Below are 276,427 nucleotides of genomic sequence, written 5' to 3' on the forward strand. Positions count from 1 at the left end.
AGCAACGATGGGAAATGCCCACCTGGGGGAACAGGCCCCTGGGGACCACCTGGGCTGGGCCTGCAGGACACACCAGGCCTGAGCCTGAGCCCTGCCGGGCACGGGCAGGAGGGGCCCAGTGGAGGGCCCGCAGCTGGCACCAGGAGAGAGAGCCACCAGGACCCCATGCTGCTGGGGGCAAAGGGGCCGGGACCCGGCTGAGCCCCTGAGCGAACCCCAGACGACATCCTGGCTGCTGGGAGGACACGGGGAGGGGCAAGGCCCCGGCCCTGAGCCAGGGTCACACACTGGGTGTGGAGGCCTAGCCCCCCGCCCAGAGCCAACAGGGTGGTCACCCAGCCTCACGCCCGAGCCCTGCTCACCAGTAGGGGCCAGGAGCAGAGGGGAGGACCCGGCCACATGCCTTCCCAGGCTCCCCCACCTCACCTACTAAATGGGGAGGAGATGGCTGGTCACCCGATTGGGGGCACCGGGCCCCGCCCCGCAGGTCCTGTCTGCCCTGAGTGCAGGCAGGGCAGGGCAGGGGGAGGGCTGAGCTGACCCCCACCCCACAGTCAGCCTCCGCCCCTACCCCAGCCACACCTCTGCACCTGCCCCTCCCTGCTGCCCATCCCCGCAGGAGGCTGGGGGGCCCAGGTGGAGAAAGGGGAGCACTGGGCCCTCAGGGTAGGGCTGCCACCCCCCTGCCCGACAGTGAAGGAGTCCAGCATGTCAACAAGGGGAACATTGGTCTGGGGACCCTTGGGGTTCCCGCTGGGCCTCCAGCTCGGGCAGCCTCACCCCATGCAGGGCCTGGGGCCACGGTGCTCCAGGGCAGCCCCCTGGGAACCTGGAGGGAGCCAGGGGCCGAGCGGGGGACAGACACCAAGCCAGGGCGGCGAGCATGCGCGGTGCTGGTGCTGACCTGGGGCCCTCGGTGCGCTCAGTGGCTCAGGACATCTCATCCCAGTCAGGGCCCGGGCCATCCCGCCGCAGACGGGGCCCCAGAGGCAGGGCCGGTGGTGCGCACAGACTCCTCCTCAGGCCCGGCGTCCCCAGGGAGGCCGTTCCCTGCAGGACACTGAGCTGCTTGGAGCTCAGGCTGCTGCCGCCACCTCCGTGACCAGCACGGGGGTCAGGGCAGGTCTCCAGGGCCCAGCGAGGCCGCAGCCAGGGGCAGGGTGAGGCCATCGCTGAGCAGCGGGCGGGGCAGAGGCTGCCCTGCGGTCAGCACAGCTGCTGGAGATGAGCGGGCAGACATCCGTGCCCCTGGGTCAGGACCCGGGTCCTCGGGCAGAGGGTGAGGCCACGGCCGTCACTGGGGGCAGATGGGGACAGGCTCCGGTTGGGGCTGTGACTGTCCATCCTCAGGGCAGGCCACCAGGAGGAGCTCCCCAGGAAAGGGGCCCTGCAGCGGGGAGGGGGGGCAGTGCCCGCCCAGCACCGCCCAGCCCTCCACAGCTTCCTGGCCCGGAGGCCCCGGGCAGACCGCAGGGCAGCGCCCTCCTCACCGTGGCTCCTGCCCAGCGCCCAGCGATGGGAAGGGGGCTCGGCGCGGGCACAGGCGGGATAGTGAGTCAGAGGTCTGGTGGCCCGGGAGCCAGGGCTGCACCAGGCCGGGCATCTCCAGGGGCCCCGACCCTGTGTCCCTACACCCTGGCTGATGCCCCCAGAGTCAGGGCCAGGATCCCTGAGGCGAGGCGCGCCGGCGTCCCCTGCTGCTGGGAAACGGAGCCCGGCTCCCCAGACACCCGCTGTCCTGGGTTCAAGAAACGCACAGCACCCGGGGCGGTGCCCGGAGCTGGCACCGAGGGCTCGGTGTTGCCCAGCAGCGAGGGCCAACAGGAAAGCACTCACCGCCCACAGAACCTGTGTGACAAATTCAGAGCCAGCAGATGCGTCATCGGGAAGTCACCTCTGGGCCCCAGCCAGGAGCCATGGGGCTGGGGCGGGCACGTCTCCAAGGAAACGAGATGCAAAGGGCCTCCTTCAGCCACAGTGGGAGCTCCTTCCTGAACAACTGGACACTCGGCTGCCCCCGTCCCCCCCCCCCCCCCAGACTGGCACCTGCCACCCTCACCCCCCCCCAACCCGCCAGAACCCAGCCGGGGCTACCTGACACCCTCCTTGAAGAGAAGGGGCTCCTGGGCCTGCCCCTCCCCAATGCTGCCTGCACCCCCCCCCCCCCCGCCCCCACCTTTCAGGCTGCATGGAGGAAGGCTGGAGGGGACAGCAGGGGGGAGGGGAGTGACCTAGCCTGTGTGCAGCCAGAGGTCACCCCTGCCTTAGGCAGGGCAGCTGCCCCTGCCCCTGCCCCTGCCCCTGCCCCTGGGGACGGAGAAGGAATGGAGGCAAGCCTGGGCCAGGGTGTGGGGACACGGGAGGTCAGGGACATCCTGTGGCCCAGCCCGGGTGGGGACTGACAGGGCGCTGAGCAGCGCTGCTGTGATGAGGAGGAGCTTCCTGCCCTGAGCCCAGAGCGGCTCCAGGGGCTGGGACCCCATCAGGGCTGCCACGTCCCCAGCGCAGGGCAGAGAGCACACACGGCGGCGGGCACACGGGGCTCGGAGGCACTCTCTTCTCTTTCTCTGTGTGTTTCGTCCACAGCCCTTTAGAGACAGAGAGCCGCCTGCCCGCCAGCTCGGGCCCTGCCTGGCTTGGTCCCGGGTAGAACTGGCCACCCTCCCTGGGACAAGGGACACGTTCTGGAGGGCTGTTCTGTGCGGGGCCCGGAGTCCTCACGCCTGGACCCCCAGGTTCGGGAGCAAGGCCCTTCTCGCTGCCTTCTCCTTCGCTGTGAACAGAACACCCTCCAGCCCGTCCCCCCTCCAGCCCTGTTCCGGGGTTGACCCGTGTGACCCATAAAAACACGGCAGAGGTGAGGGAAGGTCAGTTACAGGTCGAGTGATAAAAAGACTGTGTCTTCCATCTTGGGCCGCTCCCCCCTCTGCCCTGGTCCCCGGGAAGCCCTGCCTGAGCAGCCCGGTGGCCAGGCCCTGCGGGGAGGCACTGAGACCCCTGTCACCTCGCCTGAGTGATCTTGGAGGCAGAGCCCCTCCCCCACCAGGGAGGCCCGAGGCTGCAGCCAGCTGGGGCCTTGCCTGCGGCCTGGGACAGGCCCGGAGCCAGACTCCCCAGCCAGGCCCTTTGGCCTCCTGTCCCTCAGACACTGGGAGGTCACTGTCAGTCCCATCAGGGCGCTGCGATTGGGGCCATTGTTATCAGCAGCAGGGAGCTGATGCACAGTTTTAACTGGAGACGGGGCTCAGAGTAAGTCAGAAGCAGACAAGAAAGCCCAGAGCCATCAGGAAAAGCCTGGAGAGTCTGATGGCAGGGAGACTGCAGCTGTCTGCCTGACCAAACACAACCCCAAACCACAAAGTCAGGAGACAAGTGACAAAGTGAGGGGGAAACAGTGACGAGATGTGAGTCAGGGCTCCTGTCATTAACGCAGAGAGAGCTGACCCAGGGCCCATGGCAATGGCACAGGGCACAGCCCGACACCCCAAAAGGAAGAGGGGTTCCAGGAGGGGAAACGTGGACAACGGAAGCCAAAGGTTCCTCCACCCTCTGTTCCCACAGCCAGCGTACGCTCAGGCGCTGGGCTCTGAGGGGCCACGGGGGCCGTGACTGGCCATGCCCGTCACCTGCCGCTCCAGGGAGAGGACAGGCCGCCGTGGCGCCGAACAGGACGGGCCTCTGACCCCTGCAAAGACGGGCCGAGGAAGGAGGGTGCTGCCGGGCACTGGCCCCGGGCGCTGGGACACCCTCCGGGTGAGGGGCCTTCTGCAGGAAAGGTGGAGGCTCCCAGCAGCTAGAGGGCCGGCCGCACCCCCAGCCCCGCCACCCGTCAGGGTAGTTCCCAGGCAGAAAACCACCTTCTGGGCGCTCTGTGCCCCCACATCCCCGTTCCGGCTCTCTGGGCCCAGGTTCCTCTCCCATCTCCGAGCTGGGGTTTGGGCCTTCCCTCGGCCTCCTCAGAGTTCTGTGCAGCCCACCCCAGGCCCCAGTCTGCTCTGTCTCTCTCCTCCACGCCCAGATGTTGTCATCAAACCCGGGGATCGCTGAGCACCTGCACCCCGACCCCTTCCCCGCCGGGGCTGTGCACGGTGCCCTGCAGGCCGCCCAGGCAGGCAGGAAGGGTGATGCTGCTCACAGGAGGCCCCTGGTCTCGGAGGGCTAGCGGCCTCCGACCATCTCCCAGACCCGCGGGGTCCGGACCATCAGAGGAGCCAGCCCCACGTAGGGCAGGTAGGGCAGGGGGCACACACCTCGGGGCTTCAGGCCTTCAAGGAAGTGCTTCTCTCAGGGGGGGTCCCTGCACAGCAGCAGCAGCAGCATCACAGGGAGAGTGTGAGATCGCCGATTCGCAGGCCCCAGGTCAGAGCTGCAGCATCAGAGACCCCAGGGTAGGCCAGGGACCTGGGTGTGAACACGCCCTGCAGGGGCTGCCATGCACCTGCACCCCCCCCCGCCCCCCCTCAGCATGAGCACCACCAGGATGGATGTTCCTGATCACACCTCCTCCCAGAGAAGCCGCCAGCTCTGTCTGCAGGGCTCACCTTGGCCTGTCCAGGTGAGAGGCAGGCGGGCACAGCTGATGGCGGCGGCGCGGGGGCTCCTGGAGAAGAACGGGCCTGTCTGAGCAGGGCTCCCTCCCTCAGGCCCACCCCTGCCAGGGCCCACGGGGAAGACGGTCCCTTCCCGCCTTCTCACCTCCAGGGCCGTGGACAGCCAGTCCCTCTGGCGGACGGCACAGGCCCCGTGACCGGCCTCCACGCTGTGCCCCTCTCCCCGGGACCCGGCTCCTGGGTGGTTTTGTTTGTAGTCCATGCTTTACAGAAACTGTCTGGATACACTCGGGAGGCGCTGGAACACAGTGGGCCCGGAAATGAGTGTGTATGTGACTGTGTGGGGGGAGTGGGGGTGGGGGTGAGGGGTCCATTTGGGGCCCTGGGAGGATGGGAGCTCCCAAGAGCTCGGAGCAAGGCCACCCTCATTGGCCAGGACTGGGCGGGGCCGGAGGCGGAGTGACCCTGCCCTTTGCCATCTGGGTGGGGTCTCCGGCCTCCTTTTCTCAGGCTCCTGGGGGCCCCAATACACTGTCTCTGGACATCAGGAGGGCCAGGCACCCTCAGGAAAGTGGGGGAAGTCCTGCGGGGAGCCGGGGATGGGCCCCCAACTGAGACCCCAGAATCTCCCGGGGCCTCGACTCAGTTGTTTCTTCTTTCTGGGGGAAGGGCAGACATCCTCAGGCCTCTAGCCAAGCCCAGCACCTGGAGGGGAGGAAGACGGAGACTGGGGGGCAGGGCGTGGTCCGCGCGCGTGGGGCCCCGCCCTGAGCGCATCTATAGTGCTCTTCTCAAATCGTCTCAGCACGCCCACCGGAAACTCCGCCCCTTAGGTAGCTGAGCTCTGCTTTCCTGCCACTTCTTCCGGACAGATTAGCCAATGACAAAGCTCTTCTCCTGAGGAGACCCGCCCTGACAGACACTTCTTTGACCAATCAAAGCTAGGCTTTCTCTAGCCACTCCCCTCTAGACTCCGCCTTCGGGAGCGCTTGTCTTGGGCGGCGGCTGGGCCAGCTGTGGACAGTGGGGCCCTAGAGATCCCCGCGGGGACTGCAGCGACCCTCCACGCAGAGCTGCGGGAGTCGTCCTGTCTGTTCGCTAGTCTGCTTGTGTACTTTTCCTGTGATCTTGTGTTTTGAAGTAATTAAGTTCACAGGAAGTTACAGAGAAACGTTCAAGACGCCGGGCCCCTCCCGCAGTTCCCTAGTGTCCGCATCTTGCACACTTAGTACAGTCGCACGCCAGGAAATGGCATTGATGCCAGCCGAGAGCTGCTCCGGTTACACCCGTGTGTATGTGTACGCGCACGCACAGCGCTGTGCACTTTGATCACACGTGTAGATTCCAGGGGCCGCCACTGCCATCAGTGTCCAGCCTGTTCCCTCACAAGGATCCCTCCGGTTGACCTTTTACAGCCACGGCCTCTCCCCTCCTCCCGCCAACCCATGCAACCAGTATTCTATTCTTTTTTCTTTCTTCTTCTTCTTTTTTTTTTTTAAAAAAAATTTGCTTAATTAATTTTTTTACAGATAGGAAGGGAGAGGGATAGAGAGTTAGAAACAGCCATGAGAGAGAAACATCGGTCAGCTGCCTCCTGCACACCCCCTACTGGGGATCGAGCCTGCAACCAAGGTACATGCCCTCCACCGGAATCGAACCCGGGACCTTACAGTCCACTGAGCCAAACCGGTCAGGGCCAGTATTCTGTTCTCATCCCTGCAGCTTTGTCATCCGAAGGCCATTAGCTACTGAGTGGAAGTGTGCGTGTGTAACTGGCTGAGCCTTGTCCACTCCGCGGTGCCCTTGAGCGCCATCCCCGCTGCTGCCCGTGTCGCTGGTGTGCCCTCTGCAGGGCGGGCTGTGGTCCTCGGTGTGGCTCAGGCAGTTCCTTCCAGCGTTCACCCGCCGAGGGCGGCTTGCTTGTTCCCAGGCTTCGGCTTCTACGAATTACCCGCTCTGAACTCTGGAGCACAGTTTTCCTGTGATTACAAGCTTCCGCTTCTTTGGCCTAAGTGCCCAAGCGGGGGCGATGGCTGGGTCCTGTGGAGATGGACGTGTAGCTTTAAAAGAAACAGCTGAGCCCTGGCTGGTTTGGCTCAGTGGCTAGAGCGTCGGCCTGCGGACTCAAGGGTCCTGGGTTCGATTCCAGTCAAGGGCACATGCCCTGGTTGCAGGCTTCATCCCAGTTAGGGGCAGGCAGGAGGCAGCCGATCAATGATTCTCTCTCATCATTGATGTTTCTCTTTCTCGTTCCCTCTCCCTTTCTCTCTGAAATCAATACAAATATGTTTTAAAAGAAAGAAAGAAAGAAACAGCTGAGTTGCCTTCCACAGTGGCTATACCATTTTACATTACCACCCTGCACACTTTCAATTTTTTATTTTTATAAATATATTTTTATTGATTTCAGAGAGGAAGGGAGAGGGATAGGGAGATGGAAACATTGATGATGAGAGAGAACCACTGATCGGCTGCCTCCTGCATACCCGCACCCCCTCTGGGGGGATTGAGCCCCCAACCCCAGCATGTGCCCCTGGCCGGAATCGAACCCAGAACCCTTCAGTTCACAGGCTGATGCTCTATCCACTGAGCCAAAACAGTTAGGGCTGCACACTTTTAAAGTACATAATCAAATTTTGTTTTACAAAACAACATTTTAAGCAAGATTTTTAAAGCAAGATTCTTTTTTGTTTGTTTGTTTTAAATATATTTTGATTTTTTACAGAGAGGAAGGGAGAGGCATAGAAAGCCAGAAACATCGATGGGAGAGAAACATCAATCAGCTGCCTCCTGCACACCTCCCACTGGGGATTTGCCCGCAACCAAAGTACATGCCCTTGACCGGAATCGAACCCGGGACCCCTTAGTCTGCAGCCCAACGCTCTATCCACTGAGCCAAACCAGTCAGGGCTAAAGCAAGATTCTTAACAATTTTCTTTTCTAACTCATTTTTCTATGTAATCACCAACATAGTTATTCAGTTTTAAAAACATACACTTTAGCCCAGCCAGCTTGGTTCAGTGGTTGAGTGACAACCTATGAACCAAGAGGTCACAGTTTGATTCCTGGTCAGGGCATATGCATGGGTTGTGGGCTCAATCCCCAGTAGGGGGCATGCAGGAGGCAGCCAATCAATGATTCTCCCTCATCATTGATGTTTCCATATCTCTCTCCCTCTCCCTTTCTCTCTGAAATCAATAAAAAAAAATTTTTTAAAAAAACAAACATACACTTTAGCCCTAACCGGTTTGGCTCAGTGGATAGAGCGTCGGCCTTCGGACTGAAGGGTTCCAGGTTCGATTCCTGTCAAGGGCATGTACCTTGGTTGCGGGCACATCCCCAGTAGGGGGTGTCTAGGAGGTGACTGGTCGATGTTTCCTCTCATCGATGTTTCTACCTCTCTATCCCTCTCACTTCCTCTCTGTAAAAAATCAATAAAATACATTTTTTAAAAAACCATACACTTTATACATTTGATTGCGATTTTCTTTTTTATATATATTTTTATTGATTTCAGAGAGAAAGGGAGAGGGATAGAGAGAATCATCAATGATGAGAGAGAATCGTTGATCGGCTGCCTCCTGCACGCCTCCTACTGGGGATGGAGCCCACAACCCAGGCATGTGCCCTTGACCAGAATCAAACCTGGGACCCTTCAGTCCCCAGGCCCACGCTCTATCCACTGAGCCAAACCAGCCAGGGTTTATTGTGATTTTCTTTTACTTGGTAATATACCTTTGAGATCTTTCCATGTCAGTACACAGATGTCTAGCTTACTTCTTCTCTGGCTGCTTGGTATTGGATGAAATACATGTACTGTAATTTACATAATGAATCCCAGTTGATGTACTGTCACATTTTCTCTCTTGTTTTGCTATTCACATTAATGCTGCAACCACCAGCTTTGAACATGTGTCAATCTCCTAAGATAATTTCCAATAAGTAGAATTGATCTATGGGCATTTAACATGTTCGTTTGTTTTTTAACATGTTTTTGTTGTTAAATTCTCATTGGAGAATATTTTTCCATTGATTTTTAGAGTGGAAGGGTGGGGGAGAGACAGAAACATCAATGTGAGAGAGAAATATCAATTATCAATTGGTTGCCTCCCACACCCACCGTGACCCCGGGCTGGGGATGGAGCCTGCACCTGAGGTACGTGCTCTTGACCAGAATCAAACCTGGAACCCTTCAGTCCATGGGCCCATGCTCTATCCACTGAGCCAAACCGGCTAGAGCTAACATGTTAATAGACACTACCTAAGTGTCTCCCCAAAAGACCCTACTTGTCATACACTAGGGCTGTTAGTACTTTGTTCTCTATGTTGCAAATATTTATCCCCAGATTATTTAGCTTAGCTCTTTCCCCACATTTCATTGCTGTTCTTTCCAGACTACTTTGTGGCAACTTTTGCACATCACCTTCAGCTTGAACTCTGCAGACGGGTTCCAGGAGGAACTTCAGGCTGTGACTAGACTTGCAATGGATTCACCAACGAAGCGTAATGCCCCCTCCCCTGGGTCATTTTCTCAGATGTCCGATGAAGGAGATTCAGCTGACACTCAAGCTGTCTCAGAAGCACTAGTAAAGAACCTTAGTAACTTGACTCTCAGCCCTAGTATCAAATTCCCTTCCCTTCCACGAAAACATTCACCCCAACAGCAGGACAGAGAAAAAGAATTCACGGGGTATCTAGTGGGAAGGAGTTATGGCCTGGTCTACAGGAGGAGATGTGGAGTGAGGACAATGGCAAGTCTTAAAAGAGACCTCAAAGGACTCTTTCCAATATGGCTGAGGAGAAGGAATGAGGCTCTTCAAAACCGCAGGAAGAATAGCAATGAACCTGTATTTCCATGTGGCTGTAGCCATTGCCTCTCACATCCAGGTTCTTCTTCTGGTATTGCTGAGAATTATGACATGGGGTCATTTTAGGAATACACCACGTTCTTATACTCATTTAAATTGTAACACATTTTTTATGTACTATTTCAATTTTTAGTAGCAAATGTGTGTATAGGGCATCTTTAATAAACTTGAGGCATATCTGAGAAAAACCATTTTTCCTCAGACTGTCTTTTTTAAAACATATTTTTTATTGATTTCAGAGAGGAAGAGAGAGATAGAAACATCATGATAAGAATTATTGATTGGATGCCTCCTGCACACCCCACACTGGGGATTGAACCTCGATCTCCCTGTTCGTAGGTCAACACTCAACCACTGAGCCACGCGTGCCGAGCCTGTCTTTTGTCTTAAAAGACTAGACTTGCTGGTTTTGCCTGTGAAGAAGTTAAACATTTTGAGCAGAGGCAGCGTCTGCTCCAGAGCTCAACATATGGTCTGAGGATCCTACAGAAAAAAAGTTGGCTCATGTGAGGTGAGCAGGTGGCTGCTGTGTGGATGCTGTGCGTTAACAAAGTATCCATGGAGAGCACTTACAACTCAGTGGATTCAAAATCCATTAAAAATTCAGAAATAAAGCTGTTACATGAAAGCAAATCAATAGCCCTAGCCAGTTTGGCTTAGTGGATAGAGTGTTGGCCTGCAGACGTAAGGGTCCTGAGTTTGATTCCAGGTCAAGGTCACATACCTCGGTTGCAGGCAGGTTTCTCCTTAGCCTGGGCCCTGGTCAGGACAGGTGCAGGAAGAAGGCAACCAATTGATGTGTTTCTCTCACATCGATAATTCTCTCTGTCTTGCCCTCTCTCTGCTACTGTCTCTGAAGAATCAATGGAAAAATATCCTCCCAGGAGGATTTTTTAAAAAAGCAAATCAATGGACTCTGGGATATCCTTGCTCAATAGTTACAGAATGGGTCATTCTAAAATGGGTTTATGTATAATCATCCTATATAATAAAAGCCTAATATGCTAATTGTTCTGTCATCCAGTTGGCTGTCAACCAATCAAAGCGTAATATGCTAATGATATGCTAAAGCCACTCAACTGCTCGCTATGATGTGCACTGACCACCAGGGGGCAGACGCTCTGACCAGTAGGTTAACTTGCTGCTGGCATCCAGCTGATCAGGACTGAGCCCTCCTGCAGTCCCTCCCCAGCTGGCCAACTTCCCACGTCCCTCCCCAGCCCCAATCTTGCACCAGTGGGGTCCCTCGGCCTGGCCTGCACCCTCTTGCAATCTGGGACCCCTCAGGGGATGTCAGAGAGCAGGTTTCAGCCCAACGGCGGAATGACAGGTTGCTATGACTCACACTGACCACCAGGGGGCAGATGCTCAATGCAGGAGCTGCCCCCTGATGGTCAGTGCACTCCCACAGGGGGAGTGCCACTCAGCCAGAAGCCGGGCTCACAGCTGGTGAGCACAGTGTCAGTGGCGGGAGCCTCTCCTGCCCCTGCAGCAGCACTAAGGTTGTCCAACAGCCAGCTTAGTTGGACATCTCCCAAGGGCTCCCAGACTGTGAGAGGGTGCAGGCCAGGCTGAGGGACTCCCCCCCCCCCCCCCGTGCTAGTGCATGAATTTTGTGCACCAGGGCCTCTAGTCAATAATAAGAACTTTCATAAAAGTACTGGCTGGAATGGCATCTCATTATGGTACAGAAGTACATGCAGCAAATCTCAGGGAAACATTCCCAAATTTGCAATATGAAGTCAGGAATAAAAATGATCTTACATGGGAAGAAATTGTGGTGGAACTGGTATGCAGTGTTTCTAAAGAAGATCATAGTAAATTTTATTTGCATGCTTCTAAGCCATGATGATGAAGGAATAATTTTTGGAACAAATGTTGACCTGAGAAAATTAACACATTTTTTCAGAGGGGATTATTGCAGAAGTCTAACTGAAAACCCAACCTTTTCATTATTCAGGCCTGCCAAGGTACAGAACTGGACTGTGGTATTGAGACTGACAATGGTTATAATGGTGTCATGACATGTTAGAAAATACCTGCCGAAACCGGTTTGGCTCAGTGGATAGACCGTCGGTCTGCGGACTGAGGGGTCCCAGGTTCGATTCCGGTCAAGGGCATGTACATTGGTTGCGGGCACATCCCCGGTGGGGGGTGTGCAGGAGGCAGCTGGTCGATGTGTCTCTCTCATCGATGTTTCTGGCTCTCTGTCCCTCTCCCTTCCTCTCTGTAAAAAATCAATAAAATATATTTTAAAAAAAAAACTTGTTAAGTTAAAAAAAAAAATCAGTTGAGCCCAGTGTGGCTCAGTTGGTTGGGCATCCTACTATGCACCAAAAGGTTGCTAGTTCAACTCCCAGTCAGGGTTGCTGCTTGACCCCCAGTAGGGGGCGTGCAGGAGGCAGCCAACCAATATCTCTCTCATTGATGTTTCTCTCTCTCTCTCTCCCTTCCTCTCTGAAACCAAAACATTTATATATATATATATATATATATATATATATATATATAAATTTTAAAAGCCCAGGCAAACTTAAAAAAAAAAAAACACAACACTTTAGAAGTACAAACACATAGTCATTGCAATAAAAATCTCAGCCGATGGAGTAAGCCACAAAGAGATGCCACCAAAGAATCAGTGACCTGAAGACGGTGCCTTGGAAATTACCTCCTGCCTTGCTCCCTCTTAGCTGCTGCTGCTGCTGCTGCTTTCCCTGAAAAACTGCAGCAGCTCCTCCTCAGAGACCCAGGCTCTGGCTCTTCAACGCCCCCCATCCTGGCTCCCAGACTTCTGATGACACCAACTTCTCTTCTTCCCCTTGCTCTGGGGGCGGCAGCTCCTTCCTGTACTATCTCTGCTACTGCGGCATCCCGTTTTGCACATTCAGTCTTCCAGCCCCTTATAATCAAGTTCCAGGTCCTTATCTCTTAGCTCCTTATAGTATGACAGCAGAGAACTTCTCCTACTTCCTGTATCTGCAGGGCTGACAGAGCTGAAAATCAAACACAGGGTTTAATTGTGTGGGTTACAGAATCCCAATGTCACTTGAATTTCCAGTATCTCCATGTTTCTTTTTTTTAAAAAATATATTTTTATTGATTTCAGAGAGGAAGGGAGAGGGAGAGAGAGATAGAAACATCCATGATGAGAGAGAATCATTGATTGGTTGCCTCCTTCACGCCCCCTACTGGGGATCAAGCCCGAAACATGACTAAGTGTCCAGACTAGGAATCAAACCGTGACTTCCTGGTTCATAGGTTGACGCTCAACCACTGAGCCACACCAGCCGGGCTCTCCATGTTTGGCATGTGAAAGGTAGGGCAGTGGTTGGAGGAGCAGGGCCCTGAAACCTGGAACTGGGACATCTGGTCACCCTCAATTGAAGCTGACTATCGGGAAGCCCCCAGTCCCTCTGAGCCTCCCTTGCTGATGTGAGTAGCCTGCCTTCTCATGTCCGGGAGACTGGTGCTCCATTGCTGGAGGACTGTGTCATTAGCTCACTTGGGCAGGTGCCTTTCAAGGGGACACCTGTTCTTAATAAAAGGGAGATAAATGATCCAATAAAAAAATGGGCAACGGACCTAAATAGAATCTTTTCAAAAGAAGACAGAAGGAAGGCCAAGAGACACATGAAAACATGCTCAAAGTCACTAATTATCCGAGAGATGCAAATCAAAATGACAATGCGGTACCATCTCACACCTGTCAGAATGGCTATCATCAATAAATCAACAAACGACAAGTATTGGCGAGGATGCGGAGAAAAAGGAACCCTCGTGCACTGCTGGTGAGAATGCAGATTGGTGCATCCACAGTGGAGAACAGTATGGAGTTTCCTCAAAAAACTGAAAATGGAACTCCCATTTGACCCAGTAATCCCACTCCTGGGAATATATCCGAAGAAACTAGAAACACCAATCAGAAAGGATATATGCACCCCTATGTTCATAGCAGCACAATTCACCATAGCTAAGATTTGGAAACAGCCTAGGTTCCCGTCAGCAGATGACTGGATCAGAAAACTGTGGTACATCTACACAATGGAATACTATGCTGTCATAAAAAAGAAGGAATTCTCACCATTTGCAGCAACCTGGCTGGAATTGGAGAACATTATGCTAAGTGAAATAAGCCAGTCAATGAAAGAAAAATACCACATGATCTCACTCATTTATGGATAATAAAGAACATTATAAACTGATGAACAAAAGGATAGGTACAGAGACAGTAAAGCACCAAGCAGAATGTCACATTACAGCGGGAAGGTTAGGGAGAGGTGGGGGAGATAAGAGATCAACCGAAGGACTTGTATGCATGCATATAAGCATAACCAATGGACGCAAGGGGACAGCTGTTGTCCTTGAGACCCATTGCAACCATCCCCTTGACATTAGACCCATAACTAGTGTCAAACACCTATATGCTCCAGGGAACAGACACGAAGTCTAACCCAAGAGGAAATAGCTCACACATCAATAAAAATTTCCAGCCCACCCTGGCTGGTTTGGCTCAGTGGATATAGTGTCGGCCTGTGGACTCAAGGGTCCTGGGTTCGATTCCGGTAAAGGACACATGCCCAGGTTGTGAGCTCAATCCCCAGTGGGGGGTGTGCAGGAGGCAGCCAATCAATGATTCTCTCATCATTGATGTTTCTAACTCTCTCTCCCTCTCCCTTCCTCTCTGAAATCAATAAAAAAAATTGTTTTTGAATATGTTTTATTGAGTTTTTACAGAGAGGAAGGGAGAGGGATAGAGAGTTAGAAACATCAATGATGAGAGAATCATTGATTGGCTGCCTCCTGCACCCCCCTACTGGGGAATGTGCCCGCAACCAAAGTACATGCCCTTGACCGGAATCGAACCTGAGACCCTTCAATCCGCAGGCTGACGCTCTATCCACTGAGCCAAACCGGTTAGGGCAAAAACATTTTTTTTAAAATTTCCAGCCCACATGGTGTGGCTCGGTGGTTGAGCATCGATCCAGGAACCAAGAGGTCTCTGGTTCTATTCCTGGTCAGGGCACATGCCTGGGGTTGTGGGCCTGATCCCCAAAGGAGAGCATGCAGGAAGCAGCTGATCAATGACATCCCTCTCTCTCATTGATGTTTCTCTCTATCCATCTCCCTTCCTCTCTCTCTAAAAAAAAAAAAAAAATCAATAAAAACATATTAAAAATAAATACATAATAAATATTTCCATGACTTGATTGATATCTAACAGCTAAACCCAATTGAACACTTGTGGGAGTGTATTTTCAGGGTGTTAAGACTAAGGAGGTGAGCTATAACATTCAACTGGGGCCGGATTCACTGATAGGGGTGCCCTTACTAGAATTCCAGTTTGAACGTTAGTGCATACAGCTGGTGAGAAGTCCAGCATCTCACTTTGTTGGCTGACTGAACTTGGACACACTGGTGGCCTGAAGTTCATGGGTTTTGATACCAGAGCTGTCCTGGCAAGTGGTGGAGGAGGGGAATCCCAAGGCTCGGGGGGGAGAGGAATTTTGGAGTAGATTTATCACATTCCACCTGAACACTCCACTCCGAAACCGGGTTCCACAAAGGCCTGGAAGCACCTGCTTTCAGTGAGGCATTGAGAGCCATTAGAGGCGAGAAACAGGTGTCTTTGAAAAGCTCTGGAAAGACCACAGTGTCTCTGGGAAATAGGCAACATTCTACAGCCCGAAATGCTCTAAGCCAGTGGTCGGCAAACTCATTAGTCCACAGAGCCAATTATCAACAGGACAACGATTGAAATTTCTTTGGAGAGCCAAATTTTTTATTTTATTTATTTATTTTTTAAATATATTTTATTGATTTTTTTACAGAGAGGAAGAGAGAGGGATAGAGAGTTAGAAACATGGATCAGCCGCCTCCTGCACACTCCCCACTGGGGATGTGCCCGCAACCAAGGTACATGCCCTTGACCGGAATCGAACCTGGGACCCTTCAGTCCACAGGCCGACGCTCTATCCACTGAGCCAAACCGGTTTCGGCTGGAGAGCCAAATTTTTTAAACTTAAACTTCTTCTAATGCCACTTCTTCAAAATAGACTCGCCCAGGCCGTAGTATTTTGTGGAAGAGCCACACTCAAGGGGCCAAAGAGCCGCATGTGGCTCGAGAGCCGCAGTCTGCCGACCACAGCTCTAGGCCTGGGAGCCAAACACCTGACTGGAGTGGTCACAGAACAGGGTCACAGACTCTAACCCAGTTTCCAGACCCAGAGCCCCTGGATGGAAGGGCTGGGTCCCCTGGCAAGGTCTCTGCACTGTCGGACGTGCACACGGTTAGGGTCGCCAAAGGAGGAACACATGAGGCCAAAAGGGGTAAAGAATTATGAATTTATTAGGTCATCTGGAAAACCAGATGGCACCAGCACCCAGGGATGGGGAGTCAGAGGTTTTTAAGGATTCTAGGTGGGCTTTTTTGGCTGGGAATTCTCTGGGCGGGTCCGGATCCTGGGAAGGTCCGGAGAAGGATACTGGTCTTAGCAAGTGGAACGTGGTCTAAGGAGCAAAAGGGAATGTTGGTTGTCAGTTCCCAGGGGAAGGGGTTTCGATTCAATTATTTTATCATAACTCACATTCCAGCCTTTTTGCCCTAAAACAAAACAAAAAAAAAAAAACAAAAAAAACACACCACCATCTTTCCAAGCCATCTACTACAGTGCCAGGTTATCCCTGAGAAGAGCAGGTATGCTTCAGCAGGATTCCCTCCCTCGGTCAAGTTACACTAAGAATACTTTGTTACTTCTCGCCTTCCCCATCTCCAGAAGCTTGGACAGACACGTCTGGTGGATAGCACATTCCTGGGTGACTGTCTCCAGCTCTGCCCACCTCTCCCTGGCTTACTGGACTCCTGGGATGGGGGGCAAATCCATGCTTTATTATTTTTTTTTTTTATTGATTTTAGAGAGGAAGGGAGAAAGAGAGATAGAAACATCAGTGATGAGAGAGTATCATTGACCAGCTGCCGCTTGCACGCACCACACTGGGTATTGAGCCCACAACCTAGACATGTGCCCAGGACGGGAATCCATCCTGTGACTCCTGGTTCATAGGTCTATGCTCAACCACTGACCCACGCTAGCCAAACTGAAACAATGCTTATGGAGAGCCGCCCAGACACACTCAGGCGGCATTGGAACATGGTGGGACTTGGTAAGGAGTGTGTGTGTGTTGTTGTTGTTGTTTTTTTTGGGGGGGGGGGGGCACATTCTGGGCCCTGGGAGGGTGGCCGCTGCTCTCAGAGGCCTGGACTGGATGGGGCCGGAGACAGAGTGACCGCGCCCTTTGCCATAAGGCATCGCAGCCCTCTTTCTCCTCTTCTCCATCAGGAGCACAGCGTCTCTTTTCTCTGCCCCAAGAGGGTGGGCAGGGAGGACCCAACGGTGCTTACGGGGCCTCCTGGAACCTGGATTTCGGTGGATCGTCATCGGCCTTCACAGGCTGCGGACTTTTAGGTTATCGCGGGGAGTGGGGGCGTGCCTCGGCCTCCGGCCTCCGGCCTCCGTATCGACAAAGGAATATAAGCCGAGGCTCCAGCATGGCGCGTCCCCTGCGGGCCCTGAAGCCCAGAGGGAGGCACAGAGAGCGTGTCACGGGCAAAGTGAATCCTAGGAACAAGCGCGCAGGCGCTGTGAGCCCCACTCGGGGGTATTTCCCCCTTTTCAACAAAAACAAAAGTTTTTTTTAAAAAAAAGGACAAAAGTTTTTCATAGTTACAGCAAAGCCTCGGGCGAGTTCTACGCCCAAGATGGCCAGTTGGAAAAGGCTTTCCCGTGCTGATGTGGCTAGCCCCCATTCGCTAGCAGTCCACTGCGGTCAGGCGCCCCGCCTCTTTCCCGTTCTGCGCATGAACCCGGCTGCCTGCACGCAGGCGCAGAAGGCCATCGCGTCTATGGTCTTGCAAGTCTGATAGAAAGTCCACCCGCCCTCGCGAGGACTCTATGGTTCCTGCGCGCGAAGAGAGGCGGCCTATATAAGGCATGCGCAGGCGTGGGAGCGTCTCTTTCCCTTCGGCGTGGTGAGTAGTGACTGGTGCAGATTCCCGCCGTGCCCTTGCCGTTTCCCTCCCGCGGTTGGAACCGTGTCATCGTCTTCTGTTCTGACTTTTTCTGTTTCATTGTAGCCACTGAAGATCCTGGTGTCGCCATGGGTCGCCGCCCCGCCCGGTGGTGAGTATTAAACCATGTAATTTCGCTGCTGGGAAGAGGAATAGGTGCATTTGGCTGCTTAAGGCTATCGTGGGGTGGAACCTCTCTAGTACACCCAGCTTTTCCTATTTTGGGAATGGACTCCATCGTTCTCCCCTATACCTTCCGGATCGCTTTAGGTCTTCGTTTAGATCATGTGGTTCTTCCACAGTTTTGTTGGGGTTTTGTATTGACCCTTTCCTGCGTTTCCAAGCCAGTTTCAGGCTGGAAGCGGCGTCCGCCTTGCATCCCGCCTTTTGTTCTGGAAATTCGCCGCCTTTTGAGGCTCAATGCCTTCTGGGCCTTTGTGTGCCTTGCCCTTCTTATTTCCGGGCTGCGTGTCCAGAGAGCTCAAGTCTTGTGTGGCCTGCAGAGGGCGTTGGGAGTCCTTCACATGGCTTGGAGGCCAAATGCCACGTGCCCAGAAGTCTAGGGTGGACAGCATGAACTGTGCTGCTTTTATGCAGCAAATATGTAGTACACACTGCCTGGAAGTGAGGGGTGTTTTTTTAACTGGGAAAGTCTGTTTCAAAGGATTGGCCCTGTAAGAAGTTGGAAACCCAGTAAGGGGTCAAGAAAGATTTTTGCCTACATGGTTGTCCTCTTAACTTTTGGCCGCCTAGATGTGACTGTGTCTTGCTTTAGCGCCGCGCCAGACACGGAGGTAGCTTACAGATTGGCTTGTGCCATCCCCTCCTTTGGTCGTGGAGGGAGCGCTGAAGTGCCTATTGACCAGTTAACTTGTGAATCCCTGCAAACCTGGGTTTCTCCCCCCCCCTCCCCGCAGTTACCGGTATTGTAAGAACAAGCCGTACCCAAAGTCTCGCTTCTGCCGAGGTGTCCCTGGTAAGTTGCAGAAGAGCTCCCCAACTGGTTTGGCTGCACTGACTCCGTTGCCGAGGGCACCCCACACACAACTGACCCCAGGCCTTTTTCAGATGCCAAGATCCGCATCTTTGACCTGGGGCGGAAGAAGGCGAAAGTGGATGAGTTCCCACTCTGTGGCCACATGGTGTCGGACGAATATGAGCAGCTCTCCTCCGAAGGTGAGATGCGGGATTCCTGGTTAGTCGCACCTATTCCTATGTGCTCCCCCCGCCAAATCCGCAGCTCACTGGACTGGAATTACCAGTTCCAGTTCCTTAGTCATGAACACCCAGTTGTGAGCTATGATGATGCTTCTGTGCCATCCTTACTCTGCTGCCTTCCTCCCCCCCCCTCTCATCTAGCCCTGGAGGCTGCCCGTATTTGTGCCAACAAGTACATGGTGAAAAGTTGTGGCAAAGATGGCTTTCACATCCGAGTGCGGCTCCACCCCTTCCATGTCATCCGCATCAACAAGATGTTGTCCTGTGCTGGGGCTGACAGGTGAGTTTGAGGGTCTCTGTTGAGCTTGATTATAGTAGTAGAGCAAAGAGATGGCCCCACTCAACCGTCCATGGCAAAGCCAGCCTAATTGCTGGCCAGATATCATGGGCACGCATTTTTCTGCTACTCTGCAACTGAGCAGAGGCAAAAAGGGCAGCATGACTAGGGCTTAGCCTCTGGGCAGCAGGTGGAGGAAGTAGCTTTGAGCTTGATGACAGCCATCTGCCAGCAATCACGTTGCTAGGGCAGTTGCACGTTGAAGGACTTTCAGATGAGCCCGGGGGTGGGGGGGGGGCACCTTGGCAATGAGTCTGTTTTGGGGTTCACTGCAGCCAATTAAGCCGACCATGCTCTTTTCCCCATGGGGGCCTGGTGTGCAATGGCTGCAAACAGCAGCATCCTTGGTAGTGTACGCAACCTGTTGCTAGTATGGGTTGCCATAAGGGACCTTGGATACAGCCCTTTCTGGTGGACACTCGTGTCTGAATTCATGCTGCCCCCAATCTTAGGCTCCAAACGGGGATGCGGGGTGCCTTTGGAAAGCCCCAAGGCACAGTGGCCAGAGTCCACATTGGCCAAGTCATCATGTCCATCCGCACCAAGCTGCAGAACAAGGAGCATGTGATTGAGGCCCTCCGCAGAGCCAAGTTCAAGTTCCCTGGCCGCCAGAAGGTAAGAAGTGCGGCAACCTTTGGTCCCTCCTTTCCTTGCCCAGATCCCCCAATATGTAGACTCAATTCTTTGTTTTTTCCCCCCAGATCCACATCTCCAAGAAGTGGGGCTTTACTAAGTTTAATGCGGATGAGTTTGAAGACATGGTGGCCGAGAAGCGCCTCATCCCAGATGGCTGTGGGGTCAAATACATCCCTAATCGTGGTCCCCTGGACAAATGGCGAGCCCTGCACTCGTGAGAGTCTCGGAGCTGCCCCCACCTTACACCCAACCAATAAATCAACTTTCCATCCATGTCTTTGCATCTGGATTCATGGGGGATGGGGGAGCCTCTGGGAACCCTAGGATCACTGTCCTTTGTCCTCCAGGAAAAGGCTGACAACAGATCAGGGCCAGGGAACAAATAAGCCCAGCACAGCAGCAGGTCCCCCAGTTTCTCCCCCTTTGGAATGTGCCACAGGGGCTGGCAAGAGCTGACCTTTGGGCAAATAGTGTGCAGCCCCAGACCATAAACATGACCTCAGCTTGAACTTGCCCCTAATGTCTTGCTAGCTGTTCTAATTTCCTATTGACTTTTTAAGAGGCATATAAGCTAGTTGCTCTACTCATGTAAGCGCTCACTGGTTGATTCTTGCAGGTGCCCTGGCCACCTTTCAAACCCACAATCTTGGCATATTGGGATGATACTCTAACCAATTGGGCTCCCTGGTCAGGGCACAAATGTAGCAGTCCAGGCGATCGGCCCTTCTCTGATTCGTGTCCTGTTCATACCCTCACGCTGTCACAAAGGAAACATGCTTAAGTTCAGGAGTTATTACAGTTGCGACTATTTGTTACATGAGAGTTGGTTCATGTATTTTCTGCATGAAAATAGCCTTGGGAACTACTCTCCCTGGGGCTGCACACAGGATCTGCAAGACACCAGGAAGGCCAACCCCAAGGAGTGCTAGCTGCCCGGGGGGAGGAGGGGGGTGTGTGGAGTCCCTGAGAAACACTGGCCACTGAGGGGCAATAGTGGCATGGTATGCTGACGGCCCGCAGAGCAGTGGGAGTAGAAAAGACCTGGGAACCCTAGCCGGTGTGGCTCAGTGGATAGAGCGTTGGCCTGCAGACTGAAGGCTCCTGTGTTTGATTCTGGTCAAGGGCACATGCCCAGGTTACGGGCTCAATCCCCAGTGGGGGGTGTGCAGGAGGCAGCCTATCCATGATTCTCGATGTTTCTATCATTCTCTCGGAAATCAATAAAAATATATTTTTAAAAAAGACCTGGGCCCTAACAGGTTTGGCTCAGTGGATAGAGTGTCGGCCTCCGGACTCAAGGGTCCCGGGTTCGATTCCAGTCAAGGGCATGTACCTTGGTTGTGGGCACATCCCCTGTGGGGAGTGCAGAAGGCAGCTGATCGATGTTTCTCTCTCATCGATGTTTCTAACTCTATCCCTCTCCCTTCCTCTGTAAAAAATCAATAAAATATATTCCAAAAATAATAATAAAAACCTGGCCCTGGCTGGTTTGGCTCGGTGGATAGAGCTTTGGCCTGTGGACTGAAAGGTCCAGGTTCGATTCTGGTCAAGGGTGCATACCCGGGTTAGGAGGCAGCCAATCAATGATTCTCATCATTGATGTTTCTCTCCCTTCCTCTCTGAAATCAATAAAAAATATATTAGAAAACAAAAACATCTGGGAGAAAGCGGTGCTGTCCCCATCCAAACTGCACCCATTGCACAGAGGAAGAGTCTCAGGCCAATGATGGGAGGAACTTGCTCCATGTCTCTGCACCCGTGTCCCTTGATGTCCCCTTCTCAGGGACATGCCCCGGGTCAGGTAGGGCTGGGTGGGGACTTTGGCTCCTGGTCCTCAGGAGTGCAGCTTCCCTGCAGTGACGAACCTACCCGAACTAAGGGGTCCATCACGTCCTCCCTGGCCACCTTGCCAAGCGTCAGCCTCTGGGCGTTGAAGGCACAGATGCGAAAGGCCTGGGCCACCCCCACCAGGAGCAGGAGCGCAGCTGGGCAGCGCATGGCTGTGTTTGGGCTGGTGGCGCCCCCTGCAGGAACCCAAGGCGGCGGCGGCCCAGCTGGGCCTGCTTGTGGCTTCAGAAGGACCTGGTTATGGACAGAGAAAGGGATGCTCACCCTGCTGCCCAGCACCAGCCCCCAGGGCTGCCAGCCTCGAAGATGGCTGCCTCTTCTCTCTGTGGACACCTTCTCATGTGGGCACATGGCTCGGCCTCACTCTCTTCATGGTGATAAAATACACATGGCATGGAACTGAGCTTCTTAACCAGGTGAGTGGCGTCAAATACATCCATATTGTGCAACCATCACCACCATCCAAACCCAGGACTTTTTCATCTTCTAAACCGTGGTTCTCAACCTTTCTAATGCCGCGGCCCTTTAATACAGTTCCTCATGTGGTGGTGACCCCCAACCATAAAATTATTTTCGTTGCTACTTCATAACTGTAATTTTGCTACTGTTATGAATCGTAATGTAGATATCTGTGTTTTCTGATGGTCTTAGGCGACCCTGCTAGCGGTTCTCAACCTAGAATCTAAACGGAAACTCTGTCCACATTAAACACTAACCCCCCATTTCCCCTCCAGAGCCCTGGCACCAGCCACCCTCCTTTCTGTCTCTCTGAGCTTCACTACTCCAGGGACCTCACAGAATGGAATCAGTGTCTGGCTGATTTCATGTAGTATAATGTCCTCAAGGTTCATCCATTTTGTAATGTGTGTCAAAATGTCCCTCCTTTTTAAAAAATATTTTTTATTGATTTTTTTTTTTTACAGAGAGGAAGGGAGAGGGATAGAGAGTTAGAAACATCGATGAGAGAGAAACATCGATCACCTGCCTCCTGCACACCCCCTACTGGGAATGTGCCTGCAACCAAGGTACATGCCCTTGACTGGAATTGAACCTGGGACCCTTGAGTCCGCAGGCCGACGCTCTAGCCACTGAGCCAAACCGGTCAGGGCTCCTTTTTTTTTTTTTTTTAACACGTTAAGCGCCCAGTCAGTCACCGGTGACTGACACTATACTTTCTGTCCAGAAGACAAAACAGGCTGGGCGCTTAACGTGTTAAGCCCACAGCACCCAGTATTCCCAGGTGGCCTCCCATCCAACTACTAACCAGGCCTGACCCTGCTTAGCTTAGAAGGTCAGAGGAGACCAGGAGAGCTCAGGGTGGTACGGCCATAGACAAAATCTCCCTCCTTGTTAAGGCGGACCCACATCCCACTGCATGGCTAGCCCGCGTGCTGCTCATCCCTTCCTCTACGAGCGGACACTCGCGTGGCGACCACCTTCTGGCTACTGTGAGCGATGCTGCTGTGGACATGGGAGAACAGATATCTTTCAGGTTCCTCCTTTCCACCCTTGTGGGTATGTACCCAGAAGGGGAATTGCTGAGCCTCATGGGAACTCTGCTTAGTTGGTTGAGGAAGCGCCCTGCTGTCTTCCATAGCAGCTGCACCTGCGTCCATTCCCAGCAGCAGTGCACAGGGGTTCAACCTCAGGGTTGACCCCAGCTTTTCACCACCATGACGAGCACCATCACGAATATCTTGCTCCACTCCTTTTTAAAATATCTACACTAATAAAAGAGAAAAATGCTAATTGACCGTACCTTCGCTACGCCCACAGCCAATCAGAGCGAGTATGCAAATTAACCCAACAAAGATGGTGGTTAATTTGAATATGCTGAGGCAGGGAGGAGTGAAGACTGAAGACAGCATAGAAGGAAGAGGGAAGGGAAGTGGAAAGCAAGGTGGCTGCTGGAGGAAAAGCACAGGCGGCGGTGGGTGGGGCGGGACAGGCGGGCGGGGCGAGCAGCAGCCACCCTTCCCGCCCCGCCCTACCCCACCCCCCGCAGTGGGAGAGGTGGTGGGGCGGGAGAGGTAGCAGTGGTGGGAGGGAAACTTGACGGAAGCCCTGTTCTTGCAGGAATATTCCTGCAATGGGCCCCTTGTATGTGTATATATATATATATATATATATATATATATTTTTTTTTTTTATTGATTTCAGAGAGGAAAGGAGAAATAGAAACATCAATGATGAGAGAGAACCATTGATTGGCTGCCTCCTGCACGCCCCACATTGGAGATTGAGCCCACAACCCGGGCATGTGCCCTGACTGGGAATCGAACTGTGACCTCCTGGTTCATGGGTTGAAGCTCACCCACTGCGCCACACCAACCGGGCTGTTTTGTAAATTTTTTATTGATTTTAGAGAGAGAGAAACCTTGATTTACTGTTCCACTTAATTACGCATTCATTGGTTGATTCCTGTATGTGCCCTGACTGGGGATCAAACCTGCAAGCTTGGCCTATCAGGATGATGCTCTGACCAACTGAGCTACCCAGCCAGGGCACTAGCAGCTTTTACTGAGCTCTGTTCCCTCTCTGACTTCAGGTCCTTTGCAGGCCACCTGTGTCCGCCCTCCCACACTGACTGAGGGACTGCCCTAACACACCCCAAGGAAACCTGCGTGTTGTGGGCGTGTAACATAGGGACACAGAGACTATCATTTAATACAACTGCCCCACAAAGCAAACATCATGCTTAGGAAACAGAATTTCTTACAGTTAATTTCCGTCATTACATGACAGCCGGTTCATATATGTTCTGTGCATCCGTAGCCTTGGTAACCACTCTGCCTGGGGCCACACCCTATGAATGTGCCAACGTGGACTGACGGCACCTCATGGGCTTCGCCACAGGCATTGGGTGTGTTTGCAGCTATTTTCTTTTCTTTTTTTAAAATATATTTTATTGATTTTTTACAGAGAGGAAGAGAGAGGGATAGAGAGTTAGAAACATCGATGAGAGAGAAACATCGATCAGCTGCCTCCTGCACACCCCCTACTGGGATGTGCCCGCAACCAAGGTACATGCCCTTGACCTGGATTCGAACCCGGGACCCTTCAGTCCGCAGGCCGACGCTCTATCCACTGAGCCAAACCGGTTTCGGCTGCAGCTATTTTCATTAGATCACACGAGTTCCAATGCATCTGCCATTTTGTGTGTGTGTGTGTGTGTGTGTGTGTGTGTGTGTGTGTGTGTCTGTGTGAACGGCTTATCTCCATTTTTGTATCTACTGGGATCTTCACGCGAATTCACGTGAATCCCATGTACAATACAGGTGGCCCAGTGACATATCTGTTCCACGCATGTAGTGTCCCTCCTATCTAGCTTTTCGTTCTCAGTTTGTATGTGTTTCCTTTTTGTCATCATTGTTCATATGTTGTGATTCCCTTTTCTAAGCCCCTTTCCCCGCCCCCAGCCTCGGGGCCCCTGCCTTCCTCTTACACATTCTCATGCCAGGCACAGGCCCAGCAAAAGAACATAAACCAAAGAAAAGGCAGAGGGTTGCAGTCCAATAGGGCAGGGCTGGGTAGGACCAGGTTGGGCAAGACAGAGCAGGGCTGGGTTGGGCAGGATTGGGCAGGGCCTGGCTGGGCAGGACAGGGCAGGGCAGGATGGGACAGGGCAGGGCAGGGCAGGATGGGACAGGGCAGGGCAGGGCTGGGCAGGGCAGGGCAGGGCTGGGCAGGGCCAGGCTGGGCTGCAGTTGAAGCCCTTCAGCAGTCACTTTGGCCCCAGGGCAGAGAGCCTGGAGAGGCTGGGGTTTGATTCCTAAGGGCAGTGTAGTCAGTCATCACATCCGCGGGCAGCAGCCACCAGGGTGGGTGAGGCTCAGGCCCCCAGGCCCAGCTGTGGGGGCAGGAGCAGCAGGAGCAGCAGCGGGGACAGCAACAGAGCCGCCAGGCTGAGGGGCCGGGTCCCGGGCCCCGCCCGGCTCAGGCTCAGCCTCAGCTCCACCTCCACGGGGTAGTGGTCACTGACGTTGAGGGCCTGGGGCGGACAGAAAGACAGTGTCAGGCCCAAGGGACTTCCCCGTGGCCATCCCCGCTGCCTCGGTTTACCTCCTCCTCGGTGAGCCGGAAGCTCCGGGGGAAGTTGAAGGCCGAGGCCGCATGCAACAGCCTCCGGCAGCGCTCCCCGTGCAGCACGATGCGGTCATAGGCACAGTGGGTGCTGGCGCGCACCGTGGTGTCCTCGCCGTCGGCGATCGCCCAGTAGAAGTCAGCCTGCGTGCGCAGCATCAGCTCCCCCAGGCGCTTTTTGGCCAGTGAACCACAGTCAGCATTGAAGTCCCCCAGCAGGATGATGTCCTGGAGAGGGCGCAGCTGTTGTGTCAGGCCACCACAGCCATCCATCCGGTCCCCCTCTCTCCCATGCCACCTGCCCGGCCCTACCTCGCCCTTCCAGCGCCGGGAGGCATCCAGAAACACGTCATACAGGGCATTCAGCTCCTGCTCCACGGCCTTCGGAGTGGTGTGTAGGGGGACCAACACCAAGCTGGGAAGGTCTGCAAGGCCCCAGGGATAGAGGGCTCCCACCCACTCCTGGCTCTTCTCCACGCAGCCCCCTCTGGGTGACCGAGCCCCCAGCAGAGCCAGCCAGCCGCCCCCCCCCCCTTCCCGCTGCCCCACAGCAGGCCAGCCTTCTTCCCCTCTTACCCTTGCTGGGCAAAGTGAACTTGGCCAGAAAGGGCTCCCGGGTAAAGAGGTCATCCTTGTCATCGTACACGTAGGAATCCTGGATCTGCATCTTGTGTGACCTGGGGGACCGAGGGACGGGAAGCAGTGTCCCCACATCACTGATTCTGGTTTGCAAGTGCCACATCAGAGCTGGCACCCAGGGAGGGGGCTCTGCCAGCAGCTCTGTTCCATATGGGCACAGCCTCCCAGCCTTTTTTTTTTTCTCTCTCTCTCTTCCTAGCCTTTTCCCTAGAATTTTATTGAGAGAGAATTCACAAACCATAAGCCCGGCCGGTGTGGCTCAGTGGTTGAGCATCGACCTATAGAACCATTAAGTCATGGTTCGATTCCCGGTCAGGGCACATGCCTGGGTTGTGGGCTCGATCCCCAGTGTGGGGCGTGCAGGAGGCAGCCGATGAATGATTCTCTCTCATCACTGATGTTTCTCTCTCTCTCTCTCCTCTCCTTTCCTCTCTGAAATCAATAAAAACATATAACAATATTAAGAAAAAAAAATAGGTCTCCTTCCCTGGCAGTCCCCTTGCCCTCTCGATCCTGACCACAAAGGGCTCCCCGAGGCTGTCCTCCCAGGATCATAGGGCTGTTTCTGGAACCCGTGCCCACCGGAAGCCCACGACAGGCCCTGTCTGAGCCTCTTCCCAGAAGCTGCAGTCAGCCACTCCCAAATGGGGCAAGACACGCCCTGAGCCCCAGTGGCTTCCAGGGGAGAGGCAGAGGTGCCTGACATCTGTGCATGGATTAGGCCTGCTGCAGGGGCAGGTGAACACTGAAGCTGGCAAGGCTAGAGGAGAGGCAGAGCCCGGAATGAAAGGGCCGAGGAGAAAAAGAGTGAGAGAAGGTGAGGGCTGCCCTAGGAGGAAGGGGTCTGGGACTACTCAGCCATCTCACAGCGGGCCAAGTGCCAAGTCCGCCCTGGCCGCCGTGTGTACTTACCTGTAGATGTACACATACTTCTCCACGTATGTGCTGCGCCCCAGGAAGGGGCTGCTCAGGGAGCTGTAGGGCCCGGAGTTATCAAATCTGCCAGGAAAGGGGAGCCCAGGGTCAGGGACCCTGAGGCTCCAGGGGGGCCCCGGATTAGACCCCCAGAGCCCAGCTCACCGGTTGAGTTCTCGGAGCAGGAGGTAGAGGGCGCTGCCAGAAGAGTCCACCAGCTCCTGCAGCACCGTGATGTCACAGCGAGCCAGGATCTGCAGGACACCAGCAAGGCCGGCCCCACTCAGTGCCAGCTGCCCCAGGAGGGGTGGAGCCCCGGAGAAACTGGCACTGGCCACTGATGTGGGCAAGAGTGGCATGGTGTGCTGGCTGTGGCCCACAGAAGTGGGCCCAGAAAAGACCTGGGTGGGCCCTAACCGGTTTGGCTCAGCGGATAGAGCGTCAGCCTACGGACTGAGGGGTCCCAGGTTTGATTCCGGTCAAGGGCATGTACCTTGGTTGCGGGCACATCCCCAGTAGGGAGTGTGCAGGAGGCAGCTGATCGATGTTTCTCGCTCATACATCAATGTTTCTAACTCTATCCCTCTCCCTTCCTCTCTGTAAATAATCAATAAAATATATATATTTTAAAAAAGACCTGGGTGGGCCCGGCCCGCGTGCCTCAATGGCTCAATGGTTGAGCGTCGACCTATGAAACAGGAGGTCACTGTTCCATTCCTGATCAGGGCACATGCCCAGGTTGCAGGCTTGATCCTCAGTGTGGGGCGTGCAGGAGGCAGCTGATCAGTGTTTCTCTCTCATCATTGATGTTTCTCTCTCTCTTCCTCTCCTTTCCTCTCTGAAATCAATAAAAATACACTGAGTGGCCAGATTATTATGTGTTCGCCAGATTATTATGTTCTCTGAACACATAATAATCTGGCCACTCAGTGTGTGTGTGTGTATATATATATATTAGAAGCCTGGTGCATGAATTTGTGCATGGGTGGGGTCCGGCCAGCCTGGCCAGGGGGAGGAGACATGGGCAGTTGGCCGGCCTGCCTGCTGGTCAAACTCCTGGTTGAGGGGACAATTTGCATATTAGCCTTTTATTATATAGGATTTACACTGAGTGGCCAGATTATTATGCGTTCAGAGATCATGATAATCTGGCCACTCAGTGTATATTAAACAAACAAACAAAAAAACCTGGGAGAAAGCTGAGTGCCGTCGCCACCATCACTGCACCCATTTTACAGAGGAAGAGACTCAGGCCAGTGACGGGAGGAATGTACTCCATGTCTCTGCACCAGTGTTTCTTTTTTTTTTTTAATATATTTTATTGATTTTTTTACAGAGAGGAAGAGAGATAGAGAGCTAGAAACGTCGATGAGAGAGAAACATCGACCAGCTGCCTCTTGCACACCCCCTACTGGGGATGTGCCCGCAACCAAGGTACATGCCCTTGACCAGAATCGAACCTGGGACCCTTGAGTCCACAGGCCGACGCTCTATCCACTGAGCCAAACCGGTTTCGGCTGCACCAGTGTTTCTTGATGTCCCTTTTAAAAATGTCTGTTTTTATTGACTTCAGAGTGGAAGGGAGAGGGAGAGAGAGAGAAACATCAATGATAAGAGAATCATTGATCGGCATGACCTCCACCAGGGATCGAGCCGGCAACCCAGGCATGTGACTTGACTGGGAATCGAACCATGACCTCCTGGTTCATGGGTCAACACTCAACCACAGAGCCACGCTGGCTGGGCTTTCTCGATGTCCCCTTCTCAGGGACATGCCCCGGGGTCAGGTAGGGCTGGGTGGGGGCTTTGGCTCCTGGTCCTCAGGAGTGCAGCTTCCCTGCAGTGACGAACCTACCCGAACTAAGGGGTCCATCACGTCCTCCCTGGCCACCTTGCCAAGCGTCAGCCTCTGGGCGTTGAAGGCACAGATGCGAAAGGCCTGGGCCACCCCCACCAGGAGCAGGAGCGCAGCTGGGCAGCGCATGGCTGTGTTTGGGCTGGTGGCGCCCCCTGCAGGAACCCAAGGTGGCGGCGGCCCAGCTGGGCCTGCTTGTGGCTTCAGAAGGACCTGGTTATGGACAGAGAAAGGGATGCTCACCCTGCTGCCCAGCACCAGCCCCCAGAGCTGCCAGCCTCGAAGATGGCTGCCTCCTCTCTCTGTGGACACCTTCTCATGTGGGCACATGGCTCGGCCTCACTCTCTTCATGGTGATAAAATACACATGGCATGGAACTGAGCTTCATCTTCTAAACGGAAACTCTGTCCACATTAAACACCAACCCTCCATTTCCCCTCCAGAGCCCTGGCACCAGCCACCCTCCTTTCTGTCTCTCTGAGCTTCACTACTCCAGGGACCTCACAGAATGGAATCAGTGTCCTTTTGTGTCTGGCTTATTTCACGTAGTATAATGTCTTCAAGGTTCATCTTAGAGAGAGGAAGGGAGAAGGAGAGAGAGAGACAGAAATATTGATGTGAGAGAGAAACATCGATTGGTTGCCTCCCCAACCTGCAACATAGGCATGTGCCCTGACCAGGAATCGAACCAGCAACCTTTTGGTGCACAGGACGATGTTCAACCAACTGAGCCACACTGGCCAGGGCCTTTTTTTTTTTTAAGCCCACAGCACCCAGTATTCCCAGGTGGTCTCCCATCCAACTACTAACCAGGCCTGACCCTGCTTAGCTTAGAAGGTCAGAGGAGACCAGGAGAGCTCAGGGTGGTACGGCCATAGACAAAATCTCCCTCCTTGTTAAGGCGGACCCACATCCCACATCCCTTCCTCTACGAGCGGACACTCGCGTGGCGACCACCTTCTGGCTACTGTGAGCGATGCTGCTGTGGACATGGGAGAACAGATATCTTTCAGGTTCCTCCTTTCCACCCTTGTGGGTATGTACCCAGAAGGGGAATTGCTGAGCCTCATGGGAACTCTGCTTAGTTGGTTGAGGAAGCGCCCTGCTGTCTTCCATAGCAGCTGCACCTGCGTCCATTCCCAGCAGCAGTGCACAGGGGTTCAACCTCAGGGTTGACCCCAGCTTTTCACCACCATGACGAGCTCCATCTCTCTCTCTCTCTCTCTCTCTCTCCACTTCTGAGCTTTTTTTAAGTGTACAGTTACCTTTATTATAATTCATAAATGCGTTAGAAATGGATTTTTAAAATGACAGTTAGGGTCTCTTGAGCTTCTGCTTTCTGTTCATTCAGCTAGGCCCTAGCGGCTAGGGCCTAGCCGGTTTGGCTCAGTGGATAAAGCATTGTCCTAAGGACGGTGATAAAATACACATGGCATGGAACTGAGCTTCTTAACCAGGTGAGTGGCGTCAAATACATCCATATTGTTGCAGGTTCCATTCTGGTCAAGGGCACATGCCCGGGTTGCGGGCTCAATCCCCAGTGGGAGGGGGCATGCAGGAGGCAGCCGATCAATGATTCTCTCTCATCATTGATGTTTCTCTCTCTCCCTCTCCCCTTCCTCTCTGAAATCAATAAGAACATATTAAACATCAAATAAAATGATCTCGGATACACCAATCACCCCACTGCAGTGTGTGATGGCCCCTTTCCCATTCCCCACATCACTGGTGAGCCCCTCTTGTTTGTCTTATCAGCTGCACCCCTCTTCTTCCTGAGGGTCTCAGTGTATTTTTGTCCTAGACTCACCCAGACTTTGCTCTTTCGGGTTCAGCTCCTTGATCCACCCTGTCCATGTGGCTCTCACTCAGTGACCTCATAAGTCCCTCTACTTCTGTCTGCCTGCTCTCCTCTGTCACCTCCCCCCTGAGGCACATTTTCTGCCTCTCTCAGGCTCTTCCTGCTTCTGTTTTTCTTGGCCTCTCTCTCTTTTAAAAAAATATATTTTATTGTTTTTTTACAGAGAGGAAGGGAGAGGGAGAGAGAGTTAGAAACATTGATGAGAGAGAAACATCGATCAGCTGCCCCCTGCACACCCCCTACTGGGGATGTGCCCGCAACCAAGGTGCATGCCCTTGACCGGAATCGAACCTGGGACCCTTCAGTCCGCAGGCCGACGCTCTATCCACTGAGCCACACCGGTTAGGGCTTCTTGGCCTCCCTTGTCTGTTCATCTCTCACAGCTTCTCTGCATATCTCCACTCTCCTGGCTGGGCATGGTGCCTGTTCCTCCCTTGTCACCTGCTCTGTCACTCATGCTAGTTTGGGTCTCCCGCCCTGGTGCCTATTCTGGGATGGATGTGTGTGTTAGGCAGCCCTGGGCTGGCAAGGGCAGGCTTGGAGGCTCTAGGGCCAGGGGCACCCTGGAGGGTTCAGGACGAGAAGAACCAGAGTGACTGTACCTGGCCTCAGCCCAAAGCCCAGCCTGGGCTCCCAACACTTGGCCTTGGTCCTAGCCTTGGGGTTCCCTTCCCCTCTCACTACCCCCACCTCCGGGGTGGGGGGCAACTTTGTCCCTCCCTCTGCCCAGAGGGCTTCCATACCTTCGCAGACCAGCTTGTCTACACACCTGCCTCGGCTGTAAGCGGATCGAGACACCCCACGGAATCGCAGCAGCTGCCTGACAGGGACGGGAGAGAAGAGGAACAGGATATCGTTCCACCCCACTCACCCACGCCCCGGCCGGCCTGGTCCCTGCCCCGCCCAGGCGGCGGCAAGTAGGGCGGGCGCCTGGCCTGCGGACAGCGGGCCGGCCCGCCCACTTTCCCACCAGGCCCCGCCTTCCCGCTGCGGGCGTGGGACGGAGCCGGGGCGGAGGCCCCCGGCTGCGGGCAGATGTCAGACCTGTGAGTCACAGTGATCGAACCACAGCAGCTCGTTAATGAATGGTTGCCTGTGCCGAGGGCGGCGAAATGCTGAGTGCAAACCCCTAGGTGCATTCTCCCAGGCCGGGCCCTCAGCCCCTGGACTTTCCCAGGCAGCATCTGGGGAGGGAAAATGCAAAGGCTGGAGCTCGTGCCCGACGTAGGGGCGCGAGAGCTTTTTCTCCACGTCCTCTGCCCGGGTCCACTGTGGCTGCACAGAGCGGACTGAGAACTGCCCCCGAGAGAAGGGGATTTGAGAGCTGGTAGCTCAGCACCGCGTGGGGGCCGGCCCTGTCTCTGTTGGAACAACTTGGGGACTCCGGCGGCGGCGTCTAGGGTAGGAGGTGGGTCTGCATTGGCTGGTTGTGGAGCGGTCATCAGGACAGTGTCGCCGTTGCCAGGATTGGGGGTGGTGATGAGCAGGTTGGAAAAAAAAATTTAAATCAATAAAATGATTTAAAATAAAAGACCTCTTGAGGGGTACAGGGCTTTCCTTTGGGGGTGATCATGTTTTGGAACTAGTTAGACGTGGTGGTTGACAACACAACAAGTCATATAGTATATGTTACATCACATATTACTATACGTTATATCACATATTACATATATGTTATATCACATATTACATTATATATTAGATACATGTATACAGGTATCTGTAATATTGTAATTATGTAGGAGCACATATGTAATAACGTGTATGTTGTATATATAAAATATACAACTTAAAATATTATAGCCCTAACCGGTTTTGCTCAGTGGATAGAGCGTTGGCCTGTGGACTGAAAGGTCCCAGGTTCGATTCCGGTCAAGGGCATGTACCTTGGTTGCGGGCACATTCCCAGTAAGGGGTGTGCAGGAGGCAGCTGATCGATGTTTCTAACTCTCTATCCCTCTCCCTTCCTCTCTGTAAAGAGCCAATAAAAATATTTTTTTAAAAATAAAATATTATAAAATACCATAGCCCTAGCTGGTTTGGCTCAGTGGATAGAGTGTCTGCCTGCGGACTGAAGGGTCCCAGGTTTGATTCAGGTCAAGGGCACATGCCCGGGTTGCGGGCTCCACACCCCCCCCAGTAGGGGGCGTGCGGGAGGCATCCAATCAATGATTCTCATTGATGTTTCTATCTATCCCTCTCCCTTCCTCTCTGAAATAAAAAATAAATAAAAAATAATAAGACTTTAAAAATAATAAAAAAATAAAATACCATAAAATGGTTTCATTTTATGTTGTATGAATTCTACCTCAATAAAAATAAAGGGGGGGAAACACTAAAGTAGAAATGCTCCGCTAGCCCTGACTTTGAGTGGTGTCAGGTAATCCCACTGTATAACCCACGATTTTTCGGGGGGCGGGGGGTGGAGAGGGAAGCGCGCACAGTTCGATCACTGTGACAAAAGCGCGCAGCAGGCGGGCGCCGGGCACTGAGGCTGCGCCGGGCTGGGCGGGGCCGGGGGCGGTGTCCCGCTGCCGTCAAGCGGCCCGAGCGCGTTTGCGACAGGCGGCGGCGGAACGTGGGGCCTTGACCGCTTCGCTTTGCCCCGGGTGGGCGTGGGGCGCGCGGTTTCCAGCTCCAACTCCTGTCGTTCCTCACCGCGACCCCCGACTCCTGATCACGGTGGGCTGGTCGGTGGCGAGGGGGGCCGGCCGGCCTCTGGCCCGCCCCGCGAGGTGACCTTGTTCGAGTCCCCTGTCGCGCTGAGACGCGGCGCGCGTTGCTGGCGTAGGCCGGTTAGGGACCCGGCTGTGGGGCAGTTGAGGACACTCCACCGGCTGCCCCGGGGCAGGGAAACGGCCGGGCCGCCGGGAGCGGTGGAGTGTGTGTGTGTGGGGGGGGATGCCCCTTCATGTGAAATGGCCGTTCCCCGCCGTGCCGCCGGTCACCTGGACCCTGGCCAGCAGTGTCGTCATGGGCCTGGTGGGCACCTACAGCTGCTTCTGGACCAGTGAGTGGGCTTGGCTGGGGGGGAGCCCTGGGCCTCAGGGGAGAAGGCCAAGACCCCCACGCTCTTTCTCTCCCCGCCAGAGTGCATGAACCGCCTCACCGTCCACAACAAGGAAGTGCTGTATGAGCTCATCGAGAACCGCGGCCCAGCCACGCCCCTCATCACGGTCTCCAATCACCAGTCCTGCATGGATGACCCTCATCTCTGGGGTACACGGGCCAGTGTGCTGGGCACCGGGAGGCAGGGAGAGAACCCCAGAAAGGGCCAAAGAGAAGCAGAACAAACTCACTTCCCACTGGGCTCTTCAGAGCTCTGGGACTACTGTTTCCGGGACATCCAGACCCAGTGTGACCCCTCCAGCATCCTCTCAGGGAAGGTGATTTGGAGAGGGCCTCAGAAGTTTGGAGGGAACGAGGAAGCGAGGAAATGGCCACAGGGCAAGGTCTGACCATTTACTCTGTTGCAGCAGGCCTGTGGAACCTGATTTCTAAATCGTGGAAGGTCCCACAGAGTCTTGGAGTCTTGGGAACAAATCCGAGGACCCGTCTGGGTTAGGGGCTGAGAGACCCGAGAGACCTGTATCCTGGTTCCAGGTTTGCCCCAGGCTGGGTTTGTACCCTTCAGCCAACCTTATTTGGGAGCCCGGTTCCGCACCTACAAGTTCCTGCCCTACTGACTTCACAGGGACTTGCTTGGCTGCAATAACCTGGATGGCTGGGTGGAGGGGTTTTCAGAGCTTTCACTGCTGAATGCAGGAGGTTAGACTCCTACAGCTCAGGGGCAACCACCTGGTAAAATCAGCCTTTCAGAACTCATCCTGGCTGCTGGGCGGAGAATGGTCTGTGAGTGCCACTGCCAGATCCCAGGAGGCTTTAAAAAAAAAAAAAAAATATATATATATATATATATATATATATATACACACACACACATATATATATACTAATTAATATATGCATATATATATATACATATATATAAGTGTATATATATATATATATATATATATACACACACACACACACACACACACACATACACATACATACACTGAGTGGCTAGATAATTATGATCTCTGAATGCATAATAATCTGGCCACTCAGTGTATATCCTATATAATAAAAGGCTAATATGCAAATTGTCTCCTCCACCAGGAGTTCGACCAGCAGGCAGGCCAGCCAACCGCCCATGACCCCTCCCCCTGGCCAGGCTGGCCGGGCCCCACCCATGCACGAATTCATGCACCAGGCCTCTAATATTATGATGTTCAGAGATCATAATAATCTGGCTACTCAGTGTATATTTGTATTTATTTCAGAGAGGACGAGAGAGATAGAACATCAATGATGTGAGAGAATCATCAATTGGCTGCCTCCTGCATGCCCTACACAGGGGACTGAGCCTGTAACCTGGGCATGTGCCCTTGACTGGGAATCGAACCGTGACCTCCTGGTTCACAATTGACGCTCAACTCCTGAGACACTCCAGCTGGGCAGGAAGGAGGCGCAGTGGTCGCCAACTGGTGCTCGACGGACCACTGGTGGTCTGTGAGGTCCGAAAGGTTGGCGACCGCTGGAGAGCATTCCAGTAGCCTGGACTAATGTGGTGGTGGTGAAACTGGAGAGAGAAGGTATAGAATAGGCAGCATCAAAATATATTGGGGAGGTAGGCAGACCAGACATGGTGACTAATAAAACATGGGGAGTGGGACGGAGCAAGGAGCCAGTGAGAACTTGGGAGTCCGGCCCAAGGTTCCAGAAGATGCTACTTCGGGCCATTGGGACATGGTAGTGCTGCTTACCCTTGTCCCTCATTCCCTGAAGTGGGGTGACAGAAAAAGGTGCTTCCCGGAACAAGGTAAGTTGAGGCATGAAAGCTTTCCTCTTCTCCTCCAGGGATCCTGAAACTCCGCCATATCTGGAACCTGAAGTTGATGCGTTGGTGAGGAGGAATGAGCCCCTCCCAATGGGCCCGGCAGGACTCACCCGTCTCTGCCCAGATTTGCCTTCCTCCTGCTCTGACCAGGAGGCGGCATCCAGCAGCCCAGGCAGGGCATGGGGTGGGGCGCCGTAGGTCCTCTGTGCCTCCATTTCACATCGCTGACGGTGCCAGGCATCACGCCGGGCGGGGGGGGGGGGGGGTTCGGGAAGCAGGGCGCAGGGGAGGCGGAGATGACTGTGTCTGTCCCCACTCCAGGACCCCCGCAGCTGCAGACATCTGTTTCACCAAGGAGCTGCATTCTCACTTTTTCAGCCTGGGCAAGTGCGTGCCTGTTTGCCGAGGTGAGTTAACTCCTCCGGGAGGGGCCGGTGGGCCGGTGGGTGCAGGGAGATGCTTCTGCAGGTTTTTCTGGCTTGGGCTTAGAGCAGGGAGCCTGGTGGCCAGTGCCTCTGGCTGGGCAACACTGGGAGTGGAGGGACGCAGGTGGGACAGGCAGCCTGGGAGAAGGGGGCCAGGGAGCCAGCCTGGAGGAGTGCTGGTTCCTCAGAGAGAGCTCGATTCTCTGCACAGGCCTGAGGATTGTGCGAACCTGGGGCTCTGGCATTAGAAGTCAAGGAGGCATGCCCTGGTCGGTTTGGCTCAGTGGCTAGAGCATCGGCCCAGGGACTGAAGGGTCCTGGGTACGATTCCCGTCAAGGGCATGTACCTCTGTTGCAGGCTCGATCCTCGCCCCTGGTTGGGGAGCGTGTGGGAGGCAGCCAATCGATGTGTCTCTCTCACACCGATGTTTCTCTCTCTGTGTCTCTCCCCCTCCTTTCCACTCTCTCTAAAAAATCAATGGAAAAACATCCTCAGGTGAGGATTAACAAACAAACAAAAAAAGAAGTCACTAGTGGCAGTGTGTTATCTGTGGTGCCAGTGGCTTGTGCTGCAGGCTGCAGGGAAAACAAACTTGCTTGTGGAGGGAGGTGTGTAACATTGAATGACTGCTTGGCACCTCTGAAGAGCCTCGGGTGGTAGGGGCCATTCTGGTACCCATTCTCCACATAAGGAAGGATTAAGCTGCTGGCCCAAGGTCATTGGGCGAGATGTGGCAAAGCCAGGATTCAAATCCAGGGTGCTCTTTTCTCTGGGGAAATAGAATATTTCCCGACAGAATGTGAAAGGAAAAGCATTCTAGATGCATGTGCCAGGCACTGGAGAGGTCATCGATAAGGGTAGAAAATGCAGGTTGTAGCCCAGTTGGCCTGGCTCAGTGGTTGAGCGTTGACCTGTGAACTAGAAGGTCATGGTTCTATTCCCGGTCAGGGCACATGCCCTGGTTGTGGGCTTGATCCCCAGTAGGGGGTGTGCTGGAGGCAGCTGATCAATGATTCTCTCTCATCATTGATGTTTCTCTCTCTCCCTCTCCCTTCCTCTCTGAAATCAATAAGAATATATACTTTTTTTTTTTTTAAAAAGAACAGTTGGGAATAAAGATACTGGAGACTCAACCACAAACTCACAAATAGAGGCGAGATTGCAGAGGGGAAGAGCAGGGAGAGAGCAGGGGCCCAGGACAGCACCTCAGAGCACAGAAGGACAGACAGTCTCCGAGGTAGCAGGAAGCAATGGCCACAGAGGAAGTAAGCAAAGCCACAGGAGCTTCTGGGGGCTGGAGAGGGGGAAGGGAAGGGAAACAGCAGTGGTGGCCACTCCTTCCAGAGGTTGGTGGTGAGGCAGAAAGAGGAAGAAGTCACCAATGGCCCTGGCCAGGTGGCTCAGTTAGTTGGAGCGTCATCCCATACACCAAAAGGTTGCAGGTTCGATTCCCAGTCAGGGCACATACCTAGGTTGTGGGTTTGATCCCTGATCATTGCAGAAAGCAATCGATCAATGTTTCTCTCTCACATTGATGTTTCTCTCTCTCTCTCTCAAATCAATAAAAATGGCCCTAGCCGGTTTGGCTCAGTGGATAGAGCGTTGGACTGTGGACTGAAGGGTCCCTGGGTTCAATGCCAGTCAAGGGCACATGCCCGGGTTGTGGCATTGATTCCCAGTGGGGGACGTGCAGGAGGCAGCTGATCAATGATTCTCATCATTGATGCTTCTCTCTCTCCCTCTTCCTTCCTCTCTGCAATCAATAAAAATTGACTAAAAAAATAAAATCAATAAAAATGTATCTTTGGGTGAGTATTTAAATAAAAAAAAGGCCTAGCTGGTGTGGCCAAGTGGCTGAGCATCAACCTGTGAACCAAGAGGTCACTGGTTTGATTCCCGGTTGGGGCACATGCCCAGGTTGCAGGCTTGATCCCCAGTAGGTGGGCATGCAGGAGGCAGCCAATGGATGTTTTTTTTCTCATCAATATTTCTATTGCTCTATCCCTCTCCTTTCCTCTCTCTCTAAAAATCAATAAAAATAGTCTGGCTGGAGTGGCTCAGTGGTTGAGTGATAACCTACAGTCCAAGAGGTCATGGTTCGATTCCCGGTCAAGGGCACATTTCCGGGTTGTGGGCTCAACCCCAGTGTGGGGTGTACAGGAGGCAGATCAGTGGTTCTCTCTCATCATTGATGTTTCTATCTCCCTCTCCCTTCTCTGAAATCAATAAAAAATATTTTTTTAAAAAATAAAAAATACAAATTTTAGAAAATTAACAAAAACATATTTTTTTTTTTGCAAAAAGAAGTAACCAAAAGGTGTTAGTGGTGTCAAGGGGGAGGTTTTATTTGTTTTTTTGTTTTTAATATATTTTTATTGATTTCAGAGAGGAAGAGAGGGAGAAAGAGAAACAATCAATGATGAGAATTATTGATCGGCTGCTTCCTGCACGCCCCACACTGGGGATCGAGACTGCAACCCAGACATGTGCCCTTGCCAGGAATTGAACCCAGGACCCTTCAGTCCGTAGGCTGATGCTCTATCCACTGAGCCACACCAGCCAGGGCAAGGGGTAGTATTTTTTTAAAATTATTATTTCTAGTTGGTCAAAGTAAAGCATGGTAAAGTCCAATAAAATACCTCAAATAGCCCTAGCTGGTTTGGCTCCGTGGATAGAGCGTCGGCCTGCGGACTGAAGGGTCCCGGGTTCGATTCCAGTCAAGGGCACATGCCTGGGTTGCGGACTCGATCCCCAGTGGGGGTCGTGCAGGAGGCAGCCAATCAATGATTCTCTCTCATCACTGATGTTTCTATCTCTCCCTCTTCCTTCCTCTCTGAAATCAATAAAAATATATTTTAAAAAAATACCTCAAATAAATGAAAAGCTGCAGCACCCACGCCTCCAAATCCGCAGATGACTTACTCCCCAGAGACAGTGCCTATAATGCTTTCTCATTGGCTGCTTTGGGAGGCTGCCTCTTTAAGGCACAAGCAGACGCTACAGTGTCATGGCTGGTGACCATGGAGCTGTCTGTCATGCCCTGTTCTGAGATGGGGACTCCGCTCTTATACCCCGTCCCTGAGTCTCAGTTCCCTCCCTTCTGCAACCTCAGACAGAAGCAGCCGTGTCCACTTCCTGTCTCTTTGGCCTGCATCTAAGATTTATTGCACAGTTAAAATCAGAAAGCAAAAAACCCCCTAAAAGCCAGAAAGCAAAATCTTAATCCTCGCTGAAACCGGTTTGGCTCAGTGGCTAGAGCGTCGGCCTGCGGACTGAAAGGTCCCAGGTTCGATTCCGGTCAAGGGCATGTACCTTGGTTGCGGGCACATCCCCAGTGGGGAGGTGTGCAGGAGGCAGCTGATGGATGTTTCTCTCTCATCGATGTTTCTAGCTCTCTCTCCCTCTCCCTTCCTCTCTGTAAAAAATCAATAATATATATTTTAAAAAATCTTAATCCTAAGCACCTTCAGTGAGAGAAAGTGGGCAGGGACAAGCCTTTTATCAAATGCATTTGATGGACAGCAAAGACGTAACGTGTTGAAGCAAAGGAACTATCTGGCATACTTTGCTTCTGTGTTCAAAAAAATTCCCCTTTCCCCCAAGCGTAGGCCTTTGATATGCATGAAGTATCGGAGTGATCTTGCACAAGCTCTACAAATGAGTAGAAAGACCATTTGCAAAAGCTAAACATTATGAAGAGTTGCACCCAAAGCATAGCATTGTTTTTTTTTTATTATTATTATTATTATTTTTACAAATATATTTTATTGATTTTTTACAGAGAGGAAGGGAGAGGGATAGAGAGTCAGAAACATCGATGAGAGAGAAACATCGATCAGCTGCCTCTTGCACATCCCCCTACTGGGGATGTGCCCGAAACCAAGGTACATGCCCTTGACCCGAATCGAACCCGGGACCCTTGAGTCCACAGGCCAACGCTCTATCCACTGAGCCAAACCGGTTTCGGCAGTTTTTTATTATTTTTAAATGTATTTTTATTGATTTCAGAGAGGAAGGGAGAGGGCGAGAGAGATAGAAACATCAATGATGAGAGAGAATCATTGATTGGCTGCTTCCTGCACATCCCACACTGGGGATCAAGCCCACAACCATGACCACAGAATCGAACTACGACTTCCTGGTTCCTAGGTTACCACTGAGCCACGGCAGCCAGGCTAGAGGAGATTTTTTATATATATAATTTGTAGAATTACAGTCTTTATTTATTTTTAAAATATATTTTATTGATTTTTTACAGAGAGGAAGGGAGAGGGATAGAGAGTTAGAAACATCGATCAGCTGCCTCCTGCACACCCCCCACTGGGGATGTGCCCACAACCAAGGTACATGCCCCTGACCAGAATCGAACCTGGGACCTTTCAGTCCACAGGCCGACGCTCTATCCACTGAGCCAAACCGGTTTTGGCTAGAGGAGATTGTTTAACAAAGGATGTCAAGGGCCGCGAAGTGGTGCAGCCGGGACTGAGCGGGCTTGGGAGAGACAGTCATTGGAGGGTGTCTGTGTGGACTGTGCAGGGAGGAAGAGGACCGTCCTGAGCTGCCGCTTCGTTCTGTTCTGCGGGAGAGGGAAGGAGAGGCCCAGGAGAGTGGGGACTGATGGGGAGAGGCCTTTTCTCGGCAGGAGACGGTGTTTACCAGAAGGGAATGGACTTTATTTTGGAGAAGCTCAACCATGGGGATTGGGTGCACATCTTCCCAGAAGGTCAGTGGGGCTGGCAGGGTGGCAGTGCTCCCAGGAATATGGACGAGGCCCCGCCCCCTCCAAAGCCTCCCCTCTGTCTCGCCCCTCCCAGGAAAAGTGAACATGAGCTCCGAGTTCCTGCGCTTCAAGTGGGGTAAGGGCTACTGGCCCTCTGGGGCCCTGGTGGACCACGGTACATGGGGCAGCTGAACGTTGTTGGTAACAGCAGCCAGAGGCCAGGTGCTGAGACAAGGGCTGGCCCAGGGGAGCCGGTGTGAAGTGGGGGCAGGCAGGGTAGCCCCCGCTGCAGGCCAGCCCTGAAGCGCTGCTTCGCCCCAACATTCCTGCCTCCCTGCGGGCAGGAATCGGACGCCTGATCGCCGAGTGTCATCTCGACCCCATCATCCTGCCGCTGTGGCATGTGGGTAAGCCCCGCTCTGGAGCAGGCCTGCGGCCTGGGGCTGGGGGCAGGGAGAGGGTGGCCAGGCTGAGGGCCGGGGCCTCCCCGCTACACCCACGCCTGCTGCCAGCCTTCTGTTCCCTGTGCTGCAGGAATGAACGATGTCCTTCCTAATAAACCGCCATACGTTCCCCGAATCGGACAGGTAGGTAGGGGCTGCTGGCCTTTGTCTGTCTGTCTGTCTGTCTGTCTGCCTGCCTGCCATCTGGCCCTTGGCTGCCACTCAGCATTCCGGGAGCCAGGTTCAGGAGGAGCTGAGCTCGAGGCTGAGGCAGGGGTCCAAGTGGGACATCGACACGGCCTTCCTATAGGGCACCAAGCCCCAGAGAAGGAGAGCGAATGAAATCAGGCCGTGGCAGGGGTGGTCCCTGGGGTTAGCACAGGACAGGACTCTAGAGCAACGGACCCTGGGACTGAGATGGCTCTTGCAAGCCATTGAGCCCCCTTCTAAAGAGGGAGAGTGGCCAGGCTGGCGTGGCTCAGTGGTTGAGCTTTGACCTATGAACCAAGAGGTCACGGTTCCATTCCCGGTCAGGGCACATGCCCGGGTTGTGGGCTCGATCCCCAGTAGGGGGTGTGCAGGAGGCAGCCGATCATTGATGCACTCTCATCATTGATGTTTCTAGCTCTCTCTCCTCTCCCTTCCGCTCTGAAATCAATTAAAATATAATTAAAAAGAAATAAAAATTAAGAGGGGGAGTGGCCAGAGGGAGCACCAAGCAAGTTAGGGGCAGGCCTCTACTTCTGGTCCCCCAAGGCAGTTGGGCTGGGGCTGTGGGCACTCCCCCTGTTCTAATCACCCTGTGGCCGGTGTCCCTGCAGAAAATCACTGTGCTGATAGGCAAGCCCTTCAGCGTCCTGCCTGTGCTCGAGCAGCTCCGGGCAGAGAATAAGTCCACGGTGAGTTTCCCGCCTGCCCCTGGCTGTCCTTCGCCCCTCCCGGCGCCCCTTGGCTTCCCACGGCCTCTGGGCGCAGCTCCCGGAGCGCTCCCGCTCAGCCTGGTCCTTCCCCTCAGGTGGAGATGCGCAAAACCCTGACCGACTTCATCCAGCAGGAATTCCAGGGCCTGAAGACCCAGGCCGAGCAACTCCACAACCACCTGCAGCCCGACAGATAGGCCCTGCCCTGCGCAGACCCCGCCCGGCTGCCTCACGGTCCTGTGAGGCCCCCGAGGTCTGGGGAAGAGGCAGCCCCGGGACCTGGTCCCCAGCTGCCAGGTTCTCAGTGCTGCCTTGGGTTCTCACCCCTGCACATGGCTGGGCTGGGCTGGGCTGGACTGATGCTTTGAGCTCAGATGCGGTTTTTAGACAGAGTTCTTCATCACCCTTAATGGGTACCCTCCCCTAGTTGATGAGCATTCCAGCTCATCTGTGGTTTTTGCAGTTGAAAAGGGTCTCTTGGCCACAAAGGGAGGGAAAAATGTAGGCAGTGGCCTCCTTCTTGCCTCCATGTGTGGTCTCCCAGGGCTGGTGTCTGGAGGGAGAGCAGTTAAGGGGGGATGGGCGACTAGACGGCTTAGGGAGGGCCCCACAAGGCCATTGGCCTTGAGCTGCTCACCACCTCATGAGGGACAGTCTTTGGCCAGTGCTTCCTTCTGCCCAGGCTTCCGACAGGCCTGGGAGCTTCGGGCAGCCACCCCCCACCCCCACCCCCCACTGTAGGCAGGAGAGCAGCCCTTTGCCACAAGCGGGGCCTGTAGCAAGGGCCCCAGACCTGGCCAGTCGTCCCATGCTGGGGCCCACCAACTTACTCCTCTCTGTGTCCCCGACATCACTCAAGCCCCCTGAGGCTGGATTTCTATGTTTTATAAAAAATAAAGTATCTGTGTTGTGCTGTTTTACCTCTGGCCTCTCTGTACGGGTGGGGATGGGACGTCACCTGCTGGGCAGGAAGGATTCTCTCTCATCATTGATGGACCCTCAGAGCCCTGGGCGCAGCCAGAGCACGGGAACAGACGGTGTCGAGCTCTCCGTGTGCACCAGCCATTGACTTCAGTCATCCCCATGACAACCCTGTGGAAGTAGGAATTAATCTCTCTTCGCAAAGGAGGCGGAGCCAGGCTGAGGGAGTTGCTTCAAAGCCCGTAGCAAAGTAGGGAAAAGCAAGGAGCAGCTCAATCCTCCCCCTCTGCTGCCCAGGAGGGAGGAGGCTGCTGAAGGGCCCAGTGGGCCTTCCTGAGCAGCATGTGCTGTGTTGAGACGTGGGAAGGGGCCTGGCCGGCATGGCTCAGTGGTTGAGTGTCAACCTATGAACCAGGAGGTCACGCTTCGATTCCCGGTCAGGGTCCATGCACAGATTGTGGGCTCGATCCCTAGTGTGGGGTGTGCAGGAGGCAGCCGATCCACGATTCTCTCTCATCATGGATATTTCTATCCCTCTCACTCTCCCTTCCTCTCTGAAATTAATAAGAATATATTTTTAAAAGAGAGAGGTGGGGCCGAAACCGGTTTGGCTCAGTGGATAGAGCGTTGGCCTGCGGACTGGAAGGTCCCAGGTTCGATTCCGGTCAAGGGCATGTACCTTGGTTGCGGGCACATCCCCAGTAGGGGATGTGTAGGAGGCAGCTGATTGATGTTTCTCTCTCATCGATGTTTCTAACTCTCTATCCCTCTCCCTTCCTCTCTGTAAAAAATCAGTAAAATATATTTTTTTAAAAAGAAAGAAAAGCAAGCTCAGTTTAGGCCTCCAGTTCACCCAAGATGAAGACTAGCCAAAAAGACCTCACAAAGATCACCAAACATGTAAGGAAAGGAAGCCCCATACTTACGTCAGTAGAAACAAAAACAGGTTGAAATCCTTGGGGACTTCTGAAATTGACAGTGTCAGGCAGAATATGAAAAATACTATAATAGAAATCTGGAAAGAGCCTAGCCAGTGTGGCTCAGTGGTTGAGTGTCGACTTACAAACCAGGAGGTCACGGTTCTATTACCAGTCAAGGCACATGCCCGGTTTGCAGGCTCAATCCCTGGTGGGGGGCATGTAGGAGGCAGCTGATCAATGATTCTCATCATTGATGTTTCTATCTCTCTCTCTCCCTTCCTCTAAAATCAATAAAAAGATATTTTTAAAAATCAGGAAAGAAAGAAAAGATAGAACCACTAAAAAAGATGGAGCCAACAAGAAGAGAAGATTTAAAGATGGTCAGAACTGCAACTGTGTAGTTTTATTTATTTATTTTTTTATTGATTTTTTACAGCGAGGAAGGGAGAGAGATAGAGAGTGAGAAACATCGATGGGTGAGAAACATTGATTAGCCACCTCAGAGGATGTGCCCACAACCAAGGTACATGCCCTTGACCGGAATTGAACCCAGGACCTTTCAGTCCGCAGGCTGACGCTCTATCCACTGAGCCAAACCGGTTTTGGCCAACTGTGTAGTTTTAAACAAAAAGCTTTTTAAATGACCAGAAGGGGAAAAAAGCTCTTCAGCGTAAAAAAGAAACATTTGTAGGTAAAAACAGACAGTTGGTCAGTATGCACGTATAAGTGCAAGTGTAACATACGCTGTGATAGCATGTTGCATATTTTCATCTTATGTTTCAACTACATATTCATTTCCATAATATATCAACATTGTTTTACATGTTTTTATTTTTAATTTGTATTTTTTTTATTTACTTTCTTTTTAAAAATATATATTTTTATTGATTTCAGAGAGGAAGAGAGAGGGAGAGAGAGAGAGATAGGAACATCAATGATGAGAGAATCATCAATTGGCTTCCTCCAGTATGGCCCCTACCGGGGACCCAGGCATGTGCCCTGACCCGGAATCGAACCGTGACCTCCTGGTTCATAGGTCGATGCTCCACCACTGAGCCATGCTGGCCAGGCCCAAGAAAGTTTTCTGTCCTTATCTTACCTGCTTTCTGGCAGCAGTTGACACTGACTTTGTTCATCATAGAGTCCTTGAAACCAAGCTTCTCCCTGGGTTTTCCCCTCCTCTTTGATGCTTCTCCCATTTCTCTTCTGGACCTTCCTCCCTGCTCATTGGACGTTGAGCATGTCAGACTCAAAGGCTAACACGGGCCAAATAAACAAGGTGGAAGTGTATGTGGCCACAAAAAAACAAAAGCTTCCATTTTCATAGAAACGTAGGTTTATTTTGAGAGAGACACACTGAATTCAAAGGGCTGAAATAAATGAGTCATCATTAACATAAAATAATGGAACATTTTAATCAAAATTAATATTCTTTTCTTGAACATTAACTTACCAGACACTGAATAACTGCACAAATTAATAAGCGTCACACAAATAAACCTATTTTTCTTGTTCTCCGAAAGCGAAATATCTCCTGTTGCGCACACCAAACAAGTCAGTCCAAGACTAATGACGTGGCCATCGGCTGCTAAAATATTCGCTGCTGGTATGAGTGGAGAGAAATGGTGCGCCTGCGCATAAGGCACGTAAGGGAAATGAATGCAACATGATTATAGTCATTAGCGAACGTTGTAGTTCATTATTAATAATCCTACCTAATAAAATGGTAATATGTAAATTACCATCACTCCGCTATGCCCACGATTGGGCCAGCGGGAGGCGCAGGGGGTGGGACTCGGGGTGGCCGAGGTAGCCGATTGGGCCAGCATCTGCGCCATGGCTGTGCTGCAGAACAGAAGGGGCCTCTGGGGCAGCGAGCTCACATCCTGCCGTGGACCATCAAACGCGGGGGAGCTGGGTGCCTGTCTGCTCTGGCACCAGGCCTTTCAGAAGCCTCTGCCGCGCCGGAGGCTTCCGAAAGGCCTGGTGCACCAGCGGACAGGCACCCAGCTCCCCCGTGATCGAAAGCGAAAGCGTGTAGGGGACCCTATACGTGCATGATTCAATCATGCACTGGGCCTCTAGTTATGTATAACACGATATTGTAAAAATTAAGTTATAAAAATTTTAAAAATATATATATTTTATTGATTTTTTACAGAGAGGAAGAGAGAGGGATAGAGAGCCAGAAACATCGATGAGAGAGAAACATCGATCAGCTGCCTCCTGCACACCCCCTACTGGGGATGTGCCCGCAACCAAGGTACATGCCCTTTTCCGGAATCGAACCTGGGACCCTTCAGTCCGCAGGCCAACGCTCTATCCACTGAGCCACACCGGTTTCAGCAAGTTATAAATTTTTTATTAAAATGTTTATTACATACCGTTATATTGGCTGGGCTGCAAAAATATTTGTTGTGGGCTGCATGCGGCCTGCGGGCCGCGAGTTTGACATGCTTGTTGTACATGCTGCTGTTCCTCCAGACATTAGCCTATCCTGGGCCCTCTTCTCTTCCTACAGAGGGCCCATCTGCAGGAAAAGAAAACCACTCTTGCAAATTTTTTCATAGAACAGAGTTTATTACTCACAGAACATTTTAGTGCTGGTAACCTTGCCCATGTAGCAGGGATGCCCCCCAGGAGAGGAACCCTGAAATTATGACACTGAGAGCTCATGTAGCATTCCTGGCACATCTGCCATCCAAGATATATATACACACACACCTCATCTTTACTCTGGAATTAAGCAAATCCTCCCCAGGGAGGGGGCAGGCATCTCTAGGTTTATTACCATAAATGTAAGCTAAAAGCAAATCTCTAGAAAGATGAAGGGAATTTTTAATGATTTTGGAAAGTCTCCAGGAAGGGAGGCTTATATTTATCATAGCTTATCAATTTTCTTTGCTAAGAAGGCCCTAGCCCTAGGCGGTTTGGCTCAGTGGATAGAACATCAGCCTGCGGACTTGAAGGGTCCCAGATTCGATTCCAGTCAAGGGCACGTAATTTGGGTGCAGGCTTGACCCCCATCCCAGGCCTGGCTGTGCGGGAGGCAACCAATTGAGATGTATCTCTCACATCGATGTTTCTCTTTCTCTGCTCTCCTCCTCCCTTTAAAAATCAATGGAAAAATAGCCTCAGATGAGGATTAAAAAAAAAAAAAAAAAAAAGCCCTAGCTGGTTTGGTGTGGTGGATAGAGTGCTGGCCTGCGGACTGAAGGGTCCTGGGTTTGATTCCTGTCGAGGACACGTGCCTCGGTTGCAGGCTCCTCCCCAGCCCGGGCCCTGGTCTGGGCTCATGCAGGAGGCAACTGATCGATGTGTCTCTCTCACATCAATATTTCTCTCTGTCTTCCCCTCTCCCTAAGAAAAAACAATGAAAAAATGTCCTCAGTTGAGGAAAAAAAAAAAAAAGGCCCCAACTATGCAGGGAACCCCAAGAAATCCAGGGAGAATTGTCTCTTAACACATGGTAATAGAAATAGGGGATATTTAATGTGAAAATTACTAAGTAATAATAAAAGAGTAACTTTATTTATTTTTATTTTTAAATTTTTTCTAAAATACTTTAAAAAAATATATATTTTATTGATTTTTTACAGAGAGAAAGGGAGAGGGATAGAGAGCTAGAAACATCGATGAGAGAGAAACATCAACCAGCTGCCTCCTGCACACCCCCTACTGGGGATGTGCCCGCAACCAAGGTACATGCCCTTGACCGGAATCGAACCTGGGACCCTTCAGTCCACAGACCGATGCTCTACCCACTGAGCCAAACCGGTTTCGGCTCTAAAATACTTTTTTTCATTTTTTATTGATTAAGGTATTACATGTGTACATATCTTCGTAGACAGCAGCCCTAGGTTTGGCTCAGTGGATAGAGTGTCAGCCTGCGGACTGACGGATCCTGGGTTCGATTCCGGTCAAGGGCACATGTCTTGGTTGCATGCAGGAGGCAGCCAATCAATGAGATTCTCTCTCATCATTGATGTTTCTCTCTCTCTCTCCCTCTCTGAAATCAATAAAAATATATATTTAAAAATGTACTTCCAGACCTTTGGTTGGTATAGAAGTTCAATGACTGGTTCAGAGTCACCAGACCTGCAGGAACAACTCTTTGGAGAGCAAGCAAGCTGTGGTTGATGGGTGGGCACCCAGGCTGTTGGGCAGGCACCGCTAGAACTGGGAGCTGGAGAGGCCCTCTTCTGCTGGAACTCAGCACACCTCTGTGTACAGTTGGAGCCAGAGTGTCTTTGAGTGGCCAGGGTGGCCAGCCCCAGAGGACTTTCGGCATGTGCACTTCCAGGGCTGAGGGCTGAGGAGATGGTGTGGGAAGCAGTGACCTGCGCTGGGGTGCAGACTTGAGTTGTACACACGGCTGCTGTGTGAGTTGAGAGCTGGAGACTGTGTGGTGAAAACTCTGACTAGCAGGCTTGGCACTGGAGAAAATCATGCAGGTGAGCAGCAAAGAGAGCTTTTCCTTTTCTTTTTTAAAAATATTTTTATTGATATCAGAGAGGAAGGGAGAGGGAGAGAGAGATAGAAACATCACTGATGAGAGAGAATCATTGATCGGCTGCCTCCTGCATGCCCCACACTGGGGATCGAGCCCGAAATCCAGGCATGTGCCCTTGACTAGAATCAAACCCGGGACCTTTCAGTCCGCAGGCCGATGCCCAGTCCACTGAGCCAAACCAGCTAGGGCAGAGTTTTTCCTTTTCAATGTTATCTCCTGTCCTCCGCAGACAAAGCTTGTATCGCACCTGCGGTGCAGAAGTGAGGTTTGAATGTGTACTAGTACTAGAACAGTTGCCACTTTTTTCGCAACTTTTGGAAACTCCCGTGCGCAGAGATCATTCCAACAGTTCTGCTACATAGTAGCGTCTCACTTAAAGAAAGTATTTCACGGCTTCTCTCGGGCACATCTGAATGGCCAGCATCGCCCCTCTTGCACAACTCAGGAACAGCCTGATGGAAGCGATGCACAGGGCAAAGTATGGGGAAGGGGCGCGGCGCCACCGTACCCCCCTCCCCAGCCCCCAGGCACTCCACTCTCCCTGGTCTCCATTACCGCTTGCAATTTTAAGCAGAAGATGAAACCTGGGCGAAGCCTTGGGTGTGGGGACCTGTGGAGCGGGGCCCGCCCCGCCCCGCCTGTCCTATCCTGTCAGTGCCAGCTGTACCTACTGGGTGGTAGTGGAAACTGACAGAGCTCCACCAGTCTGCCCCAGTCCTACAAGGAGCGTGCGCGCCGTGAGAAGCGTTTGGCCAATCAGGGCAAAGGAGCGGCCGTGAGTGGCATGCGCTTCCTTCAATCTTTTGAAGTCCTGGCCCCAGGCCTGCATTCTGGCCAATGGTGGCGCGGGGCGGAGCTCTGGCGGGGGCGACGGTCACCTGATCTGCGGCGGCAGCGGTGGCCGAGGCTGTGGAGACTGAAGCTGTGATGGCGGCGACGGTGGCGGCTCCGGTGCGGGCGGGGACGAGCAGGGCCCCAGCGTTTGGTCAAATGAAGTGGCTGCCACTGTTGCTGCTGGTGGCGGCGGCGGCGGCGGCGGCGGAGCAGCAGGTGCCACTGGTGCTGTGGTCGAGCGATCGGTGAGCGGGGTGGTGGGCTGGGGCGGGCTGTGCGGCGCCCCGTGGCGGTTGGGTTGGTGCCCTCGCTCGGCTCCTGGGCTGTTCTCGGCGAGAAGCTGCGAGGCCTAGAGGGGACTGTCCCTTGCTTGGCGGCCTACAGCGAATCGGCCGGATCGGATCTCCGGGACCCACACGTCAAACTGGGAGCCCGTGGGTTTCGGATCTGAAGCCATGCGCCCCCACCTGACAGCACCTTTTCTGTCCACTGACAGGGACTTGTGGGTTCCTGCGGCCGACACCCATGAGGGCCACATCACCAGCGACATGCAGCTCTCTACTTACTTAGACCCCGCCCTGGAGCTGGGCCCCCGCAACGTGCTGCTGTTCCTGCAGGACAAGGTGCGCCTGTCCCAGCCCTCTGTCCCTCAGTCATCAGGAGGCAGGCAGGCCCCTCCCCCCCAGGATAAGGAGACCCATTCCCCAAGGGAAGCTTCAGTGACCTTGTCCCAACTGCAGGGAGGTGTGGCTCCTGTCTTGGGAAGGCCCGTAGGAGAAGGTTCAGTGGGATTATAGTGAGGCCCCAGAAATGGCACCAACTTGACTGGGGGGAGAAAGTGGTCAGAGGCCGGAAGTCTACAGAGTACCATGAACTTGTCTGACCTACTCTATATGCTGGGGATGATTGTTGGCCGATGAGAAGACAGATGCCCAAGGAGGGGAAGTGACTGGCTCAAGGTCACACAGCTAATGGGTGGCCGAGTTGTGATTCTAATGGTAATGATCATAATAGAGAGGGGGGAAATGACCACTTACTGAGTGTTTCATGGGCACTGTGCTAAGCGGATGGCATTGTCTTGGTTTTACTACCAAGGAAACTAAAGCTTGTAGAGGTGCAGTGATTGGCTGGGTTGTGCACACCACAACTGGTTCCAGCCTGAGTCTGTCAGAACCCTCCCTGCGCTCCCCCCCCGCCCCCAGGCCAGTTTGTGCTCATAACTGGGTTTGTGCTCCCTCCCTCCCAGATCTCTCTGCCCTCCAACCAGGCATTCAGCCCATGAGAAGATTCTAGGGCAGTGTAGGTTTAGCTTTTGGGAAGTTATCGAGCCTCTGCTTGTCCCTTCCTTGTTCGTGGCCTGTATGGTTCATTCCCCTCATGGTCTTGCTCCATCACTCTGTGGGTAGCCTGTGGCGGGCATGCTCTCCTGAAGTCCTTCCAGGAGGCGGTAAATAATGTAGTCAGACTGGAACTCAATTCTAGTTCTACTACTTACCAGCCTCTGGTCTGCGAATGCCGGGTTCTGCATCTGTAAAATTCAGATACCACCTCATCAGAGGGCTGTGAGGAGCAATTCTTAAAATCCACGGAACACACCTCCCTGGATCCCTGTCTGATGGCGTTCACGCATTTAGCACATATGAACTGTCTACTATGTGCCAGTTATTAAGTGTTGGGGACATAGCAATGAGCAGAATAACCCGAGCCCCTACCCTGAGGAAGCTGATAGTCACGTGAGCATGACAAGTCAATGCTGAGTTCTTACATGCCATAATGTCAGTGCTATTGTGTTTAGAGAAGAAAGAAACAGGCTAGCCCTATTGTGGTGTGCACAAATGCAGCCAATCATTGCCAGAGGGACTGGCAACCCTATTTAAGGGAAAGCTGATCAGGCAAGGCTCACTGAGCAGAGACCTGAATGGAGGTCCCTACAGAGCCGTGTAGCTATCGGGGGAGGGTGTTCCTGGAAGAAGGTACAGCATGTGCAAAGGCCCTGGGCAAGACGGAAGAGCTGCTGTCACTGGAGTATACAGTAGTGAGTGAGAGTAAGGGGGAGGGGATGGTTAGCCAGGTAGCCAGGAGATGAGGAAAAAGGTTGGTTCCAGTTCTAAACGTGACAGGAAGCCTCGGGTGACTTCAAGCAGGAGGTGCCGCGAGGAGGAGGAGAGAGTGGCGGTTTCTGGGCTTCCGAAGGAGAGCCCAGGTGTCCAAACAAGGTCAGGATTCCTGCCCAGGAGGGAGAGGAAGCTGGCCAAGTGTGTATACTAAACAGAAGCTGATTAAGATCGCCTCCGGGCCTGATGGGGAAAAGCCGGAGAAAGCTGGGCGTTGGGGTGGCGGGGCAGGAGTTGAAGGGCATCTCTAGGTTGGAGAGGAAAAGGGATGTGCGTCCGGTTACTGTGGTCTGGAGGCCTCAGAAGACTTCAGTGCTTTCTCCAGCATGTTCGAGATCTTCACCTGTTTCTCCCCTTCCACCAAAACCAGGTGAGGAGGGGGACTTCTCACGCTCCTTTACAAAAGGTGCCATCCATGCCCGGCCAGTGTGGCTCAGTGGTTGAGCATCAACCTATGAATCAGGAGGTCATGGTTCAATTGCTGGTCAGGGCACTTGCCCAGGTTGCGGGCTCGAACCCCAATGGGGGTGGTGTGCAGGAGGCAGCCGATCGATAATTCTCTCTTTTTTTAAATTTCTTTATTGATTAAGGTATCACATAATTGTCCTCATCCCCCCATTCCCATCCCAAACCCCTCCCCACGCATGCCCCCACCCCCCTGTTGTCCGTGACCACTGGTTAGGCTCATAGGCATGCATACAAGTCCTTTGGTTGATCTCTCCCCCTTATCCCCACCTCCCCTACCTTCCCTCTGAGGTTTGACAGTCTGATCGATGCTTCCCTGTCTCCGGGTTTGTTCTTGTTCATCAGTTTATGTTGTTCATTATTTCCTCTAGATGCGTGAGATCATGTGATATAAGAAATACACTTATAAGAACTGAAAATGAGACAAGCAATAATGAGATGATTCTCATCATTCATGTTTCTCTCTCTCTCTCTCCCTCTCCCTTCCTCTGTGAAATGAAAAATATATTTTTAAAAAATCCCTTTGGTTCTAGCTGTTGCAACTGGTATGTTCTCCTTTTTTTTTTGTTAACTTCCCTTGAGGGGGGTGGGCATGTAGTAAATGCTTCTAACTGCCCAACCCCTCCCCTAGCTTCCCTCTTCCCTACCCAGTTCCTGTTGCCGAAGGCAGGCAGCTGACTCTTACTCCTGAAGTTACCACAAGTCAGCTGCCCGCACATTTCCTCCCAACCCCATGACTGCCTTCCATGTTTTCTCACCCTCACCCTCACCCTGCCAGGAGGGTGCTAGAGAAAAGAAAGAGCCCTAGCCGGTTGGGCTCAGTGGATAGAGTGTCGGCCTGTGAACCAAAGGGTCCCGTGTTCGATTTTGGTCAAGGGCACGTAGTGTGGTTCGCAGGCTACTCCCCGGGCCAGGCCCAGGTCTGGGAGAGCGTAGGAGGTAACCAATCGATATGTTTCTCACACATCGATGTTTCTCTCTGTCTTTCCCTCTCTCTTCCACTCTCTTTAAAAAACACACACAAAAAACTCGCCTTAGTTGGTCTGGCTCAGTGGATAGAGCATTGGCCTGCCCACTGAAGGGTCCCAGGTTCGATTCCGGGCAAGGGCACATGCCCCGGTTGCAGGCTCGAACCCCAGTAGGGGGCGTACAGGAGGCAGCCGATCAGTGATTCTCTCTCATCATTGATGTTTCTATCTCTCTCTCCCTCTCCCTTCCTCTCTGAAATCAATAAAATATATTTTTTTAAAAATCTCAATGGAAAAATATCCTCAGTTGAGAATTTAAAAAAAAAAATATATATATATCTATATATATCCTATATAATAAAAGCCTAATATGCAAATTGCCCCCTTGGATGGTCATTTGACCTGGAGTTGGACCAGGATAATGGGGGTTGGACTGCTCACTGTGACGTGTGCTGACCACCAGGGGGCAGCACAGAACATGGCCGGTGTTGGTGCGGGGGTCGGAGTGGGGTGGGGGGTGTGACGGGGATGGAGGTATGGTGAGAATGCAGGGTGTCTACTGAGCAAATGCAGGGTGTCTGCTGAGCTGGCTTTCACTCCCCCTGCTACCCTCCCCCTGGACGCCAGGTCTCAAGAGCCCGCCCCGGGAAGCTCCTGCACTCAGGTGCGGGGACGGGGGGGGGGGGGGGGGGGGGCGGGCGCCCATGAGGAGCCTGACCCACACCTGTGCGGCCTCTTCCGGGTGAGCTGGGCTGCAGCCACTGGGACCACAGGGGCCAGTTGGGTTCCCCGTGGGTTCACACAGGAGCTGGTCTGCAAGGCCAGCCGGGAGAGAGCACACTGTCTGCCTGGCTTCCGTGAGAGGCCTACACTGTGCCCCCGGCCCGTGGCGTCCAGCCACACTCACTGCATCTTTGTGTGGGGACTTGGGCACCGTAACTCAGGTGGAGGAGGGCGCACGGGGACCTGGGGGCCCAGGTGCTGCCCAGGGCCCAGACGTCAGCTGGGACCTGCCCTTCCACATGAGACGCTCGCACTTTGATCGCTGTGGGGAGTGGGCCTAAGCCGGCAGTCAGACATCCCCCAAGGGCTCCCAGACTGTGAGAGGGCACAGGCTGGACTGAGGGACTCCCGCCGAGTGTGCGAATTTCGTGCACTGGGCCTCTAATATATGAAAGAACCTTCTATCCCCACCCCCCACCCCAAACTTGCCCTTGCTTGCTTTTCTGACCAGACCAAATCTGACCCGAAGTGAGATTTTGCTGGCCCTGCAAATGCACAGGGAAGGGGTCTGCCCCCTGCCCTGGCCCTGGCCACTTCTGAGGCTCTCTTCCATGCTTCCCTACTAGTTGAGCATTGAGGACTTCACGGCATATGGTGGTGTGTTTGGAAACAAGCAGGACAGCACCTTTTCTAACCTGGAGGTAAGAGTCCTCTCCCAGATGTGGGCATGGGGGCTGTCCCACCCCCCACCCCATAGCACAATAAAGAACTGTTTCCCGAACCTTAGTGTGGGGCGTGCACGAGGCAGCTGATCAGTGATCCTCTCTAATTGATGTTTCTATCTCTCTATCCCTCTCCCTTCCCCTCTCTCTAAAAATAAAACAAACAAACAAAACACAGCCCTGGCTGGCATGGCTCAGTGGCTAGAGTGTCATCCTGCACACCAGAGGGTTGCAGGTTCGATTCCCAGTCAAGGGCATGTACCTTGTTGCAGGTTCAATCCCCACCCCATCAGGGTGTGTGCGGGAAGCAACCAATTGATGTGTCTCTTTCTACATCTCTCTCTCTCTCTCTCTCTCTCTCTCTCTCTCTCTCTCTCTCCCCCCCTACTCTCTCCCTTCCACTCTCTCTAAAATTCAATGGAAAAAAATATCCTCACTCCTCAGGTGAGGACTTAAAAAAAAAAAGGGTAAAAGAAATATTTAAAACCCTACCTGGTTTGGCTCAATGGATAAAGCATCGGACCATGGACTGAAGGGTCCTGGGTTAGATTCTGGTCAAGGGCACGTACCTTGGTTGCAGGTTCGATCCCTGGCCCACGAGGGAGGCAACCAATCTATGTGTATCTCTCACATCGATGTTTCTCTCTGTGTCTCCCCCTCCTTTCCACTCTCTCTAAAAGTCAATGGAAAAATATTCTCGGGTGAAGAGTAACCAAAAAAAAAAAACAAAACCAAAAAAACACACAACCTGTTTCCTTAGGAACCAGAGGTACTGGCTTTGGGGGTAGAAAGGCATGAGTGTCAGGGTCCAGGGTTGCGGGGCATTTTCTTTTTGACCCTGAATGAGAGTCAATCCTGTGGGTGTGGCTTGCAGGGGAGGGCTGCCAGAGCGGTGTGAGGGGCTGGCTCAGGCCAGGTCCCTTTTGCTAACTCATCCTCCACGTCTCCTTTGTCCCCAGAATGCCCTGGACTTGGCCCCCTCCTCTCTTGTGCTTCCTGCTGTTGACTGGTATGCAGTCAGCACTCTGACCACGTACCTGCAGGAGAAGCTGGGGGCCAGCCCCTTGCACGTGGACCTGGCCACCCTTCGGGAGCTAAAGCTCAATGCCAGCCTCCCGGCCCTGCTGCTCATCCGCTTGCCCTACACAGCCAGGTATGGCCCGGCCTCCAGCCACAAGGCTCTGGGCTCTGGTAGCACAACCCAGTCAACGATGACAGTCCTTCCGTTCAGAACCCTGAAGCCCTTCCAGAAGGTGCCCTGTATCGCCAGAAGAGACTGGAAGGGCCTCTGGCCGGGCTGTGATTCACAAGTCAGTGCCCTGCACTGAACTGGGCCTCGCGGGCCTCCAGAGACAAGGTGGACGTAGGCTCTGGTGGTAGGGAGCCAACTCGCCTTGCCAGGACCCGTTCACACAGCAGGTAGCAGGGACATGAGTGGGACCATGAAGTGGAGGGTGGGGGGAGGGGCAAGGGATTCCAGGCAGGGCCTTGAGGTGAGCGAAGATGTGGAGGGATCCCAGCTGGTGTGGCTCAGTGGTGGAGCGTCAACCTATGAACCAGGAGGTCACAGTTCTATTCCTGGTCAGGGCACATGCCCGGGTTGCTGGCTCAATCCCCAGTGTGGGGATGTCCAGTAGGCAGCTGTTCAATGATTCTCTCTCATCATTGATGTTTCTCTCTCTCCCTCTTCCTTCCTCTCTGAAATCAATAAAAGTATATATTAAAAAAAAAAGATATGGAGGGTGGGTGGCTCCCAGAGCCCCAGCTAGAGTGCTAGGTGAAGGGCTCGTTGGGGAAGGATGCTGGCATTGAGTGGAGGACACACTAGGGGTGCGGCTGGGGATGGTGGAGAGCCATTTGGATTGTGGGGCTCTAACGCTCAATCTTTTCCATAGCTCGGGTCTGATGGCACCACGGGAAGTCCTCACAGGCAATGGTGAGTGGGTCAGGGAGGGGGCACGTTCTCCATCCCTCCTCAGCCCTCCCCGCAGAGTGGTTCTCAGCTCCTCGGCTCCTCCTCACCCCCAGCGTGGCTTCCTGCTTCTTGGAGCAACTGGCAGCTGATCAGGGAAATGCTGGCCCTCGGGCCTCATCCGTTGGGCCTGCCTCGTAGAGATTTGGGGATGTCTAGGGGTCCTCTCTGCGGGAGCCTGGGAGCCAGTTTCCACTGAGGCAGCCTGAATCCTTTAGTGTGGGTTTAAGAGACCAGCAGCATTTCAAAAAACGGTTCTGAACACTTGTCTTCTCCTTCTTTTTTAATACCGTATTTTCCGGCGCATAAGACGACTGGGCATATAAGATTTTCCTGGGTTAAAAAGTCGTCTTATACGCCGGAAAATACGGTATTTTTTGTATTGATTTCAGAGAGTAAGGGAGAGAGAGATAGAAATGTAAGTGATGAGAGCAAATCATTGATCAGCTGCCTCCTGTACGCCCCACACTGGGGATTGAGCCTGCAACCCAGGCACATGCCCTGACGGGGAATCGAACCCTGACCTCCTGGTTCATAGGTCGATGCTCAACCACTGAGCCACACTGGCCAGGCATCACTTGTCTTCTTTTTTGCTATAACGGACAGTCAGTCATTCCCATTGGAAAGGTCACTGGTAAACCTTCCACTGGGTGGGTTCGAAGTTGCATATATCTTTGTCTTTTCCCATTCCCTTTCGTTAGGCCTGGGCATTAGGGAGCTGACAACGGAGGCCACAGGTGGCCCAGGGGGGGCTCGGGGTGGGCAGGACGAACAGCAGCTGCTGTCAGGGATCCTGAATGGAAACTGAAAACACTATTGAAGGCTAACGGGAGCCGAATGACTCATCAGGGGTCTCAGTGTCCCACCGCAGAGGACATGTTAGTTTCCGGGGGTGGGAAGACCTCACAGTGCAGACCCCTGGTGGTCGCCACCTGGGTGAGAGGGTTTCCCTGAGCTCCATCAAGAGGGCACTGATGGGTGTGCAAGGGCACAACCTTGCCTCTGGTGGCTTCTGCTGTGTGAAGGTCAGGCAGTGGGAAGCGTTGCTCTAGGCGTCCACCTGTGACCTGGTTCTCTGCTCTCCCCGTTGCCCCTCAGATGAGGTCATTGGGCAGGTGCTGAGCATGCTCAAGTCGGAAGATGTCCCGTACACAGCGGCCCTCACAGCGGTCCGCCCTTCCAGGGTATGTGCCCTGCCGCAGGGGCTCTGGGGGGTGTGGGCAGAGGCCACGTGGTGCGTGGGCCTGGAGGGGGGTGTGTGGCTCCGATGGCCTCAGTGGGGGCCAGCTTCTCCCCTGAGCCCATGACAGGGGGACGAATACGAACCTGCTTACTCCTGCCAGGTGCAGCTTTCTGAACGCCCTGTCAGTCTTACGGGCTGGCAAATGCTCGGACAATTAAGTCCAGATGTTCCCTAATTGGTGGGACTAGGACTACCCCAGAGGTTTAGGGGCCAGCCGGAGGAAAGGCCTCTGAGTATGACCGGTGGGACCACAGATGGTGGAGAGGGACAGTGAGGACAGGCCACTTGGTCTGGGCCTGCTCCCAGGGCCGTTGAGAGAAGGCTTGTGGGCTGTCTCTGCAGGTGGCCCGCGATGCAGCCCTGGTGGCCGGGGGGCTAGGTCGGCAGCTGCTGCAAACAACGCCCAAACAGCCCGTGTCCGTTGTGGTTCACCCCCCTGTGAGTTATAACGATACTGCTCCCCGGATCCTGTTCTGGGCCCAGAACTTCTCAGTGGCTTATAGGGACAGCTGGGAAGACCTGACCGCCAGGACCTTTGAGGCCCCATCTCTCAACCTGACCGGCTCCTTCTGGAATGACTCCATTGCCAGGTGAGGGCAAAGGACCTGTCACTTTGGGTGGGCATATGTGCTGGTGGTGTGTGTTCACCATGGGAATGCTGCGGGGGCGGGGGGGGGGGGCTGCTACTGGAGGGCCCTTGGAGTGGGGGTTGCTCAGAGTTCTGCTCCCCCATGCCTTCTAGTCCTTGACTGGGACCTTGGCTGTTACTACTCCCCAGTCACCTGGGAACCAGACGCCTCCCCCTTGAGCGGCCTCAAGGCGACTGCACTATGGTGTATACCATGCCCGAGCAAGTTCTGGGGCCCCCATACCTTCCCTGTGCCGTGAGAGAGATTGCCCTCACTCCCAAAACCCAACCTGGGCACCTCAACAGCCCCAAGGGGGGCGGGTCTTAAAGGAGGAGGGGCAGTGGGTTCAGGGGAGCCAGAGGAAGGAGCCCTCAGCTGGAGGTGGGGGACCCGCATGCTGGTTCCTGACCTAGAATGTGACAGGGTCTCAGTTTTCCCATCTGTCAAATGGGGGCACTGCCTCTTCAGGTGGCTGCAAGGACCCAGGCAGCTTACGTGGGAGCAGACTTGAGCAATGTGGTCTAAGGTGCTCAAGGCCCTTTCCGAGCCTCACTTGCCTCTCACTCTGGTCCTACAGGCTTTCGCTGACCTATGAACAACTCTTTGGTGCCACAGTGACATTTAAGTGAGTCCGAGGGGCGGTGGAGGTGTGGGCGGACTGCTGTGGCCCTGGCTTCCTCAGCTACCTGACACCCCTGTGGTCTCCCCCAGGTTCACTCTGGTGAACCGCTTCTATCCAGTGTCGGCCCGGCACTGGTTTACCATGGAGCGCCTCGAAATCCACAGCAATGGCTCTGTGGCCTACTTCAACGTCTCCCAGATCACAGGGCCCAGCATCTACTCCTTCCACTGCCAGTACGTCAGCAGTCTTAGCAACAAAGGCAGTATCCTTGTGCCCGACACACAGCCCTTTCTCTGGCAGATGACTCTTGAGGACTTCCAGGTAGGAAGCAGGGAGGAGCCCAGCCTGGGAGTAGCAGGGTCTGGGTAGAGGGGAGGAAGCAGAGTCCTGAAGTCTTTAAAAAATATATTTAAAATAAGAACATATTAATATATATATACTAGCGTTCCCGTTGCAGGAAAAATCCTGCAATAGGGTTTCCTGCTGCACTCTACCCCGCCCTGCCTGCTCTCCTCCCTTGTCCCCCCCCGCCCGCCTTCTCCGCCAGCCCCCCTGCTTTTCCCTTCTCCCCCGGCCCCGCCTCCGCTCCTCCCTTCTCCCCGGCCCCGCCTGCTCAACTTCCTTCTCCCCCAGCCCCGCCTCCGCTCCTCCCTTCTCCCCTGGCCCCACCTCCGCTCTTCCCTTCTCCTCCCCCCCCTGGCTTGCTTGCTTCTGCGCAGCTTTGCTCCCTTCTGCGGCTCTTGGCTTCTTTCTACGCTGTCTTGAGATGCAAATTAGCCTCCATCTTTGTTGGGGTAATTTGCATATTTGTCCTGATTGGCTGGTGGGCGTGGCTTGGCTGGTGGGCGTGGCTTGGGCATAGCAAAGGTGCGGTCAATTTGCATATTTGTCTATTATTAGATAGGATATATATTAAAATATATTCTTATTTATTTCATAGAGGAAGGGAGAGAGAGAGAGAAACATCAATGATGAGAGAGAATCATTGATCGGCTGCCTCCTGCACGCCCCACAATGGGGATTGAGCCCGCAACCTGGGCATGTGCCTTGACCAGGAATCGAACCATGACCTCCTGGTTCATAGGTCAATGCTCAACCACTGAGCCACGCCGGGTTGATACCCTTTGGGCTTGGGCTCAGGAACGTAGTTGAGAGCCCTGTCCCCCCACGATGCTCCCTTCCCACTAACTTGGGAACCGCAACCCTTACTGGGCCTCCCTCTCCGTGGGGCCACTCGGTCCTTTCTGTCCCCCAGATCCAGGCCTTCAACGTGACAGGCGAGCAGTTCTCCTATGCCACCGACTGTGCGGGCTTCTTCTCCCCGGCCATCTGGATGGGGCTGCTCACCTCCTTGTTCATGCTTTTCATCTTCACCTATGGCCTGCACATGATCCTCAGCCTCAAGACCATGGACCGCTTTGACGACCACAAGGGCCCCACCATCACTTTGACCCAGATTGTGTGACCCTGGGCCCACTGGGGGTTAAGGGTGTGATGGTGTCCACGTTGTCACTTTCTCACCTCAAGGCATGCTGGACCGAAGGACTTCCTTCTCTTCCTACCATAGCATGAACCCCCAACTCCCCTCAGTCTGTTTTGCTCCTATTCAACCCTGTGAGGGGCTTCCCTGGGGCTGCCCACCCCCCCCCCCACCCCATCTCTATCAACAGGTGTACATATTCTGAGTAGATAGTAGACAAATCTCCCAGGGTTGGTGATTATAAAGGGAGGGGACATGAATTCTAGAGCCTCTCTCTCTTCCCCCCCTCTCTCCTTATTTATTTTCATATCTCCACCTTCACCCCTTGCTGTTTATAGTGCTTTTTGTGTAGCCAGTGCTTTATGGGGTTCCCTGCAGCAGCCAGGAGCTGGAGATTCCCTGAGTTGGGGGTGGGTGGGGTGAAAGTACCCTTTAACTGTCCTGCTTGGCTAGTGTTGTTTTTGGTGATGTGCTAACAATAAGCAGTACACGGGTTTATTTTTGTGGCCTGGGAAGGAAGGGACCGCCACGGCAGGTGGCCTGGGTGTGCTCACTGGGTTCCTGGCAGGCTCGGTGGGTTTCCTTCCTAATAAAATAAAGATGGGTCACCATGCTTCGGCCTCTTGTCGCTCATTTCTGCACTGGATATGCGGGGTGTGCTTGGCTGGGGGCTTCCGGGGAGGCGCCCAGGTGTAGCTATAGCCAAGTGCGGCCCAGGGGGAGGCGGGAAGGGCTGCAGGGGTCCTGGGAGCCCGGGAGATCCAGAGGGTCTTTAGCAAGCTGGACCCCCTAAGTAGCTAGTGTGTGTGTGTGTGTGGGGGGGGGGGGGGGGGCTGCAGTGCACCGGCAGGAAGGGCCAGGGCTGTCAGAGTCTGGGAATGACAGCTATGACAATGGCAGCCCTCAAGTCCCCCTGGGGCCGCAGGGGCTGCTGCAGGGGTGTGTGCCGGCCGCGCTGAGCATCCCAAAGGGCGGGGCAGGCGCACCGGCTCCCGCGCACTGATCCCCATCCTCGGTTGCTGCACCGCCACCGGCGGCCCCGCCCGCCCCGCCCCGCTCCCCTCCCCTCCCCTCCCCTCCCCTCGGGGCTCTCGGCGAGCGGAGCCGCCCGCGGGGCCTGCGCTGGTGCTGAGGCCAGGGCCCTGGCAGCCCTCCCGGGAGGTGAACCGGGGAGGCGGTGGCCCCGGCCGTGCGCGGCGGAGCGCGGGGAGGGACGGACTCTTTGACGCGGCGGAGGGATCGGAGGGGAGGGGGGGGGGGCGGCTGACGCTCCGCCATCTTTGGTCCAGTGCGGCGGCAGCGGCGGCGGCTGTGGTGAAGCAGGAGGAGGAGCCCACGGCGCTGGCACCGAGGCCTGACCATGGATGAAGAATACGATGTGATCGTGCTGGGCACCGGCCTCACCGTAAGTGCGGCCCCGGGCGCCCGGAGCCCCACATCGCCCCATCCTCCCCGCAGTGCTGCCGCCCCCGACCCCATCCTGTCACTGCCATCAGCAGCGCTGCCGACCCCGGCTGGCTCTCTGGTCCCCTAAAAAAAAAAACAGCCCCGTGCCCACCCCCACGATGTCGCCTCTACCCACTGCCGTGGCTCCTTCTCTAAGAAATGGCCCCCGTTTTTTCTGCCCCTTCTACTCCCCGGGCCCCGACAGCCGGCCCCTTCTGCCCTCCCCATCCCAGCCTGCACCCCCACTCGACCCTATGCTCCCCAGAGCCCCCCGCCCTGTACCCCCCCACTCAGCCCTATACCCCCCAGAGCCCCTCGCCCCGACACCGGCCCGTTCAGCATCCCCTCTCATCTTGCGCTAATCCTGATGCGGATGAAATAGAAGGACCTTGGGTCAGGGGCCCTCGGCCAGGGTGGACCCTCATCTTGCCTTCTCGGCTTTTTATGGGGCCCGGGGACCCAGGGAATGTTCCAGAAGGAGCAGTAGTGGGGGCAGTGGCCACATTCCCGCTACTCCTCCTATCCTTCCCCCCCCCCTCCAGTTTCCCATGGATACCTCAGGCTGACTAGTGTCTGCAGCCTTTGTCTTTGGGTTAGTGACAGTGAATGGTGGGGTGTTTATCTTCCCCCTTTCCCTCAGACCCCGTTGGACTGCTCCTCTGAGAGACATTTCCCTCGGTCGTGGCGCAGGAGCCCCTCCCCTGGTGGGAAGACTCCGGGTCAGGGGCCACTTGGAGGACCCAGCAGCCCAGGGTGGGTGGGGTCTGCGATTCCTGGACCATGCTAAGCCTTTCTTCTCTTCCCTTCCGGGGGTCCCTCACCATCCAGCGGGGTCTCCTCTGTGGCTCATTGTATCTTATCTGTCTTTTCTTGCAGCTCTATGTAGAGAGCTGGTGTAGATAGATGACTTTCTTGGTGTGCGAGTTGCTGGATAGACCATCCTTGTGTCTGCTGGATACTCTCCTGCTAGGCTCCCATCATTTCTTTATCTCTTTGCCCCGCAAGGTTATTATAAAGGAGACTGTGGTCAGATGAAACCATTGCCCCCTAATTTTAGGCCACTCGGCCAGCAGGGGGTGATGGTGATGGTGATGGTGATGGTGAAAGGAGCTGTCCATTGGTGCGGAGTCTTTCTAGCTTTGCTGTCCTCTCCCGTTTGAGGTGGGGAACCAGTAAGGGCTGCTGGCAGGGAATATGGGCAGGTGGGAGTGCAGCAAATGCCATCCCTTCTGCAGGAATGCATCCTGTCGGGCATCATGTCTGTGAATGGGAAGAAGGTGCTGCACATGGACCGGAACCCCTACTATGGGGGTGAGAGCTCCTCCATCACACCCCTGGAGGAGGTGAGGCCGCCTGAGCCCAGGCCCATCCCTTGTTCACCTCTTGCATCTCGTGCTGAAGTAGCTCCTTAGGTTTCCGGGGCAGGAGGGGCGGGGGAGGGAGGGGTGGTCTTAGAGGTGCCTCTCTTTCTCTCCTTCCTGCTTACAGCTGTATAAGCGTTTTCAATTGCTGGAGGGGCCACCTGAGTCGATGGGCCGGGGCCGAGACTGGAATGTTGATCTGATCCCCAAATTCCTCATGGCCAATGGTGAGGGAGACGCAGGACGTATTGCAGTGTGGGGGGGGGCGGGTGATTGGGACAACCAGAGAGGGGTCAGGCTCCAAAGAAGGGGCAGCCAGAGCAGCTAGAGCTTCTGAGGGAGCCACGCTGATACTGTTGCCTTTCCCTCACCACCCTGCAGGGCAGCTGGTCAAGATGCTACTGTATACAGAAGTGACTCGCTACTTGGACTTCAAGGTGGTGGAAGGCAGCTTTGTCTACAAGGGAGGCAAGATCTACAAAGTGCCATCCACTGAGACTGAAGCCTTGGCTTCTAGTGAGTACGGGTCCCCTGAGCCAGAGAATCTTGGGGATGGGGGCAGCCATCCAGAACAGGGCGTCCCTTGCCCAAGGTCACATTCCCCATGCAGTACCAGAAGTCCCTTGCTCTATCTCTTCTCTACCCCCCTGGGCTGTCCCTCACCCTGGTTGCCAAGAGGGAAGTCCATGTACACGGGGGATGTGGAGGGGGGGACTCCATGAAAGACTTCAGCCTTTTAAAAAATTTTCAGAGAGAGATAGAAATATCCATGATGAGAGAGAATCATGGATCGGCTGCCTCCTGCACCCCCCCCCCCCCACACACACAGGAGATCAAGCCTACAACCCGGCATGTGCCCTGACTGGGATCGAACCATGACCTCCTGGTTCATAGGTCGAGATGCTCAGCCACACTGGCCGGGCAAGACTTCAGCTTTTGATAGGGGCTGCACCTGAGCAGTGAAACATCCTCCAGTGTCAGAGCCAGGAGGGCCCTCACAGCCTTTCCAGAGGGGAAACTGAGGCTGAGAAGGGCAGAGGGGTTAATCTGAGGTCACATGGTAGTGAGCAAGATAACTCAGCCGCCGGGAGCTAGGGAACCTGCTTCCTTGGCCTGCCGAGTGGGAAGGAGAGGTTCACGTTCTGTGGTGTGAAGGCTTTCCTTGCATCGTCTCTGCAGATCTGATGGGGATGTTTGAGAAACGGCGCTTCCGCAAGTTCCTAGTGTTCGTGGCAAACTTTGATGAGAATGATCCCAAGACCTTTGAGGGCGTCGACCCCCAGAGCACCAGCATGCGCGAAGTCTACCGGAAGTTTGACTTGGGCCAGGACGTCATTGACTTCACTGGCCACGCCCTGGCGCTCTACCGCACTGATGAGTGAGGGGAAGCTGTCATGGCACACTGCACCTCACCTGGCCTGAGCCCTGCCCTCCCCACCCCTGCCTACTGCTCCCTCGGTCCACTGTGCACATCTCTTGTCCTCAGCCACACCCTCACCTGTTGCTTTTCCATTCCTTCCCTGTGTTGAACCCATAAGTTTCCCCAGGCCATTGAGGGCGGGGGGAATGCTAGCCTGGTGCCTGGGTGGGGGTGAGCTGGGGTTCTGCTGTTGGAGCCTCTTCTTCTGACCCTGCCACCCCCCTCCCGCCCCCAGCTACTTGGACCAGCCTTGTCTCGAGACCATCAACCGCATCAAGTTGTACAGCGAGTCCCTGGCCCGGTATGGCAAGAGCCCATATTTATACCCACTCTATGGCCTTGGAGAGCTGCCTCAGGGCTTTGCAAGGTGAGAGCATAGCTTCTTTCAGTTGGCAGTACTGAACAGGACGAAGGCTAAGAATGGGAATGGCCCCGTGAGCATTTTCATAGCATCCTGTACTTTGCCCTCTTGGTCTCCATTTACTTTGCATCTTCCTTGGGTGCCAGGGGGCCGCAGCAATGTGTTCAAGTGCAGAGTTGAAGGGGCAGGCCACTGCAGACGGGGCTTGCTTGGCTCCTGGCCTGTCAGGTAGTGGGAAGACTGGGCCAGGGTCCTTGGAACCTTGAGTCAGGGCTTGTCCAGAGCCCTTAGTTTTGTTCCTCAGACCACTTCCGTGAGGAGCTATGCCCTCATGCCACCCTTACACTAGCCCTTTACAGGATATTCTGGATGACAGATCTGGGTAGAACCATTGGGTCTCCTGAGCTCTGCCTGCTTGGGGCAGCCTTCTCTGTACCCCAGGGCTGGTGGGGGGAGGGTGCAGTGGCACTGGTCCCTGTTTCTTCTGGGTGGGTACTTCACCATCACTCTCCCCACCATAGATTGAGTGCCATCTATGGGGGGACATATATGCTGAACAAACCTGTGGATGACATCATCATGGAGAATGGCAAGGTGGTGGGTGTGAAGTCTGAGGGAGAGGTAAGCCTTCCCTGTGGTGCAGTCATGACGGTGTGGGTGGAATTTGTTCTTCTCCTTAGAGGTTCTCTTCCCAGTGACCCCGGCTCTGCTGGGTTTGCTGCTGCTCACCTCTGAGGGCCTCGGGTTGGGCAGTGGAGCTCCAGGAGTCTACATAGCCATTCCTGTTGGCAAGAGGTATCTCTCCAGGCCCATGTGCTGTGTCGGTGGTCTAGGGAGTGTTCCTGATCAGTGTCAGCAAAGGGGTTCGCCCAGCTCGGCGTACTTCCCAGAGATGCAGGATGAAGCTGTTTGCTACATACAGGAGGGGCAGTGGCTACAGCTCCGAGGAGTGCCCTGCCTGCCGGGGCTGCCAGCCCTAGCTGTGGGCCCATCTCTATGACCACCTAGGGGAGTGTTGGATAGGGACAAGGCCTTTGGGTGCGTTCACAGGTGGCCCGATGCAAGCAGCTGATCTGTGATCCCAGCTACATTCCAGACCGTGTGCGGAAGGCTGGCCAGGTTATCCGAATCATCTGTATCCTCAGCCACCCCATCAAGAACACCAACGATGCCAACTCCTGCCAAATCATCATCCCCCAGAACCAGGTCAACAGGAAGTCAGGTGGGCTGAGCTCCATGTGACTTCCTCCAGGGGGTTGTCTTTGGGGTGACTCTGCCTGTCCTCATAAGCCTAGGGGCTCTGCCTGATCCCTCCCTGGAAGAATAGGGACCCGCATCACAGTCCCCATGACTTGGGGCCTTAGGGATTGGGTGGCTTGGACTCTTCCCCCTTCATGAAGGCGGCAGCTTGGATGCTGCCTGCTGTGTGGAGCTGGGGAGGGTCAGGCAGGCCCAAATGGAGCCAATCCCCGGGAGCCCTTTGTGTGCCCGCGTTAATGGAGCGCTTCCTGCGGACAGACATCTACGTGTGCATGATCTCCTACGCACACAACGTGGCTGCTCAGGGCAAGTACATCGCCATTGCCAGCACCACGGTGGAGACCTCGGAGCCCGAAAAGGAGGTTGAGCCAGCCCTGGAGCTACTGGAGCCCATTGACCAGAAGTGAGGGGCTTGGTGGGGGCACGGGGGCGGGGGGGAAGGACATGGAGCCAAGGAGCTGGGGGACTAGGGGACGGGTACCATGGAGGGCAAAGCTGGTTGTGAGACCTGTCCCCTCCCCTCCATCTGCCCTTCAGGTTTGTGGCCATCAGTGACTTGTATGAGCCCATCGACGATGGTTCTGAGAGCCAGGTGAGCAGCCTGTCCTGGCCCCAGCCCCTGGCTGCTTGCCCAGGGCCCCTACCCAACTCACCCTGGGCCCTGGCTCTGGCTGTTTTCAGGTGTTCTGTTCCTGCTCCTATGATGCCACCACACACTTTGAGACAACCTGCAATGACATCAAAGACATCTACAAGCGTATGGCAGGCTCCGCCTTTGACTTTGAGAACATGAAGCGCAAACAGAACGATGTCTTTGGAGAAGCTGACCAGTGATTGCTGACCCTCCCCCAGCCCCAGATGCCCCTCCCCTGTTCTCCTCCAGGGCTCGGGAGATGGGCATGGCTGGGCACCCCTGTTTCCAGCATCCTCTGCTTCCCCCACCACATTCCTGTCACCCACCTCATTGATTCACTGACCAAATCCTTAATCTTAGTGATGGTTTGGGAGATGGGCGGGGGGTTGGCTAGTATCCTCTTTCTTGGCCCTTCCTTATCCTGGGAAAAGAGGGTTCCTCTCCTTGTCTGTGTTTCTTCCCCCGACCCCGAATTCTTCTGCTCTGTATGGGAAGAACACGGAGGAAAAGCTGACTTCTGCCCCCACTGCTCCTACTCCCACTGTAGTGGCCTTTGGAGATGCCCCCTGCCTCCCCCCACCACCTCTTGTGTGTTGGAGAGAAGGGGCCCTCCCAGCACAAAGTTTCATCCTTCGTCCCTCCCCACCCTGTTAATTTATTCTAATTTATTAACTTCTGCCGACCCTGTCTGAGAAGAGAGTTCTGGACCCCTCCCTTGCAGTCTTGGTGCGGCCTAGGGCTGTGGAGCAGCTCCCCCGGCTACCTGGGCGGCCTGGGACGGGGAAGGGCTTGGGTGTGGCCCCGTTGGAGGTTGATCTTGCTGTTTTTGTTCCTTTGTGTCTTTGTATTTGTGTCCTTTGGTTCTGAGAGAAATGTGAGCAAAGCAGAAGGAGGTGGGAAAACGGATCTAGACCCCTCCCCCAGTGTGCCCTGCCCCCACCCTTTCCCTTAGTGGTGGGAAACCCTTATCTTTCAAAGTGGATGTGTGCCCTTCCCCAACCTCTAGTGTATTTCACAGAAAACAAAACCTCCCAATAAAACTGTGTGGAAACCTGAGCCCAGATCTTTAGCATTATTGCCCCCAAACTGGGCACTGCTTAGGGCCTCAGCTTTCCTGGGATGTCATGCTGTCCCTGTGAGTTTGGGACTCTGGCTTAGGTTGGCCCCAGATGGCTACAAACAGGTCGCTTTCTTCATCAGGGAATTAAAAGAGCTCCTGAACTGAAAGGGCCTGTGCAGAGGAAACGGGTCCCATAAACCTTCCCTGGGGGTCAGTGTGAAAGGAACCGGGAGAGGGGTCTGGCCTGAGGTGGGGTTGAAGCAGAGGAGCAGGGTCCTTGCCTCCAAGTCAAGGGAAAGAAGGCAGACGGGACCCAGGTCTGGGGAAATGGGGGATTGGGGCCCAGTCTTGGATGCCGGTCAAACTGGTGGAAGCAGGGGAAATGGGCTGCCTCAGGAAAGAGGGCAGCAAGGGGGAGTCTGGCCTTGGGCCGGATCATCAGAGAAGTGGGGTTCTCAGAGGGCTGGGGGTGGTGCTCAGCCTTGGGATAAACGGGAGGAAGTAGGACCGGGAAACCCAGCCTTGGGCCTGCGGTTAACGTCGAGGAATGGACAGGGAACCGAGGGAGTGTGCGCGCGGGGGTGGGGGTGGGCCTTCGGGGGTCACGTGGTGGGGTGGCTGGCGCTGCTCTGGGCGTGGCGGGGCGCCCGTGTGTTCCCTGTTGGGCGACGTCACAGCGCGCGCAGGCGTCTGCAGACTGCAAGGCAGCCGGCGACTTTGCCAGGCTACTGTCGCTGTCTTCGCTGCTGCTGCCGCCGCTGCCACCATGGCTCAGTACAAGGGCGCTGCGAGCGAGGCGGGCCGCGCCATGCACCTGATGAAAAAGCGGGAGAAGCAGCGGGAGCAGATGGAGCAGATGAAGCAGCGGATCACCGAGGTGCGGGCTGGGCGGGGCCGCCACAGAGCATGCGCGCTGCGCACTGCCCCCGGCTCCCTGGGGCCCCTCGCGACCCCGGGAGGGAGACCCTTGCTTGCTGACCTCCAGCAAGGGTCAGAAGCGAGCCGGCGACTGTCTGCTCATCTGTAAAGTGGGCCCAGCAGGCTGAGCCGGCCTAGCTTGTGACAAGCCTCCAACAGGCAGTGGTTCTATTGATCACATTGGGGAGCCCCTCGCAGACAAAGAGCATCCTGGCTCTGGCCCCTCAGCCCTGAGAGTTAGGTCTGTGCCCTGAGCCAATGGATCCCAGGAAGGGCAGGCCCCGCAGGTCCAGGCCAATCCACCAGTTGGTGAGGCTCTTCCCAGAGCCCTTTGCCCTGCCACAAAGGTAGGCTCAAGCATCAGGGGTGCTAGCAGGTCACAAAGGCCTCAGTGAGTGGGAGGTCAGGAAGGAAGGAGTTGCCCCCCTCCTCCCTTTGGGCCTTTGCAGTAGACTCTTCCTTTGGAATTCAGGATGTGAGGGGCAATCAGGCTCCTACCTTATGGACCATGGAAGCCGGGTCCAGGCAAAAACCCTTCTCTGTTCATGCCCCACTCAGTGCTGACTCTCTGGCCAGCCAGAGGTACATTTCTCTGCTGGCCACCTCCTCCGGAGGCCACTGGCTAGAGAGGGACCTATGTGGGATGGGCCTGAGCTGGATCGAGAAGGCCTCATGGGAAGCTGTTGGCAGCATCTGGAGCTGTGAGGGAGCCATATTGCTCAGTGAAGGACGAGGTCTCTTGGCCACTCTTCACTCCGCTGTCACCCCTTGACTTGGGTCTCCAGAGCTTCATCTTAAAAGCTGGGTATCGCCCGGGCAGTGTGGCTCAGTGGTTGAGCATCGACCTATGAACCAGGAGGTCACGGTTCCATTCCCGGTCAGGGCACATGTCCAGGTTGCTTGATCCCCAGTGTGGGGAGTGTAGGAGGCAGCCAATCAATGATTCTCTCTCATCGTTGATGTTTCTCTCCCTCTCCTTCCACCCTGGAATCATTAAAAAAATATATATATTTTTAAAAGCTGGGTATGGCCCTGGCTGGTGTGGCTCAGTTGGTTGGAGCATTGCCCTGTACACCAAAAGGTGGGGGGTTCGATTCCTGGACAGGGTACACACCCAGATTGAGGGTTTGATTCCTGGTCGGGGCACATGCAGCAGGAAACTAATCGATGTTTCTCTCTCTCTTTCCCTCCCTCTCTCTAAAATCAATTTTAAAAAAATTAAAAAGGCCAAAACCGGTTTGGCTCAGTGGATAGAGCGTCGGCCTGTGGTCTCGGGGGTCCCGGGTTCGATTCCGGTCAGGGGCATGTGCCTTGGTTGCGGGCACATCCCCGGTGGGGGGTGTGCGGGAGGCAGCTGATCGATGTTTCTAACTCTCATCGATGTTTCTAACTCTCTATCCCTCTCTCTTCTCTCTGTAAAAAATCAATAAAATATATTTTTAAAAAATTAAAAAGGCAGGTAGAACCCATGGATCTAGGGTACTGAGGGAGCTCTGGTCCCCAAGGGGAGGTCTGGAGGGGCCAGAGCAGCTCAGAGGTCACAGGAAAACAACCCCATTTAGCTCCCTCAGCACTGAAAGAGCCCCTCGCAGCCCTGTGGAAAGTTCCATCCACTGAGGAAATGGGGACGTGTTTTTGCCAAGGTCACACTATAGGCCAGGAGCAGATCTGGGACTGGAACCCAGGACCAGGTCCCCACTTCCACCGTGGCGTGGTGGGTGGCCTTCACCGCCGCTCTCCCTCCCCTACAGGAGAACATAATGAAATCCAACATTGACAAGAAGTTCTCTGCGCACTACGATGCGGTAGAGGCAGAGCTCAAGTCTAGCACCGTGGGTAAGCAAGACATGCGTGTCACCCTCTCCTGGACCCAGGGGACTGTTATTTTGCTGGCTCTGGGTGGGCCGATCCTTACCCCCGTGTCTCCTGGCCTCACAGGACTTGTGACCCTGAATGACATGAAGGCCAAGCAGGAGGCACTGGTGAAGGAACGGGAGAAGCAGCTGGCCAAGAAGGAGCAGTCGAAGGAGCTGCAGCTGTGAGTCCTCTGTGCCGGCAGCCCCCTGCCGAGGTGTAGCTAGTGCATGGACTTGGGTCATGCTGGCTCCTGCATCTTCAACAGGGACCCTTGTGTCCTAATCAGAGCACTGCCCATGAACTTGAAGTGGCCCAGGGCAGTAGGACTCCTCAGGGTCTGTACCCCATGGGCCTACACTGAGCCCATAGGTGGCTCTGGCTCATGGAAGGGGCCTCAGGTGAGGATGTGGTGATGATGGCTATCCATGCCTCGCAGGAAGCTGGAGAAGCTGCGAGAGAAGGAGCGCAAGAAGGAGGCCAAGCGGAAGATCTCCAGCCTGTCTTTCACGCTGGAAGAAGAGGAGGAATTGGATGAAGAGGAGGAGGAGGAGACCATGGATGAGGAGGAGTTGGAAAGAGAAGGTGAGGGCAGGCTAGGGGCACCACGTCTGCACTGTGTATAGAGCCCTAGCCTGCTTGGTTCAGTGGATAGAGCATCAGCCTGCGGACTGAAGGGTCCCAGGTTCAATTCCAGTCAAGGGCACATGCCCGGGTTGTGGGCCTGCAAGAGGCAGCTGATCAGTGATTCTCTCTCATCATTGATGTTTCTCTCTCTCTCCCTCTCCCTTCCTCTCTGAAATTAATTTTAAAAATATATTTGAAAATATTTTTTAAAAAGCTGAGTTGGGGTGGGAGCTCGCCTTCAATGGCAGTGAGTCAGAGCCAGTCGTGTGAGCCCCATACAGGGTCTTCAGTGTGAGACGCTGCCAGAGCAAGTTGCTGTAGGTACCATGAAGGATGGACCAAGGACGGGAGAGAATGGTCTAGATCAGGCTGGCTGGTAGAACTTTCTGTGATGATTAGAGGCCTGGTGCACGAAATTTGTGCACGGGTTTGTCCCTCAGCCTGGCCTGCACCCTCTCCAATCTGGGACCCCTCAGGCATCCCTGTGGGATTGGGCCTAAACCGGCAGTCGGACATCCCTCTCACAATCTGGGACCACTGCCTCCTAACCACTTGCCTGCCTGCCTACTTGCCTGCCTGATTGCCCCTAACTGCTTCTACCTGCCAGCCTGATCGCCCCCTAACTGCTCCCCTGCTGGCCTGATTGATGCCTAACTGCTCCCCTGCTGGCCAGATTGCCCCTAACTTCCCTCCCCTGCCAGCCCAATAGCCCCCAACTGCCCTCCCCTGCCTTCCCAATTGCCCCCAACTGCCCTCCCCTGCCGGCCCAATAGCCCCCAACTGCCCTCCCCTGCCGGCCCAATTGCCCCCAACTGCCCTCTCCTGCCACGACCTGCCTCTGCTGGGGCCGGACTCCGCACCACATGGAGCTGCGGGACCCCCAGGCCTCCCTGCGCTAAGTGGCCGCCGGGCCCCGCCTCTGCTGTGCATGCGGCCATCTTGTGGTGGCCATCTTTGTGGCAGCATCGCACGCGAGGGCGCGAGGACCACCTATGCTTTTATTAGTATAGATGGAAATGTCTATGCTGCCAGGTGGCCACTGAGCATGAGGCTTGTGTGACTGGGGCACTAAGTTGTTAAATTGTGTTTGATTAATTTCAGTGTAAATTGACAGCCACAGAAATTCAGTGGCTACTTATGGGGCAGGCAGATCTCAGCTGAGGAAATGAGGGGCTGTAGGGACAACTTGGAAAAGATGGGGAACAAGGACAAAGCCAGCATGGGGGCCCCATGTGCCCTACACCTGCTCCATGCTGGGCCAGGGTCAAGACAGAGGGACAAAAGCAGGGCACTGTTGCCCTGGGCAGTGTGGCTCAGTTGTTTGAGCATCGACCTATGAACCAGGAGGTCACTCTTGTAAGAGTGTCAGGGGTGCTAAGACCAGCAGGTTGAAGAACCACCGTTTTAGTTCATGTCCCAGTTGGGGAAGCTGAGTCCCAGAGTCCAGGATGTTGGCAAGGCTGGCCTTTCCTTCCCTTCTCCCAGTTGGCTGTAAATGGGAAAAAGGAATATCATGCACTTTGGGGGCTGTTGTGAGGATTAGGTGAGACAACAGATATGTGGCCGTGGGACCTGGCCAGGTAGCTCAGTTGGTTAGAGTGACATCTCAGGACACGTAGCTTGTGGGTTCGATGCCCTATCAGGGCACATACAAGAATCAACTAATGGCCCAGCTGGTGCGGCTCAGTGGTTGAGCGTTGACCTATGAACCAGGAGGTCACACTTTGATTGCTGGTCAGGGCACATGCCCGGGGTTTCGGGCTCGATCATCAATGTGGGGCGTGCAGGAGGCAGTCAATCAATGATTCTCTCTTATCATTGATGTTTCTGAAATCAAAAATATTTTTTAACAAGAATCAACTAATGAATGCATAAATAAGTGGAACATCAAATCAATGTTTCTCTTTCTTTTTCCCTCTCCCTTCCTCTCTCTCATTCTCTCAAAAAATCAATTTTAAAAAAGATATGAGACTGTGATGAGCGCAGCTCCTGGAATAGAGGGGGCCCTCGCCGAAGCACCCACTCCTCTGTGGATGCCCTACCCATCCAATGCAATGGAACCTTTGCTCCCCCAGACACTGGCCCTAATGCCATCAGGTCATAGCTGATGGAACAAGAATGCACTACATGTATATGTGCATGTGCATGTGTGTGCATATGCATGTGGAACCTGTAGTCCCAGCCGGCAGTGCAGGCTGCTGTGACTGGGAGCAGAGGGCAATGTGTCCCAGCCAGGGGCGTCTAGGAAGCCTCCAAGGAGGTGGCGTTTGAGCTGGGGCCCGAGCGACAAAGGTCCAGGACCCATCGTGCAGCTGACCTCTGTGTTTCCTTTGGCTCCAGAGATCCCCACGAAGAAGAGGAAATTGGGGAAGAACCCAGATGTGGACACAAGCTTTTTGCCTGACCGTGACCGCGAGGTACAAGCAGCCTGACCCCAGCCCTGGCCCTGACCTTGGCAGAGGCTTTTGCTCAGGGAGTGGGGCCCTGCATGCCCTCTGAGCAGCATTCATTAGTTGATCCTCCCTGTATCCCTTTCCTCTCCCAGGAGGAGGAGAATCGGCTCCGGGAAGAGCTGCGGCAAGAGTGGGAAGCCAAGCAGGAAAAGATCAAGAGTGAGTGCTCATGCCCTAGCTGGTTTGATTCAGTGGATAGAGCATCGGCCCAGGAACTGAAGGATTGTGGGGTCATTTCCGGTCAAAGGCATGTACTTCGGTTCAGGCTCGATCCCCAAACCCCAGCCCCGGTGAGGGCGCATGTGGGAGGCAACCAATCGATGGGTCTCTCTCACATTGATGTTTCTCTCTCCGTGCCTCTCCCCCTCCCTTCCACTCTCTCTAAAAATCAATGGAAAATATCCTCAGTTGAGGATTAACAAACAAACAAAAAGAGTGAGTGCTCACCAAGTGGGACCAGCATGGTCCAGCCTGGGGTGCTGGGCCAGTGAGAGCCCTGGGCTGGAGGCTAAGCCCCAGGGAGCTTGCAGGGGCTGGAAACTCACGGTTCTGGAGACTAAGCGGCAATTCTGCTTTGTAGGTGAGGAAATTGAAATCACCTTCAGTTACTGGGATGGCTCTGGGCACCGGCGGACAGTCAAGGTGGGCAGTGTGGGGCCTGCAGCCCACGCCCTGTGCTCCTCAGATTCAGGGAGGAGGAGCTACAATCCTGGGTTTGGAACCTGCGGGTCCCTTCCTGTGGGTGGCCCCTGGGGGGAGCAGGGAAGAGGGCCTGGCCACCTGTGATGGTGACAGCTCCGGGGTCCCATCTTTCCCTTCCAACTCTGGTATCCTGGGTGCCGGCTCGGACCTCACGCAGATGAAAAAAGGCAACACTATGCAGCAGTTCCTGCAGAAGGCGCTTGAGATCCTGCGCAAAGACTTCAGTGAGCTCAGGTAGGGTGTGTGTGCAGGTGTGAGCATGTGTGAACATGTATATGTGTGTGTGTGCATGTGTGAACATGTATGTGCATGTGGAACCTGCTGTCCCAGCCCTGGTACCAGAAGCCCCAAGTGGTGTCTGCTGCTTGTGGCTCACCAGGATGACTGCTCCCTGTGTACAAAAGTGGCATGCGGCACTGTGCTACTGAAAAGAGGGTCAGGATTCTTTTCATATATATACTAGAGGTCCGGTGCACGGATTTGTGCACCAGTGGGGTCCCTCAGTGTGGCCTACAGGGATCGGGCCGAAACCAGCAGTCCAGGGCTGCCTGCCGTTCCTGCCTGTGGCTCCTGTTCATGCCAGCCCCGCTGTGCCTGCCACGGGCTTGCGCCCAGTCAGTCCCAATCAGGAGAGGCTCGCGCAGCCGCAGTGGCGCTCGCCTGGCGCTCACCATCCGTGAGCCCTGCGTTTGTTGCCCCTCTGTCAGCTGAGCAGTGCTCTCGCTGTGGGAGCACACTGATCACCAGGGGGCAGCTCCTACATGGAGCATCTGCCCCCTGGTGGTCAGTATACGTCATAACAACCTGTCGTTTGGTGGTTCAGTCTTAATGTTGGTCAGTCACTTAGGCTTTTATATATATAGATATTTTTAAATTTTAATTTATTTTGAATATATTTTTATTGATTTTAGAGAGGAAGGGAGAGGGAGAGAGAAACATCAATGATAAGAGAGAATCATTGATCCGCTGTCTCCTGCACACCCCACACTGGGGATGGAGCCCACAACCCAGGCATGTGTCCTGACTAGGAATTGAACCGTGACTTCCTGGTTCATAGGCCAATGCTCAACCACTGAGCCACACTGGCCGGGCGGGATTCTTTTTCCATCCCTTTCACCACACATAGCTTAGGTGGGAGCATGGGCCTTAGCTCTTTAGCCCAGATGTGGGGGATAGTGGGTGCTACTCCTGGGCTCACCAAACCTAGTAGCCGGCCTCCAAGGAGTCGGGGTTGCCTCCCAGCTCCAGCACTGGTCTCCTTGGCTGGCTGCTGCTTCATCCATCCGTGCCCTCCTGCCTTTCTCCCTCAGGTCAGCAGGGGTGGAGCAGCTCATGTACATCAAGGAGGACCTCATAATACCCCACGTGAGTCCCCTCTCTTCCCACAGCCCTGGCAGGGGGAGGGGTGGCGGGCATTGGCCTGCCTGGGGGCTTCGTAGGACAGTCTGCTCTGCTCTGGGGTTTGGCTCGGGCTGGGGAGCGCAGTGTTGATAGCTGTGCCTGCATCCAGCCTGCACGTGGGAGAGGCCGGGATGGGTCATCAGCCATGTCTTTCCTGTCCTTGGCTCCTAGCACCACAGCTTCTACGATTTCATCGTCACCAAGGCCCGAGGGAAGAGTGGTGAGTGCACCCGGCCCAGCCCCTCACCTTCCCCAGCAACTCGCCCGAACATCTCCGGGCAGCAGCCTGAAGGTGGGCTGGCTGCTTCTCCCCGTAGGCCCACTCTTCAATTTCGATGTCCACGATGATGTGCGGCTGCTCAGCGATGCCACTGTGGAGAAGGACGAGGTACAGGGGTGCCGGGGCGCTGGGCCAGGGGAGGGAGGAGCAGTGGACGGAAGGGAAGTGCAGAAGTCAGGCCCTGGAGAGTATCACGCTAAGTGAAATAAGCCAGTGAGAGAAAGACAAGTATCACATGCTCTCACTCCTATGTGGAATCGAATGTACAAAATAAACTGATGAATGGAGTGGATCCAGAGACATGGAAGCATAGAACATACTTCAGAATATCAGAGGGCAGGTGGGGGAGGGTGGGTGGGTGGGAAGAGATCAGCCAAAGACCTTGTATGCATATATGCGTAACCCATGGACACACACAATAGGGTGGTGAAGGCCTGGGGCGGGGGGGTGGGGTGGGCTAGAAGGGGTCAATGGGGAAAATAGGGGCCATATGTAATACTTTCAATAATGAAGATTAAAAAGAGAGAGAGAGAGAGAAGTGAGGTCCCCGGGTGACTCTGAGCACAAGGCCTGGCTGGCCCTTCTCCCTTCCTCAGTCACATGCGGGCAAGGTGGTGCTAAGGAGCTGGTACGAGAAGAACAAACACATCTTCCCCGCCAGCCGCTGGGAACCCTACGACCCCGAGAAGAAGTGGGACAAATACACAGTAAGAAGGCCCCGCCGAGGTGGCCTGGTGCTGGGCTGGTCAGTGGGAGCTGGGGGCTGGGCGCTGGCTGGCTGGGGTGGGCTGCACTGTTCTGCTAGGGGGCCACCGCGATAGGCCAGCCCACCCCACTCAGCTCGGCTTCCCTTCTCTGTCCCTTTGTCCTCACACCAGATCCGGTGAATGCAGAGGTGGAGCAGGCTTGCTCCCCAATCCCCTCCAGTCTCCCCACTGCCCGGGTCTCCAGGACTCCAGAAGCCCAGCTCCCCCATCCTGTGACGTCACCGATCATCCCCCTGCCCCTGATGCTGTCAGTTACTGCTTTTTTCTTTGCAATAAAGAAGTTGTGCCCAGCCGGTGTGGCTCAGTGGTTGAACATCGACCTATGAACCAGGAGGTCACAATTCCATCCCTGGTCAGGGCACATGCCCGGGTTGTGGACTCGATCCCTAGTGTGGGGCGTGCAGGAGGCAGAGGATCAGTGATTCTCTCTCATCATTGATGTTTCTATCTCTCCCTCTCCCTTCCTCTCTGAAATCAATAAAAAATATATTAAAAAAAGAAAAAGAAAAAAAGAAATGCACATGTCAGAGTCAGAGTACCTATACTGTGTTTTATTTAAAAAACACATTTTTTTGCCCAGGCCGGTTTGGCTCAGTGGATAGAGCATCGGCCTCTAGACTGAAGGGTCCTGAGTTTGATTCCGGTCAAGGGCAGATGCCTCGCTTGCAGGCCCTGGTTGCTCGATCCCTGGCCCTGGTTGGGGCATGTGCAGAAGGCAACCAATCAATGCGTCTCTCTCACATTGATGTTTTTCTCTCTCTCTGTCTGTCCCCCTCCCTCCCACTCTGTCTAAAAATCAATGGAGGGATGTCCTCCGGTGAGGATTTCAAAAACAAAAACAAAAGAAAAACAATACATTTTTGAGATAAAATTCACAATAACATAAAGTTCACCATTTTAGCCATTTGCAAGTGTGCAATGCAGGGGTATTTCATACACTGACAATGTTGTGCAACCATCACCTCTATCTAGTTCCAGAATATTTCCAGCACCCCAAAAGGAGACCCCATATCCATTAGCAGTCTCTTCCCCCAACCCCTGGCAACCCTACTCTACTTTCTGTCTGTGTGGATTTTCTATTCTGGAAATTTCACATAAATGGAATCATACAGTATTTGTGGTCTTTGTGTCTGGCAAGAAAGTGTGTGCTTGGTGGGGGTGGGAGGGTGGAAGAGGATTGGGCAGGAATGTGAGTCTGTGGAGGGAGAAGGGGGGCATTTACAAGCCACAGGTCCCTGCGGCCAGCCCGCCCTCCCCAAGGCACCAACGTGGCATTGTGGTTCTTTACTGTGAGTGGGAGGGGTGTTCCACTCCAGGCCTCCCTCCCAGGCCCTGGGGCTTCTTTTGTGTCTCTAAGCTGCTTGTTCTATAGGGGACAGGGCTGTTCTGTGGCTCCCAGCTACCCTACATCACTACCACAGCTATGCAAACCCACCCTGGCCTTCCTTGCTCTGGGCCCTTCCCAGCATCTCTCCTGAGTCCGGACATGAGAAGGCTGCTATGAGCCCGGCTGGGTGGCTCAGAGGTTGAGCATCAGCCTATGAAACAGAAGGTCACAGTTCCTGGGTTGTGGTCTCGATCCCCAGTGTGGGGGGTGCAGGAGGCAGTTGATCAATGATTCTCTCTCATTTGATGTTTCTCTCTCTCCCTCTCCCATCCTCTCTGAAATCAATTTAAATATACACTGAGTGGCCAGATTATTATGATCTCTGAACGCATAATAATCTGGCCACTCAGTGTATATTAGAGGCCCGGTGCATGAATTCGTGCATGGGTGGGGTCCGGCCAGCCTAGCCAGGGGGAGGGGACATGGGCAGTTGGCCGGCCTGCCTGCTGGTTGAACTCCTGGTTGAGGGGACAATTTGCATATTAGCCTTTTATTATATAGGATATACACTGAGTGGCCAGATTATTATGCATTCAGAGATCATAATAATCTGGCCACTCAGTGTACATATTAAAGAGAAGGCTGCTATGAGTGTCCTGCTCAGACTGCTCTGCCCTGGGGCGGGTGGCTTTCACAGCCCCAAGGGGGGAATCTGGCTTAGAGATGGCTGCTCCCCCATTCCCCTTGGGTAAACTGAGGCAGACATACCTGGCTCCAGGACGCTGAGGAAAGCAAACTGACCACTCCTTGCTCCTGCCCTTCTTCCCCTTGCCTGACACCAAGAGAGGGGACAGGAGCCCTACCAGCGTGGCTCAGTGGTTGAGCTTTGACCTATGAACCAGGAGGTCATGGTTTGATTCCTGATCAGAGCACATGCCTGGGTTGCAGACTTGATCCCCAGCAGGGGGCATGCAGGAGGCAGCCGATCCATGATTCTCTCTCATCATTGATGTTTCTATCTCTCTCTCCCTCTCTCTTCCTCTCTGAAATCAATAAAAATATATTTTTAAAAAAGAGAGAGGGCAGGAGACAGCGGCTGGCTGGTAGGAAGCTTCCCGGCTCTGGGTCTGGCCCCACTTCCCTGTGGGCTTTGCTGGGTGCAGAGACTTCTATGCGCTTCTCCTGCAGGCAGGACCCTGTGTTCTGTTCAGCCACGGCCTGGGGAGGCCTGGCTGGTAGCTAGCGGCTCTCACTCCGGCTTCCAGGCCCTGGGTCTGGGATGTGGCCATCTGGGGTCACTTGGAGGAGGGAGGAGGGTGAAATAGACCAGAGCACCTCGGGCACAACCGGGAGGGGGTGGCCAGGCCTGACCTCAGGTCATGAACAAGTCTGAGCAACCTCAATGGGACCTTTTGTTTGGTTCCAGGAACCCTAGAGAGGGGATTGTTTGGCCTTCTGCACCAACCCCCTCCTGCATTCTTTGAGAAGCCACCAGAAGAGCAGGCTTCCCAGGGAAATGAGCCCCTCTCAGCCACCTCATCCAATGGCGGATGTTTCCGCCTTCAGCCTCGTTCCTTCAGGAAAACAAGCTCCTTGAGACCCAATTTGGGGTCCTGGCAGAGAAGGAGCTGGTTTCTGGAAGCCCCTCTAAGTTCCTGGGAGGTTGGGCTGAGGCGGAAGGGAGCCCTTTGGAGTCAGGATCAAGGGGCAGGAGGACTGTCAGGGAAGGAGACCTACTTCCTTGTGGCCAGTGAAGAGATGGGAAAGTCTACACCACAGTGGAGGGGGGGGGCACTGAGGGAGGACCCCTTGTCCTGTGAGGACTATGGCAGCAGCCAGGAAGGCCAAACTGGAAGAGCATTGGCAAAGCAAGCTTCTTTCAGAAAATACATATTTTTATTAATTTCAGAAAGGAAGGAGGAAGCAAAGAGAGAGAGAGAGAGGAAGAGAGAAACATCAACGATGAGAGAGAATCATTGATCAGCTGCCTCCTGCACATTCCACACTGGGGATCAAGCCTGCAACTGAGGCATGTGCCCTGACCGGGAACCGAACCGTGACCTCTTGGTTCATAGGTTGATGCTCAACCACCGAGCCACGCCTGCCCGGCAGCAGCAAGCTTCTTGCAGCTGTCCCCTGAGTTTCTGCCAGGAGAGGGGACTGTCTAGCCCAGGGCTCTCTCCTTGGGACCTTCAGTTCTTATGAATGTGAGGCTCAGAGGCAAGGTTGGGCGGCTGCAGAGAGCAGTTGTGGAGCTGCTGTCTGATGCTCTAACTTCACGAGGTCACTGGAGTCAGTAAGCGATGAAAACAATATTTATTGGGACCAGTGTGCCAAAGCCAGTGGTAGGCTAGATCCCAAAGACACAAGGGAGAGATGAAGGCCAGCTGTACCTTGCTTGCCCAGGCTTCATTCATTGTGTGTGTGTGTGTGTGTGTGTGTGTGTGTGTAAACAACCAATAGGGCCCTAACTGATTTGGCTCAGTGGATAGAGCGTCGGCCTGCGGTCTCAAGGGTCCCAGGTTTGATTCCAGTCAAGGGCATGTACCTTGGTTTCGGGCACATCCCCAGTAGGAGGTGTGCAGGAGGCAGTTGATTGATGTTTCTCTCTCATCGATGTTTCTTTCTTTCTTTTTTTTTTTTTTTTTTCTGTCATCGATGTTTCTAACTCTCTCTCCCTCTCCCTTCCTCTCTGTAAAAAATCAATAAAAAATATATATAAATCAACAACCAATAGGGAAACAGAAAATGAACCAGCAAGATGACATCGAAGCTGACAAGAATGACAAGTCAGCCACTCTAAAACTGGGTAGAGAGTGATCCACTTGCAAAGACATGAGGCGAGCAGAGGCTGGAATGGAGGGAAGGAAGGAGGGGAAGAAGAGGCAGGGAGGAAACATCACAGAGGTAGCTGAGCAAAAGGGGGAATGCTGATCTTTTCTTGTTTACCTTGATCTGTTCTGCAGAGGCCAGAAATTCACCTGGTCCACACATCAGCATGAAAGGGTGGACCTGCTGATGCCTCACCTCTGCCCAGCTCTCTGGCCCAGTTCTCACAATGCCCCCAACAAAGAAGCGTTTGTACTTGTCACTTAATATATTTGAATCTCCTACATGTCTCTCTCTATATGTGCATGCAGAGCCTCTTCATTCTTTTTTTAAAGCAGCATAATTAATTTTTCAGATACTGGCAAATTCTTTTCCCTGGGGCCTGACCCATTTTGCAGCCCCACCAGCAGGGGAGAGAATCGTGGCTCCCCTGAGCTTCACCTATAGGGTACTGTTACTTCCCACCAGGGAATAGATGCAACCTGAGATGGGACATGTGGTCTCTTAGTGTGGGTGCTATTTTTCCAGCCGAGGAAAAATTCACATAACAAAAATAACCATTAACCATTTAAAAATGCACATTTGGTGGCATTTTGTACATTCACAATGTAATGCAACCATCACCTTCGTCTAATTCCAGGACATTTTCATCACTTCTAAAGGAACCTCCATACGCATTAAACAGTCCCTGGCAATCATCTACTTTCTACCTGTATAAATTTTCTTGTTCTGGAAGTTTCACATAAATGAAATTATACAATTAAAGATCTATATTGACGGAAAGACATCCCATGTTCATGGATTGGAAGACTCAATACTGTCAGGATGACTGCTTTAAGTTTCTATTGCAGTGTAATAAATTAACAAAAATTCAGTAGCTTACAACAGTACTCATTTATTACCTGACAGTTTCTACAGGTTAAAAGTTTGGGCATATGATGGACCTGGATCCTCTGCTCAGGGTCTCCCTAGGCTGCAATTAAGGTTGGCTAGGCTGTCCTCTCATCTGAGGCTCAGTGTCCTCTTCCAAGCTCATATGGTTCTGGGTAGAATTCAGTTCCCGTGACTTATAGGACTGAGGTCTCTGTTCTGTCATTAGCTATTGTCTAGATAATGCTTTCAGCTCCTAGAGGCCACCTAAAGTTCCTTACCACCTGGTCCCCTCCATAGGCCCTCTCATGCTTCAAATCTATCCCTGCAGGAAGGTCCCAGTCTTGCTTAAGGGCTCACCTTTCTAGGCCAGGCCCACCCAGATAATCTTCCCTTTGAGGAACTCAAAGTCAGCTGGTTAGTAACCTAACCATGGGAGCTTGTGTCGTGGTTCTGCTCTGCCTCACGGGAAGGGGATTGTATAGGTCTGTACACTAGGAGGCAGGAACCTTGGGGTCCTCTTAGAATTCTGTCCCCAAATGACAACTCCCCCCACCACCAAATGATCTTTGAATTCGATGTCATCCCTACCCCAATCCCAGCATGCTTTTCTGTAGAAATTGACAAGCTGACCCTCAAATGATAAAGAAATGCAAAAGGACCTAGAATATCCAAAAACAGTTTTGAAAAAGAACAGGGTTGGAGGGATCACATTACCTGACTTGAAAACTTACTATGAAGCTACAGGAACCAAAGCAGTGTGGTAAAGGCGCAAGGATGGGCATAGAGGTGAATGGCATGGAATTAGGATTCCAGATATAAATCCTTACATTTAGGATGCTTAATAAATGGTGCTGGAGCAGTCAGATATCTGAATGGAAAAAGTGGACTTTAACCCTGATGTTATGGGTTGAATTGTGTCCCCTGGGAAGATATGTCCATGTCCTGTTTCCCTGTGAATGGGACCTGATGTAGAGGCAGAGTCTTTGCAGATGTGATCCAGTTAAAATGAGGCCAGACTGGAGAATGGTATGCCCTAATCCAATATGATCAGTGTCCTTCTAAGAAGAGAGGAGCCCTAGCCAGTGTGGCTCAGTGGATAGAGAGTTGGCCCACGGACTGAAGAGTCCTGGGTTTGATTCTGGTCAAGGTCACATACCTCTGTTGTAGGCTTGATCTCTGGCCCTGGTCAGGGTGCATGGGGGAGGCAACCAATTGATGTGTCTCTCCCTTCCCTTCCACTCTCTCTAAAAAAATCAATGGGAAAATATCCTCGGGTGAGGCGGACTCAAGGGTCCCGGGTTCGATTCCAGTCAAGGACATGTACCTTGGTTGCGGGCACATCCCCGGTGGGGTGTGTTGCAGGAGGCAGCTAATGGATGTTTCTCTCTCATCGATGTCTCTAACTCTCTCTCCTTCTCCCTTCCTCCCTTTTAATTTTTTTTTTTTTTAATTTCTTTATTGATTAAGGTGTCACATATTTGTCCTCATCCCCCAATTCCCATCCCACCCCTCTCCCCACGCATGCCCCAATCCCCTGTTGAACTTAACCGTTGGATAGGCTTATATGCATGCATACAGGTCCTTTGGTTGAACTCTCCCCCTCCCCCCACCCTCCCCCTCCCCTCCCCTATCCTCCCTCTGAGGCCCGATAGTCCGATCGATGCCTCCTTGCTTCTGGTTCTGTTCTTGTTCCTCAGTCTATGTTGTTCATCATTTCCTCTAGATGAACGAGATCATATGTCACTAGATATATACTAATAAGAACTGAATGTGAGACGAGCAATAATATTTATGCTGACAGGCAAATGAATCAATCTGTAGCGAGCTTCCCCCTGGACCAACAGTTCTTTTGAGACCCAATTTCGATGTCCAGTAGTTCCTTATGTGTACATGTCAGCACTGACCCCTCAGCTCTGGATGGTGGACAAATGGTGGTAACGGAGGTCCGACTCCCTCTGGTTTGGTCTCGGCCGAACCCAGGGGCACGGTGTCACCCGGACTAAGGGGCACGTGGCCTCACCCATACCCAAGGGGCGCGTGGTCTCACCCGGGCCTGGGACCCAGCCTCACCCGGATGGATCCAGGGGCGCACGGCCTCACCCGGACCCAGGATCTGGCTTCACCCGTACCCAGGAACGTTTGGCCACTCCCAGACCCAGGGCCACTTGGGCTCACCCGGGCCTAGGTGCACGAGGCCTCACCCAGATCCAGGGACACATGGTCTCACCCGGACCCAGGGACGCTTAGCCTCTCCCAGACCCAGGGCCACTTGGGCTCACCCGGGCCTAGGTGCACGAGGCCTCATCCGGATCCAGGGACGCATGGTCTCACCCGGACCCAGGGACGCTTGGCCTCTCCCAGACCCAGGGCCACTTGGGCTCACCCGGGCCTAGGTGCACGAGGCCTCACCCGGATCCTGGGACACATGGTCTCACCCGGACCCAGGGACGCTTGGCCTCTCCCAGACCCAGGGCCACTTGGGCTCACCCGGGCCTAGGTGCACGAGGCCTCACCCGGATCCAGGGACACATGGTCTCACCCGGACCCAGGGACGCTTGGCCTCTCCCAGACCCAGGGCCACTTGGGCTCACCCGGGCCTAGGTGCACGAGGCCTCACCCGGATCCAGGGACACATGGTCTCACCCGGACCCAGGGACGCTTGGCCTCTCCCCGACCCAGGGCCACTTGGGCTCACCCGGGCCTAGGTGCACGAGGCCTCATCCGGATCCAGGGACGCATGGTCTCACCCGGACCCAGGGACGCTTGGCCTCTCCCAGACCCAGGGCCACTTGGGCTCACCCGGGCCTAGGTGCACGAGGCCTCACCCGGATCCTGGGACACATGGTCTCACCCGGACCCAGGGATGCTTGGCCTCTCCCAGACCCAGGGCCACTTGGGCTCACCCGGGCCTAGGTGCACGAGGCCTCACCCGGATCCAGGGACACATGGTCTCACCCGGACCCAGGGACGCTTGGCCTCTCCCAGACCCAGGGCCACTTGGGCTCACCCGGACCTAGGTGCACGAGGCCTCACCCGGATCCAGGGACACATGGTCTCACCCGGACCCAGGGACGCTTGGCCTCTCCCAGACCCAGGGCCACTTGGGCTCACCCGGGCCTAGGTGCACGAGGCCTCACCCGGATCCAGGGACACATGGTCTCACCCGGACCCAGGGATGCTTGGCCTCTCCCAGACCCAGGGCCACTTGGGCTCACCGGGGCCTAGGTGCACGAGGCCTCACCCGGATCCTGGGACACATGGTCTCACCCGAACCCAGGGATGCTTGGCCTCTCCCAGACCCAGGGCCACTTGGGCTCACCCGGGCCTAGGTGCACGAGGCCTCACCCGGATCCAGGGACACATGGTCTCACCCGGACCCAGGGACGCTTGGCCTCTCCCCGACCCAGGGCCACTTGGGCTCACCCGGGCCTAGGTGCACGAGGCCTCACCCAGATCCTGGGACACATGGTCTCACCCGGACCCAGGGACGCTTGGCCTCTCCCAGACCCAGGGCCACTTGGGCTCACCCGGGCCTAGGTGCACGAGGCCTCACCCGGATCCAGGGACACATGGTCTCACCCGGACCCAGGGACGCTTGGCCTCTCCCAGACCCAGGGCCACTTGGGCTCACCCGGGCCTAGGTGCACGAGGCCTCATCCGGATCCAGGGACGCATGGTCTCGCCCGGACCCAGGGACGCTTGGCCTCTCCCAGAACCAGGGGCATGTGGCCTCACCCGGGCCTAGGTGCACGAGGCCTCACCCGGATCCAGGGACACATGGTCTCACCCGGACCCAGGGACGCTTAGCCTCTCCCAGACCCAGGGCCACTTGGGCTCACCCGGGCCTAGGTGCACGAGGCCTCACCCGGATCCAGGGACACATGGTCTCACCCGGACCCAGGGACGCTTGGCCTCTCCCCGACCCAGGGCCACTTGGGCTCACCCGGGCCTAGGTGCACGCGGCCTCACCCGGATCCAGGGACACATGGTCTCGCCTGGACCCAGGGGTGTGTGGGCTCTCCCAGACCCAGGGGCGCTTGGCCTCGCCCGGGCACGGGATCCAGCGTCATCCGGGTCCAGGGGCACTTGGCCTCACCCGGACCCGGAGTCCGGCCTCACCTGGACCCAGGGGCATGTGGCCTCACCTAGACCCAGGGACGTGAGGCCTCACTTATACCCAGAGGCGTGTGACCACACCCGAGCCCAGAGGCGCGCAACCCCGCCCGCACCTGGGTCTCAGCGGGGCCCCGTCTTCCCGATCCCAATTCCTGCCGGTCAATCCCCCCTCAGCAATTCTCCTGGCCATCCTTCCAGAGCTCCAGTATGGCTGCTGCAGAACTCGTCGGGCGGCGGCTCGGCGAAGCTCCGGTGCACCCGGTGCATGGCGGTGGGCCAGTCTGGCGTCGCTGCGTCGGCCCTTGGGTCTGCATCGGTGGCCGGTCGCCGAGCATGCGCACCTGGCCGCTTCCGGGGCGTTGAGATTCTTGACGGACTCAGAGGTCAGCACGCGCGGAGTCTCCCACCCCATGTCTCATAGGGGCTCGTCTGTCCGTGCTTGGCTGCCAGTGGAGCCGTCCCCTCAGCCAGAGACCGCCGGGGGAACTGTGCCGAGCACGTTCCAGGCCACTGTTGTATCGCCTGAGCCATAGTTCTTTTGTGTCGCCTGAGCCGTAGTTCTTAAAGTGTGGTCTTTGGGTCACCGGCATCAGCATCATCCCACATACCCCTCTTTTATTCTAGTTGTATAGCATCTACTCAGCCAGCCCTATGGTGGTCTTGGATGGTGTCTGCTCTGCTCTCTTGTTGTAGTCTCAAAGTTGTTGTGGTAGGCAACAATCAGGCTTCCGCCCTATGCCTCCATCTTGGTCCTCCTTTGTATAGTTAAGTCTTGATTGTTGTTGGTGTCACTGGGGGGGCTCTCTTTGTCTATAAAGGAAGAGTTGCTGTGCAGGAGACACGTTTATGGGCCGAGTCTTGGTGCAGCAAAGCTTTGGCGCTCACTGAATATTCCCGTTGAATGTGTCCCTTATGCACATGGTTGAAATCTGGTGTCATCTCCCACAGACCACTAGATGCCCCCCCTTTTAATTTTTATTAAAAAATCAATAAAATATATTTTAAAAAAAGAAGGAGGAGGAGGAGGAGGAGGCGGAGGAGGAGAGAGGAGACAGACAGGGAGAATGCCACTTGACTAGAGAGACTGGCGTGAGGCATCTACAAGCCAAGGAATGCTAAGGATTGCCAGCCGCTCAGACGCTGGAAGAGACAATAAGGGCCCTCCCCTAGAGTCTATGGAGGGAGCGTGGGCTGACCCACTCCTCGATTTCATTTATTTTTTTTAATTGATTTCAGAGAGGAAGGGAGGGAGAGGGAGGGAGACACAGAAACATCAATGATGAGAATCATTGATCAGCTGCTTTCTGCATGCCCCCTACTGGGGATCGAGCCCGCAATCCGGGCATGTGCCCTTGGTCAGAATTGAACCCAGGACCCTTCAGTCTACTGGCTGATGCTCTATCCACTGAGCCAAACCGGCTAGGGCCCACTCCTCGATTTCAGACTTCTGGCCTTCAGAACTAGGAGAGAAGAAATGTCTGTTGTTTTTGCTACTCAGCTTGTGGGATTTTGTTATGGCAGCCACAGGAAACACACACCATCCAGAAAAACGAACTTCACATGGGTTATAGACCTAAAAGTAAAAGCTAAAACTAAATAACATCTAAATAAAACATTGAGCCGAAACCGGTTTGGCTCAGTGGATAGAGCGTCGGCCTGCGGACTGAAAGGTCCCAGGTTCGATTCCGGTCTAAGGGCATGTACCTTGGTTGCGGGCACATCCCCAGTGGGGGGTGTGCAGGAGGCAGCTGATCGATGTTTCTCTCTCATCGATGTTTCTAACTCTCTATCCCTCTCCCTTCCTCTCTGTAAAAAATCAATAAAATATATTGAAATAAATAAATAAATAAATAAAACATTGAGCCCAGCTGGCATGGCTTAGTGGTTGAGCGTCGACCTATGAACCGGGAGGTCACGGTTCAATTTCGGGTCAGGGCACATGCCTGGGTTGCGGGCTCAGTCCCCAGTGTGGAGCATGCAGGGGGCAGTCAATCAATGATTCTCTCTCATCATTGATGTTTCTATCTCTCTCTCCCTCTCCCTTCTGCTCTGAAATCAATAAAAAATGTATATTTACAAAAAAAAAAGGGTACATGGGAGTTATTTCTACTATTCTTACAGCTTTTCTGTAAGTTTGAAATAACTTCAAATCATAAAATTAAAAAGAAAGTAACCAATTCTATCAAACATTTGACTGGAGGTTCTAGACAGGGCAATTGGGCAATAAAATGAAATAAAAATCATCCAGATTGGAAAGGAAGTGTAAAACTATCTCTTTTCTCAAATGACATAATCTTGTGTATGCAAAATCCTGAGAAATCCACTAAAAAACTATTAGAACTAATAAATGAGTTCATCGAGGTTGCAGGATAAAAGATCATTCATTACCCAAAAGCAACTGCATTTCTGTACCCTAGCAATGAGAAATCCAAAATGAAATCAAGAAAGCAATTCCATTGACAAACAGCATCAAAAAGAATAAAATACTTAGGAATAAATGTAACAAAAGAAGTATACTGACAACTACAAAATATCACTGAAAGAAATGAAAGAAACCCTAAATAAATAGGAAGGCTTCTGCTTAAGTCAGTTCTCCAGAGAAATAGAACAGTGTACACACACACACACACACACACACACACACACACACACACACACAATGTATTTTGAGGAATTAGCTCATGTGATTGTGGGGGCTGGCGAGTTGGGAAGTCTCAAATTTGTAGGGCAGGCCAGCAGGCTGGAGACTCAGGCAAGCTTTCTATGTCACAGTCTTGAGGCAGAATTTCTACTTCTTCAATTTTTTGTTGTTAAGGGCTTCAACTGAGTGGACGAGACCCACCCATGTCATGGAGGGTAATCTTTACTTAAAGGCATTTTGTAGATATGTTGATCATATCTACAAAATGCCTTCACAGCAACACCAAGGTAATTGTTTGATTAAATCACCAGGGACTACAGATGAGCCCAATTGAAATTAATAAACACAACATTAATCATCAGAACATCTCATGTTCATGGATGGAAAGACTTAATCTTGTTAAGATAGCAGCCTTCCCCACATTGATCTAGAGATTCAATTCAATCTGTATTAAACTCCCACTGGCTTTTTTTTTTTTTTTTTTTGCAGAAACTGACAAGCTTATCCTAAAATTCACATGAAACTGCTAGGGACCCTGAGTAACCAAAACACTCTTGAAATTGAACAAATTTGGAGGACTCACACTTCGTGATTTCAAAACTTACTACAAAGCTACAGTGATGAAGACACTGTAGGATGGTCCTAGCTGGTTTGGCTCAGTAAATAGAGCCTCGGGCCCCAGACTGAAGGGTCACAGGTTCAATTCTGGTCAAGCACACATACCTGGATTGTAGACTCAGTGGCCTCGTCAGGGCATGTGCTGGAGGCAATCAATCGAAATGTCTCTCTCTCTCTCTCTCTCTCTCTCTCCTCTCTCTCTCTCTCTCTCTCTGTTTCCCCCTGTTCCTTCCACTCTCTCTAAAAATCAATGGAAAAATATCCTCGGGTGAGGATTAAAAAAAAAAAAAAAGCAGTGTAGGATGGGTATAAAGATGAACATATACATCAATGGAACAAAATTGAGAATCCAGCCAGTTTGGTGTGTCTCAGTGGTTGAGTGTCAACCTATGAACCAGGAGGTCAGGGTTCGATTCCTGGGTTGTGGGCTCGATCCCCCAGTGTGGGGCGTGCAGGAGCAGCCGATCAATGATTCTCTCTCAACATTGATGTTTCTATCTCTCCCTCTCCCTCTCCCTTCCTCTCTGAAATTAATAAAAATATCTATAATAATAAAAATGTAATATGCCAATTAGACCGGACATCCTTCTGGACGTCCTTCTGGACGACCTTCTGGACAAAGCCAGGGCTTCGAGGGAAGCCCAGATCCCGGGTGCCAAAGGGAAGCTGATGCGGGCAGCTGGGGGAAGGAAGGCCTACTCTTGCACGAATTTTGTGCATCGGGCCTCTAGTATTTTTTAAAAGAAGAATTGAGAGTCCAGCAATAAACCCATAAATTTATTGTCAATTGATTTTTTGAAATATATATTTTTTTATTGATTTCAGAGAGGAAGGGAGTGGGAAAGCTAGAAACATCAATGATGAGAGACTCATTGATCGACTGCCTCCTGCACACTGGGGATCGAGCCCACAATCCAGGCATGTGCTCTGATTAGGAATCGAACCCTGACCTCCTGGTTCATAGGTTGATGCTCAACCACTGAACCACACTGACCAGGCTACACTTTTATTTTAAAAACTAGTAGCCCTGCCCTAGCCGGCTTGGCTCAGTGGATAGAGTATCGGCCTGTGGACTGAAGGGTCCCAGGTTCGATTCCGGCCAAGGGCACATGCCTGGGTTTCGGGCTCGATCCCCAGTAGGGGGCGTGCAGGAGGCAGCCGATCAATGATTCGCTCTCATCATTGATGTTTCTATCTCTCTCTCCCTCTCCCTTCCTCTCTGAAATCAATAAAGAAATATATTTAAAAACAACAATAACAACAACAAAAAACTAGTAGCCCTGCCCATGAATCCGTGCGCCAATACCTCTCTGCTGCCCTCCTGTAGCTCTCTACCTGCTGCCCCACCCTCCTGTAGCTCCCCCCTCATAGCTTGCTGACCTGCCCCCTCCTTCACCGCCCACTTGTAGTTTGCTGCCCCACCCGCCTGCAGATGTTGATCTGGTCATTATGAGGTTGGTCGTTATGCCTCAAGGCATAAGGGATAATTAGCACATTCCTCTCTTATTATATAGGATGATATGAATAAGTTTGTCTTCGTGATCCCTGACATCTGCTGAACTGTGGAGCCAGGCTTCATCGGTAGGGCTGTGTGGTGCCTTGTATCTGCCTCCTGACGTCCTGTTTACCATCTCCAGAAGGCTCAGCTTCTGGAGAAGCTGGACGTATCTTTAGAAGGGTATGTCCCCAGGAAGAGTGAGAGAGATTCGGAGCCCAGGCCGATGGCATCAAATGCACTGATTTGTCTCTTGGTCCATTCTATTCTGGCTTCAGAGAAATAAGACAGTTGCTAATGAGATCGGTGCCATGGTGTGTAGTTTCTGCACCTTGAATTCTCTCATTTCAGAGATCTTGTTCCTGGTTTTGTTTCTGTTCTAAAGGCTCATCAGGTTCTCCCCCCCACCCCCCCCCCACCGACATGGAATCTAGCTCTTCAATTTTTTTTTTCATTGTCATCCCAGAAATGCTCACATTTTCATGTCACAGATACTCCTTCCTATTAGCTTCCTGTGGAAGCAATATAGGAAACACTAGATAATTAGGAGTCAAAACACTTTATTAATAGTTGCACAGACCTGATGCAGAGCTGGTAAAAAGCCTGAGTTCATCTGGTGAACAATTATGCAGCAAAAGCTAATGTATGCTGAGGGTCTCCTGGTGTGCCAGACAGTTTGCCTGATACAATGGAACCAAATCAGACATAGGGAGCTGGGTCAGTGAAGGAGACAGTCTGAAACAAACCCTAGCCGCTTTGGCTCAGTGGATAGAGTGTTGACCTGCAGACTGAAGGGTCCCGGGTTCAATTCCAGTCAAGGGCATGTGCCTGGGTTTCGGGCTTGATCCCCAGTGGGGGGCGTGGAGGAAGCAGCCGATCAATGATTCTCTCTCATCATTGATGTTTTTCTCTCTCTCTCCCTCTCTGAAATCAATAAAAATATGTGTATATTTAAAAAAAAAAATCACATAACCCTGACTCGGTGGCTCAGTGGTGGAATGTTGACCTATGAACCTGGAGGTCACAGTTCAATTCCTGGTCAGGGCACATGCCCGGGTTGTGAGCTCGATCCCCAGTGTGGGGCGTGCAGGAGGCAGCCAATCAATGAGGCTCTCTCATCATTGATGTTTCTATCTCTCTCTCCTCCCTTCCTCTCTGAAATAAAGATAGATTTTTAAAAAACACCATCATCTAGTAGCACATGATCTCACTCATCTAGGGGAAATGATGAACAACATAGACTGATGAACAAGAACAGACCCAGAAACAAGGAGGCATGGATCAGACTGTCGGGCCTCAGAGGGAGGGTAGGGATGAGTGGGGGTAAAGGGGAGAGATCAACCAAAGGACTTGTGTGCATGCATATGAGCCTAACCAGCGGTTAAGGACAACAGGGGGGTGGGGGTATGCGTGGGGAGGGGTGTGGGATGGGAATGGGGGGATGACAAATATGTGATACCTTAATCAATAAAGAAATTTAAACAAAAATAAATAAATAAAAATAATTGGGCAAGGAAGCTTGTGGGATGTGCTTGAAATTTGGAGTTGGGGATCCTGGGTTCCACGAGCTGTAGAGCAAATGACCTACACAATTAAAAGGAATACAATAACATGTAAAAAAACAAAAATAGAATTAATAAAAAACACCATCATATAAATAAGTGGTTGCTTTATGTGAAACTACAAAGGAGATGTATTTGGGAATATGTAGGTAAGAAGGGATTCTTTTTTCTTGTTTAGAGATGCCAGGGAAGCCTTCTAGAGGAAATTATGCTTAAATTGAAATTTTAAAAATGAATAGGCATTACCTACGTACAAAAGTATGGTAGAGAAACTGCCTGAGCAAAGGCCCTATGATAAGAAGGAATAGGGCAAATGTACAGAACTAGAAATGTGGCTGGAGTATAGATAATAAGGGACGGTATAGCATGAGATGAAGATAGAGAGCTAGGGGTTAGATCATATGGGTCTTTATGAGTCATCCTCAGGATTTTTTTCTTCCTAATCTAGATATTCGATTTTGAAACCAAATTTGGACTCTTAACTCTGGAACCCCAACTTCCTTAGCAAGTTGTTGGAATCAATCCCGGGACATAGGTTGCTGGCAGTGCCGTGCTGAGGGTGTGTAATTGGGAGGAAGTGTAGCTGGTCGACACTGTCTACCTTCTCTACTTTGAGTCTTGCTTCTAAGTCCTCCTCAGGTTGTGATCTTCTCTGGATTCGGTGCCTAGCTCGATTCTAAAACCAAATCTGATTCTAGACTCTTCAGTGTTGATTTCTAAAGCAAGCTGGGTAAGGTTTTTGGTTGAATGCTTTGATGAGGATTTAAATATATATATATTGATTTCAGAGAGGAAGGGAGAGGGAGAGAGGGAGGGAGAGAGAGAAAGAGAGAGAGAGAGAAGAGAAACATCAGTGATGAGAGAGAATCACTGATGGGCTGCCTCCTGCACGCCCCACACTGGGGATCCAGCCCACAACCCCCACACTGGGGATCCAGCCCACAACCCCCACACTGGGGATCCAGCCCACAACCCCCACACTGGGGATCCAGCCCACAACCCGGGCATGTGTCTTGACTGGGAATAGAACAGTGACCTCCTGGTTCATAGGTCAACGCTCAACCACTGAGCCACGCCCTTGGGGCTTTGATGAGAATTTTCAATTGATCTCCTGTGGATTCCGTGTGGCTTCGTCTACCATTCATTGTCTTTGGAGAGTTGTCTTGAGCCATGTTGGAATGGAGAAATCTCAACCTTCCACCAGGAGACCGTCACATTTTTAATGTGTGACTTATATGATAGGTGAATTATATCTCAAATCTGTTTAAAAAGAAAAAAAGGGGGGGGGGGCAAGGGAATGAAATCCCCAGATTTCCCCCCCCCTGGTCTCCGGCTGGGGAAGGGGCCAAGTATAAATGGTGACAGCCCTCGAGTCCTTGTGCTGGCCTTTTGCATATAATTAGTCACGGGCCCTCCAGGTTATGGACCGTTGCGGGGAGCGTGTCCTAAGCCAGGCGTGCACCTGAGGGGTCAGGGAGCAGGTGAGGCAGCAGGTGACCCCGGTGCGGCTCCGGGCGCCGGGGCGGGGCGGGGCGGGGCCGGCGCGCCCCCGAGTCAGCCGTGCGCACGCCCCGGGCCCGAGGGGGTGTGGCGTGGGCGCGCGCGGGTCCCAGGGTTGCCCGAGGCAGCGGGTGGGGAGGAGGGGGGGGGAGAGAGGCGCGCGCTGCGGACGCGGCCATTGTGCGAGTGTGTGTGTGGGGGGGTCAGCTCGTCGGGCGGGGATCCCTGCAGCTCACGAGGCCCAGACTGTGCGCTGAGCCTTCCCCCGACCCCGGAGAGGAGCGGCCCCGGCCCATGCGCCCCGCTGCCCGGCCCTCCCTGGGCGCCCCCGCCCAGCGCGGTGGTACGGTCCGGGTTTAAAAGGCCCTGGCGGCCGGGGGCCTGCCCAGTGTGTGGGCGGCGGCGGCGGCGGCTGCGGTGGTCGGGATCGGGGCAGAGGGCGCACGGCGCGGGGCGCGGCGGCGGGGGCGCGCCATCAGAGCCGGTGCGGGGGCTCGGGGACGCGTCCACGTGGCTGGTGGGCGGCCACCCGGAGCCAGAGGCGGCGGCGGAGGGGCAGGTAGGTGGCCGCCATCCCCCGCCGCCCGTGGGGGGCAGCCTGCTCCGCGGCCCGGGGTTCGGGCAGCCCGAGGGTTCCGTCGGCCTTGAGGGGGTGGGGCCCTGCCTTTCCTCCTGCTCCTTGGGCGCGGGCCTGACTGGTCCTCCATGCCCCGCTCCGGTAGGGACGGCCACGCCGAGCCCAGCCCCCCTGCCCAATGGGGACCCTTTGTGGCGGAGGAGCGGCCTCTCCAAGGACTGCTGTGGCGCCTCCATCCACTAGGGTCCCCGTGGGTCGGCCGAGGGGTGCCCCTGGTGGGGGCAGGGCGAGGCTGGCGAACAGCACGGTGGGGGCATGGGGGGCACCGGGGAACGGGCGCTGGAGCCGTGTCTCTGCGAGGGGCGGTCTCCTCCTCGGGCTCAGCTGCCTGGGCTGTAGCCGAGGGGTGTGCGTGCGTGCGACGCCCCAGGCTCCCACTTACAGGTGGAAGTTGGAATGGGGTGCTTGGGGTGCCAATCCTGCCTCTCCGGGTCTTCCTCCTGACCTGTCCCGGCCCCCATTCCTCTGCTTGTGTTCCTGCGGGGTGCGGAGGAGGTGAGGGTGCGCTGCGGCCTCTCTTCGCTCTCGCCTTTCTTTCTTCTCTGGCTGTTGCATTAGGGGTCTAGGATGCCGACCTGACAAAAGAGCCCCGGAAAGGTGATCAGTCTGAGCTGAAACTTTGCCCGTTCAATCTGGGCCTGCTCCTTGTTCTATCAAATGCATTTTTTTTTTCTGTTCTCTCTTCTGCGCCTCCTTGGTTTGGTTCCTGGCACACACACACCCCCCACCCCCCGGCCCTCCCCCTCCCTGAAGCTGGGTACCTTTGCGTCTCCCTTGGGCTTGGGCACCGAGAGGGGAGCGCTAAGCCCTGCCTTGGTGGCTGCCCCGTTGGCTGCTATGACACTGCTGTGCTATCTTTGCCACCTGGCTTTGGCAGGAGAGCTGGGTGTGGTCTGGGGGTGAAGACTCAGGCAAGCTGGGTACTGTCCTTACAGCCCGTACCCCATTTCCCCAGAGTCTCTATTTGGGGACTGTGATCCCCTTTCATGGGGTTCCTTGGGCCCCCTGGCACCTCTCCTTCTGCAGCTAACCTCTGGATCGGGAAGGAGAGCCGCACAGGGCTGCCTGGGCCATCTGGCTGTGCCTGAGCAGAGCCTGACTTATGTCTGTCTCGGTGGTGCCTGGTTGGGAAGTCCGGGGGGGGGGGGGGGGAGAGCAGGCGAGACTTGGCTTTGTGTTGCGATCGGTAGGCCAGACAGCAGGCTCCTGGACAGCCGGCTGAGGGAGGCCCTCGGGGTGAGGAGGCAGCTGGGGCCAGGAGTGGGGGTGTGGTGGTGGTGGTTCGAGGTCCAGTCTTAGGCCTTGATGCCCCAGACCTCCGTCCTGAGGCCCCTGGTGGCAATGCCACTCTGGAGTGGTGTTCCCCACCCCCCCCACCCCCCCGCTTGTGATTGTTCTCTCCCTGCCTTTCCCCTTCCCCCAACTTGGGCGTGGGGCGTCTCTGTGGCCTGGGGTTTGCCTACTGTGGCTCTTGTGTGTGGCTAGCCGCCCTCAGCTCTGGGATCTGGTGTTCGGGTCTCATTCCAGGAGCGCCTCCTGCCCTGCCTTGCCCAGCATCTGGCTCTGCTGCCCCCTTGGGTGTGGCCCAGTTGAGGCGAGGCCTCCTGGCTCCTTTCCAGGGGTGGGGGTGGGTGGGGGGGTGGGGGATGATTGATGGCCCCCAAGCCTGCCTGCGCTCACTGCTCACTCACTCGCTCTGCTGGAGGCCCCTCCTCTCCCAGCCGAGGTCACCAGCTGGGGCTCTGGCTCCGGCCTGGTGGTGGGTGAATGAGTGACCCCCACCCACTGTGGCACGGAGCTTACCCGGCTGGGGGTCCCGGGGCAGAAAGAGAGTTTGCAGCCGGGGCCAGGGGCCTCTTACTTGGCACTCCCCATCTCTCCTCAGGCTCTTTCCGGGAGCGCAGCCGCCGGCCATGCCCGCCGTCTGCCTCCTCCCGCTGCTCCTCCTTGCCATGGGGGGGGCCCTGGGCGGCAGCAGGCCCTTCACTGCCTTCTCAGTGACAGACACCACCCTCACCCACCTGGCTGTGCACCGGGTGACCGGGGAGGTGTTTGTGGGGGCAGTGAACCGGGTCTTCAAGCTGGCCCCCAACCTGACCGAGCTGCGGGCCCACGTCACGGGGCCCGTCGAGGACAACGCTCGCTGCTACCCACCCCCCAGTATGCGTGTGTGCACCCACCGCCTGGCGCCCGTGGACAACGTGAACAAGCTGCTTCTCATAGACTACGCTGCCCGCCGCTTGGTGGCCTGCGGCAGCATCTGGCAAGGCATCTGCCAGTTTCTGCGCCTGGATGACCTCTTCAAGCTGGGCGAGCCCCACCACCGCAAGGAGCACTACCTCTCGGGGGCCCAGGAGCCCGACTCCATGGCCGGGGTCATCGTGGAGCAGGGCCAGGGGCCCAGCAAGCTGTTCGTGGGCACCGCCGTGGACGGCAAGTCCGAGTACTTCCCCACCCTGAGCTCCCGCAAGCTCATCAGCGACGAGGACAGTGCCGACATGTTTAGTCTGGTGGGTGGGCCTGCCTGTCTGTCCACCCTCCTCCCCTCGCCTCTCGTCCTGCCCCTCGAGAGCCAGCACCTGTGTCCCTCCCGCCTTCACTCTGCCCTGGCTCCCACCTCCAGGTCCTCGAGGGGACAAGCTCCTAAAGGCAGGAGGCCGGGCTGAGGCACAGGATGGGGCTGGGCTGGGCTCCTATGACTGTGTGGGGCAGGGGAGGTCATGAGGGAAGGCCCCAGGGGAACCCTGTTGGGGGGGCTGAGAGGCCAAAGTTTGGGAGGTAGGTGACAGAGCCAGGTCTCACCCCACCTTTTCTCCTCGTCCTGCTCTCCAGGTGTACCAGGATGAGTTCGTCTCCTCGCAGATCAAGATCCCCTCGGACACCCTGTCCTTGTACCCGGCCTTTGACATCTATTACATCTACGGCTTCGTGAGCGCCTCCTTCGTGTACTTCCTGACGCTGCAGCTGGACACCCAGCAGACGCTGCTGGACGCAGCGGGCGAGAAGTTCTTCACGTCCAAGATCGTGCGCATGTGCGCCGGGGACTCGGAGTTCTACTCCTACGTGGAGTTTCCCATCGGCTGCTCCTGGCGCGGCGTGGAGTACCGCCTGGTGCAGAGCGCGCACCTGGCCAAGCCGGGCCTGCTGCTGGCCCAGGCCCTGGGCGTGCCGGCTGACGAGGACGTCCTCTTCACCATCTTCTCCCAGGGCCAGAAGAACCGGGCCAGCCCGCCCCGGCAGACCGTGCTCTGCCTCTTCACCCTCAGCACCATCAATGCTCACATCCGGCGCCGCATCCAGTCCTGCTATCGGGGGGAGGGCACCCTGGCCCTGCCCTGGCTGCTCAACAAGGAGCTGCCCTGCATCAACACCGTGAGCACAGCGGCCTTCAGCCCTGGCACAGCCGCTTCTCCCTCGCAGGGACGCTTGTCCTCTCTCCGCAGGGACGCTTGTCCTCTCTCGTCCTCTCCCTGCGTCTGCTGCTCCTCCTCCTCCTCCTCCCCTTGCCTGCCTTCTCGCCGGCTCTCTTGGCGGCCACTCTCTGCTTGTGGATCACGCCTCCCTTTTCCTGCCCCTCCACCCATCCCGTTTGCTGCTTCTTGCTCCATCTCCTGGGTGTCCCTCACCGAGTTAGCAACCGTCTGCCAGCCTGTCCGATCACACAGACACACACACACACACACACACACACATACACACATACACACACACACACACACACATTTTTATTGATTTCAGACAGGAAGGGAGAGGGAGAGAGAGACAGAAACACCAATGATGAGAGAGAATCATTGATTGGCTGCCTCCTGTATACCCTACCTTGGGGATCAAGCCTGCAACCCAGGCACATGTCCTAATCGGGAATTGAACCATGACCTCCTGGTTCATAGGACGATGCTCAACCACTTGCAGGCCCAGGCCTCGCTCTTCTTTCCTGCTCCTGCACCCTCTCCCTCCACCATCCGTCTCCCTCCTCCATCTCCTTCCTGCATCTACCTCCTCAGTCCCCAATTTCCTGTGGGGTCCAGGGCAAGGGGTTGGTCTTAGCTGATCCTGCTCCCTTCCCTAATGTGGCGTCTCGTGGCCTCTGCCCAACTGCTGCCCTCCCCCCCCCCCGCCCCCCAAGCTTCGACTCTCACAGGCACTCCTCTGTTTTCCCAGCCCATGCAGATAAATGGGAATTTCTGCGGGCTGGTGTTGAACCAGCCGCTGGGTGGCCTGCACGTGATCGAGGGGCTTCCCCTGCTGGCGGACAGCACTGATGGCATGGCTAGCGTGGCCGCCTACACCTACCACCAGCACTCCGTGGTCTTCATTGGCACGCGCAGTGGCAGTCTGAAGAAGGTACGCCCCCTGGCCCCCTTGGCGTGTGGACATGGGGGCAGACTGAGATATGGCATGAGGGGTAGGGACAAGAATGTGCATAAGAGCCCTGTGAGACCCCGGACAGTACACAGCCCATAGGGGTCGGGGGACTTCCCAGACTGGGCCCCAGGAGCCTGGCCAGGATCCGTGGACAGCCCCCACAGCCATCCACCCCTACCAGCTTTGGCCTGAATCGCCTGCTTGCTATGGCTGTGGGAACAGAGACCAGACCCATCTTGGGGCGTCCCTGCCAGGAGCGCAGGTGGCCGTGGTTTAGCCACCGTTGCTAGATCCTTAGTCAGATGAATGCGGACATAATCGTCTTTGCCCTCCTGTCCGTTCCTGTGCAGAGGAATCGCGGGGTCAGGGGAAGTTCAAGTGCCGAGCCAGGCCCTGGCTTCAGCTCAGCCACAACTTGGGAAGTCCCCGGCCCTAGAGGAGCTAGAGGAGGATGCCCGGGGGTGCATGGGGTGCTGCTGGGGGCCTCAGTTGCTGCTGTTCTTGGGACCGGGGCTGGTGGGACCTGGGGAGATGAGTCCCTGGGACCTCTGGTGGCTCCTAAAGGGACAGGAGTCAGGGCGGCTTCCGCTCCTCATCCTGTTTGCCAGGCAATTGCAGCGCTATCCCCAGGGGGGCGGGGGAGGTGTCGGTGGCCGGGGGAAAGCTTTTGAAGGGAGCTGCTGAGGTCTCGGGCCGAGCCTGCTCCCTTGGGATATAATTCCCATCCCGTACACCTCCCCCGCTTAAAGCATACATTCCAGAGCTTTTAGTAAGTCCGCAGAGTTGTGCAACCCTAACCACCCCTCACCACCGTCTCATTCCAAGACATTGTCATCACCCTAAAAACCTCTTCCCCTTTGGATGTCACCCCTGTACCCCATCCCTGGGCATCAATAATATCTCCGTCTCTTATCTCCTGGGAGTGCCTTCTGGCTGGCTGAGTCACCCTCGAGGACCTCCAGGGGCTGGCCTTTGAGCCCTCCATCCCCAGCCCCTGGGGATCGCGGGGTCAGGGGAAGTTCAAGTGCCGAGCCAGGCCCTGGCTTCAGCTCAGCCACAACTTGGGAAGTCCCCGGCCCTAGAGGAGCTAGAGGAGGATGCCCCGGGGCTGCATGGGGTGCTGCTAGGGGCCTCAGACTGGCTTGTCGTCCCCCTTCCCCGGTCTTGTGGCCCCAGGTCCGAGTTGATGGCTCCCAGGACGCCCACCTGTACGAGACCGTGCCCGTGGTGGACGGCAGCCCCATACTCCGAGACCTGCTCTTCAGCCCCGACCACCGGCACATCTACCTCCTGAGTGAGAAGCAGGTGGGCCCGAGGCGGTGGCGGCGGGCGGCTGTGGGGGGGCGGGGCGGGTGCTGACGAGGTTGTCCCCAGGTGAGCCAGCTCCCAGTGGAGACGTGCGAGCAGTACTCGAGCTGCGCAGCCTGCCTGGGCTCCAGGGACCCGCACTGTGGCTGGTGTGTGCTGCAGCACAGGTGAGGGAGACCCGGTGGGGCTGGGTGGTGCCGATGGCTCGGGGAGGCTCGGCCCCTGGGAGAAGCCACCAGGCATGTTGGTTGGGGAGGGCGGTACCTGCCCTTGCCCGCATGTTCACGTCTCCCAGCCCGGCCCTTGTGGCCTCCCCCTCCCTCCCCTTCCCCTCTCTCCAGCTAACAAGCAGAATCTCCACCCCATGGGCCACGGTGCTGTGGGCTGGGCCCGCCGTCCCCTTTCTCCCCCCCCCCCCCAGGCTCCCAGTGAGCCTTGGACAGAGCCCTCTCAGGGCAGATGCGGGATGGGCTCTGGCTGACCCCACGCAGATGCTGTCGAGAAGGGGCCTGTCCGGGCGCCTCAGCCCCGCACGGCTTTGCAGAAGAGCTGAGCAAGTGTGTCCAGGTGCGGGTCCGGCCCAACAACGTGTCAGTGACATCGCCCGGGGTGCAGGTAAGTGGGGTGGCGAGCGAGCGGGGTGTGGGGATGGGGCGTGGGGGCCAATGCAAGCGCGTGTTGAGGGGTGCCTCCTGCTGAGTCCCCTGCCTTCCGCAGCTGACCGTGGCCATGCGCAACGTGCCAGACCTCAGCGCAGGCGTGAGCTGTGCCTTCGAGGAGGTGGCGGAGAACGAGGCCATCCTGCTGCCCTCCGGGGAGTTGCGCTGCCCCTCGCCCTCTCTCCAGGAACTCCGGGCTCTCACCAGGGGCCATGGTCAGTGGCTGGGCTGCTCGGGAGGGGGCACCCTCTGTCCCCGGCTGGCTCACGGCCGCCCTTGGCCTTGCTGCAGGGGCCACGCGCACTGTGCGGCTGCAGCTGCTCTCCAAGGAGACGGGTGTGCGGTTCGCCGGGACCGACTTTGTCTTTTACAACTGCAGCGTCCATCAGTCGTGAGTAGTGGCCTTGCTGACCTCTGCCCCCACGTCGCTTCATCCCTTGCTGCGCTGTGCGGGCCTCAGAGGGGCCCTGGCGCCTTCTTCCTTCGGTCTCCCCTATGTCCCCTAGGAGGGGCGGTGAGGGGGCAGCCTGGCCTTCTCTGTTGTTTCTGAAGCCTCTCTCCCCCCCCCACCCCCCCCTCCCAGGTGCATGTCCTGCGTTGGCAGCCCTTACCCCTGCCACTGGTGTAAGTACCGCCACGTGTGTACCAGCCACCCCCACGAGTGCTCCTTCCAGGAGGGCAGGGTCCACAGCCCCGAGGTGAGGCGGGTGCCGCGCGCGAGGGGGCTGGGCTGGGCTCGGTGTGGGCTGGCCTCTGGCTTCTCTGCCTCTGATTCTCCTTGGTTCCTTGGAGCCTCCTCAGTGCGGGGCCGGCGCCCTGCTGGGCCAGGATGGCAGCAGTTGGTGTGTGGCTGATGGGCCTTCTCCCTCCTCCCCAAGGGCTGCCCTGAGATCCTGCCCAGCGGGGACCTCCTGATCCCAGTGGGTGTCATGCAACCCCTTACCCTGCGGGCCAAGAACCTGCCGCAGCCGCAGTCCGGCCAGAAGAACTACGAGTGCGTGGTCCGGGTCCAGGGGCGGCAGCAGCGCGTGCCCGCCGTGCGCTTCAACAGCAGCAGCGTGCAGTGCCAGAACGCCTCGGTGAGGCCCCGTGCCCCGCGCCCCCCTCTCCCCCCCGCCCCGGCCTGTTCCCTGCACCCCCACCTGTGCCCCACTCCCCCGGCCGGTGCACCCCCTCTCCCTGGCCTGTGCCCAGCTCGCTGACCGGCCTGGGAGGTAGCCGTGGCAGGGCACCCTCTGAGGGGTCGTGCGGTCCCTCTCTCCCAGTACTCCTATGAAGGTGACGAGTATGGTGACATCGAGCTGGACTTCTCTGTGGTCTGGGATGGAGATTTCCCTATCGACAAGCCTGCCACCTTCCGAGGTGAGGGGCAAGATGGGGCATAGGTTCCCGACCAGCGTGGCTCACTGGTTGAGCGTCGACCTATGAACCAGGAGGTCACGGTTCAATTCCCGGTCAAGGGCACGTGCCCAGGTTGCGGGCTTGATCCCCAGTGGGGGGTGTGCAGGAGGCAGCTGATCAGTGATTCTCACCATTGATGTTTCTATCTCTCTCTCTCCCTCTCCCTTCCTCTCTGAAATCAATAAAAATATATTTTAAAAAAGATGCGGCGGAGGAGCTTGCCTCCTGGGGCAGAGTTGGCACAAGCTGGGGCCAGGTCTAATGGGGGGGACCCTTAGTGGCCCTGGCTCCCCATATCCTCCCCCAGCAGTGCCCCCTGTGTCCGCAGCTATCCTGTATAAATGCTGGGCACAGCGACCCAGCTGCGGCCTCTGCCTCAAGGCCGACCCCCGCTTCAGCTGTGGCTGGTGCGTCTCGGAGCACAGGTGCCAGCTGCGTGCGCACTGTCCGGCCCCCAAGACCAACTGGATGCACCCGAGCCAGAAGGGCACACGCTGTAGCCACCCCCGCATCACCCAGGTTAGCCTCCCACACCGTCCGCATACGAGGCACCCAGCGGCCTGGCTCGCCCTCTCACCTCCTGTCCCGCTCTTCAGATTCACCCACTCATGGGGCCCAAGGAGGGAGGCACCCGAGTCACCATCGAGGGAGAGAACCTAGGTCTCACCTACCGAGAGGTAGGCCTTCGGGTGGCCGGCGTGCGTTGCAATTCCATTCCCGCCGAGTACATCAGCGCCGAGAGGTGAGTGTGGCTGGGCGGGGACCCAGGCCGCTGCTCCGAGGTGGGCCCTGACCTTGTCTGTCCCCTAGGATCGTGTGCGAGATGGAGGAGTCGCTGGTGCCCAGCCCACCGCCGGGGCCCGTGGAGCTGTGTGTAGGCGACTGTTCTGCTGACTTCCGCACGCAATCAGAGCAGCTCTACAGCTTTGTGGTGCGTGAACCGCCCGGCCCTCCCCACCCCCACCCCTTCTGAGGGCGCGCGACCCGCACTGGGCTGCCTCCTCCCTCCCCTCAGGGCTGCCTCTCCCACAGACGCCGACATTCGACCGTGTGCGTCCCATTCGGGGCCCGGCTTCTGGGGGCACGAGGCTCACCATCTCGGGAAGTTCTCTAGACGCCGGCAGCACCGTCACCGTGATCGTGAGGGATGGCGAGTGCCAGTTTGTGAGGTGGGTAGGGCCCTGCCGGTCTTGGGGATGGGCATTTGGTTGCCCGGTGAGGGCCCTGGGCCACCTGCTCAAAGCTCTCCACTTGCCACGTAGGAGGGATGCCGAAGCCATCGTGTGTATCTCGCCTGTGTCCACCCTGGGCCCCAGCCAGGCCCCCATCACCCTGGCCATTGACCGTGCTAACATCTCCAGCCCCGGAGTTCTCTACACCTACACCCAGGACCCTACTGTCACTCGCCTTGAGCCCACCTGGAGTATAATCAAGTAAGACCCTCGAGAGAACGGGTCCCCAAGCTCCTGTCCTGGGGCCTTGCCTGATGGCTGGGCCCTTGGGCATCAAATTTCACCTCCTCTAGGCTGGAGCCCTTTAGCCAGGCCAGTGTGGCTCAGTGGTTGAGCGTCAACCTATGAACCAGGAGGTCACGGTTTGATTCCCGGTCAGGGCACATGCCTGGATTGTGGGCTTGGTCCCCAGTAAGGGACACGCAGGAGGCAGCCAATCAATGATTCTCTCTCATCATTGATGTTCCTCTTTCTCCCTCTCCCTCCCTCTCTGAAATCAATAATAAGACTATATTAAACCTGGGCCTTTATTGGCAGAGGGGGAGGTGTGGGGGGCCCCAGGCTCCCACTGCAGCCTTCAGAGCTCTCCAGGGCCGGGCTGGGGGCATTGGGGGACAGAGTCTGAGGCCCCTCCTCCCTGTCCCCAGCGGAAGCACTGCCATCACTGTCAGTGGGACCCACCTGCTGACAGTCCAAGAGCCCCGGGTCCGGGCCAAGTACCGAGGCATCGAGACCACCAATGTGAGTGCCAGCCGCCCTCGCCCCGCCCCCGCCCCTGCCATGCATGGTCTCATGTGCTGGACTGCCTGCCTTTGTCCACACAGACGTGCCAGGTTATCAACGACACTGCCATGCTGTGTAAGGCCCCTGGCATCTTCCCGGGGCGGCCCCAGCCACGGGCCCAGGGCGAGCACCCTGATGAGTTTGGCTTCCTGCTGGACCACGTGCAGACAGCCCGCTCCCTCAACCGGTCCTCCTTCACCTACTACCCTGACCCCAGCTTTGAGCCACTTGGGCCCTCCGGCGTCCTGGATGTCAAACCTGGCTCCCACGTGGTGTTGAAGGTGCTGGTGGGGCGCAGGGGCTGGGAGGGGCGGAGCAGGGGTGCGGGGGGGAGCCCTGGCTGACTGTGCCCTCCACGCACAGGGCAAGAACCTGATCCCCGCGGCAGCGGGCAGCTCCCGCCTCAACTACACGGTGCTGATTGGGGGCCAGCCGTGTGCCCTCACCGTCTCGGACACGCAACTCCTGTGTGACTCACCCAGCCAGACGGGCCGGCAGCCTGTCATGGTGGGTAGGGGGCGGGAAGGCCACCAGGGGCCTGTGGGGGCGGGGGTGGGGGGTCAGCTCATGGTGAGCCTCTTCCCGCAGGTGCTGGTGGGCGGCCTGGAGTTCTGGCTGGGCACCCTACACATCACAGCCGAGCGGGCGCTGACCCTGCCGGCCATGGTGGGGCTGGCGGCCGGGGGCGGGCTCTTGCTGCTGGCCATCACCGCCGTGCTGGTCGCCTACAAGCGCAAGACTCAGGATGCGGACCGCACGCTCAAGCGGCTCCAGCTCCAGATGGACAACTTGGAGTCCCGCGTGGCTCTGGAATGCAAGGAAGGTGCCTGGAGTGGGGTTGCAGTGCGGGGTGGGGGTGCGGGGTCCCGGCCTCCTCTTGGCCTGCTCACTCTTCCTCCCGGCCCCTCCCAGCCTTTGCCGAGCTGCAGACGGACATCAACGAGCTGACGAACCACATGGACGTGGTGCAGATCCCGTTCCTGGACTACCGGACCTATGCCGTGCGCGTGCTCTTCCCAGGCATCGAGGCCCACCCGGTGCTCAAGGAGCTGGATGTGAGCCCCTGCCTGGCCTGCCTGCGCCCTGCCATCCCCAGGGCCACTGCGCCACCGCCTGACGCCCCCTGTCCCTCACAGACGCCCCCTAATGTCGAGAAGGCTCTGCGCCTGTTCGGGCAGCTGCTGCACAGCCGCGCCTTCGTGCTCACCTTCATTCACACGCTGGAGGCCCAGAGTAGCTTCTCCATGCGGGACCGCGGCACCGTGGCTTCGCTCACCATGGTGGCCCTACAGAGCCGCCTGGATTACGCCACGGGGCTGCTCAAACAACTGCTGGCAGACCTCATCGAGAAAAACCTCGAGAGCAAGAACCATCCAAAGCTGCTGCTGCGCAGGTACGACCCAATCCCAGCCCTATCCCCCGCCAGCCTGCCCCCTGAACCGCCCCATCCCCTGCCCGGCTGGGGCCCCAGTAACCTTTGCGCCCTAGGACGGAGTCAGTGGCTGAGAAGATGCTTACCAACTGGTTCACGTTCCTGCTGCATAAGTTTCTGAAGGTGCACTGGGCAGGAGGGCTGCGGGCAGGGGAGGTGGGGAGGCAGCTGGCCACGGGACAGGCAGCCACGTGCCCGCCTCTCACTTGCAGGAGTGCGCGGGGGAGCCGCTCTTTCTGCTCTACTGCGCCATCAAGCAGCAGATGGAGAAGGGCCCCATCGACGCCATCACGGGCGAGGCGCGCTACTCCCTGAGTGAGGATAAGCTCATTCGGCAGCAGATTGACTACAAGACGCTGGTGAATGGGGGGCCTGGTGGGTGGGGCTCTGGGTGTGTGTGTGTGGGGGGGGGGAGCGTCGCCCAGGACCCACCGTGCGCTTCTCCTCGCCCGCAGACCCTGTACTGCGTGTGCCCGGAGAGTGAGGGCAGCGCTCAGGTCCCCGTGAAGGTTCTCAACTGCGACAGCATCACCCAGGCCAAAGACAAGCTGCTGGATGCCGTGTACAAGGGCATCCCCTACTCCCAGCGTCCCAAGGCCGAGGACATGGACCTGGGTGAGGCCTCCTCTCCTCCCTCCCTGGACTCTGTCCTCGGAGTGGAGTGTGGGCCCGGGGTCTCGGGGGACACCGGGCAGGATCTCAAGGGCTGTCTGTGGCCCGCAGAGTGGCGCCAGGGCCGCATGGCCCGCATCATCCTCCAGGATGAGGATGTCACCACCAAGATCGAGTGTGACTGGAAGAGGGTCAACTCGCTGGCCCACTACCAGGTGAGGGGCCGGGGCCCCGCCGACCCCCAGGGCCACCTGGGAGCTGTGGCCCTGCCCTGATGACACAGGAGCAGGGTCCTGGCTCCCTTCCTCCTCAGGGAGCCTCGGGAGCTATTCCGTACACACCGCAGGGCCTGGACGGGGCGGGGGGGACGGGGGGTGAGCTGGGCCCCTGGGCTCCTCAGCTGCCTGCACTGCCCCCTTTCTCTCTGGGGTCTCCAGGTGACAGATGGTTCCTTGGTGGCACTGGTGCCCAAACAAGTGTCCGCCTATAACATGGCCAACTCCTTCACCTTTACCCGCTCCCTCAGCCGCTACGGTAGGTGTCTGTGAGGTGGCCTCCGTGTGCCCTATGAGGCTGTGACCGCGGTCACGGGGAGCCCCTGTCGGAGCAGCCAGCTTGGCTCTGGTGGCCTCCCTGGGCCTTGGCATTGGAAGGTCTCCAGTTCCTTAGAGCTTAGCAGTGGGGTGGGCCGGCAAGAGCATACAGGTCCCCTCAGCCTGCTGGGCCCCCAGAACAGAGTGGGGCAAGCGCGCCCAGCAGTGGCTGGTGGGGCCCCGCTGCCTAAGGGGCCAACTGGTCCTCTGCCCCAGAGAGCCTGCTCCGCACGGCCAGCAGCCCCGACAGCCTCCGCTCTCGGGCGCCCATGATCACGCCTGACCAGGAGACGGGCACCAAGCTGTGGCACCTGGTGAAGAACCACGACCACGCTGACCACCGCGAGGGGGACCGTGGCAGCAAGATGGTCTCCGAGATCTACCTGACGCGGCTGCTGGCCACCAAGGTGCGGGCCTGCCCCGTGCCACCCTGCTCGCTGCCAAGCCTCTGTCCCCCTCCGTCCCCCTCTATCCCGCTGTGGGGACATCCCGACCCGGCTCCCTCACGGCCCGTATGTTTGCTGTCCCCCTGCAGGGCACGCTGCAGAAGTTTGTGGATGACCTCTTTGAGACGGTGTTCAGCACGGCGCACCGGGGCTCGGCCCTGCCCCTGGCCATCAAGTACATGTTCGACTTCCTCGATGAGCAGGCCGACCAGCGCCAGATCAGTGACCCTGACGTCCGCCACACCTGGAAGAGCAACTGGTACTGCCCTGTTCCCTCCTGCTGCTGGCCCCTCTAGGGGTGGGTGGTCAGAAGAGGCTGCTGGCTTTGCCAAAACTCAGTCGGGGCAACTGATGGGAGCTGGAGTGGCCGTCCAGGCAGGAGAGGACCAGCATCCAAGGTGGCAGCAAGCAAAGAGGGCGAATGAGCGTGATTCGGAGGTGGGCTCTGTAGGGCATGGGGCTGGGGCAGTGGCCCTCAGCCCTCAGGGCCTTGCCTGGGGCAGAGATGCTGGTAGCTCAGCCCATGGGGTAGCTTTTTTTTTTAAGAAATATATTTTTATTGCCCTAGCTGGTTTGGCTCAGTGGATAGAGTGTCGGCTTGTGGACTGAAGGGTCCGGGGTTCGATTCCAGTCAAGGGCACATGCCCAGCCAAAACCGGTTTGGCTCAGTGGATGGAGCGTCAGCCTGCGGACTCAGGGGTCCCGGGTTCGATTCCGGTCAAGGGCATGTGCCTTGGTTGCGGGAGCGTCCCCGGTAGGGGGTGTGCAGGGGGCGGCTGATCGATGTCTCTCTCTCATCGATGTTTCTGACTCTCTATCCCTCTCTCTTCCTCTCTGTAAAAAGTCAATAAAATACATTTAAAAAAAAAAAAAAGAGCACATGCCCAGGTTGTGGGCTCAATCCCCAGTAGGGGGTGTGCAGGAGGCAGCCAATCCATGATTCTCTCATCATGGATGTTTCTATATCTCTCTCCCTCTCCTTCCCTCTCTGAAATCAATAATATATATATATATATATATATATATATATATATATATATATGTATATGTATATATATACACACACACACACATATATACATATATATATATACATATATATATATTTTTTAATATTTTATTGATTTTTTACAGAGAGGAAGAGAGAGGGATAGAGAGTTAGAAACATCGATCAGCTGCCTCCTGCACACCCCCCACTGGGGATGTGCCCGCAACCAAGGTACATGCCCTTGACCGGAATCGAACCTGGGACCTTTTCAGTCCACAGGCTGACGCTCTATCCACTGAGCCAAACCGGTTAGGGCAATAAAAATATATTTTAAAAAAAGAAATATATTTTTATTGATTTCAGAGAGGAAGGGAGAGGGAGAGCGAGATAGAGACATCAACGATGAGAGAGATCATTGATCAGCTGCCTCCTGCACGCCCCCACACTGGGGATCGAACCTGCAACCTGGGCATGTGCCCTGACCGGGAATCAAACCGTGACCTCCAGGTTCATAGGTTGATACTCAACCACTGAGCCAAGCCTGCTGGGCCCCATGTGGTAGCTCTTTATGTCTCTGGCAGAAACTTAAAGAAAAGGCTGTTAACCCTAAACGTGTCACTCTTGCTGCTCTGGCCAAGACGTGGGTTGGCCGGCCAGGAACCATGGCGGGGAAGGGCACTGGGAGGGTGCTTCTGGGAGACGACGGAGCTGCGGGGGTGTGTCCGTCCATGCAGCCTGCCCCTGCGCTTCTGGGTGAACGTGATCAAGAATCCACAGTTTGTGTTCGACATCCACAAGAGCAGCATCACGGACGCCTGCTTGTCAGTGGTGGCCCAGACCTTCATGGACTCCTGCTCCACGTCCGAGCACCGCCTGGGCAAGGACTCGCCCTCTAATAAGCTGCTCTACGCCAAGGACATCCCGAACTACAAGAGCTGGGTGGAGAGGTGGGCCCTGCCCTGTGGCCCCAGGTTGTGGGGAGGTGGAACCGAGCAGTCCAGGGGAGCTGCCGCGGGCGGAGGGAGGCAGGAGCTGCCCCTCCGTGGGCTCGCTTCTCTGAGGTGGGCCAACTACAGGAAAAAGGCCCAGAGGCTGGCCTGGCAGCCAGGGCAGGGACTTTGACTTTGGTGCCGCCTGCCCGTGTGTGTGACCTCAGGGTCCCAACAGGTACTACCGGGACATTGCAAAGATGGCATCCATCAGTGACCAGGACATGGACGCCTACCTCGTGGAGCAGTCCCGCCTCCATGCCAGCGACTTCAGTGTCCTAAGCGCACTCAGTGAGCTCTACTTCTATGTCACCAAGTACCACCAGGAGGTGTGTGCCTCTCCCGGGGTGACAAAGGCAGGGGGCTTGGTGGGAGTCGAGGAGTGCCCCAAGGGCATGGAGGGGACAGAGGGGATAGGCAGCCCATCTTTTATTTATTTTAATTCTAGAGGCCCAGTGCATGAAATTCTTGCATGGAGGGTAAGGGGGTTCCTCAGCCCGGCCTGTGCCCTCTTGTAATCTGGGACCACTCACCCTAACCGCTAGCCTGCCTGCCTGTCTGCTCACCCCTAACCGCTCGCCTGACTGCCTGCTCAGTACGCGTCATTGTGACCAGTCATTCCACCGTAATGGTTGCTTAGGCTTTTATATATATAGATAACTTTATTGATTTCAGAGAGGAAGGGAGAGGGAGAAATAGAAACTTCAAAGATGAGAGAGAATCATTGATGGGCTGCCTCCTGCACTCCCCACATTGGGGATGGAGCCCACAACCCGGGCATGTGCCCTGACCAGGAATCGAACCCAGGACCTATTGGTTCATAAGTTGATGCTCAACCACTGAGCCACACCGGTCAGGCAGGAGCCCATCTATTAGATTGCTCACAATCACTCCCCCAAGCAGGCCCCTAGACCAAGCACACATGACACTCACCTTGATGCTGGGATTTGAAGGACCCAGAAGAGAAGCCACTGGCTAGAGTACAGAGTTCTGGTTGGGCAAGAGTTGAGGGCCAGGGGCATTGGGAGGGACAGGTTGAGGGAGTTGGGGCCAGAAGGTGGGCATGGACAGCCCCTTCTAGGGCTTGTGGGATTTGTGCCTGGAGGTGGCAGGAGGCAAGGGACATAGAGGTGTGGACCTCAGGATGTGTTCTTGGCTGAAGATACGGATTTGTGAGCCAGGACATGGCCCTGAAGGCCCTGAGCCTGGATGAGCTCAGCCAGGGCGGCCGGGAGTGGGTGCAGAGGGAGAGGCGGCCCGAGCACTGAGCCCTGGGGCCCCGGGACACTCAGAGGTGGCGGAGAAGGAAGTGAGTAGGTAGCGGAGACAGAAGAGGGGGTGGCCAGCGGCTGGGACGGACCCCAACAGTACAGAGCTGATCCCGGAACATGTATGAGGAACCCCGCCCCCCATGGAGGAGGGTCAGGGAGGAGAGAGCGCTCAGCTGTCAGTTGCTGCTGATGGTCAAGGAGCGAGGGCCTGAGAACGTTGGCTGGCTTTGGTGACAAGATCGTGGAGACCTGAACAAGAGAGGTTTTTTGGGGGGAGGAATTAAGAGGGGATGAGAAAGGGAGATCGGGAACGGCAAGCCCAGATCACTTGTGGGAGGGCCACATTCTGGCTGTGGAGAGAGAGGAGGAGAAAGTTCCGCAGCTGAGGCGGATCTGGGGTGGAGGAGACGAGGGTGTGCTCAGAGGTGAGAGATTGGAGCCTTTCCCACACGCCTAGGGCCGCAGGTGAGGAGGGATGCGCCAAGGCAGGAGGGAGGGGAGAGGTGAGGAGGGATGCGCCAAGGCAGGAGGGAGGGGAGAGGTGAGGAGGGATGCGCCAAGGCAGGAGGGAGGGGAGAGGTGAGGAGGGATGCGCCAAGGCAGGAGGGAGGGAAGAGGTGAGGAGGGATGCGCCAAGGCAGGAGGGAGGGATGAGCTCAAGACCTCCAGGGCAGCGGCTTTGCCCGGGAGCAACCCGCCTCCCACTTGGAACCCAGCTCCAGGCCTCCCTCCCGCAGGTTCTCACCGCCCTGGACAGAGACGCCTCGTGTCGGAAGCATAAGCTGCGCCAGAAGCTGGAGCAGATCATCAGCCTCATGTCCAGCAACAGCTAAGGGTGGCGGAGCCGGTGAGGAGGGGGCTTCCCGGTCCTGGGTCGTCGTCCTGTCGAGAGGGGGGGCTCACGCCTGGGGCTCAGGGCTGAGCCCGGGATTGGGTGGCACAGGCCAGGTCACCGGGCCAATATGCCCCCGAACCCCCTTCATTAGTGCCTTGCTTTGGGCCCTGCAGGCGGGGAGGGGGTGACAGGACCTAGCCCCCCACCCCAGCAGCAGCAATACCCCCAGCCTCCTGCCCTTGTGCCCAGGTGTGTGACAGCCCCTGCCCCCCCTTACTATTTATACCCCCAACCACCTATTTATTTAATTTATCTCCGCCTCACCGCCTCCATCTGTAAATACCCCCCCCACCCCACCCCCCGGGATGTTGCCAACCTCATTCTCTTCCTTGAGTTGTCCTGACCCTGTGACACCCTCAGCCTTGGCATCTCGCCCTTGCCATGGCCTCGGCACCAGCAGCGCTTGGGGTGATGCACCCTAAGCTGCCCTCGGACTGTGGCTGTGCCAAGGGGTCCCCTGCAGCCGGACCACAGTGTCCCCCTACAAACCTCTTGGGGCTTGGACGGCGCATCCTCACGGGGCCCCGTTCTTTCCAAGCACCTGAGAGCTGTAACTAGACGTTCCGGGGCCTGACCTGGGCCTGGGGCTCCAGAACTTTCTCCCGGCCCTACTGCCAAACCTCCTCAGTGTTGTCTGACTTGCCTTGGACCCTCATCCTCAGCTGCCCAGTTCTGCGCCCGCCCCAAGGGGCCGAGGCGGCAGTGCCTTACTCCTTTGTGTTTTTGCCTCTTTCGAGGAATCTGGCCCCATCTCGAGGTCCCGGAAACCCCACTCTCTCCTCTTTCGTTGCATGAGTTTTCCTTTGTTCATGTACATTTTTTTTTTCCTAATTAAACATTGGGAAAATGGAGTCCGTGTGGCTTTCCTCTTGGGGCAGGTGGGTGGTCGGGGAACATGGGGAGCAGGCGGGGAACACGGGGAGCAGGCGGGGGACTGCAGGATGCCTTTGTGGGAGAAGGGTAACGCATTGCAGGGTTCCTGGGGATTTAAGGAGATCCAGGGCCATGTCCAGCTCATCAGCAGGTGCTGGTGGCTCTACCCTCAAGAGCCATTCAGAATCTGCTCCCTTCTTTCCACCTCTAACTGCCCCCAGCCTGGTCTAAGCGCCCTGTCTCTGGCCCGGATGCCCGTCTATCCCCGTGCCTGCCTTGCCCGCCCTCGGCCTATTCTCAACCTGAGAGGCACTGGCATCCTGTGAAGAGTTTGGACAGGTTCAAGCCTCAGGCTAACGAGAGGGCACAGTCCTCTCATGGCCACGTGCAAGTCCCAGCTTGGAGGGCAGGGCCCTCCCCGCACAGTTATAGCCAACAGCTATAGTTGTCAGCTTGAACCTATGGTCCGAACACGTGGCCCCACGTGCCTGAGTGATAGAGGCTGCAAGTACACAAAGCTTGATCAGGTGCATGTAGTTGAGTAGGATGGAAACCCACGAGAATGCTGTAAACATCTTGACCACGCCCTTACTTTGCCTCGTGGCATCTGGCTATAAAATAAAGACACGGATTGTAGACTGTGGCGCTGCTGGGTCTCCATCAGGGAAGCAGAGTCCCACCGAGTCCCAGCTTTCCTTTTCTTGTCTGTCTTTTCTCAATCCTTCACCGCCCCCACTCGGGGTCACCGAACCTGGCTGAGCTGGTGCGACACATAAGGCGCTCTGGGGCTGAGTATGCCATGGCCGTGCCGGCTCGCCACAAGAGTTGACCGATGAACCAGGAGATCACAGTTTGATTCCTGGTCAGGGCACATGCCTGGGTTGCGGGCTCAATCCCAAGTTGGGGGAGTGCTCTGTAATCAATAAAAATGTATCTATTTTTAAAATCACCATTGTGAAATTGCAGAAACTAAGCCAATGAGGTGATTTTTAACCTCGGGCGGAAAGAAGAACCCCCAAGAATTGAACAAAATCATGTGGGGAAAAGGAAGAGGAGAGCACAGTAGATAGTGGTGTCAAAGAGCTAAATTCTCATCTATCCATCAATAGTTAAGGTCTTAAGAATGATTTCTAAAAAAAAAAAAAAAATTTTCTTTAAAAAAAGGTAAAGAGAAAGAGACTGTCCCTGCCCTAGCTGGTTTGGCTCAGTGGATAGAGTGTCAGCCTATGGACCGAAGGATTCCGGATTTGATTCCCACCAAGGGTACATGCCCGGGTTGCAGACTCAGTCCCCAGTGTGGGGCCTGCAGGAGGCAGCCGATCAATGATTCTTTCTCATCATTGTAGTTTCTATTTCTCCCTCTCTCTTCCACTCTGAAATGAATAAAAATTTAAAAAGAAAATCTGATTTAAAAAAACAAACACCCTCCCTGTAGCCACTACCGCAGCTGCACGCTGTCAGGTGGGATGCGTCATTGTCGCCATGACCACCGGCAGTATCCCCCTCGACATACCTCTCTCCCTCCAGCTCACAGTGTTCTCCAGTTCTCCAGTGGCTGACTCTGGTCACACAAGTGGAGTAACAGGGACTGCCCTGACCCTGCCACTTCCTTGAAAGAACCCCCCCAAACCAGACACAATATATGAAGCACAGGCTGTAAAGAAAAGGGGCGTCAAGCAATGAAGGACGACAGTGCTGTCTGGGAGATGAGAAGCAGGAGGTGTGCCCTGCCTTTGCCCCAGGACTGTATGGGGAGGGGGTTTCCTGGCAGAGGCCACTGGCCATCCCGCATTTAGGAGAAGGAACTGAAGTTCTCAGTACCTGGAGTTTGGGGGGCTGAGGCCCAGAGGGAAGAGTGGCAGAGGGCGAGAACCCCGCGTATCCACAGAGGGTCCCCCTGGAGTATCCCACTGACCACTGATCAGCACAAGTGCGTGAGGGGACTGCGTGAGGCTGGGCAATGACCACCGAAGGGGTGAAAGGTGCTACGGCCCAGCGCTCACACGGGACAGGGACTGGTTGGTGGCTGTCCCCGGCGGCCAGGATGGCAGACCTCAGGATTCGGGAGGCATCGGGCGGGGCCCCCGCTCAGAAGGGTCTTGCCTCACAGTGTGGGGAAATGACTCCTATACAGAAAGGGCCCACACAGCAAATCTCTAAAGTATTCATGCCCTAGCTGGTGTGGCTCAGTGGATAGAGCATCAGCCTTTGGACTGAAGGATCTCAGGTTCAATTCCAGCCAAGGGCACATGCCTGGGTTGCGGGCTTGATCCCCAGGAGCGGGTGTGCAGAAGGCAGCCAATCAATGATTCTCTCTCATCATTGATGTTTCTATCTCTCTCCCTCTCCCTTCCTCTCTAAAATCAATAATATATATTTTAAAAAATAAAGTATTCAGCTATTTCTTTTTTTAAAATATATTTTATTGATTTTTTACAGAGAGGAAGGGAGAGGGAGAGTCAGAAACGTCGATGAGAGAGAAACATCAATCAGCCGCCTCCTGCACGCCACCCCCCCCCCCACCGGGGATGTGCCCACAACCAAGGTACATGCCCTTGACCGGAATCGAACCTGGGATCCCTGAGTCAGGCCGACGCTCTATCCACTGAGCCACACCAGTAAGGGCTCAGCTATTTCTAAGCCACTTAGCATTCAGAGCAAAGCTCAAAAAAGTATGTCTAGGACTATATAGATATCCAGCACTGCCCTAGATGGTTTGGCTCAGTGGGTAGAGGGTCAGCCTGCAGCCTGAAGGGTCCTGGGTTCGATTCCAGCCAAGGACACATGCCTGGGTTGCAGACTCCATCGCCAGTAGGGGGCGTGCAGGAGGCAGCCGATCAATGATTCTCTCTCATTGATGTTTCCTTCTCTCTCTCCCTCTCCCTTCCTCTCTGGAACCAATAAAAATATATTTTAAAAAGAGATTTCCAGCACTCAAGGGAAAACCATGTCTGGCATCCAATCTAAAATTACCAGGCATGCAGAGAAGCACCAAAATACAACCTCATAACGAGAAAGGATATTAACCAATGGAAAGGCATCCGACTTGAAAAAGGAAGCAAACCGCCTTTATTCTAAGAAAACATGATCATCTTGCAGACAATCTGATGGCATCTATAAAAAGAGCTGCTAAAATAAGTAAGTTTAGCAAGAGCTGCAATATGATTTACAGGGAGCTCATTCTTTCCAATGAAAGGCTTAAACCAATTGTCCCAGCACTTTACTTCACTGACCTGGGTCAAGGCCAGTCAGCCCACAAAGCTCTGCTTTTCGTATTTTGGGGTTGTTTGCTCTTTTCATGCAAACTAGATTTAAAACAAATTTTTGCCAAGGAGACAAAACAGTGACAAGGATGTGGGAAATCAGCATTCTGGCCTCATCCGAGGATTTTTTTCTCCATTGACTTTCAGAGAGAGTGCAAGGGACGGGGAGAGACAGAGAGAGAAATAGAGATGTGAGAGACACATCAATTGGTTGCCTCCTGCACATGCCTTGACCTGGGCCAGGGATCAAGCCTGCAACTGAGGTACATGCCCGTGACCAGAATCAAACCTGGGACCCTTCAAGCCGAGGGCCAATGCTCTATCTATTGAGCCAAACCAGCTAGGGCAGGGGTCCTCAAACTTTTTAAACAGGGGGCCAGTTCACTGTCCCTCAGACCGTTGGAGGGCCAGACTATAGTTTAAAAAAAACTAGGAACAAATTCCTATGCACACTGCACGTATCTTATTTTGAAGTAAAAAAACAAAACGGCAAAAACACCCGCATGTGGCCCGTGGGCCGTAGTTTGAGGACGCCTGAGCTAGGGCTTCTGTAGTGCAATTTTGCACTATAGCATGAGAGCTTTATACAATAAATCATAAATATTTAACTCAGTTAAGTCCACCTCTTGGAATCTATCTTAAGGAAACAATCATTCATGCAGCCGATCAATGATTCTCTCTCATCATTGATGTTTCTATCCCTCGTTCCCTCTCCCTTCCTCTCTAAAACCAACAACACTTTTTAAAAGATTCCATTGGACCTGGCTGGCGTGGCTCAGTGCTAGAGCGTTGACCTATGAACCAGGAGGCCCCGTTTCGATTTCTGGAGGCAGCCTATCAATGATTCTCTCTCATCGTTAATGTTTCTATCTGTCTTTCTCTTCCTCTCTGAAATCAATAAAAATATATTTAAAAATAAAATAAAAGTTCCATTGAATCATTACCTATAATAGGACAGAAATTGAAAATAATTTAGTCAATAATTACATTATAATGTATGTGTTATGCCTCCATTCAATAATGCTTTTGAAGAATTTTTAGAAAGAGGAAAAGTTCAGCCCTAGCCGGTTTGGCTCAGTGGATAGAGCATCAGCCTGTGGACAAAAGGGTTCTGGGCACGTACCTCCCCAGGCTCCTCCCCAGCCCAGGCCCTGGTTGGGGCATGTGCAGGAGGCAACCAATTGATGTGTTTCTCTCAATCAATATTTCTCTGTCTTTCCCTCTCTCTTCCACTCTAAAAACCAATGGAAAAATATCCTAGGATGAGGATTTTTTTTAAAAAGAGGAAAAGTTCATGTTAGATGAAAAATATTAGTAAGCCCTGACCGGTTTGGCTCAGTGGATAGAGAGCGTCGGCCTGCGGACTGAAGGGTCCCAGGTTCGATTCCGGTCAAGGGCATGTACCTTGGTTGCGGGCACATCCCCAGCGGGGGGTGTGCAGGAGGCAGCTGATCCATGTTTCTCTCATCGATGTTTCTAACTTTCTATCCCTCTCCCTTCCTCTCTGTAAAAAATCAATAAAATATATTTTAAAAATATATTAGTAAAGCCTTGGCCAGGTAGCTCAGTTGGTTAGAGCATTGTCCCACTATGCCAAGGTTGTGGGTTTGATCCTTGGTCAGGGCACGTACAAGAAGCAACCAATTAATGCATAAAAAAGTGGAACAACAAAGGGATGTTTCTCTCGCACACAAAACAATAAAAACGAAAAATATTAGTAAAAATGCTAACCTTGCAAAATATTATACATTATGGTATTGTTATGTTTACTATAGAAATACAGCTATGAAAAGAAGGAAAGATTCCAAAATGTTCACAGTAGTTAATACTGAATGGCAGGACCCATTTTCCATTTCCTAAATGGTCTTTAGCCTCCTTGTAGTGTTGGAATATCTGATCCCCAGACCTCCTCCTCCAACCCCGGGACAAAGACCAGACTGTAAGGAGGTGCTGTAGCTGAAAAGAAACTCAGACATGGAATAGAAGCTCAGTTTTATTTGCCGTAGTGACAAACGCTTAAGCACCAAACAAAACAAGTGGACCACAATTGTCCAAGGGCCAGTGCAGGCAAAAGATGAGGGCCTCGTAATAAAGTGGCAACTACTGCAGGAATCACTGCCATAGGAAGGATCCACTGCCCAGGACTGGATACAAGGTTGGGCCTCACCCCCCTTTTCCTAGCCCAGGCTCAGCGGGGAAGAGGGGGCCCGAAGCGCTGCATGGTCCGCATCACTAGGGAAAGCTGGTCAAGAAAGTTCATGATGGAAGTTCGGAGGAGACGAGAATCTTCAGCTCTCCAGTGGCTAAAAGTGAGGGGGGAAAAGAAAATCAGCCTGGCCCCTGTGGCTCAGTGGTTGAGCATCAACCTATGAACCAGGAGGTCACGGTTTGATTCCAGGTCAGGGCACATGCGGGGGTTGCCGGGTAGATTCCCAGTTTGGGGCGTGCAGAAGGCAGCTGATCCATGATTCTCTCTCATCACTGATGTTTCTATCTCTCTCTCCTCCCTCTCTGAAATCAATGGAAATATATTTTTATTTTTTTAAAATATATTTTATTGATCCTTTTACAGAGAGGAAAGGAGAGGAAGAGAGAGTTAGAAACATTGATGAGAGAGAAACCTCGATCAGCTGCCTCCTGCACAGCCCCCACTGGGGATGTGCCCGCAACCAAGGTACATGCCCTTGACCGGAATCGAACCTGGGACCCTTGAGTCCACAGGCCGACGCTCTATCCACTGAGCCAAACTGGTCAGGGCGGAAATATATTTTTTAAAAAAAGAAATTCAAGTTGGAGATGATGACTCCTCCCTTCCTTGCTCTGCCCCTCAGACATTACACTGAATCTTTAGCTGTCCCCATGACAACACCCCTTAGAGCGCACCAAACCTAACCCTTGAGTGTTTCCAAGTCTCCAGCACATCACCCCTGGGTGGAGACTGGCCCTGCCACCTGCTGCCCCGCCTCCTCCCCGCCGCCCTTGTAGAGCTTACACCGCTAGGACGCTGCCGTTCACGGTGAATTCCTTCCGAACCACTTCTCGGTGAGGTTCCACATCTGGGGCCAGGGATCCACGGGCGATGTCTGCCTCCAAGGGGGACGGGAATGGCACACTGAGGGCGCTGGTGGAGATTCCGTTAAGGCACCATCCACACCGATTTTGTGTCTCAGGTCCCCTCCCAGGCCACCTTGGCTAATCTCACCCCCTCCAGGCCACCCCTGGGCCTGATTCCCACCAGCCACCCCGTTACTCCCCTGCTCTCATTTCTTCCCCTGCAGACTGCCCCTGGTCCGTACACACCCAAGCTGCGCCTAGTTCTCTCTGCTCCCCTTTCGGCCCCGCTCGGAGTGTCCCTCTGCAGCCTACACCGCCGACCGAAGACAGCCTGCAGCGTATTTCCGCTGTGCCCCCGCGGTAGGATACAACGTATGTTGATTTCCAGGCCTTCCGGCCGTGAGTGCGGCGTCTTCCCCGCGCCCCGAGGCATGCTGTGCTCGCGCAACACGTGGATCGGCGCTGGTTGTATCGCCCGCGGCGCCCGCACCTTCCCGGACCTGGGCTCGGGTGAGGCCTGGAGTTGCCGCGTGCATTTCGCCCAGCTCCGCCTTCGATCCCGCCCTTGAAGCGTTGTTCTAACCCCCAGCGTACGCTAAGGCTCCGCCCCCTCACGTTGGCCCCGCCTAGCTCCGCCTTTGATCCCGCCCCCGGAGCGTCATTCTAACCCCCAGCGTACGCCAAGGCTCCGCCCCTTCACGTTGGCCCCGCCCCCTCGCGCTGACTCCGCCCCTCAGGCCTGCGTAACCAGGCCCTACTGAGGCCCCCTGTTGTGGGGTCAATTCCACCAAGCTGGCCCTGCCACCCGCGAGTCCGGGAGACTCCGTGGCGGACGCCCTCACGAAGCTCCGCCCCTAAGCGCGAAGTTAAACGGGATTCCCAGAGCTCCAGCATAGACCCACCCCCCCCGCCCCGCCCTCCCCGCCCGCCCGCAATTCGGTTGGGCGGGAGATTGGTTCCCACCCAGCCAGCCCTGCCTCTGCCGGGAGACATCTCGTTGGCTGCCTAGCCTGCGCGCGCTCCCTCATGATGCTCCGCCCCTTAAAGCGACGTGTGACCTCAGTGGCCCTGCGCAAACCATCCCCACTCCTCCCCCCACCTCGTGTGAAGCCACCAGACACGTGGGATAGTTTCCCACCCAGTCCCTTCTCTGGGCCCAATGTTCCCAAGAAATGTGGCTCAACGTTTTTATAGTGATTTGTGGAGAGAGATGGGGTCGGATAGCCCACAGGGCTACTGCTCTGCACCCTGCCCCCGTCGCCGATGTAGATGGAGAAACCAAAGTGGCTTTACAGGGGGCGATGAGTCAATCATATTTGCCTTTCAGAAAGACCACTAAGTAGGCAAGTGTGAAAATCTAGCCGCCAGCAGGGAGGCCCGCACAGAGGCAAGGAAGGAAATTATAGGGACCTGACATAAAGTAGTTGCAGTGGGAACAGGGCTAATGTCATATGTGAAAACTCGGAATGCAAATCTAAAATCACGAAAAACCCAACTTAGTAAACTACTCAATACATACATTGAAATCCTAGAGCAATACACCAATAAGTAAATGCTTATTATCTCTGTTTGATGGCATTGTGGGTGATAATTTCTTTTTTGTGTTTTCCCAAACATTTTTGACAGTGACCATATATGAATTTTTATTTTTTAAAATATATTTTATTGATTTTTTACAGAGAGAAGGGAGAGGGATAGAGAGTTAGAAATATCAATGAGAGAGAAACATGGATCAGCTGCCTCCTGCACACCCCACACTGGGGATGTGCCCGCAACCAAGGTACATGCCCTTGACCAGAATCGAACCCGGGACTTTTCAGTCCGCAGGCCGATGCTCTGTCCACTGAGCCAAACTGGTTAGGGCTTATATGAATTTTTAATCCAAAATAAGTTTTTAAAGTAATGATCATGCTAGTTTTCTATTTTCCTCCTTGTAATCATAAGGAAGGACAAAAACCTGAACTGTATCCTTAAATCCTGTTGGATCTCAATAGAGCCTAAGAAGCCCACGTCTCTCCCTCTTCATTGCTAGTCTCCAGTGGGAGCTACCACCTCTCCCTGAACTCCTTCCACAGCTTTCTACCTGGTTTTCTCTACACCTGCTCCTCTAGAGCCTATTCTCCACACAGCAGAACCAGGTCTTCATTTTTTAAAAATATATTTTTACTGATTTCAGAGAGGATGGGGGAGATAGAAACATCAATGATGACGGAATCATTGATCGGCTGCCTCTGGCATGCCTCCTACTGGGGATTGAGCCCGCAACCCAGGCATGTGCCCTTGACCTGGAATCGAACCCGGGACCCTTCAGTCTGCAGGCCAGTGCTCCATCTACTGAGCCAAACCAGCTAGGGTTAGGTTTTCTTTTTCTTTTTTTAATATATTTTATTGATTTTTTTACAGAGAGGAAGGGAGAGGGAGAGAGAGCCAGAAACATCGATGAGAGAGAAACATCGACCAGCCGCCTCCTGCACACCCCCACTGGGGATGTGCCCGCAACCAAGGTACATGCCCTTGACCGCAATCGAACCTGGGACCTTTCAGTCCGCAGGCCGACGCTCTATCCACTGAGCCAAACCGGCTTCGGCAGGTTTTCATTTTTAATATAAACCATATCGTATCAAATTTCTGCTTAAAATCTTTTTTAAAAATATTTTTTTATTGCCCAGCCAGGCATGGCTCAGTGGTTGCACCTCGAACTGTGAACCAGGAGGTCACGGTTCGATTCCCCGTTAGGGCACATACCCAGGTTGTGGGCTCAGTCCCCAGTGTGGGATGTGTAGGAGGCAGCCGATCAATGATTCTCTCTCATCATTGATGTTTCTATCTCCCTCTCCCTTTCTCTCTGAAATCAATAAAAAATACCCCAAAAAAAGGGTACATGGGAACAACCTGGCATGTGCCCTTACTGGGAATCAAACCGTGACCTCCTGGTTCATAGGTAGTTACTGAGCAACACTGACAGGGCTTTGCTTAAAATCTTAAAATTATTTCCCATTTCCCTTGGAATCAAATCCAAACTCTTCGTTGTAGCTTATAAAAGCCCTGGGTGATCTGGCTCCCAACTCCTTCACCCTCTCCCCCCACCTGCCTGTTTCCTCATTCTCTGCAGCCTCTGGGGCCATTTCTCTGCTCTGACCGGGGGTGACCTGCGCCCAGCCCTTTGCATTTGCTCTTCTCTTTGGAAAACTGTCCCCAAACTTTCCCATGGCTGACTCCTTCTTGTCATTACGATATTGAGTACCATGTCACCTCCGAGAGGACTTCTGGATCACCAGTCTAACACTACCCCTAGGCATGCTTCATCACATTTGCCCATTTAAATTTGCTGCATAGCATTTCCAATCATCTGAAATTATAACCTTGATTTGTTCACTTATATATTGTTAATATATCATCTCTGATGCCCCTTTCTTGTTCAGTGCAGTTTAGAGAGTAGGTCGTTTGTTCCCTGTTGAATGAAACAGAAAATTACATACGCACAAATCTGATTAAAATAGTCACCTATGGAGGTTGGCATGGGTATAGGGTTTCTTGGAATATATTGTTGACTTTGAAGCATTGTAAAATTTTAAAAATATATTTTTATTGATTTCAGAGAGGTAGGGAGAGGAAGAGAGAGATAGAAACATCAATGATGAGAGAGAATCATTGATCGACTGCCTCCTAAACGCCTCTTACTGGGGACGGAGCCCACAACCCTGGCATGTGCCCTGACCAGGAATCGAACCGTGACCTCTTGGTTCATAGATTGATGCTCAACCACTGAGCCACGCCGGCCAGGCTGTAAATATTTTAAAATATATTTTATTGATTTTTTACAGAGAGGAAGAGAGAGGGATAGAGAGTCAGAAACATTGATGAGAGAGAAACATCGATCAGCTGCCTCCTGCACACCCCACACTGGGGATGTGCCCGCAACCAAGGCACATGACCCCGACCGGAATCGAACCCGGGACCCCTCAGTCCGCAGGCCGACGCTCCATCCACTGAGCCAAACCGGCCTCGGCTGTAAATATTTTAAATGCCCAAAAATACATTTGAAAGAGTGAGAAAATCACATGCTAAAGTTGAATAAAAAAAAATGAGTCTACTTATCCAATTTATAACAAAACCACACAGTGACAAGGATTCAAGTGCCTTTTAAACTCAGCTGTCTGACTGTGCTCCCTTCATGGGCTATATTCTCAGGACCAAAGGCGCTGGCTTCACTCTTAGGGTGTTTGCTGTCGGCAATGGCAGCGATGAGGTGACTGTGAAGCTATTTTGGGTGTGCTTTAAGACAGATTCTATCTGGTAGAGCCAATGAGTAAATATATCCATGCTTCCGGGAATGAAAAGTCTCACTTTGGAATAAGGGAAGGTGGCAAAGAACTGTGATGCTGGATTGAAATTGGGGATGGCAGTATACGCTTTTTAAAAAAATTGATTTCAGAGAGGAAGGGAGAGGGAGAGAGAGATAGAAACATCAATGATGAGAGAGAATCATTGATCGGCCTGCCTCCTGCACACCCCACACTGGAGATCAAGCCCGCAACCCGGGCACGTGCCCTGATTGGGAATCGAACCGTAACCTCCTGGGTCATAGGGCGATGCTCAACCACTGAGCCACGCCGGCCGGGCTGCAGTCAACATTTTGACACCTATTGAAGGATCTCAGCATTGGGGCCTGCAGGTGTCCATGGGGCCATCCCCAGGCAGAGTGCGGCCTGTGGCTGCTCCATCCTCACGTGGAGTCCCGTCTCCTCTCATGACAGCTTGGGGCCTGGACCAGAGCCTCCTGGTCCCTTCCCATCTGGGCCTCCCATCACTCATCGCTGTAGCATTTCCTCCCTTTCCTGCCTGCCCTTCCCCAACCTGCCCATCTGTCTTGCCACACACAAGCTTCTAAAATGAGGGGTCCCCAGTTACTGTCACCATCTCCTCCCTTCCCCATACAGTAGTTGCTTCTTGCCCCCTTCCCCGCCCAAATCACCAATGACCTTTTTTTAAAAAAAAAAAAAATCATCCGAGGAGCTAGGACATTTTCTCCATTGATTTTAGAGAATGGAAGGGGGGGGGGGAGGAGGAGGGGGGGGAGAGAAACTTTGACGTGAGAGACACATCGTTTGGTTGCCTCCCACATGTGCCCCTGAAAACCAGGCATGTGCCCTTGACTAGGAATAGAACCTGGGACCCCTCTGGTGCACAGGCTGACACTAACCACTGAGCCACAGTGCCCAGGGCACCAATAACCTTCTGGTTACTAATGCAGCGGAGGCTCTGGCCTGCCCTCACTTTGCCTCTTGGCAGCCCTCTGGAAGGGCATTCCTGGCGTCTGACAGTGAGCTAGCTCTCCCTGTGGCCTTGCATCTGGGGTTGCTCCTGGCCTCTACTCCATCTCCAGTTGGTGAAGTTCCTCAAGGCCCAGTCCTCCCCCCTTTTCACGCCACACTCTCTGGGAAGCCACCTCATCCATCTTCACAGCTTCTAGGATGTCCTGTCCACAGGTAGCCCGTGATCACAGATGGCTCTGGAATCAGACCGGGCCTGGCTCCATCAGCTCTCCCTTGACTGAGGATCCTATCACACGCCCTGGACTCCACTCCTGTCTCTACATCCTGCCTGATGGCCCCGCTGAGTTCCTCACCCCCGTGTCCAACTGCCCAGATGTCTCCTAACCACCAGATGGCTGTCACCCCCAAGCTGGGAGACACTGGCACAAGGAATTCAAAGACCACCTCTAGGGTCTGTCTGAAACGTGCATCTGCGTGTCACTCCCCTGCAGTGACAGTTGCCACTTGGGGCCCCCACTTCCCCTTCCCCAGGACCTGGCTTTTGTTGAGAATTCCCTCTCCCATCCACAGCACAGGCGTGCCCAGGGGGGGCTGGCCTCCCACTACCCACCGCAACCCGCCCCTGGACAAAATGATTGGAGGCACGACCCAGTTCTGACCAATAAAAATGAATTTATTTGCTGGAGGCAAGTGAGAAAGAAGCTACACTACAGGGCGAGAAGGTGCTGGCTATGAACGAGGGGTTCAGTGGAAGCTGCAGGCAGCCATCTTTGCTCCTGAGGCGGCAGCCTGGGATGAAGCAGACAGTGCAGAGCGCAGAGGGGAGGTAGGAAGAAACTGGGTATTTGGTGAAATTGTTCATCTGCTGCCAATACCCCTGGACTTCTCAGTTTTGTAAACCGGTTAAGTTTCCTTTATTGTTTAAACCCATTTCCTTTATGGTTAAACCAATGACTGGAAACCAAAAGCAGCCTGGCCGAAACAGTTCTTTTTGGATCAAAGTCTCACATTCACCTTTAGTGCTATTGAAAATGTCAACATACAATTCCTGACTCAGAATAAAGGAGAGCGTTGGCAAGTCTGTCACGTGAGCTGCTAGATCACACGGGCTCCCACGCAGGCCCTGCTGTTTGATATTCCCAGCTCTCAGGTGGGGCCAGGGGCTTCTGCTCTTCAAATCCTTCACCCAGAAGGCCTCTGTCCGTCTGCCCAGCCCAGGGCCTCGGGCAGGGAGGGTGGCAGGGCTCGGGTCTCCATCCTCCTGTGCCCTGGGTGACCTCCTCCAAGGAGCAGGTGCCTAGGTGAACTCTAGTGCCCACATACCAGGCAGGTGGGAAGACCAGTGCCACCAGGCTGTGCTGCTGCCCACTCCCTGGCACTCTGAGGTTTCCTTTTGGGCAGTGAGGGGCGTGCAAAGTGAAAGCCCTTGTGCACACGTGGTGGGGGGAGGGTCCGCTTCCATTCTGTGGATGAGCTCATGGCATGGGGGCCCGGCTGAGGCCTGGCTCTGGCACTGCCTGGCTGAGTCACCTCAAGCCAGTCACCTGTCATCCTTAAGGAGCAGGAACGACCCGTGTCCAGCGGGAGTCAAGTACAGAGGGTGCCCAGGGAAGAGCTTGAAAGGAAGGGCCAGGACACCCCATCTCTGGGCCATGCTTGGCTATTGCTTGGCTTCTGGCCTCAGTTTATGGAACACAAAGGGGAGGGCCGCTGCAGACACCCACCCCGCCCCGCCCCGGGTCTGGAGTCAGGATGAAGGAGACGGAGTGAGGTTTAAGGAGTGGCCTTCATTGGGCAGAGTCAATGGCTGGGGACCAACATGGCACCGGGACTTGCCTGAGGTCACACCACAGAGCTGGGCGATGTTCACCCCCGACTCCCCAAGCTGCTTTTCCTTCATCGTGTGCACACTGGCTGCAGCAGCTGCGGGGGGGGGAGGGAGGGGGGCCAGGACTGGCTGGCACTCGGCCTCCCACCCAGGCTGGACCTGCCAGAGGTCTGCAAAGGAATCACTTGAGGGATTAGTCCACACCAGATGCCCAAGCCCATCCCTCAGCATCTTCCAGACAGCTCCTCTCTCTTTCTCATCCTGAGGCACTTAGAGAAGTTGGCTGGACTCGGGTTGGAGCTCCCTCACTTCGCTGCGAGGAGTCTCGGCCGTCCCACCTTTTGTTCGAGGCGGAGGAGCCAGCCCAGGTCAAGTGCTTTCAGTGGTGCCTGGCACCTCGCAAGAGCCGGGTACAAGTTCCTGGGTACCCACCAGCTAGTATCATAAGCCAAATTGCAACATGAGAACACATTTAATGCTACATGCAGCTTGCAGCCTGGCCGGGCTCATCCCCACACTCCGTGAATCTTACTTAGAGAACCCCTTCTCCTTAACTTCACTGGCTTCGGGGTGCAGGAAGCGGCTAGCTAAACGTTCGATGTCATCCAGGGTCAGGCGGCTCAGGGACTTCTCATAATCCTGAGGAGAGAAGGCCAGGCGGATTCAGGGGGGTGCCCATGGGGGTACACCCAGGCCAGAGGCAGGTGGGAGCAGCGGGGACAGGAGTGGGCGTCTGGGGCTACCCTTCTCACCCTCTGTAGTTGATCTAGGACCCTGCTGGCATCTGAGGCACTGAAGTGGCGGGCCAAGACTTTGGCGATCAGCTGCCAGGCGGGTGGGCGCAGGGGCGGGGCCTCGGCCACTTTCTGCGGGGCGCTTTCTTCCAGTAACACCTTCTCCAGAGGTTTGACCACGAGGTTGAGCTTGGAATTGGGCCCGATGCTGTAATCGGAGAGTCTTTTCCCATCTGCCAAAAAGAGATCGATGAAGTCATGACCAACGGCGGTGGGGGCGGCCTCAGGGATTGCTGTGGCATCTGGCTGAGGAGGGGTCAGCCACCGCCTCGAGGGTCAAGTGGCCGGTGCCCCAGCCCTAGCCCGGCCTAGACACCCGACCACGATTTCATGCAGGGCCCCCCCGGGTCACCTCCTCTCCCCATTACCTGCCAGGGCCTTGCCCTTGAACAGCAGCCGCTGCTGGCGCACAGGGACGTTCAGCTTCTCGGAGACCAGCTGTTTCAGCGTGGACACCAGCTCATCCTCCGACACCTGGCCAGGCCGAGGGCGGGAGCAGGGGTTGAGCCCGCGGCCCCCGATGCAGGCGGCTCTCCCGGCCTCCCCAGCGCGGCTGCCTGTCCGCCCGCCCGCCCGCCGGCCCGCCGGCCCGCCCGCTCCCCACCCTCAGCCCAGCCCTGAGCCCCGGACACGGAGGGCATCGCGGGCTTGGGGACACTACCTGCAGGCTGCACTCACGGCCCTGGAGCGCCTTCACCGTCAGCTGCATGGCGGCCGCGGCAGCGTCCATCCACGCCGACACGCACCCCTCAGCCCCCTGCCGCTCGCCGCCGCCCCGGGCGCGCGCCGGAACCACCCCGCCGCCACCGGAAGCCGCGAGAGGGCGCGCCCGCCGCCCTGGCCCCGCCTCCGGCCCGCCCTGCCCTCGTGGCTCCTGGAGGAGGAGTCCCTTCGGCGTCCCCGCTTCCTTCCCGCCCAGGGACCGCCCCAGGTGGCAAACCTGCCCGCTGCGATCGGGCAGGAGGGTCTGCCTGGACGGGGAGGACCGAGCTGGGCCTGGTGGGCTCCGTGGAGAGCTGGGGGTGGGGAGGAGGGAGGGCCAGAGCCCGCTCGCTCCGCCCCGCCCCGCGAGCGGCCTGGCTCGCCCCGCGTGAGCAGCCGCGGGAGTAGCTGGTCGCGGTGCCGTCACCCAGTCTGCCTCTCTGGTCCACAATGGGCCCCGCCCTGACAAGCTTGCCACCCTGGCCACGGGCCTTCAGCCTCCTCCGTCCCAGTCTGGCGGCGGGAAGCCAAGTAAACTTGGCAGCAGGCGGGGAGCCGGGCCTCTGCTCTCGTTCTCCCACGGCTCATTCTAGAGCAGAGGGCCACTTCTACCAGAAGGGAAGCGTGGGGAAGAAAGGCCGAGAAAGTCTGTGCAGAGGTCACCATGGAACCCGAGCCAGTCCTCCACCCTGGCCCACACCTGCTCAGTCAACACCCTTCTACCCCCCGCACCCTCAGGCCCCAAAGGGCAGAGACTGGAAGAGACCCAAGCTTGCTTGTCTCTTTTATTGAAATATATTTTCTGGGCAGTGCCTGCCTACGTAACTCAGCGTGGCCTCTTTGGCACTGAAAGCTGGAGAATAAAAAAACCAGTAACAAAAATAAGCCTGGATTTTTTTTTCTGAGTGCATAGTGCATGAGAACTAAAGGCCTTTGGTACACAAGAACTGTGGGGGCCGGGTAGGGGCAGGAGGGGAGGGTGGCAAAAGCTTGGCCCCAGGGGGCCTCAGGGAACTGGGCACAGGCTGCTATAGATGAAGTGCCCAATCACCAAGGCCAGCATCTCCGAGGTGCCGCTCAGCGCCACAATGAAGGGGGCCTGCGAGGCGTAGTCAGCTTGAAGGCGGCGGAGGGACAGCTGCAGCATGGCCAAGGCGAGCACACTGTTCTGTACCCCCACCTCGATGCTGACTGTCCGCCGCTGGGCCACGGGCAGCTTCAGGCACATGGCCAGGCAGTAGCCCACCAGGAGGCCCACCAGGGGCACAGTGAGGCCCACCAACACGATGGGCAGCCTGACGCCCGCCAGGATGAAGACCCCCATGCGGTAGGCCAGGAAGAGGCCGCCCAGGAGCAGCACAAAGCTAAACGGCTTGATGACCTGCAACAGCAGCTGCGAGAACTTGGGGAGCTTGGACTTGATCAGCACGCCTACAACGATGGGGATGGCGATGAACAGCAGGCTCCCCAGGATCTTGGAGATGGGCACGTGGAGTGTCTCGTGGATGCTGAGCAGGCGGCTGTACACAGCTGAGGACAGTGGCAGGAAACCGGTGGCGGCCACCGTGGAGATGAAAGTCATGGAGATGGCCAGGGTGACATCCCCTCCGAGGAGGAGGCTGAAGAGGTAGCTCCCGCCGCCACCAGGTGACGAGCAGGTGATGATGAGGCCCAGAGCCAGGGCCTGCGGCAGCATGAAGACCTTGGCCATGAGGAAAGCATAGAAGGGCATTACCAGGAACTGGCCCAACAGGCCGAGCAGCATGGGCTGGGGGCTGTGCAGGAGCCCCTTCAGGACCTCCAGCTCCACTTTGCACCCGAAGGAACACTTGTTGACGAAGAGGAGAGGCAGGAGCAAGTAGAGTATCGGGTTCTCTGAGAAGTGGACCAGGTCCGTGCCAACGGGGGCGGGGGCGTCCTCGGCAGGGGAGACCTTGATGCAGAAATCTTTCCGCTCCTCGATCAGCGTGGGTGGGGCTCCGTTGGGGTCCAGAAGCTGGATGTGGAGTGGGGCTAGCCCAGGCAGGCCCGAGTGGATGCCCACCACGAAGCCGCCCCCCCCACTGCCCCAGGTGATGGCACTCACGTTTTGGATGGTCAGCACCTCCGTGGCCAAGGAGGTGACCCTCAGCGTGGGGGCGGGCCCTAGACCATTGCCCTGGCCTGGGTACTGGCTCGAGATCACGATGATGCCCTCGCTAGCCTCTGGGAACTCAAACTCCACCACGGAGCCGTCCCCGATGCTCAAGTAGGGGCCCCCTGGCCGTGGCCCGGGGTGGCCCAGAGCTGTGCTGAGGTTGGCAATGGCTGTTCCCTGTGCCCCCCAAGACAGGCTGGCAAGCAGCAGGGCAGCCCTGAGCATGCCTAGGGGGCCCTTGCAGCCACTGCCCCCTCCCGGGCCAGACCTCAGCTGGGAGCTGCTCATTGTCACCACCATGGCTCCTGGCGGAGGATGGTGTGCCCAGGCCCTCTGGGGCTTAGGAGAGCAGCCTCGCTGGTGCCTTTGGGTTGTCCTGAGAAGGGTCCATGGGTGGGGCCTTCCTTGATGACAGAGCTCTTCCTAAGGAGAGAAGGGACACAGGGAAGTGGCAGGTGAGGGCGAGCACTGGTGATCCCAGGAGCATGGGGACCTGGAAGTCCACTGCTGAGAGACTCAGCGGGGGCCCCTGCCCCAAACCTTGGAAGAGAAAGGCAATATCTAGTGCTGGCTGGCTCTTGAGGGCCATTCGGCTGTCCCATCCCCTAGCGCAACTGCCTCAAGCTTGCCATCCCTAACCCAGAGGGGCCACCTCCAGATGGGGAGTTCCCAGCGCAGTGATGGGCTTGCCCCCAGCACAGTGACCCTGCAGAGATGCCCTGATGTCAAGGGATTCGGGAGAGCCACTCCCAATCCTGTCACCACTAGCCTGATTTCCACCGGCTTCAAGACACAGCTAGAGCCCGGCTGGCGTGGCTCAGCGGTTGAGCGTTGACCCAGGAACCAGATATTGCCGGTTGTATTCCCGGTCAGGGCACATGCCCGGCTTGTGGGCTCGATCCCCAATGGGGGCTCTCCTCTCTCATCGATGTTTCTATCTCTCTATCCCTCTCCCTTCCTCCCTCTCTCTCTCTCTAAAAATCAATAAAAAATATATATTTTTAAAAAGACACAGCTACAGCGGGCTGCAGCTGTGTCACAACCAGGATGAAATCTCGGAAAGGCTGCCCAGGGGTGACAAGGAGATAAGCCCGAGGAAAGAAAGGGTGCTGATGGGAAACAGTGGCTCAGGCCAGATCTGAGAGGCCATCAGAGAGCAGGTTAGGGCTGCCTGAGTGCCAGCGATCAGGCCGAAAGCGATCGGCAAAGTGGTGTGGGCAGCAGGTGACCCTCAGGACAAAGGCCCCAAGAGCTGATGTCCGCCACCGACATGCAGTTGTAAAAGGAGTTGCCATGGATATCTGGCCTATCCTACCTGCTGACAGTGGTGTGATGGAGGGTCTGGAAGGGTGCAGGTCCCCTCTCCCCATGGAAGTTGCTGGAAGGAGAAGCAGGAGGGGCTCAGATCGGGCCACATAGCCGCTGGGGGGGGGGGTGGTGGTGTCTTTTCCTCCCAGCAGAGATTTCACTCCTCTGGCAGTCCTAGAAGTTGAGCCACTGTATCATGTCTGAGGGGCTCTGCTCCGACTCTTCCCCGTTGCCCACACGCAATCCTATCTGAGCTTGGAACTCCCAGTGGGGACTTCAGTGTTTGTAGGGGGTGGGGTGCCTCAGGGTGAAAGGCGGAGGTGCACCTCCTTTTATTTCTTTATCTGGGCGGCCCCACCCTATTGTCACATCGCCTGCTGGAACTGGGGCAACCAGGATGGGGACACAGCGGTTTTTCATCACTACTGTTGGTTACCTCATGCCCTGCCGTATCCCAGTCCTGGAAGAGGCACCTGCCCCTCTAGGTCCGATTAGCCTTTGGCCCTGGTCTCCCTCATGTGAGACGAGGGAGCAGGGGAATCAGTGGGTGGAAGGCAGGTTAAGCCAAGGCTCACCCATGGGAAAGTCTCTACCCTAGCGCCCTGGGATGCCCTGGCCTCTGCTGAAGTTTGGGTCACTTACCCTGGAGGCTTTGGTCCAGCCTTGCGTCCCACCGCTGAAGAGAGAGGCAGGAACAGCAGAGGGGGGGTATGTGAGGAGCAAAGTGGAGGGGAGCCACAAGGAAAAGACGAAGACACACCCGGGACTGAAATCACGGGGGTGGCATGAATCAGTTCAGAAGGGAGAGGAGGCTACGGGCCATTGACCCTGTCCTTTCAGCGCGGCGGGGCGGCTTGGAGTCACGGCAAGAGGGGTCTGGCCCGGGTCCCACGCCATTTCTGCTTTGAAGGGTCGGAAGAGTTTGTGCAGAGGTTCCCCAAGGCAGGGAAGGGAACCCCGAGGCCCGCAGCTTTTCCCACACCGGCCGAGGATTTGGTGTTAGAGCAGATGACAGTGCTGACCCAGGGGTTCTCCCTACCTGGGAGTCTAGAAAGTTGTCGCACTGGGCGCGGGCAGAGCTCAGGAGCGAACCCGGGAGGGAGGGAGGGACGGAAGGAGAGGCGCGCCCGCAGCTGACAGGTCCGCGATCCGCCGGAGGGTTCCAGGGTCGCGGCGGGGGGGGAGAGGGGGGCCTCACGCCATTCCCAGGCCCCGCAGCCGCGCCAGGCCTCATCAACGCGGAGCGGCGGCCCTTCCCCGTCTGGCCTGACAGGGCCAGCGCAGAGCCGGGGCTAGGGGTCGCCTCCTTTCCGCCCTTTCCGGCCCGAGGCTCTCATCTGCCGCCACAACCCAGGAGCTCAGCGCTGGCGCCAGACCCTGCCGGGCCTGGCGGACGCTGGCGAGCTCGGGGCCCGCAGGGGCCAGCCCCGCCCCCGAGGCCCCGCCCCTCCCCGAGGCCCCGCCCCCTCAGCGGCGCCAGCTCAATGCTCTAGGCTGGGGCCGTTCCCACCGGATGTGACGCATATGGGAGCGACGCACTGGGGCGGGAGCGCGGATCTGGCCACCTCCTTGGTCGCAGTTGGTAGCTGCTGGGTGTGGTCTCAGGCGGCTCGCGAGCCGGGTGTGAGTCGTCTGTGATCATCGCCAGGGGCACCCTTTCAGGACTGGGGCCCCCGTTCATCCCAAATACGCTGCGACCTCCGGGGGCAGTGGGCCACGGGCTTAGCTCTTAGCACAGCGGGGATGCCTCAGGTCCGGGTTCCGACCATGTTCCTTCTCCCGGCGCCCAGCCCTGTAGCTTTAGGGCCAGGGCTCGGCCTAGTTCCACCTTCCTCCTGACCGCGTTTGCTCTCCTTGACCCCTGGCACCAGTGGACTTGTCCACTTGTCAACACGATTTGGCGCCACCAGCAAGGTCCAGAGGATTCACAGAAAAGAAATGCAAATCGATGGCATAAGGCTGGGCAAAAAGGTGATGAGGGTGGACAGGGGAAGACAGTGAGCAGCTGCAGAATCGAAGGGGATTTGCATGTTCAGTCGGCCAGTGGGTCAATGGCAACCCACTGCTCTGGAAAAACCTCTTGTCACAGCTGTGATGGAGGCCGTGGCCTCTAAAGTTGCAGGTACTTGCCCTGAGAGGCACACAAGACACATCGTTGAGAATGTCTTAAAAAACCCACATCATCTCTACTTTTCATTTGCATTTTCAAATAAATAATTATGCTTTTTAAAAAAACATTTTTATTGATTTCAGGGAGGAAGGGAGGGAGAGAGAGAGAGAGATAGAAACATCAATGAGGAGAAAGAATCATGCCTCCTGCACGCCCCCTACTGGGGATCAAGCCCACAACCCAGGCATGTGCCCTTGACCGGGAATCGAACTCTTGACCTCCTGGTTCATAGGTCGATGCTCAACCACGGAGCCGCACCGGCAGGGCTAATTATAATGCTTTTAATAAAAATGTATTAAATACATTTTCTTTTAAAATTTCGTATTTGTTTTATAAAGTTCAGATTAGTACGTGCATATGATACGCATGTGTATATACACAGTGTGGGGTTGCATGCTCAAGAGGGTTGGATGGATGTGGGTGATCAAAAATATTCAGGGGCCATAGCTCTAAGCTGTTCTTTAGACTCAGAGGACCAGTAAGTCGTAAGCTATTTGCGTGTGGACTTGGTGTCTGGGAACATTTGCAACTGCCCGTCTCAAGTGGAGTTCAGGGGTCCTGCTGGAAGCAGGCTGGCACAGGTGAAAGGGCTTGGCTTGGCACATGCTGTATTGAGGACTGCAGCTTGCAAAAGTGTGGTGGGGGTAGGGCTGTCTGAGGACGGGGTAAAGCTGGCCAGAGGGATAAGGGGAATGGGTCCGGTGCAACAGCAGGGTAAAAGATGCGTCCTTCCTGGAGGAAAACCGTTTTTTGGTTTATTTTTGTTTTGTTTTTTCCTCGCCCGAGGATATGTTTATTGATTTTGAGAGAGAGAGAGAAACATGGATGTGAGAAACACCGATCGGTTGCCTCCCATAAGAACCCTGACCAGCGCCCTGGCTGGTTTGGCTCAGTGGATAGAGTGTCGGCCTGCGGATTGAGGGGGGGGTCCCAGGTTCGATTCCAGTCAAGGGCACATGCCCAGGTTGCAGACTCGATCCCCAGTGGGGGGCGTGCAGGAGGCAGCCAATCAATGATTCTCATCAATGATGTTTCCATCTCTTTCCCTCTCCCTTCCTCTCTGGAATCAATAATAAATATATTTTTAAAAAAGAACCCTGACCAGGGATCGAACCCACAACCTATTGGTGTATGGGATGACACTCCAACCAACTGAGCCATGGACCAGGGCAAAACCGATGTGGTTTTTTTTATTTTTTTTATTATTGATTTCAGAGAGGAAGGGAAAGGGAGGGAGAGATTGAAACATCAATGATGAGAGAGAATCATTGATTGGCTACCTCCTGTATGTCCCCTACTGGGGACTGAGCCCACAGCCCAGACATATACCCTGACTGGGAATCGAACCATGACCTCCTGCTTCATGGGTGGATGCTCAGTCATTGAGCCCCAGCAGCCGGATGAAACCTGTGTTTTTATATTCCACCTGAATAGGAATCGGTGCCAAGGAGAGCAAATGCAGTCAGAAGCCTGCTCCCCATTATCATCTGTGACGTCAGCCTTCCCTGAAAAAGCCAGAGTGGGCGGCTGGGGTGTCTGGCAGGAGGCAATGTGGAGGTTTTCTCTACAGGAAACAGGGAGGGCTAAATTAAAGGCGAGATGATGTTTGCAGTTAATTTAACGGATTAATAATTTACTCCAGAAGCGGAGGAAGGGCTCTACAAATCAGTCAAGATATCTAGTTTCAAAAGAGAAGTCGTCTGGACCGAGAACAGAGAACAAATTATAACAGCCGAACCAATACAAACGCACCTCAGATGGGAGACCTGCCACCTCATTAATAGGGTCACAATGGTGATCCTGAGAGCAGTTCCTACCTTTTGCTCTCCAGGCAGGGGCCGCCTGGAATGCTCTGTGATAAAAAATAAGCATGCATTGCTGAAACCGGTTTGGCTCAGTGGATAGAGCGTCGGCCTGCGGACTGAAGGGTTCCAGGTTCGATTCCGGTCAAGGGCATGTACCTTGGTTGTGGGCACATCCCCGGTAGAGGGTGTGCAGGAGGCAGCTGATCGATGTTTCTAGCTCTCTATCCCTCTCTGTTCCTCTCTGTAAAAAAAATCAATAAAATATTTTTTAAAAATAAGCATGCATGGAAGGAAGTCATGTTCTACACAAGCACAAGGAGGAGAGGTATTTGATCTTTTAAAAAATATATTTTATTGATTTTTTACAGAGAGGAAGGGAAAGGGATAGAGAGTTAGAAACATCAATGAGAGAGAAACATGGATCAGCCGCCTCCTGCACACCCCCCACTGGGGACGTGCCCGCAACCAAGGTACATGCCCCTGACCGGAATCGAACCCGGGACCCCCCAGTCCGCAGACCGATGCTCTATCCACTGATCTTTTAAAAAATATGTTATTGATTTCAGAGAGAAAAGGAGAGGGAGAGATAGGATCACCAATGATGAGAGAGAATCATTGATCAGCTGCCCCCTGCACACCCCCTACTGGGGATTGAGCCCGAAACCCGGGCATGTGCCCTGACTGGGAATCGAACCGGGACCTCCAGGTTCATAGGTCGATGCTCAAGCAGTGAGCCACGCTGGCTGGGCCCTTGATGTATTTGATCTTTACAGGGAAGTGTAGTGCCTACCTAGCATCAGGTCACAGTACCTCAATTTCCTTTTGGGGGAACCATCTCTCCTTTATTCTCAGTATACAAGGCTTGCATGTGGATGACCCCAATGCTGGCCTCTGGGGTAGGCATATGCCCAGGGATAGCCAAACAGAGCCACACAGACTGATGTAGGATAAGCCCGTAACCCAGTCTGGACCAATGAGAGTCAGTCCCCAGGGAACAGAGGAACTATTGGGAAGGTGAGAGCTGTTTTTTTTTTTTTGAGAGCTGTTTTTTTTTGGCTGGGTTTGCCTCCCCTTACCTGGGGAAACACATGTTTGAAAAGGAATAAAATACAGAGAAAAGCAGAGCCAAGAGATGGACAGAGCCCATGTCATGGTGACATTTTTTAAAAAAATATTTTTTATATTTTTATTGATTTCAGAGAGGAAGGGAGAGGGAGATAGAAACATCATTGATAAGAATCATGGATTGACATCCTCCTGCACGCCCCCTAGTGGTTGATCAAGCCTGCGACCCAGGCATGTGCCCTTGACCGGAATCGAACCCGGGACCCTTCAGTCCTCAGGTGGCTGCTCTATCCACTGAGCCAACCCGGCCAGGGCCTGGTGACTTTATTAGAGCTGGTATCACCTGTGGGCTTTGGGGTACATTACAGGAATAATAAGTCCCCCTCCTATTATTACTTTAAAATTTTTTTTTGATTGATTTTAAAGATATATTTGTTGTTCCACTTATTTATACACTGAGTGGCCAGGTTATTATGATCTCTGAATGCATAATAATCTGGCCACTCAGTGTATATCCTATATAATAAAAGGCTAATATGCAAATTGTCCCCTCGACCAGGAGTTCGACCAGCAGGCTGGCTGGCCAACCACCCATGTCCCCTCCCCCTGGCCAGGCTGGCTGGACCCCACCCATGCACGAATTTATGCACCAGGCCTCTAGTACACACACACACACACACACACACACACACACACACACACATTGAGTGGCCAGGTTATTATGCATTCAGAGATCATAATAATCTGGCCACTCAGTGTATATTTGTCAAACCCACAGACTACTACCCAAGAGGGAACCCTAATGTCAACTGTGGGCTTTGGGTGATGATGATATATGTGGTAACTGTAGTTTTTTTTTGCTGTTAATCCTCACCCGAGTATATTTTTCCATTGCTTTTCAGAGAGAGTGGGAAGGAGGGGGAGAGAAAAACAGTGCTTGCCTTCCACACCACCCCAACCAGGGCTGGGGATTGAACCTGCAATCCAGGTACGTGCTCTTGACCAGGAATCGAACCCGTGACCCTTCGGTGCCTGGCCAGTGCTCTTCCACTGAGCCACACCAGCCAGGGCTCACCGTACTTTCTGCTCAACTTTGCTGTGAACCTAAAACTCTAAAAAGGAAAGTCTCGCCCTGGCTTGTTTAGCTCAGTGGTTAGAACGTTGGCCCATGGACTGAAGGGTCATGGGTTTGGTTGCTGGTCAAGGGCACGTACCTAGGTTGCAGGTTCGATCCCCAGCCCCAGTTGGGAGACAACCAGTTGATGTGTTTCTCTCACATCAATGTTTTTTTTTCTCTCTCTCTCTCCCCGACTGCTTCCCTCCCTTCTACTATCTCTAAAAAAAAAAAGAAAAGAAAAGAAAAAAATATTCTCAGGCCAGGATTAGCCAAAAAAAAAGTCTAGGAAAAAATGGATACATGCACAGTGTGTCAGCTTCCATGATCAGCATCTCCTGGGCAAGCCATCTGGGCCCTCCTCGGGTCTCCACTTCCCTGGCCCTTCAAGTCCTGGCATCACAACCAAGGCCTCTCCTTCATGCCTCCTCACTCCTCTTCAGCCTGCTCTTTAAATCTTTCGTTTCTTGCCGAAACCGATTTGGCTCAGTGGATAGAGCATCGGCCTTCGGACTGAAAGGTCCCAGGTTCGATTCCGGTCAAGGGCATGTACCTTGGTTGCGGGCACATCCCCAGTGGGGGGTGTGCAAGAGGCAGCTGATCGATGTTTCTCTCTCATCGATGTTTCTAACTCTCTATCCCTCTCTCTTCTTCTCTGTAAAAAATCAATAAAATATAAAAAAAAATAAAAATCTTTCGTTTCTTAACAACTCGCTCGCACTCTGACCACACTGAACTCCTAGAAGGCAGAGGCTCAGGAAGCCCACTTCCAGAACAGGACTCGTAAGTCCATCACCCCTACCGTGGACCCCTCAAGGCTGCCTGGCTGGAGCCCCAACTCCTCCCATCTAGAAAGTCTAAACTGCCTTCTTTTCTTCTTCTTCTTCTTTTTTTTTTTTTTGTTAATCCTCACCTGAGGATATTTTTCCATTGCTTTTTAGAAAGAGTGGAAGGGAGGGGGAGAGACAGAGAGAGAAATATTGATGTGAGAGAGATACATCCATTGAATCCATTGAGACACATTGATTGGTTGCCTCCTGCATGCGCCCTGACCAGGGCCAGGGATTGAGCCTACAACCGAGATACATGCCTTTGACCAGAATCGAACCCATGACCTTTCAGTCCACAGGCCAACGCTCTATCCACTGAGGCAAACTGGCTAGGGCAGTGACTTCTCTTCGTTTTCTGACTCCATACCATAGTATCTGCCCCCCACCAACCCCCGCCCCAGCAATGTGGTATTCCAGCAAAACTGTTAGTTTCTTGCTGGTTCACACTTAATGAAGGGAAATAGAACTAATCTGTGAGAAATGATAAATAGTCCACGTGACTTTGCCCTTTGCAGTCCTGATTTCAAAGGCATCCAAAGCTGAGTGCTGTGGGGAGACCCACTAGCTCCCAGGGAGGCTGGGTGTAGTGGGAGGCCCGGGCTGGATTTAATCCCCAACATGTGCTGTGTGTGAGGGAGTCAGTGGGTTTCCTGCCCGGAGAGCAGAATCGTCTCTCTCGGGCAAGGATACGGGCTACCAGCTGGCGAGCTGCTCTGCTTGCTACCTGAGTCACAGCTCAGCGACAGCAGGACATGTCTGTGGCAGGGTCCTGGAGACAAAGGCGGTCTGCTAAGGCTGTAGGGGTGGGTTGGCTGGGCCTCCAGGCCATGTCCCTCCCCCAAGGACAATACCATCCGACTCCATGTTGAATGCACGCATTCCACTGGGGCACCAATTTATTAAGAGGTCATCTAGAAGCCGGGTCCTGTGACAAACTGCAGGAGCTGCCACCCACTGCACCAGGGCCCGTGACCAGGCTCACTACCTTCCTGCCCTGGCCAGCCAGGCTCTAAGGCGGCCCCTTCCTATGGAGAGCGGGGCAGGAGGCAGCCAGGTAGATCCCTGCCATGGGCCGCCAGATGTGGCTCACCGGAAGGAAACCCGTGGGAAACAGGACTAGCCTGCAGAGCAGTGAGCGGCTCTGGGCAGAGAGGTTCCGGAAGTTGCCCAACCAGGCGGCTGTGCAGCCAGGGGGTGCGCACCCAGGGCCTTGGGAAGTGGGTGGGGGCTGACCTGGGTTCCCCTGCCAAAGTACAATGAGGCTGGCCGTCGCAGGACCCACCGCCAGTCACACACATGGGTCACCGCTCACCGCCTCGGAGCCCTGATGTGTTGGACAAGAGAGCACTCCTGGCCGGTGTGGGGTGGGGACTCAGCCCTGCGCTGGCACCACTGCTGCCTCCTCCTGGGCCAGGCACACGCAGCCTCCTTAGCCCGGTCATCGCTTGGCTGGCTAGCTGGCCGTGCTTCTCCTCGGGATGCAGCCTTCCATCTCCAGCGCCTCGGGCCAGCCTTCATACTTATTGGTGTGCCTGCTGTTCTTCACATGCTGCGGGGTCAGGGGAGCGGGGGGTCACAGCCTCAGCCCTCAGGCACCCGAGAAAGAACTGGCAGTGCCTCTGGGCCGGGGTCAGCCAACCGTGCACTCTCAGGTCAAGGGCATGTACCTTGGTTGCGGGCACATACCCAGTAGGGAGTGTGCAGGAGGCACCCGCCCCCTCTGTCTGTCCTGGCACCTTGATCTTTCTCATGGAGAAATGGCCCTGGCTGCACGGGCATGCCCTCCACAGGGGCAGTGAGAGGTCAGCTCCTCTGCACCTCTGTGGGCCTGGCACACGCTGGGGAGGGAGGGCAGGAGTCTGTCTGTACGCCTGTCTCTGCCCAGCCCACATGGAGCTGCTGGAAGTTATAGAAGAGCAAGCTCAGAGGGAGTGTTTCTTCTCTGGAGGGTGGGGTGGGGTGTTAAGCTGCTCTTTTGGTAACCAGAACCTTCCAGAAATCAGCGGAGGGTATTTCTTTTGTCCTGCTGTGGGGAGCAGGGCTTGGGGACACCATGGCTTTCACAGAACAGGGAGCCTCCCAACAATGAGGAGGGCACCTGGGGCTTCCCAGCCCCTCGCATGGGGCATGACACGGGTGGCCCCAGAGGAGCTGCCAGCCAGACAGCAGCCAGGCTGGTGGAGAAGAGCATGCAGCGTGAATCTGGGTATTGGGTTTTGGGAGGATGGGGGGACCAAGCATCTTGAAGATGTTTAGGAGGCGAGTTGCCAGTGTGTAACACTCAGAGACCCTAAAGGGCCTGGCCGGCCAGTGTGGCTCAGTGGTTGAGCATCGACCTATGAACCAGGAGGTCATGGTGCGATTCCCGGTCAGGGCACATGCCCAGGTTGCGGGCTCAGTTCCAGGTGGGGGGTGTGCAGGAGGCAACCCATCAGTGATTTTCTCTCATCATTGATGTTTCTATCTCCTTCTCCCTTCCTCTCGGAAATAAATAAAAATAAAAATAAAATTTAAAGAGATTAATACTTGTGCCCTAACCGGTTTGGCTCAGTGGATAGAGCGTCGGCCTGCAGACTCAAGGGTCCCAGGTTCGATTCCGGTCAAGGGCATGTACCTTGGTTGCGGGCACATCCCCAGTAGGGAGGTGTGCAGGAGGCAGCTGATCGATGTTTCTCTCATCGATGTTTCTAACTCTCTATCCCTCTCCCTTCCTCTCTGTAAAAAATCAATGAAAATAAAATATATTAAAAAAAAAGAAATTAATACTTGTAAAAATAAAAATAAAGACACTTTAGGATGAAATCCATACAGGACAGACTGGGAGGGGGCCAGGGCTGCCTTGGGTCGGGGTGTAGGGGCAGGATTTAGGGAAGACTGCAGCATGAACAGAAGGGGACCTCATGAGATGCAGGCAGAAAACCTGGGCCAGCTGCCCTGGGCTGGGAAACGGAGTTGCCAGCCTCCCCCCGTCCCCCGTACCTGCTCAAAGGGGCTCTTGTTCTGCACACCCTTGGCCCCCACAAACACCCAGCTGTCCCGGAAGGCGAGGTCCTTGACATTCTTGCTGCCCAGATCGCTGAAAAGCTTCCTGGTCTCTTCGTTCATCCTGCCGCACAGAAGGAGAAGGTGTGAGCGGTCGCCATAGGAGGGCAAGGCTGAGGCTGGCCCGGGCAAGCACTTACTTGGTGGCTGGGTCGTCGTAAGATGCCACAAACACCAGGGTGCCTTCATGCAGTGGCCGAATGAACTTCAGTAGATCGTTGACATCTGGGGGGCACAGGTCCCATGGAACACGGAGCATCAGGCACCACTGGGCTTCCCTTCCCCACCAGCCCCTATTCTCCAAACGAGGACACTTAAAGTAGGGATCAGGCCAGGGACACACCCCACTAAGGGTCACAGGAGCAAACTGGTGTAAGAAGCCAGGGCATGCCCCATGGCCAAACACCTGTCCCTGCCCCTGCCTTTTCCGAACCCAAGGAAGTGCTCGAGAGGCCCCCAGCGAATGGCCAGAGGAAGGGCAGTGTTTAGGGGAAGGATACCCAGTCATTCTGCCACACAGTCAAAATTGGGGCGCCAGGTGGCCACTCACCTCCTGCCCACATGTCGAAGGCCCGGGCCTCGATGAGCTCACCGCTGACCCCTGGATCAACAGGGAGGATGGGGTCTTCCTGAGCAAGCCACCAGGGCAAACCCAGCCTGCCACCTCGGTCCTCCCAGACTAGGCTCACCACATGGCATGGCCCCTGGGTGCAGCCCTTCTGGAACCTTTTCAACTGTCCCCCCATATCAGCCTGGCTGGTGTGGCTCAGCGGTTGAATGTTGACCCATGAACCAGGAGGTCATGGTTTGACTGAGATTCTTGGTCAGGGCACATGCCTGGGTTGTGGGCTCGATCCCCAGTAGGAGGTGTGCAGGAGGCAGCCGATCGATGATGTTTCTATCTCTCTATCCTTCTCCCTTTCTCTCTCTCTCTAAAAACCAATAAAGGGAAAAAATTTTTTAAAAAGCAAAAAAAAAAATATATATATATATCCCCCCCCCATATTCCTGCCAACTATGCCCCTTATTCAGACAGCTGTGGCCCATCCAAGACTGCAGAGCTCCTGCCTGGCATTTGAGACCTTCCAGGTGCGCCCTTCAAATTCCTGGAAACTCCTAATTCTTTCCTATTATCATCCTTTTAAAAAATAAGTATGTATATTTTTTATTGATTTCAGAGAGGGAGAGAGAAATACAAACATCAATGATGAGAGAGAATCAATGATCAGCTGCCTCTTGCACGCCTCACACTGGGGATCGAGCTGGCAACCCGAGCATGTGCCCTGACCGGGAATCGAAATCCAGCTGTGACCTCCTGGTTCATGGGTTGACTATGCAACCCCTGAGCCACACCGGCAGGGCTCTCCTGCTACCATGCTTTTGTTCATCGAGTTACTTCTTTGGACCCTTCAGCTAGCACAACCCCTTCCCCACCTCCTTGGGATTCTGAGGGGAGGGGGAGGGAGGGAAGAGGAGGGCTAAGATAAACACTCAGATGCCTCCCTCTTGTGGGGAGGGGGGTGGGGAGGTCACAGCACAGCCGGGTTCCACTTTCCTCAATCAAACTCTGACCCCACATCAGAGGGAACTTACCATTCACCAGGGCAATGTTCAGTCCTCGACCCACGTTGTCCTTGACACTGCTCATGAGCCTAGCAAGGGGACAGCCCTCAAGTGGCACGTCTGCTCCACTCTCCTGACCTTGCAGGACCAGCTTCTGATCACCCATTCCCTCCCCCCCCAGCACCTCCTCCAAGGAACTCACATCTTGTCCTCCAGGCAGATCTTGGGTCCGATGACATTGGCAGCCCCGCTGACCATGCGGAAGGCCAGGTGTTCCTCAGGACATGGCTGGGGCAGGCCGCACTTGTACTTCCTGGCCCGCGGCTCTGGGCGGGGACAGTAGGGGTGACCCATGGGCCTGGCCCTGGGTCACCCGAAGTCGGAGGGAAGGGAGGTCAGGACCGGCCCACAGGGAGGAATGACTGATGACTGAGCAGGGGGCCAGTGCAGGGAGAGGACATGGCTCAGGCCAGGAACACCTCCACAGACACTCTGTATCCCCTGGGCCGCAGGGCAAGGTGACAGGGACCCCTAGGGAGGCTTTTCTGCCACTGATCCGAAAAGAGAAAGGAGTAGCAGCTGGGAGGGCAAGTGTACAGATGAGCGGACGGCCAGAAGAGACTGCAGGAGAGCAGGAACTAAGAGAGCACCTGGCCTGGCCGGCGTGGCCCAGTAGCTGAGTGTTGACCTATGAACCAGGGGGTCAGGGTTCGATTCCTGGTCAGGGCACATGCCCGGGTTTTGGGCTCGATCCCCAATGGGGGGCGTGCAGGAGGCAGCCTATCAATGATTCTCATCACTGATGTTTCTATGTCTCTCTCCCTCTCCCTTCTTCTCTGAAATCAATAAAAATGTTTTTTTTAAATATATTTTTATTGATTTCAGAGAAGAAGGGAGAGAGAGACATAGAAACATCAGTGATGAGAGATAATCATTGACCAACTGCCTCCTGCACGCCCCCTACTGGGGATCGAGCCCGCAACCCAGTCATGTGCCCAAATCGAACCTTCCAGCCCGCAGGCAGACGCTCTATCCATTGAGCCAAACCAGCTAGGACAAAATATATTTTTTTAACAAAGAGAGAGAGAGCACCTGATTTTCACGGGGCAGAGGTAGAAGGACGGAAGGACAGCCTCTGTCACAGGCTATATTGTGTCCCCACAAAAGATATTTTAAAAATATATTTTTAATAAAGCAGCAGAATATTAACAAAAGGTAAAGCTGGGTACAACATTCTTTGTCCTATTTTTTTTCAATTTTCTATAGATTTGAAATTATTTCCAAGTAAATGAGTAAGAATAATTTTTTAAAGAATGTGTACAATCATTTTATTAAACTGATAATTTTATTTTCCTGGATTGGTTTTATACCTTGCCAATAAACACATTTATGCAACCCTCCCCTCAAAAAAAATTTTTTTATTGATTTCACAGAGGAAGGGAGAGTGTGAGAGAGAGAAATATCAATGATGAGAAAAAAAATCATTGACCGGCTGCCTCCTGAACGCCCCCTACTGGGGATGGATCCATGACTGCGAATGGAACTGTGACCTCCTGGTTCATAGGCCGATGCTCAACCACTGAGCCACGCCGGCTGGGCTGGAATGGGAATTTCTATCCTATGCCTGTCCCACCAGTATATTCTGGAAGCAGGGAATTTGTTTCCTAGATTCACGGCATGCCAGTGGCTCAGCAGGCTCTGCTGGCCAGTTTGGGGAGAGATAAGTGGAGACCAGAAACCCTGGAGAGCTGGAGGCAGGCAGGGGTATCACATAAGTAGGAGGAGGGGCAGGCCCAGAAGAAGGGCAGGGAGGTGACAGGAGCCTTACCTGCCGTCACTGAGTTCTCTGGGCCTGTGGGTAGAGAGTTGTTTCTGTTAGCGTGGAGATCTCCTGGCCTGCAGCAGGGCAGCCTGGCCCTATACCATGCAGTCAAGGTGGTGGAGCATCAGGCTCAGAGGCCAAGGGCTAAGCCAGGCTGATCTTGGCATGTTCTTGCTCAAGTCTAAATGATGCTCATATGCAAAGCTCCCTGCTCCAGGAAAAGGGTAAGTTGGAATTGTACAAAGTACTTAGGTCACCAGAGACAATGTGTAAAGTCCCCTCCTAATCTCAGAGCTCAGCAGAATGTCCGCAGGGAGCAACCAGGGACTCATCCCCAATGTTCAGCGGAAGTCCATCTGCCCCTCACTCAGGCCCCACCCACTCCAACTGGGCTCAGAAGGAATCAGCGGGGATTTGCTGCTCAGCCAAAGCAACCTCCCAACCAGAAGGCTGTGCTGGATGCCAGGAGACAGACTGAGGAAGAGAAAGGAAATCCAGGCCACTCCCACCCCCAGCCTGAGCCTCAGCCCACGGGCCCAGGTGGCCACCATGGGGACCTCTGTAGCCAGGCAAGGACAAGTCCCACACTCACTGATGAAGAGTTGCTGGATGCGAGAGAAGCCACTGCCAGGCCCACCCAGGAAGATGCTGACTATGATCCAGGTGAGAGCCACAGTCACAACCAGGGCCACGATGCGGAGGGGGCCTGGAGACAGGACAGACAAGGCAAGGCCACCTCAGATGCCAGTGAGCTCCCAATGACCCCAGGGCCTCTTGTGACCAGATCTCCCCATCCACTTGGGATGAAGGGACTGGAGGACAGGAAGGTGGAGACCTGTGGCCGTCCACCGGCCGGAGGGGGGCAGCTCCAAGGCTCTCAGCTTGGTTTCCCCCAGGCAGGTGTGGGGACCTTCTAGAACTTACTGCTCAAGTGGGCTCTCGCACTCCCCCACGGAGCACCCAACCTCCTGCCTGAGGCTGCTGATGTTTGTGGTCCACCCATCACATCCTCTTTTTCTCCTGTTGTGATGGAGGAGGCGGTCCCGAGTCCCTTTGAGGACCAGTCCCTTCACCTGCTGTGACGTGGATCCCTAGCTCTACTCCCTGCTCAGGTTTCTTGTTTTTTTTTTGTGTTTTTTTGTGTGTGTTTTAATTTTTAAAAAATTGATTTCAGAGAGGAAGGGAGAGGGAAAGAGAGATAGAACCATCAGTGATGAGAATAATAGATCGGCCGCCTCCTGCACACACCCCACTGGGGATTGAGCCTGCAACGCGGGCATGTGCCCTTGACCAGAATCAAACCCGGGACCCTTCAGTCCGCAGGCCGACGCTCTGTCCACTGAGCCAAACCGGCTAGCGCCCTGCTCAGGTTTCTTGTAACAGCAATCATCCCATCTCTGTCCTTCTCTTCTATTTTCAACATCTCTCCTGTTGCCCTCGCCGGTTTTTCTCAGTAGTTAGAGCACTGGCCCGCGGACGGAAGGGTCCTGGGTTCGATTCCAATCAAGAGTGTGTGCCTCGATTGCAGGCTTGATCCCTGGCCCTGGTTGGGGTGCATGGGGGAGAAAGGCAACCAATTGATGTTTCTCTCTCTCTCCCTCCCCTCCCTTCCACTCTAAAAAATCAATGAAAAATATCCTTGGGTGAGGATTAACAAAAACAAAAACAAAAGCTCGGCCGGTGTGGCTCAGTGGTTGAGCATCCACCTATGAACCAGGAGGTCATGGTTCAATTCCCGTCAGGGCACACGCCCAGGTTGTGGACTTGATCCCCAGTGTGGGGCATGTGGGAGAGGCAGCTGATCAATGACACTATCTGGTCATTGATGTTTCTCTCTCTCTCTCCCTCTCCCTTCCTCTCTCTTAAATCAAAAAATATATTTAAAAACAAAACAAACAAAGACTTCTTTCCAAGGCCACCTGTGATATTCTTGGTGTCAGCTCCCCCCATCACTTGTCAGCCCTGATCTTTCTTGACTTCTCAGTCCACTGCCCCAGGCCCTCCTGCTGAAAACAGAATTTCCCTCCTGGCTTCCAGAACAACACAAGCTGGCCCATCCTCCTTGCTTTATCCTCCTCCTCTACCCTCCCCCTGAAAATCTAGACTTTCCCAGGCTTCTGTCTCAGGCTGTCTTCTCTGCCTACTCTACTCTTCTTCCTCTCCCCTCTTTATAGGTGCTCTGCTCCCCACCTTGAATCACCCCCCCCGCCTTGAGTCACCCCCCTCCCCCCACCAGGGAGCAGTGGCACTCTATTTTTCTGCCCTAGCCTTGAGGCTACACCCTCCCAGCCAGTTCCCCACTGGCTCGCTCCACTGGAATGCATTCAGAATGTTGCAACCTTATCAGGTACAGAACTCTAATTCTTGAGTTCTGTTTTCCACCCCCCAAGCTGTCCCTCCCCAATCCACGTTCATCCTTCCTTATCCAGCCGACAGCAGGGCTAGCACTAGGTTCCTATTCAACCCCAGAGCCACTTGGGTCAGTTTCTCCTTTAAGACCACTACCTCTCCACCCAGTCTCGTTGCTCCCAGGAGCCTCTCTCTCCCCTCCCACAACTTGTTTTCCAAACAGCAACCAAGTTGCCCGAGGTGGTAGAAATTCACTATCCTAATCCTCATCTCACAGTTTGGGGAGCTGAAATGCTCGCAAGTGAAAGGATTTGTTCAAGGTCCTGGAACGAATGCTTGTGCATAGTCCTCCGTTTCCAAAAGCAAACCCAGTGGCCCACCTGGACCCCTCCAGCTGCAGACCCCTGGACACCTGGGCCAGCCGGGTCTCCTTTCCAACTTCCTCCTGTTCGCTGTGGAAGCCACCCACCTGCCAACCTCATGTCCACGTCTCCCGCTGGGTTGGGGCCGCCGGCAGGTGAACTGTTTGGGGACCGTGCGCTCTGGAGGCAACAAAGCAGAAGAGCAGGTTTGGGTGGGGGTCAGGGATGAGCCAGAGCTGGGCCCCTGCTGCGGGACGGGCGCGATCGGTGCACCGACTTGTTCATCCACCTGGCCAGGCTCCGGGGAACGCGAAGAGAAGCCCTGTCGGGACCAGAGGGGTCTCGGAAACGCGTTGGCTCGAGGTCGATCGTGCCTGCGGAGCCTCAGGGACTGGGAAATGGAAGTGGTTCTCTCAGACGCAGGCCCCTCCCATGGGAGGCCCGGAGCTCAGGCCGCCCCTCCGGGCCCGGGGGCCTGCGACGCGGGCTAGGCCGGCCGGAGACTTGCCTAGCCGTGGGGAGATGCGACCTCAGTCGGGGGCAACCCTGCCAGGCCGGCCGCGCTGCCCGGCTCAGCGAAGGAAGGAGAGAGCGAGAGCAGAGGACACACAGCCCCACAAGGCCTTGCAATGGCGGCCCGGGGCGGGGCCACAGCCCGCAGGCACCACCCCCGCCTGGGGCGAGGGCTTTGCCGCACCGTAGCCAGGTGGGGGGGTGGGCGTGGAAAGCAGCGGAGGCCCCGCCCCTGGCCTGAGAAGTCCCGCCCACAGGCCTCCTCCTCCATTTGCTGCAGCCGCTGGGTGAGAACGGCCCGCCTCTGACGTGTGTTTGGGAAGAGCTGACTGGTCGCCAAGTGGGAGGAGCCCTATCCGGCCCCGCCCCTGTCCCACGTATGTCCCGCCCCAGAAGTCTCCCATCAGAGGCCAGTTTGCTAGGAGAGTCCAGCTTCTCAGGCTTGGAGTGCTGGGGTTACGCTGGTGCCCTCCGGTCGGATTTCTGAGGCCTAGAGAGAGGCGGATGGGTCTGGGGCCGTAATTAGAAATTGTTTTAAAGTGGATATATGTGCTTTTTAGAAACACGGAGGTACAGAAGAGGATGCAGGAGAAAACACCAGAATGCGACGAACCAGAGACCAGGAGGCTCAGCCTTCCGATGCCTTTCCTTGCGGTCTGATTTCCAGATGGCAGCGCGTTCACACCGTCTTCCATGTTGTTCCGATGATGGGAGGGGAGAATACCTGCTCCTCTAGCCTCTCTCTAGCCAATCACCTCAATGGTCCCTCATTCCCCTCTGCCGTGTAGGCGCCAAGATTTGTGCCCTCAGTTGACTGTCTACACCACTCAGTGCACCTGATCACCCACTGCACTGGGAGAGCTGGGCCCACCCGTCAGCGTCAGCGGGACTCCTTCTGGAGGGCAGCAGCTGGGTGGCATGGGAACCACAGAAACATCCGTGCCCTTTGACCCCATGACCTCACTACGGGGAACCTGACATTCAAAATGCAGAGAAAGCTTATACAGCTGGGCAGTGCCAGATCTCTGGTTAAAATCCAGTAGCTTCTACACTGACATACACAACACACTCTCTCTTTCTCGCTAACAAGATCAAGGTGGTCAGTTTCAGGGCCCTGCAGCTGCAGTCGCGGGTTAGTATTTGGATTTTGTTGTGGAGTTTGGTCTTAGAGATAATGGTGACCACGTGCCAAACCCTCACATATTTGTGGGCACTGAACCTCACGGTTCTCTCCTGAAATGCTCATAGTTGTAATGTCCCCTAGAGGTAGCTCTGTTACACTCCTGGGCTTCCGGCCAGGCTTGGGGCATCTGCCAGACTGGTCGTTCTTAGAGGACAGTGTTGGCCATCTTGCTCACAGCCTTGTGAGTCCTTAATTTTCTCTGGGACTGTTTTTCCATGGGAACCTAGAGAGGATTAGACCCTCGTGTCACAGGCACCCATGTCCCTGACCCGGTACAGGCACTCGCATGAGGTGGCAGAGAATGTCTCCTCTGGGTCCTCTTGCTTGTGTCCCAGGGTAGCTCCCATAGCTGAGGTGCCAGTTGACTATTTTGCCTTGGGTCCTCATGTGCCACTTGATACCATCAACGGATCCCTCTTTCCCTCCCTCAGTGTGGACACCGATGGTTCCGTTGTCAGTTGATGACAGTCATGTGTGCTTGTGTGCTTCTGCCTCGGTGCAGGTACCTCCTGCCTCTGCCCCAGACTTGGCACCCAAAGCTGAAGTGGCAGTCGAATCATCTCAATGGTCCCTCATTCTCCTCTGCCGTGTAGGCGCCAAGATTTGTGCCCTCAGTTGACTGTCTTCCCCCGGGCGCTCATACGTGAGCACCCAGTGTGAGCTGATAGTTGGTGGTCCCATTGGGCCCTTAGGTCTCTACCCAGTCCCTCCATTCTCCTTTCTGGCATAAATATCAGTATCTGGGCTTTCTGTTGATGCTGTCACCTGGCCCCTAATATCTCTGACTTGTGTAGCTACACAGAGCTGAGGTGACATTTGAGTGCCCTTATGTCTGCCCCAGTCTAGCTCTCATCACTGAATTGTGTTGTGTCTTGGGTCCTCATGCTGTGCCTCAGATCTGAGGTAACATTGAATACCCTCATCTGTCCCTCATGCCTCTACCAGAGGTTAGGCATCAAGAGCTGATGTGAGCCCAGCCAGTGTGGCTCAGTGGTTGAGCATCTACCTATGAACCAGAGGGTCACGGTTCGGTTCCTGGTCAGGGCACATGCCTGGGTTAGGGGCTTGATCCCAGTGGGGGGTGTGCAGGAGGCACCCGGTCAATGATTCTCTCTCATCATTGATGTTTCTCTCTCTCTCCTTCTCCCTTCTTCTCTAAACTAAAAAATGTTTTTTTTTTTTTTTAAAGAACACATAAAAAAAAAGAGCTGATGTGAGCCCTGGCCTGGTAGCTCGGTTGGTTAGAGGGCCCTCCCAATATGCCAAGTCTGTGGGTGCAATCTCCAGTTAGGCCACATACAAGAAGCAACCAATGAGTGCATAAATGGGTGGAATAACAAATCTGTTTCCTTACCCCTCCCTTCCTTCCTCTCTCTCAATTAAAATCCCCCCCACAAAATCTGATGTGAAAGGTGACTCCACTCGTGAGCACTTAAGCCCCACTATATACTGAGTGGCCAGATTATTATGATCTCTGAAAGCATAATAATCTGGCCACTCAGTATATATATTAGAGGCCTGGTGCATGAATTCGTGCATGGATGGGTCTGACCAGCCTGGCCAGGGGGAGGGGACATGGGCGGTTGGCCGGCCTGCCTGCTGGTCGAACTCCTGGTCGAGGGGACAATTTGCATATTAGCCTTTTATTATATAGGATATGCACTGAGTGGCCAGATTATTATGCGTTCTGAGATCATCATAATCTGGCCACTCAGTGTAGTCTAACCATCTAGAAGTTAAAATGTTAGTTGACCCAATCAATGCCATGCCTCTACCCCAGTGCAGGCACCAGAGCTGAGGGAGCTGTTGGCTGTCCTCACATGGACCCTCTGCTTGGTCCCAGTGTACAGATTCGGTGCCAGTCGAAAGCCTTATACCTCAGCACCAATGTCGCCACCCAGAGCTGAGGTGACGGGTGTCTTTCCTCACCCGAGAGCTGTCACATCTGTCCCAGTGTAAGCACACAGATATGCCAGACGTCTCTCCTCACCAGGTCTGCCACCTCTGTTCCACATTGTAGGGCCCCAGGGCTGAGGTGACATTTGACTCAGTTCAGTGAGGCCCTAAGGTCTGTGTCGGAATGTATTGACCCACAGATGAGGTGACAAGTGACTGTCTTCACCTGATCCCTCATTGTAGGTACCCGGACTGGAGGTAACAGCTGAATGTCTCTACCGGGGACCTCAGGCCTCTTCCCCATTGCAGGCTTCCAGAGCTGACACGACAGCTGGCTGTCCCCATCAGCACTTTCACCTATTTCTCCCTCATAGGCACCCAGAGGTCAGGTGACAGTTCTGAGTGTCCTCACATCTATGCCCCAGTGTAGCACCCAGATCTGTGTCACAGCGGATACACCCAGAGCAGGATCAGATGGGGAGGTCCCCGGAGTCCCTCCTCCCTGCTCACACACGGTCATCATATGCTGGGGGCCTGGGAGGAGCTGGGGGCCCCCTCCATGGCCCCTGCTGCTGCCCCTATTTGGAGCCTCCCACACTTCTTGGAGGGGCCCCCTTGATGATGCCATGCCAGCACCTTCCCCTGGGAAAGACTATCCCTAGTACACAGATCTGCTAGCCCCGCCCCCAAAGTCTGTAAAGTTCGGCGGGGGGGAGGGGGTTTCTGTGAAAGGACTCTGAGCATGAAGACCCCCGCGGGGTTAGTAAGGGCCCCTGTACCTTAGTTTATCTGCTTTGGCCCCCAAGGCTTTGATGTCCTTTTCAGGTCAGTATTTTGAGGATTTGGGTTTCAGGAGTGCAAGCCAGGGTGGGTGGGGATTTAGCTGTCTACGCTGCCAGCCGGCAGGGTTGACACCGCCCTCTGGTGGTAAGCAGGGGGAAGGCGTGGCTGCGCCTTCAGGGACTGGTTCTGCACTATTCAGGTCACCATCTGAGGTTTCGTTGCTCTTTGTACCATCCTGGGCCTTTTGCAAAGCCGCCTCTACCCCATCGCAGCCACGTGACCGCACCTCAGAGTCAAGGGTAAGATCCTCTGTAGCCACACCGGAGCCAAAGGGTTACAGGGAGCCTGAGTCTCTAGACTGGCCCATGGCCCCTTCTCCAGGGCACAGGGGTGAGGACCAAGGCCATGGCCCCTGGCCAAAGCCTGGCCTCCAATCCTGTCCACATGGAGCCTTCTCAGGTGCTCTGCATGGACCTGGACATGGTCCACACTCAGCTTTGAAAAGCCACCTTATTTGAGGGTCTATGGCCTGTCCCTGTCCCATAAAGCTCCTTCTTTCCCTATTCAATGGGGTCCAGGTGAACTTGATCTCCCTCCTCCCACATCCTGGAGGTGCCATCTCCCATGGTGAGATGGAGGAGATGGGAGAGAAGGAATGGTGCCCAGAGATGGTTTGTATATGCTGTGTATGTGTGGGGTGATATGCCATCCTCGCTTATGGGATGGCAATAGGCTGATCCGCAATTTGAATTTCTTCCTCTATATATTGCTTCTGCAGAGACCTAAGCAGAGCCTCAGCTCACCCCTTCTGCCTGGCGCTCTACATGTCAAACTGCACTGAACTCCCGACTGCTGCCATCCCAGCCCAGGGGGACTGTGCAGGAGTAAGAAGTTGGCTTCCAATGGCAGACCAAGGATGGTGGGAGGAAAGAGCTGCAGGCAATTGCTTCCCAAGCAGGGGTGGGGGTCAGAGGAAGCACAGGCCAAGATGGAGGGAGGATTTGTGGTGGTCAAGTTCTTGCTAACAGCTTGAGGGCCTTCCCCATCCTGGCACCCCAGCCCTGGCAGTGGCAGGGCCCCGGGACGTGTTCTCACCTCCCTGGGACTGGAGCTTTCCTCCCCTGGTCATTTCCTAGATTGCTGGTTTCTTCCCTCCAGCAAATGGACTACCCACCATCTGATCATTTTGTCGTTGCTAATCCTCACTGGAGGACATTTTTTCCCCATTGATTTTTAGAGAGGAAAGGAGGGGGCAGGGAGAGAAACATTGATGTGAGAGAGACACAGGATCAAACCTGCAACCTAGGTATGTACCCTTGACTGGGAATAGGGCCAATGCTCTAACCATTGAGCACACCGGCCAGGGCCATCTGATCATTTTATCTGTTCCTTTTGTTTCTGGTTGGCTGCACCTAAAGGAACCCAGGCCCATGAATGCAGGGACCACAGTGCTGGTTCCTGCCATCTTTCCAGTGCTCAGCTTAGGAGCTGGGGAGGAGGGGGGACAGCCGCACAAGGGGTGCTGCCTTTGTTTTGATCATATTGGGTTGAACAGTGTGCCCCCTAAATCCGTGACTCCCTGGATCTTTGGAATGTAACCTTATTTGAAAATAGCGTGTCTGCAGAGGTAGTCAAGGTAAGTTTAAGAAAGTAGGAGAGAGATACACACAGGGGGGAGAGGGCTACAAGAAGATGAAGGCAGACAAGGATGTGCCTACAAGCCGAGGAATGCTTGCCACCAGCAGAAGTTGGAAGAGACAAGGAAGGTCCCTCCCTTAGCTTGGAAGCAGTTCGGCCTTGCCCACTCCTAGAATTCAGACTTTTGGCCTCCAGGATCGTGACGGGATAAATAAGTTATCGTAAGCCCCCAGTGCATGCTTGTTAGGTGGCCCTGGGGACCCCAGCTGTCTGCCTCAGAGTAGCCAGGCTGTGGCGCCTCCCTGGACTACCTCCTCCCTCTTGGCCTCTGATGTTAGTCACAAGCCCTGCTGCCTTTCCTTCCTAAATCCTTCTTACTTCCATGGACTGGCAATGTGCCAACGGCCCTCATGGAGTCCCTGCAGTGACCTGGCCGGGCAGGAACACTCAGGGTGCAGGTCCGTGTGGGCAGCACGCTCACGGAAGCATTCAGGTGCAAAGGACTCGCTCTATCCTTGTGTCCTGTGGAGTGGGACAGGGTGAAGGCACAGAGGTGAGGGGGACTCTCGGGGTGCTGGGATGCAGGAACGGGTCACACAGGGGCAGAGGTGAAGTGGCTGACAGGGAGGGGGTGAGGGATGGGTCCTGAGAAAGGCAGGGAGCCAGAGGCCTCCACCAGGTGGACTGGCCCCGTGGCCACAGATGGCAGAAAGGAAACAGCCAGGGGACAGGTGTGTTTGTGGATTTAATGGGAAGGGCGGAGGTGGGGCATCCCACCTGCTGCTTCTGCTTTTCTAGTAGCGAGAGGGGCACCTATGGAGGGTGGGCCATGGAGTGCAGAGCTGGCCTGGCAGGGCACAGGGACGTTCAGGGGGCCCAAAACATGGGGGACTGCTGGGCAGCACGAAGTCCCCTCCAGCAGGTGATGAGGAATGTAGAGTGGCCCTGAGGCTGGTGTGGCCACGCCGGCGCCCTTCCCCGGGCCCTGAGGAGCCTGCCCCCAGGCAGCGGAGGGGTAGGCCAGCCACTGGCCCAGTGAGGCCCACCCACTGATCCTCCCCCTCGTCCCTGACTCCTGTCCTAGGAGGAGCCTGGGACAAATGGAAGGAGCCTGGGACACATTCTTCTTCCTTCCGTTTAGGCTCAGTCCCGTAGACAGAGGCTGGCTCAGGCGGGGCCAGGGGTGGCCAGGGATGGTCACGGCGCGAGTGTCGGTGGTTCAGGAATGTAGCTGGGCCCGAGGCCAGGAATGTGAGGCTGAGGCCTATGGTCCCGAAGTCCTCCCGATGGGGGGGGAGGGGGTCAGGCGGTGGGGAGGTGGGAAGGGCAGAAACCAACAGGGGGTGGGGAGGGGCCCAGGGCTCAGAGCTTGTGGGGGTTCACCCACTTGTAAGTGCCCTCATACTGGAAGCCCACTCTCTTCATCAGCTCATCTGCTTCCGCTGGACCTCGGCTGAGAGAGATGGGCAGAGGGGAGACATGAGTGTCCCCCCACAAGCTCCAGGGTCCCCTTCCGTCGCCCCCACCCTGTTTGCGCCTCACCTGCCGTAAACGTAGGGGATGGGCTGTGGCTTCTCGCGCTCGATCTGGTGCAGCAGCGGCGTGAAGATCCGCCAGGCCTCCCGCAGCTCGTCACTGAGGGGACACATGTGTGTCTTTGGGGGGACGTGGAGGAAAGGGCGGGTGCCGGCTGTGCCCACCGCCTGCAGCCCAGCCCCCCCCCCCCCCCGGCACACAGGAGCATGGGAACCCCCTCACCTGCGCACAAAGTGCATCTGGCTCCCACAGAACACGTCCAGGATGAGGCGCTCATAGGCATCGGGGAGCTTCACGTTCTGTAGGAGAGGGTGTCGCTGAGGCTGCCCGCGTGCCCCCAGCCCCCCGCATCCCCAGGGATCGGGGCGCCCCCCCCCCGCTGCCAGGCCTGGGTGCCCACCTTGTATCTGTTGCCGTAGGTGAGGTCCAGCTCGGACTCCTCGGGGTTGAAGAACATGCCGGGCTTCTTGGTCATCATCTTGGTGTACACGGCCTCGTTGGGCTGCACACGGATCACCAGCTCGTTGCGCTTGCACTGCTGCTGGAAGATGTCGCCGGCCACGTCGCGGAACTGCAGGCGCACCTCGGCCTTGCGCTCGTTCAGGGCTTTGCCGCAGCGCAGGATGAAGGGCACCCCTGGGCGGGAGCGAGGCTGCCTCAGGGCTGGCTCTGCCACAGCCCAGGCCGGTGCCGCGTGTGCGACAGGGTGTGTGCTCGGAGCAAAGGCGTGCGCACGGCCCTGTGCAGTGAGGCGGCCGGGTCCCACCCCGTTGGCCCTTTCCCTTCCGGCGTCCCCTGTCCCGGCGTGGTCAGACCCCGGGGAGAAGCGCTCCGTGAGGGCTGCCAGCCTGCCCGCCGGGTGGGGACGTGTTACTTACCATCCCACCGCTCATTCTCTACATAGAGGACAACAGCTGCGAAGGTGGCGGTGGTGGATCCCCGGGGCACCGTGGGGTCGTCCAGGTACCCTTTGGCGGCCTCTCCTTCTCCCTTGGGGTTGCCTACGTACTGGCCCAACACCACGTTTTTCACCTGCGCCTCTGAGATGCATTTCAACACCTTGACCTGGGATAGAGGCAGGGAGAGAGGGATCCCTTGAGCAAAAAGGTGGAGCTAGCCCGGCCCGTGTGGCTCAGTGGTTGAGCATTGACCTATGAACCAGGAGGTCATGGTTTGATTCCCGGTCAGGGCACGCGCCCAGGTGGCGGGCTTGATCCCCAGTGGGGGGGGGGGGGCATGCAGGAGGCAGCCGATCAATGATTCTCTCTCATCATTGATGTTTCTGTTTCTCCCTCTCCCTTCCTCTCTGAAATCAATAAAAATGTATTAAAAAAAAGATGGAGCTACACAATGGAATACTATGCTGCCATAAAAAAGAAGGAATTCTCACCATTTGCAGCAACCTGGATGGAACTGGAGAACATTATGCAAAGTGAAATAAGCCAGTCAATGAAAGAAAAATACCACATGATCTCACTCATTTGTGGATAATAAAAAACATTATAAACTGATGAACAGATAGATACAGAGTGAGTAAAGCATCAAACAGACTGTCAAATTACAGGGGGAAGGTTAGGGAGAGGTGGGGGAGATAAGAGATCAACCAAAGGACTTGTATGCATGCATGTAAGCGTCACCAATGGACGCAAAACACTGGGGGGTGAGGGCATGTATGGCAGTGGGATGGGGGGGCAATGGTAAGATATGTAGACATATAATACCTTAATAAAAAAAAGAAAAAAAAAAAGATGGAGCACAGCATGAGGAGCCACATGACCCCGAAGCCCCCAGAAAACCCTCATTTCTTTCCTGAAGGAGAAGCTAAGGCTTAGACAGGCAATGGGTCTGCCCGTGGTCACACAGCAGTCACTGTCAGTCCTGCGACATGACATCTTGGTCTTCTGATTGCCAGCCCAGGGCATGCCTTCATGAGCTGGCAGTGAGGACTGGGAGGGTATGCCTTCACCCACCTTCTCATTGCGGACGTCGTCGGAGTCCGTGGAGGCCGGCTTCTCCATGGCCACCAGACACAGCATCTGCAGCAGGTGGTTCTGCATCACGTCCCTGACAGGGAAGCAGGCGGAACTCGGTCAGGGCTTCCAGGGTGGAAGGCAGGTGTGAGGAGTGAGCCCGCCTCAGCCCCCTCCCTGTGGGCCAGGTTTTGGGGGCTGGGGCTTCAAGTGGGACTTTTTCTGTTTTTATTTTTAAAAATATATATTTTATTGATTTTAGAGAAGAAGGAAGAGGGAGAGAGAGAGAGAAACATCAATGATGAGAGAGAATCATTGATTGGCTGCCTCCTGCACGCCCCACACTGGGGACTGAGCCCGAAACTCAGGCATGTGCCCTTGGCCGGAATCGAATCTGGGACCCTTCAGTCCGCAGGCTGATGCTCTATCCATTGAGCCAAACCAGCTAGGGCTTTTTCTGTTTTTAATCCTCCCCAATATTTTTATTGATTTCAGACAGGAAGGGAGAGGGAGAGAGAAACGAAAACATCAATGATGAGAAATCATTGATCGGCCGCCTCCTACACTCCCCACAATGGTGATCGAGCCCGAAACCCAGGCATGTGCCCTTGACTGGAATTGAACCCAGGACCCTTCAGTCTGGAGGCTGACACTCTATCCACTGAGCCAAACTGGCCAGGCAGAAAATATGTTTTTATTGATTTTTTTTCTTAGAGAGAGACATCGATGTGAGAGAGGAACATCAATTGGTTGCCTCCTGTATGCACCCTGACTGGGGATCAAACCCACAACCTGGGTATGTGCCCTGACTGGGAATTGAACCCATGCCCTTTTGGTGTATGGGATGATGCTCCAACCAACGGAGTCACACCGGCCAGGGCTCAAGTGAGACTTCTGAGCCGCAAGTTACAAGACTCGTTTCCTAATTCTAGTGGCTCCCAGGTTCCCTCAAGGCAAGGAAGGAGGCAGTGATCCTCCCTTCATAGCTACTGCGGGCTGATGAGACACTCCTGCAGAATTTAAACTTTGGGGTGGGGAAGGAGGAACCCTGTAGGGAGGCAGGCTTGTGCCCCATGCCCATTCCGGCCTCCTAGGAAGGGGTGATGGGCTCTCACCGGATGATCCCAAATTCATCGAAGTAGCCCCCGCGGCCCTCAGTACCAAAGGGCTCCTTGAAGGTGAGGATGACGCAGGCGACATTGTCCCGGTTCCAGATGGGGCCAAAGATCCTGTTGGCAAACCTGGAGGAGGGGCAGGGCAGAGGCTGGTGTTGCATCTGATGGGGCAGCAACAGGGCAGGCTAAGCCCCCCAGTGCCCGCCCTCAACCCAGTCCCCCTCCACCCCATCCCCCAGAACTATCCCCGGCTGCACCTCAGCACCATCAGGTTCTGGACCATCTCCTTGCCCAGGTAGTGGTCGATGCGGTAGATCTGGTCCTCGCAGAACAGGGAGGAGATGTGGTTGGACAGGCGGTCGGAGCTCTGCAGGTCCTTCCCGAAGGGCTTCTCCACAATGATGCGGTTCCAGCCCCTGCAGGAGCCCAGAGCCGCATGACTCCCGCACCCTCCGTGGGGAGCAGAGGCCAGAACCTCACCTTCCCCAATAACCTCTCCTCGCGAGTGGCCCCAGAGCTAGTGGGGGAGACAGGAGGAGGGGACAATTATCTCCGTGGGTTTTAAAGTGGCAAAAAGTCCCTTTTTTTGGTTAATCCCCACTGAGAGTGAACATGGCATTCTGTATTCAGAACCAGGCCAAAGAAAAAGATGGCTGTGGCTTTGGGGAAACAACGGAGCGACCAGGCCCAGGAAGCGTGATTTCTTGTGGAGCAACACCGCCACCTTGTGGTCGGGAAGGGAACCTTGGGAAATGCCAAAAAGCCAACGCAGCCGCAACGGGCAGTTTCATAGAACCACACTGACACCTTGTGGTGCTATTGGGAACTGCGTCCAGGAACAGTTGAATTTCTAGTGAGGTAAACCTTGAGGGTCCACATGGGACTTTGGAATGTAAGTATGTGTGGTAGCATTTTCAGTAAGGATGTTGGAAAGCTACCGTGTTTGCAGCCTATTCCATTCTTTGTGGAGCTAATTCATGTCGAGCCTTTTTGCGACTCCCTAGACTAGTGTGCCCCGGGTCTATGGACAGCTGCCAGGGCAGGCCAGCTCCAGGTAGGGCACACCGAGGAGGCAGGAAGGAAGGGCAAAAGACAAGCCTTACGTCTGGCTCATGCAGGTCTCTCGGATGTTCTTGGTGACGGCCTCATAGACGGTGGGGGGCAAGGCCAGGTAGAAGAGGCGGTTGGCCTGTGACCCCTGGCAGAGGGCATTTATGTGGTCATTGAGGTGCTCATAGGAGGCTGCTTGATCGTACTGGCCAGACACGTAGGAGTTGCGGGCAAAGAACTCCTCCAGCTTGGCCTTCTCCTCGGGGGTGGCCTGGGGGAGACGGACACAGGGATGTCAGCCCCTCCTCACCCATCCCGCAGCCAGGGCAGGCTCCCCTGGGAGTCAATCAGCCTAGCCCCACACTAGGTTGACCCCCCATTTTGTCAGCTTTGCACACCGGAAGGGGAGGCCAAGGCAGCATGGATCATTGCAGGAGATGGGGCCTCGCAGTCCCAGGCGAGGGCCAGGATGGGCACAGTCACCCCTGGGGACCTCGTGCCCTCAGACAGAAGTCAGACTTCGGGAAAGTTTGACCTGGGAGAAACACACTGGACAAAGATCTCTCTTTCTAAGGTCATTACTCCAAACTTCGGTGTGTTGGGAAAACGCAAATCTAGGATTTCCATGGTCTAGATCAGGGGTGGGGAAACCTTTCCCCTGGCAAGGGCCATGTGGATATTTATAACATCATTCGAGGGCCATACAAAATTATCAACTTAACAATTAGCCTGCTAGGCTCTATCTCTGGCCCTGGTTGGGGCTTGTGCAGGAGGCAACCAAACAATGTGTCTCTCTTACATTGAAGTTCCTCTCTGTCTCTACCCCTCCCATCCATTCTCTCTAAAAATCAATGGAGCCCTAGCCGGTTTGGCTCAGTGGATAGAGCGTCGGCCTGCGGACTGAAGGGTCCCGGGTTTGATTCTGGTCAAGGGCATGTACCTTGGTTGTGGGCACATCCCCAGTAGGGGGTGTGCAGGAGGCAGCTGATTGATGTTTCTCTCTCATTGATGTTTCTAACTCTCTATCCCTCTCCCTTCCTCTCTGTAAAAAAATCAATAAAATATATTTAAAAAAAAAAAAACAAAGGATTTTGTGGGCCTTATACGGCCCTCCGGCCGGACGTTCCCCACCCCTGGTCTAGAGGCTTTTTCTGCTCCTGGTCCTGGGGCACAGCAAGTCCACATGAGGGGGAGCTGGGAAACGGGAGTCTCAGGCTCATAGGGTTCCTACACCCCACCCTGCGCGCCCCATGTCATCAAAGAAGTGGCAGAAGCAGGAAGGCAGAGTTTTCTGTGCCAACTTGGCAGAGTGGTGGGGGTGGTTTTGAGGAGGGAAAGGATGAGACGCTTGGGCATGAGTGGCCCCAGGTGACTGTCTTACCAAGGCCTGACCCTCTGCCAGGACAAGGAGAGGCGGGCCGGGCCTCGGGGGAGGAGAAGCAGACAGCGGGAATGGGAGGAGGGAAGGGCACCCCTCCACAGACCCCAGCAGCTACTCACTTTGAAGAAGGGCTCGCTCTGCTTACGGATGTCAGCCACCGTGAGGCGAGAGCGGGCATAGCCCACGATGAAGGTGTTTTCGGGCAGAAGGCCATCCCGGAACAGCCACCTGAGGGCAAAGCATGGCTGTGGGCAGGGAGGGGAGGGCGGGGAAGGCCAGGAAGGCTCGGGGCAGTGGGATTAGTGGAGGGGGGTGCTTACCAGATGGTGGGGTAGATCTTCTTCTTGGCCAGGTCACCCTGTGGCAGAGGGAACAGGCATGGTTAAGAGAAGCTGGGGAGCCCAGCCGGCGTGGCTCAGTGGTTGAGCATTGACCTATGAACCAGGAGGTCAAGGTTCCATTCCCAGTCAGGGCACATGCCTGGGTTGTGGGTTCAATCCCCATTGGGGGGCGTGCAGCAGGCAGCTGATCAGTGATTCTCTCTCATCATTGATGTTTCTATCTCTCTCTCTCCCCTCTCCCTTTCTCTCAGAAATCAATAAAAATACATGTTTTTACATGACCTAGGTTGACCGAGGTTGTCTCCCCACTTTGAGACCCGGGTACTCACTCAGGGTCAGCACTCAACCACAAGCATACCTGTTTTCCTCCTTAATGTAGTGAGAGGAGCTTGAATGAGAGCCTGTGCTAGCCCTTTACGGTGACCCTGAACTAACAGCACCCACGTATCGCAGGAGCCACCTTGAGGTGGATGGACCCTGTGCTGGCCAGGAGGCACCCTGACCAGCCTGGCCACTCTGCAATCACGCAGGCCATGGTCTCTGGCCTCAGTGCAAGCAAAGGGAGCCAAACCCCAACCAGAGAGCCCACTTCCAGGCAGCTCACGGGCTGAAGAAGGAAACCCGGATACTCCACTCACTGGAACCAAATGGCAGTGGAAGTGGCACAATATCAAAACTTGTGGCCCTAACCGGTTTGGCTCAGTGGATAGAGCGTCAGCCTGCGGACTCAAGGGTCCCAGGTTCGATTCCGGTCAAGGGCATGTACCTTGGTTGCAGGCACATCCCCAGTAGGGGGTGTGCAAGAGGCATCTGATCGATGTGTCTCTCTCATCGATGTTTCTAACTCTCTGTCCCTCTCCCTTCCTCTCTGTGAAAAATCAATAAAATATATTAAAAAAAAAAACTTGTGCGATGTGGCCTTAAGTGCTGATGTTGGCTAAAAAGAATGGCTCGAAACTAATGAGCTAAGCAGTCAATTTAGGAAGTTAGAAAATAGGACAGTACAATTTAAAAAAATTTCTCACCCGACATTTGCATTGATTTTTAGAGAGAGGAGTGGGGAGGGGAGAGAAAGAGAGAAAGAAAGAGAGAGAGAAGAAAGAGAGAGAGAGAGAGAGAGAGAGAGAGAGAAACATCGATCATCTGGCTGCCTTCTGTACATGCCCCCAACTGGGGCTGGGGATCGAACCTGCAACCTGAACATGTGTCCTGACCGGGAATCAAACCCACGACCTTTTGGTGCATGGGACGACACTCCAACCAACTGAGCCACACCAGCCAGGGCAAGCACAGAATTTTCAAGCCAAACTAATTACAGGGCGGGAAATAAAGAAGAATTAATAAAATGGAAAACAAAGCAAAAGTAAAAATCTGGTGTTTGAAAAACACTAATAAAACCCTACCTGGTTTGGCTCAGTGATTAGAGCATCGGCCTGCAGACTGAATGGTCCCAGGTTTGATTCCCGGTCAGGGTACACGCTGGGGTTTGCAGGCTTGATCCCCAGTGGGGAGTGTGCAGGAGGCAGCCTATCAATGATTCTCTCATTATTGATGTTTCTATCTCTCTCTCTCTCTCTCTCTCTCTCTCCCTTCCTCTCTGAAATCAATAAAAATATAGTAAAAAAAAGCCCTGAGCGGTTTTGCTCAGTGGATAGAGTGTCAGCCTGTGGACTGAAGGGTCCCGGGTTCGATTCCAGGTCAAGGGCATGTACCTTGGTTGTGGGCACATCCCCAGTGAGGGGTGTGCAGGAGGCAGCTGATGGATGTTTCTCTCTCATCGATGTTTCTAACTCTCTATCCCTCTCCCTTCCTCTCCGTAAAAAATCAATAAAATATATTAAAAAAAAACATAGTAAAAAAAAAACCACAAGAATTGAGCAGAGGGTAGAGTGTGGGTAAAGCAAGATGGCAGAGCACTGTGGCAGCTGGGCCATGGACAGTGGCCGTTCATAGAGCTATTCTGTCGACTTTGCATGCGTGTGAAAATTTCCAAAAGAAAAGCAAGGGTGTGATACATGGCAACTGTGAGCAACGATATGGCAAAGCCCACAAATTTGACAGAAGACTCATTAGAAAGCATCACAAAGTTCCTTCTCCCCAAGCTCCAGAGTCTAGTGGCTGTGGGCATTCCCACGCGCTTTCACTTTGTAAGCCGAAGATGGAGTCCGCCCCTCCAGCTGGGAGAGGACGGGCACCTACGGTCACAGGCTCCTGGAGAGGAACAGAGCAGCGAGCCCTTTCATCTGCCTGCCCTGTAATTGAAGCTCGGGACGGGTCCGGGCACGACCCACGCTCCACTCAGCGTTGCCAATCAATAGGGTGGGGGTGGGGGTGGGGGGAAGAACATGCTGGGCTGGGATGGATCTGAATTCGCCCCAGGCAGAAAGAAAGGAGGCCATGCGACTGGGACCAACGCAATCCCAACCTGGTTAAAACCCCTCTGCAGCCTGGCCGGTGTGGCTCAGTGGTTGAGCATCGACCTATGAACCAGGAGGTCACAGGTGGAGTCCTGGTCAGGGCACATGCCTGGATTGCGGGCTTCATTCCCAGTGGGGGGCGTACAGGAGGCAGCCAGTCAATGATTCTCTCATCATTGCTGTTTCTCTCTCCCTTCCTCTCTGAAATCAATTAAAAAATATATATATATTTTTAAAATATATTTTATTGACTTTTTACAGAGAGGAAGAGAGAGGGATAGAGAGTTAGAAACATCGATGGGAGAGAAACATCGATCAGCTGCCTCCTGCACACCCCCTACTGGGGATGTGCCCACAACCAAGGTACATGCCCTTGACCGGAATCGAACCTGGGACCCTTGAGTCCGCAGGCCAACGCTCTATCCACTGAGCCAAACCGGTTTCGGCTAAAAAATATATTAAAAAAAAAGCCTAGTGGCGCCCTAGCTGGTTTGGCTCAGTGGATAGAGCGTCGGCCTGTGGACTGAAAGGTCCCAGGTTCGATTCTGGTCAAGGGCACATGCCTGGGTTGCGGGCTCGATCCCCAGTGTGGGGCGTGCAGGAGGCAGCCGATCAATGATTCTGTCTCATCATTGATGTTTCTATCTCTCTCTCCCTCTTCCTTCCTCTCTGAAATCAATACAAATATATTTAAAAAATTTAAAAAAAGGCTAGTGGCACTTTAGGATAAATAAGTAAAAAAAATCCCTCCAAAGATAGGCAGTTAGGAGGCACTGGGGGCCTGGGAGGGTGTTCCTGATTGGGGGGGGGGGATCCCTATGTGGGTGGAGGTGGGGGAAGGCCGTTTCTGAACCTGCAGGTTCCATGGAATGCCTGGTGCCTTGAATGTTCATGTTCCTCCTGTCCTTTGCTTCGTCTCCAATGTCCTTGGGTGACCTCATCTCTACCCAGGGCTTAAGGTGGGGACCTGCATGCGGACAACTCCAAGCGTCTTCCAGCCCAGAGTTCGCTGAGCACCAGGCTCACGCAAGCAGGTGTGGACTGGCCATCTCCAGTCGGGACCCCACACTTGCAAAGTGGGCCGTTTCCAAACCAGGGTATGCTGTGCCGGGGCCCCTGCCCAAGCCTGCCAACTGCTCACCACTGATCTCAAATGGCTGGGAGCGCGTCCCTAACTGCCACCTTCCAGTGAAGCACTGCCATAGTGGCATCCGATGGTCGCCCTCACCATCGGATGCCACTATGGCAGTGCTTCTGAGCACAGTCTGGGCTTCGAGCTTCCCCTCTCTGTGCCTCAGCGGCATGCCTATAGAGAATGGCAGTGCCCGCCTCTGGCTTCTCCCATCAGTGGGGCTGCATGAGGACTCTGCTTCTGTCACCTTGGCTCAGTGCTGGCCGGTTGTTCAAGAGAGTGTTTGCTGGGGACTAGTCCGCAGGAGACATAATCAGAAACTCGGCCTGCAAACGCCTCATGGAAGGAGCTGTTTGCTTACCATCGCATTCCAGCAGGCTGTGGGGAATCAGGACAGGCTGTGGGCAGTGGAGTGGTGGCAGGGGACTAGTTTCCTGTCTGCTGAGTCACGGTGCCCACACCCAGTCTGTTTGTTCTTGCCATTCTCTCTGGGATTAATTAGCAATAGAACCTGCTTGTCTTGTTCCGCTCAGCCCCTGCAACCAGCGGTCTGCTGGGCTCCAAGTCACCTAAGGAAGAGGTGACACAGCACCCAGGGCAGTGGAGGGTGTGAGGCCTGGCAGCTGCTCTCTTTGGGCCGGCCTGGGCTGGACTCCTCTGCAAGAAGGAATGTGGGAAGACACTGATCAAATCTAAGCATGCCACACGTGGGTATGGAGCTATTACAGGGGCTTTTGGTGAGATGCAGCAATCTTTCCTCTATCCTTCATTTAAAAAAAATTGTGTTGATTTCAGAGAGGAAGGAAGAGGGACAGAGAGAGAAACATCAATGATGAGACAGAATCATTGATCGGTTGCCTCCTGCACGCCCCACACAGGGGATTGAGCCTCACAACCCTGGCATGTGCCCCGACCAGGAATCGAAGCGTGACTTCCTGGTTCATAGGTCCACGCTCAACCACAGAGCCTCACTGGCTGGGCCCTAAACCCTTCATTTTGCTGGAGGACCACAGTGGGGAAGGAGCTGCCTGGGGACATGGTGACTTAGCTGGAGAAGCAGGGCCTAATTGGGATCTCCAGCCACCAGTATCTGGTCTGGCTGGGGCAAAGGGACCTGGGCCACCACCCGCTTGTTGCCACCCAGGTTTGACTTCTGTATCCTGTCTTATAAGCCCAAACCACCGCTGATGTGTTTGTGAGGGTTTTATGGCAAAAGGCGTGACAGAGAGCTCCAGGGTCTGCCAGCTCAAAGCCCTGAGGGGTGGGCCATCCCGTCCCCCTAGGGTCACTGAGGTCAAGAATCTGCTGGGTGGCCAACCGGCGTGGCTCAGTCGACTTATGAACCAGGAGACTGTGGTTTAATTCCTGGTCAGGGCACACATCCGGGTTGTGGGCTCGGTCCCCAATGGGGAGTGTGCAGGAGGCAGCCGATCAATGATTCTCTCTCATCCTTGATGTTTCTCTCTCTTTCTCTCTGAAATCAATAAAGACACATTTTTAAAAAAGGACCTGCTGGGTCTCCTGGGGTGGAGCCTGGGCCCTGGCTGGGGCCCAGCTGGCTCTTGGCCACTGGGCTGAGTTAACTGGGGGCTGCTGAGATAGGCTTGGCTGCAAAGCCAACAAAAGGGCCTCCCTACTCCACCCTGGGCTGGTGAATCACCAGGACTTTTGGGGGGAGTGTTGCCAATATCATCATGACACAGCAAGAATCTTATCGGCCCAAGGGGAAGGTAGTCCAGAAACATTCCGAGGAAAGGGAGGTGCCGGGTTGTCAGGTCAACCCTTGCCAGGTCAGTGGGATGGGTCCGGAGCACCCATTGAGTCCATGGCCTTTGTGGTCCAGGTGGGGAGACTGAGGCCCAGAGAGATGAGGGGCTCACTGAGAACCATGCAGTAAGCCAATCCTGTCCAAGTGGATTCCCAGTCCTGTCTCTTTCTCTTACTTTCATTCCTCTCTATATCCCTGGAGCAAAGAGTCACTCCAGGCTGGCCCAGGTCCTACCAGATGGGGAAGAAAGGAATCTGCCGGGCCTAGGATTCTTCCCCTCATGCTGGTCTGTAAGGAAAAACTGGTTTCTTCCTTAAAAAAATTTTTTTTATTATTGATTTCAGAGAGGAAGGGAGAAGGAGAGAGAGATAGAAACATCAATGATAAGAAAGAATCACTGATTGGCTGCCTCCTGCACGCCCCACACTGGGGATTGAGCCCGCAACCCCGGCATGGGCCCTGACTGGGAATGGAACCGTGACCTCCTGGTTCATAGGTCAACACTTAACCACTGAGCCATACCGGCCAGGTAGAAACTGGCTTCTTTTATCCCAAAGTTTTCTGGACTGGGACAGGAAGTACCTACACGTTCTTCCTGCTTGGGGTGGGCATCCTGAGAAGGGGGGAAGTGGCTACACAGGGCTGGGGGAACAGACAGCAGCTTCAAGCCCATTGGGTAACCCAGTGAGCCAGCATCAGGAAGGAAGTTGGGTGTGTGGCGAGGGTTGGGTAAGCGGGTGGGGGAGGAGGAAGGGGCAAAGGTTGGCCACACGGGCCCAGGCTGCCCCGGGGGGGGGCCCACCAGTCACTGGGGGTTCTATGTTTGCTCTTCCCTTTGCATGGAATGCTCCCCCAGCCCTGGCTCCGCAGGCCTCTCCTTATGAGATCTGGCTGCTGAGGGATAGGGGAGGTGACACAAGGGCCTGCTTGTGTCTTCTATCACATGCGCCACTCTGAATTCTTATTGGATTTGCTAACTCACCTTGGGTCCTGAGCCCCCAGTACACATGTCCCGGGGGGGGCCTGTCTCTGTGCTGCAAGGAGGCACTTGATCGCCATTTGTTGGAAGGATGAACAGAAAACTCACTGGTTTCCCATAGTCCCGCCCTACCTACCTCCTGCATGGAAGGAGCAGGCATGGGCGGCCTGACTCTGGGAGCTGTTCGAAGGGCTGTCTGAGTGTGGGAGGCTGGCCTGGCCCACCCAGCTCCAGCCCCTTGAACAGGAGATGGAGAAATGAACAGGAGCCCTTCTGTGGAGGGCAGACACCCTGTGCTCCCCCACTCCACCTGCTGGAGCGGCACTTCCCACTTCTGCTCTGGAAGCTTCTGGTTGTCACTCTCGGGCAGAGGAGAGCAAAGGGGAACCCTACCAATTGCAAAGAAACAAGGTTTCCCAACCCCAAGCTGGTCACAGGTGAAGGCAGCGAGGAGTCACAGAATCAGCTCGGCGAGTCCGAGGACCCCTGGCACCTGCTTCAAAAAAACTCTCATTTGCGCCCAGCCGGTGTGGCTCAGTGGTTGAGCGTCGACCTATGAACCAGGAGGTCACAGCTCAATTCCCCGTCAGGGCACATGCCCAGGTTGTGGGAGGCAACCGATTAATGATTCTCTCTCATCATGGATGTTTCTCTCTCTCTCTCTCTCTCTCTCTCTCCCTCTCTCTCTCTCTCTCTCATCATGGATGTTTCTTTCTCTCTCCTCTCCTCCTCTCCCTCTCTGAAATCAATAAAAATATATGAAAAAAAGCCCTCATTTACTATGTAGAAACACAGGTTCAGAGAAGGGAAGACACTTGCCCCAGGTCACACAGCAAGCTTGGATGCTCTCAATGAAACATCTGAAACGTGAGGGCCTGGAGCTGTAAGCCATTTCTTGTGGCCTGGGATGCTCTGTTGGAGCATCCTGTGACAGGCTGGTATGGGGATGAGGGAAAGGAGGAGACATAATCCTGAGTTACTTTCTTTTCCAAACTATCTCCTAGACCAGTGGTGGGCAAACTCATGAGTCAACAGAGCCGAATATCAACAGTACAACGACTGAAATTTCTTTGGAGAGCCAAATTTTTTAAACTTAAACTTCTTCTAATGCCACTTCTTCAAAAGAGACTCGCCCAGGCCGTGGTATTTGGTGGAAGAGCCACACTCAAGGGGTCAAAGAGCCTCATGTGGCTCGCGAGCCGCAGTTTGCCGACCACTGTCCTAGACCAAGGGCCTAATGGTCAGAGTCCTGGGTCTTAAAGTTAGCGGCCAACACAGGTACAGCTCCTCTAGGGGGGACCAGGCTTGGGCCAAGGGTGGAGGCCAAGCCTTCCTCCCTGTGTTCCTCTTGTGCATTCCCCCGACTTGCGCTTATGGGGAGGCAGAGGGTGATGCTTAAGGGGACCTCCCTACCCTCCACCGGCAGACCCTCCTCCCCGGCTCTGCTTCCTGCCTTGCATTCTGGCTCTCCTTTTCCAAGTGGTGGTCAGAATCGCCAAGTTGGCGGGGAGCAGGCTCTGCAAAGGGCAGCAGCACGCTATGCCACATGAACAAAGAACCAAAGACGTGAAAGGCGCAGAGAGACAATGCCTAGGCTGTCCAGAGCTAACTAGTTTTGGTAGAATTCTTTTTTGTTTGTTTGTTAATCCTCGCCCGAGGATATTTTCCCATTGATTTATAGAGAGAGTAGAAGGGATGGAGGAGAGAGAAGAAGGGAGAGGGAGAGAGAGAAAACACCGATGTGAGAGATACACATTGATTGGCTGCCTCCAGCACGCACCCTAACCAGGGCTCGAGCCTGCAACCGAGGTCTGTGCTCTTGACTGGGAATTGAATCCATAACCCTTCGGTGGTCAGGCCAACACTCTAACCACAGGCCAGGGCATTTGGTAGAATTCTGGCTCAAGATTATATAATAAGTTACAGGCAGAAATGGCCATGCGCTTAGCAGATTCTTGGTCACGAGCGGGCTTAAAAATGAAGAGGCCACTTTTACTTCCAGATGAAGCTCTGGCAGCTCATCTCACCAGCCCATGGACACATCTTGCCACCTGGCAGTTCTCCCTTCTGCACCTCACACTGGGGGGGGGGGGTGGGGGCGGGGGTTAGTGTGGGAGTCATGGTCTTTCCTTTCAGAGCAAAAAGACGGTGCCACTGGCTAGGCAATGAGGCTCAGCAGGCCTTGGAAGTGAAGGCAAAGAGACAGCGTTCAAAGAAAGGATGAGGGTTTGTCCCCGGGGAACCTGACTTGGTAAGGGAGAGAGAGACAAGATGCAGATAGGGCCTCAGATCCTGCCTCTGGAATGAACAGGCTGTGTGACATTTGTCAAGTCACAAACAGGTTTGAAAAAGACAGGCGTGGCATGAATAGCCTCCCCTGTCTGCACCTCACTTTTCCCCAGGGAGGAGGAAGCCCAATCAGACCATCCCTAAGGACCTCCCAGCTCTAGGACACAGGTCTACAGTCAAGGGCTGTGCAGAGATTTCAGAAATGCCTGGAAGTGAGTGCGTTCCAGGCGGGGCTGGGGTGATAACGGCACAGAGGCAGGAACAAGAGGGAGAGCCCAAGTGACCCCCCCCCCCCCCAAGAATCAGTTGGGAAAGCTCCGGCACCCAGCAGGAAAGGATCTTAAGCAATATCGCGCTCTAGCTTTGGATTTTCCGAGGCAGGGCCTAGGGGAGACTCACCGATGCCCCCATGATGATGAAGACATGTGTTTCGGACTGATGGAAGGCATCACCCTGGTACAGCTCTTCCCGCAGGATCCCGCACACCTGGGTCCGGCTCAGGTCCACCTGTTCCGCCATGATGCTCTCTGCTGAGAGAAAGGCTTGTTGGCCAGGCAGGAGAACACAAAAGCTTTGAGAACTTGGTCCCTCTCTTAAGGGGTCTTTTGAGGTCTCACCCAGCTGAGGTCTAATGATTGAAACCACTCGCTGTGAATGGCGGGGGCAGGAGCAAAACGGGGGGGGGGGGCGGTTTAGAAACTTCTGGCTGCGGGTTCTGGCCATACTCCCCAGAGCAGCCTTCTTTCACAGGGTGCGTTATAAAGTTACACGAAGCACCAAGTGGATTCCAACTGGAGCCCCCATTCTGGGGGAATGAGCAAAGCTCTGCTGGAGCATCTCACTCAGGAACCCAGGTGGAAACTCCCCGATGAGCTGGAGCACGTGAGACCCTGCAGCTCCAGGCCTCCTCCGGCCAAGCTGGGAGACTCCGGCGAGTCCCCGTCCCCCTCAGGGTCTCAGTCGCCTCAGGGGTCCAATGGGGAAGATTGGATGGGAGACCCTTTGATTCTGCCCGGCTACCCAGCGCGGCACATCGGAGGGCCTCGCGGCGCAGCACGCCCCTCGGACGGCGTGACACTCACCCGCTTCGTTACCTGTGCCTCGTTGCCGCCGTCCGTCGCGCTCGCAGCCCTGGAGTTCCTGGCCGTTTCCGGAGGCTGAGACCCGCCGGTCCATTTAACTAGCGGAGGCGGGCGCCCGAGCTGAGCTGACCGCCTCAGGCGAGGCGCGCGGGCGGGGCCTCCGCGGACCCCTCCCTCGCGGGGGCGGGGCGCGGGCAGATGCGCGCGCATCCCAGGCTACCGCCCCCCCGCCCCCTCGCCCCCCCCCCGCCCCAGCGCGAGGTCCCCTCCCTTTGCCCGCCCCGCCCCTTGGGCACCTGCGCCGGTTCTTGAGCCGCAGTCAGGCTGCTGTTCCCGCCGCCGCCGTTCCGCGTACCTGACGCCTAGCAGGTTCGGGTGCAGCTCTGCGCCGCCGTTTGCTCACTTATCCATCGCAGGTTCGGCCCCGCCCCTGCAACCGGCGTTCCCCTCCAGACCCGGGTCGCCCTGCGCGCCCTCGCGAAGGGCTCCACATCCGCCGGCGGCGTGGCCCCGCCTCCTGGACCCCCGTTTACGGCTCGGCCCCGCCTCCTGGTCCAGACAGGTCGCCGGCTGGGGTCAACCCAGCCCTATTAAATCGCCTCGTCATGGCTCCTCCCCTTGCGGGGGCGGGGCGGCCGAGCGACCCGGGGCTGGATGCCCCCGCTGGAGAGACTAGAGGAAATGTGGGCTTGACGCCGGGAAAAGCAGCGGGTGGTCACGTCACTAGGGAACGTCCTGCGGGCCGGCGGAGGCCGGCGGGCTCGGGCTTCTTGGGGAACAGCCTCCTTCACACCTCTTACCGGCCTCCGGGATGGGGGCGGGGCTTGTGTGTTTTACTTCCGGTTACCGCGGCAACGACACCGGAAGCCGGAAGTGGGGATTTCAGCCGCCGGAGAAGGGAAGAGCTACCGAGGAATCGGGACTTGCTTGGAGTGACGGGCTCGAGGAGCGCTCGCGACCCGCTGCTCCCGCCCTTCTCACGTCGGATCGATTCTGCTGACAGGTGTGGCCCTCTTCCCCGAAGACAGGAAGACAGGGTACCATCGGTGGGCGTTCCGCCGCCTCCTAGATTCCCCCGGACGTCCAGGCTTCCTACTCCTGTTGGGCCCCGGTCCGTTTCTGCCGCCCGCTCCTAGGGCACTGGCCCAGGCGGGGCCGATGCTGGAGCCAGGTTACTTTGGCGGCGAGCTTGACTGTTCCGCTTGTCCCTCCTCCGCGGCCGCGGAGTTTGACCACGCCCCTAGTTCGTGGATGACTTCTAGTTCGGAGACATTTTCTGTTCATCAAACTTGACAGCATTTGAGGTCGTTAACTTCTTTAAAAAGATCCCAAATACAGTTTGGCAGCTATCTTACCTCCTTGTGCCTCCGTTTGCTCACTTTGCAAAACGATTAATGTCTACCCGACCTCATTACCGTGTGTGTGTGTGTGTGTGTGTGTGTGTGTGTGTGTGTGTGTGACTCGAGAATGAATGGTCCATCCTGGCATGTTTTTAAGACAGCAAAGAGGCCACTATAGCTGGATCGGAGTAAGGCACCTGGAGAGGAAGTAATGGGGAATCAGATGGTACCGGACCTTTAGGCTTTACTAGGAACTTTGGCTTTTGCACGGAGGACAATGAGGATCCATGGTAGGCGTCTGATTAGAGCAGGGAAGTGATTGGAATTACTCTTTTAGGCTGATTTTTCTGGCCGACTGTAGGGAGCAAGGTTAGGAACAGGGTGGCTAGGAGGCTGTTAGGAGGCTATTGCGGTAATCCAAGTGAGAGACATGGTACTTTGAGCATTTTATTATGAAAATTTAAAAGATGTACAAAAGTAGGAAGAATAGTATAGTAAACCCCATGTACCCACATCCCAGCTTGAACAATTATCAACTCATGGCTGATTTTGTTTATACCCCTTATAATCGTGTCTCATTATTATTATTGTCCAAGAACAGCTTTATTGAGATATAATCCACATACCACACCACAGAATTCACCCGTTTAAAGTGTACAATTCACGGGTTTTTAGGATATTCAGAGTTGTACAACAATCACTAGTAATTCCAAAACATTTTTATCACTTCAAAAAGAAACCCTTTGCCCCTTAGCTATCACCTCCATCACTCCATCTCCCCTACCTCTAAGCATCCACTAAGCTTTCTTTTTTTTAAAACTTTTCTTTTTAGTTATTTCAGAGAGAGGAAGGGAGAGTGAGAATCATTGATTGGCTGCCTCCTGCACGCTTCCTATTGGGGATCAAGCCCACAATCTGGGCATGTGCCTTGACCGGGAATTACACAGTGACCTCCTGGTTCATGGGTTGATGCTCAACCACTGAGCCACCCCGACAGGGCAGCTTTCTGTCTTTATATATTTGCTTATTCTGTATATTTCATATAAACAGAATCATACAATATGTGGTCTTTTGTGAGTTGTTTCTTTTTTAATTTTTTGTTAATCCTGATTTTTTTTTTTTTTTTTTACCCTGGGTCTCACTGAAAACATGCAATCTTATGGATTACTTATTGAATGCATGGGTGTGACAATTAAATGTAGCATGTGTTGTCTACAGAATCTGAAAAGCCAACCACACGCTGTGCCTCTTTCTTAGCAGTAGGTGGTATGAGGTACAGCGACTTGTTGAATACCAGCAATGGTCCAGACCAGAGGTCGCCAACCGGTGGTCCGCGGGCCACTGGTGGTCCCTGAGGTCCGAAAGGTTGGCGACCGCTGGTCCAGACCATCTCCAAACATCATTGAGGGTCAGGCTCTTGAGTTCTCATGGGTTTTATCTCCCATCTCCTGGCATACATGTGTCTTAATAAAGCATTTATACTCTCTCTCTCCTTTTTAATCCTCACCCAAGGATATATTTTTCCATTGATTTTTTTTTTTAGAGAGAGAGTGGAAGGGAGGGGGAGAGACAGAGAGAGAAACATCGATGTGAGAGAGACACATCGATTGGTGATTGATTGCCTCTAGCAGGCCAGGCTAGAGATAGAACCTGCAACCGAGGTATGTGCTCTTGACCGGAAATCCTTCAGTGTGTGGGCTGGCTCTCTAACCACTGAGCACACCGGCCAGGGCACGACATTCTTACTTTCAGCTTACAGCCCAGAGACAGGTGCTAGACAAGCGTTTCTAACCAGTGCTGAACCATGGCTTTTCCAAGTCCCACATGTGGGCCTGCGCCTCCCTTTGGAATGGGAGTATGGGTCACCTCTTAGACCAAAAAGCCCATTTTCACATCCCGTGACACTAGACAGAGTGCTCGGCATTCTGCCCACAGCATGGCCCCAGAGCTGCTGACATCTGCGCTCCTTGTCCTGCAGGGGAATCTGCACAGGTCCCGTGTGACGCTCCTGCTGCCGTTCTCTTCCAAACCTTGACTTGGTGAATGAGCAGGCCCCCCTGGAAGAGTCCGCTGTGTGAGATGGTGCAGCCCAGCGGTGGCCCGGCTGGGGACCAGGACGTGCTGGGTGAAGAGCCTTCTCTGGGGAAGCCGGCCATGCTCCACCTGCCTTCGGAGCACGGTGCTCCCGAGACCTTCCAGCGCTGCCTGGAGGAGAATCAAGAGCTCCGAGGTGAGGAGGACCCTGGGTGTGGAGTAAAAAGTCAGGGGACCCAGCCCTGCTGGGGGAAGGCTTATTCTGCTCACCTGTGCCTCTGTGTCTACTGGGTCTAGGCCAGTGGTCGGCAAACTCATGAGTCAACAGAGCCAAATATCAACAGTATAACGATGGAAATTTCTTTGGAGAGCCACATTTTTTTTTTAATATATTTTATTGATTTTTCACAGAGAGGAAGGGAGAGGGATAGAAAGCTAGAAACATCGATGAGAGAGAGACATCGACCAGCTGCCTCCTGCACACCCCCCACCTGGGGATGTGCCTGCAACCACTGTACATGCCCTTGACCGGAACCGAACCTGGGACCCTCCAGTCCGCAGACCGACGGAGAGCCACATTTTTTAAACTTAAACTTCTTCTAACACCACTTCTTCAAAATAGACTCGCCCAGGCCGTGGTATTTGGTGGAAGAGCCACACTCAAGGGGCCAAAGAGCTGCATGTGGCTCACGAGCCGCAGTTTGCCGACCACGGGTCTAGGCGGACATCTGACAGCCAGCTAGCAATTCAAGCTCAGTCACCCTCCCTCAGCGTTTCAGGTGGGGTTCCCTGGACGCATACGGTGAGACCGAGATGAATGTGCAGGAAGTTTATTCTTTTAAAAAATTGATTTCAGAGTGGAAGGGAGAGAGAGATAGAAACGTCAGTGATGAGAGAGAATCATGATCAACTGCCTCCTGCACGCCCCCCACTGGGGATGGAGCCCACAACCCAGGCATGTGCCCTGACTGGTAATTGAACCATGATCTCCTGGTTCATAGGTAGATGCTCAACCACTGAGCCACACTGGCTGGGTAGGAAGTTTATTTAGAGTGCTCTGAGGACCAGAAGAGGAAGGGAAGGGAAGGGTAGGGAAGGGAAGGACAGGGCAGAGGGAGAAGCTGGGCTGCAGTGCAGGCCGACCTTACAGGGAGCTCTAGAGCTGGAATGACCCTTCTGAGTTGTCCCAAGTTGGGCCAATGTGGCCAGGCCTTTACATTTCCATACTGATTAGTCATTAAGTGCTGGCTATCCTGGGAAGGGGGCGTGGCCTTCCCTGGGAAGGGCCTGTGGGCTGCTTTGGGAAAGAAAGGGAGGAGTCTTGGGCTGCTGACCCTAGGCCAGGTGTCTCTGTGAAGAGCCCTCAGCTAAAGGCCATCCTCCAGCTGCCCCCTCCCCACTTGTGGATGGGGGTTGAGTTTTTTCCTGGCCACCCCATCCCTGTCTCCACCACAGCCCCCACTCTCACCCCCCACATCCTCACCTGAATCAGGGCAGTTTCTCCAGGTCCCAGTGGCCATTGCACTGTGCCCCTCTGGCACCATGGCTGTCCCTGGGTGTCGTGCATCCCCCCTCCTCTGTGTGACGGGGCCTCACCCCTTGATCATGCCTCCGGGGCTCCAAATCTGCTCCTTTGGTACTTAGGCGTAGCCCCAGGTGCCCAGGTGGCATCGCTAGCTTCTCATTCAGTGAGACTCGGTGTGAGAGGCGGCTCGGGGTTATGGGGAGTGCACTGTGCCAGGGCTCACCTCCCCTCGGCTGTTTCCTCTGCTGCCAGATGCCATCCGGCAGAGCAACCAGATGCTGCGGGAGTGCTGCGAGGAGTTGCAGCGTTTCCAGGGCAGCCAGAGGGAGGAGAAGGAGTTCCTCATGCAGAAGTTCCAGGAGGCCAGGAAACTGGTGGAGAGGCTGAACCTGGAGAAGCTGGACCTGAAGAGACAGAGGGAGCAGGCCCTACAGGAGGTGGAGCACCTGAAGCGATGCCAGCAGGTAGCCCAGGGGGCAGGCAGGCCTTTTCCTTCCCAGGAGCGGCCAAGCTAGGGGCTCTGGCCACCTGTGCGACCAGCCTCGTGCATTCTGAAAACCCCCAGGGATGTCAGTGTTTCCAGAGGGGTCCCCCAGACCACCCTCAGGAGTGGCGGTTACTATGGAGGGGTTACTGCACGGAGGTCAGCGATGGGGAGGACTGAGTCGCAACTCTGGGCTAGAGCAGCTTGAGGTTACGGGGATCTGGTCCGCGCTGTTTGATGAGGGAGATCAGGCAATGGCGAGTTTGGACATCTTTTTTTTTTTTTTTAGAAATATATTTTAAAAATTAATTTCACAGAGGAAGGGAGAGTGAGAGAGACATAGAAACACCAATGATGAGGGAGAATCACCAAATGGCTGGCTCCTGCATGCGCCCCACCGGGGACTGAGCCCGCAACCCAGGCATGTGCCCTGACAGCGAATGGAACCATGTTCTCCTGGTTCATAGGCTGACATTCAACCACTGAGCCACTCTGGCTGAGCAACTCTTTTTTTTTTTTTTTTTTAATACTCACCCGAGTATATTTTTCCATTGATTTTGAGAGAGAGTGGAAGACAGAGGGAAAGACAGAGAAATATCAATGTGAGAGAAACACATCGATTGGTTGCCTCCTGCACAAGCCCTGTCCAGGGCTTGGGATGGGGAGGAGCCTGCAACCAGGTATGTGCCCTTGACTGGAATGGGACCCTTTGGTTCCCAGGCTGACGCTCTATCCGCTGAGCCAAACCAGCAAGGGCTCTTTTTAAAAAAACAAAACATTTAGCCTGAAAACTTGATCTACACATTTTTTTCTTTTTAAATATATTTTTATTGATTTCAGAGAGGAAAGGAGAGGGAGAGAGATAGAAACATCAATGATGAGAGAGAATCATCTATCAGCTGTCTCCTGCACGCCCCCCACTGGGGATTGAGCCTGCAACCCAGGCATGTGCCCTGACCAGGAATCGAACTGTGACGTCCTGGTTCATAGGTCGACGCTCACCTTCTGAGCCACACCGGCCGGGCTGGACAACTTTTGAATTTTGTCGCTGGCAGAGGTCTTCTCGGAACAGTGTCATTCCATCTTACCTCCTAGTGGCCCCAGGCCTGTGGAATGGAGCGTGTACTTTTGTCGCTGTCTTTGTGTCTCGCCTCCCTTGGCATCTGGTCTCAGAGAGGCTGAGAGATTCCTGCAGGGCTCAGTCCTCATGGCCTGGTCGTCAGTGTTAGGAGACTTGAGGCCGCTCTGTGCTGGGTCTCATCATACCCCATCCGCAGAGATGAGGAGGGGCTCATGGGACTCGACCCCTTTCCATTGCATCAGTTGCCTTGCTGGGGTTTGGAAACTGCTGGAGGTGAGATGAGTAGGGGTGCCAAGGGCAGGAGAGAAGCCCTCGGGGTGACACATCTTAGCACTTGCAGGCTTCCCCAGGGTATGGGGCTACCAAGGGTGGGCAGCTGGTGACAAAGCATTGCTGACAGGAAGTGGGTTTTTTTCATGTAGCAGATGGCTGAGGACAAGGCCTCGGTGAAAGCCCAGGTGACGTCCTTGCTGGGGGAGCTCCAGGAGAGCCAGAGTCGCTTGGAGGCTGCCACCAAGGATCGGCAGGCTTTGGAAGTCAGGTGAGTGGCGAGGGCAAGCCCACCTAAAGGCCTCTGTCAGGGCACCTGAGAAGACTGAGGCCATTTAGGTATCTCTGGGTTTTCCTCTATGATGGGGGACTGGAGGACTGTGAGTGAGCATAGGGGCGTGGAGACAGGTGCTTAGCTGAGCTGTGCCCTGACCAGGAATCGAACCGTGACCTCCTGGTTCATAGGTCGATGCTCAACCACTGAGCCACGCTGGCTGGGCATCAGCACCTAACTTTTATCTGATAACAGATGCAAATGTGTGTTCAATATATATATCCACTGAATGGCCAGATTATTATGATCTCTGAATGCATAATAATCTGGCCATCCTATATAATAAAAGGCTAATATGCAAATTGTCCCCTCCACTAGGAGTTTGACCAGCAGGCAGGCCGGCCAACCGCCCATGTCCCCTTCCCCCTGGCCAGGTTGGCCGGAGCCCACCCATGCACGAATTCATGCACCAGGCCTCTAATATATATATACTGAGTGGCCAGATTATTATGCGTTCAGAGATCATAATAATCTGGCCACTCAGTGTATATTTGGACGGGTGTGGGGAAAAAACCCCAGTAACCTGCCCCCACCCAGAAACACTCACTGTTGCCCTCCTAGTGGGGCCTATGGAAGACCTCGGTACGGCAGGGTGACATGTTGGTTGGAACCTGGAACTGTAGATTTAGGGGGATATGAATGTGGAGACGGGAGATCGGGGACTGTGGGGTAATATGGGGCCTGAATTGGAAGACTGGGGGCTGTGGGGGGACCCAGGGGAGAAGACACGAGCTGCTACAGCAGGAGTACAGAGGGAAAGAGGAATTTCCTTCCCAGGCTACTGCTGCCCCCAGGCAGGCCAGGCCGGTGGGAGGCTCTCCTCACAGGTGTGGATGTTTGGATTTCCAAATGAGCCACTGAGGTGGGCCAGTCACTTCCTTGCCACTTCTAGAATAGTCACTGGGAGGGAAAGAGTTGCCTGAGCACACTGATCCTGCCTCTCCCTCCAGTTGCCCCACCCTTTTCTTTTTATTTTATTTTATATTTTTATTGATTTCAGAGAGGAAGGGAGAAGGAGAGAGAGAGAAACATCAATGATGAGAGAGAATCATTGATCGGCTGCCTCCTGCACACCCCGCACTGGGGATGGAGCCTGCTACCCCGGGCATGTGCCCTGACTGGGAGTCGAACCGTGACCTCCTGGTTCATAGGTCGACGCTCAACCATTGAGCCACACCCGCCGGCAACCCCCACCCTATTTCTTACCTTGCTCCCCCCCCACACCTTCTAGAAAGTCTTATTTTTTCTGTCTGCCTCCACTTCCTCTCCTCCCAATCTCTCCTGGCCCCTCCACTGAGACTTCTCTGCCTGGACCCCCATTCCCCGCCTCTTGGCCCCTAAGGAGTGGTTCCTGAGAGCTCCTCTCCCCTGGCCGCAGCAGCATCCTCTTCTGGGATCACTCCTTCACCTTTGAAGGGGCTCCCATAATGGATGGCATCAGCCTGAACCTGAGCCCCAGGTCTCCTTGGCACCTGCACTGCGTTGTTGGCTGGGCCCCTGCATTGACACAAACACGTTGCGCCTAACCTGGTGCCCTGCAGTTATCCCTGTCTCCAGTGACAGTGCCTCCTTTTTTATTTTGTTTTTATTTTTATTGTTTGAAGTATTACAAATAGTAGTACATATGTCTCCTTTTCCCCCCCTTGACCTCCCCCCAGCCTCCCCTACCCCCCAGCATATGCCTTCACCTGCCCACCCCCCAGTGTCTTGTATCCATTGATTATGCTTATATGCATGCATACAAGTCCTTCGGTTGATCTCTTACAGCCCCTCCCCCCAACCTCCCCTGCCTTCCCGCTGTAGTTTGGCAGTCTGTTCAATGCTTCTTTACCTCTATATCTATTTTTTCCCCCATTTCTTTTCTTTAAAAAATCTTGCAACTGCAGACTAGAAATAAACATATAATAACAAAAAATGTTTGAGTCCCAATTTCAGTGTCCCAACAGTTCTGAGACCCAGTTTCAATGTCAAATAGTTCCTTATGTGTACATGTCAGCAATGATATCTGGATGATAGACAGATGGTGGTAATGCAGGTCCGACCCTCTCTGGTTTGGTCCTGGGCAACCTGCAGCGACGCACAGCTGCTGACTGCTAGCGTGGCAAGGCGTCGTCAGCGTCTTCCATCTCTGGACTGTTTCTCTTCTTGTCTTCGTGGTTCCTTTTTTTGTTTTATTGTTTTTTTGTTTTGTTATCCTCACCCCAGGATATTTTTCTATTGATTTTCAGAGAGAATGGAAGGGAGGAGAGAGACACAGAGAGAGAGAGAGAGACACAGAGAGAAACATTGATGTGAGAGAGACACATCGATTGGTTGCCTCCCGCATGTTCCCTGACTGAGGCCGGGGATCGAGCCTGCAACTGAGGTACGTGCCCTTAACTGGAATCAAACCTTGGACCCTTCTATCCACTGAGCCAAACTGGCTAGGGAAACCTCCCCCTTTCACACACTGTGTTGGCTCGGCATTGACAGGATGTTCTGAACCACGACTCCTCCCCGTGCTCCTAGTGCCCGCCCTCTCCCCTCAGACTGCAGAGCTTCTAGTGCTCTCTGGCTCCCACCTGCCTTCCCCAGGGCTCCTGTGAGCACCCTCACTCCTTCTGGGGCCCCACCGTGACCTCCCCATTCCTCCATGCAGGGCCCGGGCAGCCAGTGAGCAGGCCCGGCAGCTGGAGAGCGAGCGGGAGGCGCTGCAGCAGCAGCACAGCGTGCAGGTGGACCAGTTGCGCATGCAGAACCAGAGCATGGAGGCTGCTCTGCGCATGGAGCGCCAGGCTGCCTCGGAGGAGAAGTGAGTGGTGCCTGACATGAGAGGGATGGAGACCAGAGGGGTGTCGGTGGCTTTCTACCTGTGAGAGAGCCCTTCTAGGGACTGTCGGTGGCTGGGGGCTGGATTCAGTTCCTTAACCATCATCACACCCAAGTGATTCATACTTGAAATGACAACATTCTCCAGGCCATATTCAGACTCCACTGTTTGGCCACGTGTTTACAGCATCTGGTCCAGGATCCTTCATTCCTTTTGTTGGTGTACCTTTGACTAGTCCTGCCTTTCTGTTTTTCATGAAGTTGACTTTTTTTGTTGTTTTGTTAATCCTCACCTGAGGATATTTTCCCCATTGATTCTTTTTAAAAAAATATGTTTTATTGATTTCTTTGCAGAGAGGAGAGGAAAGGGATAGAGAGTTAGAAACATCGATGAGAGAGAAACATTGATCAGCTGCCTCCTGCATACTCCCTACTGGGGATGTGCCCGCAACCAAGGTACATGCCCTTGACCGGAATCGAACCTGGGACCCTTCAGTCAACAGGCCGATGCTCTATCCACTGAGCCAAACCGGTTAGGGCCCCCATTGATTCTTTATTTTTTAATTTCATTTATTTTTTAAACGTTTTTATTTTTAATATTTTTAGGTAGAGGGATAGAGAGATGGAAACATTGATGAGAGAGAAACATCATCAGTTGGCTGACTCCTGCACGCCCCCCACAGGGGATTGAGCCCACAAACCAGTCATGTGCCCTGACCAGGAATCGAACTGGTGACCTCTTGGTTCCTGGGTCAATGCTCAATCGCTGAGCTACACCAGGCCAGGCTTCCTATTGATTCTTTAGAGAGAATGTAAGGGAGGGGGAGAGACAGAGAGAAACATCGATGTGAGAGAGACACATCGATTGGTTGCCTCCCACATGTGCCCCAACCAGGGTCAGGGATCAAGCCTGCAATCGAGGTACATGCTCTTGACCAGAATCAAACCCAGGACCCTTCAGTCTACAGGCTGACACTCTATCCACTGAGCCTTACTGGCTAGGGTGTGCAGTTGACTTTTTAAGCGTGCAGACAGTTCCATTTTATTATCCACATTTCTTTTCATACTTCAAAATATGCTAGGTATGAGGAAACTAATATTAACTATTTAGCCAAGCATGCCTTGGAACTGATGGCCTCTAAGGCACGTCTGTGCCCTGGGAGCCCCATTCGGGTTTGTGGGAGGAAGAAAGAGGGTGGAGTTGGAGGCAGGAAAAGCTGTGGCTGGTCCAGGACAAGGTGGTTTCTCCAGTGAAAGCTCCTTTTTCTTAGGAGGAAGCTGGCGCAGCTCCAGGCAGCCTATCACCAGCTCTTCCAAGATTATGACAACCACATGAAGAGTAGCCTGGTGAGCAGTGAGCGAAACCGAGTGAGTATGGTGGGCACACCCCAGGGACTGGGCTGGCCCAGCTCCCCCCCTATGGGGCCTGCTCTCCCAATTGCGAGGGAGGGATACTCGACTTAATCTTAGAGTTTTGTCAAGGCTGCAGTGTGATGGCTCAGGGTAGACTACGGGGAGATGGGGACACTTGGGCTGTGCTGCTTGCTGCCTATGGTGACCTGGGTTGGGTCTCCACCCCCTCCCTGGGCTGGGTCCTCTTGCTAGCCGTCACCAGTTTGGCTCCTGGCTCAGATTTCTCTGGGAATGATTCCATCTCAGTGTTGAAGTCAGCGGGGAGCCCTTTTCTAATTTGTCCTTATTAGACCTCTACTGAGTTCGGTTTTTGTTTTTTTTAAATATATTTTTATTGATTTCAGAGAGGAAGGGAGAGGGAGGGAGAGAGAAACATCAATGATGAGAGAGAGAGTCATCGATCGGCTGCCTCCTGCACACCCAACACTGGGATTGAGCTCGCAACCCCGGGCATGTGCCCTGACCAGGAATCGAACCATGACCTTCTGGTTCATAGGTCAACGCTCAACCACTGGGCCACGCTGGCTGGACTGGGTACAGTTTTTAGTGATCACAATTTAAGAAGGAGCTGGTCAAACACAAATATACGCAGAAGAGACTTAACAAGGGTAAAGCCTGAAACCGGTTACACCGGAAGAGTTAGTTGCCAAATTGCGGCCCTTGGATCTCCAGAAGGATGGCTGGGTGGTGTGTGTGCATGCATGTGTCCTTGTGTCTGTGCACCTGTGCATGTGTCTATCTGTATGTGTGTCTGTGTATGTATGTTTGTGTGCTCGTGTATTTGTGCTATGACTGAGTGCATCTGTGTATGTGTGTGTCTGAGTGCGAGTGTCTGTGTGTGAGTGTGTGTGTATGTGGGTGTCTGGGAGGGACCAGCAGACCTTTGACCAGGTGGCAGAGTGGAAGGATCGATGCGTTTTGGTGTAGCGGGCGTGTGGTGGAGTGTTAGTTTGTGAGACCAGCTCAGCGTGGAGTGGGCGGCCTCAGGAGGGAGTGTGGCTCTTGACCTTTGACTGGTTGGAGGAGGGCTGTCCAGCTGGGATTCTGGGAAGGGAGTATTGGCCTGGGTGGGAGCTTGTGCCAGATGACCTTAGAGGTCCTCTTCAGCCTCCACCTCCCCGTGCCCTGCACACACTGACATCTTTTTTTTTTTAAAATATATTTTCATTTCAGAGAGGAAGGGAGAGGGAAAGACAGGTAGAAACATCAATGATGAGAGAGAATCATTGATCGGCCGCCTCCTGCACGCCCCACACTGGGGATTGAGCCCGCAACCCGGGCATGTGCCCTTCACCGGAATCGAACCTGGGACCCTTCATTCTGCAGGCAGATGCTCTATCCACTGAGCCAAATCGGCCAGGGCCACACACTGGCATCTTGTGGCTGGCAGGCCACCTGGGCCCGATCTTTTGTTCCTCTTGGTTCTTCTTGCCTGAAGTAGCAGCCAGCATGGGGGTGGCACGACTCCAGGCCTGGGCCAGCTCGGGCTTCATCAGCTCCCCTCCCCTATCCCCAGGGAATGCAGCTGGAAGATCTCAAGCAGCAGCTCCAGCAGGCTGAGGAGGCCCTAGTGGCTAAGCAGGAATTGATCGATAAGCTGAAGGAAGAGGCCGAGCAGCACAAGATTGTGATGGAGACCGTTCCGGTGCTCAAGGCCCAGGTGAGGGGTCTGTGGTCTACATGCCGGTGAGCAGGCCAGGCCTGCTGGTGCTGGCACCTGGCATGTCTCTGGTGTCATTTTGCAGTGGCTTCTCAGAAGCTCTTCGAGCCCCTTGACCTCGTGACTAGTCCTTGGCCTCTCAGTGCACCTGGGGACTCTCTCAATGCCATGGGCCGTGGGAGGGTGGAAGCGGGCTCTGCCTTCGCCCCTGGTGCCCGACACAGTGTCCAGTGAGTGGCTGACGGATGGGGGGCACGTTCCTCTCTCTTGGCGCTGCCAGGCGGATATCTACGAGGCTGATTTCCAGGCTGAGAGGCAGGCCCGGGAGAAGCTGGCCGAGAAGAAGGAGCTGCTGCAGGAGCAGCTGGAGCAGCTGCAGCGGGAGTTCAGCAGGTTGAAGGCCAGCTGTCAGGAGTCGGCCAGGTAGGTCTTGGAGCACGTGGCCCACGCAGAGCAGAGCGGGCTGGGTGCTGTGGGGGCTCCAGCGGTGAGCGCAAGAGACCGAGGGCTTCTGGCCCTCCGTCTCTCCTCCTGCCGCCCTGTCCTTCCATCAGCTTTGCACCCCGCTCGGAGCTTGGCTTGCACGTATTGATTGCATAGTTTCTCTTCTCAAAGGATTGAAGATATGAGGAAGCGGCATGTAGAGGTCTCCCAGCCCCCTGCCCAAGGTGAGAGCTGCAGGAGGAGGGGCTGGGGAGGGCAGGGGGCTGGCAGCCTGGGGAGCCTGGGCAGTGGGAGCTCGAATGGGCTGCTTCTCATGGGTACACTCCTCCCCCCCCCAAACCCCAGGGATGCTAAAGGGAAGGTGCTAGTGGCAGTGACCTTGGTAATTGGATCCGATGGTCTGATCAGGTCTCAGTACTTTCTGTCCCCTCCCCCCCTGCAGTTTGTGCTGTAACCGCGTGCCTGTTCTCCTTCTGCAGCTCACCAGTCCTTTCACCCCGCCTTGTTCAGCCAGAGGAGAAGCCCCCCCGAGGAGCCACCTGACTTCTGTTGCCCCAAGTGCCAGTATCAGGCTCCTGACATGGACACCCTGCAGATCCACGTCATGGAGTGCATTCAGTAGAGCCGCCTGCCAGCGACCAGCCCAGGACAGTGCAATCTCCGCTTTCCTCTCCCGCCTGCCTCGTTCCAGGCGAGGTGACGAAGAGCAGGCTGCTTCTTTGAGCGCCCCGAGCTAGCTGCAGGGACTTCCGCTTCAGCTTCCCTGGCTGCTGGTTTGCCCCTTTCAGGGCCCACGGGGTCCCAGCCTGATGCTGTGCTCTTTTTGTCCGTTCTGTCTGCTTGAACCACTTTGCCTCTTGGGCTCCCTCTTCCACCTCCACTGGGGAAGTCAGGAATCAAGGTCAAGGCTCTCAGAGAAGGACTGCTTCCCAGCCTGAGATGGGAGGGAGCCCTTCCTTCTGGCCCAGCTCCAGCGCATGCGCTGCCGGCACAGTCCTGGGCTGTGTGCTCTTCCTCTGGGAGGCGGCACCACGGCATTTGCCTTGTTGCCAGTCTTTTTAATTGTCATAAATAATGTCGCAGTGAAAACACATTGGGTCAACTTTGTGTGTCTTTGAGTCAGATTCTTAGAAGCGGCCACACTGAGCATCTGCAAACGGGGTAGATGGTGCCGGTGCCCCCCGGTGTGGTTTCCTGCTCTCTCCTTGTTCCCCATAGCCTTGCCCTGGTGAGGGGTGTCAACCTGTGGGCTTTTGCCATCATGTAGTTGTCATTAAGAGTGAGCTTGAGCGTCTTTCACAGCTTCAGGGTCCTTTCCAATTCTGGCATGAATGGCTTGTTTGTATCGGTTGACCAGTTTGCTCTTGAGCTGTTAGTCTCTTGTTCCTCGCTTTGTAGGAGCTCTTTGGCCATTAGTGGGGTCAGCTCTTCCATGTGGTGATCTTTTTCCCACCATGACTCGGTACTCAGCTCTTCCAAGTTGCAGTGATCTTTTTCCCACCATGACTCGGTACTCAGCTCTTCCAAGTTGCAGTGATCTTTTTCCCACCATGACTCGGTACTTAGCGTGGTTTGGACTTGAAGTTTGTTACCTTTGTGTAGTCACATTTCCCCACCCTTCCTCCATTGCTTTGGGTTTGGAGTTGTGGCCACCTCATGATCTGACGGGGTGGAGGGAGGATGCTTCTCACAAGCACACTTTTTAAAAATATATATATATTTTTATTGATTTCAGAGAGGAAGGGGGAAGGAGAGAGAGAGACATCAATGATGAGAGGGAATCATTGATTGGCTGCCTCATGCACGTCCCTGACCAGGGATCGAGCCCACAACCTGGGTATATGCCCTGACTGGGAATCGAACCGTGACTTCCTGGTCCATAGGTCGATGCTCAACCATGCTGGCCAGCTGCAAATACACTTAAAAAATTATATATATATTTTTTATTGATTTCAGAGAGGAAGGGAGAGGGGGGAGAGAGATAGAAACATAAATGATGGATGCAATAGAAATATTATTGATCAGCTGCCTCCTGCACGCCCCCTACTGGGGATGGAGCCCACAACCTGGGCATGTGCCCTGACCAGGAGTTGAACTGTGACCTCCTGGTTCATAAGCTGATATTCAACCACTGAGCCACACCAGCCAGGCTCACAAGTACACTTTTCCTTTTCCCAACACCGGAGCATGCTCTTATCCTTCCCGAGATCATCGCCACCCAGTGTGAGTGGTGGCAGCCATGTTTCATCATGTTCCAGAAGTCTGTGATACTGTTCCAGCAGATGTGAGTAGGAGGAGGGGGTAGGCTGCAGTACGATGGAGCTGTTAGACCAGCTGTGCCCTGGGTGGTGGCTACTGGCTTTGTACTTCTCACAGGGTGAACACAGGCACGTAGGAGTCCTTCTCTGACCAGCTCCCTCTTCTGAAGGGGGGTTGAGAGAAAGCAGGTATGACACAGGATCAGTGAGAGGTGGACATTCTTTTTCTGGGGGGGACTTTCCCGAGGCTCCGGTAGTGGCACCCATGAGGGCTGCACAGCAGTGGCAGCAGCTGGGAGCTTTACAAATGTTCCTGCCCGGGCCCTGGACCACCTGAGTCAGAGGCTGACCACGGCACTGGGCTGTGGCTGGGAACCGCTGCTCTTTTTAAAAAAAATATATTTATTGATTTTAGGGAGGAAGGAAGAAGGAGAGAGAGATAGAAACATCAATGATGAGAGAGACTCATCGATCGGCTGCCTCCTGCACGCCCCACACTGGGGATTAAGCCCGCAACCCGGGTATGTGCCCTGACCAGGAATCGAACTGTGACCTCTTGGTTCATAGGTCGACGCTCAACCACTGAGCCATGTTGGCCAGGCAACCACTGCTCTTTTGAACCTTCCCTTTTGCCTGCTTCCTTCTGTAGGGCCAACTCTACATTCTACACCAGAGATTTTGAGCCAGGCTGTTTGCCCAGAAGAGGGATTCTTCTTTCTTCTTTCTGGCTTTGCTCTGGTTGGGTTTCCGGAACAAGTGGTGGGATTCTTCCGGTGAGGGAAGTAGCTTGCCTGCCTTCTGAGCTGTGGCCCCTTGATTCTCATGAGCCTGGCGTTGGGAAGTAGATAGCTAGAAGCACATCCTGCCAGAACCTATGTTGTTCCCTGTTGCTCACACACCTGCTGCTCGATGCTTACGAGAAATCCAGATGGCCAGTTCGCACAACAAGAAAGCGTTTCTCTTTCACCAGTCACTAAAACAACACAGACTCCAACTGAACAAAAAGTAATTTCCAAAGTGCAACAAATGATGTCTGGTGCCCTGCTGGCGAGGTGCAGGAGATAGGTCCGTGGTGCCACTCCTGTGGACTGGTTTGGCAGAACGAACATTCTCGGCCTGTTTAACCGTAAGAGACAGGTACTGTGACTTTGGCATTGTAGACATGCTCACTGCACCACCATTTAAAAATTAAAAAAATATATTTTTATTGATTTCAGAGAGAAAGGGAGAGGGGGAGAGAGAGAAACATCAACGATGAGAGAGAAGCATCGATCGGCTGCCTCCTGCACGCCCCACACTGAGGATTGAGCCCTCAACCTGACTGAGAATCAAACCTTGACCTCCTGGTTCATAGGTTGACGCTCAACCACTGAGCCACGCTGGCCGGGCTGCATCATCATCTGTAGCTGCCGAAAGTTGTGGTGAAAGAGGAGGCTTCCCTCTCGACCACAGGGGCCCACACAGCGAGGGTTGTGAACACCTTGGGGTGTGGAACACGCTCTGTAGCAGGTTGGTGTGAAAAAGCCAGTAGACACAATTATGTGTAAGGTGTGACCCCAATAAAAAAGTAAAAGCTGCAGATGCACACCCTGCTACCATTTGGGTGGGAAAACGGTATCGTCATTGTCTTTTGAACAAGAACCAGGCCCTTTCTCTTAAGGATACAAACCGCAGTATTTGTGCATGAAATTAATATATGATGCTTTGTTAAGTGAGCTGCGAGAACATTCATAATTTCTCTGTATAAATGTTTGCATAACATTAGGAATAGCTGCTCTTTGAATGCTTGGTAAAACTGCTTAGATCTAATGGATTTCATATGGGTGAGGGTAGATTTTAAACCACTGATTCAATTTTCTTGAAACTGAATTTAGTTGTACTCAGGTGTTTTGTTTCTTGAGTAAGTTATATTTTCTTAGCACAGTGTTCAGTTAATCACTTCAAATTTACTGCAATAAATTGATCCTATCATTTAAAAATATCTGCTGTACTGTATTGTATACTTTTTACTCCTAACATTTCTATTCATAATGTGTAACTTTTAAAAAATCAGTCTTTCCAGATGTTTGCCTAGTTTATTTCTCTTTTCAAAGATGTCTGGGGAATCCTTTAAAAAATGTTTCCAGCCCTGGACACTGTGGCTCAGTGGGTTGGAGCATTGTCCCGTGCATAGAAAGGCCGATTCCTAGTCAGGGCACACACAACTGGTTTTCAGGTTCGATCCCCAGTCAGGTGTGTACAGGAGACAACTGATCAATGTTTCTCTCTTGCATGGATGTTATTTCTCTCTCCCTCTCCCTTCCTCCCACACCTTTTTGTGCTTTTTAAAGAATACATATTTTTATTGCTTTCAGAGAGGAAGGGAGAGGAAGAGAGAGATAGAAACATCAATGATGAGAATCATTGATTGGCTGCCTCCTGCACACCCCACATTGGGGATCAAGCCCGCAACCCTGACCGGGAATCGAAGCATGACCTGGTTCATAGGTCAATGCTCACCCACTGAGCCATGCTGGCTGGGCACCTTTTTGTGCTTTTAAAGTTTCTCTATCCCAAAATAGGAGGCAGTAGGCTATATAATAACCCACAAATGTATATTCCATAGCTATTTTAACCAGTCCCCTATGTATAGGCCTTTATGCTGTTCTCATTTTTCAGTATTATAAACAGTTCTGAAATAAATATCCTGGTACATTTGTTTTTGTGCAATAGATATTTAGAAGGGGAATTGTTGGGTTGAAGTATAACCCCTTTTAAAGGTATTTGGTACATGGAATACTATGCAGCTGTAAAAAGAAGAATCTTACCCTTTGAGACAGCATGGAGGGATCTGGAGAGTATCATGCTAAGTGATATAAGCCAGTCAGAGAAAGACAAGTATCACATGATCTCACTCATATGTAGAATCTAATTAATAAAATAAACTGATGAACAGAGTGGATCCAGAGACATGGAAGCATGGAACAGAGTGCAGAATGTCAGAGGAAAGGCGGGGAAGGGTGGGAAGGGATCAACTAAAGAACTGTGTGCATATATGCATAGCCCATGGTCACAGACAATAGGGTGGTGAAGGCCTGGGGTGGGGCAGGCTGGAGGGGGTCAATGGGGGAAAAGAGGGGACAGATGTAATACCTCCAGCAATATTCAAAACAAAACAAAACGAAAAGGTATTTGATACATATCATCAAATTGCCTCGCAAAGTTTGCACCAATTTGAACTCTAACCAATTGTGTATGAAAGACACCATTTTCCTACATCTCACCCCACACAGAATATGTTCAATCTTTTACATTTTTGTAAAACTAAATACATATAGTAACCGAAATCACATCTCAGCCGTGTTCCACTTTCCTTTTGATTTCAATGTAATTGAATGATAATGTGTGTGACATTTGCCCGGTGGCGTATCGTCTTCTGAGAACTGTCTATTTGGGACAGTCATGTTTTTCATATTGATGGGTAAATACTCTGTACGTGTTCAGAATATCAAATCTTTATCCTAATTGGAAAATACTTTCCCTCCTCATTGCTGCATTTTAACTTTGTTCACAGTCCTCTTCTATGCATAAATAAAAAATGTAAATGTATTCATGTGATCAATTTTTTCATGATGTTTCCTGGATGTTTTGTCCTACAAAAAAAGTGATGATAAAATTATAAAACTCTCCACTCACATGATCCTTTAGGGCTTTAATATTTTAATCTTTGGGAAACTAATGTCAGTGATAAAGGACATCGGGATCTAACTTCGTTTTCTCTCCAAAGTTTTAGTCAGGTGTGCCAACACCAGTTATTGACTAACCCATATTTCCCCACTGAGTTGAAATATCATCTTCACCAAATTATAAATACCCATCACCAAATTCTTGCATATTTGTTCTTCCAGCTAATTTAGGTTGGATGATTCCAGGATGACCTCTGAGGGAGTGATGGGAAGGATGCAGTAGGTGATGTGGGGAATGGGGTGAGGGGGGAGAGAGAGAGAGAGAGAGAGAGAGAGAGAGAGAGAGAGAGAGAGAGAGAGAGAGAGAGAGAGGACCTTTTTAGCAGAAAAAAACTGGTTTCTTGAGAATGTTGGGAGCAAGACTTACAGAACTCTCAGCTGGGTGACATTTTGGAGGGATCTGTGGTTCTCCAAGTCTTCCCAAACAATCTCAGGTCTCCCCATGAGAACTGGGAGGGAATTGGTGCTCTTGTATTCTCGACAGAGATAGGGTGAGTTGGGAATACAACTACCATTGTACTTCCCTAACTTTCAGAATACGTTTCCAGTTGGGCTTCCTTGGCATCTCAACCCTTTAGCTACCTGCACTCAGGGACCCCATCAGCAAGTTCGGGGAGAGGCCAGAAGGTTTCTTTCGGGTCTGGAGACCACCAGAAGTGACGGTCTACCCAGGCGTCACCTGTAAAAATGGTTTCCCGGCAGCCGCTACCCAAACCCCAGAGTCGGCCTTCAGAGAGCACTTGGTCCAGTTGCCCCCGGGGACGGTGACAGCTGGGTTCTCTGCTTCCCTCTCCTGCAGTGTGAGTGGGAGTCTCGGCTTTCCCCAGCTGGACCCAATAAGTAACTGCTAATCACAAAGCACCCCACATATTCTGAGGGTGCTGCTTGATGGAGAGTGTCATCAAGAAGGGATGGCACCCTAACCGGTTTGGCTCAGTGGATAGAGCGTCGGCCTGCAGACCGAAGGGTCCCAGGTTCGATTCCGGTCAAGGGCACGTACCTTGGTTGCGGGCACATCCCCAGTAGGAGGTGTGCAGGAGGCAGCTGATCGATGTTTCTCTCTCATCGATGTTTCTAACTCTCTATCCCTCTCTCTTCCTCTCTGTAAAAAAATCAATAAAATATATTTTTTAAAAAAGCAAGGGATGGCCGAAACCGGTTTGGCTCAGTAGATAGAGCATCGGCCTGCGGACTCAAGGGTCCCAGGTTCGATTCCGGTCAAGGGCATGCACCTTGGTTGCGGGCACATCCCCAGTAGGGGGTGTGCAAGAGGCAGCTGATCGATGTTTCTCTCTCATCGATGTTTCTAACTCTCTATCCCTCTCTCTTCCTCTCTGTAAAAAAGTCAATAATATATATATTTTTAAAAAAACAAGGGATGGCATGCTCACCTCCTGCTGGTGTAAGAATGATTTGTTGGGTGGAACTACAGGGGCTCCTGTGACTTCTAAGAGGAGAAAATGTGCAGTTGGAGGCCCTTGTCACTAGGTGGCTGTACATGCACGGGTGTGACTTCATGGCACACTCAGTGGGCTGTGAGCCAAGTTAGTTCTTTGAATATTTGTTGAAACTCCCCTGTGAAGCTGCCCGGACCAGGGTTTTTGTTTGCTGGGAGTTTTTTGATTACTGCTTCAGTTTCATCAGTTGTTATTTGCCTATTCAGGCTTTCTGATTCTTCCTGATTCAGTTTTGGAAGATTGTATTTTTCTAGGAATTTGTCCATTTCATCCAGGTTGTCCAGCTTATTGGCATATACGTAGTTGTTCATAGTACTTGTCTTACAATCATTTGTATTTATATGGTGTCAGTTGTTACTTTACTTCTTTCATTTCTGATTTTATTTATTTGGGTCCTCTCTCTTTGTACCTTTTTCTTTTTTTTTAAAATATTGATTTTAGAGAGAATGGAAGGGAGAGAGAGAAACATTAATTTGTTGTTCTATTTATTAATGCATTCATTGGTTGTTTCTTGTATGTGCCCTGACCTGGGATTGAACCCACAACCTTGGCATATCAGGACAATGCTCTAGTCAACTGAGCTACCCAGCCAGGGCTCTCCTTGTTGTTGTTGTTATTTTAAAAAATATTTATTGTTCAGATTATTACAGATGTTCCTCTTTTCTCCCCCGTAACTCCCATCCACCCAGTTCCCACCCCACTCCAGGCCTTCCCCCTACTACTGACCTCATCATCTTCACCAATCTCTTCCCACACCCCCCACAACCCCTTCTCCTCAAGAATTGTCAGTCTGCTTCCTTTCCATGCCCCTGATTCTATTACATTCAACAGTCTGTTCTGTTCATCAGGTTTTTTTATTCATTTGATTTTTAGGTTCACTTGTTTATAGATATGTATTTGTTGTCACTTTATTGCTAATTATTTTTTATCTTTACCTTTTTTTTTCTTCTTCCTCTACTTATAGAATACCCTTCAGTATTTCATATAATACTGGTTTGGTGGTGATGAACTCCTTTAGCTTTTTCTTATCTGTGAAGCTCTTTATCTGACATTCAATTCTAAATGATAGCTTTGCTGGGTAATCTTGGTTGTAGGTTCTTGCTATTCATCACTTTGTATATTTCTTGCCACTCCCTTCTGGCCTGCATAGTTTCTGTTGAGAAATCAGCTGACAGTCATAGGGGTACTCCCTTGTAGGTAACTGTTTTTCTCTTGATGCTTTTAAGATTCTCTTTATCTTTTGCCCTTGGCATTTTAATTATGATGTGTCTTGGTATGGTCCTCTTTAGATTCCTCTTGTTTGGGATTCTGTGTGCTTCCTGGACTTGTAAGTCTATTTCTTTCACCAGGTAGGGGAAGTTTTCTGTCATTATTTCTTCAAATAGGTTTTCAATATCTTGCTCTCTCTCTTCTGGCACCCCCATAATTCAGATGTTGGTACGCTTGAAGTTGTCCCAGAGGCTCCTTACACTATCTTCATATTTTTGGATTATTTTTTCTCTTCCACTTGGGTGTTTTTTGCTTCTTCGTATTTCAAATCTTTTTTTAAAAAAAAATATATTTTATTGATTTTTTTACAGAGAGGAAGGGAGAGGGATAGAGAGCTAGAAACATCGATGAGAGAGAATCATCGACCAGCTGCCTCCTGCACACCCCCTACCAGGGATGTGCCCGCAGCCAAGGTGCATGCCCTTGACCGGAATCGAACCCGGGACCTTCCAGTCCGCAGACCGACGCTCTATCCATTGAGCCAAACTAGTTTCGGCCATATTTCAAATCTTTGACTTGATTCTTGGGATCCTCTAGTCTGCTGTTGAATCTCTGTATATTATTCTTTATTTCAGTCAGTGTATGCTTAATTTCTGATTGGTCCTTTTTCATATCCTTGAGGATCTCACTAAATTTCTTGGAGGTTTCTAGAAGATTCTTGAGTAACCTTATAACTATGGTTTTGAACTCTATATCCAGTATTTTGCTTTCATCCATGTCTTTCATTTGTGACTTGTTTCTTTGTCTCTGCACTTTGGCTGCTTCCCTGTGTCTGTTTCTATGTACTGGGTAGCTGTTAAGTCTCCTTGAGTTGATAGAGTGGCCTTGTGTGGTAGGTGTCCTATAGGGCCCAGTGGCTCAGCCTCCCCAGTCACCTGAGGTGGATGCTCTTGGTGCACCCCTCTGTGGGCTGTTTGCACAGTCTTGTTGTAGTTAACCCTTGGTTGCTGTTGGTATCACTGGGAGGAATTGACCTCCAGGCCAATTGGCTGTGATGACCATCTGTGTCTACACTGGAAGATCTGTTGCACAGGAGACACCCTTTTGGAGCAGGACTTGCTTCAGTGGGGCTTTGGTGCTCACTGAGTCTGTCCCTTGAGTGTGTCTCTTTTGGATGTGAAGAGTTGTAATCTGGTATGGTCTCACACTGACCACTGGGTACACTGGCTCTTGGATCTCCAGGGAGGTGCATGGTCAGCCACTGGTTGGGGCCGCCCAGCAGGAGCTACAGAGACATCTGCAGATTCCTCCTCTTTGTATGGGGTTTGGAAGTGCCCAGACTAGGCCCAGCTGTGATACAAGGTAGGCAGCTGCTGCTGCTTGGCCTTGGGCCTTCTTTTGGAATCTCTGGGGCTCTCTGACCCAGCTGCAGTTTGACAGGTTTTAGGCAGAGAAAGGACAGGCCATTCACATGCAAAAGCCGATGTGCACAGCTTGGGTGGAGTTGTAATTGGGTGGGGTCTCTGGGAATCACCAGGTCTGAGCAAACAGCAATGGCTGCCCTGAACTAGAGAATTCCCTGGTTCTCCACGTCCCATATCACCATGCAGGAACAATGATCACTGCAAGCACCTATGAGAGAAAGCCACCCTCATGTTCCTGTCCCAATGCCAGACAGTCCAGTTTCACCCCGTATGTGCCTGGGTCCCCCAGAGTCTCACCCAGAACTGGAGTTCAGAGAAAGTAATTGATTTTCTTTTTGATCTTTATTATTTCCTTCCTTCTACTTTCTCTGGGCTTTTCTTGCCCTCTTTTTAGTTCTTTTTGTTGTAAGGTTAGATTGTTTATTTGAGATTTTTCTTGTTTCTTGAGGTAGGCCTGTAATGCTATGAACTTCCTTATCAAGACTGCTTTTGCTGTGCCCCATAGATTTTGGGTTGTTGTGTATTCATTTTCATTTGTTTTCAGGTCATTTTAAAATTTCTTCCTTGATCTCATTGATAACCCTTTCATTGTTTAATAACATGTGATTTAGCCTACACGTGTTTAAGTGTTTTTAAGTTATTTTTATCATAGCTGATTTCTAGTTTCATGCTATTGTGATCCAAGAAGATATGATTTCAATCTTTTTGAATTTGTTAAGACTTATTTTGTGTCCTAACATGTGGTCTATCTTTTAGAATGTCCCATGTGCACTTGAGAAGAATGTATATTCTGCAGCTTTGGGATGAAATGTTCTGTAAATATCAATTAAATCCATCTGATCTAGTTTGTCATTTAAAGTCACTGTTGCCTTGTTGATTTTTTGTCTGGAAGATCTATCCAGTGATGACAATGGGGTTTTAAAGCCCCCTACTATGACTGTATTGCTATTGATCTTTCCCTTAAAGTCTACCAAGAGTTTTAAAAATATATTTAGGTGCTCATATGTTGGGTGTGTATATGTTTACAAGGGTTATATTTTCTTCTTAGAGTTATCCCTTTAGTATTTTTTTTTTTATTTTTTTATTTTTTTTTTTTGATATTTATTTCTTTTTTTTATTTATTTATTTATTTATTTTTTTAATTTCTTTATTGATTAAGGTGTCACATATTTGTCCTCATCCCCCCATTCCCATCCCACCCCTCTCCCCACGCATGCCCCAATCCCCTGTTGAACTTAACCGTTGGATAGGCTTATATGCATGCATACAGGTCCTTTGGTTGAACTCTCCCCCTCCCTCCACCCTCCCCCTACCCTCCCCTATCCTCCCTCTGAGGCCCGATAGTCCGATCGATGCCTCCTTGCTTCTGGTTCTGTTCTTGTTCCTCAGTCTATGTTGTTCATCATTTCCTCTAGATGAACGAGATCATATGTCACTAGATATATACTAATAAGAACTGAATGTGAGACGAGCAATAATATTTATGCTGACAGTCAAATGAATCTATCTGTAGCGAGCTTCCCCCTGGACCAACAGTTCTTTTGAGACCCAATTTAGATGTCCAGTAGTTCCTTATGTGTACATGTCAGCACTGACCCCTCAGCTCTGGATGGTGGACAAATGGTGGTAACGGAGGTCCGACTCCCTCTGGTTTGGTCTTGGCCGAACCCAGGGGCACGGCGTCACCTAGACTAAGGGGCACGTGGCCTCACCCATACCCAAGGGGCGCGTGGTCTCACCCGGGCCTGGGACCCAGCCTCACCCGGATGGATCCAGGGGCGCACAGCCTCACCCTGACCCAGGATCTGGCTTCACCCGTATCCAGGGACGCTTGGCCTCTCCCAGACACAGGGGCACGTGGCCTCACCCGGGCTTAGTTGCACAAGGCCTCACCTGGATCCAGGGACACATGATCTCTCCCGGACCCAGGGACGCTTGGCCTCTCCCAGACCCAGGGCCACTTGGGCTCACCCGGGCCTAGGTGCATGAGGCCTCATCCGGATCCAGGGACGCATGGTCTCACCCGGACCCAGGGACGCTTGGCCTCTCCCAGACCCAGGGCCACTTGGGCTCACCCGGGCCTAGGTGCACGAGGCCTCATCCGGATCCAGGGACGCATGGTCTCACCCGGATCCAGGGACGCTTGGCCTCTCCAAGACCCAGGGCCACTTGGGCTCACCCGGGCCTAGGTGCAAGAGGCCTCACCCGGATCCAGGGACACATGGTCTCACCCGGACCCAGGGACGCTTGGCCTCTCCCCGACCCAGGGCCACTTGGGCTCACCCGGGCCTAGGTGCACGAGGCCTCACCCGGATCCAGGGACACATGGTCTCACCCAGACCCAGGAACGTTTGGCCACTCCCAGACACAGGGCCACTTGGGCTCACCCGGGCCTAGGTGCACGAGGCCTCACCCGGATCCAGGGACACATGGTCTCACCCAGACCCAGGAACGTTTGGCCACTCCCAGACACAGGGCCACTTGGGCTCACCCGGGCCTAGGTGCACGAGACCTCATCCGGATCCAGGGACACATGGTCTCACCCGGACCCAGGGACGCTTGGCCTCTCCCATACCCAGGGCCACTTGGGCTCACCCGGGCCTAGGTGCACGAGGCCTCATCCGGATCCAGGGACGCATGGTCTCACCCGGACCCAGGGACGCTTGGCCTCTCCCAGACCCAGGGCCACTTGGGCTCACCCGGGCCTAGGTGCACGAGGCCTCATCCGGATCCAGGGACGCATGGTCTCACCCGGACCCAGGGACGCTTGGCCTCTCCCAGACCCAGGGCCACTTGGGCTCACCCGGGCCTAGGTGCACGAGGCCTCACCCCGATCCAGGGACACATGGTCTCACCCGGACCCAGGGACGCTTGGGCTCTCCCAGACCCAGGGCCACTTGGGCTCACCCGGGCCTAGGTGCACAAGGCCTCACCCGGATCCAGGGACACATGGTCTCACCCGGACCCAGGGACGCTTGGCCTCTCCCGGACCCAGGGCCACTTGGGCTCACCCGAGCCTAGGTGCACGAGGCCTCATCCGGATCCAGGGACGCATGGTCTCGCCTGGACCCAGGGGTGTGTGAGCTCTCCCAGACCCAGGGGCGCTTGGCCTCGCCCGGGCACGGGATCCAGCGTCATCCGGGTCCAGGGGCACTTGGCCTCACCCGGACCCGGAGTCCGGCCTCACCTGGACCCAGGGGCATGTGGCCTCACCTAGACCCAGGGACTTGAGACCTCACTTATATCCAGAGGCGTGTGACCACACCCGAGCCCAGAGGCGCGCAACCCCGCCCGCACCCAGGTCTCAGCGGGGCCCCGTCTTCCCGATCCCAATTCCTGCCGGTCAATCCCCCCTCAGCAATTCCCCTGGCCATCCTTCCAGAGCTCCAGTATGGCTGCTGCAGAACTCGTCGGGCGGCGGCTCGGCGAAGCTCCGGTGCACCCGGTGCATGGCGGTGGGCCAGTCTGGCGTCGCTGCGTCGGCCCTTGGGTCTGCATCAGTGGCCGGTCGCCGAGCATGCGCACCTGGCCGCTTCCGGGGCATTGAGATTCTTGATGGACTCAGAGGTCAGCAAGCGCGGAGTCTCCCACCGCATGTCTCATAGGGGCTCATCTGTCCGTGCTTGGCTGCCAGTGGAGCCGTCCCCTCAGCCGGAGACCGCCGGGGGAACTGCGCCGAGCACGTTCCAGGCCGCTGTTGTATCGCCTGAGCCATAGTTCTTTTGTGTCGCCTGAGCCGTAGTTCTTAAAGTGTAGACCTTTAGTATTATGTAGTGACCTTTTTGGCTGTTGTTAATGGCCTTTGTTTTGAAGTCTATTTTGTCAGACGTGAGTATTGGTAACCTAGCTTTTTTTTTGTTTCCGTTTGCATGGAATATATTTTTCCATCCCTCCACTTTCAGCCTTTGGGAATCTTTTGTTCTGAGGTGGGCACATAGGTCATGTTTTCTTATCCATTCAGCTACCGTATGTCCTTTGATTGGATCATTTAATCCTTTTACATTTAAGGTTATTATTGATAGGTATGATGTGTGCTGACCACTAGGGGGTGGCGTGGAATACAGTGGGCATTGGCGACACAGCTGGCAGTGGGCTGCAGTGGAGGCGCTGCCGGCCCTGATGGGCCCCGATGAGAGCAGGACCCTGGCGGGATGGTGGAGCAGGTGAGTGGGCAGCGCCAGGCCAAGGTGGGTGTGAGCAGGGCCTGATTGCCCTGCTGATCGCCCCACAGACAGCGACCAGGCCAAGGTGGGGTGCCAGGTGGGGCTGCAGGGCTGTGAGGCTGAGGGGTACGAGCTGGGGCCCGATCCCCACAAGCCACCCTGAGGGACCCCACCTGTGCACAAATTTGTGCACAGGGCCTCTAGTAAGAAATATAAAGGAAAATAGAGAAAAAGAAAAAAATAGAAAAGTATAAAAAAAGGAAAAGAATTAAGAAAAAAAAAGTGGAGTTTTCTGCAGCAGTTTAGTGCCTGCTGTGATATCCCTTTGGGTATGCTGTTTGTGAAGCTAGTTGGATCCCGCTCCAATGTTGTCTGAAGCTGGCCACTTGGTGTGTTAGTTCTAGGCCTCAGGGGAGGTTCTCTGGTGTAAGGCAATGTCAGATGCTGTCTATGCTTTGCCCTTGACAACCTGTCTGAAACGAAAAGTGATCCATAGTTTGTGGCTGCCTCTGCTGGGCTTGGTTGAGCATGGGAAGGACTAAGCCATGCTCCAAGGCTCTGTTTTACCAGCACAGGGCCTAGGGGTGGGTCAGCAAATGTCCAAAGGCAGCCTAGGAATCTGCCTCTGCCTGCCTCAGCCTGCCAGCGGGCTGTTAGGCTTAGTCACTGAACAGGCTGTCTCTGAAAGAGCCTCTGGCGGAATCCGGAGGATGGGACGATTGAATCTCCTGTGAGGGGGAGGTGCTGTTCAGATTTCAGGGAAGATGGTGGATGTGTTCTTTGCCCCAGAGCCACATGTCTGAGTCTGTCCCAGATTTTTTTCCATGACCTCAGTAGGGCAGAGCCCCTAGTAGTCAAGTGGGTGGGACTTCTGGAACACAGAGGTTGGGTCTGCCAAAAGCCGGAAGGGTGTTTCTATCTGATCTCCTGAGAGGGGGAAGTGCCAGTAAGTTTCATGGGAAAGTGGGGGGAATGCACCCCACCAAAGCCATTCTATGACACCCCCTGAGACCGCTCAGACCTCTATGCCCTAGCTGATACCACTGACTCCTCAGCAGGGCTTAAGACGCAGGGTGGGGTGAGTGGGATTCCAGAGGTGGGGTAATTGCTTTTCTCCAGGCTGATGCTGCTCTGAGGGGATTGTTCCTTCCAAGAAAAATGGCAGCTGCAGTAGCAGAGGATGACCCAGCCCTAGGATCCTAGTGGCTGCTCTCCCACATCTCTTCCCAAAGCCACCCACCCCAGACTCTCTTCAGGCAACTCCAGTCTGCACCACCCTTCCTCTGCAGGAGCCCAGGGTAAGTGGCTGTGAAGAATTGTGCATTGGCCCTTTAAAAGGGTGGCTTTGCCTCCAGCAGGCTCTGCCTCCCCGTGGTGGACATAAACCCTGCTGCCTTTCACAGCTGAATGCTATGAGGGTGCCTGTTCCCGGCTCTTGTGTTCCGGGTTGGGGAGCCTGGTCTGGGGTTTAGACTTCACGCCCCTCAGAGGAACCTCCCACAGCTGTGATATCCCTCCATAACCTTGGCCTGCCACCTGTAGGAGCAGGGCCAGCCCCTTTAGGGTCTCTCTGCCCTTCCTACCAGTCTCGAGGTGGCTTCTTCTGCCAGTCCTTGGTTAAAAGTCTCCTCTTCAGATAGTTTTTAGTTGGTAATTCAGGGTGATTTTTTCCATTTTAGTTGTAACTTCCAGTTTGGTTCTGTGAGGAGTTGCAAGCAAGATCCACCTACTCTGCCAACAACTTGAGCCAGCCCCCCCCCCACATGTGGCTGTTTTAAGTGGCTTAACTTTGGGGGTGATTTCTTATGCAGCCATAGTGATGGCTACAACAGCCAAACAATGAAATATGGATGCTAAGCTTTACATGACACTGAATTTATATGGGTCCTTATTCCAAGCACTTGAACTATATTCACTTGAAATACTTCTCAAGACAACGCTGCCAGGTAGATGTCCTACCATCTCCAGTCGCCAGACCCAGAAGCCTAGATCCAGAGCTGGTGGCTATAGGTCAGAGGTCACCTAGCTCTCAGGGAGGGGGCCTTCGACTGAGTCCTTGCAGTCTGGATCCAGAGACCACGCTCAGAGCCCCTGTCCCACATGCCAGGCTGCCTCTGGTTCTGCTTCCAGCACCTGAACTTGCCCTGGGTGGGCAGTGAGGCCATGGGGCAGAGGGTAATGCCAGAGGGGGCGTGCAGATTTCAGTTTTTGTTTAGGAAATTTGCTGAGGGACCTTAGAGAGCCAAACAAAAAGCCTCACCTCCAAAACGGCAAGAATGGGTGTGACTTCTCTAGGGCGAAGAGAAGGCTGGGGTTCACAGGTTTTTATTATCTTAGACCAGGGGTGGGGAACCTTTTTTTCCTTCAAGGGCCATTTGGATATTGTATAACATCATTCACGGGCCATACACAATCATCCACTTAGAAATTAGCCTGCTATATATGGTCAAACATTTAATTAACTCACCCCTAATGCCTTGGCAGGGACAGACCAAATGATTTCATGGGCCTTATACAGCCCGCCGGCCAGACATTCCCGACCAGTCATAGGATCTAGGACACCCCTCCGACATTCCAGCGCAACCACCAGATCCGAGAGCGTGATCAAGTGGCAGTGTGTCTCCGGGCAGCAAGGGAAGAGATTAACAAAAAGATCAGAAGAGATTTAAATGAAAAGAACAGTTTCAAACATTCTCCATGAAGGGCAAGCTTTTATTTTGAGCCGGTGATGCTCCATGACGTTAAGTAAATTGCGCCCAACAGTAACCTCTTGCTATCCTGCGTGCTTGATAGCACATGACTAGGGAAGAAAGAGAAACAGACAGCAGGCCCAGCCTAGAGAGCCCAGGAGAAAAACAACTTGTTCAGGACAGGAGGGGCTGAGCCAGGATGAGTAGAGAATGCTGGTACATGGTACAGCCCTGTCCTGGAACCTATCAGTCTTCCCTGATTCCCCCCTGACACCATTCAAAGGCTTCCTACTGCCCCAACTTCCTCACATGTACATATACACTGAGTGGCCAGATCTCTGAATGCATAATAATCTGGCCACTCAGTGTATATACATATATATTAGAGGCCCGGTGCATGAATTCGTGCATGGGTGGGATCCAGCCAGCCTGGCCAGGGGGAGGGGACATGGGTGGTTGGCCGGCCTGCCTGCTAGTCGAACTCCTGGTGGAGGGGACAATTTTCATATTAGCCTTTTATTATATAGGAGGATATACACTGAATGGGCAGATTATTATGCGTTCAGAGATCATAATAATCTGGACACTCAGTGTATACTGTATACATACTAGAGGCCCGGTGCATGAAATTTGTGCATGGTTGCGGTCCCTAGGTCTGGCTGGTGATGGAAACGCAAACACCTGGCATGGAAGGGCAGGTCCCAGCTGACCTCTGGGCTTTGGGCAGCACCTGGGCCCCCATGTCCCTGTGTGCCTCCCTCCACCTGAGTCATGGTGCCCGAGTCCCCACGTGAGATGCGGTGAGTGCGGCCAGACACTGTGGGCCAGGGCACAGTGTGGGCCTCTGGGCCACCCAGCGCGCTGCCTGGAAGCCGGGCGGGCAGCACGCTCTCTCCCAGCTGGCCTTGCAGACCGGCTCCTGCGTGAACCCAAGGGAAGCCCAACTGGCCCCTGCAGTCCTGGGGGCTGCAGCCCGGCTCACCCGGAAGAGACCACGTGGGTGCAGGGTGGGCTCCTTGCGGGCGCCCGGCACCTGAGCACAGGGACTTCCCCGGTGCAAGCCCTGGCATCCAGGGGGAGGGTAGCAGGGGGAGTGAGAGCCAGCTCAGCAGACACCCCGCATTCTCACTGCACCTCCGTCCCTGTCACCCCCGCCTCCAGGGAGCCAGTGAGAGGTCATAGCATGTCGTCGACGCCCGCCATGTTCCGTGCCACCCCCTGGTGGTCAGCACACTTCATAGCGAGCGGCCAAACTCCCGGTCTCCTGGTTGAACCACCGGCAGAGGGGACAATTTGCATGTTAGGCTTTTATTATATAGGATACACTCTAATATTCATTGGTTCTCCATTTAAAAACTGACAAGTGCTCTAAGTAAAAAACTTCCATGATACATACAAAAGCATAAAAGGCGGAAATTGTAATTCACAGACATGGCCTTTCCCCAATCCTTTTCTGTGGAGGGTAAAATTTAAGGATAGCCACACTGATTCTAAGCCCTGTTATGTATACCCTGTATAAGCCTCTCTGCTCAAAGGAGAAGGAAGCAGGAAAGGTGATGGCACCAGCAACCTGCACCCAGTGTGCTGGCTGCCCGCTCCAGCCTCTGCTGATTTGGATATTAAGGATGCTGGGCAGGCAATTTAAAATGTCACCGCACTCCCCTACTACAAAGTGGCACCTTCTTTTTTCACCAAGCTTTTCCCTAGTAGTACATTTAAAACATATATATTTTTATTGATTCCAGAGAGGAAGGGAGAGAGAGGAGAGAGAGGGAGAGAGAGAGAGAGAGAGAGAGAGAGAGAGAGAGAGAGAGAGAGAAGAGAAACATCAATGATGAGAGGGAATCCATTGATCGGCTGCCTCCTGCTCGCCCCACACTGGGGATTGAGCCCACAACCTGGGCATGTGCCCTGACCGAGAATCGAACTATGACCTCCAGATTCATAGGTTGACACTCAACCCCTGAGTCACGCCGGCCAGGCCCTCGTGATACATTTTTGACTAGATTCCAGACTTCTGTAAATGTTGATCTGATACTTTTTGCCAGCTCATTAGTTGCTTGCGTGGAGGAATGGAGCTCTGGATTCCTCCTGTGCCCTTTGTTGGCAATGTCACAAAGAACATCCATGCATTGTACTATTTTAACCAATAAATATCCACATTTTCATAAATGAACAAAATGTACTAGAACCATAATGGAAGAGTGAGGAGCAGAAGAGAGTGGACAGCGTTGTAAAATGGCTGAATTCTCTTCTGTTCATCAATAATTAATTTCTAAAAAATAAGAGGCAAGAAAAGAAAAAGAAGAAAGGAGCAAGAAAGAGAGGAAGAGGAGGAGAGAAGGATTGGGTGAAGGAGGAAGACAACAAGGAAGGAAGAAAGAGAGGGGAAGGGAAGCGAGAGAAATAGGAGGAAGGAAGGAAGAAAAAAAGGCCAATTACAAAAAAAAGAAGGTAGGGATGTATGGATGGAGGGAGGACTGAGACCCTCCCTGTAGCCACTACCGCAGCTGCACGCTGTCAGGTGGGATGCGTCATTGTCGTCATGACCACCGGCAGTATCCCCCTCGACATACCTCTCTCCCTCCAGCTCACACTGTTCTCCAGTGGCAGACTCTGGTCACACAAGTGGAGTAACAGGGACTGCCCTGACCCTGCCACTTCCTTGAAAGAATCCCCCAAACCAGACACAATATATGAAGCACAGGCTGTAAAGAAAAGGGGCGTCAAGCAATGAAGGACGACAAGCAGGAGGAAGACGAGAAGCAGGAGGTGTGCCCTGCCTTTGCCCCAGGACTGTGTGGGGAGGGGGTTTCCTGGCAGAGGCCAGTGGCCACCCCACGTTTAGGAGAAGGAACTGAAGTTCTCAGCACCTGGAGTTTGGGGGGCTGAGGCCCAGAGGGAAGAGTGGCAGAGGGCGAGAACCCCGCGTATCCACAGAGGGTCCCCCTGGAGTATCCCACTGACCACTGATCAGCACAAGTGCGTGAGGGGACTGCGTAAGGCTGGGCAATGACCACCGAAGGGGTGAAAGGTGCTACGGCCCAGCGCTCACGCGGGACAGGGACTGGTTGGTGGCTGTCCCCGGCGGCCAGGATGGCAGACCTCAGGATTCGGGAGGCATCGGGCGGGGCCCCCGCTCAGAAGGGTCTTGCCTCACAGTGTGGGGAAATGACTCCTATACAGAAAGGGCTCACACAGCAAAGCTTCAGAGCCAGACTCCAAAGGCTCCAACTGTTTCCAAGTCACTTAACAGCATCCAGAACGAAGCTCAAAAGATGCAGGGTGGCCCTAGCCAGTGTGGCTCAGTGGATAGAGCATCAGCTATGGACTGAAGGGTCCTGGGTTCGATTCTGGCCAAGGGCACATGCCTGGGCAGTCCCCAGTAGGGGGTGTGCAGGAAGCAGCTGATCAATGATTCTCTCTCATTATTGATGTTTCTATCTCTCTCCCTCTCCCTTCCTCTGAAATAAATAAAAATATATTTAAAAAAAAGATGCAGGGTTGGGCAAAATAGGTTTACAGTTGTTTGTATGGAAAATTAATAAATAAAAAACAATGACACAAGAATAAACTCTGTTCCACATACTCCCAACTGTAAGCCTACTTTTGCCCCACACTGTACATCTAGGACTATAAAGATACCCAGCAATTAGGGGGAAATCGTAATGTCTGGCTTCCAGAAACCTATCAGAATCAGAAAAAACAACAACCAGTAATGAGGAGAGGAATCATGCAAGAGAAGACTGGAAAGAAAGAAAAAGGGCCTTTTATTTGCAGGGATGATGGCCACAGAGAAAATCTGATGGTTTCTACAAAAGAGCTGCTAGACTAATCAGGGAGTTTAGCAAGTTTGCAGGAAGCCACATCTTTTTATTTATTTTATTTTATTTTTAAAAAAAGATATTTTATTGATTTTTTTTACAGAGAGGAAGGGAGAGGGATAGAGAGTTAGAAAATCCATGAGAAACATCGATCAGCTGCCTCCTGCACACCCCCTACTGGGGATGTGCCCGCAACCAAGGTACATGCCCTTGACCGGAATCGAACCCGGGATCCCTCAGTCCACAGGCTCTACCCACTGAGCCACACCAGCCACTGACGCTCTACCCACTGAGCCACACCAGCCAGGCGGGGCAGCATCTTTTCAGAGAGAGCAACTAGAAGGACGTGGGAAGGTTCAAAATAAGAGGCTTCGTTCTCCCTGTTACCATAGGAGACACCCCCCTTCCGCTTTCGTAGAGCATTTACTTTGGAAAGCTTGTGACTTCTTTGTCCGCCTCTTTGAGAGCATGTACGTTTCTTTTCCTGCAGGAGAAAGAAGCCAGCACGTGACTGGCCACTTGGCACTCCCTCCACGTGCAGAAAACCGCCTCGCCCGTCCCCAGGAAGCCCCTTGGGGAGTCCACGGCTTGGGATCTAAGCGCACCGACCCCTGCCTCCCGTGAACCTCGCGCTCAGTCCCTGGCAGTCCCCGAGGCTGGCCCATAGGCAGGGACGAGGGGGTCCTCCGAGTACGAGGCTCACCTCCCCACTGCCCTCTGCCTGCCCTCCAGGACGCAGGCAGCCTGTCCTCAGGCCAAACACGGGCACAGAAAGGACCCGGAGCTGTGGGAACGGGGGCCGAGCGTCAGGAGACCCCAGCGGTGGCTCCACAACCGCCCGTGCGCTGCCTGAGGCACGACCCCCCCCCCCCGCCTTCTCCTAGCCAAGGCCTCGCACCCACCAGCTGGAGCCACGCACTCAGTGAGCCAGGCCCAGGGGCCAGGAGGCATCCGGAGGTGGTGAGACTGGCGTGAGGAAGCTCCGGGTGCGGACGCGGCGGGGGCGGGGGGGTGGGCCCTCCAAACGGGGGAGACGCTCTCAGCAGTTGCTCTCCCTGCAGCAGCGGGGCGCAGGCAGCCCGCACCCACGGTCCCGGCAGGAGGGCGTATCCATGGTTCAAGGCCTCTCGCCAGCTTTCGGACCCAGAGGTATCTTTCCCAAGGGCCTGGGAAGCAGCTCTTTGCGATGGAAACCTCAAGCAAGTTAGCGTCCCTGCCTCAGGGTTTCTGGTGGGGGGGGGGGGAGGGTAGAAGCCTAACTTCAGGGGACACCTAGCTCCAAGTTGCAAAACTAGCTCCTGTCATACAGAAACAAGGTATTCATTTCCCTCCTACTCGAGCTGCTCTAGCAAAATACCAACAGCGGTGGCTCAAACGACAGAAATGTATTTCCTTAGGGTCTGCAGGCTAGAAACCCACAGTCACGGTCCCAGGAAATTCAGCTTCTGGGGAGGATGCGTCCTGGTTTGCGGGTGGCCACCTTCTCCAGTGTCCTCACATGGCCTTCCTTGGTGCACGGGGAGGGAAGGAGGGAAAAAGGGAGGGAGGGAGAGAGAGAAGGAGGAGAGGGAGAGAGAGAAGGAGGAGGAGGAGGTAGTGCAGGTGAGCTCTGGTGCCTTCTTATAAGGAGGCTAATCTTTTTTTAAAATATATTTTTATTGATTTCAGAGAGGAAGGAAGAGGGAGAGATAGAAACATCCATGATGAGAGAGAATCATGGATTGGCTGCCTCCTGTAAGTCCCCCACTGGGGACCGAGCCCACAACCCGGGCATGTGCCCTTGACTGGAATCGAACCTGGGACCTTTCAGTTTGCAGGCTGACGCTCCATCCACTCAGGCAAACCGGCCAGGGCAAGGACGCTAATCTTACAGGACCTCATTTAACCTTAGTTACTTCCTAAAAGGCCACATCTCCCAATGCAGCCACATGGTTTAGGGCTTCAATATATAACTTTGAGGTAATTGGGGGGTGGGGGGGACACAAACATTCGGTCCAAAACACCAGTGAACTGCCTGCCCATGAGGCTCAGTTGAGCATCGACCTATGAACAAGGTCATGGTTTGATTCCTGGTCAGGGCATGTGCCCGGGTTGCGGGATCGAGCTCCAGTGTGAGGCGAACAGAAGGCAGAGGATCAATGATTCTCTTATCATTGATGTTTCTTCTCTCTCTCTCCCTCTTCCTTCCTTCATGAAATCAGTAAAAATATTTTTAAAATAAAAACCCCACAGAAAACCCCAGTGATCTGATACACACGGTCACCCCAGGTACCAGGTAAGTTTAGGATGAACTATATACGAGACCTGGTGGTGTCAAGTTCTCTTATTTGAGGATGAGATTCGTACTGGCTATGCCAAAGGGCTACAGTTCTTTCTGTCCTTGGAATCTCTTAGATTGCCCCGGATGCCCATCAGGTGCAATGGGTACTCAACAACGAAACTGCTTCTCTGCCACTTTTGTAAAGGAGACGTTCCCCGGGTTGGCAGAAGGTTTAGTTCTACTTTTTATTTCTTCGCTGCTAAAAGTACCTGGAAAGAGCCCTCTTCGTAGCTGAGAGAGGCGGGGAGCAGGAAACAGGTATCAGCATTGTACCCCCAGTTCAAAGCGGGTGAGGTGTTTCAAGACATTAAAGGACCTGGGAGTATAGGAAAGCCGCCTGAAAGCGGGGGGTGGGGGAAGGGGGTTTCTTACCAACCTTCTTGTCTCTTCTACCTTCCCTGCATTTGTCCATTCCTGCACCTGGCGTTAGTCACATGGACCTTCCCCAGAGCCACCCGAAGGGAAAGCACTTCCCCCGCCTCCCGGTGGCTCCAGGGGGCAGTGCTGAGGTAGGTATGATCCCGTGGCTAAGAGAGTGGGTGCTTGAATCAAATAAAACCTCAAATCCAGCCTCTGACGCTTCCTAGCTGAGTGACCTTGAGAAAGTTACTTAGCTTCTCTGAGCCTCAAAAGGTATAATAGTATATAGCTCACTGGGTTGTTATGAGAATTATACAGAGTGGCCAGGTGCATGAATTCGTGCATGGGTGGGGTCCAGCCAGCCTGGCCAGGGGGAGGGGACATGGGCGGTTGGCCTGCCTGCCTGCTGGTCGAACTCCTGGTGGAGGGGACAATTTGCATATTACCCTTTTATTATATAGGATTGCCACTGAGTGGCCAGATTATTATATGTTCAGAGATCATAATAATCTGGCCACTCAGTGTATATAACAATGTCAGTCAAGTACATAGCATGGTGCTTGCATACAGACCATTTTGTTTTTAATTATATTTCCCCAGGACTACAATACAATGCCTCCCCCTCCCCCAAAGTCTTAACCAGCTGCCCCAGCACTTGTCTTCTCTGACCTGAAACAAGGACAGTAAAGCACACAATTCTTTTAAAAAAAGTTTGTTTTTTTTATTTCCAAGAGGAAGGGAGAGGAAGAGAGAGATAGAAACATCCATGATGAGAGGGAGTCATTGCTCGGCTGCCTCCTGCATGTTGGACTGAGCCCGAACCCCAGACATGTGCCCTTGACCAGAATCGAACCTGGGACCCTTTGGTCTGCAGGCTGATGCTCTAACCACTGAGCAAAACCAGCCAGGGCAAGCACACAATTCTTATTCTAGGGTTTCTGGATTCTTTGCTCTGTTCATGCAAACTGAGTGTGTGTGTGTGTGTGTGTGTGTGTGTGTGTGTGTGTTTGGTGGCAGGAAACAATTCCAGCAGTGACAGGGATGTGGGGAAACCAGCATTCTGGTGTGGATGGGCACATTTTCTGGAAATCAAGTTTGCATTGTAGATCTACCTGTTGGAATCTATCTTAAGAAAACAACCATTCATGCAGATATTATATACAATAAGCCCATTAATACCTTATGTGTAATGGGGAAAATGAAAATGATTCACGTGTTGAATAATGACATTATAATGCATCTTCTATGCATCCATTCAATAAGAACTAAGGCCCAGATATTAGATGAGAAAATTTCAGGAAAAACCCCCAATGCTAACCTTGAAAAATCTTACTTGTGCATACGACTGTTCTACATTCACTGTAGACCTACAATTCTAGAACTATAAAAGTATTCCAAACTGCTGATAGCAGTTCATGCTGAATGACAAGATCCAAGTACCTTTCATTGGTTTCTATTTCCTAAATCGGCTTCCATTGCCTGTACTACTTGAATATTTGAACCCAGAACCTCCCCTCCAACCCAAGGACAAAGGCAAGAAAAACTGGACACTGACAAGAAACTCAGATACAAAAGAGTAGCTCACTTTTATTACTTGAGTTAGGCAATATTTAAGCATCAATTAAACAAGAGGGCAGAGAGTGCCCAAGGGCTAATGTAGGCAAACAACGAACGAACCCCACACCCCCAATTAAAATGGCAACTACTGCAAAAACCATGGCCCCAGGGAAGGATGTACATCCTAGGACGGGACACTCCTGTGGCCTCAAGCCCCCTTTTGGGACTGACATTTACAACAAAACTGGGGCACAAAGTGCTGCATGGTCTGCACCACTATGGAAAGCCGGTGGAGCAATGAAGCAGTAGAAATCTGCAGGAGGTCAGAATCTTCAGCAGTCAATCGGCTAAGAGTGAGGGGAGAAGAAAATCATTTTAGAGGCGATAACTCGGCGCCTTCCTCACTCCAACCCCTCCCCCAACTGGCAATTCGACCAACTCCTTCATCAGAGAGGTCCTCAGGCTGCCAGACCCTCTAATGACCCGGTGCCCCACGGCCATCCTTAGACGACCCTTCTGGGGTCCCCACATCGCCAACAGAGCGCCCCTGGGCCAGAGATCGGCCCCGCCCGCCCCCTGCTGCTACTCCCACCCAGTCCCTTCTGGAACTTACATAAACAGGTCACAGCCAGTCACGGTCAGGTTCCAGTGAACCCTCCCGTGGTAGGTTTCAGCACCTGCCATCAGGTACCTGCGGGCCACTTCCGCATCCACGTAGGACAGGAAAGGCACCGTGAGGATGCTGGTGGGGTTAAGGAAAAGCTCCATCCACACAGACTTTGTGGTTCAGGCCCCCTTGCCCCGCGGAGGCCGGTCTTGCCCCAGGCCCCCCCGCAGGTCCCCCAAGACACTCCACGATGCCCCTTCAAGGACTCTGGACCACAGCCCCTCGGGAGCCACTTCCCGTGTCTCCAGGCCACCACAGCTGCTTCCCCAGCCACCTTGGTTCCATAAGCCCCCTCTGCCCTCCCAGATGTCCCCCCCCCCGGACCCCCAGCCCCCGAAGCCTATCCTGCCCATCCGCCTGAGTCCCCCCTCCCCCCACCTCCCGCCCATCCCCTCACCCTTTCCTCCCACGGGAGGGGGCTCCATGGAAAAGATACAACTCCGACAATGGGCTTCTCAGGCGTCTGTGGGAGGTAGAAGCCACGGCAGCCTGCCCTGAGGCCCTTGAGGCCCTTGAGGCCCGTGAGGCCCTTGAGGCCCGAGAGGCCCGTGAGGCCCGTGAGGGCCGCGAGACCCCCTCGACCTGGGGGGCTCCCTCAGCGGCAGGGCTTTCCTCTCTGGGGTTGTTCTGGTCTCCAGGGCCCACGGCGCCCTCTGGGCCACTGGGTGACCCGGCACCACCGTCCACGCCGCCCCTGCCGTCGTCGTCCGCCTCTGGTGCCTGCATGGCTGCACTGCCCGCCACAAACCAGAAATCTCCTCTCACTCACCCTGAGACAATGGGTCTTCCCAAGAAGCTCCGCCCCCTGCAAGGCTGCGCCTGCGCACACAGACCTGGGGGAGGCACCTGGCACTGGATTGGCTCCTGTCTGCAGTCTGCCCTGCAGGGAGACCCCATGTGAGGAGCAGCGGGACGTCTTTCACGAAGCCCCGCCCCTCTGTGCGTGCCGCCCGCGGGCCCCGCCCATGGGCCCCGCCCACCCTGGAAGAGCCAGGTTGGAATGAAAGGTCTGGATGCCTGGAGGTTGAGCACGTCCGCAGAAAGGGGGCCAGAAAGGTGGATAGAATGTGGCCGGGGAAACAGGGTCAAGACATGGCCGCCTTAGCCGTGCAGGAACACCATCCCTCGGCCTTGCAGAGCCGTGCCCTGAGGGAAGGAAATGGTCCAGGTCCCTGTGGGCACACAGTGTGTCCATCAGTAAATGGCGAGGGGCGGGTGGCCCGCTGGGGGAAAGCTGGCCGTATTAAAAGTCTCTGCCAGCCTCAACCTTTTAGGAATCCGAGGATAAAGAGTATTTCTCCAAATGTACTGATGGGCTCCTGTCCCACAAGCAGCCAGTTCCCTCGGGGCAGCCCAGAAACTCACTGCCCCTGAGGACGGGCTGTGAAAGGGCCCCCGTGCCCATGGAGACCCCAAGAGATTAATTTAGGCTTTCCACTCCCCCGCCGCGACAGCAGCTCCAAACCGTGCTGCTCCAGGCGGGCAAGAAGGGCTACCGCCCCACCTCAACACCCCCTGACTCTCCCCCGCATAAACCCAAAGACTGAACGGAAGCATCAGGGCAAGCCCGTGGTTTCCAAGAAAAGGGGTGTCCCCCAGATTGGGAGGTTAGTCGTGAGGGGTGTCTTCAGGGCTGGGCACTCATCCCCTCGTGCAGGCCCCCCTTCATGACCTCATCTAAGCCCCATTGCCTCTCAAAGGCCCCATTTCCAAATACCATCTGGTTGGGGGTCAGGGCTTCAATATACATGGATTTTACGGGAGCGGGGGAAGGACCCAAACATTCAGTCCATAGCAGAGTGCTCCTCCCTGACTCCATCTATGTGTTTGTGACAATTTTAAAAATATATTGTATTGATTTTTTACAGAGAGGAAGGGAGAAGGATAGAGAGTTAGAAACATCGATGAGAGAGAAACATCAATCAGCTGCCTCTTGCACACCTCCTACTGGGGATGTGCCCGCAACCAAGGTACATGCCCTTGACCGGAATCGAACCTGGGACCCTTCAGTCCGAAGGACGACGCTCTAACCACTGAGCCAAACCGGCCAGGGCTGTGTTTGTGACTATTTTTAACGGGGAGCCACAGATGGATGTGACCAAACATCGAAACAGCATCTTGACTGATGGCGAATCCACGGTAGCTGTTGGGAGAGGTGTGACAGGAGGAGGTGCTCGGGTCTCACAGGTACTCCCAGCTGCGGGACAGGACAGAGACAGTGCACTAAGATTTTGTGATAAGAATCTGTTAAAGCAATCCAGATCCCAATGCCCTCAGGAAGCTCCTGGAATCACAGGAGCTATGGAGGTCCACACTACTTTCTCTCAAGTTCACCTTGGGGTGCCCTCCCTCCCCAGTGCTTGGGGCCTGGGAGACCCTGCTTCCCCAGCTGACCGCTCCAGGGGTGCTGCGGCTCCTGCTCCTGTGCCAGGCCCCACCCCTCACATCTCAGGCACAGGAGGGGCCGCAGGCCATGTCTGGGTTCCTCTCTGCTGCCTCTGGGCCCCCCTTCTACCTGCTGCTCTGGTGACTGTCCTTACCCAGCCCTGCTCTGTGCCCCAGAGCTGCCCCAGGTGGATGGCACCACTCAGGAAGCTCCTTTGTCCAGGACGCCAGTTGGGCTCAGCCAGTGGAGACCAGAGGGTGGGAGGAGTTAGAAGCCAGGGTATTTGTCTCCTCCCATCTCCTCGGGGACTCCCTGCAGTTCTGGGAGTGGCTGCATTCCTCAGCTCTCAGGGGATGCAGCACAGACCCCTGTCCCCGCCCCTTTAAGCCCAGGCTTTGCTCTAGAGAAGATGGCTTTTCCTCAGCTGGGGCTTAACAAAAAATGAATAAATTGAGAAGATTTTTTTTGTGTGTGTGTGCCTGACCACCCCTTGGTGGCTGTGGCATGCTGGTAAATGTTTGACAACTTGTTCTTGGTGTGTGGGCAGGTGGGGAAATTGGAAAGTATGCATATACATATGTATAGAAGTTTATTAGCATTCTAGCTCTGTTATGATTCTGACTCCCATAAGGAATGTGTCGTACCCCCAATATAAAAGTATAATAAAATATAAGATACTATTTATTGTAAATTTCATAGACTTCATGGATTCTCACAGATTGTTTTAGTTGACTTTTGCCAAACTCCTATATCTGTAGCCAATCTGTAATTGCCAATGTGGTCCTGACATGACTGTCACTTGATATTTTCATTCATGTTCATGAGTAAGGCAAAAACAACAGTCATCCATCCATCAGTGATGTGAGCAACTTTTTTGCTTAGTCAAATCATAATGTTGGAATATGGCAAACGCATTTCCTCACATTTTTATGCTATTCACATTGGGAGAGCTATAAATAACACAATTTCAAGTACATTTAATCTCATTAGTAACATTTCCTCCATCACTTCCTTAAGACTAGGCAATCTACAAGACAATAAGCCAAGGCCTGATTTGTACCATTTGCCAATTTCTGTGGGGTCAATATTCTACCTCTGGCTGATTTCAAACCACCAGCGGATGTCATGGAACACAGTGTCAGGGAGAGATGTGTCCTCGCTCAGGATTATACACTATATATTTCCACCTTACAGCCCCAAAATTAGCTACAAGAGCATAGGTGACAGTAACATGTAGTAAAAACAATTAGAAAGTGGTGTTTTTGTACCTTTCAGAAGTATAATTCAGTTAAGTTATAATTGGATTGTAATTTCATGTAATTAAAATTCTAATAATTATGCAAGATAAATAAATGACCTCTGGAGATCACTATGCAGCTCAGTGCCTATAGTGAACAGTACTGTATTACATCCTTAAAACTTGCTATGTTGAGATTTATCATCAATATTCTTACCCCACATGCCCAACAAAATAATAAAGGGGGTGGGAGGAGACTTTGGCTCTTGATGGTGGTGATGGCTAACAGGTGTATGCTTACCCCCAAACTCGTAGAGTTGTATACATTAAATATGCACAGCCCTCTACCTGCTAAACATATCTCAATAAATGCTTTAGAAAATAGAATAAAATCAGCTTTTATTATTGGCTGCACTGGACATCCAGCTCCCAAATTTCCAATGATTTAACACTCAGCTCTCAGGAGCCCCCACTCCCCACCCCCACTCACCCCTGCTTATTGGTCCCTGGCCCCTGCTCACAGCTCTCTACATGGTCCTTTCATTAAGCACAACTTAGCAGAAAACTTGGCAGGTTCCACTTGTTTCCTGCTGCTGCCTTGACTAGCACTCCAACGGCAGATGCGGGCATCTTAGGATGACTTGGAGTGTCCTCATGTAGCAGGCACGGTTCATTTGCAGATACGGCAAGCTTCTGGCTATTTTACACAGAGAGCCAGGTGCTTACAAAACATAAAGGTCTGGTATAGACATATAAAGAACGGCATGTAGGCTGAGGCTGTGGGAATGGCCCAGAACACCACCGGAAAGACCTGCCAAGGGAGTCGGTACCCGGGCCACAAGGGAGGTGGAGAATCAGGGAGCTGCTGACTCCACCGTTGGTTCCAGGAACACACTCCCCCTTGCTGTGGTCCAACTCTCAGGAAGTGTTTGGCTTCCAGAGCCACACTGCAGCTTGCTGCTGGATCTGCACGGGCCACAAGAAAGGAGCCTTGGACACAGGGGTGTGCTGCCGAACCTCCAAACAAATAAAAACACACCCACTGTCTCACCAACACCAGCAATTCAGAGTGTTCTTTCCATATCATTATTTGATGGAAAATTCTACAAATATCATTAAAACCACGCAGCCAAATGTGTCGTTCAAGAGCAATATTTCCTTGTGACTTTCTGTCTGGGTGATCTTTCCATAGGTGGAAGTAAGTCCCCCACTATTATTGTCAATTTCTCCCTTTAATTCTATTGATAATTGTTTTATATATTTTGATGTTCCCAGGTCGGGTGCCTATATATTAATAAGTGTTGTGTCTTAAAAAAAATCCTCACTGGGTATTTTTCCATTGATTTCAGAAACAGTGGAAGGGAGGGACGAGAGTGGAAGGGAGGCCTAGTGCAGATCTAGCAGCTGCAGTGCGGCTCTGGAGAGAGAGAGAGAATCATCTATGTGAAAGAGACACATTGATTGGTTGCCTCCCACATGCAATCTGACTGGCATCAGCGAGCAAACCCGCAACCCAGGTAAGTGCCCTTGACTGGAAATCGAACCCTAGACTCTTTGGTACACAAGCAATGCTCTAACCACTGAGAACCAGTGGCCAGCGCTATTACGTCTTCTTGATGAATTATCCCCTTTTTCGTCATAAAATGCCCATATTTGTCTCTTGTTACCTCTTTGTCTTGAAATGTATTTTGTCTGATATAAGCACGACTAAACCCAATTTTCTCTGAGTGCCATTTGTTTGGAGTATCATCTTCCACCTGTTCACTTTGAGCCTTGTTTGTCTTTTGGGGTGAGATGGGTCTCCTGAAGGTTGCATATAGTTGGGTCTTATTTTAATATATTTTTAAGTTGCTCTTTAGAGAGAGAGGAAGGGAGAGGGATAGAGAGATAGAAACATTGATGAGAGAGGAAGTCATTGATTGGCTGCCTCCTGCACTGCCTCCACTGGGGATTGAGCCCGAAACCCAGGCATGTGCCCTGACCAGGAATTGAACCAGTGACTTCTTGGTTCCTGGGTCGACATTCAACCACTGAGCCACACTAGCCAGTAGGGTCTTGTTTTTTTAATCCATCCTGTTACTCTATGCCTTTTGATTGCTGAATTTAGTCCATTTACATTTAGAGTGATTATTGCTATATGAGGACTTACTACAGCCCTTTTATCTTTTGTTTCTGATTGCTGTATATCTCCATTGTTTCTTTTCCCTCATGTTTTTGTCTGCTATGTTGGTTTTGTGGTTTTCTATGTTTTTCCCCTCCCTCCATTTCCTTTTTTTTTTTTTTTTTTTAAGTATTTCTTATCTTAGTTCTGGATTTTTGTTTTGTGTTTACCATTAGGTCTGTAAAAAATGTCTCATAGATAACATAGTCCTCTTTCTGCCCTAGCTAGTTAATAGAGTGGATAGAGCGTTGGCCTGTGGACTGAAGGGTCCTGGGTTCGATTCCGGTCAAGGGCACATGCCTGGATTGTGTGCTCAATCCCCAGTAGGGGGCATGCAGGAAGCAGCTGATCAATGACTCTCTCTCATCATTGGGGTGTTTGTATCTCTCTCCCTCTCCCTTTCTCTCTAAAATCAATAAAAATATTTTTAAAAATAGCCCTCTTCTGTTTGCGTCTTATCTTCACTCACCTATACAAGTTTAGTTCTTTTCCTCCTCTCTTATGCTTTTGTTATCACAAATGATCCATTTTTATGTTGTTCATTCATTAACAATTTTCAGTAGTTATAGTTATTTTTAATGCCTCTTCTGCTTTAACCTTTGTGTTATAATTAAGTGTTTAATATCCTATTCTGAGGTGGAGTTGCAATTTCCTTCTTCTGTCCATTATCTTACTCACAGTATTGTATACTATTGTGTTTTTGTTTTAGGTAGAAGAAATATTTTCAACATTTATTATAAGGAAGGGGTGGTACATTCTCTCAGCTTTTGTTTGTCAGAGAAAGCCTTTTTTCCTTTTCATATTTAAAGGATAACTTTGCTGGATATGTTCTTCTTGGCTTGTGGTTTCTCTCTTTCAATATTTTGTATATATCATTAAATTCTCTCCTGCTTTGTAGGGTTTCTACTGAAAATTTTGATGATAATGTGATGGGGTTTTCTTGGTAGGTTACTGTTTTTTTCCCCCCTGGCTTCCAGGGAATTCTTTGTCATTAATTTTTGACAGATTTATTATGTGTCTTGGAGAAGGTTTTTTTTTTTTTGTGTTGAGATAATTAGGTGTTCTGTTAGCTTCTTGTATTTGAATATCTAGCTCTTTCCATGAGTTTGGGAATTTCACATTGATTATTTCTTTTCTTTTTCTTTTTATTTATTTATTTTTTTAAAAATATATTTTATTGATTTTTTAGGAAGAGAGAGGGATAGAGAGTTAGAAACATCGATCAGCTGCCTCCTGCACACCCCCCACCGGGGATGTGCCCGCAACCAAGGCACATGCCCTTGACCAGAATCGAACCTGGGACCCTTGAGTCCGCAGGCCGACGCTCTATCCACTGAGCCAAACCGGTTTCGGCTATTTCTTTTCTTTTTAAATATGGTCTTATTGATTTTAGAGTGAGGAAAGGAGAGAGAGAGAGAGGGATAGAAGCATCAATGATGAGAATTATTGATCAGCTGCCTCCTGCATGCCCCCTATTGGGGATTAAGTCACCAACCTGGGCATGTGCCCTAACTGGGATTGGAACCATGACCTCCTGGTTCATGGGTCAATGCTCAGCCACTGAACCACACTGGCTTAGCAGAAACATAAAAATTTAACTCAATAATTTGACCTTTTGGAATCTATCTTGAGGAAATAACCATTCACACAAAGACAAATAGAAGAATTCCATCAAATCATTATAATAAGGAAAAATGTAAACATTAAATGTTCAACAGTTATATTATGGTACTTCTTTTATACATCCAATGACATGTATTTAAAATTATTTTAGAGAGAAGAAAGCTCATAAGTTAAATGAAAATAGTTCAGAAAAAATGTAATCCTGAACTTGCAAAAATCACACATTATGTTACTAGAGGCCCGGTGCATGAAATATGTGCACTTGGGAGGGTCCCCTCAGCCTTGCCTGCACCCTCTCACAGTCTGGGAACCCTTGGGGGATATTTGACTGCTATAGAGGCAGAAGAGGATCCTGCCACTGCCGCTGCACTTGCCAGCTGTGGGCCCGGCTCAGGGCTTCTGGCTGAGTGGCACTCCTGTTGTGGGAGTGCCACTCAGCCAGAAGATCATAGCGACTGGTAGTTCCACCATTTGGCCAATTTGCATATTAGCCTTTTATTATATAGGATTGGTGCGCAATTAATATGTAAAGCAATTATAAAACTAAGAAAATATTGCAAAATACTGACAGTGGCTAATGATGAATGACATGACACAATTCATTTTTGTTTTCTTCTATTTCCTAAATTGTGTTCAATTTACTAGAATAGCTGAATCCCACACCTCCCCTCCAAACCAGAGACAAAAGCAAAAAAAATTTGGAGGTGCGGTAACAAAATAATCTCAGACAAGAATAGCAGTTCAACTTTATTTTCTGCTGTAACAAACAATTAAGAACCCCATTCTCTAGCAACAGGGAAACAATAGAGGTGAGAGTGTGGAAGGACCAATACAAGCAAACAATTGGGCCCCCATAATAAAGCAGCAACCCCTGTAGGAACCAATGCCCCAGGGCAGGATGCAGTGCCTAGGGAGGGAGTCTTAGCCCCCTTTTTCCGGCCTAGAGTTAAGGAAAAAAAATGGGGGCAAAATGCGCCGCATGGTCCGAATCAACAGGGTAAGCTCGTGGAGAAAGGAGATGACGGTAGTCAGGAGTTGGACAGGCTCTTGAGAAGTCAGTTGGCTAAAAGAGAAAAAAAGAAAATCAAATTAAATGTGATAACTCTGCACTGAGCTCTCTCTGTCCACTTAGGTGGTGACAGGCCCAGTTCACCCCACGTATCTGCTTAGACATGACTCTTTGTGGGGTCCCCAATTCACTATTATAATGACTCTCCGGAGAACCACAATGGCCACCTGACCCCCACATGGCCCATTTTAGAACTAACATAGTTAGAAGATTTTCAGACACTGTGACCTCCTGCTCAACGATCACTGGTTGGGGTTGAGGACGCTGGACCAAGTACTCCCAGGCCATCTCTGCCTCCACGGACGATCTGAAGGGCACAGTGAAGGAGCTAGAGGAGATTCAGTTAAGGCACCATCCCATTCAGACTTTGCTGCTTCCTCTCAGGCCACTCTCACCCGTCTTAGTCCCCTCACGTGTGCCCCCTCCCTCCTGGTCCCTCAGGCCGCCTCCCCCCGCCATCTTTACATCCCGCCATTACCCTTCCCCTCAGCCACCCGGGCCGGCCCCTCCCCTCAGCTTCACCCCCTCCCCCAGGCTGACCCCTCCGCCCTGTCCCAGTGTCCAGCCTAGGTCTGTCCCGCTGACCACCCGGCCACTTGTTAAATAGGATACAATCGGAGCGGTTCTGCTCTTGGAATTCTGGCCATGGGCCCTGGCAAGGCATCGCCATCTGGCCCGGGAGCATTGAGAGCCTGGGCGCCCTGTCCAGGTCCTCCGCCTTCGGCACCAGCCTCCCCGCTGCCGCCTCTCCCGGGGCCCTCGTGGTCTCCAGGGCCATCTTGGCTGCCAGGGCCGCCTGGACTGGCCTGGCCTTCCCCACCTTCGGCCACACCGCCCACGGCTGGTTCCTCAGCATCCATGTCCCCTCAGCCTCTCCTTCCTTCTCCTGAGAGCCGCTCTCTGCTCAGGGGAGGAAGGGTCGTCAGGAAGCCCCGCCCCCTAGCGGGTGCCACCACTTGAACTCCCCAAAACGCATGCGCACACAGGGCTGTGCCATTTGACAGAAACCCGGTCAATGTGACTGTTTCCCGCCAAGTGTGCCCAGCAACACGCTGTCAGGTGAGCCTCAGAGCCGGTGGGGGTGCCAGCCCAGCTACCCTCTCGGGGGCGCAGCTTGCTGCTGCGGGTCCCTGTCATTGGTCTCAGTGGGTCAGGCGCCTCTGGCCAGTCCCCGGGGGTCTCGCCTGGGCCCTGCCCGCCCTGCCCGCGTGTACCCCCAGCTCAGACCCTGCAGGAGCCGGGATGGATGGGCCTTGCTCCTGCAGCACCATTGCTCACCCCGGGCACTGTCACTTAGTGCTGCCGCGATCCTGGGGGAGGGGAGCTGCCAGCCCCACTGCCTCTGCCCGGCACGCACACTGCCCTGTCTCAGACCTCAGGCTCGGGCGGGCTGGGTCCAGGCGCTCAGGAGGGATCATTTGGACATAAGGGCGGCAGGAGCGGGAGCACCAGCCCTGGGACAACCCAGTTGCTTTACTCTCTGCTGGCTCAGCCGTCGTGGGGGCTCTCCCTCCTCTAGGAGCAAAGTTTTGCTGCTCAGGGGGTAGGTGGGTGGAGGGGAGGTGGAGTTGTCCAAGGGCTAGGGGCCTTTAAGTGGGCCTTGTGTCTCCAGGTTTGCTGCTGCTACTTTACTTCTGTGTCTGGAAGGGGGTCAACTCAAAAGGAAGGGCACAGCTAGAGGTGGGCCGTGCTAGGGGTGATGGGAGGGCTGGTGGCAGCAATGACTGGACAGGTGTGTCTGAGCCCACGCTGCTGCTCTGCCCACCATCGTGGGAGTGGGTAGATGTGGTGTGTGTCCCAGGGATGGGGGCTGCTCACCTGGCTGGCACACCTGCAGGGATGTGAGGGGGGCGCCAGCCCGGGAAGGGATCAGGGAATGGGCGCCCACCTGTGAGCTTAAGGCTGATGCACTTCCCACATGTCAAGGCTTCCATGGAGCAGCTTTACTGGACCCAGGTCTGTGTCACATCTAAGCCCAGGACAGCTGCGGGGATTCTGAAGTGACTTTTCCACACCCCGAGACCAGGTGGAGGGAGGGAAGGGGGCAGTGGGGACATCCTCATTCTGCTACAAAGTTTCTGCAAAGGTAACCATAGACATGTCATTTCCCAAAGCCGGCTCCCGCTCCACCTCTGCTTGTCTTTGGGGGATGGAAGAGTGGGAAGGGCAGGGGGTACACGAGAGGCCTCCCCACACCCAGCTGCTTCCATGGGTAAGTATTGGCTCTGGGGGCTCTGCACCCCACACTGTCCCGGGAACTGGGAATAACACAGCAGGGAGGGAGCCTGCAGAAAGCCTGTTCCCAGGGAGCTGCCTTCCTTGGGGAGAAAAGATCCCAGAATCCCAGAGAGGAACACAGCAAGCCGGGCAGGTGGGTGAAGGGATTCCAGAGAAAACACAGGAAGTAGCTGTCAGCAGGTCAAAGCCACAGAGTCCAGGAAGGACTGGATGTGGAGGGTGAACACGTGTGGTCACAAGGAGGACCCCAGGGACTGGCATCACTGGGTCAGGCTGACATGGGGCCAAGGAGGGAGAAGCAGGCTGGACAGTCACACATGAAGGGCTCTGCTTTGACCGGCTAATGAGCTCCTTCCTGTGCTGTCTACTTATCTCTGGAGTCTGCCTGCTCACCGTCACCTGCAGGCTGCCTCTTCCTGCTGAGACTCTGGGCCCCTGCGCCCTCATGCCCCCTGACCTCACCCTGCTGGGTTGGACACCTCTGTATCCAGTGCACTTGCTCCCCTCCAGCTCCCTGCACGCCCCCCTTCTCCTGCCTCCACACAGCCTGTGCACAGGGGCGCCTGGGAGTGCAGGGGAGCTTGCACCTGGACACAGGTCTCTGCTGATGCAGCCAAGACACTTGGGATGAATCCTTTGAGGGACACTCTGAGGTGCAAGTGACTGTTCAATGAATGAAACAGATGGGACTGATGAGCACTGAGGTCATAAGCTGTTGTTACATATCGCACTGAGACACGGGGTGGTGGTGTCGGGGGGACATGTAAGTCTGTGAAGGAATGCATTTCCATTTATGCTACTTATTTGTATGACATAGGAATTGTTATAATGAGTAGGTGTTTATGTATCATACACACAATAAAATCAATGTGTATATACCAGAAAAAATTTAGATGAACTTTGATTTTCGGACAGGGAAAGGCTTTTCTAATCCTACTAAGTAAAGACTTTCCTAAGCCTAATGGAATAATAATAATCAATAACGTGACCCTAGCGTGGTATCTCAGGTATTTGGAGCATCATCCTGTATATCAAAAAGTTGTGGGATCGATTCCCTGTGTGGGCACATCCTAGGTGGCGGGTTCGTTTCCTGCTCAGGCCCGTCAGGAGGCAACTGATCCACATTTCTCACATTGATGTTTCTATTTTGTCCAATTCCTCTCCCTCTAAAAATTAATAAGAACCGCCCTTGATGTGAATTAAAAAAAAATAAACCATTACATGCTTTGAGTGATTACCATGTTCCAGTCACTGTTCTAAACAGTAAACATGAATGACCTCATTCCATCCTGAAATGCACCAAAATTTTCATTGTGGTGATCTTTAGTAGGGAGATGATGGGTAATTTTTTTCTTTCCCAAACCTGCCCATAATTTTTTCTATTTTTGACAGTGGGATCAATTACATTTGTAAATAGAGAATAATTAACATAGCTATTCGGCAATTGTTGTTCAGAAAAACTTCTAATTAGTTCCCAAGTGAACTATTTTGATGAAGTTTGAATTATCCTCTTCTATTCATTGGGGGCCAATCTTTCCTTTGAAAGTGTTTATACTTCACTGAGGTGGTGGGGGCTTGCCCTCAGGGGTGGGAGTGGCGGGGGGGTGTCAAGCAGGGGAAAAAGGAGACATATGTAATCATATGTAATACTTTAAACAATAATTAAAAAAGTTCTCATACTTGGCCCCTTCTCTTGATGCAGGTAGGAGGACTGTGATGAAGTCCCTGAAGTCACGGAGCCTGGGGACCCAGCCTAATGACTGTGGGGCCCGTGTGGCACCGCCCTGCTGTCCTCATGACTTTGAGCTGCTTCCCAAGAGCAATCCTTTCTAAACTCCACACACAATCCCCATGCGACATGGACACTTATCCCTCTAGAGCAATTGTTCTCAACCTTTCTAATGCCGCGACCCTTTAATACAGTTCCTCTACAACAGCAGTTGAGAACTGCTAGCAGGGTCACCTAAGACCATCGGAAAACACAGATATTTACATTACGATTCATAACAGTAGCAAAATTACAGTTATGAAGTAGCAACGAAAATAATTTCATGGTTGGGGTCACCACAACATGAGGAAATGTATTAAAGGGTCGCGGCATTAGAAAGGTTGAGAACCACTGGTATACTCTAGGGATCCTTCTGACCAAAAGGCAGCAGGGCTGGCACTAGGAAAAATGATCTACATGGTTCCTGTCCTCCCAGATCTGCCACTGCCATTGAGGAGTGCCCCTCTGGGGGGTCTGGGGCCTCTTTGCTGTGAAAGATGGGGTCATCGCCTAGGCATCACGAGGTGGGCAGGAGGAGCTGCAAATCAAGGAGACAGGCAAGGTTGGAAATAGCTGATGCTCACAGGGTTTTTCTGTGTCAGTAAGGAATGCTTTTGGGCTTAAACTACAAGGAAATGTATTGTTGACTGAATGTGAAGTCCAGAGGGAGAGGGTCATCACGCTGGCTTACTTGTCCAATGAAGGGTCATCAAGGACCCAGTCCCCCCATTCCTGACCCTTTTAGCAGAATGTGGGTGTACCTAGGTTTGGTGTTGGGACAAGTCACTCCTTCCTGTGACTAGCTGGTAACAATTGTGTTAAATAAAGTTGTTTTGGTGCCTAATCCCCCAGGCTAATTTGTGAGCTCCTTGAGGGCAGGGTCTGTGTTGCTTTCCGTAGCCCCAGTGCTATGCCCAGTGCCTGTTACACACAAGGTGCCCCGTCATTCATTCGTTCATTTACTCATTAACAATTCTTTCTTGCTAAGTGCTATGATGGAGGAAAATCCAGGGATCCATGGCACATAGCCCAGCCTGTGGGGTGGGAGTGGGGTCAGCAAACACTCTCTCGAGATCTTTACATCTGACAGGAGTCTCTGAACACAGAGGCCTCAGCTCAGCAGGGTTGAAGGCTTTCATTCATTAGCAACCAGGGTCGGAAGGTAAGCCAAAGCTCATGGGACTCACAGTTTGATTACAGCTTACTGAGTACCTGTTACCTGCCAGGTCCCTGGTAACAGAGATTAATCATACCTCTTGCCTGCAAACTGCCCCAGGCCAGTCATTTCAGTGCTGGGTGAGGAGTAAGCACTTGAGGCCATGGTGGAGAGGCACAAGCAGGGCAGGGCAGGTAGGAGGAAGGGCAGTCTGCACAGGCTACCAGGAGCAGGTGGCCCTTTAAGCAATGCAAGGAGGAGGAGTCACCTGGCCCAGAGGCTGGACGGGTGGACAGTGAGTGAAATGCTTAGTGAGGATGGTGAGCTGATGGGGCAGAGCAGGTCACAGGCCCCCGGGCTGCTGCTGTTTGGTTTGCACTGTTTATCTCAAGTGATCGCTATGCCGTTTTGTGGTGATGCAGGGTTCAGTTTCTGGGAGGCTCTGCCTTTCCGCTCCTTCACTTTACCCAGCTTGGGCTTGGGAGCTTCTTTATATGATCCTCGCTAACTCTTTGTTCAGAGAAGTGGTGCCTTAAAGTTTCGGCTCTTCAGTTTCTTATACAATTAAACTTAAACTTAATCGTATGACCCATCAAGGACACTTCTGTTATTTACCTGATAATTAAAAACATACGTCCTTGCAAATTTTTGTATCAACTCTTAATAATAAGCCCGATTTGAAAACAACCCAGATGTCCATCAACAGGTGAATGGTTACCCAGATAATGATACATTTGAGCGAGGAACAGCACTCAGCAATAAAGAGGGACGGAGGAGTGACTGCTGCTGGGAATCCCCCCCAGGCTGGGCCCCACCATCTCTGCAGATTCCGATGCAGCAGCAGGTGGAGACCAGCGGCAAGACAGGCCAGGACTAGCCCAGAGGCGCCTGAGTCACGCCCAGAACTCGGGGACAGGGGACAGGGGTCAGCAAGCTAGTCGTGCATGAGGGTGGTCAGGCCGGTGCCGGTGCCGCCAGCGGCTCTGAGGCTCACCCGGGAGCCTGGGGCGGGGCCAGGTGGCGGGAAACAGTCAGGTTCCCAGCAGCCTCAGCACAGCAGGCCCCTCTTGCCAGGAAACGAGCGAGTGGGGGTCTGTTTGCACAGGCGCCCTGGGTTGCACAGCGCTCCTAGGGCCAGAGCTTCCTGCGGGGTCCTCATTGGCTAAGCTGTCTCTGGGGCCTGAGCGCCAAGATGGCCTGAACCAGTCGCACTCCCTCTGGATCCAAAGGGGTGGTGTGCGCAGACAGGCGCCCTGGAGACGCCTAGTTGCGTGTGTGCGTGAAAGGGTGGGACTTCCTGCGAAAGCCTCAGTCCCTCATTCGTGGGCCCAGGGGGCCGTCATCTTTAAGTTGGAGCCAGGGGGGTGCAGGGGCTTTGCAGCAGCCATGCCGGCTGCAGGCACAGAGGCGGGAGGTACAGCTGGTGCCGGGGGAAGACTCGGAGGCCCTGGAGACCAGGGTGGAACCGGAGACCCTACCAGCCATGGTCTCCCCAGCGATCTGGAAGGCCAGCGTGGTCCTGGCGGCTCTCCTCACCCTGGTTGTCCAGACACCCAGAGTGGCCCTTGCAGCCCTCCTGGCCAGTGTGGTCCTGGTGCCCCCAACAGTCAGGGTGGTCCTGGTGCCCCCAACAGTCAGGGTGGCCTTGGTTCCCCGGGTGGCCAGGAGACGAGGAAACCATGGGACCAGCAGCCATAGGTGCTCCCACTGTGGCACGGGCACTCCATGTTCCTGGGCCAGGTGGACATGCAACATCAGCGGCTGCAGGACCAGGAAACCGAACGGTGGTCTGGCATCCTTTCCGAGGATGCCCTGAGGACTGGTAGCCAAGGGACGGCTCAGGGACATCCTACAAGCCTAGGGCTGGCTTTTGGGGACAGGGCACAGGGCAGCCTGAAGAAGATAAAAATGGGAGCAGCAAGGGGACCTGGGGTAGCCAGGTGGGAGGGGAGTCGATGAGTCGATAGGTGAAGAGGCTGGAGAGTAGCAAAGCAGCCTGAGGGAGTGGTGGAGGTTGGACAGGATGAACTGTGTGAGGAGGGATGCAGGCCAAGGTGGCCTGAGCTGGGGAGTGGCGGGAAGTTGTGGGCGGACAACTTGAGGGAAGCCTGGGGTGCAGGCCAGCCTGTGAGGTACAAGGAAGCCCGAGGCACTGGAATATTCAGCTGCGGATGGTGCCTTAACCCCGTCTCCCTCGCAAGCTCACTGTGCCTTTCCGGTGCCTCCTGGAGGCAGAGATGGCCAGCAGGTCAGTGGACACAGATGACCAACACCACCTGCAGGCCATTTAAAAGAAGTTCAACGTGAAGGGCAGCAGGCTGGCTGTGTCAGTTATAGAAGGAGCCAAGATGGGGTGGGGGCAAGTGCTCAGGGCCTAAGAGCCAGTCTTTGCCAGAGAGGGGCTGTGTCATGCATACACGGAGTGTCAGGTCTCCGGAGAGGGGGTGGTGTGCTGGGTGTAAGAGAGTCATCGCCTTTAACTTGATTTTTATCCCTCACTTTTAGCAAATGGACTTCAGACGACCCTGGTCAGCTCTGAGTTTCCGTCAGCACCTCCCTCAAAAAGCTTTTGGTGGAGATGGGGAATATTCAGTGCATCTCAGACCCGATGGTCTGACACCCCCATGGTCTGCACCAAGGGCAGAAGAGAAAGTCAGTTGGACACAGTCTTCCACCTCCACAGACAATGCTGTGAGAACATCCTCATATTTACTCCTTAAGGGGGTAGGTCACCGTTTCCCGAGAGCACAATTGCCGGGTTTACGGACGGGCATGCTTTATTTGACACAGTGTCAGGGTGCCCTCTGCTAGGACTGTGCTCACGGCACCATATCCTGGGTCTTTGGGGGTTCCTTCTTCTGTAACTAAACCATTCATATCCTTTGCCCAGTGAGAAAATTGGGGTTGCTGTTATCTTCTTGATGACCAGGAGGATGCTTTAAAATATATTCTTGATATTAATCCCTTACTAATTTTATTATTTATTATTATTTAAAAAATATATATTTATTGATTTCAGAGAGGAAGGGAAAGGAAGAGAGAGAAACATCGATGATGAGAGAGAATCATTGATTGGCTGCCTCCTGCATGCCCCCTACTGGGGACCAAGCCCGCACCCTGGGCATGTGCCCTTGACTGAAATCGAACCTGGGATCCTTCAGTCCGCAGGCCGACACTCTATCCACTGAGCCAAACTGGCCAGGGCTCGCTTACTAATTTTAAATAACATTTAAGTTCTTTCCTACTCCTTGGCCACAATAATGTTTTCTTATATTTCCTGTATTAACTTTAATCAATAATTTAAGAAACATTTATTGCTAGACACTGTTCCAAGGCTCCATAGAGGTTATATACTAATGGGGAGAGACAGTCAAGAAACAAAACAAATAATTACAGCCAGGCTGGTGTGGCTCAGTGGTTGAGCATCAACCTATGAACCAGAAGGTCATGGTTCGATTCCCAGTGAGGCCACATGCCCGGTTTGCTGACTAGATCCCCAATGTGGGGCATGCTGGAGGTAGCCAATCAATGATTCTCTCTCTTCATTAATGTTTCTATCTTTCTCTCCCCTCTTCATTCCTCTCTAAAATCCATACAAATACATTTTAAAAAACCAATAACTACATTATGTAGTTTATGGGCAGGTGGAGAGTTTTATGGTATGAAGTAAAGCGGGGGGAATGATAAGGAGTACTGGGACGAGTGGTTTTCAATTTTAAATGGGGTGGTTGGGGCAGGCTTCATTGTGTGAGTGAGATTGGAACAAAGACTGGAAGGTGGTGGGAAGAGGAATCAGTGATCTGGAGCAGAGTGAGTGAAGAGCGTGGCAAGAGAGGGGTCAGAGAATTTATGGACCAGATGCTGTAGGGCCTCAGAGGTCATACTAAGGGCTTGTGCTCTGAGTGAAGTGGGAAATAATGGAGGATTCTTATGGGTTATGTTGTGTCCTCCAAAAAGGATATGTTGAAGTCCTAATCCCCGGTGCTTGTTAATGAGATCTTATTTGGAAATTGGGTGTTTGCAGATGTAATTATTTAAGACTACAGGCCTGATGCATGAAATTGTGCAAGAGTAGGCCTTCCTTCCCCTGGCTGCCAGCGCCGGCTTCCCTCTGGCACCTGGGACCTGGGCTTCCCAGTTCGGAAGGACATCTGGTCTAATTAGCATATTACACTTTTATTATTATAGATGAGATCATACTGGGTTAGGGAGGCAAAGTTGTAGAAAACAAGGTATACCAGAGAGAGCTAACTCCTCCCCCAAAACACATAACTAATCCTCTGAACACTTTTCTTCACTCCTTTGAAACCTTAGTAAGGACAAAATTCTAATTCCAGTACTTCTGGGTTGTTTTATCTTCCCATGCAAACTAAGTTTCTTGTTTTTGTTTTGAATTTTGGCAGGAATCAGGACTACTGGTAAGAAATAATCGTGGGCAAACTAGAATTCTGGTGGGAGGATACACTTTTTGAATAGCAATTGCTTACTGTAGACTAATAGCCTTCAAAAATACATAGGAACATAAAAATTTTAACTCAGTAATTCTACCTTTTGGAATATATCTTGAGGAAATAAGCATTCACGCAAAATCATATAGAAGAATTCCATTGAATCATCCTATATAATAAAGGCCTAATATGCAAATTGTTCGACCAGGAGTTCTACTGCTCTCTATGACGTGCGCTGACGACCAGGGAGCGGCGTGGAACATGGCGGGTGTCGGCCATGTGGTGCTAGCAGCAGGCAGCAGTGGAGGCACTGCTGGCCTGATGGGCCCCAAGGAGAGTGGGACTGCGGCGGGATGGTGGAGCAGGTGAGCAGGCAGCACCAGGCCACGGCGGGTGTGAGCAGGGACCCGATTGCCCTGCTGATTGCCCCATAGACAGTGACCAGTGGCCAGCAGGCCCTGATTGCCCGATTGGGGCCGGGCACTGAGCTGGGACGGGGAACTGGGGGTGGGTGGCAGCGACCAACCTCCCATGGTGCCGGGGTGGAGGGCTGCGAGCTCTCGCCTGCTACCTGGGGGTGGGGGTGACAGGGACGGAGGTGTGGTGAGAATGCGGGGTGTCCGATGAGCTAACTCTCACTCCCCCTGCTACCCTCCCCCGGGACACCAGGGCTTACACGCTGGGGAAGCCCCCATGCTCAAGTGCCGGGTGCCCACGAGGAGCCCAGCCTGCACCCATGCAGCCTCTTCTGGGTGAGCCGGGCTGCAGCTGCCGGGACCGCAGGGGCCAGTTGGGCTCCCCATGGGTTTGTGCAGGAGCTGGTCTGCGAGGCTGGCTGGGAGAGGACATACTGCCCACCTGGCTTCTGTGTGGCACTGCTGGGTGGCCCAGAGGCCCACGCTGTGCCCCAACCCATAGCATCCGGCTACACTCACCACATCTCTGCGTGGGGACCAGGGTGCCGTGACTCAGGCGGATGTGGGTGCTTGGGGGCCAGAGCCCAGAGGTCAGCTAGGTGCTGCCCAGAGCCCAGAGGTCAGCTAGAACCTGACCTTCCTCACCAGACGCTTGTGCTTCAGTCATCATCAAGGCCTAGGGACTACACCTGTGCATGAATTTCATGCACTGGTCCTCTAGTTATTTATAAGAAGAGGGAAAATGGAAACATTAAATGTTCAACTATTAAATTATTGTACTTCTTTTATGCATCCAATGACATGTGTTTAAAGTTTTTCTTAGAAAGAGGAAAAGCTCATAAGTTAAATGAAAATAGTTCAGAAAGAATTTAATCCTGATCTTGCAAAAATTTTATACAGTGGAACCTCAAACTTAATTCATTCTGGAAGGCTGTTGGAGAAGTGATTTGTTCGAAAACCGAATCATTTTCCCCCAATCAAATATAATGTAAATTGAATTAATCCGTTCCAGACTCCCAAATGATTCTGTTTTAACCTTTCTTATATACAGTGCATGTCTAATGTACTGTTTAAGGTGTAAATAAACACGTCTTTTCTTAAGTTTATCGAACCACCCCTACTAGCCTTAAAGGAGTCACTTTCAGCGTTTGGTCCAGGGATGTCCTTCGGGTCAGCATGCGGCATTTTTGTTCACATATCACTGCCTCCGAAGTGCTGTCACTGCCTAACTGCTTTTCCTTTATCCAAATCAACAACAGACTTTCTACCTCTTCCATTGCCTGTGGCCAGTGTCTTTCACATCCTTAGCAACACTAGCACTCTTGGGGGCCTCTTTATGTTTTAAAATTGTGCTAATCCTTGATACTGATTTCGCCAGAAACAAAAAGCATTCTCTCTTTTTGTTGCCTGAGAGATGCTTTTTGTCATGCTGAGGTATCAGCTTGAAAGGATTGTCAGTTTGAAAACCAAAGTTTGGTTCCACAACCTAGGCATTTTTCTGTGAACAACTTGGTTGAGAACCTAATTTTTCAAGATGAGAGATGATGGAGAAATGACATTTGACTGAATTGTATGCTATTTGTGTGCATGTAATATATAAATGCAACGATAAAACTAAGAAAAAATACCAGCAGCTGTTCATGCTGAAATGGCAGGTCACAACCCATTTTCATTTCCTTCCACTTCCTAACTTGTCTTTGACTGACTTCAGTAACTGAATTGCACATCTCCGCTCCAACCCAGGGACAAAGGAAGGAAAGGCGGAGGATCGGAGGATCGGAGGATCGGGTAACTGAAAACACACTCAGAGGAGAGTAGCGGTTCACTTTTATTTTCTGCTCTAACAAACAATTTGGAAACCCCCCTCCAGCAACAGGGAAACAATAGAATTGAAAGTAACAAACGGGCAGTACAAGCAAACAATTAGCCCCCCTAATGAAATGCAACTTGTGTAGGATTCCTTGCCCCAGGGAAGGATGCACTACCTGGGGGTGAGGGTGGGGGGTTGGGGGGAGGGGTCTAAGTTAGTCCTAGCCCCTTTTCAGACGTGAGCGAGAAATGCGCTGCATGTTTAGAATCAGTAGGCCAAGGTCACGGAGACAGGAGCAGAGAGAAATTCCCATTAGTTCAGGGTCTTCAGCAGTTAGTCGGCTAAATGAGGGGGAAAGAAAATCAAGTTATGTGATAACTCCGCACCTAGCTCTCTCTGGCCCCTCTGGGGGTGACAGGCCCAGTTCACTGGGAGGACCTCCTGACTTTTTTTGGGGGGTGTCTCCAATTCACTATTAGATTGATCCTCCAGAGAACCACACTAGCCACCTGCCACCACTCCCCACTTGGCCCTTTTTAGAACTTACATAATCAGAAGATTGTGAGATACAAAGAGCTCCTTCCGAACCGCCCTTGGGAGGGGTTGGGAATGGCGGGCCAGGTCCTGGCCAGCCCTCACTGCCTCCATGGATGATGGAAAAGGCATCAGGAGGGAGCTAGTGGAAGTTTAGTTAAGGTACCATGCAATCCACACTTGTCCTATTTCTCTTCAGGTCACTGTCATCCCTCTTAAGCCCTCCCTCCCCCCACCCTTTCTTCCTTCCTGGTTCCTCAGACCACCTCCCCCCACCATCTCAACGGCCCATCACTGGCTCATCCCCTCAGCCACTGGGGGCAACCCTCTCCCCTAAGTACCCCTAGGCTGACCCCCTCCTCCCCATCTCATTGCCTGTCCCGGCCACTCCTCCAAAAGGATACTAATTGAGCTGTTGTCTTCCCGGCCTTCTGGCTGTGGGCCCAGCATGTGGACTGGGCCCTGGCAAGGCATCTCCACCCAGTCTGGGAGGGTCGAGTGCCCTCATGACTGGAGCTCCTCCGCCTTCAGCACTGGCCTCTCCCATGCTACCTGTACCGGGTCCCTCTTGGTCCCTAGGGCCATCTGAGCTGTTAGGATGACCCGGATTGCCCTGGCCTTCAGCATCTTCTGCCATGCCGCTTGCGCCTTGGTCTTCAGCCTGCATGGTTCCTCAGCCTTTTGACTTCTGAGACGCAGCTAAATGGCAGAGGGAATGAGGCTCTCTCAGAAGCTCTGCCCTCTAGCGGGAGAAATCTTTCAACCCCTCAGGTCCTGTGCCGCTTCCCAGAAACCCCTCTTATGAGGCCTCTGGCCACGAGACTGTTTCTCACTCAGCCTGCCCTGCCCCACGCTTGGGGGTGAGCCTCAAAGCGTGTGCGGGTGCTAGCCCAGCTACCCTCACGGGTGACCAGCTTGCGAACCGCCGGGCCCTGTCCTTGAGCTCTGGGAGTGAGTCAGGTGCCTCTGGGCCAGTCCCAGCCTGTCCTTCTCCCAGGACTCACATGTGGCCAGAGTCTGCAGAGCCTGGGCAGGCCCCAGCCCCGGGGTTTTACCAGCGGAGTTACCTTAGGCAGCGGTCAGTCGGAGCGCAGCCCTGACCACGTTGGAAGGATGGGCGCACCGGACTACTCGGAGGATATGGGCGCGCAGGATTCAGGGTTACTCCGGGGACTCCAACCGGATCACGTTGGTGGGGGCGCTGTGCAATAGCATCTCCAGGCTTCCGGAGGGCGGGACCTTCCGCCCCCCACCCCCACCCCTCCTACCATAGGCAGTGAAGGAGCGCTGGGCAGTCTCTCCCATTGGCCAAGATGGCACAGGGGGTGGTTCTTACACGGAGCACGCCAAAAGGTGAATGGACAGTGCCTAAGCGCCAGAAGCCAGAACTGTAAATGGATAGGGCCCAAACGCCCCCCAAGCTAGCAAGATAATTGGATGGAATAAAGTCCTCCCCTCGCTACCCCTATTAAGAGGCGGTGGCATGAGCAGGAAGGGGGGTTGTCTTTGAGACCTGCGTCCACCATTCTCCCAGAGCTGGTATGGAAATAAAGCCTCTTTCCTTTTGCACTAGCACCTGCCTCGCGGGTTCTTGTGACCCCCAGGCAGCAGAACCTACGTTTTTCGGTTACAGCAGGAGTCACTCCTGGGCTTTACTTGCCCTCAGGAGGCCTCCAGCCCAGGATGGATGGGCCTTGCTCCTTCAACACCATTCTGCACTGCTGGCTCTGTCTGCACTCCATAGTGCCTCCTAACCTGGGGGGAGGGAGGTAGCTGCCAGACCCCCTGCATCTGCTCTGTGATTCTCAGGAGCCAGGTACACATGCTGCCATGTCTCCAGGCCCCAGGCTTGGGCCAGTCCAACCCAGGTGCTCAGGAGGGCCCCGCTGGACAAAAGGGCTTCAGGAGTGGGATCAGCACTCCCAGTTGCTCTGCCCTCTGCTGGCACAGCCCTCATGGGCTGTCCTCCCCCCTGGAAGCAAAGTCTTGCTGCTCAGGGGTGGGAGAGGGAAAGTGGGGGTAGTGTGGGGCTGGACGTGCCAGGACCCCTCAACTGAAAAGGACACAGTGTCTGCTGGTGTACTGGTATAAGAAGGTGAGCAAACTAGAATTCTGGTGGGAGGGCACACTTTTTAATTTAATTTATTTATTATTTATTAATTTATTATTTTTTAAAATGTATTTTTATTGATTTCAGAGAGGAAGGGAGAGGGAGAGATAGAAACATCAATGATGAGAGAGAATCACTGATTGGCTGCCTCCTGCACACCCTCTACTAGGGATCGAGGCTGCAACCCGAGCTTGTGCCCTTGAAGAGAACCGGACGTGGGACCCTTCAGTCTGCAGGCAGATGTTCTATCCATTGAGCCAAACAGAGAAGGGTGGAGGGCACACTTTTCAGAGAGCAATTGTGTACTGTAGATTAGCAGCCTTAAAAATAAACATAAATTTTTAACTCAGTAATTATGCCTTTTGGAATCTCTTTTTTAAAAAATGTTTTTTTAAATTGATTTTTTACAGAGAGGAAGGAAGAGGGATAGAGAGTTAGAAACATCGATGAGAGAGAAACATCGATCAGCTGCCTCCTGCACACCCCCTACTGGGGATGTCCCCACAACTGAGGTACATGCCCTTAACCGGAATCGAACATAGGACATTTCAATCTGCAGGCCGACGCTCTATCCACTGAGCCAAACCGGTTAGGGCTGGAATCTATCTTGAGGAAATAACCATCCATGCAAAATTATATTGAATAATTCCACTGAATTATTATTTATACCAGAAGGAAAACCGAAACATTAATGTTAAGCAATTATATTGTTGTACTTCTTTTATGCATACAGTGACATGTATTTCAAGTTTTTCTTAGAAAGAGCTAGAGATCATATGTTAAAATATAAGTAGTTCAGAAAAATTTAATCCTGAACTTGTAAAACGTATACATGGCATGTTATTTTTGTGCATCCAATATACAGAGTGGCCACATTATTATGATCTCTGAATGCATAATAATCTGACCACTCAGTGTATATCCTATATAATAAAAGGCTAATATGCAAATTGTCCCCTCCACCAGGAGTTTGACCAGCAGGCAGGCTGGCCAACCGCCCATGTCCCCTCCCCCTGGCCAGGTTGGCCAGACCCCACCCATGCACGAATTCATGCACCGGGCTTCACACACACACACACACACACACACACACACACACTGAGTAGCCAGATTATTATGCGTTCAGAGATCATAATAATCTGACCAATCAGTGTATAAATGCAACCATAAATCAAAGGAAATGTTCCAAAATACTAACAGCTGTTCAGGCTGAATGGCATCACACAATCCATTTTCATATTCTTCCATTTTCTAATTTGTCCTCAATTGACTAGACCAGTGGTTGGCAAACTCATTAGTCAACAGAGCCAAATATCAACAGTACAACGATTGAAATTTCTTTTGAGAGCCAAATTTTTAAAACTTCTTCTACTGCCACTTCTTCAAAATAGACTGGCCCAGGCCATGGTATTTTATGGAAGAGCCACACTCAAGGGGCCAAAGAGCCGCATGTGGCTCGTGAGCCGCAGTTTGCCAACCACTGGACTAGAGTAACCGAATTGAACACCTCAGTTCCAAACCAGGGACAAAGTTAAATAAACGTGAGGGCTCTGGTAACAAAACTCACTCAGAGAAGAGTAACAGTTCACTTTTATTTTCTGCTGTGACAATTTAGAACCCCCTCCTCAAGCTACGGGGAAACAATAGAATTGAGAGTAACGAAGGGCTAGTACAATAAACAATTGGGCCCCATGATGCTGTGGCAGCTCCTGTGGGGTTCCATGCCTCAGGGAAGCATGCACCAATAGGGACTCTAAGTCTTAGCCCCCTTTTACTGTCCTGGGTTTAACAAAAACAAAAATGGGGGCAAAATGTGCTGCATGGTTTGAATGAGCAGGAAAAGCTCATGGAGACAGGAGGAGATAGAAAGTCGCAGTTGGTTCATGTCTTCAGCAGTCATGCAGCTAAAGGAGGGAAAAAGAAAATCAAATAAAATATGATAACTTTGCACCTAGCTCTGTGTGTCCCCTCAGGTGATGACAGGCCCAGTTCACCATGAGTACCTCCCTAGAACTGACTTTTTATTTATTATTTTTTTAGAGGGAGTGAAAGAGAGGTGGGAGGGAGGGAGGGAGGGAGGGAGAGAGGGAGAGAGAGAGAGAGAGAGAGAGAGAGAGAGAGAGAGAGAAATGTGAGAGGAGAAACACAAGTGTCAGTTGCTTCTCTCACACACTGGCCATGAACTGACTGGGGGGCAGGTGTTGAACCTGCAAGCCAGGTTGGTGCCCTTAACAGGGAGGGCCTTGAACCTTCCACCCTTCAGTGTGCCTGCCAATGCTCTAACCACTGAGCTTCACTGGCCAGGGCTAAATCTGACTTTTGGGGGATCTCCAATTCAATATTATAATGGCCCTCCAGAGACCCACCCTTCCCACCTGCCTGCGCCACCTCCAGTCCCCACCATGACCCTCTTTAGAACTCACATAGTTAGAAGAGTGCCGGACACAGTGATCTCCTGTTGAACCGCTGCACGGTGACTTTGGGCACGGGGGTGCCAGTATACGGCAGGCGATGTCTGCCTCCAGGGATGATCTGAAGGGCACCAGCAGGGTGCTCGAGGAGATTCAGTTAAGGCACCATCCCATTCAGACTTTGCTGCTTCCTCTCAGGCCACTCTCACCCGTCTTAGTCCCCTCACGTATGCCCCCGCCTTCCTGGTCCCTCAGGCCGCCTCCCCCCCGCCATCTCCACTGCCCGCCATTACCCCTCCCCTCAGCCACCCGGAACGGCCCCTCCCCCAGGCTGACCCCTCCGCCCTGTCCCAGTGTCCAGCCTAGGTCCGACCCCCTGGCCCCCCGTTTCTCCTCAGAAAGGATACAACTGGAGCGGTACTGGTCTCGGAATCCTGGCTAAGGGCGCTGGCTCGGGATCAGCTCCTGGTACATAGGCATCGAGTGCCGGGGCGACCTGTACCACTCCCATTACAAAAGCACCGGGCTCCCCGCTGCCATCTCTCCCGGGGCCCTCGTGGTCTCCAGGGCCATCTTGGCTGCCAGGGTTACCCGGACTGGCCTGGTCTTCCCCACCTTCGGCCACACCGCTCGCGGCTGGTTCCTCAGCATCCATGACCCCTCAGCCTCTCCTTCCTTCTCCTGAGAGCCGCTCTCTGCTCTGGGGAGGAGGGGTCGACAGGAAGCCCCGCCCCCTAGGGCGTGCCCCCACTTGAACTCCCCAAAGCGCATGCGCACACAGGCCTGTGTCATTTGACAGAAACCCGGCCAATCAGTGCTCTGGGCACGTGACTACTTCCCGCCAAATCTGCCCCCAATATGCTGGTGGGGAGCCTCAGGGCCTGTGCGGGTCCCACCCGAGATACCCTCTCGGGGGCGCAGCTTGCTGCTGCGGGTCCCTGTCATTGTCTCAGTGGGTCAGGCGCCTCTGGCCAGTCCCCGGGGGTCTCGCCTGGGCCCTGCCCGTCCTGCCCGCGTGTACCCCCAGCTCAGACCCTGGAGGAGCCGGGATGGATGGGCCTTGCTCCTGCAGCACCATTGCTCACCCCGGGCACTGTCACTTAGTGTTGCCGCCATCCTGGGGGAGGGGAGCTGCCAGCCCCACTGCCTCTGCCAGGCACGCACACTGTCCTGTCTCAGACCTCAGGCTCGGGCGGGCTGGGTCCCGCTGCTCAGGAGGGACCAGTGGTTTGGACAAAATAACAAAGGAGCGGGAGCACCGCCCCTGGGACAACTCTCCGCACCTCTGCCCTGTGCTGCCTCAGCCCTCATGGGGCTCGCCCTCATTTAGAAGGAAAGTTTGCCACTCGGGGCGTGGGTGGGTGTGAGGGTGTTTTTTGGGTGGGGAGGAAGGCTGGATGTGTCAGAGGTGCCTGGAGCCCTCAGCTGGTAGGTGACCCTGTGTCTGCTGATCTGCTAGGGTGAGTTTACTTCTGTGTCTGGGAAGGTTGTCTAGTCCCTAGGAAAGGTACAGCGATGTGGGCAGGGCTAGGGCAATGTCTGGACATGTGTTTCTGTGCCGACGCTGCTGCTCTGCCTACAATCGTGGGAGTGGGTAGATGTGTTCCATCTCAGGACTGGGGGCTGCTCACCTGGCTGGCACACCTGCAGGCATGTGAGGGGGGGCGCCAGCCCGGGAAGGGATCAGGGAATGGGCGCCCACCTGTGAGCTTAAGGCTGATGCACTTCCCACATGTCAAGGCTTCCATGGAGCAGCTTTACTGGACCCAGGTCTGTGTCACATCTAATCCCAGGACAGCTGCGGGGATTCTGAAGTGACTTTTTCACACCCAAGACCAGGTGGAGGGAGGGGGGGTGGGGAGGGGAGGGGCAGTGGGGACATCCTCATTCTGCTACAAAGCTTCTCCAAAGGTAACCATAGACATGCCATTTCCCAAAGCCGGCTCCTGCTCCACCTCTGCTTGTCTTTGGGGGATGGAAGAGTGGGAAGGGACGGAGGGTATAGGGGAGGCCTCCCCACACCCAGCTGCTTCCATGGGTAAGTATTGGTTCTGGGGGCTCTGCACCCCACACTCTCCCGGGAACTGGGAATAACACAGCAGGGAGGGAGCCTGCAGAAAGCCTGTTCCCAGGGAGCTGCCTTCCTTGGGGAGAAAGGATCCCAGAATCCCAGAGGAACACAGCAAGCCGGGCAGGTGGGTGAAGGGATTCCAGAGAAAACACAGGAAGTAGTTGTCAGCAGGTCAAAGCCACAGAGTCCAGGAAGGACTGGGTGTGGAGGGTGAACACGTGTGGTCACAGGGAGGACCCCAGGGACTGGCATCACTGGGTCAGGCTGACATGGGGCCAAGGAGGGAGAAGCAGGCTGGGCAGTCACACATGAAGGGCTCTGCTTTGACCGGCTAATGAGCTCCTTCCTGTGCTGTCTACTTATCTCTGGAGTCTGCCTGCTCACCGTCACCTGCAGGCTGCCTCTTCCTGCTGACACTCTGGGGGGCCCCTGCGCCCTCATGCCCCCTGACGTCACCCTGCTGGGGTGGACACCTCTGTACCCAGTGCCCGTGCTCCCCTCCAGCTCCCTGCATTCCCTCCTTCTCCTGTCTCCACACAGCCTGTGCACAGGGGCGCCTGGGAGTGCAGGGGAGTTTGCACCTGGACACAGGTCTCTGCTGATGTAGCCAAGACTCACGGGATGAATCCTTTGAGGGACACTTCTGAGGTGCAAGTGACTGTTCAATGAATGAAATAGATGGGACAGATGAGCACTGAGGTCATAAGCTGTTAGTACATGTCTCACTGAGACACGGGGGGTAAGTGTGTGAAGGAATGCATTTCCATTTATGCTACTTATTTGTATGATGTAGGAATTGTTATAATGAGTAGGTGTTTATGTATCATACACACAATAAAATCAAAGTGTAAATACCAGAGGAATATTTAGATGAACTTTGGTTTTAGGGTACGGAAAGAGTTTCCTAAGCCTACTAAGTAAAGACTTTCCTAAGCCCAATGGAATAATAATAATAACATGACCCTGGCCGGTGGCTCAGGTATTTGGAGAACCTTCCTGTACATCAAAAGGTTGGGGGTTCAATTCCCTGTGTGGGCACATCCTAGGTGGTGGGTTATACTCCCAGTCAGGCCCTTTGGGAGGCAACCGATCCATGTTTCTCTCTCACATCCATGTTTCTCTCTCTCTCCCTCTCTATCTCTTCCACTCCTTCTAAAAATTAATAAGAACTATTTCTGAGATGACTATTTAAAAAATAAGCAATTATATTCTTTGAATTTTTACCTTGTTCCAGTAACTGTTCTATATAGTAAACATGAATGTCCTCATATCATCCTGAAATGCAGCAACATTTTCATTGTGGTGAACTTTAGTAGGGAGATGATGGGTAATTATCTTTTTCCCCCAAACTTGGCCTAGTTTATCTCTTTATGGCAGTGGGCATAAATTACATTTGTAAACAGGAAAATTAATAGGGTTATTCAGCATCTGTTGTTCAGAGAAACTTAGAATTAGTTTCCAAGCAATTGGAAGTTTGAATTATCCTCTTCTATTCATGAAGGCCCATTTTCCTTCGAAAGTTCTCATACTTGTCCCCTTCTCCTGAAGCAGGTAGGAGGACTGTGATGAAGTCCCTGAGGTCACGGAGCCTGGGGACCCAGCCTAATGACTGTGGGGCCCGTGGGGCACAGCCCTGCTGTCCTCATGACTTTGAGCTGCTTCCCAAGAGCAATCCTTTCTAAACTCCACACACAATCCCCATGCGACATGGACAGTTATCCCTCCAGAGGCAACTGCAAGTTTGCTGTCATCAGCATTTCCTCAGGATGACACAAGGTAACACTTTGCTCTTCTAATCCTTCCAAGTGCTCCAGTACACGTGCACCTGTGTGCATGAGCAAGAAACACATGTACACGCAGCTACGTACTCAGGAGGCGCTCAGCACATCCAGTCCCTTGTGTCCATAGCGCCAGGTCTAGCTTAAACCCTCTGTCTGCCCAGCGGTTAAGACCACACTTCTGAATCAAAGAAGACTTGTTCGGAATGTACTAATATATTTAAATACACACTGGGCATAATATTTAATGACTAAGCCTAAGGGGTGTCAAGGCCAGGGAGTATAAGTTCAAGGAAAGTGATGGTTCAGTCAACAAGGTTCTTTTTACTAGTTGCTAGATACTAACATAGTTCCTGTTGAGTATCTTCAAATCAGCATAGCCTCCCGAACTTGCATGTCCTGAAGCCACCTGAATCCCAACTAGCCCCCAAATGACCTCCTGTTTTCCCTGTCTCCAAATGTTCCCTCTCTTTCATTTACTGTCTCAGTCACAGTTATTTTCACAGCCTCCCAGTCGTTCATCTCACCTCCCATCAAATCAAACCCCTAAATGTTTCCTAGCCACCCTCCCTGTCCCACCTAAGTCCAAGACGGCATCATCTCTTACCCTACACATTTGGCAACACTAATATAAATGGAGCCACTATGTATTTTTAAAATATATTTTCATTGATTTCAGAGAGGAAGAGAGAGGAGAAAGAGATAGAAACATCAATGATGAGAGAATCATTGATCGGCTGCCTTCTGCACATCCCACACAGAGGATCGAGTCTGCAACCCGGGAAAATGCCCTTGATCAAAACCAAACCCGGGATCCTTCAGTCTGCAGGCAGATGTTCTATCCACTGAGCCAAACCAGCTCGGGCAGAGGGCACATTTTTTTTTGGATAGCAATTGTGTACTGTAGATTAACAGCCTGAAAAAGTAAACATAAATTATTAACTCAGTAATTATGTCCTTTGTAATCTATATTGACGAAATAACCATTCAGCAAACTCATATAGAAGAGTTTCATTGAGCCGGGGACGCCTGGAGTCGGTGAAGTCCGCACCACCACTGCCGTGGTCGCCGTGTTCCCCGGCCTGGGCAATGGAGAACGGAGCCGTGTACCGCCCCACCACCGAGGAGGACCTGGGCTGGTCAGGGGCGCCCGGAGCGGCTTCGCTGCCTACTGCAACCTGGGCCGTCTCCCCCTGCCCCGGTGCGTGCGCAAGGGCTTGCAGCTGTTGCTATCTTTGCTGGCCTTTATCTGTGAAGAAGTTGTTTCACAGTGTACTTTGTGTGGAGGACTTTACTTTTTAAAAATATTTTATTGATTTTTCACAGAGAGAAAGGGAGAGGGATAGAGAGCTAGAAACACCGATGAGAGAGATACATCGACCAGCTGCCTCCTGCACCGCCCCCCCACCAGGGATGTGCCCGCAACCAAGGTACATGCCCTTGACAGGAATCGAACCTGGGACCTTTCAGTCGGCAGACCGACGCCCTATCCACTGAGCCAAACCGGTTTCGGCGGACTTTACTTTTTTGAATTTGGAAGCAGCAGTGCCTTTCTCCTTTGCCTCCTTATGCTGATAGTGTACTGCACTCCAGTTTATGACAGAGTCGATGCTGGAAAAGTCAAGTCCTCGGATTTTTTTACATTACTTTGGGGATAGGATGTGTGTTTTTGTTGGCGTCCATCATTTTCGTTTCCATGCATGACCATACCTCAGCTGAAATGGCTGCAATTGTGTTTGGCTTTCTAGCAAGTTTTATGTTCCTGGGTGACTTTGCCATTATGGTGTGTGAGAAACGACAGGAGTCCCAGATGAGAAAGCCTGACCCTGGTAGGGCAGAGCCCCTCACCGAACCACTTAATGCTTGAAGATTCTAGGGAGCAGGTGTCACGGAAGGAGGCGGCTGCGTGGTACCCGAGCCCAGCAGAAGCCCTTGTACTGTCTGCGTAATTGCTAAACCACTTCTGAAGAGCAAGGGGAAGGGCCAGGAGGCAATTTTACCAATATTGGACAGCACAGGTTAGGCCAGAGGTTTTTTTTTTTAAAAATATATTTTATTGATTTTTTTACAGAGAGGAAGGGAGAGGGATAGAGAGTTAGAAACATCGATGAGAGAGAAACATCGATCAGCTGCCTCCTGCACACCACTACTGGGGATGTGCCCGCAACCAAGGTACGTGCCCTTAACCGGAATCGAACCTGGGACCTTTCAGTCCGAAGGCCGATGCTCTATCCACTGAGCCAAACCGGTTTCGGCCAGAGGGTTTTTAAAAATATATATATTTTATTGATTTTTTACAGAGAGGAAGAGAGAGGGATAGAGAGTTAGAAACATCGATGAGAGAGAAACATCGATCAGCTGCCTCCTGCACACCCCCCACTGGGAATGTGCCCGCAACCAAGGTACATGCCCTTGACCGGAATCGAACCCGGGACCCTTGAGTCCGAAGGCCGACGTTCTATCCACTGAGCCAAACCGGTTTCGGCCAGAGGGTTTTTTTTTATATAACATTTGAAACTTGTATCAGTGAAGTTTATTTTTTTTTTTTGGGGGGAGGGCAGTTTCTTTAAATCACAGCTTACTGATGATAAATTATTCTGTCATTGTTACTAGGCTTAGCTATATAGACAGCATAACTAAGTTAATCCATTTAGATATTGTTTCATTTTAAAGGTAATTTGCTTTGCTATGAGCTTGTTTTTTGATGATTAGATAAAATTTAATGTATATTTAAATTTTTAAATTTTAAATGTTGGTCTAGGTTTTTTTCCTTAAAATATAATTACTTAAGCTTTGCTGATTCTCCCTTGGCCTTAAAATTATATTGTAACATTTTAAGATAATTGTTATAAGCTCTTTTGTTGCCTAATAGAAAATGTATGGGAGATGTTGGTATTTTATATGCATAAAAGCAACATCAGCATCCCAATATTTATACTGCACTTTGGTGTTTGTTGATATCAAGTGAAAAAAAATTTTATGTAACACATAGAAAAATGGAAGAAACTGATGTCACACCTAAGGACCAAAGATAATAAAGACATACTTTTTGTGCAATACAGTGAAATTATAAGAGCAGGCTTCAGCCACTTACCAAGTGTCCGAAGAGGCGAGTTCGTACTGTGGGTGAGAGAGGGTTCGTTCTCCGATTGGCACATGATTATTTCTACGGAAACTGAAGCGGCTCTGCAGGCCCTCCTCGGCGTGTTCTGTGGAGCCAGTCTCCTTTTAAAACCTCAGCCTGCGATTTTTCATCTGTTTGAGATGCTCATGTTTCTGTCTCCGGACCGGAATGGTCCGCCCGCTGCTTCCCCGTCCAGCAGAAATGGGCCTCTGGCTCTTTCTTGTGGGCAGTGCCTTCGGTGGCCCAGGATCTTGGGCTCTTTTATTGCCTCGAGTGTTAGCATGATCCTTAGGGTTTTGTTCCCACAGAGGCACTGCTCTAGTTTCTCTTTGGAGGAGACCTTACAGTGATTATCTAGAGAATCTTGCCCAGGTTAATACTGTTGATGGTGTAGGGCAGGGGTCCTCAAACTTTTAAAACAGGGGGCCAGTTCACTGTCCCTCAGACCATTGGAGGGCCGGACTATAGTTTAAAAAAACAACAACTATGAACAAATTCCTATGCACGCTGCTAAGTCGGCTGCTAAGCAGGACAGGCAGCGGCGGCAAAAACACCCGGCGGGCCGGATAAATGTCCTCGGCGGGCCGCATGTGGCCCGCGGGCCGTAGTTTGAAGACCCCTGGTGTAGGGAGTAGTCACACTATTCTCAAGAGACACTTCATAACCAGTTCTGATAATTGGAAAGAATTGTCTGCTGCTGGGTCCCAGACTAGATCTTTCTTGTCCTCCTCCTGGATTTCTGACTCAAGACTTTGGTGCTAAGGTGCTGAGCCTTTGTGTCAGGTCCTGAAGGACTTTGGCGGAGGTCTCCCCGGCTAGGCATCCTAGGTTTTCTGTCTGAAAAAGTGGAATCATGTTTCCAATGACGCCGTTTAATGATCCCATCCTTTCTTAACTTCTCATCTACCTTTTGTGGATAAGTTTTAGCTGCATAAATGTGGCTGATGTGGTTCTCAAAAATTAGTCCTGACGGCCAGGCACAGCTTCTGCTCTGGCTTAGTGACTCGGGCTTACCTCTTTGAATCAGAGTTTGGATGTTAGTGCTAGTGGTGATGTCACCAACACCTGCTTGGGAGATAATGAAACCAATCATGGGTGCTGGTGTGACTGGGCGTGCCATCTAAGGGAGGAGAAATAACCTGGGTCTTGGGCTCAAGAATAAAGACTGGTTCAAAAATAACCAGCAAAAATAACCAGCTTATGGTAGGCAAGTTCTAGAATTTCACATCAAACTGCTGTACCATTGCCATTGGAAATATCACCTCAATCCAGCTAGGGGTGACAGCAAACCACCTGGACTACCTCAGGGTCTCCACCCCACCCATGCATTGGGTATGGTGGCCTTGTCCTCAGCTGGCTTCACACACAGAACTGGCATGAGCTTAAGCCCTGATTGTTCTGACGGTTCATTTCTCTTTGTTTTCTTGGCACGGGGCCACTTAATCTTTGCCTTTTTCAGAAGGATAATATATTCACTGGCATTTTTGGTCTCTCTGGAACCTTTTTTCACATTGATTTTTATGGGACTTATGACTGATTATCCTCCTTCTTCTATTGTAGAAGAAATTAGGAGTAAAAAGACCATTGTAAATAAAGTTCAAGGAGAACTTGCGACCAAAACCACTGTTACATACAGGAAAAGGCAGACTCAGTAAACTCGAGGTTAAAATAATTATTAACACTTATGATAAATTTAATTTGTTATATCTTATACAAATAAATTGTTTAGAATGGTTTTGAAAAATCATAAGGGAAATGCACTTACAACATAAAAATTTTATAATTGCTGTACTTAAATTATATTCTGTTTTGGGACTGGGAAATGTATTTTTACATTGTTTATAGCCAATTATTTTTGTATTTATCAATTGAAATTCTGTGGGTCTTTTTTTATTTCTCTTCATGTCAAATTTTGTAGTCTTTTTAAATAAATCCATCTCATTATCCCTAAAAAAAAGTTTCATTGAATCATTATATTAGAAGGAAAATGGAAACACTAAATGCTAAGCAATTATATTACTGTACTTCTTTTTTTAAATTTTTAAAATTTTTAATATATTTTTAATTTCTTTATTGATTAAGGTGTCACATATTTGTCCTCATCTCCCCATTCCCATCCCACACCCCTCCCCACGGATGGCCCAACCCCCTGTTGAACTTAACCATTGGTTAGGCTCATATGCATGCACACAAGTCCTTTGGTTGATCTCTCCTCCCTACCCCCACCCTCCCCTACCATCCCTCTGAGGCCCGATAGTCCGATCGATGCCTCCTTGTTTCTGGTTCTGTTCTTGTTCATCAGTCTATGTTGTTCATCATTTCTCCTAGATGAGCGAGATCATGTGTCACTAGAGATATACTTATAAGAACTGAATGTGAGACGAGCAATAATAGTTATGCTGACAGGCAAATGAATCAGTCTGTAGTGAGTTTCTTTCTGGATCAACAGTTCTTTTGAGACCCAATTTCAATGTCCACCAGTTCCTTATGTGTACATGTCGGCACTGACCCCTCAGCTCTGGATGGTGGACAAATGGTGGTAACGGAGGTCCGACTCCCTCTGGTTTGGTCTCGGCCAGACCCAGGGGCACGGCTTCACCCGGACTCAGGGGCACGTGGCCTCACCCAGACCCGGGACCCAGCCTCACCCGGGTCCAGGGGTACACGGCCTCACCTGGACCAGGGATCCAGCTTCACCTGTACCCAGGGGCGCGAGGCCTCACCCGGACCCAGGGGCGCGTGGCCTCACCCGGACCTAGGTGCGCGCGGCCTCACCCGGACCCGGGACCCAGCCTCACCCGGATCCAGGGGCACACGGCCTCACCCGGACCCGGGACCTAGCTTCACCCGGACCCAGGGGCACACGGCCTCACCCGGACCCGGGACCTAGCTTCACCCGGACCCAGGGGTGCATGGCCTCACCCGGACCAAGGGGCGCGGGGCCTCTCCCAGACCCAGGGGTGCACGGCCTCACCCGGGCCCGGGACCCAGCCTCACCCAGATCCAGGGGCACACGGGCTCACCCGGACCCGGGATCCAGCTTCACCAGGACCCAGGGGCACGTGGCCTCTCCCAGACCCAGGGACGCGTGGCCTCAACCGGATCTAGGTGCGCGCGGCCTCACCCGGACCCAGGACCCAGCCTCACCCAGACCCGGGATCCAGCTTCACCCAGACCCAGGGGCGTGTGGCCTCACCCGGGCCCGGGACCCAGTGACATGTATTTAAAGTTTTTCTTAGAAAGTGGGAGAGAACATATCCTATATAACGAAGAGCTAATATGCAAATGGTCGCCACGCCCTTGCGCCCTGGTGCCCTTGAGCCAAGGCGCCGGGGTAGAAGAATTGAGGACAGCCGGGGGACCTGAGCCTGCTCTTGGGGACCTGTGGCTGTGCTCTCCACCCAGCTGGGCTTCTCAGGGCACCTGAGACTCTACCCCCTGCCCGGCAGGTCTTGACTGGGGAGCTGAAGCTGAGCACCCCACGTGGTAGGGCTTGATGTATGGATCTGAGACTGCACCCCCCACATGGTAGGCCTTGATTGGAAATGTGAGGTTGTAGGCCCCAACCAGCAGGTCTTGACGGGGGACCTGAGGATGCACCCCCCCCTACCTGGTGGGGCTTGCTGGGGGACCTGATCCTGTGCTCCCCCACCCAGCGGGATGTGATGGGGGACCTAAGACTGAACCCCCCAGCCAGCAGGTCTTAAAAGGGGACCTAAGGATGCACCCCAACCCGGCAGGTTGTGATAGGGACCTGATGCTGTGGCACCCGCCCAGTGCTGAGCCAGGGGATCTGAGGCTCCACCCCTCGCACTGTGTGGCTTGATGGGGGTGTGGCCGGCTAGATCTGGGTCTCGAGAGATTTCGAGGTGCATGCAGTGGGTGGGGCCTGGACTCTGACAGGAGGGATATTTTCATATACATTTTACTAATTTTCTTTCATCTCTGACACTTTTCTTATAGAGAAAGGGCAAATAGCATTATTAAAATATTTCCTCTAATTAATTCCCTTTTAGTGTGCACAAATTTCATGCACTGTGCCACTGGTGTTAAATATAAGTAGTGCAGAAAAATTTAATCCTGAACTTGCACAACTTATACATTGCATGTTATTTTTGTCCATCTAATATATAAATGCAACTATAACTCCAAGAAACTGTTCCAAAATACTGACAGCTGTTCATGCTGAATGGCATCACACAATCCATTTTCATCTTCTTCCATTTCCTAAATTGCCCTCAATTGACTAGAGTAACCAAATTGCACACCTTAGTTCCAAACCAGGGACAAATTTAAATAAACATAGAGGCTCCGGTAACAAAACTCAGTCAGATAAGAGTAACATAACAGTTCACTTTATTTTCTGCTGTGACAAACAATTTAGAAACCCATCCTGTAGCTACGGGGAAACAATAGAATTCAGAGTACCAACGGGGTACTCAAAGTAAACAATTAGGCCCCATGATGCTGTGGCAGCTCCTGTGGGTTCCATGCCTCAGGGAAGGATGTGCCTATAGGGACTCTAAGCCTTAGCCCCCATTTACTGTCTTGGGGTTAAGAAAAACAAAAATGGGGGCAAAATGTGCCACATGGCTTGAATCAGCAGGAAAAGCTCATGGAGACAGGAGGAGATAGAATGTCGCAGTTGGTCCATGTCGTCAGCAGTCAGGCGGCTAAAGGAGGGAAAAAGAAAATGAAATAAAACACGATTAACTTTGCACCTAACTCTGTGTGTCCCCTCAGGTGGTGACAGGCCCAGGTCACCATGAGTACCTCCATAGAACTAACATTTTATTTATTATTTTATTAGAGAGAGTGGATGAGAGGTGGGAGGAAGGGAGAGGGAGAGAGAGAGAGAGAGAGAGAGAGAAAAACAAATGTGAGAGGAGAAACACAAGGGTCAGTTGTTACTCTCACACACTGGCCATGAACCGACTCGGGCGCAGGTAATGAACCTGCAAGCCAGGTAGTGCCCTTAACAGGGCATTGCACCTTCCACCCTCCAGTGTGCCCGCCCATGCTCTAACCACTAGGCTTCACTGGCCAGGGCTGGATCTGACTTTTGTGGGATCTCCAATTCAATATTATAATGACCCTCCAGAGTCCAACCCTTGGCACCTGCCCGCCCCACATCCAGTCCCCACCAAGACCCTCTTTAGAACTCACATAGCAAGAAGAGTGCCGGACACAGTGATCTCCTGTTGAACCGCTGCACGGTGAGTTTGGGCACGGGGTGCCAGTATACGGCAGGCGATGTCTGCCTCCAGGGATGATCTGAAGGGCACCAGGAGGGAGCTAGAGGAGATTCAGTTAAGGCACCATCCCATTCAGACTTTGCTGCTTCCTCTCAGGCCACTCTCACCCGTCTTAGTCCCCTCACGTATGCCCCCGCCTTCCTGGTCCCTCAGGCCGCCTCCCCCCGCCATCTTTACAGCCCGCCATTACCCTTCCCCTCAGCCACCCGGGCCGGCCCCTCCCCTCAGGGTCACCCCCTCCCCCAGGCTGACCCTCCTCCCTGTCCCAGTGTCCAGCCTAGGTCCGACCCCCCGGTACCCCGTTTCTCCTCAGAAAGGATACAACTGGAGCGGTACTGGTCTTGGAATCCTGGCTAAGGGCGCTGGTTCGGCATCAGCTCCTGGTACATGAGCATCGAGGGCCGGGGCGACCTGTACCACTCCCATGACAAAAGCACCGGCTTCCCCTCTGCCGCCTCTGCCGCCTCTCCCGGGGCCCTCATGGCCGCCAGGGCGATCTTGACTGGCAGAGTCTCCCCGACTGGCCTGGCCTTCCCCACCTTCGGCCACACCGCCCACGGCTGGTTCCTCAGCATCCATGTCCCCTCAGCCTCTCCTTCCTTCTCCTGAGAGCCGCTCTCTGCTCAGGGGAGGAGGGGTCGTCAGGGAGCACCGCCCCCTAGCGATTAACCCCCCTTGAACTCCACAAAGCGCATGCGCACACAGAGCTGTGCCATTTGCCAGAAACCTGGCCAATCAGTGCCCTGGGCACGTGACTACTTCCCGCCAAGTCTGCCCAGCAACACGCTGTCAGGTGAGCCTCGGAGCCTGTGGGGGTCCCAGCCCAGCTACCCTCTCGGGGGCGCAGCTTGCTGCTGCGGGTCCCTGTCATTGGTCTCAGTGGGTCAGACGCCGCTGGCCAGTCCCGGGGGTCTCGCCTGGGCCCTGCCCGCCCTGCCCGCCCTGCCCGCGTGTACCCCCAGCTCAGACCCTGGAGGAGCCGGGATGGATGGGCCTTGCTCCTGCAGCACCATTGCTCACCCCGGGCTCTGTCACTTAGTGCTGCCGCCATCCTGGGGGAGGGGAGCTGCCAGCCCCACTGCCTCTGCCCGGCACGCACACTGCCCTGTCTCAGACCTCAGGCTCAGGCGGGCTGGGTCCCCCTGCTCAGGAGGGACCAGCACGTTGGACAAAAGCACAAAAGGAGCGGGAGCACCGCCCCTGGGACAACTCCCCGCACCTCTGCCCTCTGTTGGCTCAGCCCTCATGGGGCTCGCCCTCATTTAGAAGCAAAGTCTCCCCACTCTGGGCATGGGTGGGTTTGAGGGTGTGATTGGGGTGGGGAGGAAGACTGGAGGTGTCAGAGATGCCTGGGCCCTCAAGTGGGAGGAGACCCTGTGTCTGCTGATCTCAGGACAAGTTTCCTTCTGTGTCTGGGAAGGGGGTCTCTTCCCCAGTAAAGGTACAGGGAGAGGTGGGCAGGGCTAGGGCAATGCCTGGACACGTGTGTCTGTGCCCACGCTGCTGCTCTGCCCACAATCGTGGGAGTGGGTAGATGTGGTGTCTGTCCCAGGGATGGGGGCTGCTCACCTGGCTGGCACACCTGCAGGGATATGAGGGGGGGAGCCAGCCCGGGACTGGATCAGGGAATGGGTGCCCACCTGTGAGCTTAAGGCTGATGCACTTCCCACATGTCGAGGCTTCCATGGAGCAGCTTTACTGGACCCAGGTCTGTGTCACATCTAATCCCAGGACAGCTGCGGGGATTCTGAAGTGACTTTCCCACACCCGAGACCAGGTGGAGGGAGGGGCGGGGTGGGGAGGGGAGGGGCAGTGGGGACATCCTCATTCTGCTACAAAGCTTCTGCAAAGGTAACCATAGACATGCCATTTCCCAAAGCCGGCTCCCGCTCCACCTCTGCTTGTCTTTGGGGGATGGAAGAGTGGGAAGGGACGAGGGGGAAGGGAAGGCCTCCCCACATCCAGCTGCTTCCACGGGCAAGTATTTCTTCTGGGGGCTCTGCACCCCACACTGTCCCGGGAACTGGGAATAACACAGCAGGGAGGGAGCCTGCAGAAAGCCTGTTCCCAGGGAGCTGCCTTCCTTGGGGAGAAAGGATCCCAGAATCCCAGAGAGGAACACAGCAAGCCAGGCAGGTGGGTGAAGGGATTCCAGAGAAAACACAGGAAGTAGCTGTCAGCAGGTCAAAGCCACAGACTCCAGGAAGGACTGGGTGTGGAGGGTGAACACGTGTGGTCACAGGGAGGACCCCAGGGACTGGCATCACTGGGTCAGGCTGACATGGGGCCAAGGAGGGAGAAGCAGGCTGGACAGTGACACATGAAGGGCTCTGCTTTGACCGGCTAATGAGCTCCTTCCTGTGCTGTCTACTTATCTCTGGAGTCTGCCTGCTCACCGTCACCTGCAGGCTGCCTCTTCCTGCTGAGACTCTGGGCCCCTGCGCCCTCATGCCCCCTGACCTCACCCTGCTGGGTTGGACACCTCTGTATCCAGTGCGCGTGCTCCCCTATAGCTCCCTGCACGTCCCGCTTCTCCTGCCTCCACACAGCCTGTGCACGGGGGGGGGGGGGGGGGGGGGGGGGCTTGGGAGTGCGTGAGTTTGCACCTGCACTCAGCTCTCTGCTGATGCAGCCCAAGACTCACGGGATGAATCCTTTGAGGGACACTTCTGAGGTGCAAGTGACTGTTCAATGAATGAAACAGATGGGACAGATGAGCACTGAGGTCATAAGCTCTTGTTACATATCGCACTGAGACACGGGGTGGGGGGGCACGAAAGTGTGTGAAGGAATGCATTTCCATTTATGGTACTTATTTGTATGATGTAGGAATTGTTACAATGAGTAGGCATTTATGTATCATACGCACAACAAAATCAAAGTGTAAATACCTGAAGAAAATCTAGATCAACTTTGGTTTTAGGGTACGGAAAGACTTTCCTAAGTCTACTAAGTAAAGACTTTCCTAAGCCTAATGGAATAACAATAATCAATAACATGACCCTGGCTGGGTGGCTCAGGTGTTTGGAGGGTCTTCCTGTACATCAAAAGGTTACAGGTTCAAGTCTCTGTGTGGGCACATCCTAGATGGCGGGTTTTACTCCCAGTCAGGTCCTTTGGAAGGCAATGACTCATGTTTCTTTTTTGTTTGTTTGTTTCTACTTTTTCATTTATTTTTACATATGTGTCTTTATTCCCACATTACCCCCTACCCCCCACTAATGCCCTATCCCCCTGTTGTCTGTGTCCATTGGTTAGGCTCATATGCATGCACACCCCCTTACTCCCACCAACCCCCACCTTTCCTGAGGTTTGACGTTCTGATCGATGTTTCTCAGTTTCTGGATCTGTTTTTGTTCATCACTTTATGCCGTTCATTATATTCCAAAAATGAGTGAGATCATGTGATATTTATCTTTCTCTGCCTGGCTTATTTCACTTAGCATAATGCTCTCCATAGTCATCCATGTTGTTGCAAATGGTAGGAACTCCTTTTTTACCGCAGCGTAGTATTCCATTATGTAGATGTACCAGAGTTTTTTAATCCACTCATCTGCTGATGGGCTTTTAGGCTGTTTCCAAATCTTAGCTATGATGAATTGTGCTGCCATGAACATAGTGGTGCATATATCCTTTGTGATTCGTGTTTCAAGTTTCTTGGGATATATTCCTAGAAGTGGGATCACTGGGTCAAATGGGAGTTCCATTTTTAGTTTATTGAGGAAACTCCATACTGTTCTCCACAGTGGCTGCACCAGTCTGCATGCCCACCAGCAGTGCAAAAGAGTTCCTTTTTTTCCCGCATCCTCGCCAACACTTGTCGTTTGTTGATTTGTTGATGATAGCCATTCTGACAGGTGTGAGATGGTACCGCATTGTTGTTTTGATTTGCATCTCTCTGATGATTAGTGACTTTGAGCATGTTTTCATATGTCTCTTGGCCTTCCTTCTGTCTTCTTTGGAAAAGTCTCTGTTTAGATCAGTTGCCCATTTTTTGATTGGGTTGTTTATCTTCTTTTTGTTAAGTTGTACGAGTTCTTTGTAAATGTTGGAGATTAAACCCTTATCATTGATATCATTGGCAAATATGTTCTCCCATGCACTGGGCTTTATTGTTGTTTTATTGATGGTTTCCTTTGCTATGCAAAAGCTTTTTATTTTGATGTAGTCCCATGTGTTTATTTTCTCTTTATTTTCATTGCCCTAGGAGCAGTATTAGTGAAGAAGTTCCTTCAGCATATGTCTGAGATTTTGCTGCCTGTGGATTTCTCTAGTATTTTTATGGTTTTCCGTCTTATGTTTAAGTCCTTTATCCATTTTGAGTTTATTTTTGTGTATGGTGTAAGTTGGTGATCTAGTTTCATTTTTTTGTATGTATCTGTCCAATTTTCCCAACACCATTTGTTGAAGAGACTGTCTTGACTCCATTGTATGTTCATGCCTCCTTTGTCAAATATATTTTTTAAATTTAATAAATCTTTATTGTTCAGATTATTACACCTGTTTCTCCTTCCCCCCCAATAGCTCCCCTCCACCCAGTTCCCACCCCAACCTCTGCCCTTACTTCCCCCCCACTGTCCTCATCCAGAGGCGTACGATTTTTGTCCAGTCTCTTCCCGTACCTCCCACACCCCTTTCCTCCTGAGAATTATCAATCCACTCCCATTCTATGCCCCTGATTCTATTATATTCACCAGTTTATTCTGTTCATCAGATTTTTAATTCACTTGATTTTTAGATTCACTTGTTGATAGGTATGTATTTGTTATTCATAACTTTTATCTTTACTTTTTTCTTCTTCTTCCTCTTCTTAAAGAATACCTTTCAGCATTTCATATAATACTGGTTTGGTGTTGATAAACTCCTTTAGCTTTTTCTTATCTGTGAAGCTCTTTATCTGACGTTGAATTCTGAATGATAGCTTTGATGTGTAGAGTAATCTTGGTTGTAGGTACTTGCTATTCATCACTTTGAATATTTTTTGCCACTCCCGTCTGGCCTGCATAGTTTCTGTTAAGAAATCAGCTGACAATCGTATGGGTGCTCCCTTGTAGGTAATTAACTGTTTTTCTCTTGCTGCTTTTAATATTCTCTCTTTGTCTTTTGCCCTTGGCATTTTAATTATGATGTGTCTTGGTGTGGTCCTCTTTGTATTTCTTTTGTTTGGGGTTCTGTGGGCTTCCTGGACTTGTAATTCTATTTCTTTCACCAGGTGGGGGAAGTTTTCAGTCATTATTTCTTCAAGTAGGTTTTCAATATCTTGCTCTCTCTCTTCTTCTGGCACCCCCATTATTCTGATGTTGGTACGCTTGAAGTTGTCCCAGAGGCTCCTTACACTATCTTCATATTTTTGGATTCTTTTTTCTTTTCCAGTTGAGTGTTTATTGCTTCTTTGTATTTCAAATCTTTGATTTGATTCTTGTGTTCCTCTAGTCTGCTGTTGGGTCTCTGTATAATATTTTTTATTTCAGTCAGTGTATGCTTAATTTCTAGTTGGTCCTTTTTCATATCCTTGAGGGTCTCATTAAATTTATCGGCCTTTTCTAGAAAATTCTTGAAAAACCTTCTGTGCTGGAGACACCCTTATGAGACAAGACTTGCAAAAGCCTCTGCGCTCAGCTTGGATGGGGCGGAGTCTCAGGGCAGAGCCAACAGTGATGGATTCCCATCAGCCCTGCCCTAAGAGGCCCCTGTGTCTTAGTCTCCCGCGGTAATCACTGCAAGCACCTCTGAGAGAAAGCCACCCTCGAGTTCCGCCCGCTGCCAGACAGTCCAGTTTCTCTCTGAATGAGTCTGGGTCCCCAGAGTCTCACCCGGAACTGGAGTTCAGAGCAGTCAGGAGCTTTTGTCTCCCTCCTGATTGAGAAAGCCAGCCGCATACTCAGTTGCCAGCCCTCTCCGCTTGCACGTGCCTCCGTACCTCTGCCTTCTGCAGCTCCTGTGAGTCTCAGTGTGCTTTTCTCTTTCCTTCTAGTTGTAGAATTTCCACTCAGCCAGCCTTCCTGTGGTTCTGGATGATGTCCGTCTTGTCTTTTAGTTGTAGTTTTGAAATTGTTGCGTGAGGCAGCAGTTTAGGTGTTTACCTATGCTGCCATCTTGGTTTCTCCTGGGAGTGGACTTCTTATGATATCCTGAGAAAAATAATTTTCTGAGATTTGCACAAGAGAGTGATTTTTATTTGCATGGAATTAAATCCCTGTGTTTCTCAAGTTTCATTTCCCTTAGTCCACTCATAGAAGAAGTGTAGCTGGGGATTCAGTAAAACTAGAAGCAAAGCCAGTGTCCAGACTTTCCTTTCCATGTTGGAGACAGATCCAGTACAGCATCAGGCTAGTTGCAGTCCATTAGTCCACTGTGTGTGAGGTACCCATGGCCATGGGCCACACGGGAAAATGCCAGTGGATTATATATCCCAAATTTTCATGCGCTTGCAGTGGCCATGCCCATTCTGACCAATGACCTCTGTTCTCATGTATGACTGACAGGCAGCGCCTTCGCTGCCACCCAAACTTTACTGGGCATGCATCTATCTTCCCTTTGTCCAGTCCCTTCCCCAGTGTTTTGTAGGGAATTGGCTGGTGGTTCCCTGGAGAGTGCAGAGTTGCAGCTTCCTGGTGAAGCTGCCCAAATGACATGCCTATAATGTCTGGCTTCCCCTTTGCTCCTTTTCCATTATTAACTAGAGGCCCAGTGCATGAAATTCGTGCATGGGTAGGATCCCTAGCAGCTGCTGGCTGCTGACTGGGGCCTCCCTTTGTTCCATGCCACCCCCTGGTGGTCAGCACACATCATAGCGAGCGATCGAACCCCTTGTCGGTCGAACTTTGGAGGGGACACTTTGCATATTAGGCTTTTATACAGTGAGTGGCCAGATTATTATGATCTCTGAACACATAATAATCCGGCCACTCAGTATATATATACATATACACATATATATACATATACACACATATACACATACATACATACATATACACATACACACATATATACATATACATACACACACATACATACATACATACATATATACACATACACATACATATACATATACATATACATATACATATATACACATACACATACATATACATATATACATACACATACATATACACATACACATATATACACATACATATATATACATACATATATGTATATGCATGTGTATGTATATATGTATATGTATATGTATGTGTATATGTATATGCATGTATATATATGTGTGTGTATATATTAGAGGGCCCGGTGAATGAATTTGTGCATGGGTGGGGTCCAGCTAGCCTGGCTGGGGGAGGGGACATGGGCAGTTGGCCAGCCTGCCTGCTGGTCGAACTCCTAGTTGAGGGGACAATTTGCATATTAGCCTTTTATTATATAGGATATACACTGAGTGGCCAGATTATTGTGCGTTCAGAGATCATAATAATCTGGCCACTCAGTGTATATATAGAAATTAGCTAATTATAATGGTATCAACCACACCATCTCAGCAGCAGGCTCCTTGTGTGTGGGACCTTGATATATGTAGTGTCTTTAGGCAGCGAACTCAGCATTTCTTCCTGTATAAAGAGGAAACTTAGCAAAGCACTTTCCTTTATTTGTTGGGCTTGAGACCAATTGTCTGAGGGTGAGAAGCCAACCATTCCATATATAGAGCACAGTGATTAAGGGCAGGGGCTCCCAGCCCTTGAAATTTCATGGATTAATACAATAAATAAAATAAAACTGGGCCCGCCGAAACCGGTTTGGCTCAGTGGATAGAGCGTCGGCCTGTGGACTGAAAGGTCCCAGGTTCGATTCCAGTCAAGGGCATGTACATTGGTTGCGGGCACATCCCCAGTAGGGGGTGTGCAGGAGGCAGCTGATCGTTGTTTTTCTCTCATCAATGTTTCTGACTCTCTATCCCTCTTCCTTTCTCTCTGTGAAAAATCAATAAAATATATTAAAAAAATAAAATAAAACTGGGCCCTATCACAGGGCCTACAACTGTTTTTCTCTTGCTGCTTTTTTTTCATTTTTTTTAAATTAAGGTATTATATGTGTACATATCTTACCATTGCCCCCACCCCACTCCTATACATGCCCTCACCCCCCAGAGTTTTGTGTCCATTGGTTATGCTTATATGCATGCATACAAGTCCTTCGGTTGATCTCTTATCTCCCCCACCTCTCCCTAACCTTCCCGCTATAATTTGACATTCTGCTTGGTGCTTTACTGTCTCTGTATCTATCTTTTTGTTCAACAGTTTATAATGTTCTTTCTTATCCATAAATGAGTGAGATCATGTGGTATTTTTCTTTCATTGACTGGCTTATTTCACTTAGCATAATGTTCTCCAATTCCATCCAGGTTGCTGCAAATGGTAAGAATTCCTGCTTTTTTATGGCAGCATAGTATTCCATTGTGTAGATGTACCACAGTTTTCTGATCCAGTCATCTGCTGACGGGAACCTAGGCTGTTTCCAAATCTTAGCTATGGTGAATTGTGCTGCTATGAACATAGGGGTGCATATATCCTTTCTGATTGGTGTTTCTAGTTTCTTCGGATATATTCCCAGGAGTGGGATTACTGGGTCAAATGGGAGTTCCATTTTCAGTTTTTTGAGGAAACTCCATACTGTTCTCCACAGTGGCTGCACCAGTCTGCATTCCCACCAGCAGTGCACGAGGGTTCCTTTTTCTCCGCATCCTCGCCAACACTTGTTGTTTGTTGATTTGTTGATGATAGCTATTCTGGCCTGTGTGAGATGGTACCGAGTTGTCGTTTTGATTTGCATCTCTCAGACAATTAGTGACTTTGAGCATGTTTTCATGTGTCTCTTGGCCTTCCTTCTGTCTTCTTTTGAAAAGATTATATTTAGGTCTGTTGCCCATTTTTTTATTGGATCATTTATCTTCCTTTTATTAAGTTGTACTAGAGGCCCGGTGCACGAAATTCGTGCCCTGGGGAGGGTGTCCCTTAGCCCAGCTTGCACCCTCTCTAATATGGGACCCCTCGGGGGATGTCCAACTGCAGGCCACAGGAATCGGGCCTAAACCTGCAGTTGGACACCCCTCTCACAATCCAGGACCGCTGGCTCCTAACTGCTCACCTACCTGCCTGATTACCCCCTAACTGCTTCCTTGCTGGCCTGATTGCCCCCTAACTGCTCCTCTGCGGGCCTGATTGCCCCCAAATACCCTCCCCTGCTGGCCTGATCACCCCCAAGACTTTTATTAGTATAGATATGACTCTGCACAGACAATTTTACTAACCCTGCTTTACAATAAGGGCTTGACGATTGAATCATTAGGACCAGACACCAAGATTTCCTTTCTTTGAATAGTGGAGGGAATACTTATCTTGTCTTTAAGTTGCCCAGAAATTAAAATGAGATAATGACTTAGAAAAGTATAAAAGCACCATATAAAGACAACTGTCTTTTTAATGAAGTGGCAAAATGAAAAACACTTTTTATTCTCCCCTTCGTTCCTTTACAGCTTTTATTTAAACTTTGAAATTTATAAAAATTTCACTCCAATTTTCATTTCTTTACATTCAACATTATTTTGTATTGGTTTCAGGTTTTATATTAGTTACAGAATAGTGGTTAGACAATCATATACTTTACAAAGTGTTCCCCGATATTTCTAGTACCCACCTGGCATCATACCATCATTACAACACTATTGAGTATATTCCCTATTTAAGTGAGAATGGGTTTACAGGTTCCTTTCAGTCTTTCTTTTGTGTTGCTCGTCCTTCCTTTTCTTTCTCACTTCTTCCCTCATTTTCTTTATATAGTATCTCAATTGGCCATCAAAGCTCAGTGAAGGCACTGGGACATGCTTCATCCATTTTACAGACCAGGAAACTGAGGCCAATTCCAGTTGGCTGTGGAACTTGACTCAGGAAGCCCTCAGAGCACACAGGAAGCCCTCAGAGCCATGCTCTTTGCGCTTCCTAAGGGGCAGCGGCCCAGCAAATAGAACAAACCTTCCAGTCAGGCTTCCCAGCCTCTTTCTCAAGCACCTCTTCATTGCGATTGCTCCACATTCTTTCCTCTCCCCCCATTCTTTACTGCCCCCCCTTCTCCGAAGCAGGTGGAAGGCTTCCCACTCACTGCCTAGGCATGCTCTGCTATGGGGCAGGGTGTCCCAAGCTTGCTTTTGGGTCAAGGCAGGAGCAGGAGTCACTGCCTCTGAAGTGTGAAGGCCGCCTGAGCAAGGCCCATTAGCACTGGGAGCTTCTCTGAATCACATCAGTCAGTCCAGTACCCTGCAGTGCAGCACCCCTCCACTGAGGTGGCACCACCCCTCAACCCCCGCCTCAGGGGTGAGGGTCCTTGCCCTCTGCCAGGAGTCCTTCCATGCCCCTTGATCCCTGGCTGGGCCCACCCACGTCTTGGGGGCACTGCAGAACCTCTGTCTCTCTGCAGATGAGGCAGATCCCTGCCCTAGGTCTCCGCAAAGCTATGAATCTGTGGCCAGAGGCCTGGTCTGGGTCTCAGCAACCACATGCCTGCAATGTTCCCAGGGACCCTGGGAGCGGCTGGGCAAGTCCCGCCTCACCTCCCTGGGGTGCCGATCTCCCCAGGGACCCCTGGGAGAGGCTGGATGGGCCCGGCCATGCCCCCCCCAGGTAGGCAATCTCCCCGGGGACCCCAAAGAGCGGCTGGCTGGGCCCGGCCATGCCCCCCAGGTTGGCGATATCACCGGGGACCCTCAGAGCAGCTGGCTGGGCCCGGTCACGCCCCCCCCCCAGGTTGGCGATCTCCCCTGGGACCCCCGGGAGCGGATAGGGTGCCGCCATCTTGATCTTCTCAACGGTAGGCCACCCGGAGTCCCGCCCCCCAGCCTCTCGCCGGCCCAATCATGGGCATAGCGGAGGTGTGGTCAATTTGCATGTTTCTCTATTATAAGGTAGGATAAGCTGCCTGTAGATGTTGGGGATTAAACCTTTATCAGTGATGCCATTTTCAAATATGTTCTCCGATGCAGTGGGCTTTCTTGATGTTTTGTTGATAGTTTATTTTGCTGTAAAAAAGCTTTTTATTTTGATGTAGTCCCATTTGTTTATTTTCTCTTTAGCTTCCATTGCCCTAGGGGCAGTACCGGTGAAGAAGTTCTTTCGGCATATGTCTGAGATTTTGCTGCCTGTGGATTCCTCTAGTATTTTATGGTTTCCCGTCTTATGTTTAAGTCCTGTATCCATTTTGAGTTTATTTTTGTGTATGGCGTAAGTTGGTGATCTAGCTTCATTTTTTTGCATGTATCTGTCCAATTTTCCCAACACCATTTATTGAAGAGACTGTCTTGACTCCATTGTATGTTCATGCCTCCTTTGTCAAATATTAATTGAGCATAGTGGTTTGGATCAATATCTGGATTCTCTATTCTGTTCCATTGATCTATATGTCTGTTCTTGTGCCAGTACCATGCTGTTTTGAGAACAGTGGCTTTGTAATACAGCTTGAAAACTGGTATTGAGACCCCTCCTACTTTATTCTTCTTTCTCAGGATTGCTGTGGCTATTCGTGGTCTTTTTTTTATTCCAGATGAATTTTTCGAGAGTTCTTTCTAGGTCTGTGAAATATGCCGTTGGTATTTTAATGAGGAGTGCATTGAATCTATAGATTGCTTTGGGTAGTATGGACATTTTAATGATGTTGATTCTACCAATCCATGAACATAGTATGTTCTTCCATCTGTTTATGTCTTCCTCTATCTCTTTTTTTCAGTGTCCTGTAGTTTTCCATGTATAGGTCTTTTACCTCCTTAGTTGAGTTTATTCCTAGGTATCTTAATTTTTTTGGTGCGATGGTAAATGGGATTGCTTTTTTAGTCTCTCTGTCTGTAAGTTCACTATTGGTGTATAGAAAGGCCATAGATTTCTTGGCGTTAATTTTGTATCCTGCTACATTGCCGAATTCATTCATTAAGTTTATTAGCTTTTTGATGGAGTCTTTTGGATTTTTTATGTACAATATCATGTCGTCTGCAAATAAAGACAGCTTTTCTTGTTCTTTTCCAATTTGGATGCCTTTTATTTCTTCTTCTTGTCTAATTGCAATGGCTAATACTTCCAGTACTATGTCAAACAGGAGTGGTGAGAGTGGGCATCCCTGTCTTGTTCCTGTTCTTAGGGGAAATGTTTTTAGTTTTTGTCCATTGATTATGATGTTTGCTGTGGGTTTATCATATATAGCTTTTATTATGTTGAGGTATGATCCTTCTATTTCCACCTTGTTGAGAGTTTTTATCAAGAAAGGGTGTTGGATTTTGTCAAATGCTTTTTCTGCATCAATTGATATGACTATGTGATTTTTATCTCTCAATTTGTTTATGTGATGTATCACGTTTATTGATTTGCGGATATTGTACCATCCTTACATTCCTGGGATAAATCCTACTTGGTCATGGTGTATGATCTTTCTGATGTACTTCTGGAGATGATTTGCTAGAATTTTGTTGAGGATTTTGGCATCTATGTTCATGAGGGATATTGGACTGTAATTCTCTTTCATTGTGTTGTCTGTATCTGGTTTTGGTATTAGGGTGATGTTGGCTTCATAGAAGGAGCTTGGAAGTGTTCCTTCCTCTTCAATTTTTTGGAATAGTCTGAGGAGGATAGGTTTTAGTTCTTCCTTGAATGTTTGGTAAAACTCTCCTGTGAAGCCGTCAGGCCCCGGGCTTTTGTTTGCCAGAAGCTTTTTGATGACTGCTTCAATTTCGTCCATAGTTATTGGCCTATTGAGCTGTTTAGATTCTTCTTCTTTTTTAAAAATATATTTTATTGATTTTTTACAGAGAGGAAGGGAGAGGGATAGAGAGCTAGAAACATCAATGAGAGAGACACATTGACCAGTTGACTCTTGCACACCCCCTACTGGGGATGTGCCCGCAACCAATGTACATGCCCTTGACTGGAATCGAACCTGGGACCTTTTAGTCCGCAGACTGACGCTCTATCCACTGAGCCAAACCGGTTTCGGCATTTAAAAAAAAATTTTTATTGATTTTTTACAGAGAGGAAGGGAGAGGGATAGAGAGCCAGAAACATCGATGAGAGAGAATCATCGACCAGCTGCCCTCTGCACACCCCCACAGGGGATGTGCCCGCAACCAATGCACATGCCCTTGACCGGAATCGAACCTGGAACCCCTCAGTCCGCAGACCGATGCTCTATCCACCGAGCCAAACTGGTTTCGGCTAGATTCTTCTTGATTGATTTTGGAAGGTTATATTTTTCTAGGAATATGTCTTTTTCCTCCAGGTTGTCCAGTTTGTTGGAATAGAGTTGTTCGTAGTATTTTGTAACAATCCTTTGTATCTCAGCGGGGTCTGTTGTTATTTCACCTCTTTCATTTCTGATTTTGTTTATTTGGGTCCTCTCTCTTTGTTTCTTGGTGAGCCTGGCTAGAGGTCCATCAATCTTGTTTATTCTTTCAAAGAACCAGCTCTTGGTTTTGTTGATCTTTTGTATTGTTTCTTTGGTCTCTATGTCATTTATCTCCGCTCTGATCTTTGTTATTTCCGTCCTTCTGGTTACACTGGGTTTTTCTTGCTGCTCTTTTTCTAGCTCTTTGAGTTGTAGGGTTAGGTAATTTATTACCATTGTTTCTTGTGTTTTTTTGCAATAGGCTTGTAGAGCTATGAACTTCCCTCTCAAGACTGCTTTCGCTGTGTCACATAGATTTTGGATTGTTGTGTTTTCATTGTCATTTGTTGTCATGATGTTTTTTATTTCTTCCTTGATCTCTCTGGTGACCCAGTCCTTGTTTAATAGCATGTTGTTTAGTCTCCATGTGTTTGATTTCTTTGGATTGTATTTATTGTAGTTGATTTCCAGTTTTATGCCACTGTGATCTGAGAAGATGCTTGATATGATTTCTATCTTCTTGAATTTGAAGAGACTTTGCCTGTGACCCAGCATATGGTCTATCTTTGAAAATGACCCATGTGCACTTGAGTAGAATGTATATTCTGTGGCTTTGGGGTGAAATGTTCTGAAGATGTCAATTAATTCCATCTGGTCTAGTGAGTCATTTAGGATTGCTGTTTATTTGCTGATTTTTTGTTTAGAGGATTTGTCCAATGGTGATAGTGGGGTATTAAAGTCTCCTACTATGATTGTATTGTTATTAATCTCTCCCTTGATATCCTCCAGGAGTTTTTTTTATGTATTTGGGTGCTCCTATATTGGGAGCGTATATGTTTACCAGAATTATTTCTTCTTGTTGGATTTCTCCCTTTAGTATTATGAAGTGGCCTTACTTATCTCTTGTTATGGCATTTACTTTGAGGTCTATTTTGTCAGATATAAGTATTGCTACCCCAGCTTTTTTTTCATTTTCATTTGCCTGAAAGATATTTTTCCATCCCTTCACTTTCAATCTGTGTGAGTCTCTTGTTTTGAGGTGGGTCTCTTGTACACAGCATATATATTGGTCATGTTTTTTTATCCATTTAGCCACTCGATGTCTTTTGATTGGAGCATTTAGTCCGTTTACATTTAAAGTTATTACTGAAAGGTATTTGTTTGTAGTCATATCTATTTTTGTGTCTGTATTCCTTCTTACCTGTTTATTTCTTCTTTTTTCAGTATTCTCTTTAGCAAGTCTTGCATTGCTGGTTTGGTTGTGATAAACTCCCTGTGCTTTTTTTTGTCTGCAAAGCTCCTGATTTCCCCTTCAATTTTGATTGATAGTCTTGCTGGATATAGTATTCTTGGATTCAGTCCTTTGCTTTGCAACACTTTGTATATCTCCTTCTATTCACTTCTAGCTTGTTGTGTTTCTGTTGAGTAATCATTTGACAATCTGATGGGTGTTCCTTTGTAGGTAACTCTCTGTCTCTCTCTTGCCGCCTTTAAGATTCTCTCTTTATCATTTATATTTGCCATTGAAATTATGACATGTCTTGGTGTGGGTCTTTTGGGGTTGATCCTGCTTGGGACTCTCTGTACTTGCATAACTTTTATCTTTCCCATATCTGGGAAGTTTTCTGTCATTATTTCTTCAAATAGATTTTCTAATCCCTGCTGCTCTTCTTGTCCTTCTGGCAGCCCTATTACACGCATGTTACTTCGTTTCATGTTGTCCCGAAGCTCCCTTAGGCTTTCCTCCTGCTTTTTAATTTTTTTCTCCAATTGCTGTTGAGATTGAGCTTGTTTCTGTACCTGATCTTCTAACTCACTAATTCGGTCCTCTGCTTCTTGTAGTCTACTGTTGAAACTTTCCATGGTGTTTTTGATTGTAGCTATATCACTTTTCATTTCTTCCTGATTCTTGCATAAGTTGTTGATTTTCTCGTCCATCCGATGTATAAATTCCACGACCATTACTCTGAACTCCTTTTCGGTCATGTTGCAAGCTTCAGTTTCACTAATTTCCTTTCTTGGCGACTCCACATTTTCTTTCCTCTGTGAGTTATTTCATTTCCCCATTCTGGCTATCACCAGAAAGCTCAAGCTTCCGTTTGCGTGGACCTGGGCTGTGTGCTGTGGGGACTTCGCTCCACCCGAGTTTCACTGTAGTGCTCTGACACTAGGACGTGTGGCTGCCTTTGGTTGGTGGGAACCAGACTTCCCAGGGTCAGTGTCCCCAGTGTTCCGTGTGGTCTCCTGTGCACACTTAGAATCAGGGGCCCTGTCTGCACCACACTGTTGGTATGTGCCGAAAATGAGATCCTTAGCATGTGCCAGGAGTCAGAGTTTCCCTGTGTCTGCACCAAGACTCGAGTGTCAGAGTCTCTGTTGCCTTGTGCGGTTTCTCGTTGAGAATCAGGGTCCTTGTGTGTGCATGTACCAACAATTGGGGTCGCTGGCTCTTAGTGTGAATGCGCTGTGAGTCAGGGATCCCAGGCAGCTGTGTCCAGCGTGCCAAATTCCCTGAAGTGGAGCTGCGTCCTCTGTGTGCTCTCTCTACTGAGCCAAACCGGCTAGGGCGCACACTCTCAAATTCCTGAAGGTGAGCTGCCTCCGTGCACTCTCCCAGATTCCCCAAAGGGGGGCGGAGTCTGTCCTGCACGCCAAATTCCCCAAAGGGAAGCCCCTCTGTGCGCGCTCTAAGATTCCCCGAAGGGGAGCTGTGACCCGCAAGCCAAATTCCCTGAAGGGGAGCCCTCTGTGCACACTGACAGATTTCCCCGAAGGGGAGCTGCTTCTGTCCCACGCACCAAATTCCCTAAGGGGGAGCACGTTCCTGCGCAAAGCTCTGCAGCTTGGGCGAGGGGCGGGTCTATCAGTTACTATGGCGCTATCCGCGCGCCTGCGGGGAGGGGGATAGGTTCTTTGACTCACGGAAATCTGCCGGGAAGTCTGGATTCTTGTTGTTTGTTGGTCTGAAGCTGTGATAGCAGTTCTGTGTCCCCAGTGGCTGCAGGGTCCTGGTTTGTGTAAGAAGCCAGGATCCGAGTCTCAGGCAGCTCTGTTTCTCAAGATGGCGTGGTCTCCTCGTGCGCACCAGCCCACCAGCCGCCAAGAAGTGTCTGCTTTGTGCATGGGAGAAGTGTCTGCTTTGTGCGCGGGGCTCCGCCGTCTAGGACTGCCCGGTTAGGCAGCCCCTTGGAAGACCTGCAGAATCTAACTGACCCTAGCTCATACACACACACATATACCACACATGTCTACACTCTCCTCTATCGGTTCCTCACTCACACTCTCTCTCTCCCTACCTTCCTGCCGGTCGCTATCTTTTCGCGAAGTCTCCCTGTTGATAGTTTCTTTTGCTGTAAAAAAGCTTTTTATTTTGATGTAGTCCCATTTGTTTATTTTCTATTTAGCTTCCATTGCCCTAGGGGCAGTATCGGTGAAGAAGTTCTTTTGGCATATGTCTGAGATTTTGCTGCCTGTGCATTCCTCTAGTATTTTCATGGTTTCCTGTCTTATGTTTAAGTCCTGTATCCATTTTGAGTTTATTTTTGTGTATGGTGTAAGTTGGTGGTCTAGTTTCAGTTTTTTTTTGCATGTATCTGTCCAATTTTCCCAGCACCATTTATTGAAGAGACTGTCTTGACTCCATTGTATGTTCATGCCTCCTTTGTAAAATGTTAATTGAGCATAGTGGTTTGGGTTGACATCTGGATTCTCTATTCTATTCCATCCTCTCTAATAATAGAGTAATATGCAAATTAACCATCCTCCCGCAACAAAATGGCGGCCCCCATAGCCACAAGATGGCGGTGCCCAGTCCCCTCAGCTCTGCTGCTGGAGTGTCCAGCCTGTCCGCAGGAGCAGTGAGGCTGGATCCGCCTCCGGAACGGTTTTTGATCTGCCCCCAGACACAGCAGTCAGAGCCTGGACAGCAGGGCATGGAGGCTTCCTTAGTGCAGCAGCAGGGAAGCCCCAGGCCCTGCAAACAGAGCCTGGACAGCAGCGCATGGAGGCTTCTGCGGCAGCAGGGAAGCCCCAGGCTCTACAAACAGAGCCCACACAGCAGGGCATGGAGGCTTCCGTGGCAGTGGAGAAGCCCCAGGCCCTGCAAACAGCCTGGACAGCAGGGCATGGAGGCTTCCTTAGCTTGGGGGCAGCGGGGAGGACCCAGGCCCTGCAAATAGATCCCGTACAGCAGGGCATGGAGGCTTCCGAGGCAGCGTGGAAGCCCCAGGCCCTGCAAACAGAGCCCGTACAGCAGGGCATGGAGGCTTCTGAGGCAGCGTGAAAGCCCCAGGCCCAGCAAAAGGAGCCCAGACAGCAGGGCATGGGGGCTTCCTTAGCAAGGTGGTGGCGAGAACACCCCCAGGCCCCACAGACAGAGCCTGGACAATAGGGCATGGGGGCTTCTTTAGTGTGTCGGTATCCTCGAAGCCCCCAGGCCTGGCAGACAGAGCACACTGCAGGGCATTGGGGCTTCCTTTGCATGGTGCATGGCGGAGGCAGGCAGAGAGTGGAGAGCAGGGCATGGGGGCTTCATCTCCATGGCTACAGCGAAACCTCCAGGCCCGCAGAGAGCAGAGAACCATGGAAAGTGGGCCTAAGCCATCAGTAGGACATCTTCTGAGAGCTCCTGGATTGTAGAGGGTGCAGGTTGGGCTGAGGGACCACCGTGCACGAATTTTGTGCACTGGTCCTCTAGTTGATCTATATGTCTGTTCTTGTGCCAGTACCATGCTGTTTTGAGAATAGTGGCTTTGTAATACATCTTGAAAACTGGTATTGAGATCTCTCCTACTTTATTCTTATTTCTCAGGATTGCTGTGGCTATTTGGGGTCTTTTTTTATTCCAGATGAATTTTTGGAGAGTTCTTTCTAGGTCTGTGAAATATGCCACTGGTATTTTAATGGGGAGTGCATTGAATCTATAGATTGCTTTGGGTAGTATGGACATTTTAATGATGTTGATTCCACCAATCCATGAACATGGTATGTTCTTCCATCTGTTTACGTCTTCCTCTATCTCTTTTTTCAGTGTCCTGTAGTTTTCTGCATATAGGTCTTTTACCTCCTTAGTTGAGTTTATTCCTAGGTATCTTAATTTTTTTTGGTGCGATGGTAAATGGGATTGCCTTTTTAGTCTCTCTGTCTGTAAGTTCACTATTGGTGTATAGAAATGCCATAGATGTCTTGGCATTAATTTTGTATCCTGGTACATTGCTGAATTCATTTATTAAGTCTATTAGTTTTTTGACGGAGTCTTTCGGGTTTTTTATGTACAATATCATATCATCTGCAAATAAGGACAGCTTTACTTCCTCTTTTCCAATTTGGATGCCTTTTATTTCTTCTTGTCTAATTTCAATGGCTAATACTTCCAGTACTATGTCAAAGAGGAGTTGTGAGAGTGGGCATCCCTGTCTTGTTTCCTGTTCTTTGGGGAAATGGTTTTAGTTTTTTCCCATTGAGTATGATGTTTGCTGTGGGTTTATCATATATAGCTTTTATTATGTTGAGGTATGATCCTTATATTCCCACCTTGTTGAGAGTTTTTATCAAGAAAGGGTGTTGGATTTTTTCAAATGCTTTTTCTGCATCAATTGTTATGACTATGTGATTTTTATCTCTGTTTATGTGATGTACCACATTTATTGATTTGCGGATATTGTACCATCCTTGCATTCCTGGGATAAATCCTACTTGGTCATGGTGTATGATCTTTCTGATGTACTTCTGGAGATGATTTGCTAGAATTTTGTTGAGGATTTTGGCATCTATGTTCATGAGGGATATTGGCCTGTGATTCTCTTTCATTGTGTTGTCTGTATCTGGTTTTGGTATTAGGGTGATGCTGGCTTCATAGAAGGAGCTTGGAAGTGTTCCTTCCTCTTGAATTTTCTGGAATAGTCTGAGGAGGATAGGTTTTAGTTCTTGCTTGAATGTTTGGTAAAACTCTCCTGTGAAGCCGTCAGGCCCCGGGCTTTTGTTTGCCAGAAGCTTTTTGATGACTGCTTCAATTTCTCTGTAGTTACTGGCCTATTGAGCTGTTTAGATTCTTCCTGATTGAATTTGGAAATGTTATATTTTTCTAGGAATATGTCCATTTCCTCCAGGTTGTCCAATTTGTTGGAATAGAGTTGTTCATAGTATTTTGAAACAATCCTTTGTATTTCGGCGGGGTCTGTTGTTATTTCACCTCTTTCATTTCTGATTTTGTTTATTTGGGTCCTCCCTCTTTGCTTCTTGGTGAGCCTGGCTAGAGGTTCATCAATCTTGTTTATCCTTTCAAAGAACCACCTGTTGGTTTTGTTGATCTTTTGTATTGTTTCTTTGGTCTCTATGTCGTTGATCTCCACTCTGATCTTTATTATTTCCTTCCTTCTGCTTACACTGGACTTTTCTTGTTGCTCTCTCTCTAACTCTTTGAGTTGTAGGGTTAAGTAATTTATTACCATGGTTTCTTGTTTTTTTTGCAATAGGCTTGTAGAGCTATGAACTTCCCTCTCAAGACTGCCATGACTGTGTCCCATAGATTTTGGATAGTTGTGTTTTCATTGTCATTTGTTGCCATGATGTTTTTTTATTTCTTCCTTGATCTCTCTGGTAACCCAGTCATTATTTAATAGCATTATGTTTAGTCTCCATGTGTTTGACTTCTTTGGATTGTTTTTATTGTAGTTGATTTCCAGTTTTATGTCATTGTGATCTGAGAAGATGCTTTATATGATTTCTATTTTCCTGAACCTGGAGAGACTTTGCCTATGTCCCAACATATGGTCTATCTTTGAAAATGACCTATGTGCACTTGAGAAGAATGTATATTTTGTGGCTTTGGGGTGAAATGTTCTGAAGATGTCAATTAATTCCAGCTGGTCTAGTGAGTCATTTAGGATTGCTGTTTCTTTGCTGATTTTTTGTTTAAGGATTTGTCCAATGGTGATAGTGGGATATTAACGTCTCCTACTATGATTGTATTGCTGTTAATCTCTCCCTTGATATCCTCCAGAAGTTTTTTTTTTTAATGTATTTGGGTGCTTCTGTATTGGGTGTGTATATGTTTACTAGAGTTATTTCTTCTTATTGGATTGCTCCCTTTAGTATTATGAAGTGGCCTTCCTTATCTCTTGTTATGTCCTTCACTTTGAGGTCTAATTTGTCAGATATAAGTATTGGTACCCCAGCTTTTTTTTCATTTCCATTCACCTGGAAAACCTTTTCCCATCCCTTCATTCTCAGTCTGTGTGTGTCTTTTTTTCTGAGGTGGGTTTCTTGTAGACAGCAGATATATGGGTTTTGTTTTCTTATCCAATCTGTTACCCTATGACTTTTGATTGGGGCATTCAATACATTTACATTTAAAGTTATTATTGATAGGTACTTATTTGTTGCCATTTTTATTCTATACCCCTATGTTCCTTTTTCACATCTTATTTTTTAAAAAATTTTTTACATCAGACCCTTTAGCATTTCTTGCATTGCTGGTTTGGTGGTGATAAATTTCCTTAGTCCTTTTATGTCTGTGAAGCTCCTGATTTCACCTTCAATTTTGATTGATAGCTTTGCTGGGTACATTATTCTTGGATTGAGACCCTTCCTTTGCATGACTTTGTATATTTCATTCCATTCCCTTCTGGCCTGATGAGTTTCTGTTGAGAAATCAGTTGTTAGTCTGATGGGGGTTCCTTTGTATGTAACTTTCTGTCTCTCTCTGGCCACTTTTAATATTCTTACTTTGTCGTTGGTGTTTGCCAATTTAATTATAATGTGTCTTGGCGTCAGTCTTTTGGGGTTCATTTTGCTTGGGACTCTGTGAGCTTCTTGGATTTGTGTGTGTTTTTTCTTCCCTATATCAGGAACATTTTTTTTTTCTATTCATCAAACACTTTATTTTATTTTAAGGAACGTTTTCTGTCATTATTTCTTCAAACAGGTTTTCTATTTCTTTCTCAGTTTCCTTCCCTTCTGGAACCCCTATTATGTGGATGTTGTTTTGTTTTGTGTTGTCCCAAAGTTCCCTTAGGCTCTCCTTCTGCTTTTTCATTTTTTTTCCTAGAAGCTGCTCTACTTGGGTATTTTTTTCCATCTTGTCTTCTAGCTCACTGATGCGGTCCTCTGCTTTTTCTAGTCTACTCTTGATGCTTTCTATTGAGTTCTTTACAGCAGTGATGTCATTTTTCATTTCTTCTTGGTTTTTCTACATTTCCTCTTGGTTCTTACTCATATTGTCGAATTTGTCTTCCATTCTTTTCAGCCACCTTATGACCATTTCTCTGAATTCTTTCTCTGATAGGTTGCTTACCTCTAATTCATTTACTTCCTTTTCTGGTGATGCCTGCTTTTTTTCCTATGTGGTCTGTTTCTTTGTCTCCCCATTGTCTCTCTTCTCCAGATGTCTGGTTATGTAGCTCTCTCTCTCCTGTGTTGATTTAAAGGCACAAAATACAACACAACCAGGTACAATACACAAGGAACTGAACAGCAATGTATTCACGATATTAATAACCTCCAATAAAGGTGACCACCAGAGAAAGGCAAATTAGGGAATAGGAGAGAATGAAGAGTAAAAAGAAAGAAAGAAAAAAGGAGTGTCAAAATGGAATTGGGAAAAGGAGAAAAAAAATAAGAGAGACTAGAATGAGACTAAGAGAGAAAAGAGGAACAAACTATATATATGGGGAGAAAACTCCAATCGAACAACCACTAATCACAACAAATGCCAGCCACAAGTACCTGGAGATTAATACAACCTACAACACCAACTAATATCAAGCGAGGCAAGGGAAAACAGAAGTAAAAAACAAACAAAAACACAGCAAACAAAAAACAAACAAACAAAAAAGAATAAGCAAAACAATCTCATAAAAAAGCATAAAAACTTGATGTAATCAAGATTCAAGCAAACAACAAAAGGACAGTGAGAAAAACAATTTTTTTTATAGTTAAGACAGTGAAGAGAGAGGTGTGTATGGGCTTGGAGCAGGGCATTGGAAATTAGATATATAAGTAGGGTGAAATTTTAGCGGGGGGTAAACAGAAAGAATAGGGAAAATCTAGAGCAGGAAAGGGTTAAGATAAACAGGACACCAAAAGTGGAAAGGTTAGGAAGACAGTAATGGCATAAAGGTACAGTTGAGAGAGAATAAAACGATGGTGAAGGAAAGATGAAAATAGACTGTAGAGTGCTAATCCAGAAGTAAAATAAAGAGAAAATAAAATGACACTTAAAAAAAATAATAAAAAAACCAAAAATAAATGAAATAAAAAAGGTAAAATAGTAGTAGTAATAATGCTGATTGAAAATAAAAATGTAATAATTAAAAAGGTAAAATCAAGTGAGGAAAAAAGAAAAAAATAGTTTCTTAAGTAAATGATGCAAAAATGAAAATAAAAAAAATAAAAATTAAAAAATTAAAAAAAAAAGTGCAGTAGTGAAGGTCATTCACTTCCTCTATTTTTCTGTTTGGCACGCCTGTTTCTCAGTGTGGACAGTATTGCAGTTCCCTGCATTTCACTGCTTCTCAGTTTTGTAACCCAGTCCTGATTTTTAAGCAGGCGGTGTCTTAATTTCTGGTATTCCTTTATTTTTTATTACACTAGGGTCAATTTGTGATTCAGCCTCTAGGTGGCAGTGTTTCTGGGTTGACTTCCAGGACTCTAAGGCCTCTCTAGCCTTTTTTCTCTGTGGCACTCAAAACCGGTTTGCGGAGGCTGGCGGGCAAGTTCAAGCCGACTGCAAACCCCTGAAACTCCCAGGCTATCCCTCCATGTCAGATCAAAACGGGTTGCTCTTTAGAGATCCCCCCCTGTTAGCAGCTCTGAGGACCCCTTTCCACAATCACGGATCACACTGGCCCCAACAGCCATGGACTTCTCTAGGCATAGACCTCCCTATTCCTCCAGCTCCCGCAGTGTGTGCACATTTCTCTCTCCCTCTGGGACTAGAGACCTCACCCTATCCCCGGCGAAATCTGACCTTTCCGTGGTGGAGTGAAGAGCTCCTTTGAGTCCAAATGTTGGTGCCACCTGGGACTGGTGTTCTGGGGCTCACAGCTGTTCGGCAGTTGCCGCAGTTGTTGATTTTCAGGCATCCGACAAGATCCACTTTCCGTTTCAAGATGGCAAGATTTCCCAGTCTGAGCCTGTAGTTCCGGGAGGGGACCCAGCCACCGTGGGGGCTGCCCTGTCAGGGGAACCTCGTCCATAAGTCCCCCACCTTCTCCTGGAGTTCAGCTGTCCCTTAGCTTGCTAACAAACACTCCCAGTGCAACCCTCAGGTGTTCTTTCTTTCTGCTCTGGGACAAGGCTCAGAACACGTCTGTCTAGTCTGCTGCCAATTTCTCCTCCTCTCTTGCTGCTTTTAATATTTTCTCTTTGTCTTTTGCCCTTGGCATTTTATTTATTTATTTATTTATTTATTTATTTATTTATTTATTTATTTTTATTGATTAAGGTGTCACATATTTGTCCTCATCCCCCCATTCCCATCCCACACCCCTCCCCATGGATGCCCCAACCGCCTGTTGAACTTAACCATTGGTTAGGCTCATATGCATGTACAAAAGTCCTTTCGTTGATCTCTCCCCCCTCCCCACACCCCCCATCGATAGTCCGATCGATGCCTCCTTGTTTCTGGTTCTGTTCTTGTTCATCAGTCTATGTTGTTCATCATTTCCCCTAGATGAGCGAGATCATGTGTCACTAGAGATATACTTGTAAGAACTGAATGTGAGACGAGCAATAATAGTTATGCTGACAGGCAAATGAATCAGTCTGTAGTGAGTTTTTTTCTGGACCAACAGTTCTTTTGAGACCCAATTTCATTGTCCACCAGTTCCTTATGTGTACATGTCGGCACTGACCCCTCAGCTCTGGATGGTGGACAAATGGTGGTAACGGAGGTCCGACTCCCTCTGGTTTGGTCTCGGCCGGACCCAGGGGCACGGCTTCACCCGGACTTAGGGGCACGTGGCCTCACCCGGATCCAGGGGCGTGTGGCCTCACCCGGATCCAGGGGCACACGGCCTCAACCGGGCCCAGGACCCAGCCTCACCCGGGTCCAGGGGCACACGGCCTCACCCGGACCTGGAATCCAGCTTCACCCGGACCCAGGCACGTGTGGCCTCACCCGGATCCAGGGGCACACGGCCTCACCCAGACCCAGGGGCGTGTGGCCTCACCCGGGCACGGGACCCAGCCTCACCCGGATCGAGGGGCACACGGCCTCACCCGGACCCGGGATCCGGCTTCATCCGACCCAGAGGCGTGTGGCCTCACCCGGACCCAGGGGCAAGTGGCCTCACCCAGATCCAGGGGCACACGGCCTCACCTGGACCTAGGGGTGTGTGGCCTCACCCAGGCACGGGATCCAGGCTCACCCGGGTCCAGGGGCACATGGTCTCACCCGGACCTGGGATCCAGCTTCACCCGGACCCAGGGGCGCATGGCCTCACCCGGACCCAGAATCCGGCTTCACTCGGACCCAGGGGCGTGAGGCCTCACCCAGACCCAGGGGCATGAGGCCTCACCTAGACCCAGGGGCATGTGACCACACCCGAGCCCAGAGGCACGCAACCTCGCCCGATCCCGGGTCCCAGCTGAGTTTCGTCTTCTTGATCCCAATTCCTGTTGGTCAATTCCCTCTCACCAATTCCTTCGGTCATTTTCTCAGAGCTCCAGGGCGGCTGCCGCAGAACTCGTTGGGTGGCGGGCTCGTCGAAGCTCTGGTGTGCCCGGTGCACAGCGGCGGGCTGGTCCGGTGTCGCTGCGTCGGCCCTTGGGTCTGCAGCGGTGGCCGGTCGCCGAGTGTGTGCACCTGGCCACTTCTGGGGCGTTGAGATTCTTGAAGGACACAGAGGTCAGCAAGCGCGGAGTCTCCCACCCCATGTCTCCCAGGGGCTCGTCTGTTCGTGCTCGACAGCGAGTGGAGACGTCCCCTCAGCCGGAGACCGCCGGGGGAACTGCGCTGAGCACGTTCCAGGCCGCCATTGTGTCGCCTGAGCCGTAGTTCTTAAAGTGTGGTCTTTGGGTCACCGGCATCAGAATCATCCCGTGTACCCCTCTCTTTTTTTCTAGTTGTAGAGCATCTGCTCAGCCAGCCCTCCGGTGGTTCTGGATGGTGTCTGCTCTGCTCTCCCGTCATAGTCTCAAAGTTGTTGTGGTAGGCAACAATCAGGCTTCTGCCCTATGCCTCCATCTTGGTCCTCCTTTGTATAGTTAAGTCTTGATTGTTGTTGGTGTCACTGGGAGGAATTGTCCTCCAGGCCAATTGGCTGTGAGGGCCCTCTTTGTCTATAAAGGAAGAGTTGCTGTGCAGGAGACACGTTATGGGCCGGGTCTTGGTGCAGGAAGGCTTTGGCGCTCACTGAGTCTGCCTCTTGAATGTGTCCCTTATGCGCTTGGTTGAAATCTGGTGTCATCTCACACAGACCACTAGATGCCCTCGTTTCTGGGTCTCCAATGGAGTGTAGGTCAGCTACTGCCTGAGGCCACTCAGCAGGGATTACAGCAAAAACTGTAGTTTCCTCCTCCTGTCTGAGCGGCCCTGGAGCAGTCCGACTAGAACCGCAGTTCATCTGGTCAAGCTGCCACAGGGCAGGCCACCCACATGCAAAAGCCGCTGCTTGGAGCGCAGGTGCGCCTGCAAGACTTGCGGGGCGGGTCTTCAAAATGTGCGGGGAGGGTCCCAGGGCGGGGCGGGTCTCAGGGCGGGGCGGGGTCTCAGGGCGCCAACAGGCCATGGCGTGGCGAACTGCAATGGCTGCAAGTCTGCTTTTTCTGCTTTCCACGTTTCTAAGCCCCCTCGTTCCGCACTCCAGCGCAGCAAACACTGATTGCTGGGCGCACCTCCGCAAGAGTCCAGCCTCTCCCCGCAGGCGTCTGGGTCTCCCGCGAGTACCCAGAAGCTGGATTTCAGGGTGATGGGGAGCTAATCTCCCCTAGGGTTGGAACAAAAGCCGCGCGTCCCTTCCCCCGCCACCAGCCCGACCCACGTGCCTCCGCACCTCATCCTCTCCGAGTTCACCCGTTTCCTCTTCCCTCTTAGCTGTAAATCCACCATTCAGCCAGCTCTCCCATGGTTCTGGGTGGCAGACGCTCTGTCCTCCCGTTGTACCCTTGAAATTGCTGTGCGCGGCGCAGTTCACTTGTTTAACTTTGCCGCCATCTTGGTTCTCCTCTGTCAAAATGGCTAAAGGACTTGAATGTAAGATGGGAAATCCTAAGAATCCTCCAAATCGGTGTTGGCGGCCTCCGGGGCCCCGAGGATCTCACTGGGCAGCTCGGCCAGGTTGGTGACACGGATGAGCCCCTCCTGCAGAAAGATGGTCTCTTCCTTCACCGAGAGCCACTGCGCCGAGTCTGCGGCCGCCGCCACAGCAGCTGCCATGGCGCCCACGAGCCCATGGCCCCGGCTGCGGTGCTGACTGAGAGGAGCAGTCGCCCGGCCTGGGGAGACGAGAGCAGCAGTCGCCGCACTCACCAGTCCATCTTTTAGTTGTATTTCCGAAACTGCCATGCGAGGCAACAGATCAGCCTTTCACCTCCGCCGCCATCTTGGCTCCTCTCCTACCCTTGGCATTTTAATTATGATGTGTCTTGGTGTGGTCCTCTTTGGATTCCTTTTGTTTTGGGTTTTGTGTACTTCCTGGACTTGTAAGTCTATTTCTTTCACCAGGTGGGGGAAGTTTTCAGTCATTATTTCCTCATATAGGTTTTCAGTATCTTGCTCTCTCTCTTCTTCTGGCACCCCCATAGTTCTGATGTTGGTATGCTTGAAGTTGTCCCAGAGTCTTCTAACACTATCTTCAAATTTTTGGATACTTTTTTCTTTTTGCTTTTCTGGTTGAGCGTTTTTGGCTTCTTTGTATTTCAAATCTTTGACTTGATTCTTGTGTTCCTCTAGTCTGCTGTTGGGTCTCTGTATATATATTTTTTATTTTAGTCAGGGTATGTTTAATTTCTACTTGGTCCTTTTTCATATCCTCGAGGATTTCACTAAATTTATTGGCCTTTTTTAGGAAATACTTTAAAAACCTTATAACCATGTTTTTGAACTCTATATCCAGTCATTTGCTTCCCTTCATTTATTTCATTTGTGATCTGTTTCTTTGTCTCTGCATTTTTGCTGCTTCCCTGAGTTGGTAGGGTGTGCTATTGTGTGGCTTTGTGTGCTAGGTGTCCTATATGGCCTAGTGGGTTGGCCTCCCAGTTACCTGAGGTGGACACTCTTGGTGCACTCCTTTGTGGACTGTGTGTACAGCCTTGTTGTAGTTAAGTCTTGATTGTTGTTGGTGTCACTGAGAGGAATTGACCTCCAGGCCAATTGGCTGTGAGGACCTGCTGTGTCTATAATGGAAGAACTGTGCTGGAGACACGCTTATGGGGCAGGATTTTTTCAGTGGGGCTTTGGTGCTCACTGAGTCTGCCTCTTGAATGTGTCACTTATGGATGTGAGTAGTTGAAATCTGGTGTTGTCTCATACTGAGCACTAGATACACTAGCTTCTGGATCTACAATGGGGTGCAGGTCAGCTACTGTCTGAGGCCACCCAGCAGGAGCTACAGCGATAACTACAGTTTTCTCCTCTTTGCTTGTGGTTTGGGGGTTTTGGAGCTGTCTGACCAGAGCTGCAGTTTGTTAGGTTAAGCTGCAATACGGCAGGCCATTTATGTGCAAAAGCCGCTGTGTGGAGCTTGGGTGGGTTTGTAGATTGTGTGGGGTAGCGTCTCAGGGAGTCACTAGGCTAGGGCATGGCAAACAGCGATGGCTGCTAGTCAGCCATCTCTGTGTTTCCGCATTTCCAAGTCCACGCGTGCCGCGCCCCAGCGCAGTAAACAATGATTGCTGGGCACACCTTTGCAAGAAAGTCACCCTCACTTTCCAACCTGATGGCAGACAGTCCAGTTTCTCTCCATAGGAGTTTGGGTCCCCAAGGTCTTCCCAGAAACTGGAGTTCAGAGTAATAGGGAGGTTGTCTTTATTCAGGTTGAAAAAAGCAGTGCACCCAGTCACCCGCCGCCAGCCCGATTTGTGCTCCTCCGTACCTCAGCTTTTCAGTGCTTGTGCACATCTCAATGCTCTTTCCTCTTTCCTTCTTGTTGTAGAACTTCCACTCAGCCAGCTTTCCTATGGTTCTGGGTGATAGACATTTTGTCTTTTAGTTGTAGTTTTGAAATTGTTGTGCGAGGCAGCAGTTTAGGTGTTTACCTATGCTGCCATCTTTCCTTTTTCAAATATTAATTGGGCATAGTTGTTTGGGTCAATTTCTGTGTTCTCTATTCTATTCCATTCATCTATATGTCTGTTCTTGTGCCAGTACCATGCTGTTTTGAGAATAGTGGCTTTGTAATACAGCTTGAAATCTGGTATTGAGATCCCACCTACTTTGTTCTTCTTTCCCAGGATTGCTGCAGCTATTCGGGATCTTTTTTTTTATTCCAGATGAATTTTTGGAAAGTTTGTTCTAGATCTGTGAAATATGCCATTGGTATTTTATTTTATTTTATTTTTATTTTTTTTGCCATTGGTATTTTAATGGGGAGTGCATTGAATCTATAGATTGCTTTGGGTAGCATGGACATTTTGATGATGTTGATTCTACCAGTCCATGAACATGGTATGTTCCTCCATCTGTTTATGTCTTCCTCTATCTCTTTTTTTAGTGTCGTGTGGTTTTCTGTGTATAGATCTTTTACCTCCTTAGTTAAGTTTATTCCTAGGTATCTTAACCCTTTGCACTTGCTTTTTTCTCGATTTCTTTATTCTACTCGGGATTAATTTTTTTAAATACCCCAGATTTTACAAAGCGCGGCAGTAGAATAAAAAACTGGAGTTTCTTTTCATACAAACTTATTTATTTGGATTTTTTTTATATTTCAAATTATTGATACATTCAAAGAGTAATTTGCACTTGACATCTGAGTGCAAAAGGTTAATTTTTTTGGTGTGATGGTAAATGGGACTGCTTTTTTAGTCTCTCTTTCTGTAAGTTCATTATTGGTGTATAGAAATGCCATAGATTTCTTGGCATTTTTGTATCCTGCTATATTGCCGAATTCATTTATTAAGTCTAATAATTTTTTGATGGAGTCTTTAAGGTTTTCTATGTACAGTATTATGTCATCTGCGAATAAGGACAGTTTTACTTCTTCTTTTCCAATTTGGATGTCTTTTATTTCTTCTTATTGCCTAATTGCAATGGCTAGTACTTCCAGTACTATGTTGAACAGGAGTTGTGAGAGTGGGCATCCCTGTCTTGTTCCTGTTCTTTTTTTAAAAATATTTTTTATTTTTTAAATTTCTTTATTGATTAAGGTGTCACATATTTGTCCTCATCCCCCCATTCCCATCCCACACCCCTCCCCACGGATGCCCCAACCCCCTGTTGAACTTAACCGTTGGATAGGCTCATATGCATGCACACAAGTCCTTTGGTTGATCTCTCCCCCTCCCCCCCACCTCCCCTATCCTCCCTCTGAGGC

General features: G+C 52.7%; 13 protein-coding genes, 1 non-coding gene and 3 pseudogenes across 32 annotated transcripts; 10 read left to right on the forward strand and 7 right to left on the reverse strand.

Moving 5' to 3' along the window:
- The first annotated feature begins 9,973 nt into the window (after nt 1–9,973).
- On the forward strand, nt 9,974–11,450 carry LOC129149979 (caspase-3-like; annotated as a pseudogene).
- A 6,058-nt stretch (nt 11,451–17,508) lies between these two features.
- On the forward strand, nt 17,509–19,947 carry RPL10 (ribosomal protein L10). Its single transcript, XM_054712333.1, has 6 exons — nt 17,509–17,595; nt 18,401–18,459; nt 18,552–18,659; nt 18,843–18,981; nt 19,491–19,653; nt 19,740–19,947. The coding sequence occupies exons 1-6, from the start codon at nt 17,573–17,575 to the stop codon at nt 19,890–19,892; spliced, it is 645 nt and encodes a 214-aa protein (XP_054568308.1). The 5' UTR covers nt 17,509–17,572; the 3' UTR covers nt 19,893–19,947.
- LOC114228936 (small nucleolar RNA SNORA70) lies at nt 19,308–19,442 on the forward strand. Its single transcript, XR_003615030.2, has one exon. It is a non-coding gene; the product is annotated as a small nucleolar RNA SNORA70 (small nucleolar RNA).
- A 5,244-nt stretch (nt 19,948–25,191) lies between the features above and the next one.
- Nucleotides 25,192–31,699, reverse strand: DNASE1L1 (deoxyribonuclease 1 like 1). 2 transcript variants are annotated; one of them, XM_054718364.1, is made up of 8 exons: nt 31,643–31,699; nt 29,015–29,227; nt 27,325–27,413; nt 27,157–27,243; nt 26,182–26,282; nt 25,918–26,030; nt 25,585–25,833; nt 25,192–25,513 (listed from the first exon to the last, which is right to left on the reverse strand). In XM_054718364.1, exons 2-8 carry the CDS (start codon nt 29,141–29,143, stop codon nt 25,355–25,357), a joined length of 927 nt encoding a protein of 308 aa, XP_054574339.1. In that variant the 5' UTR covers nt 29,144–29,227; nt 31,643–31,699; the 3' UTR covers nt 25,192–25,354. The 2 variants fall into 2 exon arrangements, with proteins under 2 accessions (XP_054574339.1, XP_027991938.2); XM_028136137.2 differs by having other exon boundaries at nt 31,617–31,693.
- On the reverse strand, nt 29,777–29,895 carry LOC129150268 (5S ribosomal RNA; annotated as a pseudogene).
- A 1,721-nt stretch (nt 31,700–33,420) lies between the features above and the next one.
- Nucleotides 33,421–43,182, forward strand: TAFAZZIN (tafazzin, phospholipid-lysophospholipid transacylase). The gene is made up of 10 exons (XM_054712351.1): nt 33,421–33,883; nt 33,964–34,092; nt 35,779–35,824; nt 36,080–36,165; nt 40,827–40,907; nt 40,999–41,040; nt 41,249–41,311; nt 41,439–41,491; nt 42,169–42,246; nt 42,363–43,182. The coding sequence occupies exons 1-10, from the start codon at nt 33,775–33,777 to the stop codon at nt 42,462–42,464; spliced, it is 789 nt and encodes a 262-aa protein (XP_054568326.1). The 5' UTR covers nt 33,421–33,774; the 3' UTR covers nt 42,465–43,182.
- A 6,312-nt stretch (nt 43,183–49,494) lies between these two features.
- Nucleotides 49,495–61,006, forward strand: ATP6AP1 (ATPase H+ transporting accessory protein 1). Of its 2 annotated transcripts, XM_008159268.3 has the most exons (10): nt 49,495–49,700; nt 49,952–50,078; nt 54,352–54,426; nt 55,407–55,600; nt 56,343–56,383; nt 57,518–57,603; nt 58,005–58,252; nt 58,869–58,916; nt 59,003–59,234; nt 60,169–61,006. In XM_008159268.3, exons 1-10 carry the CDS (start codon nt 49,549–49,551, stop codon nt 60,376–60,378), a joined length of 1,413 nt encoding a protein of 470 aa, XP_008157490.1. In that variant the 5' UTR covers nt 49,495–49,548; the 3' UTR covers nt 60,379–61,006. The 2 variants fall into 2 exon arrangements, with proteins under 2 accessions (XP_008157490.1, XP_054568444.1); XM_054712469.1 differs by lacking the exons at nt 49,495–49,700; nt 49,952–50,078 and adding an exon at nt 51,823–51,939.
- Nucleotides 61,007–61,677: 671 nt separating this feature from the next.
- Nucleotides 61,678–67,931, forward strand: GDI1 (GDP dissociation inhibitor 1). Of its 3 annotated transcripts, XM_008159269.3 has the most exons (11): nt 61,678–61,798; nt 63,075–63,182; nt 63,328–63,427; nt 63,582–63,716; nt 64,380–64,578; nt 64,856–64,987; nt 65,503–65,602; nt 66,032–66,203; nt 66,500–66,644; nt 66,779–66,833; nt 66,923–67,931. In XM_008159269.3, the coding sequence occupies exons 1-11, from the start codon at nt 61,754–61,756 to the stop codon at nt 67,073–67,075; spliced, it is 1,344 nt and encodes a 447-aa protein (XP_008157491.1). In that variant the 5' UTR covers nt 61,678–61,753; the 3' UTR covers nt 67,076–67,931. The 3 variants fall into 3 exon arrangements, with proteins under 3 accessions (XP_008157491.1, XP_054568563.1, XP_027991885.1); XM_054712588.1 differs by lacking the exons at nt 63,075–63,182; nt 63,328–63,427 and having other exon boundaries at nt 61,742–61,798; XM_028136084.2 differs by lacking the exons at nt 61,678–61,798; nt 63,328–63,427 and having other exon boundaries at nt 63,125–63,182.
- A 695-nt stretch (nt 67,932–68,626) lies between these two features.
- FAM50A (family with sequence similarity 50 member A) lies at nt 68,627–77,227 on the forward strand. The gene is made up of 13 exons (XM_054718370.1): nt 68,627–68,812; nt 70,605–70,689; nt 70,792–70,891; nt 71,147–71,292; nt 73,675–73,751; nt 73,880–73,946; nt 74,368–74,429; nt 74,647–74,723; nt 75,800–75,854; nt 76,062–76,110; nt 76,208–76,278; nt 76,767–76,877; nt 77,049–77,227. Exons 1-13 carry the CDS (start codon nt 68,702–68,704, stop codon nt 77,055–77,057), a joined length of 1,020 nt encoding a protein of 339 aa, XP_054574345.1. The 5' UTR covers nt 68,627–68,701; the 3' UTR covers nt 77,058–77,227.
- A 19,221-nt stretch (nt 77,228–96,448) lies between these two features.
- PLXNA3 (plexin A3) lies at nt 96,449–112,293 on the forward strand. Its single transcript, XM_008159271.3, has 32 exons — nt 96,449–97,045; nt 97,368–97,907; nt 98,697–98,879; nt 100,077–100,205; nt 100,275–100,375; nt 100,700–100,823; nt 100,926–101,082; nt 101,159–101,258; nt 101,451–101,565; nt 101,746–101,946; nt 102,133–102,229; nt 102,597–102,787; nt 102,865–103,010; nt 103,079–103,199; nt 103,301–103,437; nt 103,531–103,701; nt 104,148–104,241; nt 104,325–104,564; nt 104,647–104,790; nt 104,872–105,106; nt 105,196–105,338; nt 105,420–105,676; nt 105,772–105,838; nt 105,928–106,074; nt 106,171–106,330; nt 106,439–106,542; nt 106,765–106,861; nt 107,137–107,327; nt 107,456–107,625; nt 109,089–109,301; nt 109,522–109,672; nt 111,352–112,293. The coding sequence occupies exons 1-32, from the start codon at nt 96,449–96,451 to the stop codon at nt 111,445–111,447; spliced, it is 5,619 nt and encodes a 1,872-aa protein (XP_008157493.1). The 3' UTR covers nt 111,448–112,293.
- Nucleotides 112,294–117,620: 5,327 nt separating this feature from the next.
- Nucleotides 117,621–119,352, reverse strand: LAGE3 (L antigen family member 3). The gene is made up of 3 exons (XM_054718374.1): nt 119,069–119,352; nt 118,638–118,766; nt 117,621–117,948 (listed from the first exon to the last, which is right to left on the reverse strand). The coding sequence occupies exons 1-3, from the start codon at nt 119,233–119,235 to the stop codon at nt 117,834–117,836; spliced, it is 411 nt and encodes a 136-aa protein (XP_054574349.1). The 5' UTR covers nt 119,236–119,352; the 3' UTR covers nt 117,621–117,833.
- Nucleotides 119,353–124,627: 5,275 nt separating this feature from the next.
- On the reverse strand, nt 124,628–127,554 carry UBL4A (ubiquitin like 4A). The gene is made up of 4 exons (XM_054712861.1): nt 127,259–127,554; nt 126,966–127,071; nt 126,556–126,770; nt 124,628–126,442 (listed from the first exon to the last, which is right to left on the reverse strand). Exons 1-4 carry the CDS (start codon nt 127,325–127,327, stop codon nt 126,332–126,334), a joined length of 501 nt encoding a protein of 166 aa, XP_054568836.1. The 5' UTR covers nt 127,328–127,554; the 3' UTR covers nt 124,628–126,331.
- A 516-nt stretch (nt 127,555–128,070) lies between these two features.
- SLC10A3 (solute carrier family 10 member 3) lies at nt 128,071–132,176 on the reverse strand. 3 transcript variants are annotated; one of them, XM_028136091.2, is made up of 3 exons: nt 131,784–132,176; nt 130,752–130,814; nt 128,071–129,859 (listed from the first exon to the last, which is right to left on the reverse strand). In XM_028136091.2, the coding sequence occupies exons 1-3, from the start codon at nt 131,976–131,978 to the stop codon at nt 128,306–128,308; spliced, it is 1,812 nt and encodes a 603-aa protein (XP_027991892.2). In that variant the 5' UTR covers nt 131,979–132,176; the 3' UTR covers nt 128,071–128,305. The 3 variants fall into 3 exon arrangements, with proteins under 3 accessions (XP_027991892.2, XP_008157495.2, XP_027991895.2); XM_008159273.3 differs by lacking the exon at nt 130,752–130,814; XM_028136094.2 differs by lacking the exons at nt 130,752–130,814; nt 131,784–132,176 and adding an exon at nt 131,387–131,534.
- Nucleotides 132,177–138,593: 6,417 nt separating this feature from the next.
- Nucleotides 138,594–154,441, reverse strand: FAM3A (FAM3 metabolism regulating signaling molecule A). Of its 5 annotated transcripts, XM_054713382.1 has the most exons (12): nt 154,422–154,441; nt 154,267–154,332; nt 153,258–153,401; nt 146,974–147,046; nt 144,748–144,861; nt 144,162–144,185; nt 142,536–142,697; nt 142,364–142,422; nt 141,321–141,371; nt 140,911–140,995; nt 140,708–140,834; nt 138,594–139,277 (listed from the first exon to the last, which is right to left on the reverse strand). In XM_054713382.1, the coding sequence occupies exons 2-12, from the start codon at nt 154,280–154,282 to the stop codon at nt 139,182–139,184; spliced, it is 951 nt and encodes a 316-aa protein (XP_054569357.1). In that variant the 5' UTR covers nt 154,283–154,332; nt 154,422–154,441; the 3' UTR covers nt 138,594–139,181. The 5 variants fall into 5 exon arrangements, with proteins under 5 accessions (XP_054569357.1, XP_054569410.1, XP_054569457.1 ...); XM_054713435.1 differs by lacking the exons at nt 154,267–154,332; nt 154,422–154,441 and having other exon boundaries at nt 142,536–142,659; nt 153,258–153,320; XM_054713482.1 differs by lacking the exons at nt 153,258–153,401; nt 154,267–154,332; nt 154,422–154,441 and adding an exon at nt 147,156–147,308 and having other exon boundaries at nt 142,536–142,659.
- On the reverse strand, nt 153,612–170,572 carry G6PD (glucose-6-phosphate dehydrogenase). 9 transcript variants are annotated; one of them, XM_054712940.1, is made up of 14 exons: nt 170,295–170,572; nt 169,940–170,037; nt 169,257–169,399; nt 160,252–160,289; nt 160,051–160,159; nt 158,604–158,821; nt 157,758–157,916; nt 157,501–157,626; nt 156,386–156,479; nt 155,294–155,480; nt 154,816–155,051; nt 154,638–154,714; nt 154,422–154,514; nt 153,612–154,332 (listed from the first exon to the last, which is right to left on the reverse strand). In XM_054712940.1, the coding sequence occupies exons 2-14, from the start codon at nt 170,031–170,033 to the stop codon at nt 154,242–154,244; spliced, it is 1,665 nt and encodes a 554-aa protein (XP_054568915.1). In that variant the 5' UTR covers nt 170,034–170,037; nt 170,295–170,572; the 3' UTR covers nt 153,612–154,241. The 9 variants fall into 9 exon arrangements, with proteins under 9 accessions (XP_054568915.1, XP_054568867.1, XP_054569191.1 ...); XM_054712892.1 differs by having other exon boundaries at nt 170,236–170,297; XM_054713216.1 differs by lacking the exon at nt 170,295–170,572 and adding an exon at nt 170,236–170,287 and having other exon boundaries at nt 169,940–170,014.
- A 115-nt stretch (nt 170,573–170,687) lies between these two features.
- On the forward strand, nt 170,688–185,246 carry IKBKG (inhibitor of nuclear factor kappa B kinase regulatory subunit gamma). The gene is made up of 10 exons (XM_054713298.1): nt 170,688–170,942; nt 173,258–173,509; nt 175,091–175,302; nt 176,826–176,944; nt 179,646–179,798; nt 181,087–181,183; nt 182,745–182,888; nt 183,169–183,311; nt 183,504–183,556; nt 183,812–185,246. Exons 2-10 carry the CDS (start codon nt 173,323–173,325, stop codon nt 183,952–183,954), a joined length of 1,251 nt encoding a protein of 416 aa, XP_054569273.1. The 5' UTR covers nt 170,688–170,942; nt 173,258–173,322; the 3' UTR covers nt 183,955–185,246.
- Nucleotides 185,247–239,291: 54,045 nt separating this feature from the next.
- Nucleotides 239,292–240,079, forward strand: LOC103302238 (CKLF-like MARVEL transmembrane domain-containing protein 6; annotated as a pseudogene).
- The last annotated feature ends 36,348 nt before the right edge of the window (nt 240,080–276,427 follow it).

This window comes from Eptesicus fuscus, chromosome 1 (genome assembly GCF_027574615.1).
Source record: "Eptesicus fuscus isolate TK198812 chromosome 1, DD_ASM_mEF_20220401, whole genome shotgun sequence".
Taxonomy (NCBI): Eukaryota; Metazoa; Chordata; class Mammalia; order Chiroptera; family Vespertilionidae; genus Eptesicus; species Eptesicus fuscus.

Excerpts from the sequence above, each read along its gene's own strand:
- RPL10 (XM_054712333.1), top strand. The coding sequence starts at position 17,573 with ATGGGTCGCCGCCCCGCCCGGTG. Across the intron at positions 17,596-18,400 it reads GGTCGCCGCCCCGCCCGGTG|TTACCGGTATTGTAAGAACA; the intron begins GTGAGTATTAAA and ends CCCTCCCCGCAG. Across the intron at positions 18,660-18,842 it reads TGAGCAGCTCTCCTCCGAAG|CCCTGGAGGCTGCCCGTATT; the intron begins GTGAGATGCGGG and ends CCTCTCATCTAG.
- DNASE1L1 (XM_054718364.1), bottom strand. The coding sequence starts at position 29,143 with ATGCGCTGCCCAGCTGCGCTCCTGCTCCTGGTGGGGGTGGCCCAGGCC. Across the intron at positions 27,244-27,324 it reads CTGCTCCGAGAACTCAACCG|ATTTGATAACTCCGGGCCCT; the intron begins GTGAGCTGGGCT and ends CTTTCCTGGCAG. Across the intron at positions 26,283-27,156 it reads AAGTATGTGTACATCTACAG|GTCACACAAGATGCAGATCC; the intron begins GTAAGTACACAC and ends TCGGTCCCCCAG.
- TAFAZZIN (XM_054712351.1), top strand. The coding sequence starts at position 33,775 with ATGCCCCTTCATGTGAAATGGCCGTTCCCCGCCGTGCCGCCGGTCACC. Across the intron at positions 36,166-40,826 it reads GTGCGTGCCTGTTTGCCGAG|GAGACGGTGTTTACCAGAAG; the intron begins GTGAGTTAACTC and ends TTTTCTCGGCAG. Across the intron at positions 41,041-41,248 it reads GTTCCTGCGCTTCAAGTGGG|GAATCGGACGCCTGATCGCC; the intron begins GTAAGGGCTACT and ends CCCTGCGGGCAG.
- ATP6AP1 (XM_008159268.3), top strand. The coding sequence starts at position 49,549 with ATGGCGGCGACGGTGGCGGCTCCGGTGCGGGCGGGGACGAGCAGGGCC. Across the intron at positions 50,079-54,351 it reads TGCTGTTCCTGCAGGACAAG|TTGAGCATTGAGGACTTCAC; the intron begins GTGCGCCTGTCC and ends CTTCCCTACTAG. Across the intron at positions 54,427-55,406 it reads GCACCTTTTCTAACCTGGAG|AATGCCCTGGACTTGGCCCC; the intron begins GTAAGAGTCCTC and ends CTTTGTCCCCAG.
- GDI1 (XM_008159269.3), top strand. The coding sequence starts at position 61,754 with ATGGATGAAGAATACGATGTGATCGTGCTGGGCACCGGCCTCACC. Across the intron at positions 66,204-66,499 it reads CCAGGTCAACAGGAAGTCAG|ACATCTACGTGTGCATGATC; the intron begins GTGGGCTGAGCT and ends TCCTGCGGACAG. Across the intron at positions 66,645-66,778 it reads CTGGAGCCCATTGACCAGAA|GTTTGTGGCCATCAGTGACT; the intron begins GTGAGGGGCTTG and ends TCTGCCCTTCAG.
- FAM50A (XM_054718370.1), top strand. The coding sequence starts at position 68,702 with ATGGCTCAGTACAAGGGCGCTGCGAGCGAGGCGGGCCGCGCCATGCAC. Across the intron at positions 71,293-73,674 it reads GGAGGAGTTGGAAAGAGAAG|AGATCCCCACGAAGAAGAGG; the intron begins GTGAGGGCAGGC and ends CTTTGGCTCCAG. Across the intron at positions 75,855-76,061 it reads AGGACCTCATAATACCCCAC|CACCACAGCTTCTACGATTT; the intron begins GTGAGTCCCCTC and ends CTTGGCTCCTAG.
- PLXNA3 (XM_008159271.3), top strand. The coding sequence starts at position 96,449 with ATGCCCGCCGTCTGCCTCCTCCCGCTGCTCCTCCTTGCCATGGGGGGG. Across the intron at positions 102,230-102,596 it reads CAAGCCTGCCACCTTCCGAG|CTATCCTGTATAAATGCTGG; the intron begins GTGAGGGGCAAG and ends CTGTGTCCGCAG. Across the intron at positions 103,011-103,078 it reads GAGTACATCAGCGCCGAGAG|GATCGTGTGCGAGATGGAGG; the intron begins GTGAGTGTGGCT and ends TCTGTCCCCTAG.
- LAGE3 (XM_054718374.1), bottom strand. The coding sequence starts at position 119,235 with ATGCACGCGGCAACTCCAGGCCTCACCCGAGCCCAGGTCCGGGAAGGT. Across the intron at positions 118,767-119,068 it reads CCTGGAAATCAACATACGTT|CGCCCTCAGTGTGCCATTCC; the intron begins GTATCCTACCGC and ends AATCTCCACCAG. Across the intron at positions 117,949-118,637 it reads AACGGCAGCGTCCTAGCGGT|CCACTGGAGAGCTGAAGATT; the intron begins GTAAGCTCTACA and ends CCTCACTTTTAG.
- UBL4A (XM_054712861.1), bottom strand. The coding sequence starts at position 127,327 with ATGGACGCTGCCGCGGCCGCCATGCAGCTGACGGTGAAGGCGCTCCAG. Across the intron at positions 126,771-126,965 it reads CAAGGGCAAGGCCCTGGCAG|ATGGGAAAAGACTCTCCGAT; the intron begins GTAATGGGGAGA and ends TCTTTTTGGCAG. Across the intron at positions 126,443-126,555 it reads TCCTAGATCAACTACAGAGG|GATTATGAGAAGTCCCTGAG; the intron begins GTGAGAAGGGTA and ends TTCTCTCCTCAG.
- SLC10A3 (XM_028136091.2), bottom strand. The coding sequence starts at position 131,978 with ATGAGGCCTGGCGCGGCTGCGGGGCCTGGGAATGGCGTGAGGCCCCCC. Across the intron at positions 130,815-131,783 it reads ACAACTTTCTAGACTCCCAG|CAACTTCCATGGGGAGAGGG; the intron begins GTAGGGAGAACC and ends TTCTCCTTCCAG. Across the intron at positions 129,860-130,751 it reads CATCACACCACTGTCAGCAG|GAAGAGCTCTGTCATCAAGG; the intron begins GTAGGATAGGCC and ends TTCTCTCCTTAG.
- FAM3A (XM_054713382.1), bottom strand. Across the intron at positions 141,372-142,363 it reads GAACATTGCCCTGGTGAATG|GGGTCAGCGGTGAGCTCATC; the intron begins GTAAGTTCCCTC and ends CTGTTGATCCAG. Across the intron at positions 140,835-140,910 it reads TACGACGACCCAGCCACCAA|GATGAACGAAGAGACCAGGA; the intron begins GTAAGTGCTTGC and ends TCTGTGCGGCAG.
- G6PD (XM_054712940.1), bottom strand. The coding sequence starts at position 170,033 with ATGGACCGGCGGGTCTCAGCCTCCGGAAACGGCCAGGAACTCCAGGGC. Across the intron at positions 157,917-158,603 it reads GAGACCTGCATGAGCCAGAC|GGGCTGGAACCGCATCATTG; the intron begins GTAAGGCTTGTC and ends GGGCTCCTGCAG. Across the intron at positions 157,627-157,757 it reads CAGAACCTGATGGTGCTGAG|GTTTGCCAACAGGATCTTTG; the intron begins GTGCAGCCGGGG and ends CCCCTCCTCCAG.
- IKBKG (XM_054713298.1), top strand. The coding sequence starts at position 173,323 with ATGAGCAGGCCCCCCTGGAAGAGTCCGCTGTGTGAGATGGTGCAGCCC. Across the intron at positions 175,303-176,825 it reads ACCTGAAGCGATGCCAGCAG|CAGATGGCTGAGGACAAGGC; the intron begins GTAGCCCAGGGG and ends TTTTTCATGTAG. Across the intron at positions 183,557-183,811 it reads CTCCCAGCCCCCTGCCCAAG|CTCACCAGTCCTTTCACCCC; the intron begins GTGAGAGCTGCA and ends CTCCTTCTGCAG.